We start from the raw sequence: 288,358 nt of genomic DNA on the forward strand, positions 1-288,358 counted from the left end.
TTATGTGGGGGGGGGACTCTAAAAACTTTGTAAGTCAGACAGTGGACCTACCTCCATAGAGAAAGTGGAGAGCAACGGACATGACATCACAAAGAGCTCACCTCTGTTGCCTAGAGAGGAAGGGATGCAGCTTACTGGCCTTGTTATGGGGGGGGGGGAATCTCTAAAACATTATAAGTCAGACAGTGGGCCAACCTCCACAGAGAAAGTGGAGAGCAACGGACATGACATCACAAAGAGCTCACCTCTGTTGCCTGGAGAGGAAGGGATGCCGCTTACAGGCCTTGTTAAGGAGGGGGGGGGACTCTAAAAACATTATAAGTCAGACAGTGGTCCAACCTCCACAGAGAAAGTGGAGAGCAACGGACACGACATCACAAAGAACTCACCTCTGTTGCCTGGAGAGGAAGGGATGCCGCTTACTGGCCTTGTTATGGGGGGGGGGGATCTCTAAAACATTATAAGTCAGACAGTGGGCCAACCTCCACAGAGAAAGTGGAGAGCAACGGACATGACATCACAAAGAGCTCACCTCTGTTGCCTGGAGAGGAAGGGATGCCGCTTACTGGCCTTGTTATGGGGGGGGAGGGACTCTAAAAACATTATAAGTCAGACAGTGGACCTACCTTAATAGAGAAAGTGGAGAGCAATGGACATGACATCACAAAGAACTCACCTCTGTTGCCTGGAGAGGAAGGGATGCCGCTTACTGGCCTTGTTATGGGGTGGGGGGAGAATCTCTAAAACATTATAAGTCAGACAGTGGGCCAACCTCCACAGAGAAAGTGGAGAGCAACGGACATGACATCACAAAGAGCTCACCTCTGTTGCCTGGAGAGGAAGGGATGCCGCTTACAGGCCTTGTTAAGGAGGCCCCGGACTCTAAAAACATTATAAGTCAGACAGTGGACCTACCTCCATAGAGAAAGTGGAGAGGAACGGACATGACATCACAAAGAACTCACCTCTGTTGCCTGGAGAGGAAGGGATGCCGCTTACTGGCCTTGTTATGGGGTGGGGGGAGAATCTCTAAAACATTATAAGTCAGACAGTGGGCCAACCTCCACAGAGAAAGTGGAGAGCAATGCACATGACATCACAAAGAGCTCACCTCTGTTGCCTGGAGAGGAAGGGATGCCGCTTACTGGCCTTGTTATGGGGGGGGGGGGACTCTAAAAACATTATAAGTCAGACAGTGGACCTACCTCCACAGAGAAAGTGGAGAGCAACGGACATGACATCACAAAGAGCTCACCTCTGTTGCCTGGAGAGGAAGGGATGCCGCTTACTGGCCTTGTTATGGGGGGGGGGACTCTAAAAACATTATAAGTCAGACAGTGGGCCAACCTCCACAGAGAAAGTGGAGAGCAACGGACATGACATCACAAAGAACTCACCTCTGTTGCCTGGAGAGGAAGGGATGCCGCTTACTGGCCTTGTTATGGGGGGGGGGGGGAATCTCTAAAACATTATAAGTCAGACAGTGGGCCAACCTCCACAGAGAAAGTGGAGAGCAACGGACATGACATCACAAAGAGCTCACCTCTGTTGCCTGGAGAGGAAGGGATGCCGCTTACAGGCCTTGTTAAGGAGGGCCCGGACTCTAAAAACATTATAAGTCAGACAGTGGGCCTACCTCCACAGAGAAAGTGGAGAGCAACGGACATGACATCACAAAGAGCTCACCTCTATTGCCTGGAGAGGAAGGGATGCCGCTTACAGGCCTTGTTAAGGAGGGCCCGGACTCTAAAAACATTATAAGTCAGACAGTGGGCCAACCTCCACAGAGAAAGTGGAGAGCAACGGACATGACATCACAAAGAGCTCACCTCTGTTGCCTGCAGAGGAAGGGATGCCGCTTACAGGCCTTGTTAAGGAGGGCCCGGACTCTAAAAACATTATAAGTCAGACAGTGGACCTACCTCCATAGAGAAAGTGGAGAGCAACGGACATGACATCACAAAGAACTCACCTCTGTTGCCTGGAGAGGAAGGGATGCCGCTTACTGGCCTTGTTATGGGGGGGGGGGGAATCTCTAAAACATTATAAGTCAGACAGTGGGCCAACCTCCACAGAGAAAGTGGAGAGCAACGGACATGACATCACAAAGAGCTCACCTCTGTTTCCTGGAGAGGAAGGGATGCCGCTTACTGGCCTTGTTATGGGGGGCGGGGGAATCTCTAAAACATTATAAGTCAGACAGTGGGCCAACCTCCACAGACAAAGTGGAGAGCAACGGACATGACATCACAAAGAGCTCACCTCTGTTGCCTGGAGAGGAAGGGATGCCGCTTACAGGCCTTGTTATGGGGGGGGGGAATCTCTAAAACATTATAAGTCAGACAGTGGGCCATCCTCCACAGAGAAAGTGGAGAGCAATGGACATGACATCACAAAGAGCTCACCTCTGTTGCCTGGAGAGGAAGGGATGCCGCTTACAGGCCTTGTTAAGGAGGGGGGGGACTCTAAAAACATTATAAGTCAGACAGTGGTCCAACCTCCACAGAGAAAGTGGAGAGCAACGGACATGACATCACAAAGAGCTCACCTCTGTTGCCTGGAGAGGAAGGGATGCCGCTTACTGGCCTTGTTATGGGGGGGGGGGGAATCTCTAAAACATTATAAGTCAGACAGTGGGCCATCCTCCACAGAGAAAGTGGAGAGCAATGGACATGACATCACAAAGAGCTCACCTCTGTTGCCTGGAGAGGAAGGGATGCCGCTTACAGGCCTTGTTAAGGAGGGGGGGGGGACTCTAAAAACATTATAAGTCAGACAGTGGTCCAACCTCCACAGAGAAAGTGGAGAGCAACGGACATGACATCACAAAGAGCTCACCTCTGTTGCCTGGAGAGGAAGGGATGCCGCTTACTGGCCTTGTTATGGGGGGGGAGGGACTCTAAAAACATTATAAGTCAGACAGTGGACCTACCTTAATAGAGAAAGTGGAGAGCAACGGACATGACATCACAAAGAACTCACCTCTGTTGCCTGGAGAGGAAGGGATGCCGCTTACTGGCCTTGTTATGGGGTTGGAGAATCTCTAAAACATTATAAGTCAGACAGTGGGCCAACCTCCACAGAGAAAGTGGAGAGAAACGGAAATGACATCACAAAGAGCTCACCTCTTTTGCCTGGAGAGGAAGGGATGCCGCTTACAGGAGTTGTTAAGGAGGCCCCGGACTCTAAAAACATTATAAGTCAGACAGTGGACCTACCTCCATAGAGAAAGTGGAGAGCAACGGACATGACATCACAAAGAGCTCACCTCTGGTGCCTGGAGAGGAAGGGATGCCGCTTACAGGCCTTGTTAAGGAGGGCCCGGACTCTAAAAACATTATAAGTCAGACAGTGGACCTACCTCCATAGAGAAAGTGGAGAGGAACGGACATGACATCACAAAGAGCTCACCTCTGTTGCCTGGAGAGGAAGGGATGCCGCTTACTGGCCTTGTTATGGGGGGGGGAGGACTCTAAAAACTTTATAAGTCAGACAGTGGACCTACCTCCATAGAGAAAGTGGAGAGCAACGGACATGAGATCACAAAGAACTCACCTCTGTTGCCAGGAGAGGAAGGGATGCCGCTTACTGGCCTTGTTATGGGGGGGGGGACTCTAAAAACTTTATAAGTCAGACAGTGGACCTACCTCCATAGAGAAAGTGGAGAGCAACGGACATGACATCACAAAGAGCTCACCTCTGTTGCCTAGAGAGGAAGGGATGCAGCTTACTGGCCTTGTTATGGGGGGGGGGGAATCTCTAAAACATTATAAGTCAGACAGTGGGTCAACCTCCACAGAGAAAGTGGAGAGCAACGGACATGACATCACAAAGAGCTCACCTCTGTTGCCTGGAGAGGAAGGGATGCCGCTTACAGGCCTTGTTAAGGAGGGGGGGGGACTCTAAAAACGTTATAAGTCAGACAGTGGTCCAACCTCCACAGAGAAAGTGGAGAGCAACGGACATGACATCACAAAGAGCTCACCTCTGTTGCCTGGAGAGGAAGGGATGCCGCTTACTGGCCTTGTTATGGGGGGGGAGGGACTCTAAAAACATTATAAGTCAGACAGTGGACCTACCTTAATAGAGAAAGTGGAGAGCAATGGACATGACATCACAAAGAGCTCACCTCTGTTGCCTGGAGAGGAAGGGATGCCGCTTACAGGCCTTGTTAAGGAGGCCCCGGACTCTAAAAACATTATAAGTCAGACAGTGGACCTACCTCCATAGAGAAAGTGGAGAGCAACGGACATGACATCACAAAGAGCTCACCTCTGTTGCCTGGAGAGGAAGGGATGCCGCTTACAGGCCTTGTTAAGGAGGGCCCGGACTCTAAAAACATTATAAGTCAAACAGTGGACCTACCTCCATAGAGAAAGTGGAGAGGAACGGACATGACATCACAAAGAGCTCACCTCTGTTGCCTGGAGAGGAAGGGATGCCGCTTACAGGCCTTGTTAAGGAGGGGGGGGACTCTAAAAACATTATAAGTCAGACAGTGGTCCAACCTCCACAGAGAAAGTGGAGAGCAACGGACATGACATCACAAAGAACTCACCTCTGTTGCCTGGAGAGGAAGGGATGCCGCTTACTGGCCTTGTTATGGGGGGGGGGGATCTCTAAAACATTATAAGTCAGACAGTGGGCCAACCTCCACAGAGAAAGTGGATTGCAACGGACATGACATCACAAAGAGCTCACCTCTGTTGCCTGGAGAGGAAGGGATGCCGCTTACTGGCCTTGTTATGGGGGGGGGGGGACTCTAAAAATTTTATAAGTCAGACAGTGGACCTACCTCCATAGAGAAAGTGGAGAGCAACGGACATGACATCACAAAGAGCTCACCTCTGTTGCCTGGAGAGGAAGGGATGCCGCTTACTGGCCTTGTTATGGGGGGGGAGGGACTCTAAAAACATTATAAGTCAGACAGTGGACCTACCTTAATAGAGAAAGTGGAGAGCAATGGACATGACATCACAAAGAGCTCACCTCTGTTGCCTGGAGAGGAAGGGATGCCGCTTACAGGCCTTGTTAAGGAGGCCCCGGACTCTAAAAACATTATAAGTCAGACAGTGGACCTACCTCCATAGAGAAAGTGGAGAGCAACGGACATGACATCACAAAGAGCTCACCTCTGTTGCCTGGAGAGGAAGGGATGCCGCTTACAGGCCTTGTTAAGGAGGGCCCGGACTCTAAAAACATTATAAGTCAAACAGTGGACCTACCTCCATAGAGAAAGTGGAGAGGAACGGACATGACATCACAAAGAGCTCACCTCTGTTGCCTGGAGAGGAAGGGATGCCGCTTACAGGCCTTGTTAAGGAGGGGGGGGGACTCTAAAAACATTATAAGTCAGACAGTGGTCCAACCTCCACAGAGAAAGTGGAGAGCAACGGACATGACATCACAAAGAACTCACCTCTGTTGCCTGGAGAGGAAGGGATGCCGCTTACTGGCCTTGTTATGGGGGGGGGGATCTCTAAAACATTATAAGTCAGACAGTGGGCCAACCTCCACAGAGAAAGTGGAGAGCAACGGACATGACATCACAAAGAACTCACCTCTGTTGCCAGGAGAGGAAGGGATGCCGCTTACTGGCCTTGTTATGGGGGGGGGGACTCTAAAAACTTTATAAGTCAGACAGTGGACCTACCTCCATAGAGAAAGTGGAGAGCAACGGACATGACATCACAAAGAGCTCACCTCTGTTGCCTAGAGAGGAAGGGATGCAGCTTACTGGCCTTGTTATGGGGGGGGGGGGAATCTCTAAAACATTATAAGTCAGACAGTGGGCCAACCTCCACAGAGAAAGTGGAGAGCAACGGACATGACATCACAAAGAGCTCACCTCTGTTGCCTGGAGAGGAAGGGATGCCGCTTACAGGCCTTGTTAAGGAGGGGGGGGGACTCTAAAAACATTATAAGTCAGACAGTGGTCCAACCTCCACAGAGAAAGTGGAGAGCAACGGACATGACATCACAAAGAGCTCACCTCTGTTGCCTGGAGAGGAAGGGATGCCGCTTACTGGCCTTGTTATGGGGGGGGGGAGGGACTCTAAAAACATTATAAGTCAGACAGTGGACCTACCTTAATAGAGAAAGTGGAGAGCAATGGACATGACATCACAAAGAGCTCACCTCTGTTGCCTGGAGAGGAAGGGATGCCCCTTACAGGCCTTGTTAAGGAGGCCCCGGACTCTAAAAACATTATAAGTCAGACAGTGGACCTACCTCCATAGAGAAAGTGGAGAGCAACGGACATGACATCACAAAGAGCTCACTTCTGTTGCCTGGAGAGGAAGGGATGCCGCTTACAGGCCTTGTTAAGGAGGGCCCGGACTCTAAAAACATTATAAGTCAAACAGTGGACCTACCTCCATAGAGAAAGTGGAGAGGAACGGACATGACATCACAAAGAGCTCACCTCTGTTGCCTGGAGAGGAAGGGATGCCGCTTACAGGCCTTGTTAAGGAGGGGGGGGGACTCTAAAAACATTATAAGTCAGACAGTGGTCCAACCTCCACAGAGAAAGTGGAGAGCAACGGACATGACATCACAAAGAACTCACCTCTGTTGCCTGGAGAGGAAGGGATGCCGCTTACTGGCCTTGTTATGGGGGGGGAGGGACTCTAAAAACATTATAAGTCAGACAGTGGACCTACCTTAATAGAGAAAGTGGAGAGCAATGGACATGACATCACAAAGAGCTCACCTCTGTTGCCTGGAGAGGAAGGGATGCCGCTTACAGGCCTTGTTAAGGAGGCCCCGGACTCTAAAAACATTATAAGTCAGACAGTGGACCTACCTCCATAGAGAAAGTGGAGAGCAACGGACATGACATCACAAAGAGCTCACCTCTGTTGCCTGGAGAGGAAGGGATGCCGCTTACAGGCCTTGTTAAGGAGGGCCCGGACTCTAAAAACATTATAAGTCAAACAGTGGACCTACCTCCATAGAGAAAGTGGAGAGCAACGGACATGACATCACAAAGAGCTCACCTCTGTTGCCTAGAGAGGAAGGGATGCAGCTTACTGGCCTTGTTATGGGGGGGGGGGGAATCTCTAAAACATTATAAGTCAGACAGTGGGCCAACCTCCACAGAGAAAGTGGAGAGCAACGGACATGACATCACAAAGAGCTCACCTCTGTTGCCTGGAGAGGAAGGGATGCCGCTTACAGGCCTTGTTAAGGAGGGGGGGGGACTCTAAAAACATTATAAGTCAGACAGTGGTCCAACCTCCACAGAGAAAGTGGAGAGCAACGGACATGACATCACAAAGAGCTCACCTCTGTTGCCTGGAGAGGAAGGGATGCCGCTTACTGGCCTTGTTATGGGGGGGGGAGGGACTCTAAAAACATTATAAGTCAGACAGTGGACCTACCTTAATAGAGAAAGTGGAGAGCAATGGACATGACATCACAAAGAGCTCACCTCTGTTGCCTGGAGAGGAAGGGATGCCGCTTACAGGCCTTGTTAAGGAGGCCCCGGACTCTAAAAACATTATAAGTCAGACAGTGGACCTACCTCCATAGAGAAAGTGGAGAGCAACGGACATGACATCACAAAGAGCTCACCTCTGTTGCCTGGAGAGGAAGGGATGCCGCTTACAGGCCTTGTTAAGGAGGGCCCGGACTCTAAAAACATTATAAGTCAAACAGTGGACCTACCTCCATAGAGAAAGTGGAGAGGAACGGACATGACATCACAAAGAGCTCACCTCTGTTGCCTGGAGAGGAAGGGATGCCGCTTACAGGCCTTGTTAAGGAGGGGGGGGGGACTCTAAAAACATTATAAGTCAGACAGTGGTCCAACCTCCACAGAGAAAGTGGAGAGCAACGGACATGACATCACAAAAAACTCACCTCTGTTGCCTGGAGAGGAAGGGATGCCGCTTACTGGCCTTGTTATGGGGGGGGGGGGGATCTCTAAAACATTATAAGTCAGACAGTGGGCCAACCTCCACAGAGAAAGTGGAGAGCAACGGACATGACATCACAAAAAACTCACCTCTGTTGCCTGGAGAGGAAGGGATGCCGCTTACTGGCCTTGTTATGGGGGGGGGGGGATCTCTAAAACATTATAAGTCAGACAGTGGGCCAACCTCCACAGAGAAAGTGGAGAGCAACGGACATGACATCACAAAGAGCTCACCTCTGTTGCCTGGAGAGGAAGGGATGCCGCTTACTGGCCTTGTTATGGGGGGGGAGGGACTCTAAAAACATTATAAGTCAGACAGTGGACCTACCTTAATAGAGAAAGTGGAGAGCAATGGACATGACATCACAAAGAGCTCACCTCTGTTGCCTGGAGAGGAAGGGATGCCGCTTACAGGCCTTGTTAAGGAGGCCCCGGACTCTAAAAACATTATAAGTCAGACAGTGGACCTACCTCCATAGAGAAAGTGGAGAGCAACGGACATGACATCACAAAGAGCTCACCTCTGTTGCCTGGAGAGGAAGGGATGCCGCTTACAGGCCTTGTTAAGGAGGGCCCGGACTCTAAAAACATTATAAGTCAAACAGTGGACCTACCTCCATAGAGAAAGTGGAGAGGAACGGACATGACATCACAAAGAGCTCACCTCTGTTGCCTGGAGAGGAAGGGATGCCGCTTACAGGCCTTGTTAAGGAGGGGGGGGGACTCTAAAAACATTATAAGTCAGACAGTGGTCCAACCTCCACAGAGAAAGTGGAGAGCAACGGACATGACATCACAAAGAACTCACCTCTGTTGCCTGGAGAGGAAGGGATGCCGCTTACTGGCCTTGTTATGGGGGGGGGGATCTCTAAAACATTATAAGTCAGACAGTGGGCCAACCTCCACAGAGAAAGTGGAGAGCAACGGACATGACATCACAAAGAGCTCACCTCTGTTGCCTGGAGAGGAAGGGATGCCGCTTACTGGCCTTGTTATGGGGGGGGGGGGACTCTAAAAACTTTATAAGTCAGACAGTGGACCTACCTTAATAGAGAAAGTGGAGAGCAACGGACATGACATCACAAAGAACTCACCTCTGTTGCCTGGAGAGGAAGGGATGCCGCTTACTGGCCTTGTTATGGGGTGGGGGGAGAATCTCTAAAACATTATAAGTCAGACAGTGGGCCAACCTCCACAGAGAAAGTGGAGAGCAATGGACATGACATCACAAAGAGCTCACCTCTGTTGCCTGGAGAGGAAGGGATGCCGCTTACTGGCCTTGTTATGGGGGGGGGGACTCTAAAAACTTTATAAGTCAGACAGTGGACCTACCTCCATAGAGAAAGTGGAGAGCAACGGAAATGACATCACAAAGAGCTCACCTCTGTTGCCTGGAGAGGAAGGGATGCAGCTTACTGGCCTTGTTATGGGGGGGGGGGAATCTCTAAAACATTATAAGTCAGACAGTGGGCCAACCTCCACAGAGAAAGTGGAGAGCAACCGACATGACATCACAAAGAGCTCACCTCTGTTGCCTGGAGAGGAAGGGATGCCGCTTACAGGCCTTGTTAAGGAGGGGGGGGGGACTCTAAAAACATTATAAGTCAGACAGTGGACCTACCTCCATAGAGAAAGTGGAGAGCAACGGACATGACATCACAAAGAGCTCACCTCTGTTGCCTAGAGAGGAAGGGATGCAGCTTACTGGCCTTGTTATGGGGGGGGGGGAATCTCTAAAACAATATAAGTCAGACAGTGGGCCAACCTCCACAGAGAAAGTGGAGAGCAACCGACATGACATCACAAAGAGCTCACCTCTGTTGCCTGGAGAGGAAGGGATGCCGCTTACAGGCCTTGTTAAGGAGGGGGGGGGACTCTAAAAACATTATAAGTCAGACAGTGGGCCAACCTCCACAGAGAAAGTGGAGAGCAACGGACATGACATCACAAAGAGCTCACCTCTGTTGCCTGGAGAGGAAGGGATGCCGCTTACTGGCCTTGTTATGGGGGGGGAGGGACTCTAAAAACATTATAAGTCAGACAGTGGACCTACCTCCATAGAGAAAGTGGAGAGCAACGGACATGACATCACAAAGAGCTCACCTCTGTTGCCTGGAGTGGAAGGGATGCCGCTTACAGGCCTTGTTAAGGAGGGCCCGGACTCTAAAAACATTATAAGTCAGACAGTGGACCTACCTCCATAGAGAAAGTGGAGAGCAACGGACATGACATCACAAAGAGCTCACCTCTGTTGCCTAGAGAGGAAGGGATGCAGCTTACTGGCCTTGTTATGGGGGGGGGGGAATCTCTAAAACATTATTAGTCAGACAGTGGGCCAACCTCCACAGAGAAAGTGCAGAGCAACGGACATGACATCACAAAGATCTCACCTCTGTTGCCTGGAGAGGAAGGGATGCCGCTTACAGGCCTTGTTAAGGAGGGTCCCGGACTCTAAAAACATTATAAGTCATACAGTGGACCTACCTCCATAGAGAATCTGGAGAGGAACGGACATGACATCACAAAGAGCTCACCTCTGTTGCCTGGAGAGGAAGGGATGCCGCTTACTGGCCTTGTTATGGGGGGGGGGGGGACTCTAAAAACTTTATAAGTCAGACAGTGGACCTACCTCCATAGAGAAAGTGGAGAGCAACGGACATGACATCACAAAGAACTCACCTCTGTTGCCAGGAGAGGAAGGGATGTCGCTTACTGGCCTAGTTATGGGGGGGGGGGACTCTAAAAACTTTATAAGTCAGACAGTGGACTTACCTCCAAAGAGAAAGTGGAGAGCAACGGACATGACATCACAAAGAGCTCACCTCTGTTGCCTAGAGAGGAAGGGATGCAGCTTACTGGCCTTGTTATGGGGGGGGGGAAATCACTAAAACATTATAAGTCAGACAGTGGGCCAACCTCCACAGAGAAAGTGGAGAGCAACGGACATGACATCACAAAGAGCTCACCTCTGTTGCCTGGAGAGGAAGGGATGCCGCTTACAGGCCTTGTTAAGGAGGGGGGGGGACTCTAAAAACATTATAAGTCAGACAGTGGTCCAACCTCCACAGAGAAAGTGGAGAGCAACGGACATGACATCACAAAGAACTCACCTCTGTTGCCTGGAGAGGAAGGGATGCCGCTTACTGGCCTTGTTATGGGGGGGGGGGGATCTCTAAAACATTATAAGTCAGACAGTGGGCCAACCTCCACAGAGAAAGTGGAGAGCAACGGACATGACATCACAAAGAGCTCACCTCTGTTGCCTGGAGAGGAAGGGATGTCGCTTACTGGCCTTGTTATGGGGGGGAGGGACTCTAAAAACATTATAAGTCAGACAGTGGACCTACCTCCATAGAGAAAGTGGAGAGGAACGGACATGACATCACAAAGAGCTCACCTCTGTTGCCTGGAGAGGAAGGGATGCCGCTTACTGGCCTTGTTATGGGGGGGGGGACTCTAAAAACTTTATAAGTCAGACAGTGGGCCAACCTCCACAGAGAAAGTGGAGAGCAACGGACATGACATCACAAAGAGCTCAACTCTGTTGCCTGGAGAGGAAGGGATGCCGCTTACAGGCCTTGTTAAGGAGGGCCCGGACTCTGAAAACATTGTAAGTCAGACAGTGGGCCTACCTCCACAGAGAAAGTGGAGAGCAACGTACATGACATCACACAGAGCTCACCTCTGTTGCCTGGAGAGGAAGGGATGCCGCTTACTGGCCTTGTTATGGGGGGGAGGGACTCTAAAAACATTATAAGTCAGACAGTGGTCCTACCTTAATAGAGAAAGTGGAGAGCAACGGACATGACATCACAAAGAACTCACCTCTGTTGCCAGGAGAGGAAGGGATGCCGCTTACTGGCCTTGATATGGGGTGGGGGGAGAATCTCTAAAACATTATAAGTCAGACAGTGGGCCAACCTCCACAGAGAAAGTGGAGAGCAACGGACATGACATCACAAAGAGCTCACCTCAGTTGCCTGGAGAGGAAGGGATGCCGCTTACAGGCATTGTTAAGGAGGCCCCGGACTCTAAAAACATTATAAGTCAGACAGTGGACCTACCTCCATAGAGAAAGTGGAGAGCAAAGGACATGACATCACAAAGAGCTCACCTCTGTTGCCTGGAGAGGAAGGGATGCCGCTTACAGGCCTTGTTAAGGAGGGCCCGGACTCTAAAAACATTATAAGTCAGACAGTGGACCTACCTCCATAGAGAAAGTGGAGAGCAACGGACATGACATCACAAAGAGCTCACCTCTGTTGCCTAGAGAGGAAGGGATGCAGCTTACTGGCCTTGTTATGGGGGGGGGGGGGAATCTCTAAAACATTATTAGTCAGACAGTGGGCCAACCTACACAGAGAAAGTGGAGAGCAACGGACATGACATCACAAAGATCTCACCTCTGTTGCCTGGAGAGGAAGGGATGCCGCTTACAGGCCTTGTTAAGGAGGGGGGGGGGACTCTAAAAACATTATAAGTCAGACAATGGTCCAAACTCCACAGAGAAAGTGGAGAGCAACGGACATGACATCACAAAGAGCTCACCTCTGTTGCCTGGAAAGGAAGGGATGCCGCTTACAGGCCTTGTTAAGGAGGGTCCCGGACTCTAAAAACATTATAAGTCAGACAGTGGACCTACCTCCATAGAGAAAGTGGAGAGCAACGGACATGACATCACAAAGAACTCACCTCTGTTGCCAGGAGAGGAAGGGATGCCGCTTACTGGCCTTGTTATGGGGGGGGGGGACTCTAAAAACTTTATAAGTCAGACAGTGGACTTACCTCCATAGAGAAAGTGGAGAGCAACGGACATGACATCACAAAGAGCTCACCTCTGTTGCCTAGAGAGGAAGGGATGCAGCTTACTGGCCTTGTTATGGGGGGGGGGGAATCTCTAAAACATTATAAGTCAGACAGTGGGCCAACCTCCACAGAGAAAGTGGAGAGCAACGGACATGACATCACAAAGAGCTCACCTCTGTTGCCTGGAGAGGAAGGGATGCCGCTTACAGGCCTTGTTAAGGAGGGGGGGGGACTCTAAAAACATTATAAGTCAGACAGTGGTCCAACCTCCACAGAGAAAGTGGAGAGCAACGGACATGACATCACAAAGAACTCACCTCTGTTGCCTGGATAGGAAGGGATGCCGCTTACTGGCCTTGTTATGGGGGGGGGATCTCTAAAACATTATAAGTCAGACAGTGGGCCAACCTCCACAGAGAAAGTGGAGAGCAACGGACATGACATCACAAAGAGCTCACCTCTGTTGCCTGGAGAGGAAGGGATGTCGCTTACTGGCCTTGTTATGGGGGGGAGGGACTCTAAAAACATTATAAGTCAGACAGTGGACCTACCTCCATAGAGAAAATGGAGAGCAACGGACATGACATCACAAAGAGCTCACCTCTGTTGCCTGGAGAGGAAGGGATGCCGCTTACAGGCCTTGTTAAGGAGGGTCCCGGACTCTAAAAACATTATAAGTCAGACAGTGGACCTACCTCCATAGAGAAAGTGGAGAGGAACGGACATGACATCACAAAGAGCTCACCTCTGTTGTCTGGAGAGGAAGGGATGCCGCTTACTGGCCTTGTTATGGGGGGGGGGGGGACTCTAAAAACTTTATAAGTCAGACAGTGGGCCAACCTCCACAGAGAAAGTGGAGAGCAACGGACATGACATCACAAAGAGCTCAACTCTGTTGCCTGGAGAGGAAGGGATGCCGCTTACAGGCCTTGTTAAGGAGGGCCCGGACTCTGAAAACATTATAAGTCAGACAGTGGGCCTACCTCCACAGAGAAAGTGGAGAGCAACGGACATGACATCACACAGAGCTCACCTCTGTTGCCTGGAGAGGAAGGGATGCCGCTTACTGGCCTTGTTATGGGGGGGAGGGACTCTAAAAACATTATAAGTCAGACAGTGGACCTACCTCCATAGAGAAAGTGGAGAGCAACGGACATGATATCACAAAGAGCTCACCTCTGTTGCCTGGAGAGGAAGGGATGCCGCTTACAGGCCTTGTTAAGGAGGGCCCGGACTCTAAAAACATTATAAGTCAGACAGTGGACCTACCTCCATAGAGAAAGTGGAGAGCAACGGACATGACATCACAAAGAGCTCACCTCTGTTGCCTAGAGAGGAAGGGATGCAGCTTACTGGCCTTGTTATGGGGGGGGGGAATCTCTAAAACATTATAAGTCAGACAGTGGGCCAACCTCCACAGAGAAAGTGGAGAGCAACGGACATGACATCACAAAGAGCTCACCTCTGTTGCCTGGAGAGGAAGGGATGCAGCTTACAGGCCTTGTTAAGGAGGCCCCGGACTCTAAAAACATTATAAGTCAGACAGTGGACCTACCTCCATAGAGAAAGTGGAGAGCAACGGACATGACATCACAAAGAGCTCACCTCTGTTGCCTGGAGAGGAAGGGATGCCGCTTACAGGCCTTGTTAAGGAGGGCCCGGACTCTAAAAACATTATAAGTCAGACAGTGGACCTACCTCCATAGAGAAAGTGGAGAGCAACGGACATGACATCACAAAGAGCTCACCTCTGTTGCCTAGAGAGGAAGGGATGCAGCTTACTGGCCTTGTTATGGGGGGGGGGGAATCTCTAAAACATTATTAGTCAGACAGTGGGCCAACCTACACAGAGAAAGTGGAGAGCAACGGACATGACATCACAAAGATCTCACCTCTGTTGCCTGGAGAGGAAGGGATGCCGCTTACAGGCCTTGTTAAGGAGGGGGGGGGGACTCTAAAAACATTATAAGTCAGACAGTGGGCCAACCTCCACAGAGAAAGTGGAGAGCAACGGACATGACATCACAAAGAGCTCACCTCTGTTGCCTGGAGAGGAAGGGATGCCGCTTACTGGCCTTGTTATGGGGGGGGGGGACTCTAAAAACTTTATAAGTCAGACAGTGGACCTACCTCCATAGAGAAAGTGGAGAGCAACGGACATGACATCACAAAGAGCTCACCTCTGTTGCCTAGAGAGGAAGGGATGCAGCTTACTGGCCTTGTTATGGGGGGGGGGGAATCTCTAAAACATTATAAGTCAGACAGTGGGCCAACCTCCACAGAGAAAGTGGAGAGCAACGGACATGACATCACAAAGAGCTCACCTCTGTTGCCTGGAGAGGAAGGGATGCCGCTTACTGGCCTTGTTATGGGGGGGGAGGGACTCTAAAAACATTATAAGTCAGACAGTGGACCTACCTTAATAGAGAAAGTGGAGAGCAATGGACATGACATCACAAAGAGCTCACCTCTGTTGCCTGGAGAGGAAGGGATGCCGCTTACAGGCCTTGTTAAGGAGCCCCCGGACTCTAAAAACATTATAAGTCAGACAGTGGACCTACCTCCATAGAGAAAGTGGAGAGCAACGGACATGACATCACAAAGAGCTCACCTCTGTTGCCTGGAGAGGAAGGGATGCCGCTTACAGGCCTTGTTAAGGAGGGCCCGGACTCTAAAAACATTATAAGTCAAACAGTGGACCTACCTCCATAGAGAAAGTGGAGAGGAACGGACATGACATCACAAAGAGCTCACCTCTGTTGCCTGGAGAGGAAGGGATGCCGCTTACAGGCCTTGTTAAGGAGGGGGGGGGACTCTAAAAACATTATAAGTCAGACAGTGGTCCAACCTCCACAGAGAAAGTGGAGAGCAACGGACATGACATCACAAAGAACTCACCTCTGTTGCCTGGAGAGGAAGGGATGCCGCTTACTGGCCTTGTTATGGGGGGGGGATCTCTAAAACATTATAAGTCAGACAGTGGGCCAACCTCCACAGAGAAAGTGGAGAGCAACGGACATGACATCACAAAGAGCTCACCTCTGTTGCCTGGAGAGGAAGGGATGCCGCTTACTGGCCTTGTTATGGGGGGGGGGACTCTAAAAACTTTATAAGTCAGACAGTGGACCTACCTTAATAGAGAAAGTGGAGAGCAACGGACATGACATCACAAAGAACTCACCTCTGTTGCCTGGAGAGGAAGGGATGCCGCTTACTGGCCTTGTTATGGGGTGGGGGGAGAATCTCTAAAACATTATAAGTCAGACAGTGGGCCAACCTCCACAGAGAAAGTGGAGAGCAATGGACATGACATCACAAAGAGCTCACCTCTGTTGCCTGGAGAGGAAGGGATGCAGCTTACTGGCCTTGTTATGGGGGGGGGGACTCTAAAAACTTTATAAGTCAGACAGTGGACCTACCTCCATAGAGAAAGTGGAGAGCAACGGAAATGACATCACAAAGAGCTCACCTCTGTTGCCTGGAGAGGAAGGGATGCAGCTTACTGGCCATGTTATGGGGGGGGGGGGAATCTCTAAAACATTATAAGTCAGACAGTGGGCCAACCTCCACAGAGAAAGTGGAGAGCAACCGACATGACATCACAAAGAGCTCACCTCTGTTGCCTGGGGAGGAAGGGATGCCGCTTACAGGCCTTGTTAAGGAGGGGGGGGGGACTCTAAAAACATTATAAGTCAGACAGTGGACCTACCTCCATAGAGAAAGTGGAGAGCAACGGACATGACATCACAAAGAGCTCACCTCTGTTGCCTAGAGAGGAAGGGATGCAGCTTACTGGCCTTGTTATGGGGGGGGGGGAATCTCTAAAACAATATAAGTCAGACAGTGGGCCAACCTCCACAGAGAAAGTGGAGAGCAACCGACATGACATCACAAAGAGCTCACCTCTGTTGCCTGGAGAGGAAGGGATGCCGCTTACAGGCCTTGTTAAGGAGGGGGGGGGACTCTAAAAACATTATAAGTCAGACAGTGGGCCAACCTCCACAGAGAAAGTGGAGAGCAACGGACATGACATCACAAAGAGCTCACCTCTGTTGCCTGGAGAGGAAGGGATGCCGCTTACTGGCCTTGTTATGGGGGGGGAGGGACTCTAAAAACATTATAAGTCAGACAGTGGACCTACCTCCATAGAGAAAGTGGAGAGCAACGGACATGACATCACAAAGAGCTCACCTCTGTTGCCTGGAGTGGAAGGGATGCCGCTTACAGGCCTTGTTAAGGAGGGCCCGGACTCTAAAAACATTATAAGTCAGACAGTGGACCTACCTCCATAGAGAAAGTGGAGAGCAACGGACATGACATCACAAAGAGCTCACCTCTGTTGCCTAGAGAGGAAGGGATGCAGCTTACTGGCCTTGTTATGGGGGGGGGGGGAATCTCTAAAACATTATTAGTCAGACAGTGGGCCAACCTCCACAGAGAAAGTGCAGAGCAACGGACATGACATCACAAAGATCTCACCTCTGTTGCCTGGAGAGGAAGGGATGCCGCTTACAGGCCTTGTTAAGGAGGGTCCCGGACTCTAAAAACATTATAAGTCAGACAGTGGACCTACCTCCATAGAGAATCTGGAGAGGAACGGACATGACATCACAAAGAGCTCACCTCTGTTGCCTGGAGAGGAAGGGATGCCGCTTACTGGCCTTGTTATGGGGGGGGGGGGACTCTAAAAACTTTATAAGTCAGACAGTGGACCTACCTCCATAGAGAAAGTGGAGAGCAACGGACATGACATCACAAAGAACTCACCTCTGTTGCCAGGAGAGGAAGGGATGTCGCTTACTGGCCTTGTTATGGGGGGGGGGACTCTAAAAACTTTATAAGTCAGACAGTGGACTTACCTCCAAAGAGAAAGTGGAGAGCAACGGACATGACATCACAAAGAGCTCACCTCTGTTGCCTAGAGAGGAAGGGATGCAGCTTACTGGCCTTGTTATGGGGGGGGGGGAAATCTCTAAAACATTATAAGTCAGACAGTGGGCCAACCTCCACAGAGAAAGTGGAGAGCAACGGACATGACATCACAAAGAGCTCACCTCTGTTGCCTGGAGAGGAAGGGATGCCGCTTACAGGCCTTGTTAAGGAGGGGGGGGGACTCTAAAAACATTATAAGTCAGACAGTGGTCCAACCTCCACAGAGAAAGTGGAGAGCAACGGACATGACATCACAAAGAACTCACCTCTGTTGCCTGGAGAGGAAGGGATGCCGCTTACTGGCCTTGTTATGGGGGGGGGGATCTCTAAAACATTATAAGTCAGACAGTGGGCCAACCTCCACAGAGAAAGTGGAGAGCAACGGACATGACATCACAAAGAGCTCACCTCTGTTGCCTGGAGAGGAAGGGATGTCGCTTACTGGCCTTGTTATGGGGGGGAGGGACTCTAAAAACATTATAAGTCAGACAGTGGACCTACCTCCATAGAGAAAGTGGAGAGGAACGGACATGACATCACAAAGAGCTCACCTCTGTTGCCTGGAGAGGAAGGGATGCCGCTTACTGGCCTTGTTATGGGGGGGGGACTCTAAAAACTTTATAAGTCAGACAGTGGGCCAACCTCCACAGAGAAAGTGGAGAGCAACGGACATGACATCACAAAGAGCTCAACTCTGTTGCCTGGAGAGGAAGGGATGCCGCTTACAGGCCTTGTTAAGGAGGGCCCGGACTCTGAAAACATTGTAAGTCAGACAGTGGGCCTACCTCCACAGAGAAAGTGGAGAGCAACGTACATGACATCACACAGAGCTCACCTCTGTTGCCTGGAGAGGAAGGGATGCCGCTTACTGGCCTTGTTATGGGGGGGAGGGACTCTAAAAACATTATAAGTCAGACAGTGGTCCTACCTTAATAGAGAAAGTGGAGAGCAACGGACATGACATCACAAAGAACTCACCTCTGTTGCCAGGAGAGGAAGGGATGCCGCTTACTGGCCTTGATATGGGGTGGGGGGAGAATCTCTAAAACATTATAAGTCAGACAGTGGGCCAACCTCCACAGAGAAAGTGGAGAGCAACGGACATGACATCACAAAGAGCTCACCTCAGTTGCCTGGAGAGGAAGGGATGCCGCTTACAGGCATTGTTAAGGAGGCCCCGGACTCTAAAAACATTATAAGTCAGACAGTGGACCTACCTCCATAGAGAAAGTGGAGAGCAAAGGACATGACATCACAAAGAGCTCACCTCTGTTGCCTGGAGAGGAAGGGATGCCGCTTACAGGCCTTGTTAAGGAGGGCCCGGACTCTAAAAACATTATAAGTCAGACAGTGGACCTACCTCCATAGAGAAAGTGGAGAGCAACGGACATGACATCACAAAGAGCTCACCTCTGTTGCCTAGAGAGGAAGGGATGCAGCTTACTGGCCTTGTTATGGGGGGGGGGGGGAATCTTTAAAACATTATTAGTCAGACAGTGGGCCAACCTACACAGAGAAAGTGGAGAGCAACGGACATGACATCACAAAGATCTCACCTCTGTTGCCTGGAGAGGAAGGGATGCCGCTTACAGGCCTTGTTAAGGAGGGGGGGGGGACTCTAAAAACATTATAAGTCAGACAATGGTCCAAACTCCACAGAGAAAGTGGAGAGCAACGGACATGACATCACAAAGAGCTCACCTCTGTTGCCTGGAAAGGAAGGGATGCCGCTTACAGGCCTTGTTAAGGAGGGTCCCGGACTCTAAAAACATTATAAGTCAGACAGTGGACCTACCTCCATAGAGAAAGTGGAGAGCAACGGACATGACATCACAAAGAACTCACCTCTGTTGCCAGGAGAGGAAGGGATGCCGCTTACTGGCCTTGTTATGGGGGGGGGGACTCTAAAAACTTTATAAGTCAGACAGTGGACTTACCTCCATAGAGAAAGTGGAGAGCAACGGACATGACATCACAAAGAGCTCACCTCTGTTGCCTAGAGAGGAAGGGATGCAGCTTACTGGCCTTGTTATGGGGGGGGGGGGGAATCTCTAAAACATTATAAGTCAGACAGTGGGCCAACCTCCACAGAGAAAGTGGAGAGCAACGGACATGACATCACAAAGAGCTCACCTCTGTTGCCTGGAGAGGAAGGGATGCCGCTTACAGGCCTTGTTAAGGAGGGGGGGGGACTCTAAAAACATTATAAGTCAGACAGTGGTCCAACCTCCACAGAGAAAGTGGAGAGCAACGGACATGACATCACAAAGAACTCACCTCTGTTGCCTGGATAGGAAGGGATGCCGCTTACTGGCCTTGTTATGGGGGGGGGGATCTCTAAAACATTATAAGTCAGACAGTGGGCCAACCTCCACAGAGAAAGTGGAGAGCAACGGACATGACATCACAAAGAGCTCACCTCTGTTGCCTGGAGAGGAAGGGATGTCGCTTACTGGCCTTGTTATGGGGGGGAGGGACTCTAAAAACATTATAAGTCAGACAGTGGACCTACCTCCATAGAGAAAATGGAGAGCAACGGACATGACATCACAAAGAGCTCACCTCTGTTGCCTGGAGAGGAAGGGATGCCGCTTACAGGCCTTGTTAAGGAGGGTCCCGGACTCTAAAAACATTATAAGTCAGACAGTGGACCTACCTCCATAGAGAAAGTGGAGAGGAACGGACATGACATCACAAAGAGCTCACCTCTGTTGTCTGGAGAGGAAGGGATGCCGCTTACTGGCCTTGTTATGGGGGGGGGGACTCTAAAAACTTTATAAGTCAGACAGTGGGCCAACCTCCACAGAGAAAGTGGAGAGCAACGGACATGACATCACAAAGAGCTCAACTCTGTTGCCTGGAGAGGAAGGGATGCCGCTTACAGGCCTTGTTAAGGAGGGCCCGGACTCTGAAAACATTATAAGTCAGACAGTGGGCCTACCTCCACAGAGAAAGTGGAGAGCAACGGACATGACATCACACAGAGCTCACCTCTGTTGCCTGGAGAGGAAGGGATGCCGCTTACTGGCCTTGTTATGGGGGGGAGGGACTCTAAAAACATTATAAGTCAGACAGTGGACCTACCTCCATAGAGAAAGTGGAGAGCAACGGACATGATATCACAAAGAGCTCACCTCTGTTGCCTGGAGAGGAAGGGATGCCGCTTACAGGCCTTGTTAAGGAGGGCCCGGACTCTAAAAACATTATAAGTCAGACAGTGGACCTACCTCCATAGAGAAAGTGGAGAGCAACGGACATGACATCACAAAGAGCTCACCTCTGTTGCCTAGAGAGGAAGGGATGCAGCTTACTGGCCTTGTTATGGGGGGGGGGGAATCTCTAAAACATTATAAGTCAGACAGTGGGCCAACCTCCACAGAGAAAGTGGAGAGCAACGGACATGACATCACAAAGAGCTCACCTCTGTTGCCTGGAGAGGAAGGGATGCCGCTTACAGGCCTTGTTAAGGAGGCCCCAGACTCTAAAAACATTATAAGTCAGACAGTGGACCTACCTCCATAGAGAAAGTGGAGAGCAACGGACATGACATCACAAAGAGCTCACCTCTGTTGCCTGGAGAGGAAGGGATGCCGCTTACAGGCCTTGTTAAGGAGGGCCCGGACTCTAAAAACATTATAAGTCAGACAGTGGACCTACCTCCATAGAGAAAGTGGAGAGCAACGGACATGACATCACAAAGAGCTCACCTCTGTTGCCTAGAGAGGAAGGGATGCAGCTTACTGGCCTTGTTATGGGGGGGGGGGAATCTCTAAAACATTATTAGTCAGACAGTGGGCCAACCTACACAGAGAAAGTGGAGAGCAACGGACATGACATCACAAAGATCTCACCTCTGTTGCCTGGAGAGGAAGGGATGCCGCTTACAGGCCTTGTTAAGGAGGGGGGGGGGGACTCTAAAAACATTATAAGTCAGACAATGGTCCAAACTCCACAGAGAAAGTGGAGAGCAACGGACATGACATCACAAAGAGCTCACCTCTGTTGCCTGGAAAGGAAGGGATGCCGCTTACAGGCCTTGTTAAGGAGGGTCCCGGACTCTAAAAACATTATAAGTCAGACAGTGGACCTACCTCCATAGAGAAAGTGGAGAGCAACGGACATGACATCACAAAGAACTCACCTCTGTTGCCAGGAGAGGAAGGGATGCCGCTTACTGGCCTTGTTATGGGGGGGGGGGGACTCTAAAAACTTTATAAGTCAGACAGTGGACTTACCTCCATAGAGAAAGTGGAGAGCAACGGAAATGACATCACAAAGAGCTCACCTCTGTTGCCTGGAAAGGAAGGGATGCCGCTTACAGGCCTTGTTAAGGAGGGTCCCGGACTCTAAAAACATTATAAGTCAGACAGTGGACCTACCTCCATAGAGAAAGTGGAGAGCAACGGACATGACATCACAAAGAACTCACCTCTGTTGCCAGGAGAGGAAGGGATGCCGCTTACTGGCCTTGTTATGGGGGGGGGGGACTCTAAAAACTTTATAAGTCAGACAGTGGACTTACCTCCATAGAGAAAGTGGAGAGCAACGGACATGACATCACAAAGAGCTCACCTCTGTTGCCTAGAGAGGAAGGGATGCAGCTTACTGGCCTTGTTATGGGGGGGGGGGGAATCTCTAAAACATTATAAGTCAGACAGTGGGCCAACCTCCACAGAGAAAGTGGAGAGCAACGGACATGACATCACAAAGAGCTCACCTCTGTTGCCTGGAGAGGAAGGGATGCCGCTTACAGGCCTTGTTAAGGAGGGGGGGGGACTCTAAAAACATTATAAGTCAGACAGTGGTCCAACCTCCACAGAGAAAGTGGAGAGCAACGGACATGACATCACAAAGAACTCACCTCTGTTGCCTGGATAGGAAGGGATGCCGCTTACTGGCCTTGTTATGGGGGGGGGGATCTCTAAAACATTATAAGTCAGACAGTGGGCCAACCTCCACAGAGAAAGTGGAGAGCAACGGACATGACATCACAAAGAGCTCACCTCTGTTGCCTGGAGAGGAAGGGATGTCGCTTACTGGCCTTGTTATGGGGGGGAGGGACTCTAAAAACATTATAAGTCAGACAGTGGACCTACCTCCATAGAGAAAATGGAGAGCAACGGACATGACATCACAAAGAGCTCACCTCTGTTGCCTGGAGAGGAAGGGATGCCGCTTACAGGCCTTGTTAAGGAGGGTCCCGGACTCTAAAAACATTATAAGTCAGACAGTGGACCTACCTCCATAGAGAAAGTGGAGAGGAACGGACATGACATCACAAAGAGCTCACCTCTGTTGTCTGGAGAGGAAGGGATGCCGCTTACTGGCCTTGTTATGGGGGGGGGGGACTCTAAAAACTTTATAAGTCAGACAGTGGGCCAACCTCCACAGAGAAAGTGGAGAGCAACGGACATGACATCACAAAGAGCTCAACTCTGTTGCCTGGAGAGGAAGGGATGCCGCTTACAGGCCTTGTTAAGGAGGGCCCGGACTCTGAAAACATTATAAGTCAGACAGTGGGCCTACCTCCACAGAGAAAGTGGAGAGCAACGGACATGACATCACACAGAGCTCACCTCTGTTGCCTGGAGAGGAAGGGATGCCGCTTACTGGCCTTGTTATGGGGGGGAGGGACTCTAAAAACATTATAAGTCAGACAGTGGACCTACCTCCATAGAGAAAGTGGAGAGCAACGGACATGATATCACAAAGAGCTCACCTCTGTTGCCTGGAGAGGAAGGGATGCCGCTTACAGGCCTTGTTAAGGAGGGCCCGGACTCTAAAAACATTATAAGTCAGACAGTGGACCTACCTCCATAGAGAAAGTGGAGAGCAACGGACATGACATCACAAAGAGCTCACCTCTGTTGCCTAGAGAGGAAGGGATGCAGCTTACTGGCCTTGTTATGGGGGGGGGGGAATCTCTAAAACATTATAAGTCAGACAGTGGGCCAACCTCCACAGAGAAAGTGGAGAGCAACGGACATGACATCACAAAGAGCTCACCTCTGTTGCCTGGAGAGGAAGGGATGCCGCTTACAGGCCTTGTTAAGGAGGCCCCAGACTCTAAAAACATTATAAGTCAGACAGTGGACCTACCTCCATAGAGAAAGTGGAGAGCAACGGACATGACATCACAAAGAGCTCACCTCTGTTGCCTGGAGAGGAAGGGATGCCGCTTACAGGCCTTGTTAAGGAGGGCCCGGACTCTAAAAACATTATAAGTCAGACAGTGGACCTACCTCCATAGAGAAAGTGGAGAGCAACGGACATGACATCACAAAGAGCTCACCTCTGTTGCCTAGAGAGGAAGGGATGCAGCTTACTGGCCTTGTTATGGGGGGGGGGGAATCTCTAAAACATTATTAGTCAGACAGTGGGCCAACCTACACAGAGAAAGTGGAGAGCAACGGACATGACATCACAAAGATCTCACCTCTGTTGCCTGGAGAGGAAGGGATGCCGCTTACAGGCCTTGTTAAGGAGGGGGGGGGGACTCTAAAAACATTATAAGTCAGACAATGGTCCAAACTCCACAGAGAAAGTGGAGAGCAACGGACATGACATCACAAAGAGCTCACCTCTGTTGCCTGGAAAGGAAGGGATGCCGCTTACAGGCCTTGTTAAGGAGGGTCCCGGACTCTAAAAACATTATAAGTCAGACAGTGGACCTACCTCCATAGAGAAAGTGGAGAGCAACGGACATGACATCACAAAGAACTCACCTCTGTTGCCAGGAGAGGAAGGGATGCCGCTTACTGGCCTTGTTATGGGGGGGGGGGGGACTCTAAAAACTTTATAAGTCAGACAGTGGACTTACCTCCATAGAGAAAGTGGAGAGCAACGGAAATGACATCACAAAGAGCTCACCTCTGTTGCCTAGAGAGGAAGGGATGCAGCTTACTGGCCTTGTTATGGGGGGGGGGGGAATCTCTAAAACATTATAAGTCAGACAGTGGGCCAACCTCCACAGAGAAAGTGGAGAGCAACGGACATGACATCACAAAGAGCTCACCTCTGTTGCCTGGAGAGGAAGGGATGCCGCTTACAGGCCTTGTTAAGGAGGGGGGGGGGACTCTAAAAACATTATAAGTCAGACAGTGGTCCAACCTCCACAGAGAAAGTGGAGAGCAACGGACATGACATCACAAAGAACTCACCTCTGTTGCCTGGATAGGAAGGGATGCCGCTTACTGGCCTTGTTATGGGGGGGGGGGATCTCTAAAACATTATAAGTCAGACAGTGGGCCAACCTCCACAGAGAAAGTGGAGAGCAACGGACATGACATCACAAAGAGCTCACCTCTGTTGCCTGGAGAGGAAGGGATGTCACTTACTGGCCTTGTTATGGGGGGGAGGGACTCTAAAAACATTATAAGTCAGACAGTGGACCTACCTCCATAGAGAAAATGGAGAGCAACGGACATGACATCACAAAGAGCTCACCTCTGTTGCCTGGAGAGGAAGGGATGCCGCTTACAGGCCTTGTTAAGGAGGGTCCCGGACTCTAAAAACATTATAAGTCAGACAGTGGACCTACCTCCATAGAGAAAGTGGAGAGGAACGGACATGACATCACAAAGAGCTCACCTCTGTTGCCTGGAGAGGAAGGGATGCCGCTTACTGGCCTTGTTATGGGGGGGGGGGACTCTAAAAACTTTATAAGTCAGACAGTGGGCCAACCTCCACAGAGAAAGTGGAGAGCAACGGACATGACATCACAAAGAGCTCAACTCTGTTGCCTGGAGAGGAAGGGATGCCGCTTACAGGCCTTGTTAAGGAGGGCCCGGACTCTGAAAACATTATAAGTCAGACAGTGGGCCTACCTCCACAGAGAAAGTGGAGAGCAACGGACATGACATCACACAGAGCTCACCTCTGTTGCCTGGAGAGGAAGGGATGCCGCTTACTGGCCTTGTTATGGGGGGGGAGGGACTCTAAAACCATTATAAGTCAGACAGTGGTCCTACCTTAATAGAGAAAGTGGAGAGCAACGAACATGACATCACAAAGAGCTCACCTCTGTTGCCTAGAGAGGAAGGGATGCAGCTTACTGGCCTTGTTATGGGGGGGGGGGAATCTCTAAAACATTATAAGTCAGACAGTGGGCCAACCTCCACAGAGAAAGTGGAGAGCAACGGACATGACATCACAAAGAGCTCACCTCTGTTGCCTGGAGAGGAAGGGATGCCGCTTACAGGCCTTGTTAAGGAGGCCCCGGACTCTAAAAACATTATAAGTCAGACAGTGGACCTACCTCCATAGAGAAAGTGGAGAGCAACGGACATGATATCACAAAGAGCTCACCTCTGTTGCCTGGAGAGGAAGGGATGCCGCTTACAGGCCTTGTTAAGGAGGGCCCGGACTCTAAAAACATTATAAGTCAGACAGTGGACCTACCTCCATAGAGAAAGTGGAGAGCAACGGACATGACATCACAAAGAGCTCACCTCTGTTGCCTAGAGAGGAAGGGATGCAGCTTACTGGCCTTGTTATGGGGGGGGGGAATCTCTAAAACATTATTAGTCAGACAGTGGGCCAACCTCCACAGAGAAAGTGGAGAGCAACGGACATGACATCACAAAGATCTCACCTCTGTTGCCTGGAGAGGAAGGGATGCCGCTTACAGGCCTTGTTAAGGAGGGGGGGGGACTCTAAAAACATTATAAGTCAGACAATGGTCCAAACTCCACAGAGAAAGTGGAGAGCAACGGACATGACATCACAAAGAGCTCACCTCTGTTGCCTGGAAAGGAAGGGATGCCGCTTACAGGCCTTGTTAAGGAGGGTCCCGGACTCTAAAAACATTATAAGTCAGACAGTGGACCTACCTCCATAGAGAAAGTGGAGAGCAACGGACATGACATCACAAAGAACTCACCTCTGTTGCCAGGAGAGGAAGGGATGCCGCTTACTGGCCTTGTTATGGGGGGGGGGGACTCTAAAAACTTTATAAGTCAGACAGTGGACTTACCTCCATAGAGAAAGTGGAGAGCAACGGACATGACATCACAAAGAGCTCACCTCTCTTGCCTAGAGAGGAAGGGATGCAGCTTACTGGCCTTGTTATGGGGGGGGGGGAATCTCTAAAACATTATAAGTCAGACAGTGGGCCAACCTCCACAGAGAAAGTGGAGAGCAACGGACATGACATCACAAAGAGCTCACCTCTGTTGCCTGGAGAGGAAGGGATGCCGCTTACAGGCCTTGTTAAGGAGGGGGGGGGGACTCTAAAAACATTATAAGTCAGACAGTGGTCCAACCTCCACAGAGAAAGTGGAGAGCAACGGACATGACATCACAAAGAACTCACCTCTGTTGCCTGGATAGGAAGGGATGCCGCTTACTGGCCTTGTTATGGGGGGGGGGGGGGGATCTCTAAAACATTATAAGTCAGACAGTGGGCCAACCTCCACAGAGAAAGTGGAGAGCAACGGACATGACATCACAAAGAGCTCACCTCTGTTGCCTGGAGAGGAAGGGATGTCGCTTACTGGCCTTGTTATGGGGGGGAGGGACTCTAAAAACATTATAAGTCAGACAGTGGACCTACCTCCATAGAGAAAATGGAGAGCAACGGACATGACATCACAAAGAGCTCACCTCTGTTGCCTGGAGAGGAAGGGATGCCGCTTACAGGCCTTGTTAAGGAGGGTCCCGGACTCTAAAAACATTATAAGTCAGACAGTGGACCTACCTCCATAGAGAAAGTGGAGAGGAACGGACATGACATCACAAAGAGCTCACCTCTGTTGCCTGGAGAGGAAGGGATGCCGCTTACTGGCCTTGTTATGGGGGGGGGGGACTCTAAAAACTTTATAAGTCAGACAGTGGGCCAACCTCCACAGAGAAAGTGGAGAGCAACGGACATGACATCACAAAGAGCTCAACTCTGTTGCCTGGAGAGGAAGGGATGCCGCTTACAGGCCTTGTTAAGGAGGGCCCGGACTCTGAAAACATTATAAGTCAGACAGTGGGCCTACCTCCACAGAGAAAGTGGAGAGCAACGGACATGACATCACACAGAGCTCACCTCTGTTGCCTGGAGAGGAAGGGATGCCGCTTACTGGCCTTGTTATGGGGGGGAGGGACTCTAAAAACATTATAAGTCAGACAGTGGTCCTACCTTAATAGAGAAAGTGGAGAGCAACGGACATGACATCACAAAGAGCTCACCTCTGTTGCCTAGAGAGGAAGGGATGCAGCTTACTGGCCTTGTTATGGGGGGGGGGAATCTCTAAAACATTATAAGTCAGACAGTGGGCCAACCTCCACAGAGAAAGTGGAGAGCAACGGACATGACATCACAAAGAGCTCACCTCTGTTGCCTGGAGAGGAAGGGATGCCGCTTACAGGCCTTGTTAAGGAGGCCCCGGACTCTAAAAACATTATAAGTCAGACAGTGGACCTACCTCCATAGAGAAAGTGGAGAGCAACGGACATGATATCACAAAGAGCTCACCTCTGTTGCCTGGAGAGGAAGGGATGCCGCTTACAGGCCTTGTTAAGGAGGGCCCGGACTCTAAAAACATTATAAGTCAGACAGTGGACCTACCTCCATAGAGAAAGTGGAGATTAACGGACATGACATCACAAAGAGCTCACCTCTGTTGCCTAGAGAGGAAGGGATGCAGCTTACTGGCCTTGTTATGGGGGGGGGGGAATCTCTAAAACATTATTAGTCAGACAGTGGGCCAACCTCCACAGAGAAAGTGGAGAGCAACGGACATGACATCACAAAGATCTCACCTCTGTTGCCTGGAGAGGAAGGGATACCGCTTACAGGCCTTGTTAAGGAGGGGGGGGGGACTCTAAAAACATTATAAGTCAGACAATGGTCCAAACTCCACAGAGAAAGTGGAGAGCAACGGACATGACATCACAAAGAGCTCACCTCTGTTGCCTGGAGAGGAAGGGATGCCGCTTACAGGCCTTGTTAAGGAGGCCCCGGACTCTAAAAACATTATAAGTCAGACAGTGGACCTACCTCCATAGAGAAAGTGGAGAGCAAGGGACATGACATCACAAAGAGCTCACCTCTGTTGCCTGGAGAGGAAGGGATGCCGCTTACAGGCCTTGTTAAGGAGGGCCCGGTCTCTAAAAACATTATAAGTCAAACAGTGGACCTACCTCCATAGAGAAAGTGGAGAGGAACGGACATGACATCACAAAGAGCTCACCTCTGTTGCCTGGAGAGGAAGGGATGCCGCTTACAGGCCTTGTTAAGGAGGGGGGGGACTCTAAAAACATTATAAGTCAGACAGTGGTCCAACCTCCACAGAGAAAGTGGAGAGCAACGGACATGACATCACAAAGAACTCACCTCTGTTGCCTGGAGAGGAAGGGATGCCGCTTACTGGCCTTGTTATGGGGGGGGGGGGATCTCTAAAACATTATAAGTCAGACAGTGGGCCAACCTCCACAGAGAAAGTGGAGAGCAACGGACATGACATCACAAAGAGCTCATTTCTGTTGCCTGGAGAGGAAGGGATGCCGCTTACTGGCCTTGTTATGGGGGGCCCGGACTCTAAAAACATTATAAGTCAGACAGTGGACCTACCTCCATAGAGAAAGTGGAGAGCAACGGACATGACATCACAAAGAGCTCACCTCTGTTGCCTAGAGAGGAAGGGATGCAGCTTACTGGCCTTGTTATGGGGGGGGGGGAATCTCTAAAACATTATTAGTCAGACAGTGGGCCAACCTCCACAGAGAAAGTGGAGAGCAACGGACATTACATCACAAAGATCTCACCTCTGTTGCCTGGAGAGGAAGGGATGCCGCTTACAGGCCTTGTTAAGGAGGGGGGGGGGGGACTCTAAAAACATTATAAGTCAGACAATGGTCCAAACTCCACAGAGAAAGTAGAGAGCAACGGACATGACATCACAAAGAGCTCACCTCTGTTGCCTGGAGAGGAAGGGATGCCGCTTACAGGCCTTGTTAAGGAGGCCCCGGACTCTAAAAACATTATAAGTCAGACAGTGGACCTACCTCCATAGAGAAAGTGGAGAGCAACGGACATGACATCACAAAGAGCTCACCTCTGTTGCCTGGAGAGGAAGGGATGCCGCTTACAGGCCTTGTTAAGGAGGGCCCGGACTCTAAAAACATTATAAGTCAAACAGTGGACCTACCTCCATAGAGAAAGTGGAGAGGAACGGACATGACATCACAAAGAGCTCACCTCTGTTGCCTGGAGAGGAAGGGATGCCGCTTACAGGCCTTGTTAAGGAGGGGGGGGGACTCTAAAAACATTATAAGTCAGACAGTGGTCCAACCTCCACAGAGAAAGTGGAGAGCAACGGACATGACATCACAAAGAACTCACCTCTGTTGCCTGGAGAGGAAGGGATGCCGCTTACTGGCCTTGTTATGGGGGGGGGGGGATCTCTAAAACATTATAAGTCAGACAGTGGGCCAACCTCCACAGAGAAAGTGGAGAGCAACGGACATGACATCACAAAGAGCTCATTTCTGTTGCCTGGAGAGGAACGGATGCCGCTTACTGGCCTTGTTATGGGGGGGGGGGGGGGACTCTAAAAACTTTATAAGTCAGACAGTGGACCTACCTCCATAGAGAAAGTGGAGAGCAACGGACATGACATCACAAAGAGCTCACCTCTGTTGCCTAGAGAGGAAGGGATGCAGCTTACTGGCCTTGTTATGGGGGGGGGGGGGAATCTCTAAAACATTATAAGTCAGACAGTGGGCCAACCTCCACAGAGAAAGTGGAGAGCAACGGACATGACATCACAAAGAGCTCACCTCTGTTGCCTGGAGAGGAAGGGATGCCGCTTACTGGCCTTGTTATGGGGGGGGAGGGACTCTAAAAACATTATAAGTCAGACAGTGGACCTACCTTAATAGAGAAAGTGGAGAGCAATGGACATGACATCACAAAGAGCTCACCTCTGTTGCCTGGAGAGGAAGGGATGCCGCTTACAGGCCTTGTTAAGGAGGCCCCGGACTCTAAAAACATTATAAGTCAGACAGTGGACCTACCTCCATAGAGAAAGTGGAGAGCAACGGACATGACATCACAAAGAGCTCACCTCTGTTGCCTGGAGAGGAAGGGATGCCGCTTACAAGCCTTGTTAAGGAGGGCCCGGACTCTAAAAACATTATAAGTCAAACAGTGGACCTACCTCCATAGAGAAAGTGGAGAGGAACGGACATGACATCACAAAGAGCTCACCTCTGTTGCCTGGAGAGGAAGGGATGCCGCTTACAGGCCTTGTTAAGGAGGGGGGGGGACTCTAAAAACATTATAAGTCAGACAGTGGTCCAACCTCCACAGAGAAAGTGGAGAGCAACGGACATGACATCACAAAGAACTCACCTCTGTTGCCTGGAGAGGAAGGGATGCCGCTTACTGGCCTTGTTATGGGGGGGGGGATCTCTAAAACATTATAAGTCAGACAGTGGGCCAACCTCCACAGAGAAAGTGGAGAGCAACGGACATGACATCACAAAGAACTCACCTCTGTTGCCTGGAGAGGAAGGGATGCCGCTTACTGGCCTTGTTATGGGGTGGGGGGAGAATCTCTAAAACATTATAAGTCAGACAGTGGGCCAACCTCCACAGAGAAAGTGGAGAGCAATGGACATGACATCACAAAGAGCTCACCTCTGTTGCCTGGAGAGGAAGGGATGCCGCTTACTGGCCTTGTTATGGGGGGGGGGACTCTAAAAACTTTATAAGTCAGACAGTGGACCTACCTCCATAGAGAAAGTGGAGAGCAACGGAAATGACATCACAAAGAGCTCACCTCTGTTGCCTGGAGAGGAAGGGATGCAGCTTACTGGCCTTGTTATGGGGGGGGGGGAATCTCTAAAACATTATAAGTCAGACAGTGGGCCAACCTCCACAGAGAAAGTGGAGAGCAACCGACATGACATCACAAAGAGCTCACCTCTGTTGCCTGGAGAGGAAGGGATGCCGCTTACAGGCCTTGTTAAGGAGGGGGGGGGGGACTCTAAAAACATTATAAGTCAGACAGTGGACCTACCTCCATAGAGAAAGTGGAGAGCAACGGACATGACATCACAAAGAGCTCACCTCTGTTGCCTAGAGAGGAAGGGATGCAGCTTACTGGCCTTGTTATGGGGGGGGGGGGGAATCTCTAAAACAATATAAGTCAGACAGTGGGCCAACCTCCACAGAGAAAGTGGAGAGCAACCGACATGACATCACAAAGAGCTCACCTCTGTTGCCTGGAGAGGAAGGGATGCCGCTTACAGGCCTTGTTAAGGAGGGGGGGGGCTCTAAAAACATTATAAGTCAGACAGTGGGCCAACCTCCACAGAGAAAGTGGAGAGCAACGGACATGACATCACAAAGAGCTCACCTCTGTTGCCTGGAGAGGAAGGGATGCCGCTTACTGGCCTTGTTATGGGGGGGGAGGGACTCTAAAAACATTATAAGTCAGACAGTGGACCTACCTCCATAGAGAAAGTGGAGAGCAACGGACATGACATCACAAAGAGCTCACCTCTGTTGCCTGGAGAGGAAGGGATGCCGCTTACAGGCCTTGTTAAGGAGGGCCCGGACTCTAAAAACATTATAAGTCAGACAGTGGACCTACCTCCATAGAGAAAGTGGAGAGCAACGGACATGACATCACAAAGAGCTCACCTCTGTTGCCTAGAGAGGAACGGATGCCGCTTACTGGCCTTGTTATGGGGGGGGGACTCTAAAAACTTTATAAGTCAGACAGTGGACCTACCTCCATAGAGAAAGTGGAGAGCAACGGACATGACATCACAAAGAACTCACCTCTGTTGCCAGGAGAGGAAGGGATGCCGCTTACTGGCCTTGTTATGGGGGGGGGGACTCTAAAAACTTTATAAGTCAGACAGTGGACTTACCTCCATAGAGAAAGTGGAGAGCAACGGACATGACATCACAAAGAGCTCACCTCTGTTGCCTAGAGAGGAAGGGATGCAGCTTACTGGCCTTGTTATGGGGGGGGGGGAATCTCTAAAACATTATAAGTCAGACAGTGGGCCAACCTCCACAGAGAAAGTGGAGAGCAACGGACATGACATCACAAAGAGCTCACCTCTGTTGCCTGGAGAGGAAGGGATGCCGCTTACAGGCCTTGTTAAGGAGGGGGGGGGGACTCTAAAAACATTATAAGTCAGACAGTGGTCCAACCTCCACAGAGAAAGTGGAGAGCAATGGACATGACATCACAAAGAACTCACCTCTGTTGCCTGGAGAGGAAGGGATGCCGCTTACTGGCCTTGTTATGGGGGGGGGGGATCTCTAAAACATTATAAGTCAGACAGTGGGCCAACCTCCACAGAGAAAGTGGAGAGCAACGGACATGACATCACAAAGAGCTCACCTCTGTTGCCTGGAGAGGAAGGGATGTCGCTTACTGGCCTTGTTATGGGGGGGAGGGACTCTAAAAACATTATAAGTCAGACAGTGGACCTACCTCCATAGAGAAAGTGGAGAGGAACGGACATGACATCACAAAGAGCTCACCTCTGTTGCCTGGAGAGGAAGGGATGCCGCTTACTGGCCTTGTTATGGGGGGGGGACTCTAAAAACTTTATAAGTCAGACAGTGGGCCAACCTCCACAGAGAAAGTGGAGAGCAACGGACATGACATCACAAAGAGCTCAACTCTGTTGCCTGGAGAGGAAGGGATGCCGCTTACAGGCCTTGTTAAGGAGGGCCCGGACTCTGAAAACATTGTAAGTCAGACAGTGGGCCTACCTCCACAGAGAAAGTGGAGAGCAACGGACATGACATCACACAGAGCTCACCTCTGTTGCCTGGAGAGGAAGGGATGCCGCTTACTGGCCTTGTTATGGGGGGGAGGGACTCTAAAAACATTATAAGTCAGACAGTGGTCCTACCTTAATAGAGAAAGTGGAGAGCAACGGACATGACATCACAAAGAACTCACCTCTGTTGCCAGGAGAGGAAGGGATGCCGCTTACTGGCCTTGATATGGGGTGGGGGGAGAATCTCTAAAACATTATAAGTCAGACAGTGGGCCAACCTCCACAGAGAAAGTGGAGAGCAACGGACATGACATCACAAAGAGCTCACCTCAGTTGCCTGGAGAGGAAGGGATGCCGCTTACAGGCCTTGTTAAGGAGGCCCCGGACTCTAAAAACATTATAAGTCAGACAGTGGACCTACCTCCATAGAGAAAGTGGAGAGCAAAGGACATGACATCACAAAGAGCTCACTTCTGTTGCCTGGAGAGGAAGGGATGCAGCTTACTGGCCTTGTTATGGGGGGGGGGGGAATCTCTAAAACATTATAAGTCAGACAGTGGGCCAACCTCCACAGAGAAAGTGGAGAGCAACCGACATGACATCACAAAGAGCTCACCTCTGTTGCCTGGAGAGGAAGGGATGCCGCTTACAGGCCTTGTTAAGGAGGGGGGGGGGACTCTAAAAACATTATAAGTCAGACAGTGGACCTACCTCCATAGAGAAAGTGGAGAGCAACGGACATGACATCACAAAGAGCTCACCTCTGTTGCCTAGAGAGGAAGGGATGCAGCTTACTGGCCTTGTTATGGGGGGGGGGAATCTCTAAAACAATATAAGTCAGACAGTGGGCCAACCTCCACAGAGAAAGTGGAGAGCAACCGACATGACATCACAAAGAGCTCACCTCTGTTGCCTGGAGAGGAAGGGATGCCGCTTACAGGCCTTGTTAAGGAGGGGGGGGGACTCTAAAAACATTATAAGTCAGACAGTGGGCCAACCTCCACAGAGAGAGTGGAGAGCAACGGACATGACATCACAAAGAGCTCACCTCTGTTGCCTGGAGAGGAAGGGATGCCGCTTACTGGCCTTGTTATGGGGGGGGAGGGACTCTAAAAACATTATAAGTCAGACAGTGGACCTACCTCCATAGAGAAAGTGGAGAGCAACGGACATGACATCACAAAGAGCTCACCTCTGTTGCCTGGAGAGGAAGGGATGCCGCTTACAGGCCTTGTTAAGGAGGGCCCGGACTCTAAAAACATTATAAGTCAGACAGTGGACCTACCTCCATAGAGAAAGTGGAGAGCAACGGACATGACATCACAAAGAGCTCACCTCTGTTGCCTAGAGAGGAAGGGATGCAGCTTACTGGCCTTGTTATGGGGGGGGGGGGAATCTCTAAAATATTATTAGTCAGACAGTGGGCCAACCTCCACAGAGAAAGTGCAGAGCAACGGACATGACATCACAAAGATCTCACCTCTGTTGCCTGGAGAGGAAGGGATGCCGCTTACAGGCCTTGTTGAGGAGGGTCCCGGACTCTAAAAACATTATAAGTCAGACAGTGGACCTACCTCCATAGAGAATGTGGAGAGGAACGGACATGACATCACAAAGAGCTCACCTCTGTTGCCTGGAGAGGAAGGGATGCCGCTTACTGGCCTTGTTATGGGGGGGGGGGGACTCTAAAAACTTTATAAGTCAGACAGTGGACCTACCTCCATAGAGAAAGTGGAGAGCAACGGACATGACATCACAAAGAACTCACCTCTGTTGCCAGGAGAGGAAGGGATGCCGCTTACTGGCCTTGTTATGGGGGGGGGGGGACTCTAAAAACTTTATAAGTCAGACAGTGGACTTACCTCCATAGAGAAAGTGGAGAGCAACGGACATGACATCACAAAGAGCTCACCTCTGTTGCCTAGAGAGGAAGGGATGCAGCTTACTGGCCTTGTTATGGGGGGGGGGGAATCTCTAAAACATTATAAGTCAGACAGTGGGCCAACCTCCACAGAGAAAGTGGAGAGCAACGGACATGACATCACAAAGAGCTCACCTCTGTTGCCTGGAGAGGAAGGGATGCCGCTTACAGGCCTTGTTAAGGAGGGGGGGGGGGACTCTAAAAACATTATAAGTCAGACAGTGGTCCAACCTCCACAGAGAAAGTGGAGAGCAACGGACATGACATCACAAAGAACTCACCTCTGTTGCCTGGAGAGGAAGGGATGCCGCTTACTGGCCTTGTTATGGGGGGGGGGGATCTCTAAAACATTATAAGTCAGACAGTGGGCCAACCTCCACAGAGAAAGTGGAGAGCAACGGACATGACATCACAAAGAGCTCACCTCTGTTGCCTGGAGAGGAAGGGATGTCGCTTACTGGCCTTGTTATGGGGGGGAGGGACTCTAAAAACATTATAAGTCAGACAGTGGACCTACCTCCATAGAGAAAGTGGAGAGGAACGGACATGACATCACAAAGAGCTCACCTCTGTTGCCTGGAGAGGAAGGGATGCCGCTTACTGGCCTTGTTATGGGGGGGGGACTCTAAAAACTTTATAAGTCAGACAGTGGGCCAACCTCCACAGAGAAAGTGGAGAGCAACGGACATGACATCACAAAGAGCTCAACTCTGTTGCCTGGAGAGGAAGGGATGCCGCTTACAGGCCTTGTTAAGGAGGGCCCGGACTCTGAAAACATTGTAAGTCAGACAGTGGGCCTACCTCCACAGAGAAAGTGGAGAGCAACGGACATGACATCACACAGAGCTCACCTCTGTTGCCTGGAGAGGAAGGGATGCCGCTTACTGGCCTTGTTATGGGGGGGAGGGACTCTAAAAACATTATAAGTCAGACAGTGGTCCTACCTTAATAGAGAAAGTGGAGAGCAACGGACATGACATCACAAAGAACTCACCTCTGTTGCCAGGAGAGGAAGGGATGCCGCTTACTGGCCTTGATATGGGGTGGGGGGAGAATCTCTAAAACATTATAAGTCAGACAGTGGGCCAACCTCCACAGAGAAAGTGGAGAGCAACGGACATGACATCACAAAGAGCTCACCTCAGTTGCCTGGAGAGGAAGGGATGCCGCTTACAGGCCTTGTTAAGGAGGCCCCGGACTCTAAAAACATTATAAGTCAGACAGTGGACCTACCTCCATAGAGAAAGTGGAGAGCAAAGGACATGACATCACAAAGAGCTCACCTCTGTTGCCTGGAGAGGAAGGGATGCCGCTTACAGGCCTTGTTAAGGAGGGCCCGGACTCTAAAAACATTATAAGTCAGACAGTGGACCTACCTTCATAGAGAAAGTGGAGAGCAACGGACATGACATCACAAAGAGCTCACCTCTGTTGCCTAGAGAGGAAGGGATGCAGCTTACTGGCCTTGTTATGGGGGGGGGGAATCTCTAAAACATTATAAGTCAGACAGTGGGCCAACCTCCACAGAGAAAGTGGAGAGCAACGGACATGACATCACAAAGAGCTCACCTCTGTTGCCTGGAGAGGAAGGGATGCCGCTTACAGGCCTTGTTAAGGAGGGCCCGGACTCTAAAAACATAATAAGTCAGACAGTGTACCTACCTCCATAGAGAAAGTGGAGAGCAACGGACATGACATCACAAAGAGCTCACCTCTGTTGCCTAGAGAGGAAGGATGCAGCTTACTGGCCTTGTTATGGGGGGGGGGGAATCTCTAAAACATTATTAGTCAGACAGTGGGCCAACCTACACAGAGAAAGTGGAGAGCAACGGACATGACATCACAAAGATCTCACCTCTGTTGCCTGGAGAGGAAGGGATGCCGCTTACAGGCCTTGTTAAGGAGGGGGGGGGGGACTCTAAAAACATTATAAGTCAGACAATGGTCCAAACTCCACAGAGAAAGTGGAGAGCAACGGACATGACATCACAAAGAGCTCACCTCTGTTGCCTGGAAAGGAAGGGATGCCGCTTACAGGCCTTGTTAAGGAGGGTCCCGGACTCTAAAAACATTATAAGTCAGACAGTGGACCTACCTCCATAGAGAATGTGGAGAGCAACGGACATGACATCACAAAGAACTCACCTCTGTTGCCAGGAGAGGAAGGGATGCCGCTTACTGGCCTTGTTATGGGGGGGGGGGGACTCTAAAAACTTTATAAGTCAGACAGTGGACTTACCTCCATAGAGAAAGTGGAGAGCAACGGACATGACATCACAAAGAGCTCACCTCTGTTGCCTAGAGAGGAAGGGATGCAGCTTACTGGCCTTGTTATGGGGGGGGGGAATCTCTAAAACATTATAAGTCAGACAGTGGGCCAACCTCCACAGAGAAAGTGGAGAGCAACGGACATGACATCACAAAGAGCTCACCTCTGTTGCCTGGAGAGGAAGGGATGCCGCTTACAGGCCTTGTTAAGGAGGGGGGGGGACTCTAAAAACATTATAAGTCAGACAGTGGTCCAACCTCCACAGAGAAAGTGGAGAGCAACGGACATGACATCACAAAGAACTCACCTCTGTTGCCTGGATAGGAAGGGATGCCGCTTACTGGCCTTGTTATGGGGGGGGGGGGATCTCTAAAACATTATAAGTCAGACAGTGGGCCAACCTCCACAGAGAAAGTGGAGAGCAACGGACATGACATCACAAAGAGCTCACCTCTGTTGCCTGGAGAGGAAGGGATGTCGCTTACTGGCCTTGTTATGGGGGGGAGGGACTCTAAAAACATTATAAGTCAGACAGTGGACCTACCTCCATAGAGAAAGTGGAGAGCAACGGACATGACATCACAAAGAGCTCACCTCTGTTGCCTAGAGAGGAAGGGATGCAGCTTACTGGCCTTGTTATGGGGGGGGGGGGAATCTCTAAAACATTATTAGTCAGACAGTGCGCCAACCTACACAGAGAAAGTGGAGAGCAACGGACATGACATCACAAAGATCTCACCTCTGTTGCCTGGAGAGGAAGGGATGCCGCTTACAGGCCTTGTTAAGGAGGGGGGGGGGGACTCTAAAAACATTATAAGTCAGACAATGGTCCAAACTCCACAGAGAAAGTGGAGAGCAACGGACATGACATCACAAAGAGCTCACCTCTGTTGCCTGGAAAGGAAGGGATGCTGCTTACAGGCCTTGTTAAGGAGGGTCCCGGACTCTAAAAACATTATAAGTCAGACAGTGGACCTACCTCCATAGAGAAAGTGGAGAGCAACGGACATGACATCACAAAGAACTCACCTCTGTTGCCAGGAGAGGAAGGGATGCCGCTTACTGGCCTTGTTATGGGGGGGGGGGGACTCTAAAAACTTTATAAGTCAGACAGTGGACTTACCTCCATAGAGAAAGTGGAGAGCAACGGACATGACATCACAAAGAGCTCACCTCTGTTGCCTAGAGAGGAAGGGATGCAGCTTACTGGCCTTGTTATGGGGGGGGGGGGAATCTCTAAAACATTATAAGTCAGACAGTGGGCCAACCTCCACAGAGAAAGTGGAGAGCAACGGACATGACATCACAAAGAGCTCACCTCTGTTGCCTGGAGAGGAAGGGATGCCGCTTACAGGCCTTGTTAAGGAGGGGGGGGGGACTCTAAAAACATTATAAGTCAGACAGTGGTCCAACCTCCACAGAGAAAGTGGAGAGCAACGGACATGACATCACAAAGAACTCACCTCTGTTGCCTGGATAGGAAGGGATGCCGCTTACTGGCCTTGTTATGGGGGGGGGGGGATCTCTAAAACATTATAAGTCAGACAGTGGGCCAACCTCCACAGAGAAAGTGGAGAGCAACGGACATGACATCACAAAGAGCTCACCTCTGTTGCCTGGAGAGGAAGGGATGTCGCTTACTGGCCTTGTTATGGGGGGGAGGGACTCTAAAAACATTATAAGTCAGACAGTGGGCCAACCTCCATAGAGAAAGTGGAGAGCAACCGACATGACATCACAAAGAGCTCACCTCTGTTGCCTGGAGAGGAAGGGATGCCGCTTACAGGCCTTGTTAAGGAGGGGGGGGGACTCTAAAAACATTATAAGTCAGACAGTGGGCCAACCTCCACAGAGAAAGTGGAGAGCAACGGACATGACATCACAAAGAGCTCACCTCTGTTGCCTGGAGAGGAAGGGATGCCGCTTACTGGCCTTGTTATGGGGGGGGAGGGACTCTAAAAACATTATAAGTCAGACAGTGGACCTACCTCCATAGAGAAAGTGGAGAGCAACGGACATGACATCACAAAGAGCTCACCTCTGTTGCCTGGAGAGGAAGGGATGCCGCTTACAGGCCTTGTTAAGGAGGGCCCGGACTCTAAAAACATTATAAGTCAGACAGTGGACCTACCTCCATAGAGAAAGTGGAGAGCAACGGACATGACATCACAAAGAGCTCACCTCTGTTGCCTAGAGAGGAAGGGATGCAGCTTACTGGCCTTGTTATGGGGGGGGGGGGAATCTCTAAAATATTATTAGTCAGACAGTGGGCCAACCTCCACAGAGAAAGTGCAGAGCAACGGACATGACATCACAAAGATCTCACCTCTGTTGCCTGGAGAGGAAGGGATGCCGCTTACAGGCCTTGTTGAGGAGGGTCCCGGACTCTAAAAACATTATAAGTCAGACAGTGGACCTACCTCCATAGAGAATGTGGAGAGGAACGGACATGACATCACAAAGAGCTCACCTCTGTTGCCTGGAGAGGAAGGGATGCCGCTTACTGGCCTTGTTATGGGGGGGGGGGGACTCTAAAAACTTTATAAGTCAGACAGTGGACCTACCTCCATAGAGAAAGTGGAGAGCAACGGACATGACATCACAAAGAACTCACCTCTGTTGCCAGGAGAGGAAGGGATGCCGCTTACTGGCCTTGTTATGGGGGGGGGGGACTCTAAAAACTTTATAAGTCAGACAGTGGACTTACCTCCATAGAGAAAGTGGAGAGCAACGGACATGACATCACAAAGAGCTCACCTCTGTTGACTAGAGAGGAAGGGATGCAGCTTACTGGCCTTGTTATGGGGGGGGGGGGAATCTCTAAAACATTATTAGTCAGACAGTGGGCCAACCTACACAGAGAAAGTGGAGAGCAACGGACATGACATCACAAAGATCTCACCTCTGTTGCCTGGAGAGGAAGGGATGCCGCTTACAGGCCTTGTTAAGGAGGGGGGGGGACTCTAAAAACATTATAAGTCAGACAATGGTCCAAACTCCACAGAGAAAGTGGAGAGCAACGGACATGACATCACAAAGAGCTCACCTCTGTTGCCTGGAAAGGAAGGGATGCCGCTTACAGGCCTTGTTAAGGAGGGTCCCGGACTCTAAAAACATTATAAGTCAGACAGTGGACCTACCTCCATAGAGAAAGTGGAGAGCAACGGACATGACATCACAAAGAACTCACCTCTGTTGCCAGGAGAGGAAGGGATGCCGCTTACTGGCCTTGTTATGGGGGGGGGGGACTCTAAAAACTTTATAAGTCAGACAGTGGACTTACCTCCATAGAGAAAGTGGAGAGCAACGGACATGACATCACAAAGAGCTCACCTCTGTTGCCTAGAGAGGAAGGGATGCAGCTTACTGGCCTTGTTATGGGGGGGGGGAATCTCTAAAACATTATAAGTCAGACAGTGGGCCAACCTCCACAGAGAAAGTGGAGAGCAACGGACATGACATCACAAAGAGCTCACCTCTGTTGCCTGGAGAGGAAGGGATGCCGCTTACAGGCCTTGTTAAGGAGGGGGGGGGGACTCTAAAAACATTATAAGTCAGACAGTGGTCCAACCTCCACAGAGAAAGTGGAGAGCAACGGACATGACATCACAAAGAACTCACCTCTGTTGCCTGGATAGGAAGGGATGCCGCTTACTGGCCTTGTTATGGGGGGGGGGGATCTCTAAAACATTATAAGTCAGACAGTGGGCCAACCTCCACAGAGAAAGTGGAGAGCAACGGACATGACATCACAAAGAGCTCACCTCTGTTGCCTGGAGAGGAAGGGATGTCGCTTACTGGCCTTGTTATGGGGGGGAGGGACTCTAAAAACATTATAAGTCAGACAGTGGACCTACCTCCATAGAGAAAGTGGAGAGCAACGGACATGACATCACAAAGAGCTCACCTCTGTTGCCTGGAGAGGAAGGGATGCCGCTTACAGGCCTTGTTAAGGCGGGTCCCGGACTCTAAAAACATTATAAGTCAGACAGTGGACCTACCTCCATAGAGAAAGTGGAGAGGAACGGACATGACATCACAAAGAGCTCACCTCTGTTGCCTGGAGAGGAAGGGATGCCGCTTACTGGCCTTGTTATGGGGGGGGGGACTCTAAAAACTTTATAAGTCAGACAGTGGGCCAACCTCCACAGAGAAAGTGGAGAGCAACGGACATGACATCACAAAGAGCTCAACTCTGTTGCCTGGAGAGGAAGGGATGCCGCTTACAGGCCTTGTTAAGGAGGGCCCGGACTCTGAAAACATTATAAGTCAGACAGTGGGCCTACCTCCACAGAGAAAGTGGAGAGCAACGGACATGACATCACACAGAGCTCACCTCTGTTGCCTGGAGAGGAAGGGATGCCGCTTACTGGCCTTGTTATGGGGGGGAGGGACTCTAAAAACATTATAAGTCAGACAGTGGTCCTACCTTAATAGAGAAAGTGGAGAGCAACGGACATGACATCACAAAGAGCTCACCTCTGTTGCCTAGAGAGGAAGGGATGCAGCTTACTGGCCTTGTTATGGGGGGGGGAATCTCTAAAACATTATAAGTCAGACAGTGGGCCAACCTCCACAGAGAAAGTGGAGAGCAACGGACATGACATCACAAAGAGCTCACCTCTGTTGCCTGGAGAGGAAGGGATGCCGCTTACAGGCCTTGTTAAGGAGGCCCCGGACTCTAAAAACATTATAAGTCAGACAGTGGACCTACCTCCATAGAGAAAGTGGAGAGCAACGGACATGATATCACAAAGAGCTCACCTCTGTTGCCTGGAGAGGAAGGGATGCCGCTTACAGGCCTTGTTAAGGAGGGCCCGGACTCTAAAAACATTATAAGTCAGACAGTGGACCTACCTCCATAGAGAAAGTGGAGAGCAACGGACATGACATCACAAAGAGCTCACCTCTGTTGCCTAGAGAGGAAGGGATGCAGCTTACTGGCCTTGTTATGGGGGGTGGGGAATCTCTAAAACATTATTAGTCAGACAGTGGGCCAACCTCCACAGAGAAAGTGGAGAGCAACGGATATGACATCACAAAGATCTCACCTCTGTTGCCTGGAGAGGAAGGGATGCCGCTTACAGGCCTTGTTAAGGAGGGGGGGGGGGGACTCTAAAAACATTATAAGTCAGACAATGGTCCAAACTCCACAGAGAAAGTGGAGAGCAACGGACATGACATCACAAAGAGCTCACCTCTGTTGCCTGGAAAGGAAGGGATGCCGCTTACAGGCCTTGTTAAGGAGGGTCCCGGACTCTAAAAACATTATAAGTCAGACAGTGGACCTACCTCCATAGAGAATGTGGAGAGGAACGGACATGACATCACAAGGAGCTCTCCTCTGTTGCCTGGAGAGGAAGGGATGCCGCTTACTGGCCTTGTTATGGGGGGGAGGGACTCTAAAAACTTTATAAGTCAGACAGTGGACCTACCTCCATAGAGAAAGTGGAGAGCAACGGACATGACATCACAAAGAACTCACCTCTGTTGCCAGGAGAGGAAGGGATGCCGCTTACTGGCCTTGTTATGGGGGGGGGGGGGAATCTCTAAAACATTATAAGTCAGACAGTGGGCCAACCTCCACAGAGAAAGTGGAGAGCAACGGACATGACATCACAAAGAGCTCACCTCTGTTGCCTGGAGAGAAAGGGATGCCGCTTACAGGCCTTGTTAAGGAGGGGGGGGAATCTAAAAACATTATAAGTCAGACAGTGGTCCAACCTCCACAGAGAAAGTGGAGAGCAACGGACATGACATCACAAAGAACTCACCTCTGTTGCCTGGAGAGGAAGGGATGCCGCTTACTGGCCTTGTTATGGGGGGGGGGGATCTCTAAAACATTATAAGTCAGACAGTGGGCCAACCTCCACAGAGAAAGTGGAGAGCAACGGACATGACATCACAAAGAGCTCACCTCTGTTGCCTGGAGAGGAAGGGATGTCGCTTACTGGCCTTGTTATGGGGGGGAGGGACTCTAAAAACATTATAAGTCAGACAGTGGACCTACCTCCATAGAGAAAGTGGAGAGCAACGGACATGACATCACAAAGAGCTCACCTCTGTTGCCTGGAGAGGAAGGGATGCCGCTTACAGGCCTTGTTAAGGAGGGTCCCGGACTCTAAAAACATTATAAGTCAGACAGTGGACCTACCTCCATAGAGAAAGTGGAGAGGAACGGACATGACATCACAAAGAGCTCACCTCTGTTGCCTGGAGAGGAAGGGATGCCGCTTACTGGCCTTGTTATGGGGGGGGGGGGGACTCTAAAAACTTTATAAGTCAGACAGTGGGCCAACCTCCACAGAGAAAGTGGAGAGCAACGGACATGACATCACAAAGAGCTCAACTCTGTTGCCTGGAGAGGAAGGGATGCCGCTTACAGGCCTTGTTAAGGAGGGCCCGGACTCTGAAAACATTATAAGTCAGACAGTGGGCCTACCTCCACAGAGAAAGTGGAGAGCAACGGACATGACATCACACAGAGCTAACCTCTGTTGCCTGGAGAGGAAGGGATGCCGCTTACTGGCCTTGTTATGGGGGGGAGGGACTCTAAAAACATTATAAGTCAGACAGTGGTCCTACCTTAATAGAGAAAGTGGAGAGCAACGGACATGACATCACAAAGAACTCACCTCTGTTGCCAGGAGAGGAAGGGATGCCGCTTACTGGCCTTGATATGGGGTGGGGGGAGAATCTCTAAAACATTATAAGTCAGACAGTGGGCCAACCTCCACAGAGAAAGTGGAGAGCAACGGACATGACATCACAAAGAGCTCACCTCAGTTGCCTGGAGAGGAAGGGATGCCGCTTACAGGCCTTGTTAAGGAGGCCCCGGACTCTAAAAACATTATAAGTCAGACAGTGGACCTACCTCCATAGAGAAAGTGGAGAGCAACGGACATGACATCACAAAGAGCTCACCTCTGTTGCCTGGAGAGGAAGGGATGCCGCTTACAGGCCTTGTTAAGGAGGGCCCGGACTCTAAAAACATTATAAGTCAGACAGTGGACCTACCTCCATAGAGAAAGTGGAGAGCAACGGACATGACATCACAAAGAGCTCACCTCTGTTGCCTAGAGAGGAAGGGATGCAGCTTACTGGCCTTGTTATGGGGGGGGGGAATCTCTAAAACATTATAAGTCAGACAGTGGGCCAACCTCCACAGAGAAAGTGGAGAGCAACGGACATGACATCACAAAGAGCTCACCTCTGTTGCCTGGAGAGGAAGGGATGCCGCTTACAGGCCTTGTTAAGGAGGGGGGGGGACTCTAAAAACATTATAAGTCAGACAGTGGTCCAACCTCCACAGAGAAAGTGGAGAGCAACGGACATGACATCACAAAGAACTCACCTCTGTTGCCTGGAGAGGAAGGGATGACGCTTACTGGCCTTGTTATGGGGGGGGGGGATCTCTAAAACATTATAAGTCAGACAGTGGGCCAACCTCCACAGAGAAAGTGGAGAGCAACGGACATGACATCACAAAGAGCTCACCTCTGTTGCCTGGAGAGGAAGGGATGTCGCTTACTGGCCTTGTTATGGGGGGGAGGGACTCTAAAAACATTATAAGTCAGACAGTGGACCTACCTCCATAGAGAAAGTGGAGAGCAACGGACATGACATCACAAAGAGCTCACCTCTGTTGCCTGGAGAGGAAGGGATGCCGCTTACAGGCCTTGTTAAGGAGGGTCCCGGACTCTAAAAGCATTATAAGTCAGACAGTGGACCTACCTCCATAGAGAAAGTGGAGAGCAACGGACATGACATCACAAAGAGCTCACCTCTGTTGCCTGGAGAGGTAGGGATGCCGCTTACTGGCCTTGTTATGGGGGGGGGGGACTCTAAAAACATTATAAGTCAGACAGTGGACCTACCTCCATAGAGAAAGAAGAGAGCAACGGACATGACATCACAAAGAGCTCACCTCTGTTGCCTAGAGAGGAAGGGATGCAGCTTACTGGCCTTGTTATGGGGGGGGGAATCTCTAAAACATTATAAGTCAGACAGTGGGCCAACCTCCACAGAGAAAGTGGAGAGCAACGGACATGACATCACAAAGAGCTCACCTCTGTTGCCTGGAGAGGAAGGGATGCCGCTTACAGGCCTTGTTAAGGAGGGGGGGGGACTCTAAAAACATTATAAGTCAGACAGTGGTCCAACCTCCACAGAGAAAGTGGAGAGCAACGGACATGACATCACAAAGAGCTCACCTCTGTTGCCTGGAGAGGAAGGGATGCCGCTTACTGGCCTTGTTATGGGGGGGGGGGACTCTAAAAACTTTATAAGTCAGACAGTGGGCCAACCTCCACAGAGAAAGTGGAGAGCAACGGACATGACATCACAAAGAGCTCAACTCTGTTGCCTGGAGAGGAAGGGATGCCGCTTACAGGCCTTGTTAAGGAGGGCCCGGACTCTGAAAACATTATAAGTCAGACAGTGGGCCTACCTCCACAGAGAAAGTGGAGAGCAACGGACATGACATCACAAAGAGCTCACCTCAGTTGCCTGGAGAGGAAGGGATGCCGCTTACAGGCCTTGTTAAGGAGGCCCCGGACTCTAAAAACATTATAAGTCAGACAGTGGACCTACCTCCATAGAGAAAGTGGAGAGCAACGGACATGACATCACAAAGAGCTCACCTCTGTTGCCTGGAGAGGAAGGGATGCCGCTTACAGGCCTTGTTAAGGAGGGCCCGGACTCTAAAAACATTATAAGTCAGACAGTGGACCTACCTCCATAGAGAAAGTGGAGAGCAACGGACATGACATCACAAAGAGCTCACCTCTGTTGCCTGGAGAAGAAGGGATGCCGCTTACAGGCCTTGTTAAGGAGGGCCCGGACTCTAAAAACATTATAAGTCTGACAGTGGACCTACCTCCATAGAGAAAGTGGAGAGGAACGGACATGACATCACAAAGAGCTCACCTCTGTTGCCTGGAGAGGAAGGGATGCCGCTTACTGGCCTTGTTATGGTGTGGGGGGGGGACTCTAAAAACTTTATAAGTCAGACAGTGGACCTACCTCCATAGAGAAAGTGGAGAGCAACGGACATGACATCACAAAGAACTCACCTCTGTTGCCAGGAGAGGAAGGGATGCCGCTTACTGGCCTTGTTATGTGGGGGGGGGGACTCTAAAAACTTTATAAGTCAGACAGTGTGCCTACCTCCATAGAGAAAGTGGAGAGCAACGGACATGACATCACAAAGAGCTCACCTCTGTTGCCTGGAGAGGAAGGGATGCCGCTTACTGGCCTTGTTATGGGGGGGAGGGACTCTAAAAACATTATAAGTCAGACAGTGGACCTACCTCCATAGAGAAAGTGGAGAGCAACGGACATGACATCACAAGGAGCTCACCTCTGTTGCCTGGAGAGGAAGGGATGCCGCTTACTGGCCTTGTTATGGGGGGGAGGGACTCTAAAAACATTATAAGTCTGACAGTGGACCTACCTCCATAGAGAAAGTGGAGAGGAACGGACATGACATCACAAAGAGCTCACCTCTGTTGCCTAGAGAGGAAGGGATGCCGCTTACTGGCCTTGTTATGGGGTGGGGGGAGAAGCTCTAAAACATTATAAGTCAGACAGTGGGCCAACCTCCACAGAGAAAGTGGAGAGGAACGGACATGACATCACAAAGAGCTCACCTCTGTTGCCTGGAGAGGAAGGGATGCGGCTTACAGGCCTTGTTAAGGAGGGCCCGGACTCTAAAAACATTATAAGTCTGACAGTGGACCTACCTCCATAGAGAAAGTGGAGAGGAACGGACATGACATCACAAAGAGCTCACCTCTGTTGCCTAGAGAGGAAGGGATGCCGCTTACTGGCCTTGTTATGGCGTGGGGGGAGAAGCTCTAAAACATTATAAGTCAGACAGTGGGCCAACCTCCACAGAGAAAGTGGAGAGCAACGGATATGACATCACAAAGAGCTCACCTCTGTTGCCTGGAGAGGAAGGGATGCCGCTTACTGGCCTTGTTATGGGGGGGAGGGACTCTAAAAACATTATAAGTCAGACAGTGGACCTACCTCCATAGAGAAAGTGGAGAGGAACGGACATGACATCACAAAGAGCTCACCTCTGTTGCCTGGAGAGGAAGGGATGCCGCTTACTGGCCTTGTTATGGGGGGGGGGACTCTAAAAACTTTATAAGTCAGACAGTGGGCCAACCTCCACAGAGAAAGTGGAGAGCAACGGACATGACATCACAAAGAGCTCAACTCTGTTGCCTGGAGAGGAAGGGATGCCGCTTACAGGCCTTGTTAAGGAGGGCCCGGACTCTGAAAACATTATAAGTCAGACAGTGGGCCTACCTCCACAGAGAAAGTGGAGAGCAACGGACATGACATCACAAAGAGCTCACCTCAGTTGCCTGGAGAGGAAGGGATGCCGCTTACAGGCCTTGTTAAGGAGGGCCCGGACTCTAAAAACATTATAAGTCAGACAGTGGACCTACCTCCATAGAGAAAGTGGAGAGCAACGGACATGACATCACAAAGAGCTCACCTCTGTTGCCTAGAGAGGAAGGGATGCAGCTTACTGGCCTTGTTATGGGGGGGGGGGACTCTAAAAACTTTATAAGTCAGACAGTGGGCCAACCTCCACAGAGAAAGTGGAGAGCAACGGACATGACATCACAAAGAGCTCAACTCTGTTGCCTGGAGAGGAAGGGATGCCGCTTACAGGCCTTGTTAAGGAGGGCCCGGACTCTGAAAACATTATAAGTCAGACAGTGGACCTACCTCCATAGAGAAAGTGGAGAGCAACGGACATGACATCACAAAGAGCTCACCTCTGTTGCCTGGAGAGGAAGGGATGCCGCTTACAGGCCTTGTTAAGGAGGGCCCGGACTCTAAAAACATTATAAGTCAGACAGTGGACCTACCTCCATAGAGAAAGTGGAGAGCAACGGACATGACATCACAAAGAGCTCACCTCTGTTGCCTAGAGAGGAAGGGATGCAGCTTACTGGCCTTGTTATGGGGGGGGGGAATCTCTAAAACATTATAAGTTAGACAGTGGGCCAACCTCCACAGAGAAAGTGGAGAGCAACGGACATGACATCACAAAGAGCTCACCTCTGTTGCCTGGAGAGGAAGGGATGCCGCTTACAGGCCTTGTTAAGGAGGCCCCGGACTCTAAAAACATTATAAGTCAGACAGTGGACCTACCTCCATAGAGAAAGTGGAGAGCAACGGACATGACATCACAAAGAGCTCACCTCTGTTGCCTGGAGAGGAAGGGATGCCGCTTACAGGCCTTGTTAAGGAGGGCCCGGACTCTAAAAACATTATAAGTCTGACAGTGGACCTACCTCCATAGAGAAAGTGGAGAGGAACGGACATGACATCACAAAGAGCTCACCTCTGTTGCCTGGAGAGGAAGGGATGCCGCTTACTGGCCTTGTTATGGTGGGGGGGGGGGACTCTAAAAACTTTATAAGTCAGACAGTGGACCTACCTCCATAGAGAAAGAGGAGAGCAACGGACATGACATCACAAAGAACTCACCTCTGTTGCCAGGAGAGGAAGGGATGCCGCTTACTGGCCTTGTTATGTGGGGGGGGGGACTCTAAAAACTTTATAAGTCAGACAGTGTGCCTACCTCCATAGAGAAAGTGGAGAGCAACGGACATGACATCACAAAGAGCTCACCTCTGTTGCCTGGAGAGGAAGGGATGCCGCTTACTGGCCTTGTTATGGGGGGGAGGGACTCTAAAAACATTATAAGTCAGACAGTGGACCTACCTCCATAGAGAAAGTGGAGAGCAACGGACATGACATCACAAGGAGCTCACCTCTGTTGCCTGGAGAGGAAGGGATGCCGCTTACTGGCCTTGTTATGGGGGGGAGGGACTCTAAAAACATTATAAGTCTGACAGTGGACCTACCTCCATAGAGAAAGTGGAGAGGAACGGACATGACATCACAAAGAGCTCACCTCTGTTGCCTAGAGAGGAAGGGATGCCGCTTACTGGCCTTGTTATGGGGTGGGGGGAGAAGCTCTAAAACATTATAAGTCAGACAGTGGGCCAACCTCCACAGAGAAAGTGGAGAGGAACGGACATGACATCACAAAGAGCTCACCTCTGTTGCCTGGAGAGGAAGGGATGCGGCTTACAGGCCTTGTTAAGGAGGGCCCGGACTCTAAAAACATTATAAGTCTGACAGTGGACCTACCTCCATAGAGAAAGTGGAGAGGAACGGACATGACATCACAAAGAGCTCACCTCTGTTGCCTAGAGAGGAAGGGATGCCGCTTACTGGCCTTGTTATGGCGTGGGGGGAGAAGCTCTAAAACATTATAAGTCAGACAGTGGGCCAACCTCCACAGAGAAAGTGGAGAGCAACGGATATGACATCACAAAGAGCTCACCTCTGTTGCCTGGAGAGGAAGGGATGCCGCTTACTGGCCTTGTTATGGGGGGGGGGGGATCTCTAAAACATTATAAGTCAGACAGTGGGCCAACCTCCACAGAGAAAGTGGAGAGCAACGGACATGACATCACAAAGAGCTCACCTCTGTTGCCTGGAGAGGAAGGGATGTCGCTTACTGGCCTTGTTATGGGGGGGAGGGACTCTAAAAACATTATAAGTCAGACAGTGGACCTACCTCCATAGAGAAAGTGGAGAGGAACGGACATGACATCACAAAGAGCTCACCTCTGTTGCCTGGAGAGGAAGGGATGCCGCTTACTGGCCTTGTTATGGGGGGGGGGGACTCTAAAAACTTTATAAGTCAGACAGTGGGCCAACCTCCACAGAGAAAGTGGAGAGCAACGGACATGACATCACAAAGAGCTCAACTCTGATGCCTGGAGAGGAAGGGATGCCGCTTACAGGCCTTGTTAAGGAGGGCCCGGACTCTGAAAACATTATAAGTCAGACAGTGGGCCTACCTCCACAGAGAAAGTGGAGAGCAACGGACATGACATCACAAAGAGCTCACCTCAGTTGCCTGGAGAGGAAGGGATGCCGCTTACAGGCCTTGTTAAGGAGGCCCCGGACTCTAAAAACATTATAAGTCAGACAGTGGACCTACCTCCATAGAGAAAGTGGAGAGCAACGGACATGACATCACAAAGAGCTCACCTCTGTTGCCTGGAGAGGAAGGGATGCCGCTTACAGGCCTTGTTAAGGAGGGCCCGGACTCTAAAAACATTATAAGTCAGACAGTGGACCTACCTCCATAGAGAAAGTGGAGAGCAACGGACATGACATCACAAAGAGCTCACCTCTGTTGCCTAGAGAGGAAGGGATGCAGCTTACTGGCCTTGTTATGGGGGGGGGGAATCTCTAAAACATTATAAGTTAGACAGTGGGCCAACCTCCACAGAGAAAGTGGAGAGCAACGGACATGACATCACAAAGAGCTCACCTCTGTTGCCTGGAGAGGAAGGGATGCCGCTTACAGGCCTTGTTAAGGAGGCCCCGGACTCTAAAAACATTATAAGTCAGACAGTGGACCTACCTCCATAGAGAAAGTGGAGAGCAACGGACATGACATCACAAAGAGCTCACCTCTGTTGCCTGGAGAGGAAGGGATGCCGCTTACTGGCCTTGTTATGGTGGGGGGGGGGGACTCTAAAAACTTTATAAGTCAGACAGTGGACCTACCTCCATAGAGAAAGTGGAGAGCAACGGACATGACATCACAAAGAACTCACCTCTGTTGCCAGGAGAGGAAGGGATGCCGCTTACTGGCCTTGTTATGTGGGGGGGGGGACTCTAAAAACTTTATAAGTCAGACAGTGTGCCTACCTCCATAGAGAAAGTGGAGAGCAACGGACATGACATCACAAAGAGCTCACCTCTGTTGCCTGGAGAGGAAGGGATGCCGCTTACTGGCCTTGTTATGGGGGGGAGGGACTCTAAAAACATTATAAGTCAGACAGTGGACCTACCTCCATAGAGAAAGTGGAGAGCAACGGACATGACATCACAAGGAGCTCACCTCTGTTGCCTGGAGAGGAAGGGATGCCGCTTACTGGCCTTGTTATGGGGGGGAGGGACTCTAAAAACATTATAAGTCTGACAGTGGACCTACCTCCATAGAGAAAGTGGAGAGGAACGGACATGACATCACAAAGAGCTCACCTCTGTTGCCTAGAGAGGAAGGGATGCCGCTTACTGGCCTTGTTATGGGGTGGGGGGAGAAGCTCTAAAACATTATAAGTCAGACAGTGGGCCAACCTCCACAGAGAAAGTGGAGAGGAACGGACATGACATCACAAAGAGCTCACCTCTGTTGCCTGGAGAGGAAGGGATGCGGCTTACAGGCCTTGTTAAGGAGGGCCCGGACTCTAAAAACATTATAAGTCTGACAGTGGACCTACCTCCATAGAGAAAGTGGAGAGGAACGGACATGACATCACAAAGAGCTCACCTCTGTTGCCTAGAGAGGAAGGGATGCCGCTTACTGGCCTTGTTATGGCGTGGGGGGAGAAGCTCTAAAACATTATAAGTCAGACAGTGGGCCAACCTCCACAGAGAAAGTGGAGAGCAACGGATATGACATCACAAAGAGCTCACCTCTGTTGCCTGGAGAGGAAGGGATGCCGCTTACTGGCCTTGTTATGGGGGGGGGGGGGATCTCTAAAACATTATAAGTCAGACAGTGGGCCAACCTCCACAGAGAAAGTGGAGAGCAACGGACATGACATCACAAAGAGCTCACCTCTGTTGCCTGGAGAGGAAGGGATGTCGCTTACTGGCCTTGTTATGGGGGGGAGGGACTCTAAAAACATTATAAGTCAGACAGTGGACCTACCTCCATAGAGAAAGTGGAGAGGAACGGACATGACATCACAAAGAGCTCACCTCTGTTGCCTGGAGAGGAAGGGATGCCGCTTACTGGCCTTGTTATGGGGGGGGGGGACTCTAAAAACTTTATAAGTCAGACAGTGGGCCAACCTCCACAGAGAAAGTGGAGAGCAACGGACATGACATCACAAAGAGCTCAACTCTGATGCCTGGAGAGGAAGGGATGCCGCTTACAGGCCTTGTTAAGGAGGGCCCGGACTCTGAAAACATTATAAGTCAGACAGTGGGCCTACCTCCACAGAGAAAGTGGAGAGCAACGGACATGACATCACAAAGAGCTCACCTCAGTTGCCTGGAGAGGAAGGGATGCCGCTTACAGGCCTTGTTAAGGAGGCCCCGGACTCTAAAAACATTATAAGTCAGACAGTGGACCTACCTCCATAGAGAAAGTGGAGAGCAACGGACATGACATCACAAAGAGCTCACCTCTGTTGCCTGGAGAGGAAGGGATGCCGCTTACAGGCCTTGTTAAGGAGGGCCCGGACTCTAAAAACATTATAAGTCAGACAGTGGACCTACCTCCATAGAGAAAGTGGAGAGCAACGGACATGACATCACAAAGAGCTCACCTCTGTTGCCTAGAGAGGAAGGGATGCAGCTTACTGGCCTTGTTATGGGGGGGGGGAATCTCTAAAACATTATAAGTTAGACAGTGGGCCAACCTCCACAGAGAAAGTGGAGAGCAACGGACATGACATCACAAAGAGCTCACCTCTGTTGCCTGGAGAGGAAGGGATGCCGCTTACAGGCCTTGTTAAGGAGGCCCCGGACTCTAAAAACATTATAAGTCAGACAGTGGACCTACCTCCATAGAGAAAGTGGAGAGCAACGGACATGACATCACAAAGAGCTCACCTCTGTTGCCTGGAGAGGAAGGGATGCCGCTTACTGGCCTTGTTATGGTGGGGGGGGGGACTCTAAAAACTTTATAAGTCAGACAGTGGACCTACCTCCATAGAGAAAGTGGAGAGCAACGGACATGACATCACAAAGAACTCACCTCTGTTGCCAGGAGAGGAAGGGATGCCGCTTACTGGCCTTGTTATGTGGGGGGGGGGACTCTAAAAACTTTATAAGTCAGACAGTGTGCCTACCTCCATAGAGAAAGTGGAGAGCAACGGACATGACATCACAAAGAGCTCACCTCTGTTGCCTGGAGAGGAAGGGATGCCGCTTACTGGCCTTGTTATGGGGGGGAGGGACTCTAAAAACATTATAAGTCAGACAGTGGACCTACCTCCATAGAGAAAGTGGAGAGCAACGGACATGACATCACAAGGAGCTCACCTCTGTTGCCTGGAGAGGAAGGGATGCCGCTTACTGGCCTTGTTATGGGGGGGGAGGGACTCTAAAAACATTATAAGTCTGACAGTGGACCTACCTCCATAGAGAAAGTGGAGAGGAACGGACATGACATCACAAAGAGCTCACCTCTGTTGCCTAGAGAGGAAGGGATGCCGCTTACTGGCCTTGTTATGGGGTGGGGGGAGAAGCAATAAAACATTATAAGTCAGACAGTGGGCCAACCTCCACAGAGAAAGTGGAGAGGAACGGACATGACATCACAAAGAGCTCACCTCTGTTGCCTGGAGAGGAAGGGATGCCGCTTACAGGCCTTGTTAAGGAGGGCCCGGACTCTAAAAACATTATAAGTCTGACAGTGGACCTACCTCCATAGAGAAAGTGGAGAGGAACGGACATAACATCACAAAGAGCTCACCTCTGTTGCCTAGAGAGGAAGGGATGCCGCTTACTGGCCTTGTTATGGCGTGGGGGGAGAAGCTCTAAAACATTATAAGTCAGACAGTGGGCCAACCTCCACAGAGAAAGTGGAGAGCAACGGATATGACATCACAAAGAGCTCACCTCTATTGCCTGGAGAGGAAGGGATGCCGCTTACTGGCCTTGTTATGGGGTGGTGGGAGAAGCTCTAAAACATTATAAGTCAGACAGTGGGCCAACCTCCACAGAGAAAGTGGAGAGCAACGGATATGACATCACAAAGAGCTCACCTCTGTTGCCTGGAGAGGAAGCGATGCCGCTTACTGGCCTTGTTATGAGGGGGGGGGGGACTCTAAAAACTTTATAAGTCAGACAGTGGACCTACCTCCATAGAGAAAGTGGAGAGCAACGGACATGACATCACAAAGAGCTCACCTCTGTTGCCTGGAGAGGAAGGGATGCCGCTTACTGGCCTTGTTATGGGGGGGGAGGGACTCTAAAAACATTATAAGTCAGACAGTGGGCCAACCTCCACAGAGAAAGTGGAGAGCAACGGACATGACATCACAAAGAGCTCACCTCTGTTGCCTGGAGAGGAAGGGATGCCGCTTACTGGCCTTGTTAAGGAGGGCCCGGACTCTAAAAACATTATAAGTCAGACTGGGCCAACCTCCACAGAGAAAGTGGAGAGCAACGGACATGACATCACAAGGAGCTCACCTCTGTTGCCTGGAGAGGAAGGGATGCCTCTTACTGGCCTTGTTATGGGGGGGGAGGGACTCTAAAAACATTATAAGTCAGACAGTGGACCTACCTTAATAGAGAAAGTGGAGAGCAACGGACATGACATCACAAAGAGCTCACCTCTGTTGCCTGGAGAGGAAAGGATGCCGCTTACAGGCCTTGTTAAGGAGGGCCCGGACTCTAAAAACATTATAAGTCTGACAGTGGACCTACCTCCATAGAGAAAGTGGAGAGGAACGGACATGACATCACAAAGAGCTCACCTCTGTGGCCTAGAGAGGAAGGGATGCCGCTTACTGGCCTTGTTATGGGGTGGGGGGAGAAGCTCTAAAACATTATAAGTCAGACAGTGGGCCAACCTCCACAGAGAAAGTGGAGAGCAACGGACATGACATCACAAAGAGCTCACTTCTGTTGCCTGGAGAGGAAGGGATGCCGCTTACAGGCCTTGTTAAGGAGGGCCCGGACTCTAAAAACATTATAAGTCTGACAGTGGACCTACCTCCATAGAGAAAGTGGAGAGGAACGGACATGACATCACAAAGAGCTCACCTCTGTTGCCTGGAGAGGAAGGGATGCCGCTTACTGGCCTTGTTATGAGGGGGGGGGGACTCTAAAAACTTTATAAGTCAGACAGTGGACCTACCTCCATAGAGAAAGTGGAGAGGAACGGACATAACATCACAAAGAGCTCACCTCTGTTGCCTAGAGAGGAAGGGATGCCGCTTACTGGCCTTGTTATGGCGTGGGGGGAGAAGCTCTAAAACATTATAAGTCAGACAGTGGGCCAACCTCCACAGAGAAAGTGGAGAGCAACGGATATGACATCACAAAGAGCTCACCTCTATTGCCTGGAGAGGAAGGGATGCCGCTTACTGGCCTTGTTATGGGGTGGTGGGAGAAGCTCTAAAACATTATAAGTCAGACAGTGGGCCAACCTCCACAGAGAAAGTGGAGAGCAACGGATATGACATCACAAAGAGCTCACCTCTGTTGCCTGGAGAGGAAGCGATGCCGCTTACTGGCCTTGTTATGAGGGGGGGGGGACTCTAAAAACTTTATAAGTCAGACAGTGGACCTACCTCCATAGAGAAAGTGGAGAGCAACGGACATGACATCACAAAGAGCTCACCTCTGTTGCCTGGAGAGGAAGGGATGCCGCTTACTGGCCTTGTTAAGGAGGGCCCGGACTCTAAAAACATTATAAGTCAGACTGGGCCAACCTCCACAGAGAAAGTGGAGAGCAACGGACATGACATCACAAGGAGCTCACCTCTGTTGCCTGGAGAGGAAGGGATGCCTCTTACTGGCCTTGTTATGGGGGGGGAGGGACTCTAAAAACATTATAAGTCAGACAGTGGACCTACCTTAATAGAGAAAGTGGAGAGCAACGGACATGACATCACAAAGAGCTCACCTCTGTTGCCTGGAGAGGAAAGGATGCCGCTTACAGGCCTTGTTAAGGAGGGCCCGGACTCTAAAAACATTATAAGTCTGACAGTGGACCTACCTCCATAGAGAAAGTGGAGAGGAACGGACATGACATCACAAAGAGCTCACCTCTGTGGCCTAGAGAGGAAGGGATGCCGCTTACTGGCCTTGTTATGGGGTGGGGGGAGAAGCTCTAAAACATTATAAGTCAGACAGTGGGCCAACCTCCACAGAGAAAGTGGAGAGCAACGGACATGACATCACAAAGAGCTCACTTCTGTTGCCTGGAGAGGAAGGGATGCCGCTTACAGGCCTTGTTAAGGAGGGCCCGGACTCTAAAAACATTATAAGTCTGACAGTGGACCTACCTCCATAGAGAAAGTGGAGAGGAACGGACATGACATCACAAAGAGCTCACCTCTGTTGCCTGGAGAGGAAGGGATGCCGCTTACTGGCCTTGTTATGAGGGGGGGGGGACTCTAAAAACTTTATAAGTCAGACAGTGGACCTACCTCCATAGAGAAAGTGGAGAGGAACGGACATAACATCACAAAGAGCTCACCTCTGTTGCCTAGAGAGGAAGGGATGCCGCTTACTGGCCTTGTTATGGCGTGGGGGGAGAAGCTCTAAAACATTATAAGTCAGACAGTGGGCCAACCTCCACAGAGAAAGTGGAGAGCAACGGATATGACATCACAAAGAGCTCACCTCTATTGCCTGGAGAGGAAGGGATGCCGCTTACTGGCCTTGTTATGGGGTGGTGGGAGAAGCTCTAAAACATTATAAGTCAGACAGTGGGCCAACCTCCACAGAGAAAGTGGAGAGCAACGGATATGACATCACAAAGAGCTCACCTCTGTTGCCTGGAGAGGAAGCGATGCCGCTTACTGGCCTTGTTATGAGGGGGGGGGGACTCTAAAAACTTTATAAGTCAGACAGTGGACCTACCTCCATAGAGAAAGTGGAGAGCAACGGACATGACATCACAAAGAGCTCACCTCTGTTGCCTGGAGAGGAAGGGATGCCGCTTACTGGCCTTGTTATGGGGGGGGAGGGACTCTAAAAACATTATAAGTCAGACAGTGGGCCAACCTCCACAGAGAAAGTGGAGAGCAACGGACATGACATCACAAAGAGCTCACCTCTGTTGCCTGGAGAGGAAGGGATGCCGCTTACTGGCCTTGTTAAGGAGGGCCCGGACTCTAAAAACATTATAAGTCAGACTGGGCCAACCTCCACAGAGAAAGTGGAGAGCAACGGACATGACATCACAAGGAGCTCACCTCTGTTGCCTGGAGAGGAAGGGATGCCTCTTACTGGCCTTGTTATGGGGGGGGAGGGACTCTAAAAACATTATAAGTCAGACAGTGGACCTACCTTAATAGAGAAAGTGGAGAGCAACGGACATGACATCACAAAGAGCTCACCTCTGTTGCCTGGAGAGGAAAGGATGCCGCTTACAGGCCTTGTTAAGGAGGGCCCGGACTCTAAAAACATTATAAGTCTGACAGTGGACCTACCTCCATAGAGAAAGTGGAGAGGAACGGACATGACATCACAAAGAGCTCACCTCTGTGGCCTAGAGAGGAAGGGATGCCGCTTACTGGCCTTGTTATGGGGTGGGGGGAGAAGCTCTAAAACATTATAAGTCAGACAGTGGGCCAACCTCCACAGAGAAAGTGGAGAGCAACGGACATGACATCACAAAGAGCTCACTTCTGTTGCCTGGAGAGGAAGGGATGCCGCTTACAGGCCTTGTTAAGGAGGGCCCGGACTCTAAAAACATTATAAGTCTGACAGTGGACCTACCTCCATAGAGAAAGTGGAGAGGAACGGACATGACATCACAAAGAGCTCACCTCTGTTGCCTGGAGAGGAAGGGATGCCGCTTACTGGCCTTGTTATGAGGGGGGGGGGACTCTAAAAACTTTATAAGTCAGACAGTGGACCTACCTCCATAGAGAAAGTGGAGAGCAACGGACATGACATCACAAAGAACTCACCTCTGTTGCCAGGAGAGGAAGGGATGCCGCTTACTGGCCTTGTTATGGGGGGGGGGGACTCTAAAAACTTTATAAGTCAGACAGTGGACCTACCTCCATAGAGAAAGTGGAGAGCAACGGACATGACATCACAAAGAGCTCACCTCTGTTGCCTGGAGAGGAAGGGATGCCGCTTACTGGCCTTGTTATGGGGGGGGAGGGACTCTAAAAACATTATAAGTCAGACAGTGGACCTACCTCCATAGAGAAAGTGGAGAGCAACGGACATGACATCACAAAGAGCTCACCTCTGTTGCCTGGAGAGGAAGGGATGCCGCTTACAGGCCTTGTTAAGGAGGGCCCGGACTCTAAAAACATTATAAGTCAGACTGGGCCTACCTCCACAGAGAAAGTGGAGAGCAACGGACATGACATCACACAGAGCTCACCTCTGTTGCCTGGAGAGGAAGGGATGCCGCTTACTGGCCTTGTTATGGGGGGGGGATCTCTAAAACATTATAAGTCAGACATTGGGCCAACCTCCACAGAGAAAGTGGAGAGCAACGGACATGACATCACAAAGAGCTCACCTCTGTTGCCTGGAGAGGAAGGGATGCCGCTTACTGGCCTTGTTATGGGGGGGAGGGACTCTAAAAACATTATAAGTCAGACAGTGGACCTACCTTAATAGAGAAAGTGGAGAGCAACGGACATGACATCACAAAGAGCTCACCTCTGTTGCCTGGAGAGGAAGGGATGCCGCTTACAGGCCTTGTGAAGGAGGGCCCGGACTCTAAAAACATTATAAGTCAGACAGTGGACCTACCTCCATAGAGAAAGTGGAGAGCAATGGACATGACATCACAAAGAGCTCACCTCTGTTGCCTAGAGAGGAAGGGATGCCGCTTACTGGCCTTGTTATGGGGTGGGGGGAGAAGCTCTAAAACATTATAAGTCAGACAGTGGGCCAACCTCCACAGAGAAAGTGGAGAGCAACGGATATGACATCACAAAGAGCTCACCTCTGTTGCCTGGAGAGGAAGGGATGCCGCTTACTGGCCTTGTTATGGGGTGGGGGGAGAAGCTCTAAAACATTATAAGTCAGACAGTGGACCTACCTCCATAGAGAAAGTGGAGAGCAACGGACATGACATCACAAAGAATTCACCTCTGTTGCCTGGAGAGGAAGGGATGCCGCTTACTGGCCTTGTTATGGGGTGGGGGGAGAAGCTCTAAAACATTATAAGTCAGACAGTGGACCTACCTCCATAGAGAAAGTGGAGAGCAACGGACATGACATCACAAAGAATTCACCTCTGTTGCCTGGAGAGGAAGGGATGCCGCTTACTGGCCTTGTTATGGGGTGGGGGGAGAAGCTCTAAAACATTATAAGTCAGACAGTGGGCCAACCTCCACAGAGAAAGTGGAGAGCAACGGACATGACATCACAAAGAGCTCACCTCTGTTGCCTGGAGAGGAAGGGATGCCGCTTACAGGCCTTGTTAAGGAGGGCCCGGACTCTAAAAACATTATAAGTCAGACAGTGGGCCTACCTCCACAGAGAAAGTGGAGAGCAACGGACATGACATCACAAAGAGCTCACCTCTATTGCCTGGAGAGGAAGGGATGCCGCTTACAGGCCTTGTTAAGGAGGGCCCGGACTCTAAAAACATTATAAGTCAGACAGTGGGCCAACCTCCACAGAGAAAGTGGAGAGCAACGGACATGACATCACAAAGAGCTCACCTCTGTTGCCTGGAGAGGAAGGGATGCCGCTTACTGTCCTTGTTATGGGGGGGGAGGGACTCTAAAAACATTATAAGTCAGACAGTGGACCTACCTCCATAGAGAAAGTGGAGAGCAACGGACATGACATCACAAAGAGCTCACCTCTGTTGCCTGGAGAGGAAGGGATGCCGCTTACAGGCCTTGTTAAGGAGGGCCCGGACTCTAAAAACATTATAAGTCAGACTGGGCCAACCTCCACAGAGAAAGTGGAGAGCAACGGACATGACATCACAAGGAGCTCACCTCTGTTGCCTGGAGAGGAAGGGATGCCTCTTACTGGCCTTGTTATGGGGGGGGAGGGACTCTAAAAACATAATAAGTCAGACAGTGGACCTATCTTAATAGAGAAAGTGGAGAGCAACGGACATGACATCACAAAGAGCTCACCTCTGTTGCCTGGAGAGGAAGGGATGCCGCTTACAGGCCTTGTTAAGGAGGGCCCGGACTCCAAAAACATTATAAGTCTGACAGTGGACCTACCTCCATAGAGAAAGTGGAGAGGAACGGACATGACATCACAAAGAGCTCACCTCTGTTGCCTAGAGAGGAAGGGATGCCGCTTACTGGCCTTGTTATGGGGTGGGGGGAGAAGCTCTAAAACATTATAAGTCAGACAGTGGGCAAACCTCCACAGAGAAAGTGGAGAGCAACGGACATGACATCACAAAGAGCTCACCTCTGTTGCCTGGAGAGGAAGGGATGCCGCTTACAGGCCTTGTTAAGGAGGGCCCGGACTCTAAAAACATTATAAGTCAGACTGGGCCAACCTCCACAGAGAAAGTGGAGAGCAACGGACATGACATCACACAGAGCTCACCTCTGTTGCCTGGAGAGGAAGGGATGCCGCTTACTGGCCTTGTTATGGGGGGGGGGGGATCTCTAAAACATTATAAGTCAGACATTGGGCCAACCTCCACAGAGAAAGTGGAGAGCAACGGACATGACATCACAAAGAGCTCACCTCTGTTGCCTGGAGAGGAAGGGATGCCGCTTACTGGCCTTGTTATGGGGGGGAGGGACTCTAAAAACATTATAAGTCAGACAGTGGACCTACCTCCATAGAGAAAGTGGAGAGCAATGGACATGACATCACAAAGAGCTCACCTCTGTTGCCTAGAGAGGAAGGGATGCCGCTTACTGGCCTTGTTATGGGGTGGGGGGAGAAGCTCTAAAACATTATAATTCAGAGAGTGGGCCAACCTCCACAGAGAAAGTGGAGAGCAACGGATATGACATCACAAAGAGCTCACCTCTGTTGCCTGGAGAGGAAGGGATGCCGCTTACTGGCCTTGTTATGGGGTGGGGGGAGAAGCTCTAAAACATTATAAGTCAGACAGTGGACCTACCTCCATAGAGAAAGTGGAGAGCAACGGACATGACATCACAAAGAATTCACCTCTGTTGCCTGGAGAGGAAGGGATGCCGCTTACTGGCCTTGTTATGGGGTGGGGGGAGAAGCTCTAAAACATTATAAGTCAGACAGTGGACCTACCTCCATAGAGAAAGTGGAGAGCAACGGACATGACATCACAAAGAATTCACCTCTGTTGCCTGGAGAGGAAGGGATGCCGCTTACTGGCCTTGTTATGGGGTGGGGGGAGAAGCTCTAAAACATTATAAGTCAGACAGTGGGCCAACCTCCACAGAGAAAGTGGAGAGCAACGGACATGACATCACAAAGAGCTCACCTCTGTTGCCTGGAGAGGAAGGGTTGCCGCTTACAGGCCTTGTTAAGGAGGGCCCGGACTCTAAAAACATTATAAGTCAGACAGTGGGCCTACCTCCACAGAGAAAGTGGAGAGCAACGGACATGACATCACACAGAGCTCACCTCTGTTGCCTGGAGAGGAAGGGATGCCGCTTACAGGCCTTGTTAAGGAGGGCCCGGACTCTAAAAACATTATAAGTCAGACAGTGGGCCAACCTCCACAGAGAAAGTGGAGAGCAACGGACATGACATCACAAAGAGCTCACCTCTGTTGCCTGTAAGGGGAAGGGATGCCGCTTACTGTCCTTGTTATGGGGGGGGAGGGACTCTAAAAACATTATAAGTCAGACAGTGGACCTACCTCCATAGAGAAAGTGGAGAGCAACGGACATGACATCACAAAGAGCTCACCTCTGTTGCCTGGAGAGGAAGGGATGCCGCTTACAGGCCTTGTTAAGGAGGGCCCGGACTCTAAAAACATTATAAGTCTGACAGTGGACCTACCTCCATAGAGAAAGTGGAGAGGAACGGACATGACATCACAAAGAGCTCACCTCTGTTGCCTAGAGAGGAAGGGATGCCGCTTACTGGCCTTGTTATGGGGTGGGGGGAGAAGCTCTAAAACATTATAAGTCAGACAGTGGGCCAACCTCCACAGAGAAAGTGGAGAGCAACGGACATGACATCACAAAGAGCTCACCTCTGTTGCCTGTAAGGGGAAGGGATGCCGCTTACTGTCCTTGTTATGGGGGGGGAGGGACTCTAAAAACATTATAAGTCAGACAGTGGACCTACCTCCATAGAGAAAGTGGAGAGCAACGGACATGACATCACAAAGAGCTCACCTCTGTTGCCTGGAGAGGAAGGGATGCCGCTTACAGGCCTTGTTAAGGAGGGCCCGGACTCTAAAAACATTATAAGTCAGACTGGGCCAACCTCCACAGAGAAAGTGGAGAGCAACGGACATGACATCACAAGGAGCTCACCTCTGTTGCCTGGAGAGGAAGGGATGCCTCTTACTGGCCTTGTTATGGGGGGGGAGGGACTCTAAAAACATAATAAGTCAGACAGTGGACCTATCTTAATAGAGAAAGTGGAGAGCAACGGACATGACATCACAAAGAGCTCACCTCTGTTGCCTGGAGAGGAAGGGATGCCGCTTACAGGCCTTGTTAAGGAGGGCCCGGACTCCAAAAACATTATAAGTCTGACAGTGGACCTACCTCCATAGAGAAAGTGGAGAGGAACGGACATGACATCACAAAGAGCTCACCTCTGTTGCCTAGAGAGGAAGGGATGCCGCTTACTGGCCTTGTTATGGGGTGGGGGGAGAAGCTCTAAAACATTATAAGTCAGACAGTGGGCCAACCTCCACAGAGAAAGTGGAGAGCAACGGACATGACATCACAAAGAGCTCACCTCTGTTGCCTGGAGAGGAAGGGATGCCGCTTACAGGCCTTGTTAAGGAGGGCCCGGACTCTAAAAACATTATAAGTCTGACAGTGGACCTACCTCCATAGAGAAAGTGGAGAGGAACGGACATGACATCACAAAGAGCTCACTTCTGTTGCCTGGAGAGGAAGGGATGCCGCTTACTGGCCTTGTTATGAGGGGGGGGGACTCTAAAAACTTTATAAGTCAGACAGTGGACCTACCTCCATAGAGAAAGTGGAGAGCAACGGATATGACATCACAAAGAGCTCACCTCTGTTGCCTGGAGAGGAAGGGATGCCGCTTACTGGCCTTGTTATGAGGGGGGGGGACTCTAAAAACTTTATAAGTCAGACAGTGGACCTACCTCCATAGAGAAAGTGGAGAGCAACGGACATGACATCACAAAGAACTCACCTCTGTTGCCAGGAGAGGAAGGGATGCCGCTTACTGGCCTTGTTATGGGGGGGGGGGGGGACTCTAAAAACTTTTTAAGTCAGACAGTGGACCTACCTCCATAGAGAAAGTGGAGAGCAACGGACATGACATCACAAAGAGCTCACCTCTGTTGCCTGGAGAGGAAGTGGAGAGCAACGGACATGACATCACAAGGAGCTCACCTCTGTTGCCTGGAGAGGAAGGGATGCCTCTTACTGGCCTTGTTATGGGGGGGGAGGGACTCTAAAAACATTATAAGTCAGACAGTGGACCTATCTTAATAGAGAAAGTGGAGACCAACGGACATGACATCACAAAGAGCTCACCTCTGTTGCCTGGAGAGGAAGGGATGCCGCTTACAGGCCTTGTTAAGGAGGGCCCGGACTCTAAAAACATTATAAGTCTGACAGTGGACCTACCTCCATAGAGAAAGTGGAGAGGAACGGACATGACATCACAAAGAGCTCACCTCTGTTGCCTAGAGAGGAAGGGATGCCTCTTACTGGCCTTGTTATGGGGGGGGAGGGACTCTAAAAACATTATAAGTCAGACAGTGGACCTATCTTAATAGAGAAAGTGGAGAGCAACGGACATGACATCACAAAGAGCTCACCTCTGTTGCCTGGAGAGGAAGGGATGCCGCTTACAGGCCTTGTTAAGGAGGGCCCGGACTCTAAAAACATTATAAGTCAGACTGGGCCTACCTCCACAGAGAAAGTGGAGAGCAACGGACATGACATCACACAGAGCTCACCTCTGTTGCCTGGAGAGGAAGGGATGCCGCTTACTGGCCTTGTTATGGGGGGGGGGGATCTCTAAAACATTATAAGTCAGACATTGGGCCAACCTCCACAGAGAAAGTGGAGAGCAACGGACATGACATCACAAAGAGCTCACCTCTGTTGCCTGGAGAGGAAGGGATGCCGCTTACTGGCCTTGTTATGGGGGGGAGGGACTCTAAAAACATTATAAGTCAGACAGTGGACCTACCTCCATAGAGAAAGTGGAGAGCAATGGACATGACATCACAAAGAGCTCACCTCCGTTGCCTAGAGAGGAAGGGATGCCGCTTACTGGCCTTGTTATGGGGTGGGGGGAGAAGCTCTAAAACATTATAAGTCAGACAGTGGGCCAACCTCCACAGAGAAAGTGGAGAGCAACGGATATGACATCACAAAGAGCTCACCTCTGTTGCCTGGAGAGGAAGGGATGCCGCTTACTGGCCTTGTTATGGGGTGGGGGGAGAAGCTCTAAAACATTATAAGTCAGACAGTGGACCTACCTCCATAGAGAAAGTGGAGAGCAACGGACATGACATCACAAAGAATTCACCTCTGTTGCCTGGAGAGGAAGGGATGCCGCTTACTGGCCTTGTTATGGGGTGGGGGGAGAAGCTCTAAAACATTATAAGTCAGACAGTGGACCTACCTCCATAGAGAAAGTGGAGAGCAACGGACATGACATCACAAAGAATTCACCTCTGTTGCCTGGAGAGGAAGGGATGCCGCTTACTGGCCTTGTTATGGGGTGGGGGGAGAAGCTCTAAAACATTATAAGTCAGACAGTGGGCCAACCTCCACAGAGAAAGTGGAGAGCAACGGACATGACATCACAAAGAGCTCACCTCTGTTGCCTGGAGAGGAAGGGATGCCGCTTACAGGCCTTGTTAAGGAGGGCCCGGACTCTAAAAACATTATAAGTCAGACAGTGGGCCTACCTCCACAGAGAAAGTGGAGAGCAACGGACATGACATTACACAGAGCTCACCTCTGTTGCCTGGAGAGGAAGGGATGCCGCTTACAGGCCTTGTTAAGGAGGGCCCGGACTCTAAAAACATTATAAGTCAGACAGTGGGCCTACCTCCACAGAGAAAGTGGAGAGCAACGGACATGACATCACAAAGAGCTCACCTCTATTGCCTGGAGAGGAAGGGATGCCGCTTACAGGCCTTGTTAAGGAGGGCCCGGACTCTAAAAACATTATAAGTCAGACAGTGGGCCAACCTCCACAGAGAAAGTGGAGAGCAACGGACATGACATCACAAAGAGCTCACCTCTGTTGCCTGGAGAGGAAGGGATGCCGCTTACTGTCCTTCTTATGGGGGGGGAGGGACTCTAAAAACATTATAAGTCAGACAGTGGACCTACCTCCATAGAGAAAGTGGAGAGCAACGGACATGACATCACAAAGAGCTCACCTCTGTTGCCTGGAGAGGAAGGGATGCCGCTTACAGGCCTTGTTAAGGAGGGCCCGGACTCTAAAAACATTATAAGTCAGACTGGGCCAACCTCCACAGAGAAAGTGGAGAGCAACGGACATGACATCACAAGGAGCTCACCTCTGTTGCCTGGAGAGGAAGGGATGCCTCTTACTGGCCTTGTTATGGGGGGGGAGGGACTCTAAAAACATAATAAGTCAGACAGTGGACCTATCTTAATAGAGAAAGTGGAGAGCAACGGACATGACATCACAAAGAGCTCACCTCTGTTGCCTGGAGAGGAAGGGATGCCGCTTACAGGCCTTGTTAAGGAGGGCCCGGACTCCAAAAACATTATAAGTCTGACAGTGGACCTACCTCCATAGAGAAAGTGGAGAGGAACGGACATGACATCACAAAGAGCTCACCTCTGTTGCCTAGAGAGGAAGGGATGCCGCTTACTGGCCTTGTTATGGGGTGGGGGGAGAAGCTCTAAAACATTATAAGTCAGACAGTGGGCAAACCTCCACAGAGAAAGTGGAGAGCAACGGACATGACATCACAAAGAGCTCACCTCTGTTGCCTGGAGAGGAAGGGATGCCGCTTACAGGCCTTGTTAAGGAGGGCCCGGACTCTAAAAACATTATAAGTCAGACTGGGCCTACCTCCACAGAGAAAGTGGAGAGCAACGGACATGACATCACACAGAGCTCACCTCTGTTGCCTGGAGAGGAAGGGATGCCGCTTACTGGCCTTGTTATGGGGGGGGGGGGATCTCTAAAACATTATAAGTCAGACATTGGGCCAACCTCCACAGAGAAAGTGGAGAGCAACGGACATGACATCACAAAGAGCTCACCTCTGTTGCCTGGAGAGGAAGGGATGCCGCTTACTGGCCTTGTTATGGGGGGGAGGGACTCTAAAAACATTATAAGTCAGACAGTGGACCTACCTCCATAGAGAAAGTGGAGAGCAATGGACATGACATCACAAAGAGCTCACCTCTGTTGCCTAGAGAGGAAGGGATGCCGCTTACTGGCCTTGTTATGGGGTGGGGGGAGAAGCTCTAAAACATTATAAGTCAGACAGTGGGCCAACCTCCACAGAGAAAGTGGAGATCAACGGATATGACATCACAAAGAGCTCACCTCTGTTGCCTGGAGAGGAAGGGATGCCGCTTACTGGCCTTGTTATGGGGTGGGGGGAGAAGCTCTAAAACATTATAAGTCAGACAGTGGACCTACCTCCATAGAGAAAGTGGAGAGCAACGGACATGACATCACAAAGAATTCACCTCTGTTGCCTGGAGAGGAAGGGATGCCGCTTACTGGCCTTGTTATGGGGTGGGGGGAGAAGCTCTAAAACATTATAAGTCAGACAGTGGACCTACCTCCATAGAGAAAGTGGAGAGCAACGGACATGACATCACAAAGAATTCACCTCTGTTGCCTGGAGAGGAAGGGATGCCGCTTACTGGCCTTGTTATGGGGTGGGGGGAGAAGCTCTAAAACATTATAAGTCAGACAGTGGGCCAACCTCCACAGAGAAAGTGGAGAGCAACGGACATGACATCACAAAGAGCTCACCTCTGTTGCCTGGAGAGGAAGGGATGCCGCTTACAGGCCTTGTTAAGGAGGGCCCGGACTCTAAAAACATTATAAGTCAGACAGTGGGCCTACCTCCACAGAGAAAGTGGAGAGCAACGGACATGACATCACACAGAGCTCACCTCTGTTGCCTGGAGAGGAAGGGATGCCGCTTACAGGCCTTGTTAAGGAGGGCCCGGACTCTAAAAACATTATAAGTCAGACAGTGGGCCTACCTCCACAGAGAAAGTGGAGAGCAACGGACATGACATCACAAAGAGCTCACCTCTATTGCCTGGAGAGGAAGGGATGCCGCTTACAGGCCTTGTTAAGGAGGGCCCGGACTCTAAAAACATTATAAGTCAGACAGTGGGCCAACCTCCACAGAGAAAGTGGAGAGCAACGGACATGACATCACAAAGAGCTCACCTCTGTTGCCTGGAGGGGAAGGGATGCCGCTTACTGTCCTTGTTATGGGGGGGGAGGGACTCTAAAAACATTATAAGTCAGACAGTGGACCTACCTCCATAGAGAAAGTGGAGAGCAACGGACATGACATCACAAAGAGCTCACCTCTGTTGCCTGGAGAGGAAGGGATGCCGCTTACAGGCCTTGTTAAGGAGGGCCCGGACTCTAAAAACATTATAAGTCAGACTGGGCCAACCTCCACAGAGAAAGTGGAGAGCAACGGACATGACATCACAAGGAGCTCACCTCTGTTGCCTGGAGAGGAAGGGATGCCTCTTACTGGCCTTGTTATGGGGGGGGGAGGGACTCTAAAAACATAATAAGTCAGACAGTGGACCTATCTTAATAGAGAAAGTGGAGAGCAACGGACATGACATCACAAAGAGCTCACCTCTGTTGCCTGGAGAGGAAGGGATGCCGCTTACAGGCCTTGTTAAGGAGGGCCCGGACTCCAAAAACATTATAAGTCTGACAGTGGACCTACCTCCATAGAGAAAGTGGAGAGGAACGGACATGACATCACAAAGAGCTCACCTCTGTTGCCTAGAGAGGAAGGGATGCCGCTTACTGGCCTTGTTATGGGGTGGGGGGAGAAGCTCTAAAACATTATAAGTCAGACAGTGGGCCAACCTCCACAGAGAAAGTGGAGAGCAACGGACATGACATCACAAAGAGCTCACCTCTGTTGCCTGGAGAGGAAGGGATGCCGCTTACAGGCCTTGTTAAGGAGGGCCCGGACTCTAAAAACATTATAAGTCTGACAGTGGACCTACCTCCATAGAGAAAGTGGAGAGGAACGGACATGACATCACAAAGAGCTCACTTCTGTTGCCTGGAGAGGAAGGGATGCCGCTTACTGGCCTTGTTATGAGGGGGGGGGACTCTAAAAACTTTATAAGTCAGACAGTGGACCTACCTCCATAGAGAAAGTGGAGAGCAACGGATATGACATCACAAAGAGCTCACCTCTGTTGCCTGGAGAGGAAGGGATGCCGCTTACTGGCCTTGTTATGAGGGGGGGGGGACTCTAAAAACTTTATAAGTCAGACAGTGGACCTACCTCCATAGAGAAAGTGGAGAGCAACGGACATGACATCACAAAGAACTCACCTCTGTTGCCAGGAGAGGAAGGGATGCCGCTTACTGGCCTTGTTATGGGGGGGGGGGGGACTCTAAAAACTTTATAAGTCAGACAGTGGACCTACCTCCATAGAGAAAGTGGAGAGCAACGGACATGACATCACAAAGAGCTCACCTCTGTTGCCTGGAGAGGAAGTGGAGAGCAACGGACATGACATCACAAGGAGCTCACCTCTGTTGCCTGGAGAGGAAGGGATGCCTCTTACTGGCCTTGTTATGGGGGGGGAGGGACTCTAAAAACATTATAAGTCAGACAGTGGACCTATCTTAATAGAGAAAGTGGAGACCAACGGACATGACATCACAAAGAGCTCACCTCTGTTGCCTGGAGACGAAGGGATGCCGCTTACAGGCCTTGTTAAGGAGGGCCCGGACTCTAAAAACATTATAAGTCTGACAGTGGACCTACCTCCATAGAGAAAGTGGAGAGGAACGGACATGACATCACAAAGAGCTCACCTCTGTTGCCTAGAGAGGAAGGGATGCCGCTTACTGGCCTTGTTATGGGGTGGGTAGAGAAGCTCTAAAACATTATAAGTCAGACAGTGGGCCAACCTCCACAGAGAAAGTGGAGAGCAACGGACATGACATCACAAAGAGCTCACCTCTGTTGCCTGGAGAGGAAGGGATGCCGCTTACAGGCCTTGTTAAGGAGGGCCCGGACTCTAAAAACATTATAAGTCTGACAGTGGACCTACCTCCATAGAGAAAGTGGAGAGGAACGGACATGACATCACAAAGAGCTCACCTCTGTTGCCTGGAGAGGAAGGGATGCCGCTTACTGGCCTTGTTGTGAGGGGGGGGGACTCTAAAAACTTTATAAGTCAGACAGTGGACCTACCTCCATAGAGAAAGTGGAGAGCAACGGATATGACATCACAAAGAGCTCACCTCTGTTGCCTGGAGAGGAAGGGATGCCGCTTACTGGCCTTGTTATGAGGGGGGGGGACTCTAAAAACTTTATAAGTCAGACAGTGGACCTACCTCCATAGAGAAAGTGGAGAGCAACGGACATGACATCACAAAGAACTCACCTCTGTTGCCAGGAGAGGAAGGGATGCCGCTTACTGGCCTTGTTATGGGGGGGGGGGACTCTAAAAACTTTATAAGTCAGACAGTGGACCTACCTCCATAGAGAAAGTGGAGAGCAACGGACATGACATCACAAAGAGCTCACCTCTGTTGCCTAGAGAGGAAGGGATGCCGCTTACTGGCCTTGTTATGGGGTGGGGGGAGAAGCTCTAAAACATTATAAGTCAGACAGTGGGCCAACCTCCACAGAGAAAGTGGAGAGCAACGGACATGACATCACAAAGAGCTCACCTCTGTTGCCTGGAGAGGAAGGGATGCCGCTTACAGGCCTTGTTAAGGAGGGCCCGGACTCTAAAAACATTATAAGTCTGACAGTGGACCTACCTCCATAGAGAAAGTGGAGAGGAACGGACATGACATCACAAAGAGCTCACTTCTGTTGCCTGGAGAGGAAGGGATGCCGCTTACTGGCCTTGTTATGAGGGGGGGGGACTCTAAAAACTTTATAAGTCAGACAGTGGACCTACCTCCATAGAGAAAGTGGAGAGCAACGGATATGACATCACAAAGAGCTCACCTCTGTTGCCTGGAGAGGAAGGGATGCCGCTTACTGGCCTTGTTATGAGGGGGGGGGGACTCTAAAAACTTTATAAGTCAGACAGTGGACCTACCTCCATAGAGAAAGTGGAGAGCAACGGACATGACATCACAAAGAACTCACCTCTGTTGCCAGGAGAGGAAGGGATGCCGCTTACTGGCCTTGTTATGGGGGGGGGGACTCTAAAAACTTTATAAGTCAGACAGTGGACCTACCTCCATAGAGAAAGTGGAGAGCAACGGACATGACATCACAAAGAGCTCACCTCTGTTGCCTGGAGAGGAAGTGGAGAGCAACGGACATGACATCACAAGGAGCTCACCTCTGTTGCCTGGAGAGGAAGGGATGCCTCTTACTGGCCTTGTTATGGGGGGGGGAGGGACTCTAAAAACATTATAAGTCAGACAGTGGACCTACCTCCATAGAGAAAGTGGAGAGCAACGGACATGACATCACAAAGAGCTCACCTCTGTTGCCTGGAGAGGAAGGGATGCCGCTTACTGGCCTTGTTATGGGGGGGAGGGACTCTAAAAACATTATAAGTCAGACAGTGGACCTACCTCCATAGAGAAAGTGGAGAGCAACGGACATGACATCACAAAGAGCTCACCTCTGTTGCCTGGAGAGGAAGGGATGCCGCTTACAGGCCTTGTTAAGGAGGGCCCGGACTCTAAAAACATTATAAGTCAGACTGGGCCAACCTCCACAGAGAAAGTGGAGAGCAACGGACATGACATCACAAGGAGTTCACCTCTGTTGCCTGGAGAGGAAGGGATGCCTCTTACTGGCCTTGTTATGGGGGGGGAGGGACTCTAAAAACATTATAAGTCAGACAGTGGACCTACCTTAATAGAGAAAGTGGAGAGCAACGGACATGACATCACAAAGAGCTCACCTCTGTTGCCTGGAGAGGAAGGGATGCCGCTTACAGGCCTTGTTAAGGAGGGCCCGGACTCTAAAAACATTATAAGTCTGACAGTGGACCTACCTCCATAGAGAAAGTGGAGAGGAACGGACATGACATCACAAAGAGCTCACCTCTGTTGCCTAGAGAGGAAGGGTTGCCGCTTACTGGCCTTGTTATGGGGTGGGGGGAGAAGCTCTAAAACATTATAAGTCAGACAGTGGGCCAACCTCCACAGAGAAAGTGGAGAGCAACGGACATGACATCACAAAGAGCTCACCTCTGTTGCCTGGAGAGGAAGGGATGCCGCTTACAGGCCTTGTTAGGAGGGGGGGGGGACTCTAAAAACTTTATAAGTCAGACAGTGGACCTACCTCCATAGAGAAAGTGGAGAGCAACGGACATGACATCACAAAGAGCTCACCTCTGTTGCCTGGAGAGGAAGGGATGCCGCTTACTGGCCTTGTTATGGGGGGGAGGGACTCTAAAAACATTATAAGTCAGACAGTGGACCTACCTCCATAGAGAAAGTGGAGAGCAACGGACATGACATCACTAAGAGCTCACCTCTGTTGCCTGGAGAGGAAGGGATGCCGCTTACAGGCCTTGTTAAGGAGGGCCCGGACTCTAAAAACATTATAAGTCAGACTGGGCCAACCTCCACAGAGAAAGTGGAGAGCAACGGACATGACATCACAAGGAGCTCACCTCTGTTGCCTGGAGAGGAAGGGATGCCTCTTACTGGCCTTGTTATGGGGGGGGAGGGACTCTAAAAACATTATAAGTCAGACAGTGGACCTACCTTAATAGAGAAAGTGGAGAGCAACGGACATGACATCACAAAGAGCTCACCTCTGTTGCCTGGAGAGGAAGGGATGCCGCTTACAGGCCTTGTTAAGGAGGGCCCGGACTCTAAAAACATTATAAGTCTGACAGTGGACCTACCTCCATAGAGAAAGTGGAGAGGAACGGACATGACATCACAAAGAGCTCACCTCTGTTGCCTAGAGAGGAAGGGTTGCCGCTTACTGGCCTTGTTATGGGGTGGGGGGAGAAGCTCTAAAACATTATAAGTCAGACAGTGGGCCAACCTCCACAGAGAAAGTGGAGAGCAACGGACATGACATCACAAAGAGCTCACCTCTGTTGCCTGGAGAGGAAGGGATGCCGCTTAGAGGCCTTGTTATGAGGGGGGGGGGACTCTAAAAACTTTATAAGTCAGACAGTGGACCTACCTCCATAGAGAAAGTGGAGAGCAACGGACATGACATCACAAAGAACTCACCTGTGTTGCCAGGAGAGGAAGGGATTCCGCTTACTGGCCTTGTTATGGGGGGGGGGGGGACTCTAAAAACTTTATAAGTAAGACAGTGGACCTACCTCCATAGAGAAAGTGGAGAGCAACGGACATGACATCACAAAGAGCTCACCTCTGTTGCCTGGAGAGGAAGGGATGCCGCTTACTGGCCTTGTTATGGGGGGGGGGGAGGGACTCTAAAAACATTGTAAGTCAGACAGTGGACCTACCTCCATAGAGAAAGTGGAGAGCAACGGACATGACATCACAAAGAGCTCACCTCTGTTGCCTGGAGAGGAAGGGATGCCACTTACAGGCCTTGTTAAGGAGGGCCCGGACTCTAAAAACATTATAAGTCAGACTGGGCCTACCTCCACAGAGAAAGTGGAGAGCAACGGACATGACATCACACAGAGCTCACCTCTGTTGCCTGGAGAGGAAGGGATGCCGCTTACTGGCCTTGTTATGGGGGGGGGGGATCTCTAAAACATTATAAGTCAGACATTGGGCCAACCTCCACAGAGAAAGTGGAGAGCAACGGACATGACATCACAAAGAGCTCACCTCTGTTGCCTGGAGAGGAAGGGATGCCGCTTACTGGCCTTGTTATGGGGGGGGAGGGAATCTAAAAACATTATAAGTCAGACAGTGGACCTACCTCCATAGAGAAAGTGGAGAGCAACGGACATGACATCACAAAGAGCTCACCTCTGTTGCCTGGAGAGGAAGGGATGCCGCTTACTGGCCTTGTTATGGGGGGGAGGGACTCTAAAAACATTATAAGTCAGACAGTGGACCTACCTCCATAGAGAAAGTGGAGAGCAACGGACATGACATCACAAAGAGCTCACCTCTGTTGCCTGGAGAGGAAGGGATGCCGCTTACAGGCCTTGTTAAGGAGGGCCCGGACTCTAAAAACATTATAAGTCAGACTGGGCCAACCTCCACAGAGAAAGTGGAGAGCAACGGACATGACATCACAAGGAGCTCACCTCTGTTGCCTGGAGAGGAAGGGATGCCTCTTACTGGCCTTGTTATGGGGGGGGAGGGACTCTAAAAACATTATAAGTCAGACAGTGGACCTAACTTAATAGAGAAAGTGGAGAGCAACGGACATGACATCACAAAGAGCTCACCTCTGTTGCCTGGAGAGGAAGGGATGCCGCTTACAGGCCTTGTTAAGGAGGGCCCGGACTCTAAAAACATTATAAGTCTGACAGTGGACCTACCTCCATAGAGAAAGTGGAGAGGAACGGACATGACATCACAAAGAGCTCACCTCTGTTGCCTAGAGAGGAAGGGATGCCGCTTACTGGCCTTGTTATGGGGTGGGGGGAGAAGCTCTAAAACATTATAAGTCAGACAGTGGGCCAACCTCCACAGAGAAAGTGGAGAGCAACGGACATGACATCACAAAGAGCTCACCTCTGTTGCCTGGAGAGGAAGGGATTCCGCTTACAGGCCTTGTTAAGGAGGGCCCGGACTCTAAAAACATTATAAGTCTGACAGTGGACCTACCTCCATAGAGAAAGTGGAGAGGAACGGACATGACATCACAAAGAGCTCACCTCTGTTGCCTGGAGAGGAAGGGATGCCGCTTACTGGCCTTGTTATGAGGGGGGGGGGATTCTAAAAACTTTATAAGTCAGACAGTGGACCTACCTCCATAGAGAAAGTGGAGAGCAACGGACATGACATCACAAAGAACTCACCTCTGTTGCCAGGAGAGGAAGGGATGCCGCTTACTGGCCTTGTTATGGGGGGGGGACTCTAAAAACTTTATAAGTCAGACAGTGGACCTACCTCCATAGAGAAAGTGGAGAGCAACGGACATGACATCACAAAGAGCTCACCTCTGTTGCCTGGAGAGGAAGGGATGCCGCTTACTGGCCTTGTTATGGGGGGGGAGGGACTCTAAAAACATTATAAGTCAGACAGTGGACCTACCTCCATAGAGAAAGTGGAGAGCAACGGACATGACATAACAAAGAGCTCACCTCTGTTGCCTGGAGAGGAAGGGATGCCGCTTACAGGCCTTGTTAAGGAGGGCCCGGACTCTAAAAACATTATAAGTCAGACTGGGCCTACCTCCACAGAGAAAGTGGAGAGCAACGGACATGACATCACACAGAGCTCACCTCTGTTGCCTGGAGAGGAAGGGATGCCGCTTACTGGCCTTGTTATGGGGGGGGGGATCTCTAAATCATTATAAGTCAGACATTGGGCCAACCTCCACAGAGAAAGTGGAGAGCAACGGACATGACATCACAAAGAGCTCACCTCTGTTGCCTGGAGAGGAAGGGATGCCGCTTACTGGCCTTGTTATGGGGGGGGAGGGAATCTAAAAACATTATAAGTCAGACAGTGGACCTCCCTTAATAGAGAAAGTGGAGAGCAACGGACATGACATCACAAAGAGCTCACCTCTGTTGCCTGGAGAGGAAGGGATACCGCTTACAGGCCTTGTGAAGGAGGGCCCGGACTCTAAAAACATTATAAGTCAGACAGTGGACCTACCTCCATAGAGAAAGTGGAGAGCAATGGACATGACATCACAAAGAGCTCACCTCTGTTGCCTAGAGAGGAAGGGATGCCGCTTACTGGCCTTGTTATGGGGTGGGGGGAGAAGCTCTAAAACATTATAAGTCAGACAGTGGGCCAACCTCCACAGAGAAAGTGGAGAGCAACGGATATGACATCACAAAGAGCTAACCTCTGTTGCCTGGAGAGGAAGGGATGCCGCTTACTGGCCTTGTTATGGGGTGGGGGGAGAAGCTCTAAAACATTATAAGTCAGACAGTGGACCTACCTCCATAGAGAAAGTGGAGAGCAACGGACATGACAACACAAAGAACTCACCTCTGTTGCCTGGAGAGGAAGGGATGCCGCTTACTGGCCTTGTTATGGGGTGGGGGGAGAAGCTCTAAAACATTATAAGTCAGACAGTGGGCCAACCTCCACAGAGAAAGTGGAGAGCAACGGACATGACATCACAAAGAGCTCACCTCTGTTGCCTGGAGAGGAAGGGATGCCGCTTACAGGCCTTGTTAAGGAGGGCCCGGACTCTAAAAACATTATAAGTCAGACAGTGGGCCTACCTCCACAGAGAAAGTGGAGAGCAACGGACATGACATCACACAGAGCTCACCTCTGTTGCCTGGAGAGGAAGGGATGCCGCTTACAGGCCTTGTTAAGGAGGGCCCGGACTCTAAAAACATTATAAGTCAGACAGTGGGCCTACCTCCACAGAGAAAGTGGAGAGCAACGGACATGACATCACAAAGAGCTCACCTCTATTGCCTGGAGAGGAAGGGATGCCGCTTACAGGCCTTGTTAAGGAGGGCCCGGACTCTAAAAACATTATAAGTCAGTGGGCCAACCTCCACAGAGAAAGTGGAGAGCAACGGACATGACATCACAAAGAGCTCACCTCTGTTGCCTGGAGAGGAAGGGATGCCGCTTACTGGCCTTGTTATGGGGGGGGAGGGACTCTAAAAACATTATAAGTCAGACAGTGGACCTACCTCCATAGAGAAAGTGGAGAGCAACGGACATGACATCACAAAGAGCTCACCTCTGTTGCCTGGAGAGGAAGGGATGCCGCTTACAGGCCTTGTTAAGGAGGGCCCGGACTCTAAAAACATTATAAGTCTGACAGTGGACCTACCTCCATAGAGAAAGTGGAGAGGAACGGACATGACATCACAAAGAGCTCACCTCTGTTGCCTAGAGAGGAAGGGATGCCGCTTACTGGCCTTGTTATGGGGTGGGGGGAGAAGCTCTAAAACATTATAAGTCAGACAGTGGGCCAACCTCCACAGAGAAAGTGGAGAGCAACGGACATGACATCACAGAGAGCTCACCTCTGTTGCCTGGAGAGGAAGGGATGCCGCTTACAGGCCTTGTTAAGGAGGGCCCGGACTCTAAAAACATTATAAGTCTGACAGTGGACCTACCTCCATAGAGAAAGTGGAGAGGAACGGACATGACATCACAAAGAGCTCACCTCTGTTGCCTGGAGAGGAAGGGATGCCGCTTACTGGCCTTGTTATGAGGGGGGGGGGACTCTAAAAACTTTATAAGTCAGACAGTGGACCTACCTCCATAGAGAAAGTGGAGATCAACGGACATGACATCACAAAGAACTCACCTCTGTTGCCAGGAGAGGAAGGGATGCCGCTTACTGGCCTTGTTATGGGGGGGGGGGACTCTAAAAACTTTATAAGTCAGACAGTGGACCTACCTCCATAGAGAAAGTGGAGAGCAACGGACATGACATCACAAAGAGCTCACCTCTGTTGCCTGGAGAGGAAGGGATGCCGCTTACTGGCCTTGTTATGGGGGGGGAGGGACTCTAAAAACATTATAAGTCAGACAGTGGACCTACCTCCATAGAGAAAGTGGAGAGCAACGGACATGACATCACAAAGAGCTCACCTCTGTTGCCTGGAGAGGAAGGGATGCCGCTTACTGGCCTTGTTATGGGGTGGGGGGAGAAGCTCTAAAACATTATAAGTCAGACAGTGGGCCAACCTCCACAGAGAAAGTGGAGAGCAACGGACATGACATCACAAAGAGCTCACCTCTGTTGCCTGGAGAGGAAGGGATGCCGCTTACTGGCCTTGTTATGAGGGGGGGGGGACTCTAAAAACTTTATAAGTCAGACAGTGGACCTACCTCCATAGAGAAAGTGGAGATCAACGGACATGACATCACAAAGAACTCACCTCTGTTGCCAGGAGAGGAAGGGATGCCGCTTACTGGCCTTGTTATGGGGGGGGGACTCTAAAAACTTTATAAGTCAGACAGTGGACCTACCTCCATAGAGAAAGTGGAGAGCAACGGACATGACATCACAAAGAGCTCACCTCTGTTGCCTGGAGAGGAAGGGATGCCGCTTACTGGCCTTGTTATGGGGGGGGGAGGGACTCTAAAAACATTATAAGTCAGACAGTGGACGAACCTCCATAGAGAAAGTGGAGAGCAACGGACATGACATCACAAAGAGCTCACCTCTGTTGCCTGGAGAGGAAGGGATGCCGCTTACAGGCCTTGTTAAGGAGGGCCCGGACTCTAAAAACATTATAAGTCAGACTGGGCCTACCTCCACAGAGAAAGTGGAGAGCAACGGACATGACATCACACAGAGCTCACCTCTGTTGCCTGGAGAGGAAGGGATGCCGCTTACTGGCCTTGTTATGGGGGGGGATCTCTAAAACATTATAAGTCAGACATTGGGCCAACCTCCACAGAGAAAGTGGAGAGCAACGGACATGACATCACAAAGAGCTCACCTCTGTTGCCTGGAGAGGAAGGGATGCCGCTTACTGGCCTTGTTATGGGGGGGGAGGGACTCTAAAAACATTATAAGTCAGACAGTGGACCTACCTTAATAGAGAAAGTGGAGAGCAACGGACATGACATCACAAAGAGCTCACCTCTGTTGCCTGGAGAGGAAGGGATGCCGCTTACAGGCCTTGTGAAGGAGGGCCCGGACTCTAAAAACATTATAAGTCAGACAGTGGACCTACCTCCATAGAGAAAGTGGAGAGCAATGGACATGACATCACAAAGAGCTCACCTCTGTTGCCTAGAGAGGAAGGGATGCCGCTTACTGGCCTTGTTATGGGGTGGGGGAGAAGCTCTAAAACATTATAAGTCAGACAGTGGGCCAACCTCCACAGAGAAAGTGGAGAGCAACGGATATGACATCACAAAGAGCTCACCTCTGTTGCCTGGAGAGGAAGGGATGCCGCTTACTGGCCTTGTTATGGGGTGGGGGGAGAAGCTCTAAAACATTATAAGTCAGACAGTGGACCTACCTCCAGAGAGAAAGTGGAGAGCAACGGACATGACATCACAAAGAACTCACCTCTGTTGCCTGGAGAGGAAGGGATGCCGCTTACTGGCCTTGTTATGGGGTGGGGGGAGAAGCTCTAAAACATTATAAGTCAGACAGTGGGCCAACCTCCACAGAGAAAGTGGAGAGCAACGGACATGACATCACAAAGAGCTCACCTCTGTTGCCTGGAGAGGAAGGGATGCCGCTTACAGGCCTTGTTAAGGAGGGCCCGGACTCTAAAAACATTATAAGTCAGACAGTGGGCCTACCTCCACAGAGAAAGTGGAGAGCAACGGACATGACATCACACAGAGCTCACCTCTGTTGCCTGGAGATGAAGGGATGCCGCTTACAGGCCTTGTTAAGGAGGGCCCGGACTCTAAAAACATTATAAGTCAGACAGTGGGCCTACCTCGACAGAGAAAGTGCAGAGCAACGGACATGACATCACAAAGAGCTCACCTCTATTGCCTGGAGAGGAAGGGATGCCGCTTACAGGCCTTGTTAAGGAGGGCCCGGACTCTAAAAACATTATAAGTCAGACAGTGGGCCAACCTCCACAGAGAAAGTGGAGAGCAACGGACATGACATCACAAAGAGCTCACCTCTGTTGCCTGGAGAGGTAGGGATGCCGCTTACTGGCCTTGTTATGGGGGGGGGGACTCTAAAAACATTATAAGTCAGACAGTGCACCTACCTCCATAGAGAAAGAAGAGAGCAACGGACATGACATCACAAAGAACTCACCTCTGTTGCCTGGAGAGGAAGGGATGCCGCTTACTGGCCTTGTTATGGGGGGGGGGGAATCTCTAAAACATTATAAGTCAGACAGTGGGCCAACCTCCACAGAGAAAGCGGAGAGCAACGGACATGACATCACAAAGAGCTCACCTCTGTTGCCTGGAGAGGAAGGGATGCCGCTTACAGGCCTTGTTAAGGAGGGCCCGGACTCTAAAAACATTATAAGTCAGACTGGGCCTACCTCCACAGAGAAAGTGGAGAGCAGCGGACATGACATCACAAAGAGCTCACCTCTATTGCCTGGAGAGGAAGGGATGCAGCTTACAGGCCTTGTTATGGGGTGGGGGGAGAAGCTCTAAAACATTATAAGTCAGACAGTGGGCCAACCTCCACAGAGAAAGTGGAGAGCAACGGATATGACATCACAAAGAGCTAACCTCTGTTGCCTGGAGAGGAAGGGATGCCGCTTACTGGCCTTGTTATGGGGTGGGGGGAGAAGCTCTAAAACATTATAAGTCAGACAGTGGACCTACCTCCATAGAGAAAGTGGAGAGCAACGGACATGACAACACAAAGAACTCACCTCTGTTGCCTGGAGAGGAAGGGATGCCGCTTACTGGCCTTGTTATGGGGTGGGGGGAGAAGCTCTAAAACATTATAAGTCAGACAGTGAGCCAACCTCCACAGAGAAAGTGGAGAGCAACGGACATGACATCACAAAGAGCTCACCTCTGTTGCCTGGAGAGGAAGGGATGCCGCTTACAGGCCTTGTTAAGGAGGGCCCGGACTCTAAAAACATTATAAGTCAGACAGTGGGCCTACCTCCACAGAGAAAGTGGAGAGCAACGGACATGACATCACACAGAGCTCACCTCTGTTGCCTGGAGAGGAAGGGATGCCGCTTACAGGCCTTGTTAAGGAGGGCCCGGACTCTAAAAACATTATAAGTCAGACAGTGGGCCTACCTCCACAGAGAAAGTGGAGAGCAACGGACATGACATCACAAAGAGCTCACCTCTATTGCCTGGAGAGGAAGGGATGCCGCTTACAGGCCTTGTTAAGGAGGGCCCGGACTCTAAAAACATTATAAGTCAGTGGGCCAACCTCCACAGAGAAAGTGGAGAGCAACGGACATGACATCACAAAGAGCTCACCTCTGTTGCCTGGAGAGGAAGGGATGCCGCTTACTGGCCTTGTTATGGGGGGGGAGGGACTCTAAAAACATTATAAGTCAGACAGTGGACCTACCTCCATAGAGAAAGTGGAGAGCAACGGACATGACATCACAAAGAGCTCACCTCTGTTGCCTGGAGAGGAAGGGATGCCGCTTACAGGCCTTGTTAAGGAGGACCCGGACTCTAAAAACATTATAAGTCAGACTGGGCCAAACTCCACAGAGAAAGTGGAGAGCAACGGACATGACATCACAAGGAGCTCACCTCTGTTGCCTGGAGAGGAAGGGATGCCTCTTACTGGCCTTGTTATGGGGGGGGAGGGACTCTAAAAACATTATAAGTCAGACAGTGGACCTACCTTAATAGAGAAAGTGGAGAGCAACGGACATGACATCACAAAGAGCTCACCTCTGTTGCCTGGAGAGGAAGGGATGCCGCTTACAGGCCTTGTTAAGGAGGGCCCGGACTCTAAAAACATTATAAGTCTGACAGTGGACCTACCTCCATAGAGAAAGTGGAGAGGAACGGACATGACATCACAAAGAGCTCACCTCTGTTGCCTAGAGAGGAAGGGATGCCGCTTACTGGCCTTGTTATGGGGTGGGGGGAGAAGCTCTAAAACATTATAAGTCAGACAGTGGGCCAACCTCCACAGAGAAAGTGGAGAGCAACGGACATGACATCACAGAGAGCTCACCTCTGTTGCCTGGAGAGGAAGGGATGCCGCTTACAGGCCTTGTTAAGGAGGGCCCGGACTCTAAAAACATTATAAGTCTGACAGTGGACCTACCTCCATAGAGAAAGTGGAGAGGAACGGACATGACATCACAAAGAGCTCACCTCTGTTGCCTGGAGAGGAAGGGATGCCGCTTACTGGCCTTGTTAGGAGGGGGGGGGACTCTAAAAACTTTATAAGTCAGACAGTGGACCTACCTCCATAGAGAAAGTGGAGATCAACGGACATGACATCACAAAGAACTCACCTCTGTTGCCAGGAGAGGAAGGGATGCCGCTTACTGGCCTTGTTATGGGGGGGGGGGACTCTAAAAACTTTATAAGTCAGACAGTGGACCTACCTCCATAGAGAAAGTGGAGAGCAACGGACATGACATCACAAAGAGCTCACCTCTGTTGCCTGGAGAGGAAGGGATGCCGCTTACTGGCCTTGTTATGGGGGGGGAGGGACTCTAAAAACATTATAAGTCAGACAGTGGACCTACCTCCATAGAGAAAGTGGAGAGCAACGGACATGACATCACAAAGAGCTCACCTCTGTTGCCTGGAGAGGAAGGGATGCCGCTTACAGGCCTTTTTAAGGAGGGCCCGGACTCTAAAAACATTATAAGTCAGACTGGGCCTACCTCCACAGAGAAAGTGGAGAGCAACGGACATGACATCACACAGAGCTCACCTCTGTTGCCTGGAGAGGAAGGGATGCCGCTTACTGGCCTTGTTATGGGGGGGGGGGATCTCTAAAACATTATAAGTCAGACATTGGGCCAACCTCCACAGAGAAAGTGGAGAGCAACGGACATGACATCACAAAGAGCTCACCTCTGTTGCCTGGAGAGGAAGGGATGCCGCTTACTGGCCTTGTTATGGGGGGGGAGGGACTCTAAAAACATTATAAGTCAGACAGTGGACCTACCTTAATAGAGAAAGTGGAGAGCAACGGACATGACATCACAAAGAGCTCACCTCTGTTGCCTGGAGAGGAAGGGATGCCGCTTACAGGCCTTGTGAAGGAGGGCCCGGACTCTAAAAACATTATAAGTCAGACAGTGGACCTACCTCCATAGAGAAAGTGGAGAGCAATGGACATGACCTCACAAAGAGCTCACCTCTGTTGCCTAGAGAGGAAGGGATGCCGCTTACTGGCCTTGTTATGGGGTGGGGGGAGAACTCTAAAACATTATAAGTCAGACAGTGGGCCAACCTCCACAGAGAAAGTGGAGAGCAACGGATATGACATCACAAAGAACTCACCTCTGTTGCCTGGAGAGGAAGGGATGCCGCTTACTGGCCTTGTTATGGGGTGGGGGGAGAAGCTCTAAAACATTATAAGTCAGACAGTGGGCCAACCTCCACAGAGAAAGTGGAGAGCAACGGACATGACATCACAAAGAGCTCACCTCTGTTGCCTGGAGAGGAAGGGATGCCGCTTACTGGCCTTGTTATGAGGGGGGGGGACTCTAAAAACTTTATAAGTCAGACAGTGGACCTACCTCCATAGAGAAAGTGGAGATCAACAGACATGACATCACAAAGAACTCACCTCTGTTGCCAGGAGAGGAAGGGATGCCGCTTACTGGCCTTGTTATGGGGGGGGGGACTCTAAAAACTTTATGTCAGACAGTGGACCTACCTCCATAGAGAAAGTGGAGAGCAACGGACATGACATCACAAAGAGCTCACCTCTGTTGCCTGGAGAGGAAGGGATGCCGCTTACTGGCCTTGTTATGGGGGGGGGAGGGACTCTAAAAACATTATAAGTCAGACAGTGGACGAACCTCCATAGAGAAAGTGGAGAGCAACGGACATGACATCACAAAGAGCTCACCTCTGTTGCCTGGAGAGGAAGGGATGCCGCTTACAGGCCTTGTTAAGGAGGGCCCGGACTCTAAAAACATTATAAGTCAGACTGGGCCTACCTCCACAGAGAAAGTGGAGAGCAACGGACATGACATCACACAGAGCTCACCTCTGTTGCCTGGAGAGGAAGGGATGCCGCTTACTGGCCTTGTTATGGGGGGGGGGGGATCTCTAAAACATTATAAGTCAGACATTGGGCCAACCTCCACAGAGAAAGTGGAGAGCAACGGACATGACATCACAAAGAGCTCACCTCTGTTGCCTGGAGAGGAAGGGATGCCGCTTACTGGCCTTGTTATGGGGGGGGAGGGACTCTAAAAACATTATAAGTCAGACAGTGGACCTACCTTAATAGAGAAAGTGGAGAGCAACGGACATGACATCACAAAGAGCTCACCTCTGTTGCCTGGAGAGGAAGGGATGCCGCTTACAGGCCTTGTGAAGGAGGGCCCGGACTCTAAAAACATTATAAGTCAGACAGTGGACCTACCTCCATAGAGAAAGTGGAGAGCAATGGACATGACATCACAAAGAGCTCACCTCTGTTGCCTAGAGAGGAAGGGATGCCGCTTACTGGCCTTGTTATGGGGTGGGGGGAGAAGCTCTAAAACATTATAAGTCAGACAGTGGGCCAACCTCCACAGAGAAAGTGGAGAGCAACGGATATGACATCACAAAGAACTCACCTCTGTTGCCTGGAGAGGAAGGGATGCCGCTTACTGGCCTTGTTATGGGGTGGGGGGAGAAGCTCTAAAACATTATAAGTCAGACAGTGGGCCAACCTCCACAGAGAAAGTGGAGAGCAACGGACATGACATCACAAAGAGCTCACCTCTGTTGCCTGGAGAGGAAGGGATGCCGCTTACTGGCCTTGTTATGAGGGGGGGGGGGACTCTAAAAACTTTATAAGTCAGACAGTGGACCTACCTCCATAGAGAAAGTGGAGATCAACGGACATGACATCACAAAGAACTCACCTCTGTTGCCAGGAGAGGAAGGGATGCCGCTTACTGGCCTTGTTATGGGGGGGGGGACTCTAAAAACTTTATGTCAGACAGTGGACCTACCTCCATAGAGAAAGTGGAGAGCAACGGACATGACATCACAAAGAGCTCACCTCTGTTGCCTGGAGAGGAAGGGATGCCGCTTACTGGCCTTGTTATGGGGGGGGGGGACTCTAAAAACATTATAAGTCAGACAGTGGACGAACCTCCATAGAGAAAGTGGAGAGCAACGGACATGACATCACAAAGAGCTCACCTCTGTTGCCTGGAGAGGAAGGGATGCCGCTTACAGGCCTTGTTAAGGAGGGCCCGGACTCTAAAAACATTATAAGTCAGACTGGGCCTACCTCCACAGAGAAAGTGGAGAGCAACGGACATGACATCACACAGAGCTCACCTCTGTTGCCTGGAGAGGAAGGGATGCCGCTTACTGGCCTTGTTATGGGGGGGGGATCTCTAAAACATTATAAGTCAGACATTGGGCCAACCTCCACAGAGAAAGTGGAGAGCAACGGACATGACATCACAAAGAGCTCACCTCTGTTGCCTGGAGAGGAAGGGATGCCGCTTACTGGCCTTGTTATGGGGGGGGAGGGACTCTAAAAACATTATAAGTCAGACAGTGGACCTACCTTAATAGAGAAAGTGGAGAGCAACGGACATGACATCACAAAGAGCTCACCTCTGTTGCCTGGAGAGGAAGGGATGCCGCTTACTGGCCTTGTTATGGGGGGGCGGGGACTCTAAAAACTTTATAAGTCAGACAGTGGACCTACCTCCATAGAGAAAGTGGAGAGCAACGGACATGACATCACAAAGAGCTCACCTCTGTTGCCTGGAGAGGAAGGGATGCCGCTTACTGGCCTTGTTATGGGGGGGGGAGGGACTCTAAAAACATTATAAGTCAGACAGTGGACGAACCTCCATAGAGAAAGTGGAGAGCAACGGACATGACATCACAAAGAGCTCACCTCTGTTGCCTGGAGAGGAAGGGATGCCGCTTACAGGCCTTGTTAAGGAGGGCCCGGACTCTAAAAACATTATAAGTCAGACTGGGCCTACCTCCACAGAGAAAGTGGAGAGCAACGGACATGACATCACACAGAGCTCACCTCTGTTGCCTGGAGAGGAAGGGATGCCGCTTACTGGCCTTGTTATGGGGGGGGGATCTCTAAAACATTATAAGTCAGACATTGGGCCAACCTCCACAGAGAAAGTGGAGAGCAACGGACATGACATCACAAAGAGCTCACCTCTGTTGCCTGGAGAGGAAGGGATGCCGCTTACTGGCCTTGTTATGGGGGGGGAGGGACTCTAAAAACATTATAAGTCAGACAGTGGACCTACCTTAATAGAGAAAGTGGAGAGCAACGGACATGACATCACAAAGAGCTCACCTCTGTTGCCTGGAGAGGAAGGGATGCCGCTTACAGGCCTTGTGAAGGAGGGCCCGGACTCTAAAAACATTATAAGTCAGACAGTGGACCTACCTCCATAGAGAAAGTGGAGAGCAATGGACATGACATCACAAAGAGCTCACCTCTGTTGCCTAGAGAGGAAGGGATGCCGCTTACTGGCCTTGTTATGGGGTGGGGGGAGAAGCTCTAAAACATTATAAGTCAGACAGTGGGCCAACCTCCACAGAGAAAGTGGAGAGCAACGGATATGACATCACAAAGAGCTCACCTCTGTTGCCTGGAGAGGAAGGGATGCCGCTTACTGGCCTTGTTATGGGGTGGGGGGAGAAGCTCTAAAACATTATAAGTCAGACAGTGGACCTACCTCCATAGAGAAAGTGGAGAGCAACGGACATGACATCACAAAGAACTCACCTCTGTTGCCTAGAGAGGAAGGGATGCCGCTTACTGGCCTTGTTATGGGGTGGGGGGAGAAGCTCTAAAACATTATAAGTCAGACAGTGGGCCAACCTCCACAGAGAAAGTGGAGAGCAACGGACATGACATCACAAAGAGCTCACCTCTGTTGCCTGGAGAGGAAGGGATGCCGCTTACAGGCCTTGTTAAGGAGGGCCCGGACTCTAAAAACATTATAAGTCAGACAGTGGGCCTACCTCCACAGAGAAAGTGGAGAGCAACGGACATGACATCACACAGAGCTCACCTCTGTTGCCTGGAGATGAAGGGATGCCGCTTACAGGCCTTGTTAAGGAGGGCCCGGACTCTAAAAACATTATAAGTCAGACAGTGGGCCTACCTCCACAGAGAAAGTGCAGAGCAACGGACATGACATCACAAAGAGCTCACCTCTATTGCCTGGAGAGGAAGGGATGCCGCTTACAGGCCTTGTTAAGGAGGGCCCGGACTCTAAAAACATTATAAGTCAGACAGTGGGCCAACCTCCACAGAGAAAGTGGAGAGCAACAGACATGACATCACAAAGAGCTCACCTCTGTTGCCTGGAGAGGTAGGGATGCCGCTTACTGGCCTTGTTATGGGGGGGGGGGACTCTAAAAACATTATAAGTCAGACAGTGGACCTACCTCCATAGAGAAAGAAGAGAGCAACGGACATGACATCACAAAGAACTCACCTCTGTTGCCTGGAGAGGAAGGGATGCCGCTTACTGGCCTTGTTATGGGGGGGGGGAATCTCTAAAACATTATAAGTCAGACAGTGGGCCAACCTCCACAGAGAAAGCGGAGAGCAACGGACATGACATCATAAAGAGCTCACCTCTGTTGCCTGGAGAGGAAGGGATGCCGCTTACAGGCCTTGTTAAGGAGGGCCCGGACTCTAAAAACATTATAAGTCAGACTGGGCCTACCTCCACAGAGAAAGTGGAGAGCAGCGGACATGACATCACAAAGAGCTCACCTCTATTGCCTGGAGAGGAAGGGATGCAGCTTACAGGCCTTGTTAAGGAGGGCCCGGACTCTAAAAACATTATAAGTCAGACAGTGGACCTACCTCCATAGAGAAAGTGGAGAGCAACGGACATGACATCACAAAGACCTCACCTCTGTTGCCTGGAGAGGAAGGGATGCCGCTTACAGGTCTTGTTAAGGTGGGCCCGGACTCTAAAAGCATTATAAGTCAGACAGTGGGCCTACCTCCACAGAGACAGTGGAGAGCAACGGACATGACATCACAAAGAGCTCACCTCTGTTGCCTGGAGAGGAAGGGATGCCGCTTACAGGCCTTGTTAAGGAGGGCCCGGACTCTAAAAACATTATAAGTCAGACAGTGGACCTACCTCCATAGAGAAAGTGGAGAGCAACGGACATGACATCACAAAGAGCTCACCTCTGTTGCCTGGAGAGGAAGGGATGCCGCTTACTGACCTTGTTATGGGGGGGGGGACTCTAAAAACATTATAAGTCAGACAGTGGACCTACCTCCATAGAGAAAGTGGAGAGCAACGGACATGACATCACAAAGAACTCACCTCTGTTGCCTGGAGAGGAAGGGATGCCGCTTACTGGCCTTGTTATGGCTGGGGGGGGAATCTCTAAAACATTATAAGTCAGACAGTGGTCCAACCTCCACAGAGAAAGTGGAGAGCAACGGACATGACATCACAAAGAGCTCACCTCTGTTGCCTGGAGAGGAAGGGATGCCGCTTACTGGCCTTGTTATGGGGGGGGGGAATCTCTAAAACATTATAAGTCAGACAGTGGGCCAACCTCCACAGAGAAAGTGGAGAGCAACGGACATGACATCACAAAGAGCTCACCTCTGTTGCCTGGAGAGGAAGGGATGCCGCTTACAGGCCTTGTTAAGGGGGGGGGGGACTCTAAAAACATTATAAGTCAGACAGTGGTCCAACCTCCACAGAGAAAGTGGAGAGCAACGGACATGACATCACAAAGAACTCACCTCTGTTGCCTGGAGAGGAAGGGATGCCGCTTACTGGCCTTGTTATGGGGGGGGGGGGATCTCTAAAACATTATAAGTCAGACAGTGGGCCAACCTCCACAGAGAAAGTGGAGAGCAACGGACATGACATCACAAAGAGCTCACCTCTGTTGCCTGGAGAGGAAGGGATGCCCCTTACTGGCCTTGTTATCGGGGGGGGGGGGACTCTAAAAACATTATAAGTCAGACAGTGGACCTACCTCCATAGAGAAAGTGGAGAGCAACGGACATGACATCACAAAGAACTCACCTCTGTTGCCTGGAGAGGAAGGGATGCCGCTTACAGGTCTTGTTAAGGAGGGCCCGGACTCTAAAAGCATTATAAGTCAGACAGTGGGCCTACCTCCACAGAGACAGTGGAGAGCAACGGACATGACATCACAAAGAGCTCACCTCTGTTGCCTGGAGAGGAAGGGATGCCGCTTACAGGCCTTGTTAAGGAGGGCCCGGACTCTAAAAACATTATAAGTCAGACAGTGGACCTACCTCCACAGAGAAAGTGGAGAGCAACGGACATGACATCACAAAGAGCTCACCTCTGTTGCCTGGAGAGGAAGGGATGCCGCTTACTGGCCTTGTTATGGGGGGGGGGGGAATCTCTAAAACATTATAAGTCAGACAGTGGGCCAACCTCCACAGAGAAAGTGGAGAGCAACGGACATGACATCACAAAGAGCTCACCTCTGTTGCCTGGAGAGGAAGGGATGCCGCTTACAGGCCTTGTTAAGGGGGGGGGACTCTAAAAACATTCTAAGTCAGACAGTGGTCCAACCTCCACAGAGAAAGTGGAGAGCAACGGACATGACATCACAAAGAACTCACCTCTGTTGCCTGGAGAGGAAGGGATGCCGCTTACTGGCCTTGTTATGGGGGGGGGGGATCTCTAAAACATTATAAGTCAGACAGTGGGCCAACCTCCACAGAGAAAGTGGAGAGCAACGGACATGACATCACAAAGAGCTCACCTCTGTTGCCTGGAGAGGAAGGGATGCCGCTTACTGGCCTTGTTATGGGGGGGGTGGGGGGACTCTAAAAACATTATAAGTCAGACAGTGGACCTACCTCCATAGAGAAAGTGGAGAGCAAGGGACATGACATCACAAAGAACTCACCTCTGTTGCCTGGAGAGGAAGGGATGCCGCTTACTGGCCTTGTTATGGGGTGGGGGAAGAATCTCTAAAACATTATAAGTCAGACAGTGGGCCAACCTCCACAGAGAAAGTGGAGAGCAACGGACATGACATCACAAAGAGCTCACCTCTGTTGCCTGGAGAGGAAGGGATGCCGCATACAGGCCTTGTTAAGGAGGGCCCGGACTCTAAAAACATTATAAGTCAGACAGTGGACCTACCTCCATAGAGAAAGTGGAGAGCAACGGACATGACATCACAAAGAGCTCACCTCTGTTGCCTGGAGAGGAAGGGATGCCGCTTACAGGCCTTGTTAAGGAGGGCCCGGACTCTAAAAACATTATAAGTCAGACAGTGGACCTACCTCCATAGAGAAAGTGGAGAGCAACGGACATGACATCACAAAGAGCTCACCTCTTTTTCCTGGAGAGGAAGGGATGCCGCTTACTGGCCTTGTTAAGGAGGGGGGGGGACTCTAAAAACATTATAAGTCAGACAGTGGTCCAACCTCCACAGAGAAAGTGGAGAGCAACGGACATGACATCACAAAGAACTCACCTCTGTTGCCTGGAGAGGAAGGGATGCCGCTTACTGGCCTTGTTATGGTGGGGGGGATCTCTAAAACATTATAAGTCAGACAGTGGGCCAACCTCCACAGAGAAAGTGGAGAGCAACGGACATGACATCACAAAGAACTCACCTCTGTTGCCAGGAGAGGAAGGGATGCCGCTTACTGGCCTTGTTATGGGGGGGGGGGGACTCTAAAAACTTTATAAGTCAGACAGTGGACCTACCTCCATAGAGAAAGTGGAGAGCAACGGACATGACATCACAAAGAGCTCACCTCTGTTGCCTAGAGAGGAAGGGATGCAGCTTACTGGCCTTGTTATGGGGGGGGGTAATCTCTAAAACATTATAAGTCAGACAGTGGGCCAACCTCCACAGAGAAAGTGGAGAGCAACGGACATGACATCACAAAGAGCTCACCTCTGTTGCCTGGAGAGGAAGGGATGCCGCTTACAGGCCTTGTTAAGGAGGGGGGGGGGACTCTAAAAACATTATAAGTCAGACAGTGGTCCAACCTCCACAGAGAAAGTGGAGAGCAACGGACATGACATCACAAAGAACTCACCTCTGTTGCCTGGAGAGGAAGGGATGCCGCTTACTGGCCTTGTAATGGGGGGGGATCTCTAAAACATTATAAGTCAGACAGTGGGCCAACCTCCACAGAGAAAGTGGAGAGCAACGGACATGACATCACAAAGGGCTCACCTCTGTTGCCTGGAGAGGAAGGGATGCCGCTTACTGGCCTTGTAATGTGGGGGGAGGGACTCTAAAAACATTATAAGTCAGACAGTGGACCTACCTTAATAGAGAAAGTGGAGAGCAACGGACATGACATCACAAAGAGCTCACCTCTGTTGCCTGGAGAGGAAGGGATGCCGCTTACAGGCCTTGTTAAGGAGGGCCCGGACTCTAAAAACATTATAAGTCAGACAGTGGACATACCTCCATAGAGAAAGTGGAGAGCAACGGACATGACATCACAAAGAGCTCACCTCTGTTGCCTAGAGAGGAAGGGATGCAGCTTACTGGCCTTGTTATGGGGGGGGGGGGAATCTCTAAAACATTATAAGTCAGACAGTGGGCCAACCTCCACAGAGAAAGTGGAGAGCAACGGACATGACATCACAAAGAACTCACCTCTGTTGCCTGGAGAGGAAGGGATGCCGCTTACTGGCCTTGTTATGGGGGGGGGGGGGATCTCTAAAACATTATAAGTCAGACAGTGGGCCAACCTCCACAGAGAAAGTGGAGAGCAACGGACATGACATCACAAAGTGCTCACCTCTGTTGCCTGGAGAGGAAGGGATGCCGGTTACTGGCCTTGTTATGGGGGGGGAGGGACTCTAAAAACATTATAAGTCAGACAGTGGACCTACCTTAATAGAGAAAGTGGAGAGCAACGGACATGACATCACAAAGAACTCACCTCTGTTGCCTGGAGAGGAAGGGATGCCGCTTACTGGCCTTGTTATGGGGTGGGGGGAGAATCTCTAAAACATTATAAGTCAGACAGTGGGCCAACCTCCACAGAGAAAGTGGAGAGCAACGGACATGACATCACAAAGAGCTCACCTCTGTTGCCTGGAGAGGAAGGGATGCCGCTTACTGGCCTTGTTATGGGGGGGGGGGACTCTAAAAACTTTATAAGTCAGACAGTGGACCTACCTCCATAGAGAAAGTGGAGAGCAACGGACATGACATCACAAAGAACTCACCTCTGTTGCCAGGAGAGGAAGGGATGCCGCTTACTGGCCTTGTTATGGGGGGGGGGGACTCTAAAAACTTTATAAGTCAGACAGTGGACCTACCTCCATAGAGAAAGTGGAGAGCAACGGACATGACATCACAAAGAGCTCACCTCTGTTGCCTGGAGAGGAAGGGATGCCGCTTACAGGCCTTGTTAAGGAGGGGGGGGGACTCTAAAAACATTATAAGTCAGACAGTGGGCCAACCTCCAAAGAGAAAGTGGAGAGCAACGGACATGACATCACAAAGAGCTCACCTCTGTTGCCTGGAGAGGAAGGGATGCCGCTTACTGGCCTTGTTATGGGGGGGGGAGGGACTCTAAAAACATTATAAGTCAGACAGTGGACCTACCTTAATAGAGAAAGTGGAGAGCAACGGACATGACATCACAAAGAACTCACCTCTGTTGCCTGGAGAGGAAGGGATGCCGCTTACTGACCTTGTTATGGGGGGGGGGGGAATCTCTAAAACATTATAAGTCAGACAGTGGGCCAACCTCCACAGAGAAAGTGGAGAGCAACGGACATGACATCACAAAGAGTTCACCTCAGTTGCCTGGAGAGGAAGGGATGCCGCTTACAGGCCTTGTTAAGGAGCCCCCGGACTCTAAAAACATTATAAGTCAGACAGTGGACCTACCTCCATAGAGAAAGTGGAGAGCAACGGACATGACATCACAAAGAGCTCACCTCTGTTGCCTGGAGAGGAAGGGATGCCGCTTACTGGCCTTGTTATGGGGTGGGGGGAGAATCTCTAAAACATTATAAGTCAGACAGTGGGCCAACCTCCACAGAGAAAGTGGAGAGCAACGGACATGACATCACAAAGAGCTCACCTCGGTTGCCTGGAGAGGAAGGGATGCCGCTTACAGGCCTTGTTAAGGAGGCCCCGGACTCTAAAAACATTATAAGTCAGACAGTGGACCTACCTCCATAGAGAAAGTGGAGAGCAACGGACATGACATCACAAAGAGCTCACCTCTGTTGCCTGGAGAGGAAGGGATGCCGCTTACAGGCCTTGTTATGGGGGGGGGGGATCTCTAAAACATTATAAGTCAGACAGTTGGCCAACCTCCACAGAGAAAGTGGAGAGCAACGGACATGACATCACAAAGAGCTCACCTCTGTTGCCTGGAGAGGAAGGGATGCCGCTTACTGGCCTTGTTATGGGGGGGGGGGACTCTAAAAACATTATAAGTCAGACAGTGGACCTACCTTAATAGAGAAAGTGGAGAGCAACGGACATGACATCACAAAGAACTCACCTCTGTTGCCTGGAGAGGAAGGGATGCCGCTTACTGGCATTGTTATGGGGTGGGGGGAGAATCTCTAAAACATTATAAGTCAAACAGTGGGCCAACCTCCACAGAGAAAGTGGAGAACAACGGACATGACATCACAAAGAGCTCACCTCTGTTGCCTGGAGAGGAAGGGATGCCGCTTACAGGCCTTGTTAAGGAGGGGGGGGGGACTCTAAAAACATTATAAGTCAGACAGTGGTCCAACCTCCACAGAGAAAGTGGAGAGCAACGGACATGACATCACAAAGAACTCACCTCTGTTGCCTGGAGAGGAAGGGATGCCGCTTACTGACCTTGTTAAGGGGGGGGGGAATCTCTAAAACATTATAAGTCAGACAGTGGGCCAACCTCCACAGAGAAAGTGGAGAGCAACGGACATGACATCACAAAGAGTTCACCTCAGTTGCCTGGAGAGGAAGGGATGCCGCTTACAGGCCTTGTTAAGGAGCCCCCGGACTCTAAAAACATTATAAGTCAGACAGTGGACCTACCTCCATAGAGAAAGTGGAGAGCAACGGACATGACATCACAAAGAGCTCACCTCTGTTGCCTGGAGAGGAAGGGATGCCGCTTACTGGCCTTGTTATGGGGTGGGGGGAGAATCTCTAAAACATTATAAGTCAGACAGTGGGCCAACCTCCACAGAGAAAGTGGAGAGCAACGGACATGACATCACAAAGAGCTCACCTCAGTTGCCTGGAGAGGAAGGGATGCCGCTTACAGGCCTTGTTAAGGAGGCCCCGGACTCTAAAAACATTATAAGTCAGACAGTGGACCTACCTCCATAGAGAAAGTGGAGAGCAACGGACATGACATCACAAAGAGCTCACCTCTGTTGCCTGGAGAGGAAGGGATGCCGCTTACAGGCCTTGTTAAGGAGGGCCCGGACTCTAAAAACATTATAAGTCAGACAGTGGACCTACCTCCATAGAGAAAGTGGAGAGCAACGGACATGACATCACAAAGAACTCACCTCTGTTGCCTGGAGAGGAAGGGATGCCGCATACTGGCCTTGTTATGGGGGGGGGATCTCTAAAACATTATAAGTCAGACAGTTGGCCAACCTCCACAGAGAAAGTGGAGAGCAACGGACATGACATCACAAAGAGCTCACCTCTGTTGCCTGGAGAGGAAGGGATGCCGCTTACTGGCCTTGTTATGGGGGGGGGGGGACTCTAAAAACATTATAAGTCAGACAGTGGACCTACCTTAATAGAGAAAGTGGAGAGCAACGGACATGACATCACAAAGAACTCACCTCTGTTGCCTGGAGAGGAAGGGATGCCGCTTACTGGCATTGTTATGGGGTGGGGGGAGAATCTCTAAAACATTATAAGTCAAACAGTGGGCCAACCTCCACAGAGAAAGTGGAGAGCAACGGACATGACATCACAAAGAGCTCACCTCTGTTGCCTGGAGAGGAAGGGATGCCGCTTACTGGCCTTGTTATGGGGGGGGGGGGAATCTCTAAAACATTATAAGTCAGACAGTGGGCCAACCTCCACAGAGAAAGTGGAGAACAACGGACATGACATCACAAAGAGCTCACCTCTGTTGCCTGGAGAGGAAGGGATGCCGCTTACAGGCCTTGTTAAGGAGGGGGGTGGGACTCTAAAAACATTATAAGTCAGACAGTGGTCCAACCTCCACAGAGAAAGTGGAGAGCAACGGACATGACATCACAAAGAACTCACCTCTGTTGCCTGGAGAGGAAGGGATGCCGCTTACTGGCCTTGTTATGGGGGGGGGGGATCTCTAAAACATTATAAGTCAGACAGTGGGCCAACCTCCACAGAGAAAGTGGAGAGCAACGGACATGACATCACAAAGAGCTCACCTCTGTTGCCTGGAGAGGAAGGGATGCCGCTTACTGGCCTTGTTATGGGGGGGCGGGGACTCTAAAAACTTTATAAGTCAGACAGTGGACCTACCTCCATAGAGAAAGTGGAGAGCAACGGACATGACATCACAAAGAGCTCACCTCTGTTGCCTGGAGAGGAAGGGATGCCGCTTACAGGCCTTGTTAAGGAGGGGGGGGGGACTCTAAAAACATTATAAGTCAGACAGTGGTCCAACCTCCACAGAGAAAGTGGAGAGCAACGGACATGACATCACAAAGAACTCACCTCTGTTGCCTGGAGAGGAAGGGATGCCGCTTACTGGCCTTGTTATGGGGGGGGGGATCTCTAAAACATTATAAGTCAGACAGTTGGCCAACCTCCAAAGAGAAAGTGGAGAGCAACGGACATGACATCACAAAGAGCTCACCTCTGTTGCCTGGAGAGGAAGGGATGCCGCTTACTGGCATTGTTATGGGGGGGGAGGGACTCTAAAAACATTGAAAGTCAGACAGTGGACCTACCTTAATAGAGAAAGTGGAGAGCAACGGACATGACATCACAAAGAACTCACCTCTGTTGCCTGGAGAGGAAGGGATGCCGCTTACTGGCCTTGTTATGGGGTGGGGGGAGAATCTCTAAAACATTATAAGTCAGACAGTGGGCCAACCTCCACAGAGAAAGTGGAGAGCAACGGACATGAAATCACAAAGAGCTCACCTCTGTTGCCTGGAGAGGAAGGGATGCCGCTTACTGGCCTTGTTATGGGGGGGGGGGGGAATCTCTAAAACATTATAAGTCAGACAGTGGGCCAACCTCCACAGAGAAAGTGGAGAGCAACGGACATGACATCACAAAGAGCTCACCTCTGTTGCCTGGAGAGGAAGGGATGCCGCTTACAGGCCTTGTTAAGGAGGGCCCGGACTCTAAAAACATTATAAGTCAGACAGTGGACCTACCTCCATAGAGAAAGTGGAGAGCAACGGACATGAAATCACAAAGAGCTCACCTCTGTTGCCTGGAGAGGAACGGATGCCGCTTACTGGCCTTGTTATGGGGGGGGGATCTCTAAAACATTATAAGTCAGACAGTTGGCCAACCTCCACAGAGAAAGTGGAGAGCAACGGACATGACATCACAAAGAGCTCACCTCTGTTGCCTGGAGAGGAAGGGATGCCGCTTACAGGCCTTGTTAAGGAGGGCCCGGACTCTAAAAACATTATAAGTCAGACAGTGGACCTACCTCCATAGAGAAAGTGGAGAGCAACGGACATGACATCACAAAGAGCTCACCTCTGTTGCCTGGAGAGGAAGGGATGCCGCTTACTGGCCTTGTTATGGGGGGGGGACTCTAAAAACTTTATAAGTCAGACAGTGGACCTACCTCCACAGAGAAAGTGGAGAGCAACGGACATGACATCACAAAGAACTCACCTCTGTTGCCAGGAGAGGAAGGGATGCCGCTTACTGGCCTTGTTATGGGGGGGGGGGACTCTAAAAACTTTATAAGTCAGACAGTGGACCTACCTCCATAGAGAAAGTGGAGAGCAACGGACATGACATCACACAGAGCTCACCTCTGTTGCCTGGAGAGGAAGGGATGCCGCTTACTGGCCTTGTTATGGGGGGGAGGGACTCTAAAAACATTATAAGTCAGACAGTGGACCTACCTTAATAGAGAAAGTGGAGAGCAACGGACATGACATCACAAAGAACTCACCTCTGTTGCCTGGAGAGGAAGGGATGCCGCTTACTGGCCTTGTTATGGGGTGGGGGGAGAATCTCTAAAACATTATAAGTCAGAAAGTGGGGCAACCTCCACAGAGAAAGTGGAGAGCAACGGACATGACATCACAAAGAGCTCACCTCAGTTGCCAGGAGAGGAAGGGATGCCGCTTGCAGGCCTTGTTAAGGATGCCCCGGACTCTAAAAACATTATAAGTCAGACAGTGGACCTACCTCCATAGAGAAAGTGGAGAGCAACGGACATGACATCACAAAGAGCTCACCTCTGTTGCCTGGAGAGGAAGGGATGCCGCTTACAGGCCTTGTTAAGGAGGGCCCGGACTCTAAAAACATTATAAATCAGACAGTGGACCTACCTCCATAGAGAAAGTGGAGAGCAACGGACATGACATCACAAAGACCTCACCTCTGTTGCCTGGAGAGGAAGGGATGCCGCTTACTGGCCTTGTTATGGGGTGGGGGGAGAATCTCTAAAACATTATAAGTCAGACAGTGGGCCAACCTCCATAGAGAAAGTGGAGAGCAACGGACATGACATCACAAAGAGCTCACCTCTGTTGCCTAGAGAGGAAGGGATGCAGCTTACTGGCCTTGTTATGGGGGGGGGGGAGAATCTCTAAAACATTATAAGTCAGACAGTGGGCCAACCTCCACAGAGAAAGTGGAGAGCAACGGACATGACATCACAAAGAGCTCACCTCTGTTGCCTGGAGAGGAAGGGATGCCGCTTACTGGCCTTGTTATGGGGGGGGGGACTCTAAAAACTTTATAAGTCAGACAGTGGACCTACCTCCATAGAGAAAGTGGAGAGCAACGGACATGACATCACAAAGAACTCACCTCTGTTGCCAGGAGAGGAAGGGATGCCGCTTACTGGCCTTGTTATGGGGGGGGGGGACTCTAAAAACTTTATAAGTCAAACAGTGGACCTACCTCCATAGAGAAAGTGGAGAGCAACGGACATGACATCACAAAGAGCTCACCTCTGTTGCCTAGAGAGGAAGGGATGCAGCTTACTGGCCTTGTTATGGGGGGGGGAATCTCTAAAACATTATAAGTCAGACAGTGGGCCAACCTCCACAGAGAAAGTGGAGAGCAACGGACATGACATCACACAGAGCTCACCTCTGTTGCCTGGAGAGGAAGGGATGCCGCTTACTGGCCTTGTTATGGGGGGGAGGGACTCTAAAAACATTATAAGTCAGACAGTGGACCTACCTTAATAGAGAAAGTGGAGAGCAACGGACATGACATCACAAAGAACTCACCTCTGTTGCCTGGAGAGGAAGGGATGCCGCTTACTGGCCTTGTTATGGGGTGGGGGGAGAATCTCTAAAACATTATAAGTCGGAAAGTGGGCCAACCTCCACAGAGAAAGTGGAGAGCAACGGACATGACATCACAAAGAGCTCACCTCAGTTGCCTGGAGAGGAAGGGATGCCGCTTACAGGCCTTGTTAAGGAGGCCCCGGACTCTAAAAACATTATAAGTCAGACAGTGGACCTACCTCCATAGAGAAAGTGGAGAGCAACGGACATGACATCACAAAGAGCTCACCTCTGTTGCCTGGAGAGGAAGGGATGCCGCTTACAGGCCTTGTTAAGGAGGGCCCGGACTCTAAAAACATTATAAGTCAGACAGTGGACCTACCTCCATAGAGAAAGTGGAGAGCAACGGACATGACATCACAAAGAGCTCACCTCTGTTGCCTAGAGAGGAAGGGATGCAGCTTACTGGCCTTGTTTTGGGGGGGGGAATCTCTAAAACATTATAAGTCAGACAGTGGGCCAACCTCCACAGAGAAAGTGGAGAGCAACGGACATGACATCACAAAGAGCTAACCTCTGTTGCCTGGAGAGGAAGGGATGTCGCTTACAGGCCTTGTTAAGGAGGGGAGGGGGGACTCTAAAAACATTATAAGTCAGACAGTGGTCCAACCTCCACAGAGAAAGTGGAGAGCAACGGACATGACATCACAAAGAGCTCACCTCTGTTGCCTGGAGAGGAAGGGATGCCGCTTACTGGCCTTGTTATGGGGGGGGAGGGACTCTAAAAACATTATAAGTCAGACAGTGGACCTACCTTAATAGAGAAAGTGGAGAGCAACGGACATGACATCACAAAGAACTCACCTCTGTTGCCTGGAGAGGAAGGGATGCCGCTTACAGGCCTTGTTAGGAAGGCCCCGGATTCTAAAAACATTATAAGTCAGACAGTGGACCTACCTCCATAGAGAAAGTGGAGAGCAACGGACATGACATCACAAAGAGCTCACCTCTGTTGCCTGGAGAGGAAGGGATGCCGCTTACAGGCCTTGTTAAGGAGGGCCCGGACTCTAAAAACATTATAAGTCAGACAGTGGACCTACCTCCATAGAGAAAGTGGAGAGCAACCGACATGACATCACAAAGAGCTCACCTCTGTTGCCTGGAGAGGAAGGGATGCCGCTTACTGGCCTTGTTATGGGGGGGGGACTCTAAAAACTTTATAAGTCAGACAGCGGACCTACCTCCACAGAGAAAGTGGAGAGCAACGGACATGACATCACAAAGAACTCACCTCTGTTGCCAGGAGAGGAAGGGATGCCGCTTACTGACCTTGTAATGGGGGGGGGGGGGGAATCTCTAAAACATTATAAGTCAGACAGTGGGCCAACCTCCACAGAGAAAGTGGAGAGCAACGGACATGACATCACAAAGAGCTCAACTCTGTTGCCTGGAGAGGAAGGGATGCCGCTTACAGGCCTTGTTAAGGAGGGCCCGGACTCTGAAAACATTATAAGTCAGACAGTGGGCCTACCTCCACAGAGAAAGTGGAGAGCAACGGACATGATATCACACAGAGCTCACCTCTGTTGCCTGGAGAGGAAGGGATGCCGCTTACTGGCCTTGTTATGGGGGGGAGGGACTCTAAAAACATTATAAGTCAGACAGTGGACCTACCTTAATAGAGAAAGTGGAGAGCAACGGACATGACATCACAAAGAACTCACCTCTGTTGCCAGGAGAGGAAGGGATGCCGCTTACTGGCCTTGATATGGGGTGGGGGGAGAATCTCTAAAACATTATAAGTCAGACAGTGGGTCAACCTCCACAGAGAAAGTGGAGAGCAACGGACATGACATCACAAAGAGCTCACCTCAGTTGCCTGGAGAGGAAGGGATGCCGCTTACAGGCCTTGTTAAGGAGGCCCCGGACTCTAAAAACATTATAAGTCGGACAGTGGACCTACCTCCATAGAGAAAGTGGAGAGCAACGGACATGACATCACAAAGAGCTCACCTCTGTTGCCTAGAGAGGAAGGGATGCAGCTTACTGGCCTTGTTATGGGGGGGGGGAATCTCTAAAACATTATAAGTCAGACAGTGGGCCAACCTCCACAGAGAAAGTGGAGAGCAACGGACATGACATCACAAAGAACTCACCTCTGTTGCCTGGAGAGGAAGGGATGCCGCTTACTGGCCTTGTTATGGGGTGGGGGGAGAATCTATAAAACATTATAAGTCAGACAGTGGACCAACTTCCATAGAGAAAGTGGAGAGCAACGGACATGACATCACAAAGAGCTCACCTCTGTTGCCTGAAGAGGAAGGGATGCCGCTTACTGACCTTGTTATGGGGGGGGGGAATCTCTAAAACATTATAAGTCAGACAGTGGGCCAACCTCCACAGAGAAAGTGGAGAGCAACGGACATGACATCACAAAGAGCTCACCTCTGTTGCCTGGAGAGGAAGGGATGCCGCTTACTGGCCTTGTTATGGGGTGGGGGGAGAATCTATAAAACATTATAAGTCAGACAGTGGACCTACCTCCACAGAGAAAGTGGAGAGCAACGGACATGACATCACAAAGAACTCACCTCTGTTGCCAGGAGAGGAAGGGATGCCGCTTACTGACCTTGTTATGGGGGTGGGGAATCTCTAAAACATTATAAGTCAGACAGTGGGCCAACCTCCACAGAGAAAGTGGAGAGCAACGGACATGACATCACAAAGAGCTCACCTCTGTTGCCTGGAGAGGAAGGGATGCCGCTTACAGGCCTTGTTAAGGAGGGCCCGGACTCTAAAAACATTATAAGTCAGACAGTGGGCCTACCTCCACAGAGAAAGTGGAGAGCAACGGACATGACATCACACACAGCTCACCTCTGTTGCCTGGAGAGGAAGGGATGCCGCTTACTGGCCTTGTTATGGGGGGGGGAGGGACTCTAAAAACATTATAAGTCAGACAGTGGACCTACCTTAATAGAGAAAGTGGAGAGCAACGGACATGACATCACAAAGAACTCACCTCTGTTGCCTGGAGAGGAAGGGATGCCGCTTACTGGCCTTGTTATGGGGTGGGGGGAGAATCTATAAAACATTATAAGTCAGACAGTGGGCCAACCTCCACAGAGAAAGTGGAGAGCAACGGACATGACATCACAAAGAGCTCACCTCTGTTGCCTGAAGAGGAAGGGATGCGGCTTACTAGCCATGTTATGGGTGGGGGGAGAATCTCTAAAACATTATAAGTCAGACAGTGGGCCAACCTCCACAGAGAAAGTGGAGAGCAACGGACATGACATCACAAAGAGCTCACCTCTGTTGCCTGGAGAGGAAGGGATGCAGCTTACAGGCCTTGTTAAGGAGGCCCCGGACTCTAAAAACATTATAAGTCAGACAGTGGACCTACCTCCATAGAGAAAGTGGAGAGCAACGGACATGACATCACAAAGAGCTCACCTCTGTTGCCTGGAGAGGAAGGGATGCCGCTTACAGGCCTTGTTAAGGAGGGGGGGGGACTCTAAAAACATTATAAGTCAGACAGTGGTCCAACCTCCACAGAGAAAGTGGAGAGCAACGGACATGACATCACAAAGAGCTCACCTCTGTTGCCTGGAGAGGAAGGGATGCCGCTTACAGGCCTTGTTAAGGAGGGCCCGGACTCTAAAAACATTATAAGTCAGACAGTGGACCTACCTCCATAGAGAAAGGGGAGAGCAACGGACATGACATCACAAAGAGCTCACCTCTGTTGCCTGGAGAGGAAGGGATGCCGCTTACTGGCCTTGTTATGGTGGGGGGGGGGAATCTCTAAAACATTATAAGTCAGACAGTGGGCCAACCTCCACAGAGAAAGTGGAGAGCAACGGACATGACATCACAAAGAGCTCACCTCTGTTGCCTGGAGAGGAAGGGATGCCGCTTACAGGCCTTGTTAAGGAGGGGGGGGGACTCTAAAAACATTATAAGTCAGACAGTGGTCCAACCTCCACAGAGAAAGTGGAGAGCAACGGACATGACATCACAAAGAGCTCACCTCAGTTGCCTGGAGAGGAAGGGATGCCGCTTACAGGTCTTGTTAAGGAGGCCCCGGACTCTAAAAACATTATAAGTCAGACAGTGGACCTACCTCCATAGAGAAAGTGGAGAGCAACGGACATGACATCACAAAGAGCTCACCTCTGTTGCCTGGAGAGGAAGGGGTGCCGCTTACAGGCCTTGTTATGGGGGGGGGACTCTAAAAACATTATAAGTCAGACAGTGGACCTACCTCCATAGAGAAAGTGGAGAGCAACGGACATGACATCACAAAGAGCTCACCTCTGTTGCCTGGAGAGGAAGGGATGCCGCTTACTGGCCTTGTTATGGGGGGGGGGACTCTAAAAACTTTATAAGTCAGACAGTGGACCTACCTCCATAGAGAAAGTGGAGAGCAACGGACATGACATCACAAAGAGCTCACCTCTGTTGCCTGGAGAGGAAGGGATGCCGCTTACAGGCCTTGTTAAGGAGGGCCCGGACTCTAAACACATTATAAGTCAGACAGTGGGCCTACCTCCACAGAGAAAGTGGAGAGCAACGGACATGACATCACACAGAGCTCACCTCTGTTGCCTGGAGAGGAAGGGATGCCGCTTACAGGCCTTGTTAAGGAGGGCCCGGACTCTAAAAACATTATAAGTCAGACAGTGGACCTACCTCCATAGAGAAAGTGGAGAGCAACTGACATGACATCACAAAGAGCTCACCTCTGTCGCCTGGAGAGGAAGGGATGCCGCTTACAGGCCTTGTTAAGGAGGGCCCGGACTTTAAAAACATTATATGTCAGACAGTGGACCTACCTCCATAGAGAAAGTGGAGAGCAACGGACATGACATCACAAAGAGCTCACCTCTGTTGCCTAGAGAGGAAGGGATGCCGCTTACTGGCCTTGTTATGGGGGGGGGGGACTCTAAAAACTTTATAAGTCAGACAGTGGACCTACCTCCATAGAGAAAGTGGAGAGCAACGGACATGACATCACAAAGAACTCACCTCTGTTGCCAGGAGAGGAAGGGATGCCGCTTACTGGCCTTGTTAAGGGGGGGGGGGACTCTAAAAACTTTATAAGTCAGACAGTGGACCTACCTCCATAGAGAAAGTGGAGAGCAACGGACATGACATCACAAAGAGCTCACCTCTGTTGCCTAGAGAGGAAGGGATGCAGCTTACTGGCCTTGTTATGGGGGGGGGGGAAATCTCTAAAACATTATAAGTCAGACAGTGGGCCAACCTCCACAGAGAAAGTGGAGAGCAACGGACATGACATCACAAAGAGCTCACCTCTGTTGCCTGGAGAGGAAGGGATGCCGCTTACAGGCCTTGTTAAGGAAGCCCCGGACTCTAAAAACATTATAAGTCAGACAGTGGACCTACCTCCATAGAGAAAGTGGAGAGCAACGGACATGACATCACAAAGAGCTCACCTCTGTTGCCTGGAGAGGAAGGGATGCCGCTTACAGGCCTTGTTAAGGAGGGCCCGGACTCTAAAAACATTATAAGTCAGACAGTGGACCTACCTCCATAGAGAAAGTGGAGAGCAACCGACATGACATCACAAAAAGCTCACCTCTGTTGCCTGGAGAGGAAGGGATGCCGCTTACTGGCCTTGTTATGGGGGGGGGGGGACTCTAAAAACTTTATAAGTCAGACAGTGGACCTACCTCCATAGAGAAAGTGGAGAGCAACGGACATGACATCACAAAGAACTCACCTCTGTTGCCAGGAGAGGAAGGGATGCCGCTTACTGACCTTGTTATGGGGGGGGGGGAATCTCTAAAACATTATAAGTCAGACAGTGGGCCAACCTCCACAGAGAAAGTGGAGAGCAACGGACATGACATCACAAAGAGCTCACCTCTGTTGCCTGGAGAGGAAGGGATGCCGCTTACAGGCCTTGTTAAGGAGGGCCCGGACTCTAAAAACATTATAAGTCAGACAGTGGGCCTACCTCCACAGAGAAAGTGGAGAGCAACGGACATGACATCACAAAGAGCTCACCTCTGTTGCCTGGAGAGGAAGGGATGCCGCTTACTGGCCTTGTTATGGGGGGGAGGGACTCTAAAAACATTATAAGTCAGACAGTGGACCTACCTTAATAGAGAAAGTGGAGAGCAACGGACATGACATCACAAAGAGCTCACCTCTGTTGCCTGGAGAGGAAGGGATGCCGCTTACAGGCCTTGTTAAGGAGGGCCCGGACTCTAAAAACATTATAAGTCTGACAGTGGACCTACCTCCATAGAGAAAGTGGAGAGGAACGGACATGACATCACAAAGAGCTCACCTCTGTTGCCTGGAGAGGAAGGGATGCCGCTTACTGGCCTTGTTATGCGGGGGGGGGGGACTCTAAAAACTTTATAAGTCAGACAGTGGACCTACCTCCACAGAGAAAGTGGAGAGCAACGGACATGACATCACAAAGAACTCACCTCTGTTGCCAGGAGAGGAAGGGATGCCGCTTACTGACCTTGTTATGGGGGGGGGGGGAATCTCTAAAACATTATAAGTCAGACAGTGGGCCAACCTCCACAGAAAAAGTGGAGAGCAACGGACATGACATCACAAAGAGCTCACCTCTGTTGCCTGGAGAGGAAGGGATGCCGCTTACAGGCCTTGTTAAGGAGGGCCCGGACTCTAAAAACATTATAAGTCAGACAATGGTCCAACCTCCACAGAGAAAGTGGAGAGCAACGGACATGACATCACAAAGAACTCACCTCTGTTGCCTGGAGAGGAAGGGATGCCGCTTACTGGCCTTGTTATGGGGGGGGGGGATCTCTAAAACATTATAAGTCAGACAGTGGACCTACCTCCATAGAGAAAGTGGAGAGCAACGGACATGACATCACAAAGAGCTCACCTCTGTTGCCTGGAGAGGAAGGGATGCCGCTTACTGGCCTTGTTATGGGGGGGGGGGGACTCTAAAAACTTTATAAGTCAGACAGTGGACCTACCTCCATAGAGAAAGTGGAGAGCAACGGACATGACATCACAAAGAGCTCACCTCTGTTGCCTGGAGAGGAAGGGATGCCGCTTACAGGCCTTGTTAAGGAGGGCCCGGACTCTAAACACATTATAAGTCAGACAGTGGGCCTACCTCCACAGAGAAAGTGGAGAGCAACGGACATGACATCACACAGAGCTCACCTCTGTTGCCTGGAGAGGAAGGGATGCCGCTTACAGGCCTTGTTAAGGAGGGCCCGGACTCTAAAAACATTATAAGTCAGACAGTGGACCTACCTCCATAGAGAAAGTGGAGAGCAACTGACATGACATCACAAAGAGCTCACCTCTGTCGCCTGGAGAGGAAGGGATGCCGCTTACAGGCCTTGTTAAGGAGGGCCCGGACTTTAAAAACATTATAAGTCAGACAGTGGACCTACCTCCATAGAGAAAGTGGAGAGCAACGGACATGACATCACAAAGAGCTCACCTCTGTTGCCTAGAGAGGAAGGGATGCCGCTTACTGGCCTTGTTATGGGGGGGGGGGGACTCTAAAAACTTTATAAGTCAGACAGTGGACCTACCTCCATAGAGAAAGTGGAGAGCAACGGACATGACATCACAAAGAACTCACCTCTGTTGCCAGGAGAGGAAGGGATGCCGCTTACTGGCCTTGTTAAGGGGGGGGGGGACTCTAAAAACTTTATAAGTCAGACAGTGGACCTACCTCCATAGAGAAAGTGGAGAGCAACGGACATGACATCACAAAGAGCTCACCTCTGTTGCCTAGAGAGGAAGGGATGCAGCTTACTGGCCTTGTTATGGGGGGGGGGGGGAAATCTCTAAAACATTATAAGTCAGACAGTGGGCCAACCTCCACAGAGAAAGTGGAGAGCAACGGACATGACATCACAAAGAGCTCACCTCTGTTGCCTGGAGAGGAAGGGATGCCGCTTACAGGCCTTGTTAAGGAGGGCCCGGACTCTAAAAACATTATAAGTCAGACAGTGGACCTACCTCCATAGAGAAAGTGGAGAGCAACGGACATGACATCACAAAGAGCTCACCTCTGTTGCCTGGAGAGGAAGGGATGCCGCTTACAGGCCTTGTTAAGGAGGGCCCGGACTCTAAAAACATTATAAGTCAGACAGTGGACCTACCTCCATAGAGAAAGTGGAGAGCAACCGACATGACATCACAAAAAGCTCACCTCTGTTGCCTGGAGAGGAAGGGATGCCGCTTACTGGCCTTGTTATGGGGGGGGGGGACTCTAAAAACTTTATAAGTCAGACAGTGGACCTACCTCCATAGAGAAAGTGGAGAGCAACGGACATGACATCACAAAGAACTCACCTCTGTTGCCAGGAGAGGAAGGGATGCCGCTTACTGACCTTGTTATGGGGGGGGGGGGAATCTCTAAAACATTATAAGTCAGACAGTGGGCCAACCTCCACAGAGAAAGTGGAGAGCAACGGACATGACATCACAAAGAGCTCACCTCTGTTGCCTGGAGAGGAAGGGATGCCGCTTACAGGCCTTGTTAAGGAGGGCCCGGACTCTAAAAACATTATAAGTCAGACAGTGGGCCTACCTCCACAGAGAAAGTGGAGAGCAACGGACATGACATCACAAAGAGCTCACCTCTGTTGCCTGGAGAGGAAGGGATGCCGCTTACTGGCCTTGTTATGGGGGGGAGGGACTCTAAAAACATTATAAGTCAGACAGTGGACCTACCTTAATAGAGAAAGTGGAGAGCAACGGACATGACATCACAAAGAGCTCACCTCTGTTGCCTGGAGAGGAAGGGATGCCGCTTACAGGCCTTGTTAAGGAGGGCCCGGACTCTAAAAACATTATAAGTCTGACAGTGGACCTACCTCCATAGAGAAAGTGGAGAGGAACGGACATGACATCACAAAGAGCTCACCTCTGTTGCCTGGAGAGGAAGGGATGCCGCTTACTGGCCTTGTTATGCGGGGGGGGGGGGACTCTAAAAACTTTATAAGTCAGACAGTGGACCTACCTCCACAGAGAAAGTGGAGAGCAACGGACATGACATCACAAAGAACTCACCTCTGTTGCCAGGAGAGGAAGGGATGCCGCTTACTGACCTTGTTATGGGGGGGGGGGGGAATCTCTAAAACATTATAAGTCAGACAGTGGGCCAACCTCCACAGAAAAAGTGGAGAGCAACGGACATGACATCACAAAGAGCTCACCTCTGTTGCCTGGAGAGGAAGGGATGCCGCTTACAGGCCTTGTTAAGGAGGGCCCGGACTCTAAAAACATTATAAGTCAGACAATGGTCCAACCTCCACAGAGAAAGTGGAGAGCAACGGACATGACATCACAAAGAACTCACCTCTGTTGCCTGGAGAGGAAGGGATGCCGCTTACTGGCCTTGTTATGGGGGGGGGGATCTCTAAAACATTATAAGTCAGACAGTGGGCCAACCTCCACAGAGAAAGTGGAGAGCAACGGACATGACATCACAAAGAGCTCACCTCTGTTGCCTGGAGAGGAAGGGATGCCGCTTACTGGCCTTGTTATGGGGTGGGGGGAGAATCTCTAAAACATTATAAGTCAGACAGTGGGCCAACCTCCACAGAGAAAGTGGAGAGCAACGGACATGACATCACAAAGAGCTCACCTCTGTTGCCTGGAGAGGAAGGGATGCCGCTTACAGGCCTTGTTAAGGAGGGCCCGGACTCTAAAAACATTATAAGTCAGACAGTGGACCTACCTCCATAGAGAAAGTGGAGAGCAACGGACATGACATCACAAAGAGCTCACCTCTGTTGCCTGGAGAGGAAGGGATGCCGCTTACTGGCCTTGTTATGCGGGGGGGGGGGGACTCTAAAAACTTTATAAGTCAGACAGTGGACCTACCTCCACAGAGAAAGTGGAGAGCAACGGACATGACATCACAAAGAACTCACCTCTGTTGCCAGGAGAGGAAGGGATGCCGCTTACTGACCTTGTTATGGGGGGGGGGGGGAATCTCTAAAACATTATAAGTCAGACAGTGGGCCAACCTCCACAGAGAAAGTGGAGAGCAACGGACATGACATCACAAAGAGCTCACCTCTGTTGCCTGGAGAGGAAGGGATGCCGCTTACAGGCCTTGTTAAGGAGGGCCCGGACTCTAAAAACATTATAAGTCAGACAGTGGGCCTACCTCCACAGAGAAAGTGGAGAGCAACGGACATGACATCACACAGAGCTCACCTCTGTTGCCTGGAGAGGAAGGGATGCCGCTTACAGGCCTTGTTAAGGAGGCCCCGGACTCTAAAAACATTATAAGTCAGACAGTGGACCTACCTCCATAGAGAAAGTGGAGAGCAACGGACATGACATCACAAAGAGCTCACCTCTGTTGCCTGGAGAGGAAGGGATGCCGCTTACAGGCCTTGTTAAGGAGGGCCCGGACTCTAAAAACATTATAAGTCTGACAGTGGACCTACCTCCATAGAGAAAGTGGAGAGGAACGGACATGACATCACAAAGAGCTCACCTCTGTTGCCTGGAGAGGAAGGGATGCCGCTTACTGGCCTTGTTATGAGGGGGGGGGGACTCTAAAAACTTTATAAGTCAGACAGTGGACCTACCTCCATAGAGAAAGTGGAGAGCAACGGACATGACATCACAAAGAGCTCACCTCTGTTACCTGGAGAGGAAGGGATGCCGCTTACAGGCCTTGTTAAGGAGGGCCCGGACTCTAAAAACATTATAAGTCAGACAATGGTCCAACCTCCACAGAGAAAGTGGAGAGCAACGGACATGACATCACAAAGAACTCACCTCTGTTGCCTGGAGAGGAAGGGATGCCGCTTACTGGCCTTGTTATGGGGGGGGGGGGGATCTCTAAAACATTATAAGTCAGACAGTGGACCTACCTCCATAGAGAAAGTGGAGAGCAACGGACATGACATCACAAAGAACTCACCGCTGTTGCCAGGAGAGGAAGGGATGCCGCTTACTGGCCTTGTTAAGGGGGGGGGGGACTCTAAAAACTTTATAAGTCAGACAGTGGACCTACCTCCATAGAGAAAGTGGAGAGCAACGGACATGACATCACAAAGAGCTCACCTCTGTTGCCTAGAGAGGAAGGGATGCAGCTTACTGGCCTTGTTATGGGGGGGGGGGAAATCTCTAAAACATTATAAGTCAGACAGTGGGCCAACCTCCACAGAGAAAGTGGAGAGCAACGGACATGACATCACAAAGAGCTCACCTCTGTTGCCTGGAGAGGAAGGGATGCCGCTTACAGGCCTTGTTAAGGAGGCCCCGGACTCTAAAAACATTATAAGTCAGACAGTGGACCTACCTCCATAGAGAAAGTGGAGAGCAACGGACATGACATCACAAAGAGCTCACCTCTGTTGCCTGGAGAGGAAGGGATGCCGCTTACAGGCCTTGTTAAGGAGGGCCCGGACTCTAAAAACATTATAAGTCAGACAGTGGACCTACCTCCATAGAGAAAGTGGAGAGCAACCGACATGACATCACAAAAAGCTCACCTCTGTTGCCTGGAGAGGAAGGGATGCCGCTTACTGGCCTTGTTATGGGGGGGGGGGGGACTCTAAAAACTTTATAAGTCAGACAGTGGACCTACCTCCATAGAGAAAGTGGAGAGCAACGGACATGACATCACAAAGAACTCACCTCTGTTGCCAGGAGAGGAAGGGATGCCGCTTACTGACCTTGTTATGGGGGGGGGGGAATCTCTAAAACATTATAAGTCAGACAGTGGGCCAACCTCCACAGAGAAAGTGGAGAGCAACGGACATGACATCACAAAGAGCTCACCTCTGTTGCCTGGAGAGGAAGGGATGCCGCTTACAGGCCTTGTTAAGGAGGGCCCGGACTCTAAAAACATTATAAGTCAGACAGTGGGCCTACCTCCACAGAGAAAGTGGAGAGCAACGGACATGACATCACAAAGAGCTCACCTCTGTTGCCTGGAGAGGAAGGGATGCCGCTTACTGGCCTTGTTATGGGGGGGAGGGACTCTAAAAACATTATAAGTCAGACAGTGGACCTACCTTAATAGAGAAAGTGGAGAGCAACGGACATGACATCACAAAGAGCTCACCTCTGTTGCCTGGAGAGGAAGGGATGCCGCTTACAGGCCTTGTTAAGGAGGGCCCGGACTCTAAAAACATTATAAGTCTGACAGTGGACCTACCTCCATAGAGAAAGTGGAGAGGAACGGACATGACATCACAAAGAGCTCACCTCTGTTGCCTGGAGAGGAAGGGATGCCGCTTACTGGCCTTGTTATGCGGGGGGGGGGGACTCTAAAAACTTTATAAGTCAGACAGTGGACCTACCTCCACAGAGAAAGTGGAGAGCAACGGACATGACATCACAAAGAACTCACCTCTGTTGCCAGGAGAGGAAGGGATGCCGCTTACTGACCTTGTTATGGGGGGGGGGGAATCTCTAAAACATTATAAGTCAGACAGTGGGCCAACCTCCACAGAAAAAGTGGAGAGCAACGGACATGACATCACAAAGAGCTCACCTCTGTTGCCTGGAGAGGAAGGGATGCCGCTTACAGGCCTTGTTAAAGAGGGCCCGGACTCTAAAAACATTATAAGTCAGACAATGGTCCAACCTCCACAGAGAAAGTGGAGAGCAACGGACATGACATCACAAAGAACTCACCTCTGTTGCCTGGAGAGGAAGGGATGCCGCTTACTGGCCTTGTTATGGGGGGGGGGGATCTCTAAAACATTATAAGTCAGACAGTGGGCCAACCTCCACAGAGAAAGTGGAGAGCAACGGACATGACATCACAAAGAGCTCACCTCTGTTGCCTGGAGAGGAAGGGATGCCGCTTACTGGCCTTGTTATGGGGTGGGGGGAGAATCTCTAAAACATTATAAGTCAGACAGTGGGCCAACCTCCACAGAGAAAGTGGAGAGCAACGGACATGACATCACAAAGAGCTCACCTCTGTTGCCTGGAGAGGAAGGGATGCCGCTTACAGGCCTTGTTAAGGAGGGCCCGGACTCTAAAAACATTATAAGTCAGACAGTGGACCTACCTCCATAGAGAAAGTGGAGAGCAACGGACATGACATCACAAAGAGCTCACCTCTGTTGCCTGGAGAGGAAGGGATGCCGCTTACTGGCCTTGTTATGCGGGGGGGGGGGGGGACTCTAAAAACTTTATAAGTCAGACAGTGGACCTACCTCCACAGAGAAAGTGGAGAGCAACGGACATGACATCACAAAGAACTCACCTCTGTTGCCAGGAGAGGAAGGGATGCCGCTTACTGACCTTGTTATGGGGGGGGGGGGGAATCTCTAAAACATTATAAGTCAGACAGTGGGCCAACCTCCACAGAGAAAGTGGAGAGCAACGGACATGACATCACAAAGAGCTCACCTCTGTTGCCTGGAGAGGAAGGGATGCCGCTTACAGGCCTTGTTAAGGAGGGCCCGGACTCTAAAAACATTATAAGTCAGACAGTGGGCCTACCTCCACAGAGAAAGTGGAGAGCAACGGACATGACATCACACAGAGCTCACCTCTGTTGCCTGGAGAGGAAGGGATGCCGCTTACAGGCCTTGTTAAGGAGGCCCCGGACTCTAAAAACATTATAAGTCAGACAGTGGACCTACCTCCATAGAGAAAGTGGAGAGCAACGGACATGACATCACAAAGAGCTCACCTCTGTTGCCTGGAGAGGAAGGGATGCCGCTTACAGGCCTTGTTAAGGAGGGCCCGGACTCTAAAAACATTATAAGTCTGACAGTGGACCTACCTCCATAGAGAAAGTGGAGAGGAACGGACATGACATCACAAAGAGCTCACCTCTGTTGCCTGGAGAGGAAGGGATGCCGCTTACTGGCCTTGTTATGAGGGGGGGGGGACTCTAAAAACTTTATAAGTCAGACAGTGGACCTACCTCCATAGAGAAAGTGGAGAGCAACGGACATGACATCACAAAGAGCTCACCTCTGTTACCTGGAGAGGAAGGGATGCCGCTTACAGGCCTTGTTAAGGAGGGCCCGGACTCTAAAAACATTATAAGTCAGACAATGGTCCAACCTCCACAGAGAAAGTGGAGAGCAACGGACATGACATCACAAAGAACTCACCTCTGTTGCCTGGAGAGGAAGGGATGCCGCTTACTGGCCTTGTTATGGGGGGGGGGGATCTCTAAAACATTATAAGTCAGACAGTGGGCCAACCTCCACAGAGAAAGTGGAGAGCAACGGACATGACATCACAAAGAGCTCACCTCTGTTGCCTGGAGAGGAAGGGATGCCGCTTACTGGCCTTGTTATGGGGGGGAAGGGACTCTAAAAACATTATAAGTAAGACAGTGGACCTACCTTAATAGAGAAAGTGGAGAGCAACGGACATGACATCACAAAGAACTCACCTCTGTTGCCTGGAGAGGAAGGGATGCCGCTTACTGGCCTTGTTATGGGGTGGGGGGAGAATCTCTAAAACATTATAAGTCAGACAGTGGGCCAACCTCCACAGAGAAAGTGGAGAGCAACGGACATGACATCACAAAGAGCTCACCTCTGTTGCCTGGAGAGGAAGGGATGCCGCTTACAGGCCTTGTTAAGGAGGGCCCGGACTCTAAAAACATTATAAGTCAGACAGTGGACCTACCTCCATAGAGAAAGTGGAGAGCAACGGACATGACATCACAAAGAGCTCACCTCTGTTGCCTGGAGAGGAAGGGATGCCGCTTACTGGCCTTGTTATGCGGGGGGGGGGGGACTCTAAAAACTTTATAAGTCAGACAGTGGACCTACCTCCACAGAGAAAGTGGAGAGCAACGGACATGACATCACAAAGAACTCACCTCTGTTGCCAGGAGAGGAAGGGATGCCGCTTACTGACCTTGTTATGGGGGGGGGGGAATCTCTAAAACATTATAAGTGAGACAGTGGGCCAACCTCCACAGAGAAAGTGGAGAGCAACGGACATGACATCACAAAGAGCTCACCTCTGTTGCCTGGAGAGGAAGGGATGCCGCTTACAGGCCTTGTTAAGGAGGGCCCGGACTCTAAAAACATTATAAGTCAGACAGTGGGCCTACCTCCACAGAGAAAGTGGAGAGCAACGGACATGACATCACACAGAGCTCACCTCTGTTGCCTGGAGAGGAAGGGATGCCGCTTACAGGCCTTGTTAAGGAGGCCCCGGACTCTAAAAACATTATAAGTCAGACAGTGGACCTACCTCCATAGAGAAAGTGGAGAGCAACGGACATGACATCACAAAGAGCTCACCTCTGTTGCCTGGAGAGGAAGGGATGCCGCTTACAGGCCTTGTTAAGGAGGGCCCGGACTCTAAAAACATTATAAGTCTGACAGTGGACCTACCTCCATAGAGAAAGTGGAGAGGAACGGACATGACATCACAAAGAGCTCACCTCTGTTGCCTGGAGAGGAAGGGATGCCGCTTACTGGCCTTGTTATGAGGGGGGGGGGACTCTAAAAACTTTATAAGTCAGACAGTGGACCTACCTCCATAGAGAAAGTGGAGAGCAACGGACATGACATCACAAAGAACTCACCTCTGTTGCCAGGTGAGGAAGGGATGCCGCTTACTGGCCTTGTTATGGGGGGGGGGGACTCTAAAAACTTTATAAGTCAGACAGTGTGCCTACCTCCATAGAGAAAGTGGAGAGCAACGGACATGACATCACAAAGAGCTCACCTCTGTTGCCTGGAGAGGAAGGGATGCCGCTTACTGGCCTTGTTATGGGGGGGAGGGACTCTAAAAACATTATAAGTCAGACAGTGGACCTACCTCCATAGAGAAAGTGGAGAGCAACGGACATGACATCACAAAGAGCTCACCTCTGTTGCCTGGAGAGGAAGGGATGCCGCTTACAGGCCTTGTTAAGGAGGGCCCGGACTCTAAAAACATTATAAGTCAGACTGGGCCTACCTCAACAGAGAAAGTGGAGAGCAACGGACATGACATCACACAGAGCTCACCTCTGTTGCCTGGAGAGGAAGGGATGCCTCTTACTGGCCTTGTTATGGGGGGGGAGGGACTCTAAAAACATTATAAGTCAGACAGTGGACCTACCTTAATAGAGAAAGTGGAGAGCAACGGACATGACATCACAAAGAGCTCACCTCTGTTGCCTGGAGAGGAAAGGATGCCGCTTACAGGCCTTGTTAAGGAGGGCCCGGACTCTAAAAACATTATAAGTCTGACAGTGGACCTACCTCCATAGAGAAAGTGGAGAGCAACGGACATGACATCACAAAGAGCTCACCTCTGTTGCCTAGAGAGGAAGGGATGCCGCTTACTGGCCTTGTTATGGGGTGGGGGGAGAAGCTCTAAAACATTATAAGTCAGACAGTGGGCCAACCTCCACAGAGAAAGTGGAGAGCAACGGACATGACATCACAAAGAGCTCACCTCTGTTGCCTGGAGAGGAAGGGATGCCGCTTACAGGCCTTGTTAAGGAGGGCCCGGACTCTAAAAACATTATAAGTCAGACAGTGGGCCTACCTCCACAGAGAAAGTGGAGAGCAACGGACATGACATCACAAAGAGCTCACCTCTGTTGCCTGGAGAGGAAGGGATGCCGCTTACTGGCCTTGTTAAGGAGGGCCCGGACTCTAAAAACATTATAAGTCTGACAGTGGACCTACCTCCATAGAGAAAGTGGAGAGGAACGGACATGACATCACAAAGAGCTCACCTCTGTTGCCTGGAGAGGAAGGGATGCCGCTTACTGGCCTTGTTATGAGGGGGGGGGGACTCTAAAAACTTTATAAGTCAGACAGTGGACCTACCTCCATAGAGAAAGTGGAGAGCAACGGACATGACATCACAAAGAACTCACCTCTGTTGCCAGGTGAGGAAGGGATGCCGCTTACTGGCCTTGTTATGGGGGGGGGGGGACTCTAAAAACTTTATAAGTCAGACAGTGTGCCTACCTCCATAGAGAAAGTGGAGAGCAACGGACATGACATCACAAAGAGCTCACCTCTGTTGCCTGGAGAGGAAGGGATGCCGCTTACTGGCCTTGTTATGGGGGGGAGGGACTCTAAAAACATTATAAGTCAGACAGTGGACCTACCTCCATAGAGAAAGTGGAGAGCAACGGACATGACATCACAAAGAGCTCACCTCTGTTGCCTGGAGAGGAAGGGATGCCGCTTACAGGCCTTGTTAAGGAGGGCCCGGACTCTAAAAACATTATAAGTCAGACTGGGCCTACCTCAACAGAGAAAGTGGAGAGCAACGGACATGACATCACACAGAGCTCACCTCTGTTGCCTGGAGAGGAAGGGATGCCTCTTACTGGCCTTGTTATGGGGGGGGAGGGACTCTAAAAACATTATAAGTCAGACAGTGGACCTACCTTAATAGAGAAAGTGGAGAGCAACGGACATGACATCACAAAGAGCTCACCTCTGTTGCCTGGAGAGGAAGGGATGCCGCTTACAGGCCTTGTTAAGGAGGGCCCGGACTCTAAAAACATTATAAGTCTGACAGTGGACCTACCTCCATAGAGAAAGTGGAGAGCAACGGACATGACATCACAAAGAGCTCACCTCTGTTGCCTAGAGAGGAAGGGATGCCGCTTACTGGCCTTGTTATGGGGTGGGGGGAGAAGCTCTAAAACATTATAAGTCAGACAGTGGGCCAACCTCCACAGAGAAAGTGGAGAGCAACGGACATGACATCACAAAGAGCTCACCTCTGTTGCCTGGAGAGGAAGGGATGCCGCTTACAGGCCTTGTTAAGGAGGGCCCGGACTCTAAAAACATTATAAGTCAGACAGTGGGCCTACCTCCACAGAGAAAGTGGAGAGCAACGGACATGACATCACAAAGAGCTCACCTCTGTTGCCTGGAGAGGAAGGGATGCCGCTTACTGGCCTTGTTATGGGGTGGGGGGAGAAGCTCTAAAACATTATAAGTCAGACAGTGGGCCAACCTCCACAGAGAAAGTGGAGAGCAACGGACATGACATCACAAAGAGCTCACCTCTGTTGCCTGGAGAGGAAGGGATGCCGCTTACAGGCCTTGTTAAGGAGGGCCCGGACTCTAAAAACATTATAAGTCTGACAGTGGACCTACCTCCATAGAGAAAGTGGAGAGGAACGGACATGACATCACAAAGAGCTCACCTCTGTTGCCTGGAGAGGAAGGGATGCCGCTTACTGGCCTTGTTATGAGGGGGGGGGGACTCTAAAAACTTTATAAGTCAGACAGTGGACCTACCTCCATAGAGAAAGTGGAGAGCAACGGACATGACATCACAAAGAGCTCACCTCTGTTGCCTGGAGAGGAAGGGATGCCGCTTACTAGCCTTGTTATGGGGGGGGAGGGACTCTAAAAACATTATAAGTCAGACAGTGGACCTACCTCCATAGAGAAAGTGGAGAGCAACGGACATGACATCACAAAGAGCTCACCTCTGTTGCCTGGAGAGGAAGGGATGCCGCTTACAGGCCTTGTTAAGGAGGGCCCGGACTCTAAAAACATTATAAGTCAGACTGGGCCTACCTCCACAGAGAAAGTGGAGAGCAACGGACATGACATCACACAGAGCTCACCTCTGTTGCCTGGAGAGGAAGGGATGCCGCTTACTGGCCTTGTTATGGGGGAGGGGATCTCTAAAACATTATAAGTCAGACATTGGGCCAACCTCCACAGAGAAAGTGGAGAGCAACGGACATGACATCACAAAGAGCTCACCTCTGTTGCCTGGAGAGGAAGGGATGCCGCTTACTGGCCTTGTTATGGGGGGGAGGGACTCTAAAAACATTATAAGTCAGACAGTGGACCTACCTTAATAGAGAAAGTGTAGAGCAACGGACATGACATCACAAAGAGCTCACCTCTGTTGCCTGGAGAGGAAGGGATGCCGCTTACAGGCCTTGTGAAGGAGGGCCCGGACTCTAAAAACATTATAAGTCAGACAGTGGACCTACCTCCATAGAGAATGTGGAGAGCAATGGACATGACATCACAAAGAGCTTACCTCTGTTGCCTAGAGAGGAAGGGATGCCGCTTACTGGCCTTGTTATGGGGTGGGGGGAGAAGCTCTAAAACATTATAAGTCAGACAGTGGGCCAACCTCCACAGAGAAAGTGGAGAGCAACGGAGATGACATCACAAAGAGCTCACCTCTGTTGCCTGGAGAGGAAGGGATGCCGCTTACTGGCCTTGTTATGGGGTGGGGGGAGAAGCTCTAAAACATTATAAGTCAGACAGTGGACCTACCTCCATAGAGAAAGTGGAGAGCAACGGACATGACATCACAAAGAATTCACCTCTGTTGCCTGGAGAGGAAGGGATGCCGCTTACTGGCCTTGTTATGGGGTGGGGGGAGAAGCTCTAAAACATTATAAGTCAGACAGTGGGCCAACCTCCACAGAGAAAGTGGAGAGCAACGGACATGACATCACAAAGAGCTCACCTCTGTTGCCTGGAGAGGAAGGGATGCCGCTTACAGGCCTTGTTAAGGAGGGCCCGGACTCTAAAAACATTATAAGTCAGACAGTGGGCCTACCTCCACAGAGAAAGTGGAGAGCAACGGACATGACATCACAAAGAGCTCACCTCAATTGCCTGGAGAGGAAGGGATGCCGCTTACAGGCCTTGTTAAGGAGGGCCCGGACTCTAAAAACATTATAAGTCAGACAGTGGGCCAACCTCCACAGAGAAAGTGGAGAGCAACGGACATGACATCACAAAGAGCTCACCTCTGTTGCCTGGAGAGGAAGGGATGCCGCTTACTGGCCTTGTTATGGGGGGGGGGAGGGACTCTAAAAACATTATAAGTCAGACAGTGGACCTACCTCCATAGAGAAAGTGGAGAGCAACGGACATGACATCACAAAGAGCTCACCTCTGATGCCTGGAGAGGAAGGGATGCCGCTTACAGGCCTTGTTAAGGAGGGCCCGGACTCTAAAAACATTATAAGTCAGACTGGGCCTACCTCCACAGAGAAAGTGGAGAGCAACGGACATGACATCACACAGAGCTCACCTCTGTTTTCTGGAGAGGAAGGGATGCCGCTTACTGGCCTTGTTATGGGGGGGGGATCTGTAAAACATTATAAGTCAGACATTGGGCCAACCTCCACAGAGAAAGTGGAGAGCAACGGACATGACATCACAAAGAGCTCACCTCTGTTGCCTGGAGAGGAAGGGATGCCGCTTACTGGCCTTGTTATGGGGGGGAGGGACTCTAAAAACATTATAAGTCAGACAGTGGACCTACCTTAATAGAGAAAGTGTAGAGCAACGGACATGACATCACAAAGAGCTCACCTCTCTTGCCTGGAGAGGAAGGGATGCCGCTTACAGGCCTTGTGAAGGAGGGCCCGGACTCTAAAAACATTATAAGTCAGACAGTGGACCTACCTCCATAGAGAAAGTGGAGAGCAACGGACATGACATCACAAAGAGCTCACCTCTGTTGCCTAGAGAGGAAGGGATGCCGCTTACTGGCCTTGTTATGGGGTGGGGGGAGAAGCTCTAAAACATTATAAGTCAGACAGTGGGCCAACCTCCACAGAGAAAGTGGAGAGCAACGGACATGACATCACAAAGAGCTCACCTCTGTTGCCTGGAGAGGAAGGGATGCCGCTTACAGGCCTTGTTAAGGAGGGCCCGGACTCTAAAAACATTATAAGTCAGACAGTGGGCCTACCTCCACAGAGAAAGTGGAGAGCAACGGACATGACATCACAAAGAGCTCACCTCTGTTGCCTGGAGAGGAAGGGATGCCGCTTACTGGCCTTGTTATGGGGTGGGGGGAGAAGCTCTAAAACATTATAAGTCAGACAGTGGGCCAACCTCCACAGAGAAAGTGGAGAGCAACGGACATGACATCACAAAGAGCTCACCTCTGTTGCCTGGAGAGGAAGGGATGCCGCTTACAGGCCTTGTTAAGGAGGGCCCGGACTCTAAAAACATTATAAGTCTGACAGTGGACCTACCTCCATAGAGAAAGTGGAGAGGAACGGACATGACATCACAAAGAGCTCACCTCTGTTGCCTGGAGAGGAAGGGATGCCGCTTACTGGCCTTGTTATGAGGGGGGGGGGACTCTAAAAACTTTATAAGTCAGACAGTGGACCTACCTCCATAGAGAAAGTGGAGAGCAACGGACATGACATCACAAAGAACTCACCTCTGTTGCCAGGAGAGGAAGGGATGCCGCTTACTGGCCTTGTTATGGGGGGGGGGGACTCTAAAAACTTTATGAGTCAGACAGTGGACCTACCTCCATAGAGAAAGTGGAGAGCAACGGACATGACATCACAAAGAGCTCACCTCTGTTGCCTGGAGAGGAAGGGATGCCGCTTACTAGCCTTGTTATGGGGGGGGAGGGACTCTAAAAACATTATAAGTCAGACAGTGGACCTACCTCCATAGAGAAAGTGGAGAGCAACGGACATGACATCACAAAGAGCTCACCTCTGTTGCCTGGAGAGGAAGGGATGCCGCTTACAGGCCTTGTTAAGGAGGGCCCGGACTCTAAAAACATTATAAGTCAGACTGGGCCTACCTCCACAGAGAAAGTGGAGAGCAACGGACATGACATCACACAGAGCTCACCTCTGTTGCCTGGAGAGGAAGGGATGCCGCTTACTGGCCTTGTTATGGGGGAGGGGATCTCTAAAACATTATAAGTCAGACATTGGGCCAACCTCCACAGAGAAAGTGGAGAGCAACGGACATGACATCACAAAGAGCTCACCTCTGTTGCCTGGAGAGGAAGGGATGCCGCTTACTGGCCTTGTTATGGGGGGGAGGGACTCTAAAAACATTATAAGTCAGACAGTGGACCTACCTTAATAGAGAAAGTGTAGAGCAACGGACATGACATCACAAAGAGCTCACCTCTGTTGCCTGGAGAGGAAGGGATGCCGCTTACAGGCCTTGTGAAGGAGGGCCCGGACTCTAAAAACATTATAAGTCAGACAGTGGACCTACCTCCATAGAGAATGTGGAGAGCAATGGACATGACATCACAAAGAGCTTACCTCTGTTGCCTAGAGAGGAAGGGATGCCGCTTACTGGCCTTGTTATGGGGTGGGGGGAGAAGCTCTAAAACATTATAAGTCAGACAGTGGGCCAACCTCCACAGAGAAAGTGGAGAGCAACGGAGATGACATCACAAAGAGCTCACCTCTGTTGCCTGGAGAGGAAGGGATGCCGCTTACTGGCCTTGTTATGGGGTGGGGGGAGAAGCTCTAAAACATTATAAGTCAGACAGTGGACCTACCTCCATAGAGAAAGTGGAGAGCAACGGACATGACATCACAAAGAATTCACCTCTGTTGCCTGGAGAGGAAGGGATGCCGCTTACTGGCCTTGTTATGGGGTGGGGGGAGAAGCTCTAAAACATTATAAGTCAGACAGTGGGCCAACCTCCACAGAGAAAGTGGAGAGCAACGGACATGACATCACAAAGAGCTCACCTCTGTTGCCTGGAGAGGAAGGGATGCCGCTTACAGGCCTTGTTAAGGAGGGCCCGGACTCTAAAAACATTATAAGTCAGACAGTGGGCCTACCTCCACAGAGAAAGTGGAGAGCAACGGACATGACATCACAAAGAGCTCACCTCTATTGCCTGGAGAGGAAGGGATGCCGCTTACAGGCCTTGTTAAGGAGGGCCCGGACTCTAAAAACATTATAAGTCAGACAGTGGGCCAACCTCCACAGAGAAAGTGGAGAGCAACGGACATGACATCACAAAGAGCTCACCTCTGTTGCCTGGAGAGGAAGGGATGCCGCTTACTGGCCTTGTTATGGGGGGGGGAGGGACTCTAAAAACATTATAAGTCAGACAGTGGACCTACCTCCATAGAGAAAGTGGAGAGCAACGGACATGACATCACAAAGAGCTCACCTCTGATGCCTGGAGAGGAAGGGATGCCGCTTACAGGCCTTGTTAAGGAGGGCCCGGACTCTAAAAACATTATAAGTCAGACTGGGCCTACCTCCACAGAGAAAGTGGAGAGCAACGGACATGACATCACACAGAGCTCACCTCTGTTTTCTGGAGAGGAAGGGATGCCGCTTACTGGCCTTGTTATGGGGGGGGGATCTGTAAAACATTATAAGTCAGACATTGGGCCAACCTCCACAGAGAAAGTGGAGAGCAACGGACATGACATCACAAAGAGCTCACCTCTGTTGCCTGGAGAGGAAGGGATGCCGCTTACTGGCCTTGTTATGGGGGGGAGGGACTCTAAAAACATTATAAGTCAGACAGTGGACCTACCTTAATAGAGAAAGTGTAGAGCAACGGACATGACATCACAAAGAGCTCACCTCTGTTGCCTGGAGAGGAAGGGATGCCGCTTACAGGCCTTGTGAAGGAGGGCCCGGACTCTAAAAACATTATAAGTCAGACAGTGGACCTACCTCCATAGAGAAAGTGGAGAGCAATGGACATGACATCACAAAGAGCTCACCTCTGTTGCCTAGAGAGGAAGGGATGCCGCTTACTGGCCTTGTTACGGGGTGGGGGGAGAAGCTCTAAAACATTATAAGTCAGACAGTGGTCCAACCTCCACAGAGAAAGTGGAGAGCAACGGACATGACATCACAAAGAGCTCACCTCTGTTGCCTGGAGAGGAAGGGATGCCGCTTACAGGCCTTGTTAAGGAGGGCCCGGACTCTAAAAACATTATAAGTCTGACAGTGGACCTACCTCCATAGAGAAAGTGGAGAGGAACGGACATGACATCACAAAGAGCTCACCTCTGTTGCCTGGAGAGGAAGGGATGCCGCTTACTGGCCTTGTTATGAGGGGGGGGGACTCTAAAAACTTTATAAGTCAGACAGTGGACCTACCTCCATAGAGAAAGTGGAGAGCAACGGACATGACATCACAAAGAACTCACCTCTGTTGCCAGGAGAGGAAGGGATGCCGCTTACTGGCCTTGTTATGGGGGGGGGGGACTCTAAAAACTTTATAAGTCAGACAGTGGACCTACCTCCATAGAGAAAGTGGAGAGCAACGGACATGACATCACAAAGAGCTCACCTCTGTTGCCTGGAGAGGAAGGGATGCCGCTTACAGGCCTTGTTAAGGAGGGCCCGGACTCTAAAAACATTATAAGTCAGACTGGGCCTACCTCCACAGAGAAAGTGGAGAGCAACGGACATGACATCACACAGAGCTCACCTCTGTTGCCTGGAGAGGAAGGGATGCCGCTTACTGGCCTTGTTATGGGGGGGGGGGGATCTCTAAAACATTATAAGTCAGACATTGGGCCAACCTCCACAGAGAAAGTGGAGAGCAACGGACATGACATCACAAAGAGCTCACCTCTGTTGCCTGGAGAGGAAGGGATGCCGCTTACTGGCCTTGTTATGGGGGGGGAGGGAATCTAAAAACATTATAAGTCAGACAGTGGAACTACCTTAATAGAGAAAGTGGAGAGCAACGGACATGACATCACAAAGAGCTCACCTCTGTTGCCTGGAGAGGAAGGGATGCCGCTTACAGGCCTTGTGAAGGAGGGCCCGGACTCTAAAAACATTATAAGTCAGACAGTGGACCTACCTCCATAGAGAAAGTGGAGAGCAATGGACATGACATCACAAAGAGCTCACCTCTGTTGCCTAGAGAGGAAGGGATGCCGCTTACTGGCCTTGTTATGGGGTGGGGGGAGAAGCTCTAAAACATTATAAGTCAGACAGTGGGCCAACCTCCACAGAGAAAGTGGAGAGCAATCGATATGACATCACAAAGAGCTCACCTCTGTTGCCTGGAGAGGAAGGGATGCCGCTTACTGGCCTTGTTATGGGGTGGGGGGAGAAGCTCTAAAACATTATAAGTCAGACAGTGGACCTACCTCCATAGAGAAAGTGGAGAGCAACGGACATGACATCACAAAGAACTCACCTCTGTTGCCTGGAGAGGAAGGGATGCCGCTTACTGGCCTTGTTATGGGGTGGGGGGAGAAGCTCTAAAACATTATAAGTCAGACAGTGGGCCAACCTCCACAGAGAAAGTGGAGAGCAACGGACATGACATCACAAAGAGCTCACCTCTGTTGCCTGGAGAGGAAGGGATGCCGCTTACAGGCCTTGTTAAGGAGGGCCCGGACTCTAAAAACATTATAAGTCAGACAGTGGGCCTACCTCCACAGAGAAAGTGGAGAGCAACGGACATGACATCACACAGAGCTCACCTCTGTTGCCTGGAGAGGAAGGGATGCCGCTTACAGGCCTTGTTAAGGAGGGCCCGGACTCTAAAAACATTATAAGTCAGACAGTGGGCCTACCTCCACAGAGAAAGTGGAGAGCAACGGACATGACATCACAAAGAGCTCACCTCTATTGCCTGGAGAGGAAGGGATGCCGCTTACAGGCCTTGTTAAGGAGGGCCCGGACTCTAAAAACATTATAAGTCAGTGGGCCAACCTCCACAGAGAAAGTGGAGAGCAACGGACATGACATCACAAAGAGCTCACCTCTGTTGCCTGGAGAGGAAGGGATGCCGCTTACTGGCCTTGTTATAGGGGGGGGAGGGACTCTAAAAACATTATAAGTCAGACAGTGGACCTACCTCCATAGAGAAAGTAGAGAGCAACGGACATGACATCACAAAGAGCTCACCTCTGTTGCCTGGAGAGGAAGGGATGCCGCTTACAGGCCTTGTTAAGGAGGGCCCGGACTCTAAAAACATTATAAGTCAGACTGGGCCAACCTCCACAGAGAAAGTGGAGAGCAACGGACATGACATCACAAGGAGCTCACCTCTGTTGCCTGGAGAGGAAGGGATGCCTCTTACTGGCCTTGTTATGGGGGGGGAGGGACTCTAAAAACATTATAAGTCAGACAGTGGACCTACCTTAATAGAGAAAGTGGAGAGCAACGGACATGACATCACAAAGAGCTCACCTCTGTAGCCTGGAGAGGAAGGGATGCCGCTTACAGGCCTTGTTAAGGAGGGCCCGGACTCTAAAAACATTATAAGTCTGACAGTGGACCTACCTCCATAGAGAAAGTGGAGAGGAACGGACATGACATCACAAAGAGCTCACCTCTGTTGCCTAGAGAGGAAGGGATGCCGCTTACTGGCCTTGTTATGGGGTGGGGGGAGAAGCTCTAAAAAATTATAAGTCAGACAGTGGGCCAACCTCCACAGAGAAAGTGGAGAGCAACGGACATGACATCACAAAGAGCTCACCTCTGTTGCCTGGAGAGGAAGGGATGCCGCTTACAGGCCTTGTTAAGGAGGGCCCGGACTCTAAAAACATTATAAGTCTGACAGTGGACCTACCTCCATAGAGAAAGTGGAGAGGAACGGACATGACATCACAAAGAGCTCACCTCTGTTGCCTGGAGAGGAAGGGATGCCGCTTACTGGCCTTGTTATGAGGGGGGGGGGACTCTAAAAACTTTATAAGTCAGACAGTGGACCTACCTCCATAGAGAAAGTGGAGATCAACGGACATGACATCACAAAGAACTCACCTCTGTTGCCAGGAGAGGAAGGGATGCCACTTACTGGCCTTGTTATGGGGGGGGGGACTCTAAAAACTTTATAAGTCAGACAGTGGACCTACCTCCATAGAGAAAGTGGAGAGCAATGGACATGACATCACAAAGAGCTCACCTCTGTTGCCTGGAGAGGAAGGGATGCCGCTTACTGGCCTTGTTATGAGGGGGGAGGGACTCTAAAAACATTATAAGTCAGACAGTGGACCTACCTCCATAGAGAAAGTGGAGAGCAACGGACATGACATCACAAAGAGCTCACCTCTGTTGCCTGGAGAGGAAGGGATGCCGCTTACTGGCCTTGTTATGGGGGGGGAGGGACTCTAAAAATATTATAAGTCAGACTGGGCCTACCTCCACAGAGAAAGTGGAGAGCAACGGACATGACATCACACAGAGCTCACCTCTGTTGCCTGGAGAGGAAGGGATCTCGCTTACTGGCCTTGTTATGGGGGGGGGGATCTCTAAAACATTATAAGTCAGACATTGGGCCAACCTCCACAGAGAAAGTGGAGAGCAACGGACATGACATCACAAAGAGCTCACCTCTGTTGCCTGGAGAGGAAGGGATGCCGCTTACTGGCCTTGTTATGGGGGGGGAGGGACTCTAAAAACATTATAAGTCAGACAGTGGACCTACCTTAATAGAGAAAGTGGAGAGCAACGGACATGACATCACAAAGAGCTCACCTCTGTTGCCTGGAGAGGAAGGGATGCCGCTTACAGGCCTTGTGAAGGAGGGCCCGGACTCTAAAAACATTATAAGTCAGACAGTGGACCTACCTCCATAGAGAAAGTGGAGAGCAATGGACATGACATCACAAAGAGCTCACCTCTGTTGCCTAGAGAGCAAGCGATGCCGCTTACTGGTCTTCTTATGGGGTGGGGGGAGAAGCTCTAAAACATTATAAGTCAGACAGTGGGCCAACCTCCACAGAGAAAGTGGAGAGCAACGGATATGACATCACAAAGAGCTCACCTCTGTTGCCTGGAGAGGAAGGGATGCCGCTTACTGGCCTTGTTATGGGGTGTGGGGAGAAGCTCTAAAACATTATAAGTCAGACAGTGGGCCAACCTCCACAGAGAAAGTGGAGAGCAACGGACATGACATCACAAAGAGCTCACCTCTGTTGCCTGGAGAGGAAGGGATGCCGCTTACAGGCCTTGTTAAGGAGGGCCCGGACTCTAAAAACATTATAAGTCAGACAGTGGGCCTACCTCCACAGAGAAAGTGGAGAGCAACGAACATGACATCACACAGATCTCACCTCTGTTGCCTGGAGAGGAAGGGATGCCGCTTACTGGCCTTGTTAAGGAGGGCCCGGACTCTAAAAACATTATAAGTCAGACAGTGGGCCAACCTCCACAGAGAAAGTGGAGAGCAACGGACATGACATCACAAAGAGCTCACCTCTGTTGCCTGGAGAGGAAGGGATGCCGCTTACTGGCCTTGTTATGGGGGGGGGACTCTAAAAACATTATAAGTCAGACAGTGGACCTACCTCCATAGAGAAAGAAGAGAGCAACGGACATGACATCACAAAGAACTCACCTCTGTTGCCTGGAGAGGAAGGGATGCCGCTTACTGGCCTTGTTATGGGGGGGGGGGAATCTCTAAAACATTATAAGTCAGACAGTGGGCCAACCTCCACAGAGAAAGCGGAGAGCAACGGACATGACATCACAAAGAGCTCACCTCTGTTGCCTGGAGAGGAAGGGATGCCGCTTACAGGCCTTGTTAAGGAGGGCCCGGACTCTAAAAACATTATAAGTCAGACTGGGCCTACCTCCACAGAGAAAGTGGAGAGCAGCGGACATGACATCACAAAGAGCTCACCTCTATTGCCTGGAGAGGAAGGGATGCAGCTTACAGGCCTTGTTAAGGAGGGCCCGGACTCTAAAAACATTATAAGTCAGACAGTGGACCTACCTCCACAGAGAAAGTGGAGAGCAACGGACATGACATCACAAAGACCTCACCTCTGTTGCCTGGAGAGGAAGGGATGCCGCTTACAGGTCTTGTTAAGGAGGGCCCGGACTCTAAAAGCATTATAAGTCAGACAGTGGGCCTACCTCCACAGAGACAGTGGAGAGCAACGGACATGACATCACACAGAGCTCACCTCTGTTGCCTGGAGAGGAAGGGATGCCGCTTACAGGCCTTGTTAAGGAGGGCCCGGACTCTAAAAACATTATAAGTCACAGTGGGCCTACCTCCACAGAGAAAGTGGAGAGCAACGGACATGACATCACAAAGAGCTCACCTCTATTGCCTGGAGAGGAAGGGATGCCGCTTAAAGGCCTTGTTAAGGAGGGCCCGGACTCTAAAAACATTATAAGTCAGTGGGCCAACCTCCACAGAGAAAGTGGAGAGCAACGGACATGACATCACAAAGAGCTCACCTCTGTTGCCTGGAGAGGAAGGGATGCCGCTTACTGGCCTTGTTAAGGAGGGCCCGGACTCTAAAAACATTATAAGTCAGACTGGGCCAACCTCCACAGAGAAAGTGGAGAGCAACGGACATGACATCACAAGGAGCTCACCTCTGTTGCCTGGAGAGGAAGGGATGCCTCTTACTGGCCTTGTTATGGGGGGGGAGGGACTCTAAAAACATTATAAGTCAGACAGTGGACCTACCTTAATAGAGAAAGTGGAGAGCAACGGACATGACATCACAAAGAGCTCACCTCTGTAGCCTGGAGAGGAAGGGATGCCGCTTACAGGCCTTGTTAAGGAGGGCCCGGACTCTAAAAACATTATAAGTCTGACAGTGGACCTACCTCCATAGAGAAAGTGGAGAGGAACGGACATGACATCACAAAGAGCTCACCTCTGTTGCCTAGAGAGCAAGCGATGCCGCTTACTGGTCTTCTTATGGGGTGGGGGGAGAAGCTCTAAAACATTATAAGTCAGACAGTGGGCCAACCTCCACAGAGAAAGTGGAGAGCAACGGACATGACATCACAAAGAGCTCACCTCTGTTGCCTGGAGAGGAAGGGATGCCGCTTACAGGCCTTGTTAAGGAGGGCCCGGACTCTAAAAACATTATAAGTCTGACAGTGGACCTACCTCCATAGAGAAAGTGGAGAGGAACGGACATGACATCACAAAGAGCTCACCTCTGTTGCCTGGAGAGGAAGGGATGCCGCTTACTGGCCTTGTTATGAGGGGGGGGGACTCTAAAAACTTTATAAGTCAGACAGTGGACCTACCTCCATAGAGAAAGTGGAGATCAACGGACATGACATCACAAAGAACTCACCTCTGTTGCCAGGAGAGGAAGGGATGCCACTTACTGGCCTTGTTATGGGGGGGGGGGACTCTAAAAACTTTATAAGTCAGACAGTGGACCTACCTCCATAGAGAAAGTGGAGAGCAATGGACATGACATCACAAAGAGCTCACCTCTGTTGCCTGGAGAGGAAGGGATGCCGCTTACTGGCCTTGTTATGGGGGGGGAGGGACTCTAAAAACATTATAAGTCAGACAGTGGACCTACCTCCATAGAGAAAGTGGAGAGCAACGGACATGACATCACAAAGAGCTCACCTCTGTTGCCTGGAGAGGAAGGGATGCCGCTTACAGGCCTTGTTAAGGAGGGCCCGGACTCTAAAAACATTATAAGTCAGACTGGGCCTACCTCCACAGAGAAAGTGGAGAGCAACGGACATGACATCACACAGAGCTCACCTCTGTTGCCTGGAGAGGAAGGGATGCCGCTTACTGGCCTTGTTATGGGGGGGGGGGGATCTCTAAAACATTATAAGTCAGACATTGGGCCAACCTCCACAGAGAAAGTGGAGAGCAACGGACATGACATCACAAAGAGCTCACCTCTGTTGCCTGGAGAGGAAGGGATGCCGCTTACTGGCCTTGTTATGGGGGGGGAGGGACTCTAAAAACATTATAAGTCAGACAGTGGACCTACCTTAATAGAGAAAGTGGAGAGCAACGGACATGACATCACAAAGAGCTCACCTCTGTTGCCTGGAGAGGAAGGGATGCCGCTTACAGGCCTTGTGAAGGAGGGCCCGGACTCTAAAAACATTATAAGTCAGACAGTGGACCTACCTCCATAGAGAAAGTGGAGAGCAATGGACATGACATCACAAAGAGCTCACCTCTGTTGCCTAGAGAGGAAGGGATGCCGCTTACTGGTCTTCTTATGGGGTGGGGGGAGAAGCTCTAAAACATTATAAGTCAGACAGTGGGCCAACCTCCACAGAGAAAGTGGAGAGCAACGGATATGGCATCACAAAGAGCTCACCTCTGTTGCCTGGAGAGGAAGGGATGCCGCTTACTGGCCTTGTTATGGGGTGGGGGGAGAAGCTCTAAAACATTATAAGTCAGACAGTGGACCTACCTCCATAGAGAAAGTGGAGAGCAACGGACATGACATCACAAAGAACTCACCTCTGTTGCCTGGAGAGGAAGGGATGCCGCTTACTGGCCTTGTTATGGGGTGGGGGGAGAAGCTCTAAAACATTATAAGTCAGACAGTGGGCCAACCTCCACAGAGAAAGTGGAGAGCAACGGACATGACATCACAGAGAGCTCACCTCTGTTGCCTGGAGAGGAAGGGATGCCGCTTACAGGCCTTGTTAAGGAGGGCCCGGACTCTAAAAACATTATAAGTCAGACAGTGGGCCTACCTCCACAGAGAAAGTGGAGAGCAACGGACATGACATCACACAGATCTCACCTCTGTTGCCTGGAGAGGAAGGGATGCCGCTTACTGGCCTTGTTAAGGAGGGCCCGGACTCTAAAAACATTATAAGTCAGACAGTGGGCCTACCTCCACAGAGAAAGTGGAGAGCAACGGACATGACATCACAAAGAGCTCACCTCTATTGCCTGGAGAGGAAGGGATGCCGCTTACTGGCCTTGTTAAGGAGGGCCCGGACTCTAAAAACATTATAAGTCAGACAGTGGGCCAACCTCCACAGAGAAAGTGGAGAGCAACGGACATGACATCACAAAGAACTCACCTCTGTTGCCTGGAGAGGAAGGGATGCCGCTTACTGGCCTTGTTATGGGGTGGGGGAAGAATCTCTAAAACATTATAAGTCAGACAGTGGACCTACCTCCATAGAGAAAGAAGAGAGCAACGGACATGACATCACAAAGAACTCACCTCTGTTGCCTGGAGAGGAAGGGATGCCGCTTACTGGCCTTGTTATGGGGGGGGGGGGGAATCTCTAAAACATTATAAGTCAGACAGTGGGCCAACCTCCACAGAGAAAGCGGAGAGCAACGGACATGACATCACAAAGAGCTCACCTCTGTTGCCTGGAGAGGAAGGGATGCCGCTTACAGGCCTTGTTAAGGAGGGCCTGGACTCTAAAAACATTATAAGTCAGACTGGGCCTACCTCCACAGAGAAAGTGGAGAGCAGCGGACATGACATCACAAAGAGCTCACCTCTATTGCCTGGAGAGGAAGGGATGCAGCTTACAGGCCTTGTTAAGGAGGGCCCGGACTCTAAAAACATTATAAGTCAGACAGTGGACCTACCTCCACAGAGAAAGTGGAGAGCAACGGACATGACATCACAAAGACCTCACCTCTGTTGCCTGGAGAGGAAGGGATGCCGCTTACAGGTCTTGTTAAGGAGGGCCCGGACTCTAAAAGCATTATAAGTCAGACAGTGGGCCTACCTCCACAGAGACAGTGGAGAGCAACGGACATGACATCACAAAGAGCTCACCTCTGTTGCCTGGAGAGGAAGGGATGCCGCTTACAGGCCTTGTTAAGGAGGGCCCGGACTCTAAAAACATTATAAGTCAGACAGTGGACCTACCTCCATAGAGAAAGTGGAGAGCAACGGACATGACATCACAAAGAGCTCACCTCTGTTGTCTGGAGAGGAAGGGATGCCGCTTACTGGCCTTGTTATGGGGGGGGGACTCTAAAAACATTATAAGTCAGACAGTGGACCTACCTCCATAGAGAAAGTGGAGAGCAACGGACATGACATCACAAAGAACTCACCTCTGTTGCCTGGAGAGGAAGGGATGCCGCTTACTGGCCTTGTTATGGCTGGGGGGGGAATCTCTAAAACATTATAAGTCAGACAGTGGTCCAACCTCCATAGAGAAAGTGGAGAGCAACGGACATGACATCACAAAGAGCTCACCTCTGTTGCATGGAGAGGAAGGGATGCCGCTTACAGGTCTTGTTAAGGAGGGCCCGGACTCTAAAAGCATTATAAGTCACACAGTGGGCCTACCTCCACAGAGACAGTGGAGAGCAACGGACATGACATCACAAAGAGCTCACCTCTGTTGCCTGGAGAGGAAGGGATGCCGCTTACAGGCCTTGTTAAGGAGGGCCCGGACTCTAAAAACATTATAAGTCAGACAGTGGACCTACCTCCATAGAGAAAGTGGAGAGCAACGGACATGACATCACAAAGAACTCACCTCTGTTGCCTGGAGAGGAAGGGATGCCGCTTACTGGCCTTGTTATGGGGGGGGGGGGGAATCTCTAAAACATTATAAGTCAGACAGTGGTCCAACCTCCACAGAGAAAGTGGAGAGCAACGGACATGACATCACAAAGAGCTCACCTCTGTTGCCTGGAGAGGAAGGGATGCCGCTTACTGGCCTTGTTATGGGGGGGGGGGAATCTCTAAAACATTATAAGTCAGACAGTGGGCCAACCTCCACAGAGAAAGTGGAGAGCAAAGGACATGACATCACAAAGAGCTCACCTCTGTTGCCTGGAGAGGAAGGGATGCCGCTTACTGGCCTTGTTATGGGGGGGGGGACTCTAAAAACATTATAAGTCAGACAGTGGACCTACCTCCATAGAGAAAGTGGAGAGCAAGGGACATGACATCACAAAGAACTCACCTCTGTTGCCTGGAGAGCAAGGGATGCCGCTTACTGGCCTTGTTATGGGGTGGGGGAAGAATCTCTAAAACATTATAAGTCAGACAGTGGGCCAACCTCCACAGAGAAAGTGGAGAGCAACGGACATGACATCACAAAGAGCTCACCTCTGTTGCCTGGAGAGGAAGGGATGCCGCATACAGGCCTTGTTAAGGAGGGCCCGGACTCTAAAAACATTATAAGTCAGACAGTGGACCTACCTCCATAGAGAAAGTGGAGAGCAACGGACATGACATCACAAAGAGCTCACCTCTGTTGCCTGGAGAGGAAGGGATGCCGCTTACAGGCCTTGTTAAGGAGGGCCCGGACTCTAAAAACATTATAAGTCGGACAGTGGACCTACCTCCATAGAGAAAGTGGAGAGCAACGGACATGACATCACAAAGAGCTCACCTCTTTTTCCTGGAGAGGAAGGGATGCCGCTTACTGGCCTTGTTATGGGGGGGGGGGGGGGGATCTCTAAAACATTATAAGTCAGACAGTTGGAAAACCTCCACAGAGAAAGTGGAGAGCAACGGACATGACATCACAAAGAGCTCACCTCTGTTGCCTGGAGAGGAAGGGATGCCGCTTACTGGCCTTGTTATGGGGGGGGGGACTCTAAAAACATTATAAGTCAGACAGTGGACCTACCTCCATAGAGAAAGTGGAGAGCAACGGACATGACATCACAAAGAACTCACCTCTGTTGCCTGGAGAGGAAGGGATGCCGCTTACTGGCCTTGTTATGGGGGGGGGGGGGGAATCTCTAAAACATTATAAGTCAGACAGTGGGCCAACGTCCACAGAGAAAGCGGAGAACAACGGACATGACATCACAAAGAGCTCACCTCTGTTGCCTGGAGAGGAAGGGATGCCGCTTACAGGCCTTGTTAAGGAGCTCCCGGACTCTAAAAACATTATAAGTCAGACTGGGCCTACCTCCACAGAGAAAGTGGAGAGCAGCGGACATGACATCACAAAGAGCTCACCTCTATTGCCTGGAGAGGAAGGAATGCAGCTTACAGGCCTTGTTAAGGAGGGCCCGGACTCTAAAAACATTATAAGTCAGACAGTGGACCTACCTCCATAGAGAAAGTGGAGAGCAACGGACATGACATCACAAAGACCTCACCTCTGTTGCCTGGAGAGGAAGGGATGCCGCTTACAGGTCTTGTTAAGGAGGGCCCGGACTCTAAAAGCATTATAAGTCAGACAGTGGGCCTACCTCCACAGAGACAGTGGAGAGCAACGGACATGACATAACAAAGAGCTCACCTCTGTTGCCTGGAGAGGAAGGGATGCGGCTTACAGGCCTTGTTAAGGAGGGCCCGGACTCTAAAAACATTATAAGTCAGACAGTGGACCTACCTCCATAGAGAAAGTGGAGAGCAACGGACATGACATCACAAAGAACTCACCTCTGTTGCCTGGAGAGGAAGGGATGCCGCTTACTGGCCTTGTTATGGGGGGGGGGGGAATCTCTAAAACATTATAAGTCAGACAGTGGTCCAACCTCCACAGAGAAAGTGGAGAGCAACGGACATGACATCACAAAGAGCTCACCTCTGTTGCCTGGAGAGGAAGGGATGCCGCTTACTGGCCTTGTTATGGGGGGGGGGGAAATCTCTAAAACATTATAAGTCAGACAGTGGGCCAACCTCCACAGAGAAAGTGGAGAGCAACGGACATGACATCACAAAGAGCTCACCGCTGTTGCCTGGAGAGGAAGGGATGCCGCTTACAGGCCTTGTTAAGGGGGGGGGGGACTCTAAAAACATTATAAGTCAGACAGTGGTCCAACCTCCACAGAGAAAGTGGAGAGCAACGGACATGACATCACAAAGAACTCACCTCTGTTGCCTGGAGAGGAAGGGATGCCGCTTACTGGCCTTGTTATGGGGGGCGGGGATCTCTAAAACATTATAAGTCAGACAGTGGGCCAACCTCCACAGAGAAAGTGGAGAGCAACGGACATGACATCACAAAGAGCTCACCTCTGTTGCCTGGAGAGGAAGGGATGCCGCTTACTGCCCTTGTTATGGGGGGGGGGACTCTAAAAACATTATAAGTCAGACAGTGGACCTACCTCCATAGAGAAAGTGGAGAGCAAGGGACATGACATCACAAAGAACTCACCTCTGTTGCCTGGAGAGGAAGGGATGCCGCTTACTGGCCTTGTTATGGGGTGGGGGAAGAATCTCTAAAACATTATAAGTCAGACAGTGGGCCAACCTCCACAGAGAAAGTGGAGGGCAACGGACATGACATCACAAAGAGCTCACCTCTTTTTCCTGGAGAGGAAGGGATGCCGCTTACTGGCCTTGTTAAGGAGGGGGGGGGACTCTAAAAACATTATAAGTCAGACAGTGGTCCAACCTCCACAGAGAAAGTGGAGAGCAACGGACATGACATCACAAAGAACTCACCTCTGTTGCCTGGAGAGGAAGGGATGCCGCTTACTGGCCTTGTTATGTGGGGGGGGATCTCTAAAACATTATAAGTCAGACAGTGGGCCAACCTCCACAGAAAAAGTGGAGAGCAACGGACATGACATCACAAAGAACTCACCTCTGTTGCCTGGAGAGGAAGGGATGCCGCTTACTGGCCTTGTTATGGTGGGGGGGATCTCTAAAACATTATAAGTCAGACAGTGGGCCAACCTCCACAGAGAAAGTGGAGAGCAACGGACATGACATCACAAAGAACTCACCTCTGTTGCCAGGAGAGGAAGGGATGCCGCTTACTGGCCTTGTTATGGGGGGGGGGACTCTAAAAACTTTATAAGTCAGACAGTGGACCTACCTCCATAGAGAAAGTGGAGAGCAACGGACATGACATCACAAAGAGCTCACCTCTGTTGCCTAGAGAGGAAGGGATGCAGCTTACTGGCCTTGTTATGGGGGGGGGTAATCTCTAAAACATTATAAGTCAGACAGTGGGCCAACCTCCACAGAGAAAGTGGAGAGCAACGGACATGACATCACAAAGAGCTCACCTCTGTTGCCTGGAGAGGAAGGGATGCCGCTTACAGGCCTTGTTAAGGAGGGGGGGGGGACTCTAAAAACATTATAAGTCAGACAGTGGTCCAACCTCCACAGAGAAAGTGGAGAGCAACGGACATGACATCACAAAGAACTCACCTCTGTTTCCTGGAGAGGAAGGGATGCCGCTTACTGGCCTTGTTATGGGGGAGGGGATCTCTAAAACATTATAAGTCAGACAATGGGCCAACCTCCACAGAAAAAGTGGAGAGCAACGGACATGACATCACAAAGAACTCACCTCTGTTGCCTGGAGAGGAAGGGATGCCGCTTACTGGCCTTGTTATGGTGGGGGGGATCTCTAAAACATTATAAGTCAGACAGTGGGCCAACCTCCACAGAGAAAGTGGAGAGCAACGGACATGACATCACAAAGAACTCACCTCTGTTGCCAGGAGAGGAAGGGATGCCGCTTACTGGCCTTGTTATGGGGGGGGGGACTCTAAAAACTTTATAAGTCAGACAGTGGACCTACCTCCATAGAGAAAGTGGAGAGCAACGGACATGACATCACAAAGAGCTCACCTCTGTTGCCTGGAGAGGAAGGGATGCCGCTTACAGGCCTTGTTAAGGAGGGGGGGGGACTCTAAAAACATTATAAGTCAGACAGTGGTCCAACCTCCACAGAGAAAGTGGAGAGCAACGGACATGACATCACAAAGAACTCACCTCTGTTGCCTGGAGAGGAAGGGATGCCGCTTACTGGCCTTGTTATGGGGGGGGGGATCTCTAAAACATTATAAGTCAGACAGTGGGCCAACCTCCACAGAGAAAGTGGAGAGCAACGGACATGACATCACAAAGGGCTCACCTCTGTTGCCTGGAGAGGAAGGGATGCCGCTTACTGGCCTTGTAATGGGGGGGGAGGGACTCTAAAAATATTATAAGTCAGACAGTGGACCTACCTTAATAGAGAAAGTGGAGAGCAACGGACATGACATCACAAAGAGCTCACCTCTGTTGCCTGGAGAGGAAGGGATGCCGCTTACAGGCCTTGTTAAGGAGGGCCCGGACTCTAAAAACATTATAAGTCAGACAGTGGACCTACCTCCATAGAGAAAGTGGAGAGCAACGGACATGACATCACAAAGAGCTCACCTCTGTTGCCTAGAGAGGAAGGGATGCAGCTTACTGGCCTTGTTATGGGGGGGGGGGAATCTCTAAAACATTATAAGTCAGACAGTGGGCCAACCTCCGCAGAGAAAGTGGAGAGCAACGGACATGACATCACAAAGAGCTCACCTCTGTTGCCTGGAGAGGAAGGGATGCCGCTTACTGGCCTTGTTATGGGGGGGGGGATCTCTAAAACATTATAAGTCAGACAGTGGGCCAACCTCCACAGAAAAAGTGGAGAGCAACGGACATGACATCACAAAGGGCTCACCTCTGTTGCCTGGAGAGGAAGGGATGCCGCTTACTGGCCTTGTTATGGGGGGGGGGACTCTAAAAACATTATAAGTCAGACAGTGGACCTACCTCCATAGAGAAAGTGGAGAGCAACGGACATGACATCACAAAGAGCTCACCTCTTTTTCCTGGAGAGGAAGGGATGCCGCTTACTGGCCTTGTTAAGGAGGGGGGGGGACTCTAAAAACATTATAAGTCAGACAGTGGTCCAACCTCCACAGAGAAAGTGGAGAGCAACGGACATGACATCACAAAGAACTCACCTCTGTTGCCAGGAGAGGAAGGGATGCCGCTTACTGGCCTTGTTATGTGGGGGGGGATCTCTAAAACATTATAAGTCAGACAGTGGGCCAACCTCCACAGAAAAAGTGGAGAGCAACGGACATGACATCACAAAGAACTCACCTCTGTTGCCTGGAGAGGAAGGGATGCCGCTTACTGGCCTTGTTATGGTGGGGGGGATCTCTAAAACATTATAAGTCAGACAGTGGGCCAACCTCCACAGAGAAAGTGGAGAGCAACGGACATGACATCACAAAGAACTCACCTCTGTTGCCTGGAGAGGAAGGGATGCCGCTTACAGGCCTTGTTAAGGAGGGGGGGGGGACTCTAAAAACATTATAAGTCAGACAGTGGTCCAACCTCCACAGAGAAAGTGGAGAGCAACGGACATGACATCACAAAGAACTCACCTCTGTTTCCTGGAGAGGAAGGGATGCCACTTACTGGCCTTGTTATGGGGGAGGGGATCTCTAAAACATTATAAGTCAGACAGTGGGCCAACCTCCACAGAAAAAGTGGAGAGCAACGGACATGACATCACAAAGAACTCACCTCTGTTGCCTGGAGAGGAAGGGATGCCGCTTACTGGCCTTGTTATGGTGGGGGGGATCTCTAAAACATTATAAGTCAGACAGTGGGCCAACCTCCACAGAGAAAGTGGAGAGCAACGGACATGACATCACAAAGAACTCACCTCTGTTGCCAGGAGAGGAAGGGATGCCGCTTACTGGCCTTGTTATGGGGGGGGGGACTCTAAAAACTTTATAAGTCAGACAGTGGACCTACCTCCATAGAGAAAGTGGAGAGCAACGGACATGACATCACAAAGAGCTCACCTCTGTTGCCTGGAGAGGAAGGGATGCCGCTTACAGGCCTTGTTAAGGAGGGGGGGGGACTCTAAAAACATTATAAGTCAGACAGTGGTCCAACCTCCACAGAGAAAGTGGAGAGCAACGGACATGACATCACAAAGAACTCACCTCTGTTGCCTGGAGAGGAAGGGATGCCGCTTACTGGCCTTGTTATGGGGGGGGGGATCTCTAAAACATTATAAGTCAGACAGTGGGCCAACCTCCACAGAGAAAGTGGAGAGCAACGGACATGACATCACAAAGGGCTCACCTCTGTTGCCTGGAGAGGAAGGGATGCCGCTTACTGGCCTTGTAATGGGGGGGGAGGGACTCTAAAAATATTATAAGTCAGACAGTGGACCTACCTTAATAGAGAAAGTGGAGAGCAACGGACATGACATCACAAAGAGCTCACCTCTGTTGCCTGGAGAGGAAGGGATGCCGCTTACAGGCCTTGTTAAGGAGGGCCCGGACTCTAAAAACATTATAAGTCAGACAGTGGACCTACCTCCATAGAGAAAGTGGAGAGCAACGGACATGACATCACAAAGAGCTCACCTCTGTTGCCTAGAGAGGAAGGGATGCAGCTTACTGGCCTTGTTATGGGGGGGGGGGAATCTCTAAAACATTATATGTCAGACAGTGGGCCAACCTCCGCAGAGAAAGTGGAGAGCAACGGACATGACATCACAAAGAGCTCACCTCTGTTGCCTGGAGAGGAAGGGATGCCGCTTACAGGCCTTGTTAAGGAGGGGGGGGGACTCTAAAAACATTATAAGTCAGACAGTGGTCCAACCTCCACAGAGAAAGTGGAGAGCAACGGACATGACATCACAAAGAACTCACCTCTGTTGCCTGGAGAGGAAGGGATGCCGCTTACTGGCCTTGTTATGGGGGGGGGGGGATCTCTAAAACATTATAAGTCAGACAGTGGGCCAACCTCCACAGAGAAAGTGGAGAGCAACGGACATGACATCACAAAGAGCTCACCTCTGTTGCCTGGAGAGGAAGAGATGCCGCTTACTGGCCTTGTTATGGGGGGGGAGGGACTCTAAAAACATTATAAGTCAGACAGTGGACCTACCTTAATAGAGAAAGTGGAGAGCAACGGACATGACATCACAAAGAACTCACCTCTGTTGCCTGGAGAGGAAGGGATGCCGCTTACTGGCCTTGTTATGGGGGGGGGGGACTCTAAAAACTTTATAAGTCAGACAGTGGACCTACCTCCATAGAGAAAGTGGAGAGCAACGGACATGACATCACAAAGAGCTCACCTCTGTTGCCTAGAGAGGAAGGGATGCAGCTTACTGGCCTTGTTATGGGGGGGGGGGAATCTCTAAAACATTATAAGTCAGACAGTGGGCCAACCTCCACAGAGAAAGTGGAGAGCAACGGACATGACATCACAAAGAGCTCACCTCTGTTGCCTGGAGAGGAAGGGATGCCGCTTACAGGCCTTGTTAAGGAGGGGGGGGGGGGACTCTAAAAACATTATAAGTCAGACAGTGGTCCAACCTCCAAAGAGAAAGTGGAGAGCAACGGACATGACATCACAAAGAGCTCACCTCTGTTGCCTGGAGAGGAAGGGATGCCGCTTACTGGCCTTGTTATGGGGGGGGGGGGAGGGACTCTAAAAACATTATAAGTCAGACAGTGGACCTACCTTAATAGAGAAAGTGGAGAGCAACGGACATGACATCACAAAGAACTCACCTCTGTTGCCTGGAGAGGAAGGGATGCCGCTTACTGACCTTGTTATGGGGGGGGGGGGAATCTCTAAAACATTATAAGTCAGACAGTGGGCCAACCTCCACAGAGAAAGTGGAGAGCAACGGACATGACATCACAAAGAGCTCACCTCTGTTGCCTGGAGAGGAAGGGATGCCGCTTACAGGCCTTGTTAAGGAGGGCCCGGACTCTAAAAACATTATAAGTCAGACAGTGGGCCTACCTCCACAGAGAAAGTGGAGAGCAACGGACATGACATCACACAGAGCTCACCTCTGTTGCCTGGAGAGGAAGGGATGCCGCTTACTGGCCTTGTTATGGGGGGGAAGGGACTCTAAAAACATTATAAGTCAGACAGTGGACCTACCTTAATAGAGAAAGTGGAGAGCAACGGACATGACATCACAAAGAACTCACCTCTGTTGCCTGGAGAGGAAGGGATGCCGCTTACTGGCCTTGTTATGGGGTGGGGGGAGAATCTCTAAAACATTATAAGTCAGACAGTGGGCCAAACTCCACAGAGAAAGTGGAGAGCAACGGACATGACATCACAAAGAGCTCACCTCAGTTGCCTGGAGAGGAAGGGATGCCGCTTACAGGCCTTGTTAAGGAGCCCCCGGACTCTAAAAACATTATAAGTCAGACAGTGGACCTACCTCCATAGAGAAAGTGGAGAGCAACGGACATGACATCACAAAGAGCTCACCTCTGTTGCCTGGAGAGGAAGGGATGCCGCTTACAGGCCTTGTTAAGGAGGGCCCGGACTCTAAAAACATTATAAGTCAGACAGTGGACCTACCTCCATAGAGAAAGTGGAGAGCAACGGACATGACATCACACAGAGCTCACCTCTGTTGCCTGGAGAGGAAGGGATGCCGCTTACTGGCCTTGTTATGGGGGGGGAGGGACTCTAAAAACATTATAAGTCAGACAGTGGACCTACCTTAATAGAGAAAGTGGAGAGCAACGGACATGACATCACAAAGAACTCACCTCTGTTGCCTGGAGAGGAAGGGATGCCGCTTACTGGCCTTGTTATGGGGTGGGGGGAGAATCTCTAAAACATTATAAGTCAGACAGTGGGCCAACCTCCACAGAGAAAGTGGAGAGCAACGGACATGACATCACAAAGAGCTCACCTCTGTTGCCTGGAGAGGAAGGGATGCCGCTTACTGGCCTTGTTATGGGGGGGGGGGACTCTAAAAACTTTATAAGTCAGACAGTGGACCTACCTCCATAGAGAAAGTGGAGAGCAACGGACATGACATCACAAAGAGCTCACCTCTGTTGCCTAGAGAGGAAGGGATGCAGCTTACTGGCCTTGTTATGGGGGGGGGGTAATCTCTAAAACATTATAAGTCAGACAGTGGGCCAACCTCCACAGAGAAAGTGGAGAGCAACGGACATGACATCACAAAGAGCTCACCTCTGTTGCCTGCAGAGGAAGGGATGCCGCTTACAGGCCTTGTTAAGGAGGGGGGGGGGACTCTAAAAACATTATAAGTCAGACAGTGGTCCAACCTCCACAGAGAAAGTGGAGAGCAACGGACATGACATCACAAAGAACTCACCTCTGTTGCCTGGAGAGGAAGGGATGCCGCTTACTGGCCTTGTTATGGGGGAGGGGATCTCTAAAACATTATAAGTCAGACAGTGGGCCAACCTCCACAGAAAAAGTGGAGAGCAACAGACATGACATCACAAAGAACTCACCTCTGTTGCCTGGAGAGGAAGGGATGCCGCTTACTGGCCTTGTTATGGTGGGGGGGATCTCTAAAACATTATAAGTCAGACAGTGGGCCAACCTCCACAGAGAAAGTGGAGAGCAACGGACATGACATCACAAAGAACTCACCTCTGTTGCCTAGAGAGGAAGGGATGCAGCTTACTGGCCTTGTTATGGGGGGGGGGTAATCTCTAAAACATTATAAGTCAGACAGTGGGCCAACCTCCACAGAGAAAGTGGAGAGCAACGGACATGACATCACAAAGAGCTCACCTCTGTTGCCTGGAGAGGAAGGGATGCCGCTTACAGGCCTTGTTAAGGAGGGGGGGGGGACTCTAAAAACATTATAAGTCAGACAGTGGTCCAACCTCCACAGAGAAAGTGGAGAGCAACGGACATGACATCACAAAGAACTCACCTCTGTTGCCTGGAGAGGAAGGGATGCCGCTTACTGGCCTTGTTATGGGGGGGGGATCTCTAAAACATTATAAGTCAGACAGTGGGCCAACCTCCACAGAGAAAGTGGAGAGCAACGGACATGACATCACAAAGGGCTCACCTCTGTTGCCTGGAGAGGAAGGGATGCCGCTTACTGGCCTTGTAATGGGGGGGGAGGGACTCTAAAAATATTATAAGTCAGACAGTGGACCTACCTTAATAGAGAAAGTGGAGAGCAACGGACATGACATCACAAAGAGCTCACCTCTGTTGCCTGGAGAGGAAGGGATGCCGCTTACAGGCCTTGTTAAGGAGGGCCCGGACTCTAAAAACATTATAAGTCAGACAGTGGACCTACCTCCATAGAGAAAGTGGAGAGCAACGGACATGACATCACAAAGAGCTCACCTCTGTTGCCTAGAGAGGAAGGGATGCAGCTTACTGGCCTTGTTATGGGGGGGGGGGGAATCTCTAAAACATTATAAGTCAGACAGTGGGCCAACCTCCACAGAGAAAGTGGAGAGCAACGGACATGACATCACAAAGAGCTCACCTCTGTTGCCTGGAGAGGAAGGTATGCCGCTTACAGGCCTTGTTAAGGAGGGGGGGGACTCTAAAAACATTATAAGTCAGACAGTGGTCCAACCTCCACAGAGAAAGTGGAGAGCAACGGACATGACATCACAAAGTACTCACCTCTGTTGCCTGGAGAGGAAGGGATGCCGCTTACTGGCCTTGTTATGGGGGGGGAGGGACTCTAAAAATATTATAAGTCAGACAGTGGACCTACCTTAATAGAGAAAGTGGAGAGCAACGGACATGACATCACAAAGAGCTCACCTCTGTTGCCTGGAGAGGAAGGGATGCCGCTTACAGGCCTTGTTAAGGAGGGCCCGGACTCTAAAAACATTATAAGTCAGACAGTGGACCTACCTCCATAGAGAAAGTGGAGAGCAACGGACATGACATCACAAAGAGCTCACCTCAGTTGCCTGGAGAGGAAGGGATGCCGCTTACAGGCCTTGTTAAGGAGCCCCCGGACTCTAAAAACATTATAAGTCAGACAGTGGACCTACCTCCATAGAGAAAGTGGAGAGCAACGGACATGACATCACAAAGAGCTCACCTCTGTTGCCTGGATAGGAAGGGATGACGCTTACAGGCCTTGTTAAGGAGGGCCCGGACTCTAAAAACATTATAAGTCAGACAGTGGACCTACCTCCATAGAGAAAGTGGAGAGCAACGGACATGACATCACACAGAGCTCACCTCTGTTGCCTGGAGAGGAAGGGATGCCGCTTACTGGCCTTGTTATGGGGGGGGAGGGACTCTAAAAACATTATAAGTCAGACAGTGGACCTACCTTAATAGAGAAAGTGGAGAGCAACGGACATGACATCACAAAGAACTCACCTCTGTTGCCTGGAGAGGAAGGGATGCCGCTTACTGGCCTTGTTATGGGGTGGGGGGAGAATCTCTAAAACATTATAAGTCAGACAGTGGGCCAACCTCCACAGAGAAAGTGGAGAGCAACGGACATGACATCACAAAGAGCTCACCTCAGTTGCCTGGAGAGGAAGGGATGCCGCTTACAGGCCTTGTTAAGGAGGCCCCGGACTCTAAAAACATTATAAGTCAGACAGTGGACCTACCTCCATAGAGAAAGTGGAGAGCAACGGACATGACATCACAAAGAGCTCACCTCTGTTGCCTGGAGAGGAAGGGATGCCGCTTACAGGCCTTGTTAAGGAGGGCCCGGACTCTAAAAACATTATAAGTCAGACAGTGGACCTACCTCCAAAGAGAAAGTGGAGAGCAACGGACATGACATCACAAAGAGCTCACCTCTGTTGCCTAGAGAGGAAGGGATGCAGCTTACTGGCCTTGTTATGGGGGGGGGGGGGAATCTCTAAAACATTATAAGTCAGACAGTGGGCCAACCTCCACAGAGAAAGTGGAGAGCAACGGACATGACATCACAAAGAGCTCACCTCTGTTGCCTGGAGAGGAAGGGATGCCGCTTACAGGACTTGTTAAGGAGGGGGGGGGGACTCTAAAAACATTATAAGTCAGACAGTGGTCCAACCTCCACAGAGAAAGTGGAGAGCAACGGACATGACATCACAAAGAGCTCACCTCTGTTGCCTGGAGAGGAAGAGATGCCGCTTACTGGCCTTGTTATGGGGGGGGAGGGACTCTAAAAACATTATAAGTCAGACAGTGGACCTACCTTAATAGAGAAAGTGGAGAGCAACGGACATGACATCACAAAGAACTCACCTCTGTTGCCTGGAGAGGAAGGGATGCCGCTTACTGGCCTTGTTATGGGGTGGGGGGAGAATCTCTAAAACATTATAAGTCAGACAGTGGGCCAACCTCCACAGAGAAAGTGGAGAGCAACGGACATGACATCACAAAGAGCTCACCTCTGTTGCCTGGAGAGGAAGGGATGCCGCTTACTGGCCTTGTTATGGGGGGGGGGACTCTAAAAACTTTATAAGTCAGACAGTGGACCTACCTCCATAGAGAAAGTGGAGAGCAACGGACATGACATCACAAAGAACTCACCTCTGTTGCCAGGAGAGGAAGGGATGCCGCTTACTGGCCTTGTTATGGGGTGGGGGGACTCTAAAAACTTTATAAGTCAGACAGTGGACCTACCTCCATAGAGAAAGTGGAGAGCAACGGACATGACATCACAAAGAGCTCACCTCTGTTGCCTAGAGAGGAAGGGATGCAGCTTACTGGCCTTGTTATGGGGGGGGGGGGAATCTCTAAAACATTATAAGTCAGACAGTGGGCCAACCTCCACAGAGAAAGTGGAGAGCAACGGACATGACATCACAAAGAGCTCACCTCTGTTGCCTGGAGAGGAAGGGATGCCGCTTACAGGCCTTGTTAAGGAGGGGGGGGGGGACTCTAAAAACATTATAAGTCAGACAGTGGTCCAACCTCCAAAGAGAAAGTGGAGAGCAACGGACATGACATCACAAAGAGCTCACCTCTGTTGCCTGGAGAGGAAGGGATGCCGCTTACTGGCCTTGTTATGGGGGGGGGAGGGACTCTAAAAACATTATAAGTCAGACAGTGGACCTACCTTAATAGAGAAAGTGGAGAGCAACGGACATGACATCACAAAGAACTCACCTCTGTTGCCTGGAGAGGAAGGGATGCCGCTTACTGACCTTGTTATGGGGGGGGGGGGGAATCTCTAAAACATTATAAGTCAGACAGTGGGCCAACCTCCACAGAGAAAGTGGAGAGCAACGGACATGACATCACAAAGAGCTCACCTCTGTTGCCTGGAGAGGAAGGGATGCCGCTTACAGGCCTTGTTAAGGAGGGCCCGGACTCTAAAAACATTATAAGTCAGACAGTGGGCCTACCTACACAGAGATAGTGGAGAGCAACGGACATGACATCACACAGAGCTCACCTCTGTTGCCTGGAGAGGAAGGGATGCCGCTTACTGGCCTTGTTATGGGGGGGGAGGGACTCTAAAAACATTATAAGTCAGACAGTGGACCTACCTTAATAGAGAAAGTGGAGAGCAACGGACATGACATCACAAAGAACTCACCTCTGTTGCCTGGAGAGGAAGGGATGCCGCTTACTGGCCTTGTTATGGGGTGGGGGGAGAATCTCTAAAAAATTATAAGTCAGACAGTGGGCCAACCTCCACAGAGAAAGTGGAGAGCAACGGACATGACATCACAAAGAGCTCACCTCAGTTGCCTGGAGAGGAAGGGATGCCGCTTACAGGCCTTGTTAAGGAGCCCCCGGACTCTAAAAACATTATAAGTCAGACAGTGGACCTACCTCCATAGAGAAAGTGGAGAGCAACGGACATGACATCACAAAGAGCTCACCTCTGTTGCCTGGAGAGGAAGGGATGCCGCTTACTGGCCTTGTTATGGGGGGGGGGGACTCTAAAAACTTTATAAGTCAGACAGTGGACCTACCTCCATAGAGAAAGTGGAGAGCAACGGACATGACATCACAAAGAACTCACCTCTGTTGCCAGGAGAGGAAGGGATGCCGCTTACTGGCCTTGTTATGGGGGGGAGGGACTCTAAAAACATTATAAGTCAGACAGTGGACCTACCTTAATAGAGAAAGTGGAGAGCAACGGACATGACATCACAAAGAACTCACCTCTGTTGCCTGGAGAGGAAGGGATGCCGCTTACTGGCCTTGTTATGGGGTGGGGGGAGAATCTCTAAAACATTATAAGTCAGAAAGTGGGCCAACCTCCACAGAGAAAGTGGAGAGCAACGGACATGACATCACAAAGAGCTCACCTCAGTTTCCTGGAGAGGAAGGGATGCCGCTTACAGGCCTTGTTAAGGAGGGCCCGGACTCTAAAAACATTATAAGTCAGACAGTGGACCTACCTCCATAGAGAAAGTGGAGAGCAACGGACATGACATCACAAAGAGCTCACCTCTGTTGCCTGGAGCGGAAGGGATGCCGCTTACAGGCCTTGTTAAGGAGGGCCCGGACTCTAAAAACATTATAAGTCAGACAGTGGACCTACCTCCATAGAGAAAGTGGAGAGCAACGGACATGACATCACAAAGACCTCACCTCTGTTGCCTGGAGAGGAAGGGATGCCGCTTACTGGCCTTGTTATGGGGTGGGGGGAGAATCTCTAAAACATTATAAGTCAGACAGTGGGCCAACCACCACAGAGAAAGTGGAGAGCAACGGACATGACATCACAAAGAACTCACCTCTGTTGCCAGGAGAGGAAGGGATGCCGCTTACTGGCCTTGTTATGGGGGGGGGGGGACTCTAAAAACTTTATAAGTCAGACAGTGGACCTACCTCCATAGAGAAAGTGGAGAGCAACGGACATGACATCACAAAGAGCTCACCTCTGTTGCCTAGAGAGGAAGGGATGCAGCTTACTGGCCTTGTTATGGGGGGGGGACTCTAAAAACTTTACAAGTCAGACAGAGGACCTACCTCCATAGAGAAAGTGGAGAGCAACGGACATGACATCACAAAGAACTCACCTCTGTTGCCAGGAGAGGAAGGGATGCCGCTTACTGGCCTTGTTATGGGGGGGGGGGATCTCTAAAACATTATAAGTCAGACAGTGGGCCAACCTCCACAGAGAAAGTGGAGAGCAACGGACATGACATCACAAAGAGCTCACCTCTGTTGCCTGGAGAGGAAGGGATGTCGCTTACAGGCCTTGTTAAGGAAGGGAGGGGGGACTCTAAAAACATTATAAGTCAGACAGTGGTCCAACCTCCACAGAGAAAGTGGAGAGCAACGGACATGACATCACAAAGAGCTCACCTCTGTTGCCTGGAGAGGAAGGGATGCCGCTTACTGGCCTTGTTATGGGGGGGGAGGGTCTCTAAAAACATTATAAGTCAGACAGTGGACCTACCTTAATAGAGAAAGTGGAGAGCAACGGACATGACATCACAAAGAACTCACCTCTGTTGCCTGGAGAGGAAGGGATGCCGCTTACAGGCCTTGTTAAAGAGGCCCCGGACTCTAAAAACATTATAAGTGAGACAGTGGACCTACCTCCATAGAGAAAGTGGAGAGCAACGGACATGACATCACAAAGAGCTCACCTCTGTTGCCTGGAGAGGAAGGGATGCCGCTTACTGGCCTTGTTATGGGGGGGGAGGGACTCTAAAAACATTATAAGTCAGACAGTGGACCTACCTTAATAGAGAAAGTGGAGAGCAACGGACATGACATCACAAAGAACTCACCTCTGTTGCCTGGAGAGGAAGGGATGCCGCTTACTGGCCTTGTTATGGGGTGGGGGGAGAATCTCTAAAAAATTATAAGTCAGACAGTGGGCCAACCTCCACAGAGAAAGTGGAGAGCAACGGACATGACATCACAAAGAGCTCACCTCAGTTGCCTGGAGAGGAAGGGATGCCGCTTACAGGCCTTGTTAAGGAGCCCCCGGACTCTAAAAACATTATAAGTCAGACAGTGGACCTACCTCCATAGAGAAAGTGGAGAGCAACGGACATGACATCACAAAGAGCTCACCTCTGTTGCCTGGAGAGGAAGGGATGCCGCTTACTGGCCTTGTTATGGGGGGGGGGGACTCTAAAAACTTTATAAGTCAGACAGTGGACCTACCTCCATAGAGAAAGTGGAGAGCAACGGACATGACATCACAAAGAACTCACCTCTGTTGCCAGGAGAGGAAGGGATGCCGCTTACTGGCCTTGTTATGGGGGGGAGGGACTCTAAAAACATTATAAGTCAGACAGTGGACCTACCTTAATAGAGAAAGTGGAGAGCAACGGACATGACATCACAAAGAACTCACCTCTGTTGCCTGGAGAGGAAGGGATGCCGCTTACTGGCCTTGTTATGGGGTGGGGGGAGAATCTCTAAAACATTATAAGTCAGAAAGTGGGCCAACCTCCACAGAGAAAGTGGAGAGCAACGGACATGACATCACAAAGAGCTCACCTCAGTTTCCTGGAGAGGAAGGGATGCCGCTTACAGGCCTTGTTAAGGAGGGCCCGGACTCTAAAAACATTATAAGTCAGACAGTGGACCTACCTCCATAGAGAAAGTGGACAGCAACGGACATGACATCACAAAGAGCTCACCTCTGTTGCCTGGAGCGGAAGGGATGCCGCTTACAGGCCTTGTTAAGGAGGGCCCGGACTCTAAAAACATTATAAGTCAGACAGTGGACCTACCTCCATAGAGAAAGTGGAGAGCAACGGACATGACATCACAAAGACCTCACCTCTGTTGCCTGGAGAGGAAGGGATGCCGCTTACTGGCCTTGTTATGGGGTGGGGGGAGAATCTCTAAAACATTATAAGTCAGACAGTGGGCCAACCACCACAGAGAAAGTGGAGAGCAACGGACATGACATCACAAAGAACTCACCTCTGTTGCCAGGAGAGGAAGGGATGCCGCTTACTGGCCTTGTTATGGGGGGGGGGGACTCTAAAAACTTTATAAGTCAGACAGTGGACCTACCTCCATAGAGAAAGTGGAGAGCAACGGACATGACATCACAAAGAGCTCACCTCTGTTGCCTAGAGAGGAAGGGATGCAGCTTACTGGCCTTGTTATGGGGGGGGGGACTCTAAAAACTTTACAAGTCAGACAGAGGACCTACCTCCATAGAGAAAGTGGAGAGCAACGGACATGACATCACAAAGAACTCACCTCTGTTGCCAGGAGAGGAAGGGATGCCGCTTACTGGCCTTGTTATGGGGGGGGGGGATCTCTAAAACATTATAAGTCAGACAGTGGGCCAACCTCCACAGAGAAAGTGGAGAGCAACGGACATGACATCACAAAGAGCTCACCTCTGTTGCCTGGAGAGGAAGGGATGTCGCTTACAGGCCTTGTTAAGGAAGGGAGGGGGGACTCTAAAAACATTATAAGTCAGACAGTGGTCCAACCTCCACAGAGAAAGTGGAGAGCAACGGACATGACATCACAAAGAGCTCACCTCTGTTGCCTGGAGAGGAAGGGATGCCGCTTACTGGCCTTGTTATGGGGGGGGAGGGTCTCTAAAAACATTATAAGTCAGACAGTGGACCTACCTTAATAGAGAAAGTGGAGAGCAACGGACATGACATCACAAAGAACTCACCTCTGTTGCCTGGAGAGGAAGGGATGCCGCTTACAGGCCTTGTTAAAGAGGCCCCGGACTCTAAAAACATTATAAGTGAGACAGTGGACCTACCTCCATAGAGAAAGTGGAGAGCAACGGACATGACATCACAAAGAGCTCACCTCTGTTGCCTGGAGAGGAAGGGATGCCGCTTACAGGCCTTGTTAAGGAGGGCCCGGACTCTAAAAACATTATAAGTCAGACAGTGGACCTACCTCCATAGAGAAAGTGGAGAGCAACGGACATGACATCACAAAGAACTCACCTCTGTTGCCTGGAGAGGAAGGGATGCCGCTTACTGGCCTTGTTATGGGGGGGGGGGACTCTAAAAACTTTATAAGTCAGACAGTGGACCTACCTCCACAGAGAAAGTGGAGAGCAACGGACATGACATCACAAAGAACTCACCTCTGTTGCCAGGAGAGGAAGGGATGCCGCTTACTGACCTTGTAATGGGGGGGGGGGAATCTCTAAAACATTATAAGTCAGACAGTGGGCCAACCTTTACAGAGAAAGTGGAGAGCAACGGACATGACATCACAAAGAGCTCAACTCTGTTGCCTGGAGAGGAAGGGATGCAGCTTACTGGCCTTGTTATGGGGGGGGGGAATCTCTAAAACATTATAAGTCAGACAGTGGGCCAACCTCCACAGAGAAAGTGGAGAGCAACGGACATGACATCACACAGAGCTCACCTCTGTTGCCTGGAGAGGAAGGGATGCCGCTTACTGGCCTTGTTATGGGGGGGAGGGACTCTAAAAACATTATAAGTCAGACAGTGGACCTACCTTAATAGAGAAAGTGGAGAGCAACGGACATGACATCACAAAGAACTCACCTCTGTTGCCTGGAGAGGAAGGGATGCCGCTTACTGGCCTTGTTATGGGGTGGGGGGAGAATCTCTAAAACATTATAAGTCAGAAAGTGGGCCAACCTCCACAGAGAAAGTGGAGAGCAACGGACATGACATCACAAAGAGCTCACCTCAGTTGCCTGGAGAGGAAGGGATGCCGCTTACAGGCCTTGTTAAGGAGGGCCCGGACTCTAAAAACATTATAAGTCAGACAGTGGACCTACCTCCATAGAGAAAGTGGAGAGCAACGGACATGACATCACAAAGAGCTCACCTCTGTTGCCTGGAGAGGAAGGGATACCGCTTACAAGCCTTGTTAAGGAGGGCCCGGACTCTAAAAACATTATAAGTCAGACAGTGGACCTACCTCCATAGAGAAAGTGGAGAGCAACGGACATGACATCACAAAGACCTCACCTCTGTTGCCTGGAGAGGAAGGGATGCCGCTTACTGGCCTTGTTATGGGGTGGGGGGAGAATCTCTAAAACATTATAAGTCAGACAGTGGGCCAACCTCCACAGAGAAAGTTGAGAGCAACGGACATGACATCACAAAGAACTCACCTCTGTTGCCAGGAGAGGAAGGGATGCCGCTTACTGGCCTTGTTATGGGGGGGGGGGACTCTAAAAACTTTATAAGTCAGACAGTGGACCTACCTCCATAGGGAAAGTGGAGAGCAACGGACATGACATCACAAAGAGCTCACCTCTGTTGCCTAGAGAGGAAGGGATGCAGCTTACTGGCCTTGTTATGGGGGGGGGGAATCTCTAAAACATTATAAGTCAGACAGTGGGCCAACCTCCACAGAGAAAGTGGAGAGCAACGGACATGACATCACAAAGAGCTCACCTCTGTTGCCTGGAGAGGAAGGGATGCCGCTTACTGGCCTTGTTATGGGGGGGGAGGGACTCTAAAAACATTATAAGTAAGACAGTGGACCTACCTTAATAGAGAAAGTGGAGAGCAACGGACATGACATCACAAAGAACTCACCTCTGTTGCCAGGAGAGGAAGGGATGCCGCTTACTGGCCTTGATATGGGGTGGGGGGAGAATCTCTAAAACATTATAAGTCAGACAGTGGGCCAACCTCCACAGAGAAAGTGGAGAGCAACGGACATGACATCACAAAGAGCTCACCTCAGTTGCCTGGAGAGGAAGGGATGCCGCTTACAGGCCTTGTTAAGGAGGGCCCAGACTCTAAAAACATTATAAGTCAGACAGTGGACCTACCTCCATAGAGAAAGTGGAGGGCAACGGACATGACATCACACAGAGCTCACCTCTGTTGCCTGGAGAGGAAGGGATGCCGCTTACTGGCCTTGTTATGGGGGGGAGGGACTCTAAAAACATTATAAGTCAGACAGTGGACCTACCTTAATAGAGAAAGTGGAGAGCAACGGACATGACATCACAAAGAACTCACCTCTGTTGCCTGGAGAGGAAGGGATGCCGCTTACTGGCCTTGTTATGGGGTGGGGGGAGAATCTCTAAAACATTATAAGTCAGAAAGTGGGCCAACCTCCACAGAGAAAGTGGAGAGCAACGGACATGACATCACAAAGAGCTCACCTCAGTTGCCTGGAGAGGAAGGGATGCCGCTTACAGGCCTTGTTAAGGAGGCCCCGGACTCTAAAAACATTATAAGTCAGACAGTGGACCTACCTCCATAGAGAAAGTGGAGAGCAACAGACATGACATCACAAAGAGCTCACCTCTGTTGCCTGGAGAGGAAGGGATGCCGCTTACAGGCCTTGTTAAGGAGGGCCCGGACTCTAAAAACATTATAAGTCAGACAGTGGACCTACCTCCATAGAGAAAGTGGAGAGCAACGGACATGACATCACAAAGACCTCACCTCTGTTGCCTGGAGAGGAAGGGATGCCGCTTACTGGCCTTGTTATGGGGTGGGGGGAGAATCTCTAAAACATTATAAGTCAGACAGTGGGCCAACCTCCACAGAGAAAGTGGAGAGCAACGGACATGACATCACAAAGAGCTCACCTCTGTTGCCTGGAGAGGAAGGGATGTCGCTTACAGGCCTTGTTAAGGAAGGGAGGGGGGACTCTAAAAACATTATAAGTCAGACAGTGGTCCAACCTCCACAGAGAAAGTGGAGAGCAACGGACATGACATCACAAAGAGCTCACCTCTGTTGCCTGGAGAGGAAGGGATGCCACTTACTGGCCTTGTTATGGGGGGGGAGGGTCTCTAAAAACATTATAAGTCAGACAGTGGACCTACCTTAATAGAGAAAGTGGAGAGCAACGGACATGACATCACAAAGAACTCACCTCTGTTGCCTGGAGAGGAAGGGATGCCGCTTACAGGCCTTGTTAAGGAGGCCCCGGACTCTAAAAACATTATAAGTCAGACAGTGGACCTACCTCCATAGAGAAAGTGGAGAGCAACGGACATGACATCACAAAGAGCTCACCTCTGTTGCCTGGAGAGGAAGGGATGCCGCTTACAGGCCTTGTTAAGGAGGGCCCGGACTCTAAAAACATTATAAGTCAGACAGTGGACCTACCTCCATAGAGAAAGTGGAGAGCAACGGACATGACATCACAAAGAGCTCACCTCTGTTGCCTGGAGAGGAAGGGATGCCGCTTACTGGCCTTGTTATGGGGGGGGGGACTCTAAAAACTTTATAAGTCAGACAGTGGACCTACCTCCACAGAGAAAGTGGAGAGCAACGGACATGACATCACAAAGAACTCACCTCTGTTGCCAGGAGAGGAAGGGATGCCGCTTACTGACCTTGTAATGGGGGGGGGGGGAATCTCTAAAACATTATAAGTCAGACAGTGGGCCAACCTCCACAGAGAAAGTGGAGAGCAACGGACATGACATCACAAAGAGCTCAACTCTGTTGCCTGGAGAGGAAGGGATGCAGCTTACTGGCCTTGTTATGGGGGGGGGGGAATCTCTAAAACATTATAAGTCAGACAGTGGGCCAACCTCCACAGAGAAAGTGGAGAGCAACGGACATGACATCACAAAGAGCTCACCTCTGTTGCCTGGAGAGGAAGGGATGTCGCTTACAGGCCTTGTTAAGGAAGGGAGGGGGGACTCTAAAAACATTATAAGTCAGACAGTGGTCCAACCTCCACAGAGAAAGTGGAGAGCAACGGACATGACATCACAAAGAGCTCACCTCTGTTGCCTGGAGACGAAGGGATGCCGCTTACTGGCCTTGTTATGGGGGGGGAGGGACTCTAAAAACATTATAAGTCAGACAGTGGACCTACCTTAATAGAGAAAGTGGAGAGCAACGGACATGACATCACAAAGAACTCACCTCTGTTGCCAGGAGAGGAAGGGATGCCGCTTACTGGCCTTGATATGGGGTGGGGGGAGAATCTCTAAAACATTATAAGTCAGACAGTGGGCCAACCTCCACAGAGAAAGTGGAGAGCAACGGACAAGACATCACAAAGAGCTCACCTCAGTTGCCTGGAGAGGAAGGGATGCCGCTTACAGGCCTTGTTAAGGAGGCCCCGGACTCTAAAAACATTATAAGTCAGAAAGTGGACCTACCTCCATAGAGAAAGTGGAGAGCAACGGACATGACATCACAAAGAGCTCACCTCTGTTGCCTGGAGAGGAAGGGATGCCGCTTACAGGCCTTGTTAAGGAGGGCCCGGACTCTAAAAACATTATAAGTCAGACAGTGGACCTACCTCCATAGAGAAAGTGGAGTGCAACGGACATGACATCACAAAGAGCTCACCTCTGTTGCCTAGAGAGGAAGGGATGCAGCTTACTGGCCTTGTTATGGGGGGGGGGGGGAATCTCTAAAACATTATAAGTCAGACAGTGGGCCAACCTCCACAGAGAAAGTGGAGAGCAACGGACATTACATCACAAAGAGCTCACCTCTGTTGCCTGGAGAGGAAGGGATGCCGCTTACAGGCCTTGTTAAGGAGGGGGGGGGACTCTAAAAACATTATAAGTCAGACAGTGGTCCAACCTCCACAGAGAAAGTGGAGAGCAACGGACATGACATCACAAAGAACTCACCTCTGTTGCCTGGAGAGGAAGGGATGCCGCTTACTGGCCTTGTTATGGGGGGGGGGATCTCTAAAACATTATAAGTCAGACAGTGGGCCAACCTCCACAGAGAAAGTGGAGAGCAACGGACATGACATCACAAAGAGCTCACCTCTGTTGCCTGGAGAGGAAGGGATGTCGCTTACTGGCCTTGTTATGGGGGGGGAGGGACTCTAAAAACATTATAAGTCAGACAGTGGACCTACCTCCATAGAGAAAGTGGAGAGCAACGAACATGACATCACAAAGAGCTCACCTCTGTTGCCTAGAGAGGAAGGGATGCAGCTTACTGGCCTTGTTATGGGGGGGGGGGAATCTCTAAAACATTATAAGTCAGACAGTGGGCCAACCTCCACAGAGAAAGTGGAGAGCAACAGACATGACATCACAAAGAGCTCACCTCTGTTGCCTGGAGAGGAAGGGATGCCGCTTACAGGCCTTGTTAAGGAGGGGGGGGGGACTCTAAAAACATTATAAGTCAGACAGTGGGCCAACCTCCACAGAGAAAGTGGAGAGCAACGGACATGACATCACAAAGAGCTCACCTCTGTTGCCTGGAGAGGAAGGGATGCCGCTTACAGGCCTTGTTAAGGAGGCCCCGGACTCTAAAAACATTATAAGTCAGACAGTGGACCTACCTCCATAGAGAAAGTGGAGAGCAACGGACATGACATCACAAAGAGCTCACCTCTGTTGCCTGGAGAGGAAGGGATGCCGCTTACTGGCCTTGTTATGCGGGGGGGGGGACTCTAAAAACTTTATAAGTCAGACAGTGGACCTACCTCCACAGAGAAAGTGGAGAGCAACGGACATGACATCACAAAGAACTCACCTCTGTTGCCAGGAGAGGAAGGGATGCCGCTTACTGACCTTGTTATGGGGGGGGGGGGAATCTCTAAAACATTATAAGTCAGACAGTGGGCCAACCTCCACAGAGAAAGTGGAGAGCAACGGACATGACATCACAAAGAACTCACCTCTGTTGCCTGGAGAGGAAGGGATGCCGCTTACTGGCCTTGTTATGGGGGGGGGGATCTCTAAAACATTATAAGTCAGACAGTGGGCCAACCTCCACAGAGAAAGTGGAGAGCAACGGACATGACATCACAAAGAGCTCACCTCTGTTGCCTGGAGAGGAAGGGATGTCGCTTACTGGCCTTGTTATCGGGGGGGAGGGACTCTAAAATCATTATAAGTCAGACAGTGGACCTACCTCCATAGAGAAAGTGGAGAGCAACGAACATGACATCACAAAGAGCTCACCTCTGTTGCCTAGAGAGGAAGGGATGCAGCTTACTGGCCTTGTTATGGGGGGGGGGGGAATCTCTAAAACATTATAAGTCAGACAGTGGGCCAACCTCCACAGAGAAAGTGGAGAGCAACGGACATGACATCACAAAGAGCTCACCTCTGTTGCCTGGAGAGGAAGGGATGCCGCTTACAGGCCTTGTTAAGGAGGGGGGGGGGACTCTAAAAACATTATAAGTCAGACAGTGGGCCAACCTCCACAGAGAAAGTGGAGAGCAACGGACATGACATCACAAAGAGCTCACCTCTGTTGCCTGGAGAGGAAGGGATGCCGCTTACAGGCCTTGTTAAGGAGGCCCCGGACTCTAAAAACATTATAAGTCAGACAGTGGACCTACCTCCATAGAGAAAGTGGAGAGCAACGGACATGACATCACAAAGAGCTCACCTCTGTTGCCTGGAGAGGAAGGGATGCCGCTTACTGGCCTTGTTATGCGGGGGGGGGGACTCTAAAAACTTTATAAGTCAGACAGTGGACCTACCTCCACAGAGAAAGTGGAGAGCAACGGACATGACATCACAAAGAACTCACCTCTGTTGCCAGGAGAGGAAGGGATGCCGCTTACTGACCTTGTTATGGGGGGGGGGGAATCTCTAAAACATTATAAGTCAGACAGTGGGCCAACCTCCACAGAGAAAGTGGAGAGCAACGGACATGACATCACAAAGAGCTCACCTCTGTTGCCTGGAGAGGAAGGGATGCCGCTTACAGGCCTTGTTAAGGCGGGCCCGGACTCTAAAAACATTATAAGTCAGACAGTGGGCCTACCTCCACAGAGAAAGTGCAGAGCAACGGACATGACATCACACAGAGCTCACCTCTGTTGCCTGGAGAGGAAGGGATGCCGCTTACTGGCCTTGTTATGGGGGGGGAGGGACTCTAAAAACATTATAAGTCAGACAGTAAAGGTAAGGTAAAGGTATCCCCTGTGCAAGCACCGAGTCATGTCTGACCCTTGGGGTGACGCCCTCTAGCGTTTTCATGGCAGACTCAATACGGGGTGGGTTGCCAGTGCCTTCCCCAGTCATGACCGTTTACCCCCCAGCAAGCTGGGTACTCATTTTACCGACCTCGGAAGGATGGAAGGCTGAGTCAACCTTGAGCCGGCTGCTGGGATTGAACTCCCAACCTTATGGGCAGAAAGCTTCAGACAGCATATCGCTGCCTTACCACTCTGCGCCACAAGAGGCTCTTCAGACAGTGGACCTACCTTAATAGAGAAAGTGGAGAGCAACGGACATGACATCACAAAGAACTCACCTCTGTTGCCTGGAGAGGAAGGGATGCCGCTTACAGGCCTTGTTAAGGAGGGCCCGGACTCTAAAAACATTATAAGTCAGACAGTGGGCCTACCTCCACAGAGAAAGTGGAGAGCAACGGACATGACATCACACAGAGCTCACCTCTGTTGCCTGGAGAGGAAGGGATGCCGCTTACTGGCCTTGTTATGGGGGGGGGAGGGTCTCTAAAAACATTATAAGTCAGACAGTGGACCTACCTTAATAGAGAAAGTGGAGAGCAACGGACATGACATCACAAAGAACTCACCTCTGTTGCCTGAAGAGGAAGGGATGCCGCTTACTGACCTTGTTATGGGGGGGGGGGGGGAATCTCTAAAACATTATAAGTCAGACAGTGGGCCAACCTCCACAGAGAAAGTGGAGAGCAACGGACATGACATCACAAAGAGCTCACCTCTGTTGCCTGGAGAGGAAGGGATGCCGCTTACAGGCCTTGTTAAGGAGGGGGGGGACTCTAAAAACATTATAAGTCAGACAGTGGGCCAACCTCCACAGAGAAAGTGGAGAGCAACGGACATGACATCACAAAGAGCTCACCTCTGTTGCCTGGAGAGGAAGGGATGCCGCTTACTGGCCTTGTTATGCGGGGGGGGGGGACTCTAAAAACTTTATAAGTCAGACAGTGGGCCAACCTCCACAGAGAAAGTGGAGAGCAACGGACATGACATCACAAAGAGCTCACCTCTGTTGCCTGGAGAGGAAGGGATGCCGCTTACAGGCCTTGTTAAGGAGGGCCCGGACTCTAAAAACATTATAAGTCAGACAGTGGGCCTACCTCCACAGAGAAAGTGGAGAGCAACGGACATGACATCACACAGAGCTCACCTCTGTTGCCTGGAGAGGAAGGGATGCCGCTTACTGGCCTTGTTATGGGGGGGGGAGGGTCTCTAAAAACATTATAAGTCAGACAGTGGACCTACCTTAATAGAGAAAGTGGAGAGCAACGGACATGACATCACAAAGAACTCACCTCTGTTGCCTGGAAAGGAAGGGATGCCGCTTACTGGCCTTGTTATGGGGTGGGGGGAGAATCTATAAAACATTATAAGTCAGACAGTGGGCCAACCTCCACAGAGAAAGTGGAGAGCAACGGACATGACATCACAAAGAGCTCACCTCTGTTGCCTGAAGAGGAAGGGATGCGGCTTACTGGCCTTGTTATGGGGTGGGGGGAGAATCTCTAAAACATTATAAGTCAGACAGTGGGCCAACCTCCACAGAGAAAGTGGAGAGCAACGGACATGACATCACAAAGAGCTCACCTCTGTTGCCTGGAGAGGAAGGGATGCCGCTTACAGGCCTTGTTAAGGAGGCCGCGGACTCTAAAAACATTATAGGTCAGACAGTGGACCTACCTCCATAGAGAAAGTGGAGAGCAACGGACATGACATCACAAAGAGCTCACCTCTGTTGCCTGGAGAGGAAGGGATGCCGCTTACAGGCCTTGTTAAGGAGGGGGGGGGACTCTAAAAACATTATAAGTCAGACAGTGGTCCAACCTCCACAGAGAAAGTGGAGAGCAACGGACATGACATCACAAAGAGCTCACCTCTGTTGCCTGGAGAGGAATGGATGCCGCTTACAGGCCTTGTTAAGGAGGGCCCGGACTCTAAAAACATTATAAGTCAGACAGTGGACCTAGCTCTATAGAGAAAGGGGAGAGCAACGGACATGACATCACAAAGAGCTCACCTCTGTTGCCTGGAGAGGAAGGGATGCCACTTACTGGCCTTGTTATGGTGGGGGGGGGAATCTCTAAAACATTATAAGTCAGACAGTGGGCCAACCTCCACAGAGAAAGTGGAGAGCAACGGACATGACGTCACAAAGAGCTCACCTCTGTTGCCTGGAGAGGAAGGGATGCCGCTTACAGGCCTTGTTAAGGAGGGCCCGGACTCTAAAAACATTATGTCAGACAGTGGGCCAACCTCCACAGAGAAAGTGGAGAGCAACGGACATGACATCACAAAGAGCTCACCTTTGTTGCCTGGAGAGGAAGGGATGCCGCTTACAGGCCTTCTTATGGGGTGGGGGGACTCTAAAAACATTATAAGTCAGACAGTGGACCTACCTCCACAGAGAAAGGGGCGAGCAACGGACATGACATCACAAAGAGCTCACCTCTGTTGCCTGGAGGGGAAGGGATGCCGCTTACTGGCCTTGTTAAAGAGGGCCCGGACTCTAAAAACATTATAAGTCAGACAGTGGGCCTACCTCCACAGAGAAAGTGGAGAGCAACGGACATGACATCACAAAGAGTTCACCTCTGTTGCCTGGAGAGGAAGGGATGCCGCTTACAGGCCTTGTTAAGGAGGGCCCGGACTCTAAAAACATTATAAGTCAGACAGTGGGCCAACCTCCACAGAGAAAGTGGAGAGCAACGGACATGACATCACAAAGAGCTCACCTCTGTTGCCTGAAGAGGAAGGGATGCCGCTTACTGACCTTGTTATGGGGGGGGGGGGGGGGGAATCTCTAAAACATTATAAGTCAGACAGTGGGCCAACCTCCACAGAGAAAGTGGAGAGCAACGGACATGACATCACAAAGAGCTCACCTCTGTTGCCTGGAGAGGAAGGGATGCCGCTTACAGGCCTTGTTAAGGAGGGCCCGGACTCTAAAAACATTATAAGTCAGACAGTGGGCCAACCTCCATAGAGAAAGTGGAGAGCAACGGACATGACATCACAAAGAGCTCACCTCTGTTGCCTGGAGAGGAAGGGATGCCGCTTACTGGCCTTGTTATGCGGGGGGGGGACTCTAAAAACTTTATAAGTCAGACAGTGGGCCAACCTCCACAGAGAAAGTGGAGAGCAACGGACATGACATCACAAAGAACTCACCACTGTTGCCTGGAAAGGAAGGGATGCCGCTTACTGGCCTTGTTATGGGGTGGGGGGAGAATCTATAAAACATTATAAGTCAGACAGTGGGCCAACCTCCACAGAGAAAGTGGAGAGCAACGGACATGACATCACACAGAGCTCACCTCTGTTGCCTGGAGAGGAAGGGATGCCGCTTACTGGCCTTGTTATGGGGGGGGGAGGGTCTCTAAAAACATTATAAGTCAGACAGTGGACCTACCTTAATAGAGAAAGTGGAGAGCAACGGACATGACATCACAAAGAACTCACCTCTGTTGCCTGAAGAGGAAGGGATGCCGCTTACTGACCTTGTTATGGGGGGGGGGGGGAATCTCTAAAACATTATAAGTCAGACAGTGGGCCAACCTCCACAGAGAAAGTGGAGAGCAACGGACATGACATCACAAAGAGCTCACCTCTGTTGCCTGGAGAGGAAGGGATGCCGCTTACAGGCCTTGTTAAGGAGGGGGGGGGACTCTAAAAACATTATAAGTCAGACAGTGGGCCAACCTCCACAGAGAAAGTGGAGAGCAACGGACATGACATCACAAAGAGCTCACCTCTGTTGCCTGGAGAGGAAGGGATGCCGCTTACTGGCCTTGTTATGCGGGGGGGGGGGACTCTAAAAACTTTATAAGTCAGACAGTGGGCCAACCTCCACAGAGAAAGTGGAGAGCAACGGACATGACATCACAAAGAGCTCACCTCTGTTGCCTGGAGAGGAAGGGATGCCGCTTACAGGCCTTGTTAAGGAGGGCCCGGACTCTAAAAACATTATAAGTCAGACAGTGGGCCTACCTCCACAGAGAAAGTGGAGAGCAACGGACATGACATCACACAGAGCTCACCTCTGTTGCCTGGAGAGGAAGGGATGCCGCTTACTGGCCTTGTTATGGGGGGGGAGGGTCTCTAAAAACATTATAAGTCAGACAGTGGACCTACCTTAATAGAGAAAGTGGAGAGCAACGGACATGACATCACAAAGAACTCACCTCTGTTGCCTGGAAAGGAAGGGATGCCGCTTACTGGCCTTGTTATGGGGTGGGGGGAGAATCTATAAAACATTATAAGTCAGACAGTGGGCCAACCTCCACAGAGAAAGTGGAGAGCAACGGACATGACATCACAAAGAGCTCACCTCTGTTGCCTGAAGAGGAAGGGATGCGGCTTACTGGCCTTGTTATGGGGTGGGGGGAGAATCTCTAAAACATTATAAGTCAGACAGTGGGCCAACCTCCACAGAGAAAGTGGAGAGCAACGGACATGACATCACAAAGAGCTCACCTCTGTTGCCTGGAGAGGAAGGGATGCCGCTTACAGGCCTTGTTAAGGAGGCCGCGGACTCTAAAAACATTATAGGTCAGACAGTGGACCTACCTCCATAGAGAAAGTGGAGAGCAACGGACATGACATCACAAAGAGCTCACCTCTGTTGCCTGGAGAGGAAGGGATGCCGCTTACAGGCCTTGTTAAGGAGGGGGGGGGACTCTAAAAACATTATAAGTCAGACAGTGGTCCAACCTCCACAGAGAAAGTGGAGAGCAACGGACATGACATCACAAAGAGCTCACCTCTGTTGCCTGGAGAGGAATGGATGCCGCTTACAGGCCTTGTTAAGGAGGGCCCGGACTCTAAAAACATTATAAGTCAGACAGTGGACCTAGCTCTATAGAGAAAGGGGAGAGCAACGGACATGACATCACAAAGAGCTCACCTCTGTTGCCTGGAGAGGAAGGGATGCCACTTACTGGCCTTGTTATGGTGGGGGGGGGAATCTCTAAAACATTATAAGTCAGACAGTGGGCCAACCTCCACAGAGAAAGTGGAGAGCAACGGACATGACGTCACAAAGAGCTCACCTCTGTTGCCTGGAGAGGAAGGGATGCCGCTTACAGGCCTTGTTAAGGAGGGCCCGGACTCTAAAAACATTATGTCAGACAGTGGGCCAACCTCCACAGAGAAAGTGGAGAGCAACGGACATGACATCACAAAGAGCTCACCTTTGTTGCCTGGAGAGGAAGGGATGCCGCTTACAGGCCTTCTTATGGGGTGGGGGGACTCTAAAAACATTATAAGTCAGACAGTGGACCTACCTCCACAGAGAAAGGGGCGAGCAACGGACATGACATCACAAAGAGCTCACCTCTGTTGCCTGGAGGGGAAGGGATGCCGCTTACTGGCCTTGTTAAAGAGGGCCCGGACTCTAAAAACATTATAAGTCAGACAGTGGGCCTACCTCCACAGAGAAAGTGGAGAGCAACGGACATGACATCACAAAGAGTTCACCTCTGTTGCCTGGAGAGGAAGGGATGCCGCTTACAGGCCTTGTTAAGGAGGGCCCGGACTCTAAAAACATTATAAGTCAGACAGTGGGCCAACCTCCACAGAGAAAGTGGAGAGCAACGGACATGACATCACAAAGAGCTCACCTCTGTTGCCTGAAGAGGAAGGGATGCCGCTTACTGACCTTGTTATGGGGGGGGGGGGGGAATCTCTAAAACATTATAAGTCAGACAGTGGGCCAACCTCCACAGAGAAAGTGGAGAGCAACGGACATGACATCACAAAGAGCTCACCTCTGTTGCCTGGAGAGGAAGGGATGCCGCTTACAGGCCTTGTTAAGGAGGGCCCGGACTCTAAAAACATTATAAGTCAGACAGTGGGCCAACCTCCATAGAGAAAGTGGAGAGCAACGGACATGACATCACAAAGAGCTCACCTCTGTTGCCTGGAGAGGAAGGGATGCCGCTTACTGGCCTTGTTATGCGGGGGGGGGACTCTAAAAACTTTATAAGTCAGACAGTGGGCCAACCTCCACAGAGAAAGTGGAGAGCAACGGACATGACATCACAAAGAACTCACCACTGTTGCCTGGAAAGGAAGGGATGCCGCTTACTGGCCTTGTTATGGGGTGGGGGGAGAATCTATAAAACATTATAAGTCAGACAGTGGGCCAACCTCCACAGAGAAAGTGGAGAGCAACGGACATGACATCACAAAGAGCTCACCTCTGTTGCCTGAAGAGGAAGGGATGCGGCTTACTGGCCTTGTTATGGGGTGGGGGGAGAATCTCTAAAACATTATAAGTCAGACAGTGGGCCAACCTCCACAGAGAAAGTGGAGAGCAACGGACATGACATCACAAAGAGCTCACCTCTGTTGCCTGGAGAGGAAGGGATGCCGCTTACAGGCCTTGTTAAGGAGGCCGCGGACTCTAAAAACATTATAGGTCAGACAGTGGACCTACCTCCATAGAGAAAGTGGAGAGCAACGGACATGACATCACAAAGAGCTCACCTCTGTTGCCTGGAGAGGAAGGGATGCCGCTTACAGGCCTTGTTAAGGAGGGGGGGGGACTCTAAAAACATTATAAGTCAGACAGTGGTCCAACCTCCACAGAGAAAGTGGAGAGCAACGGACATGACATCACAAAGAGCTCACCTCTGTTGCCTGGAGAGGAATGGATGCCGCTTACAGGCCTTGTTAAGGAGGGCCCGGACTCTAAAAACATTATAAGTCAGACAGTGGACCTAGCTCTATAGAGAAAGGGGAGAGCAACGGACATGACATCACAAAGAGCTCACCTCTGTTGCCTGGAGAGGAAGGGATGCCACTTACTGGCCTTGTTATGGTGGGGGGGGGAATCTCTAAAACATTATAAGTCAGACAGTGGGCCAACCTCCACAGAGAAAGTGGAGAGCAACGGACATGACGTCACAAAGAGCTCACCTCTGTTGCCTGGAGAGGAAGGGATGCCGCTTACAGGCCTTGTTAAGGAGGGCCCGGACTCTAAAAACATTATGTCAGACAGTGGGCCAACCTCCACAGAGAAAGTGGAGAGCAACGGACATGACATCACAAAGAGCTCACCTTTGTTGCCTGGAGAGGAAGGGATGCCGCTTACAGGCCTTCTTATGGGGTGGGGGGACTCTAAAAACATTATAAGTCAGACAGTGGACCTACCTCCACAGAGAAAGGGGCGAGCAACGGACATGACATCACAAAGAGCTCACCTCTGTTGCCTGGAGGGGAAGGGATGCCGCTTACTGGCCTTGTTAAAGAGGGCCCGGACTCTAAAAACATTATAAGTCAGACAGTGGGCCTACCTCCACAGAGAAAGTGGAGAGCAACGGACATGACATCACAAAGAGTTCACCTCTGTTGCCTGGAGAGGAAGGGATGCCGCTTACAGGCCTTGTTAAGGAGGGCCCGGACTCTAAAAACATTATAAGTCAGACAGTGGGCCAACCTCCACAGAGAAAGTGGAGAGCAACGGACATGACATCACAAAGAGCTCACCTCTGTTGCCTGAAGAGGAAGGGATGCCGCTTACTGACCTTGTTATGGGGGGGGGGGAATCTCTAAAACATTATAAGTCAGACAGTGGGCCAACCTCCACAGAGAAAGTGGAGAGCAACGGACATGACATCACAAAGAGCTCACCTCTGTTGCCTGGAGAGGAAGGGATGCCGCTTACAGGCCTTGTTAAGGAGGGCCCGGACTCTAAAAACATTATAAGTCAGACAGTGGGCCAACCTCCATAGAGAAAGTGGAGAGCAACGGACATGACATCACAAAGAGCTCACCTCTGTTGCCTGGAGAGGAAGGGATGCCGCTTACTGGCCTTGTTATGCGGGGGGGGGACTCTAAAAACTTTATAAGTCAGACAGTGGGCCAACCTCCACAGAGAAAGTGGAGAGCAACGGACATGACATCACAAAGAACTCACCACTGTTGCCTGGAAAGGAAGGGATGCCGCTTACTGGCCTTGTTATGGGGTGGGGGGAGAATCTATAAAACATTATAAGTCAGACAGTGGGCCAACCTCCACAGAGAAAGTGGAGAGCAACGGACATGACATCACAAAGAGCTCACCTCTGTTGCCTGAAGAGGAAGGGATGCGGCTTACTGCCCTTGTTATGGGGTGGGGGGAGAATCTCTAAAACATTATAAGTCAGACAGTGGGTCAACCTCCACAGAGAAAGTGGAGAGCAACGGACATGACATCACAAAGAGCTCACCTCTGTTGCCTGGAGAGGAAGGGATGCCGCTTACAGGCCTTGTTAAGGAGGCCGCGGACTCTAAAAACATTATAAGTCAGACAGTGGACCTACCTCCATAGAGAAAGTGGAGAGCAACGGACATGACATCACAAAGAGCTCACCTCTGTTGCCTGGAGAGGAAGGGATGCCGCTTACAGGCCTTGTTAAGGAGGGGGGGGAACTCTAAAAACATTATAAGTCAGACAGTGGTCCAACCTCCACAGAGAAAGTGGAGAGCAACGGACATGACATCACAAAGAGCTCACCTCTGTTGCCTGGAGAGGAATGGATGCCGCTTACAATCCTTGTTAAGGAGGGCCCGGACTCTAAAAACATTATAAGTCAGACAGTGGACCTACCTCTATAGAGAAAGGGGAGAGCAACGGACATGACATCACAAAGAGCTCACCTCTGTTGCCTGGAGAGGAAGGGATGCCGCTTACAGGCCTTGTTAAGGAGGGCCCGGACTCTAAAAACATTATAAGTCAGACAGTGGGCCAACCTCCACAGAGAAAGTGGAGAGCAACGGACATGACATCACAAAGAGCTCACCTCTGTTGCCTGAAGAGGAAGGGATGCCGCTTACTGACCTTGTTATGGGGGGGGGGGAATCTCTAAAACATTATAAGTCAGACAGTGGGCCAACCTCCACAGAGAAAGTGGAGAGCAACGGACATGACATCACAAAGAGCTCACCTCTGTTGCCTGGAGAGGAAGGGATGCCGCTTACAGGCCTTGTTAAGGAGGGCCCGGACTCTAAAAACATTATAAGTCAGACAGTGGGCCAACCTCCATAGAGAAAGTGGAGAGCAACGGACATGACATCACAAAGAGCTCACCTCTGTTGCCTGGAGAGGAAGGGATGCCGCTTACTGGCCTTGTTATGCGGGGGGGGGACTCTAAAAACTTTATAAGTCAGACAGTGGGCCAACCTCCACAGAGAAAGTGGAGAGCAACGGACATGACATCACAAAGAACTCACCACTGTTGCCTGGAAAGGAAGGGATGCCGCTTACTGGCCTTGTTATGGGGTGGGGGGAGAATCTATAAAACATTATAAGTCAGACAGTGGGCCAACCTCCACAGAGAAAGTGGAGAGCAACGGACATGACATCACAAAGAGCTCACCTCTGTTGCCTGAAGAGGAAGGGATGCGGCTTACTGGCCTTGTTATGGGGTGGGGGGAGAATCTCTAAAACATTATAAGTCAGACAGTGGGTCAACCTCCACAGAGAAAGTGGAGAGCAACGGACATGACATCACAAAGAGCTCACCTCTGTTGCCTGGAGAGGAAGGGATGCCGCTTACAGGCCTTGTTAAGGAGGCCGCGGACTCTAAAAACATTATAAGTCAGACAGTGGACCTACCTCCATAGAGAAAGTGGAGAGCAACGGACATGACATCACAAAGAGCTCACCTCTGTTGCCTGGAGAGGAAGGGATGCCGCTTACAGGCCTTGTTAAGGAGGGGGGGGAACTCTAAAAACATTATAAGTCAGACAGTGGTCCAACCTCCACAGAGAAAGTGGAGAGCAACGGACATGACATCACAAAGAGCTCACCTCTGTTGCCTGGAGAGGAATGGATGCCGCTTACAGGCCTTGTTAAGGAGGGCCCGGACTCTAAAAACATTATAAGTCAGACAGTGGACCTACCTCTATAGAGAAAGGGGAGAGCAACGGACATGACATCACAAAGAGCTCACCTCTGTTGCCTGGAGAGGAAGGGATGCCACTTACTGGCCTTGTTATGGTGGGGGGGGGGGAATCTCTAAAACATTATAAGTCAGACAGTGGGCCAACCTCCACAGAGAAAGTGGAGAGCAACGGACATGACATCACAAAGAGGTCACCTCTGTTGCCTGGAGAGGAAGGGATGCCGCTTACAGGCCTTGTTAAGGAGGCCGCGGACTCTAAAAACATTATAGGTCAGACAGTGGACCTACCTCCATAGAGAAAGTGGAGAGCAACGGACATGACATCACAAAGAGCTCACCTCTGTTGCCTGGAGAGGAAGGGATGCCGCTTACAGGCCTTGTTAAGGAGGGGGGGGGACTCTAAAAACATTATAAGTCAGACAGTGGTCCAACCTCCACAGAGAAAGTGGAGAGCAACGGACATGACATCACAAAGAGCTCACCTCTGTTGCCTGGAGAGGAATGGATGCCGCTTACAGGCCTTGTTAAGGAGGGCCCGGACTCTAAAAACATTATAAGTCAGACAGTGGACCTAGCTCTATAGAGAAAGGGGAGAGCAACGGACATGACATCACAAAGAGCTCACCTCTGTTGCCTGGAGAGGAAGGGATGCCACTTACTGGCCTTGTTATGGTGGGGGGGGGAATCTCTAAAACATTATAAGTCAGACAGTGGGCCAACCTCCACAGAGAAAGTGGAGAGCAACGGACATGACGTCACAAAGAGCTCACCTCTGTTGCCTGGAGAGGAAGGGATGCCGCTTACAGGCCTTGTTAAGGAGGGCCCGGACTCTAAAAACATTATAAGTCAGACAGTGGGCCAACCTCCACAGAGAAAGTGGAGAGCAACGGACATGACATCACAAAGAGCTCACCTTTGTTGCCTGGAGAGGAAGGGATGCCGCTTACAGGCCTTGTTAAGGAGGGCCCGGACTCTAAAAACATTATAAGTCAGACAGTGGGCCAACCTCCACAGAGAAAGTGGAGAGCAACGGACATGACATCACAAAGAGCTCACCTCTGTTGCCTGAAGAGGAAGGGATGCCGCTTACTGACCTTGTTATGGGGGGGGGGGAATCTCTAAAACATTATAAGTCAGACAGTGGGCCAACCTCCACAGAGAAAGTGGAGAGCAACGGACATGACATCACAAAGAGCTCACCTCTGTTGCCTGGAGAGGAAGGGATGCCGCTTACAGGCCTTGTTAAGGAGGGCCCGGACTCTAAAAACATTATAAGTCAGACAGTGGGCCAACCTCCATAGAGAAAGTGGAGAGCAACGGACATGACATCACAAAGAGCTCACCTCTGTTGCCTGGAGAGGAAGGGATGCCGCTTACTGGCCTTGTTATGCGGGGGGGGGACTCTAAAAACTTTATAAGTCAGACAGTGGGCCAACCTCCACAGAGAAAGTGGAGAGCAACGGACATGACATCACAAAGAACTCACCTCTGTTGCCTGGAAAGGAAGGGATGCCGCTTACTGGCCTTGTTATGGGGTGGGGGGAGAATCTATAAAACATTATAAGTCAGACAGTGGGCCAACCTCCACAGAGAAAGTGGAGAGCAACGGACATGACATCACAAAGAGCTCACCTCTGTTGCCTGAAGAGGAAGGGATGCGGCTTACTGGCCTTGTTATGGGGTGGGGGGAGAATCTCTAAAACATTATAAGTCAGACAGTGGGCCAACCTCCACAGAGAAAGTGGAGAGCAACGGACATGACATCACAAAGAGCTCACCTCTGTTGCCTGGAGAGGAAGGGATGCCGCTTACAGGCCTTGTTAAGGAGGCCGCGGACTCTAAAAACATTATAAGTCAGACAGTGGACCTACCTCCATAGAGAAAGTGGAGAGCAACGGACATGACATCACAAAGAGCTCACCTCTGTTGCCTGGAGAGGAAGGGATGCCGCTTACAGGCCTTGTTAAGGAGGGGGGGGGACTCTAAAAACATTATAAGTCAGACAGTGGTCCAACCTCCACAGAGAAAGTGGAGAGCAACGGACATGACATCACAAAGAGCTCACCTCTGTTGCCTGGAGAGGAATGGATGCCGCTTACAGGCCTTGTTAAGGAGGGCCCGGACTCTAAAAACATTATAAGTCAGACAGTGGACCTACCTCTATAGAGAAAGGGGAGAGCAACGGACATGACATCACAAAGAACTCACCTCTGTTGCCTGGAGAGGAAGGGATGCCGCTTACTGGCCTTGTTATGGGGGGGGGGATCTCTAAAACATTATAAGTCAGACAGTGGGCCAACCTCCACAGAGAAAGTGGAGAGCAATGGACATGACATCACAAAGAGCTCACCTCTGTTGCCTGGAGAGGAAGGGATGCCGCTTACTGGCCTTGTTATGGGGGGGGGGGACTCTAAAAACATTATAAGTCAGACAGTGGGCCTACCTCCACAGAGAAAGTGGAGAGCAACGGACATGACGTCACAAAGAGCTCACCTCTGTTGCCTGGAGAGGAAGGGATGCCGCTTACAGGCCTTGTTAAGGAGGGCCCGGACTCTAAAAACATTATAAGTCAGACAGTGGGCCAACCTCCACAGAGAAAGTGGAGAGCAACGGACATGACATCACAAAGAGCTCACCTTTGTTGCCTGGAGAGGAAGGGATGCCGCTTACAGGCCTTCTTATGGGGTGGGGGGACTCTAAAAACATTATAAGTCAGACAGTGGACCTACCTCCACAGAGAAAGGGGCGAGCAACGGACATGACATCACAAAGAGCTCACCTCTGTTGCCTGGAGAGGAAGGGATGCCGCTTACTGGCCTTGTTAAAGAGGGCCCGGACTCTAAAAACATTATAAGTCAGACAGTGGGCCTACCTCCACAGAGAAAGTGGAGAGCAACGGACATGACATCACAAAGAGTTCACCTCTGTTGCCTGGAGAGGAAGGGATGCCGCTTACAGGCCTTGTTAAGGAGGGCCCGGACTCTAAAAACATTATAAGTCAGACAGTGGGCCAACCTCCACAGAGAAAGTGGAGAGCAACGGACATGACATCACAAAGAGCTCACCTCTGTTGCCTGGAGAGGAAGGGATGCCGCTTACAGGCCTTGTTAAGGAGGGCCCGGACTCTAAAAACATTATAAGTCAGACAGTGGACCTACAGTGTGATGCAGTGATACAGTGAGGCAGTGTGATGCAGCGGTAAAAAAGGCAAATGCCATTTTGGGCTGTATCAACAGAGGCATCTCATCAAAATCACAAGATGTCATAGTCCCATTGTATACGGCGCTGGTCAGACCACACCTGGAGTACTGTGTGCAGTTCTGGAGGCCTCACTTCAAGAAGGACGTAGATAAAATTGAAAGGGTACAGAGGAGAGCGACGAGGATGATCTGGGGCCAAGGGACCAAGCCCTATGAAGATAGGTTGAGGGACTTGGGAATGTTCAGCCTGGAGAAAAGGAGGTTGAGAGGGGACATGATAGCCCTCTTTAAGTATTTGAAAGTTTGTCACTTGGAGGAGGGCAGGATGCTGTTTCTGCTGGCTGCAGAGGAGAGGACACGCAGTAATGGGTTTAAACTTCAAGTACAACGATATAGGCTAGATATCAGGAAAAAGTTTTTCACAGTCAGAGTAGTTCAGCAGTCGAATAGGCTGCCTACGGAGGTGGTGAGCTCCCCCTCACTGGCAGTCTTCAAGCAAAGGTTGGATACACACTTTTCTTGGATGCTTTAGGATGCTTAGGGCTAATCTTGCGTTGAGCAGGGGGTTGGACTAGATGGCCTGTATGGCCCCTTCCAACTCTATGATTCTATGATTCTAAACTACTACAACGATATAGGCTAGATATCAGGAAAAAATTTTCACAGTCAGAGTAGTTCAGCAGTGGAATAGGCTGCCTAAGGAGGTGGTGAGCTCCCCCTCACTGGCAGTCTTCAAGCAAAGGTTGGATACAAACTTTTCTTGGATGCTTTAGGATGCTTAGAGCTGATCCTGCGTTGAACAGGGGGTTGGACTAGATGGCCTGTATGGCCCCTTCCAACTCTATGATTCTATGATTCTATGCAAATTGTCAAAAATATAGCATCTGCGATAGGGAAGGTGTGTGGAATGGCCTCAGGTTTCAAAGCACAGGTCTTGGCATATATGTTCCCCTGGTCTTCCCCCCTTGGGTTGAATGGAGGCCCCAGAGCAGCCTGGGGGCTCAAACACGAGCAGCTCCCACCGACTCCTAATCCTCCATGGGAAATTCCTTCCAATCCACAAGATACTGAAGTTTGCCTCGGTGTAATCTAAATTCCAGGATTTGTTTGACTCCATGATAGGTGTGCTCATTCACATACACAGAATAGGAGCCCCCAGACCTGAGGGCCACTCAGGAGCACGCCACAACATATTAGAATGAAACACAGGATGGACATTCTTTGATGTTTTAGGCAAAGCAAGTTTCATAGCTACATTGGTCATAAACCTGGAGATCTTAAACGGTCCTATTATGGACTTAGCTTGCAGGATGGCTGTTGATAGCGTAGATTTTTAGTTCATAGGTATACCTAGTCCCCATGTTCCTAAAGGGTTCAGGACTGTGCTTCCTATCTCCCTACCATTATTAATCCCCCTTAGCTGCGTTTAGGGAAGTCACAATGCTTGGCCAGGCTGCCACAATGCGTGTCAGGATGAGGAATCCATGTAGGAATGGCCAGTCAGTTCTATAAATGTAAAAAGGTAATCACCGAGTCATGTCTGACCCTTGGGGTGACGCCCTCTAGCATTTTCTTGGGAGACTCAATACAGGGTGGTTTGCCATTCCCTTCCCCAGTCATTACTGCTAACCTGCTTGAGAAGGCAAGCCAAGCTTCTTCAGAGCAAGCTAGCACAGAGAGAGAAGCAAGCCTTGTGTCTGTCATTACTTCAAAGGAGTGAGACACGGGTGTATCTTATCACCCTTTCTTTTTAACCTTTATGCAGAGGTAATTATGCAGAAGTTTAATCTGGAAGAATCTACGATCAGAGTCAAAATTGGAGGTCGTAACATCAATAATCTCCACGATGCAGATGACACAACACTCCTTGCTGAATCAGAGCATGATATGAAGACTGAAAGAAGAAAGTGAAAATATGGGATAAGGCCTAAATATCAAGAAGACCAAGATTATGGCAACTACTGGCAGTAGCACCAAAGTTAAGGCTAGGTTAAGTGATCCTAGGTTAAGTGACCCGCTTTCTGTTTTATCTTCATCAGTGGTTGCTCTTCCAATATACTGTCATAGTAGTAGTAGTAGTTGTAGTATCACATTGGCAAAATGCTCATAATCATCTGGGGATTTCATAAAGATAAAACAGAAAGCGGGTCACTTAACCTAGGATCCCGTTTTGGTTGACTCTTTATATTTGACCATTTAGACTTTATGTTATAACCTTTTCACTTATAAGCATAGAGAAGACTACTATATCATTGTGCCTCGTGATTTCCTTTTTTCTTCTGAGTCCACATTGAGGAATCCACGGTTCTATACTTGGCAAATATGAATAAAACAATATTTCTCCAATATTGCATACATAAAATTGTAGACAAGGGCTAATGAGTTACAATTCAAAAGAAACACAGTATATCAAGGTGGGGACACCTGTAAAAAATCTTTGGCTCGGATCTTCCTGGCGGACAGAGCGAAAAGTGAAATATAGGGGAAATATATATGAAATATAGGGGTCGACATCTGATAACAGATAGGTGACTTTATCAAAATCAGAAGTAGGGTGTGGTAGTAACTTGGCAAGGAATTTGCCCCTGGGTTCGGAGTACAGGGGACAAGCCAAAACATAGTGGGGCAGGTCCTCCATAGATGAATTTCCACATATACACAGGTGTTGGGCTGTGGGTATTTGGAGATATCATCGAAAGAGTATGGCTGATGGCATCATTTCAAACCGCAAAGATGTTAGGGCCATTCTAAGATTGTGTGTTGTTACGTTTACTATAAATATTTTTTCACAATATAAATATAAATATAAATATTTTTTCACCTGTAAGAATTATATTAAAAATGGTTTTATGAACCTGGTTAAGTTCTCATCTTAGGCTTAGGGTTAGGGAAAGTATGCTTCAGAATGTTTAGGTTGTTGGTTTAGTGGAAGCCATAGGGCTGGGGAAGATGCTGTTACATGGTTGGGAAAGACCAAGGAGAGTACAAATATTTTTTCACAATATTGTACCTGTAAAAATATGTTTAAAAAATGGTTTTCCGCCCGGTTAAGTTCTCAAATTGGGTTAGAGGTAGGGAAAGTGCACTTCAGAATGGGAAGGTTGTTGGTTTAGTGGAAGCCTTAGGGCTGGGGAAGATGCTATGACATTGTTATAGGACATTGTTATAGGCCAAGGAGAGTATAAATATTTTTTCACAATATTTTACCTGTAAGAATTATGTAAAAAATAGGTTTTTGCAACCGGTTCAGTTAGAATCATAGAATCATAGAATCATAGAATCATAGAGTTGGAAGGGGCCATACAGGCCATCTAGTCCAACCCCCTGCTCAACGCAGGATTAGCCCTAAGCATCCTAAAGCATCCCAGAAAAGTGTGCATCCAACCTTTGCTTGAAGACTTCCAGTGAGGGGGAGCTCACCACCTCCTTAGGCAGCCTATTCCACTGCTGAACTACTCTGACTGTGAAAAACTTTTTCCTGATATCTAGCCTATATCGTTGTACTTGAAGTTTAAACCCATTACTGCGTGTCCTTTCCTCTGCAGCCAGCAGAAACAGCATCCTGCCCTCCTCCAAGTGACAACCTTTCAAATACTTATAGAGGGCTATCATGTCCCCTCTCAACCTCCTTTTCTCCAGGCTGAACATTCCCAAGTCCCTCAACCTATCTTCATAGGGCTTGGTCCCTTGGCCCCAGATCATCTTCGTCGCTCTCCTCTGTACCCTTTCAATTTTATCGATGTCCTTCTTGAAGTGAGGCCTCCAGAACTGCACACAGTACTCCAGGTGTGGTCTGACCAGTGCCGTATACAATGGGACTATGACATCTTGTGATTTTGATGTGATGCCTCTGTTGATACAACCCAAAATGGCATTTGCCTTTTTTACCGCTGCATCACACTGCCTGCTCATGTTTAGTTTACAATCCACAAGTACCCCAAGGTCTCGTTCACACACAGTGCTACCTAGAAGCGTATCCCCCATCCAGTAGACATGCTTTTCATTTTTCTGACCCAGATGCAGAACTTTACACTTATCTTTATTAAATTGCATTTTGTTCTCATTTGCCCATTTTTCCATTGTGTTCAGATCTCGTTGAACTCTGTCTCTATCTTCCGGAGTATTTGCCAGTCCTCCCAATTTGGTGTCATCTGCAAACTTGATGAGTAGTCCCTCCACCCCCTCATCTAGATCATTAATAAATATGTTAAAAAGTACCGGGCCGAGCACCGAGCCCTGAGGTACCCCGCTACTCACCTCTCTCCAGTCTGATGAAACACCATTGACAACAACTCTTTGAGTGCGGTTCTCTAACCAATTCCCTATCCACCTAACTATCTGAAAATCCAGATTGCAGTCCTTCAACTTATCCATCAGAACATCATGGGGAACCTTGTCAAAAGCTTTACTAAAATCCAAGTAAATGACATCAACCGAATTTCCTCGATCCAGCAAACCTGTTACTTGGTCAAAAAAGGAAACTAGGTTGGTCTGGCAGGACCTGTTGGAGACAAATCCATGCTGACTTCCTTGGATCACCAAATTATCCACCAGATGTTTGCAGATCACTCCCTTTAATATCTGTTCCATTATCTTCCCCACAACGGAGGTCAGACTCACTGGTCTGTAGTTTCCCGGGTCATCCTTCCTCCCTTTTTTGAAGATCGGAATAACGTTTGCTCTTTTCCAGTCCTCCGGGACATCTCCAGTCCTTAAAGAGGTTCCGAAGATGATGGACAAGGGCTGTGCAAGTTCTCTGGAAAGTTCTTTGAGTACTCTCGGGTGCATTTCATCTGGACCAGGGGATTTGAACTCATCCAGTGCAGCTAAATGCCTCTCGACAACCTCTCTATCCATGTTAACCTGCCACCCAGACACTATCCTTTGGCTACAGCCATCTCTAGATGTGCCTAAACACTTTGACCTGTGGGAAAAAACAGATGTAAAATAGGCACTAAGCCTTTCTGCTTTCTCTGCATCTTTCGTTAGAGTTTGTCCATCCGCACCCAACAGCGGGCCTATTGCCTCCTTTACTTTACGTTTGCTCCTCACGTAACTGAAAAATCTTTTCTTGTTACAGTGGACTTCCCTGGCCAATCTTAGCTCACTCTCAGATTTGGCCTTTCTGATGATTGATCTACAGTGCCTAGTAACCTGTAGGTACTCTTCTTTAGAGCTCTGTCCTTCCCTCCATTTCCTGAACATTTTCCTTTTCTTTCTTAGTTCCTCTTGAAGTTCTCTGTTCATCCAAATAGGCTTCTTAGAGCTCCTGCAGTGTTTTCGTATTTCTGGAATAGTCATTGATTGAGCATGCAATAGCTCTTGTTTGAGTAGCGCCCACCCTTCACATGCTCCCTTCCCTTCCAGCATTCTCGTCCATGGTATGACACTCATCATGTCTCTGAGTTTATTAAAGTTTGCCCTTTAGTTCTCCAGTTATGGCTATGGTAAGGGAAAGTATGCTTCAGGATGGATAGGTTTCTGGTTTAGTCGGAGCCTTAGGGTGGGGAAGATGCTGTTACATGGTTGGGAAAGGCCAAGGATAGTACAAATATTTTTTCATAATATTTTACCTGTAAGAATTATGTAAAAAATGGGTTTATGAACCTGGTTAATTTCTCATTTTAGGCTTAGGGTTAGGGAAAGTATGCTTCAGAATGTGTAGATAGTTTCTTAGGACTTCAACAATGTAACACACATATTTAACTATTATGGTCATATAGCAAAAGCTACTAGTGCAATTTCCAAATTTTCTAGTATTACTATATAGTGTTATGTAATTCTATCTTCTACTGCCTATCAGATAACCTTAAATAGGCTAAGAAATTATCATTGATTACATCTATACAACGAATGGGATAATGGGATAATACCTGCTATTAAGCATGCATGCTAAATACTCTGCTATGAAATTGTTTTATGTCATTTATTACATACATACAGGTTATGGGATATATACCTGCAATATAGCATGCATGCTAAAAACACCTTAAATCCTGGGCAAAGAAATCTCTTTATGTCATTGATTACATCCATACAACGAATAGGAAATATACCTGCTAATCGTTGTGCACTTGAACTGGACCTGGCCTGCTGATTCACATAGGGTGCATGCTAAAGACACCGTTTTGTGTAAACCAAGGTGGTGTACAGAAATGCATACAAGATTTACAGAAATGCAAACAAAATATCCCGCAAGTTTCTCATATTCTGCATTTGGAATCTCTTGGTATTGTTTCTTAAAATCATCACAACCCGTAGTAGATTCCGAAATAGTTTCTTTTGGCTTCGTCAAGGAATGTCACATATTTAACAATTACAGTTATAGGAACTAGTGCTATTTTCAAATTCTTTAATATTATTACATAGTATTATGAAATTACTTCTACAGGGTATGATAACCTTAAATACTCGTTGGCTAATGAATTACTTTATGTCACTGATTACATCCATACAACGAATAGGAAATATACCTGCTAAGCGTTGCATAGGGCTATCAGATTCTATCGTCTACTGCTGATGAGATAACTGTAAATACTCGTTGACTAATGAATTACTTTATATCATTGATTACATCCATACAATGAATAGGAAATATACCTGCTACGCGTTGCTCACTTGAACAGGACCTGTTCTGCAGATTCATATAGCATGCATCCTAAAGACACCTTTTCATTTATACCAATGCGGTGTACAGAAATGTAAACAACATTTACAAAAGAACAACTCATTATACCTTTATTACTTTCTATGTCCAGTTAGCAGAAAACATCCCTCAAGTTTATCATATGCTGCAGATGGAGTCTCTTGGTATTGTTTCTTAAAACCAGCAGAAGCCCTATTATATTACAAGATACATACATACAACGAATAGGAATACAACAAGATACAATACAATACAACAAGATATGTCCTCATACAGTTAGCAGACAACATCTCGCAAGTTTATCATATGCTGCAGATGTAGTCTCTTGGTATTGTTTCTTAAAACCAGCAGAAGCCCTATTATATTACAAGATAGTTTCTTAGGACTTCAACAATGTAACACACATATTTAACTATTATGGTCATATAGCAAAAGCTACTAGTGCTATAGCCAAGTTTTCTATTATTACTATGTAGTGTTATGGAATTCTATCTTCTACTGCCAATGAGACACCTTAAATACTTGTTGGCTAAGAAATTACTTTATGTCATACAAACGAATGGGATATATACGTGCTATTTAGCATGCATGCTAAAGGCATCTTAAATACTCAGCTAAGAAATTACTTCATGTCATTCATTACATACGTACAACGAATGGGATATATACCTGCTATACAGCATGCATACTAAACACACCTTAAATGCTGGGCAAAGAAATCTCTTTATGTCATTGTTTACATAAATACTTGCGCACTTGTACAGGACCTGTCCTGCTGATTCACATAGGATGCATGCTAAACGTTTCGTGTAATCCAAGGTGGTGTATAGGTAAAGGTAAAGGTATCCCCGTGCAAGCACCGAGTCATTTCCAAATTTCCAAATGTATTCATGTACTCATTCACTCATTTTCCATTTATTACTTGGTGTGTCCTTATATAGTTAGCAGAAAACATCCCGCAAGTTTATCATATGCTGGAGATGGAGTCTCTTGGTATTGTTTCTTAAAACCAGCAGAAGCCCGATTATATTACAACATAGTTTCTTAGGACTTCAATAATGTAACACACATATTTAACTATTATGGTCATATAGCAAAAGCTACTAGTGCTATTTCCAAATTTCCTATTATGACTATATAGTGTTATGGAATTCTATCTTCTACTGCGTATCAGATAATCCTTAACACGCCACGGCCGCAGCGGACTAAATAATCCGCTAAGCCCTGGGTGGGGGAGTTAGGGCGGGCTTTGTCCGTTATGAGGAAGGGGCCCGATTGGCCCCTTCCTCTGGACTGACAATCGCAGGGCCTCTGCCATTTCCGCCCTGCTGCCAAGGGAGAAAGTGCGAGCCGACGCCCTGACGTGTCAGGGCACTGGCAAGGGAGCACCTGCCAGCCGTGCGCAGCGCAGCTGGCAGGTGCTCCCTGCCTGCCGACCTGACGCGTTGGATGGCGCAAAGCGCCTCCCACGTGTCAGCCCGCCGCGACCGCCCGCATCCCGCCTACGGCCCGCTGACTGAGCTCCAAACCGGCGGACGGAGCTTGGTGCCGGCGGACTTGAGCGGTGCTTCCTTGCCGCCCTCTCCATTGGTCCCACCCCGCTCACTGAGCGTGTGGCCGCCAGCCAAGATCCTGGAAACATCTGGCGCCCGGGTATCATGGCCACGTAGTGCCTAGGGAAGGGCAGGGCGCTGGTGACCAGGTGAGTGCGTCAGGGAGACGGGAGGAGTTTCCTGGGGATGTGCTGCCCGCGGATTCCTCTTCAAAGGCATTGGACGTTGGGCCAAGTTGCCTGTGGCTCCTTTATTAATCCCAAAGGACGCTACAGTGGTGTCGTGCCTCCTCTGTGTTCCTTAACAGGGCCTTTTTTAAACAGTAGAAGTTCTAACTCTGCCATCTGATCCTGTGTGCGTTTACTCATGACCTCTCAGGTATTCATTAACACTTCCAGGTAACTCCAGAAAATACATTCTTATAGTTGCTTTTTCTTTAGGAAGGCAAACAGAACTGTGACACTTTCTTCTGCATGTCGCAGGTTTCTGTACCTTACAGTGATAACATCAGGAGGAATTAAGAATCTGGCCTAGGCACCTTAGGCCTCGCCGCCGGCTGACGGCCCAGGGTCTCAGGCCACACTACCACCCGCCCCAACTCCATACGCCCGCTAGTGCCCGCTTTATTTTAACTGCAGCGGGCTTAATTACTAGTCTTAAATAGTTGGCTAAGAAACTGTAATTGATTATATCCGTACAACGAATGGGATATATACCTGCTATATAGCATGCATGCTAAAGACACCTTAAATCCTGGGCAAAGAAATCTCTTTATGTCATTGATTACATTCATACAAAGCATAGGAAGTATACATGCTAAACGTTGCTCACGAATAGGACCTGGCCTACTGATTCACATAGAATGCATGATAAAGACACCGTTTCGTGTAAACCAAGGTGTTGTACAGAAATGCAAACAAGATTTACACGATTACAACTCATTTTACTTTTAGTACTTCTTTTTTTTTTTATAGAGAATTTTTATTTTACTTTCCAGAGTTAAGGACAGTGAGATACATGCAATCTACATTATTAATACAGAAAAGGAGGGTTATGCTCTTCATTTGATACACTTGGTTCCCCGTTTTAATCCCCTTTGTAAATAGTTCAGGTAAGGGCCCCATTGTTCTTGAAAGGCCTCTTCTATTCTTCCGTTAATTATTGGTATCAGTTTGGCCATCTTGGCAAAATCGGCTAGTTTGTACAGCCAGTCATCTGTCGAGGGTAGTTCTTGCGTTTTCCATTTCTTGGCCAATTCTATTCTTGCTGCCGTCGTCGCGTAGAAGAAGAAGCTCTGTGTGTGGGTTGGGAGACACTGCGGAAAAACATTTTGGCTCCCCGTTTCAATCTTAAAAACCCTCTTCTCTTCATTTAAGATTATAAGACTGGCTACAATATTATGGACTTTTACCCAAAGCTTACAGACTTTTTATAGACTTTTTCACGTTTGCACCACATTTAAAAAAGAAGTCTACTTTGTTACCATCATTTCAACATTTGTTTACATAGTTTTTGACAATTTTAACAGTCATAAACAGTTTATGCTTAACATAGCCCTAGAGCCCTCCACATTTCTAGGGAAAAGGAAAAAGGAAAAAAAAAAAAACCTGCTTAGTCGTACAGAAAGAAGATAAACAAATATATGTTTATGGGTTGCTAAGGTTATTAAATTATATCAGTGTACATTGTTAGTACCAGAAATAATAAAATGAAGTCTTCATTAATTAGTAGAATAAATTCTTCGTTGGTTACATTTACACCTCCTCAGTTAGGAACCTCCTTTTAGTTATGCTTTAAATTTAGGCTGAAAGTCACTACAGAGATATATTAGATAATTCAAATTCAGCTATCATAGGAAATCTAAAACCCCACACTATAATATAAACCCATTCCATTAGGTGTCTCCTTTTAGTTATGCTTTAATTTTAGGCTGGTAGACACTACGAAGTGCGATTTAATAATACAAATTCAGCTTACTTAGAAAATCTTAGACCCCAGATTAACTTCTTAACTAGTTATATTGCCTATATAGCTACGGAAAGGAGGGAAGAGAGGAAAAGAATTTCAACCACTGTGTTGCATTTCCATTCCCCAAGCTTCTTAAGGGGGTCTCATATCGAGGCTTGTTACGTCTTGTGGCTCCCATTGACTGATGTTCTGTCCAGTTAGTCTTTGGCTAGGAAAGTACAGTTGTAGTCTTTCCCTCAGAGTATACATCGATAAACCTTGGAACAGTTGTACCTCCTGGACTCCAATATCAGTACAGATGTTTTTCCAAGAAGCTCCTTTCAATCGATTGCTTTCACCGCAGATCCAAATGTCTTTTGATTGATTCTTGTGTACTGTTGCTTTGGAGTGGCTGTATATCTTCTTAGGTATGGTGCCCTTATCTGAGCTGCAAGACTCTGGCATTCCCTTTTCCATCTCCATATTTTCAGATTCCTCTTCTGCTGGTAATTTTCCACCTTGTTTAGAGCTATCATCAGCCACTACTGTTGGTTCATCATTCCTGTTAGAAACTTCTTCCTTAATGCCTTTAAACTCCATGAGCATATTTTTAAGCGAGCCATTTAAAGATTCTTTCAGGTCTTGTGTTTGTTTCTCTAGAAGAAATGCAAATTCTTTAAGCGTAAACATGTTCCAGGCTTGAAATTTTGTTAAACTTAGTCAATTTTGCATATGTTGTTTCCAAAATATATTTGCAATTTTGCCAATAACCAGTAGAGGTCCTACAGAGTCCTAACGAAAGCAACAGTCTGTTTTGATATTAAGGCAATGTCTCTGGAGTTTGGTTCTCGCGAGATCTTTCCATCCACTGCTCTTATCTCTCTTCTCACCGAAGACCAAAACAAATGCAATAAGAGCTGTTACTTATTAGTTTGAGTTAATTTAAGTCCTTCTTCTACTTAGACAAGAAAATTAGCCTGCCTCATTATTGAGGTGGCTTCAAGCAGAGCCAGAAACGGGGGAAAAAGCAGAGACGGAGAAACGGAAGAGCACTTGCATCTCTACGTTGATTAATGACTTAATATCTTGAAGTTTGGCAAATGTCCACCCCCTCAGTGGCAATAAATCGTCTTCCTGTCACTCTAGCTTGTTTGGATTAGAGAAAGCAACTTTCCACGCCGAGAGTTTATTCCAGGGAAGAGGGTGCCGGGGGAAACCCCACTCACTGTTTGTAGTCTCGATCTGATGTCTGCCAGATGTTTTCACTCCGGGGTTGTGGTGAGTCGAAGGTCTTGCAGGGAGGTATCCAATTAGCTTTGTAGATTAAAATAAGCTTTGTAGATTGCAGAGTTGAAAAAGGAGAAAAAGGAGGAAAGGATTTTAAGATGGCGACGGCGCTTGCTGGACCCTGTGCACACTGAGCTTACGTTCCAGTGGGAGATTAATTTCCCTGCGGAACAGAGAGGCCCCAGAGATTCACAAGGAATTTCTGAGAAGATTGTGGGTGGGTTAGCGTACCCAAAACCCGATTCTGTCAATCACAGCAGCGATTGACCCTCAGTGGAACAGGAGCTCGAAGTATTCAAGCTATCCAAGTGCCATGGCTCCGCCTTCGCCACTTTTAGTACTTCTGATGACTTCATATAGTTAGCAGAAAATATCCCGCAAGTTTGTCATATTCTGCAGATGGAGTCTATCTCGGTGCCCGGTAGGTGATTTCTGGGTACTGGACAACGCTGCCCCCCAAGGACAGCACGATTCTTCTCGCCACCTTGTTCGACTTGTGCTTCGCCCAGTTCACCTTATTGGGTCGCTCGGCGTGACGCCACACCAGTCTGTCCAGCATATCAGACCATAGGAGTGTAGTTCTCAGAAGCCGCTCATGCAGGACCGTCAGGTCTGCTGTAATGTTCTTACTCAGCTGGTATCCAGGCTAATGAATTACTTTATGTCACTGATATAACATCCATACAACGAATAGGACATATTCCTAACTAAGCGTTGCTTAGTGTTTTGAGATTCTATCTTCTACTGCCTATGAGATAACCGTCAATACTCGTTGGCTAATGAGAACAAATGTTACCTTTACTACTTCTGATGACTTCATATAGTTAGCAGAAAATATCCCACAAATTTGTCATATTCTGCAGATGGAGTCTCTTGGTATTGTTTCTTAAAATCATTACAACCCGTAGTAGGTATGATACTACCTACCATCACATTGACTAGCAGATGGCGACTATTCCAGTAACGATGCTACCCAGTTTTCTGGCATAACATGGCCGCAGCCGTTTATTTACATAACACCCTCAAACAGTTGGCCTGATACCCATAGGGATGCCTGTACCCCCGTCAGTCGTCCGACTGCACGACATAAGCGTGGCGTTCCAGCTCCACGCCTCACGCCCAGCCTGAAGGATGGGATGCTTTTCGGCATGGACTAATGGGAAGCGACCAGCCGGGATCCAACGGGCGTCCGCCTCCATTGTGATCCCCTAGCCGCCTGGCCCCAGGCTCCTGGCCTCCCAGCTGGGTAGGCCGCGCTCGGTTACCAGCCGGTCCCTTACGGGGACACCCTACCACAGGGATTCCCGTACGCAAACAGGTCTCCCCGCCAGATAGGGCACGCCCGGTTACTGGCCAGTCCCTTACAGGGACCCCCTACCATGGGGATTCTTGTAGGCAAACAAGCTCTCTACTGAGCATCCCGCCACTAAACAGGGTCTACTAGATACTGTTTTTGCCAACCCTCTTGAAAAACCTTAAACAACCCCGCCTTGATGTCAGCCAGCCATGCATGACAGCCTGTGTCAGAGAAATGGACGTCATCGGCTCGATATGCTCTCGGTGCCCGGTAGGTGATTTCTGGTTGCTGGACAATGCTGCCCCCCAAGGACAGCACGATTCTTCTGGCCACCTTGTTCGCCTCTAGCTTCGCCCAGTTCACCTTATTGGGTCGCTTGATGTGACGCCACACCAGTCTGTCCAACATATCAGACCATAGGAGTGTCGTCCTCGGAAGCTGCTCATGCAGGACCGTCAGTGCTGTAATGTTCTTACTCAGCTGGCATCCAGACATCTCAGGAAGGTCATTCTCGCCCAGGTGAGTAAGAACATTACAGGAGACTTGACGGTCAGGCAGGTCATTCTCGCCCCGTATTTAACAATTACAGTTATATAGCAAAAGCAACTAGTGCTATTTCCAAATTCTCTACTGTTATTACATAGTATTATGATATTCTATCTTCTACAGGGTATGATAACCTTAAATACTCATCGGCTAATTAATTACTTTATGTCACAGATTACATCCATACAACGAATAGGAAATATACCTGCTTAGCGTTGCTTAGTGTTTTGAGATTCTATCCTCTACTGCCTATGAGCTAACCGTAAATACTCGTTGGCTAATGAATTACTTTATGACATTAATTACATCCATACAACGAATAGGAAATATGCCTGCTAAGCGATGCTCACTTGAACAGGACCTGTTCTACAGATTCATATAGCATGCATCCTAAAGACGCCCTTTCGTTTATACCAATGCGGTGTACAGAAATTACTCATTTTACCTTTATTATTACTGTGTAGTATTATCTTCTACTGCCTGATAACCTTAAATTATTGTTGGCTAAGAAATTACTTTATGTCTTTGACTACATCCATACAACGAATGGGATATATACTTGCTATTAAGCATGCATGCTAAAAATGCCTTAAATACTCGGCTAAGTGATTACTTTATGTCATTGATTACATACATACAACAATGGGATATGTACCTGCTACATAGCATGCATGCTAAAGACACCTTAAATCCTGGGCAAAGATATCTCTTTATGTCATTGATTACATCCATATGACAAAGAGGAAATAAACTTATGAAACGTTGCACACGAACAGGATTCACATAGCAAGCGTGCTAAAGACACCATTTTGTGTAAACCTAGAAGGAGTACAGAAATGCTAACAAGATTTACACAAGAACAACTCATTTTACCTTTACTACTTCTGATGACTTCATATAGTTAGCAGAAAATATCCCGCAAGTTTGTCATATTCTGCAGATGGAGTATCTTGGTATTGTTTCTTAAAATCATCACAACCCGTATTAGATTCCGAAGTAGTTTCTTTTGGCTTCGTCAAGGAATGTCACATATTTAACAATTATGGTCATATAGCAAAAGCAACTAGTGCATTTTCCAAATTCTCTATTATTATTACATAGTTTTATGGAATTCTATCTTCTACTGCGTATCAGATAACCTTAAATAGTTGGCTAAGAAATTGTCATTGATTACATCCATTCAAAGAATGGGATATATACCTGCTATATAGCATGCATGCTAAAGACACCTTAAATCCTGGGCAAAGATATCTGTTTATGTCATTCATTACATCCATATAACGAATAGGAAATATACCTGCTAAGCGTTGCTTAGTATTATGAGATCCAATCTTCAAATTTGGTATTGTTTCTTAAAATCATCACAACTCCTAGTAGATTCCGTAATAGTTTCTTTTGGCTTCGTCACGGAATGTCACATATTGTTTCTTAAAACACAGTATTTAACTATTATGGTCATATGGGAAAAGCTACTAGTGCTATTTCCAACTTTGCTATTATTACTAAATAGTGTTATGGAATTCTACTGCCTAACAGATAACTTTAAATACTCCTTGGCTTAGAAATTACTTTATGTCATTGATTACATCCATACAACGAATAGGAAATATACCTGCTAAACCTTGCGCACTTGAACAGGACATGGCCTGCTAATTCCCATAGGATGCAAGGTAAAGACACTGTTTCATGTAAACGAAGGTGGTATACAGAAATGCAAGCAAGCTGTACACGAGAGCAACTCATTTTAAATTTACTACTTCTGATGACTTCATATAGTTAGCAGAAAATATCCCGCAAGCTAGTCATATTCCGCAGTTAGATGGTATGGTTTCTTAAATTTGTTATTGTTTCTTAAAATCATCACAACCCCTAGTAGATTCCGAAATAGTTTCTTTTGGCTTCATCACGGAATGACACATATGTAACAATTACGGTTATATAGCAAAAGCAACTAGTGCTATTTCCAAATTCTGTATTATTATTACATAGTATTATGATATTCTATCTACTACTGCCTATGAGATAACCGTAAATAGTTGTTGGCTAATGAATTACTTTATGTCACTTATTACATCCATACAATGAATAGGAAATATACCTGCTAAGCGTTGCTTAGTATTATTTCAATCTTCTATGAGATAACCGTAAATGTTGGCTAATTAATTAATTTATGTCATTGATTACACCCATACAACGAATAGGAAATATACCTGCTAAGCGTTGCTCACTTGATCAGGACCTGTTCTACAGATTCACATAACATGCATCCTAAAGATATCCTTTCGTTTATACCCATGCGGTCTATAGAAATGTAAACAATATTTACAAAAGAACTACTCATTTTACCTTTATTACTTTGTATGTCCTCATATAGTTAGCAGAAGACATCCCGCAAGTTTATCATATGCTGCAGATGGAGGCTCTAGGTATTGTTTCTTAAAACACGTATTTACTTATTATGGGCATATAGGAAAAGTTTCTAGTGCTATTTCCAAATTTTCTATTATTACTATATAGCGTTATGGAATTCTATTACTACTGCCTATCAGATAACCTTAAATACTTGTTCGCTAAGAAATTACTTTATGTCATTGATTACACCCATACAACGAATAAGAAATATACCTGCTAAACCTTGCACACTTGAACAGGACCTGGCCTACTGATTCACATAGGATGCATGCTAAAGACACCGTTTTGTGTAAACCAGGGTGGTGTACAGAAATGCAAAAATGATTTACACGGGAACTACTCATTTTACCTTTACTACTTCTGATGACTTCATATAGTTAGCAGAAAAAAATATCCCGCAAATTTGTCATATTCCGCAGATGGAGTGTCTTGGTATTGTTTCTTAAAATCATCACAACCCCAAAATAGTTTCTTTTGGCTTCGTCAAGGAATGTCACATATTTAACAATATAGCAAAAGCAACTAGCGTTATTTCCAAATTCTCTATTATTATTACATAGTATTATGAAATTCTATCTTCTACTGCCTATGAGATAACCGTAAAAACTCGTTGGCTAATGAATTACTTAATGTCATTGATTACATCCATACAACGAATAGGAAGTATACCTGCTTAGTGATGCTCACTTGAATAGGACTTGTTCTGTGGATTCATATAGCATGCATCCTAAAGACACCCTTTCGTTTATACCAATATAGCATGCATCCTAAAGACACCCTTTCGTTTATACCAATCCGGTGTACAGAAATGTAAACAACATTTACAAAAGAACGACTCATTTTACCTTTATTACTTTGTATGTCCTCATATAGTTAGCAGAAAACATCCCGCAACTTTATCATATGCTGCAGATGGATTGTCTTGGTATTGTTTCTTAAAACCAGCAGAAGCCCTATTATATTACAAGATAGTTTCTTAGGACTTCAACAAGGTAACACGCATATTTAACTATTATGGTCATATAGCAAAAGCAACTAGTGCTATTTCCAAAATCTTTAATATTATTACATAGTATTATGAAATTATATCTTCTACAGGGTATGATACAACGAACAGGAAATATACCTGCTAAGCGTTGCTTAGTTATGAGATTCTATCTTCTACTGCCTATCAGATAACCTTAAATACTTGTTGAAATTACTTTATGTTATTGGTTACATACATACAACGAATGGGATATATACCTGCTAAATGTTGCGCACTTGTACAGGACCTGTCCTGCTGATTCACATAGGATGCATGCTAAACGTTTCGTGTAATCCAAGGTGGTGTATAGGTAAAGGTAAAGGTATCCCCCATGCAAGCACCGAGTCATTTCCAAATTTCCAAATTTACTCATGTACTCATTTACTCATTTTCCATTTATTACTTGGTGTGTCCTTATATAGTTATAGGAAATAGGAAATATACCTGCTTAGCTTTGCTCACTTGAAGAGGACCTGTTCTGCAGATTCACATAGCATGCATCCTAAAGGCACCCTTTCATTTATACCAATGCGGTCTATAGAAATTTAAACAATATTTACAAAAGAACAACTCATTTTACCTTTATTACTTTGTATGTCCTCATATAGTTAGCAGAAAACATCCCGCAAGTTTATCATAAGTTGGAGATGGAGTTTCTTGGTATTGTTTCTTAAAACACATATTTAACTATTATGGTCATATAGGAAAAGCTACTAGTGCTATTTTCAAATTTTCTATTATTACTAAATTCTATCTTCTACTGCCTAACAGATAACTTTAAATACTTCTTGCCTAAGAAATTACTTTATGTCATTGATTACATCCATACAACGAATAGGAAATATACCTGCTAAACATTGCACACTTGAACAGTGTCGCATATGGTGTTTCTGGGTAAGGTGATAGAGCGGGCCGCAGCGGACCAACTCCTAGGTTTCTTGGATGAAACTTCGGCCCTCGACCCATACCAGTCTGGCTTCCACCCTGGCCACGGGGTGGAGACCGTGCTGGCCGCCCTCATGGATGATATCCGGCGCCAGCTGGATTGGGGCGGCTCCGCCATTCTCGTGCTTCTAGACCTGTCGGCCGCATTTGATGTGGTCGACCACGAGTTATTGGTACACCGCCTCGCCGGAGCTGGAATAAGGGGGACTGCGCTTCAATGGCTGGTCTCCTTCCTCCAGAACCGGATGCAGAGGGTTGCGATGGGGGAGAGTATGTCGAGCCCTTGTGAGCTCCCTTGTGGGGTTCCGCAGGGGGCGATACTCTCTCCCACACTTTTTAACATCTATATGCGCCCTCTAGCCCAGCTGGTCCGGGGCTATGGGCTGGGTTGCAACCAATATGCGGATGACACCCAGCTCTACTTCCTAATGGACGGCCGGCCGGACTCCACCCCGGATACATTTGCCAGCTGTTTGGAAGCGGTAGCTGGATGGCTCAGGCAGAGTCGCCTGAAACTCAACCCCTCCAAGACGGAGGTCCTGTGGCTGGGCAGAAGAGGGCAGGACCAGGAAGAGCGCCTCCCATGCCTGAACGGGGTGCAATTAACACCTGCACCAGTTGCCAGGAATTTGGGAGTGACATTTGATGCCTCCCTCTCTATGGAGGCTCAGGTCACCAATGTAGCTCGGACGGCATTTTTCCATCTTTGCCAAGCCCGGCTACTAGCGCCCTACCTGTCCTCGGAACACCTGGCCACAGTGATCCATGCAATGGTCACTTCCAGATTAGACTTCTGTAACTCGCTCTACGCGGGCCTTCCCTTGTCTTTGACTCTGAAGTTACAGCTGGTCCAAAATGCGACTGCCAGGGTCCTCACTAGAACACCTTTGAGGCCCCACATTCGGCCGGTGCTTCGTCATCTGCACTGGTTACCAGTCTGTTTCCGAATCAGATTCAAGGTATTGGTATTGACCTTTATGGCTATACGCGGCCTGGGTCCCGTCTACCTGCGGGACCGCTTGGTTGTTTATGCCCCCCGCAGGGCACTCTGCTCTGCGGGTATGAATTTACTGGTTGTCCCGGGCCCACGGGATGTTCGCCTGGCCTCGACCCGGGCCAGGGCCTTTTCAGTCCTGGCCCCAACCTGGTGGAACGAGCTCCCAGAAGAGGTAAGGGCCCTGCAGGATCTACCAGCTTTCCGCAGGGCCTGTAAGACGGAGCTCTTCCGCCAGGCATATGGTTGAGGCCAGGGCAGCTCTCCCACTAATCCATCAGAGGATCCCCTCCAATATTGAGATCTCTAACACCGAGATCATGGTTAGATGTATTGTATTGGTGCCACCCTCTTCTGAACATTATTCTCTCCACCAGGCTGAACTAAGATCAGAATTGTGACCACCGCCGCTATATGTTATATGTTATATGTAACTTTTAATTGGGGTTTTATGGGGATTTTATTGTGTTTTAACTATTTATGTTGTAAACCGCCCTGAGACCTATTGGGAGAAGGGCGGTCTAAAAATTAAATAATAATAATAATAATAATAATAATAATAATAATAATAATAATAATAATAATAATAATAACAAGAACAACAGTACCTGGCCTGCTGATTCACATAGGATGCATGCTAAAGACACCGTTTTGTGTAAACCAGGGTGGTGTACAGAAATGCAAACATGATTTACACGAGAACTACTCATTTTACCTTTACTACTTCTGATGACTTCATATAGTTAGCAGAAAATATCCCGCATGTTTGTCATATTCAAGCAAATGGAGTCTCTTGGTATTTTTTCTTAAAATCATCACAACCCGTAGTAGATTCCAAAATAGTTTCTTTTGGCTTCGTGAAGGAATATCACATTTAACAATTACGGTTATATAGCAAAAGCAACTACTGTTATTTCCAAATTCTCTATTATTATTACATAGTATTATGAAATCCTATCTTCTACTGCTTATGAGATAACTGGAAATACCGGTTGGTTAATGAATTACTTTCTGTCATTGATTACATCCATACAACAAATTGGAAATATACATGCTAAACCCTGCAGGACCTGGCCTGCTGATTCACATAGGATGCAAGGTAAAGAAACAGAAATGCAAACAAGATTTACACGAGAACTACTCAATTTACCTTTCCTACTTCTGATGACTTCATATAGTTAGCAGAAAATATACTGCAAGTTTGTCATATTCAAGCAGATGGAGTCTCTTGGTATTGTTTCTTAAAATCATCACAACCCCTAGTAGATTCCAAAATAGTTTCCTTTGGCTTCATCTAGGAATGTCACGTATTTAAATATTATGGTCATATAGGAAAAGTTTCTAGTGCTATTTCCAAATTTCCTATTATTACTATATAGCGTTATGGAATTCTATTTCTACTGCCTATCAGTTAACCTTAAATACTTGTTGGCTAAGAAATTACTTTATGTCATTCATTACACCCATACAACGAATAGGAAATACACCTGCTTAGCGTTGCTCACTTGAACAGGACCTGTTTGCAGATTCACATAGCAAGCATCCTAAAGGCACCCTTTCGTTTATACCAATGCGGTCTATAGAAATTTATTTACAAAAGAACGACTCATTTTACCTTCATTACTTTGTATGTCCTCATATAGTTAGCAGAAAACATCCCGCAAGTTTATTATATGCTGGAGATGGAGGCTCTAGGTATTGTTTCTTAAAACACGTATTTAACTATTATCGTCATATAGGAAAAGCTACTAGTGCAATTGATGAGACAAGATGGCGACGGAGCAGTAGCAGCGTTTCTAGAGGCTCTCCTACGCATTTTCTTTTCTAATTAACTCCTGGAGCTTGTTTGAGTTGCTTGTATTATCGCCGGTGCCACCTGATTTACCCTGTGTCTTTACATCCGAGCTTGGAACTCTAAACACCTGGTAGGACTCATTTATACTTAAATTCTGCTGTGTTTCGAGAACAGAGTGCCGCCAACTAAGAGAGTCTTTACCTTGGAGCTCACCGGGGCAGTTAACTATACTGAAGATAAGAAGCCAATTATCTATAGTTAGCAACTCTTGTTTCATTTTTTTCCTGTCTGGAATTCTTCCTTGTCTGCTGTATTTAGTTTGTTTTGCTTCAACACGCCTTAACACTAATAAGCTCAGTGGACGGGATTGCAGCGAGCTTTTATGTCTCTCTTCTCCCCTGAACCTCATTTGTTTATTTGAATATCCTGTCCTCCTGACTGTTCCTTTCATTGCCTATTTGTGACAATAACAGCCTCTCACTTGTGAGCTTTAAGCACTTGTGAGCTTTAGGACTTTTGCAATGGGAGGTGGTAAAAGGGTGAGTAAGAGGGTGCGTGAAGGTGATGGCGATATTACCCCACCCCCTGCCAGCAAGCAGACAAAGATAGACGATTTTATTATGGCAAGTGGTATCTCAAAATATGCTGCCTCAACCTCAAACTGATTTGCTCCACTGGAAAATTGTGTCATCAAGACTCAGTGTGAAGAAGAAAGAAAAGAGGGAGATGACTCAACTGCTTGGCTGTTAGAAGGCCAGGCTGAAGCCAATTGCAGAACCTCCGATAACATCCTAAGTGAACTCTCACATCTGACTGCCAAAACTGTGAACGCCTTATTTGAAAGAATAAAGCTTATTGAGGATAAGATTGACAATATGACACAATTGTTTGCACAACACTTCGGCCCTAACCTAGGCTTCAGTGGGAAAGAGGTATGTAATCAACCTCCTAAAATACTTAATTTTGACAAGATGCCATTTGTTACAAATAATGGAGAGTCTAAAAAGGCTAGCACACATCTGCAGTCTTCGGAGGAGAGTTTAAATGACCAACTTAAGCTTCTGCCATGCAAAGTTTGCCTGGTGGTTTGCAAGTATGGAGACCATCTCATTCCTTGGAGGACAAAACAACTGGTGATACGTCATCTAAGTAATATCCTCGGTGTGAATACTTCTTCACTTGACTTAGTTCAAGTACAGCCTCTCTACAATCTGAATCAAACGCAAAGAATCTTACTGGAATTTCATAGCCCCAGGTTTCCTTCCCTACTACTCCGTAAGAAGTTATTTCTTCGCTCAAAAGGGATTTTCCCAGTTCGCATTTTTGAAAACACTATTCTAAAACCTTTATTGCCGAAGCAGCATACTAATCCCTTGATGAAATTGGGTAGTCACTCTGAAGAACCATCAACGGATGCTCGCCAGCAAGATTTGATACAGTGGACTGATCTACCCACTCAACCCTGCTTGGATCCAACTCATTTTGAACCTGAAAACACAATAGAAGAAGACCTATTGAACTCCTACTCTGATCTTCCACCTACAGAGCAAAAAGAGATCACTACCAGATTGGAACATCTAAGGCTTAAGCTTTTGAGTACTTCAAAAGGCATGCACTCACAAAGCACAGAATCTCCTCATCAAAACAATGTACCGCCAGCAAGTACATCTGGGTCATCTCAGCCGCTGATCCCAACCTCAATTTTAACAAGTAGTGGGAAGCAAAACGAACCCACTACCAGCACCAATCGGGAGATCTTAGAGGGCACTCTGCCCAATGAAAAATCCAAAAAACCGAGAGAGGAAAGCACTACACTTGCACCATTATGTAATAATGGCTGTGTAGTCCTGGATCCGGAGGGAGATCTGAATAAGATCACAAATGAGCCCTGACAATTAAAGTGTTTGTCCTGGAACCTTGGGGGGTGGAAGAACAAGCTCCACGACACTGATTTTTTAAAGTTTCTGCAAATTCATGACATTATTCTCCTGCAGGAAACATGGATCCAGGAACAGGATTTCCTTTCTATTCAGGGCTACAAGGCCTTCTCAGTCCCAGCAACCAAGATACATACAAAGGGACGGGGGCGTGGAGACCTGGTTACCTTTGTTTCAGTTGATTTAACGGTTGATGTTTTAATCTTAGAAAATAGTCAGTACAATAACTTCCAGGTCCTATTAGTTAAGGGACTTTTCCCCAGAAGATTAATATGTATTAATGTATACATTCCACCTAATAGTAGTAAGAGCCAAGGAGACGATCTCTGGGACTCCCTGGCTGATACCATAGAATCCTTGCTCCTTCACTATCCAAATTCCTATATTATAATGGGTGGTGATTTCAATGCAAGAATAGGCTCTGGGGCAGTTGATGTAGGAGGTAATAAGAGTACTCAAATAGCCACCCATGCCTATCTCTCGGATCGCTCCTCAAAGGACAGGATTGTCAACAAATTTGGCCTCAAACTTTTAAAACTGCTCTCTTTGGCCAATCTACACATTTTGCATGGTACCAGCTTGGATATATCAGGAGGTGCTTATACTTACCTATCAACTTATCGAGCTAGCACGATTGATTACATCACAGTCTCATCTGATTTACTTAACCTAGTAGCCAAGTTTGGGGTTGTTGATAGCTTGTTAAGTGACCACTGCCCACTGAGACTAACACTTAAAACTACTGGCAGTAAAATCTTGAAACCAGTTTCTGAATTAGCAGGTTTACCATGTTCTAGGAGACTCAAATGGTCTGACCAGCTTCAATCCAAATTCTCCCAATTTTTTGCAAACCCAGAAACAGAATCTTTGAGGCATGCTATCCTTCAGTCAGATAATGATGCTATCCAAATCTGGGAAGCTATTACTACTCTCCTAAAGCTGTTTCTTGTTAATAACAGACCAATCAAACTTTCACCATATTCAAATAATGGTTGGTTTGACCAAGAATGTAAAACTCTCAAAAAATATATAACCCACACCATGAGGAAAGCAAGGAGTAATACTAATGAGTTCTGGATGCCCTAACTTTTGTATTTAAGATCACAATACAAAAAATTAATTAAACAAAAAAAGCTCGAACATGCCAAATCCTTATGGAAAGAATTAGATCGGGCGGTTTCTGAGAAAAATGACTCACGCTTTTGGGCACTAGTCTCCAATAGTTTAAACACCTGGTCCCATCATCTGGAGGCTCAAATACCAGCTAAAGATTGGGCCCTGCATTTTAGCAAGGTCTTTGGAGCCCATTTGGCTTCACCCCCAACAGCCATGTCACATTTACAACATATCCCTCCTGATCTAACAGATCTTCCAGTTTGGCCCACAGTTTCAGAGGCTGAAATCAAAGGCCTGATCTCCTCATTGACATCTGGTAAGTCCCCAGGGGAAGATCTGATCCCTACAGATCTTTATAAAGCCTTTCCATCATGGTGGTCTCCTATATTAGCAAAAACCTTCTCGCAAATTAACAATACAGGCCAAATCCCCCCTGGATGGAAACTTAGCATTGTTGTGCCCATTTACAAAAAAGGGGACAAATCAGCTCCAAATAACTATAGGCCTATTAGTTTGTTGGACATAGCAGCAAAACTGCACAGTAAGTACTTACTGATTAAGCTGGAGGAATGGGCAGATGAAAATCATATTTTATACCCACATCAAGCTGGATTCAGAAAGGGCTTTAGTACTATTGACCAATGTCAGATACTTCAGCAACTGGTCTATTCAGGGATAAATGGCCCTAAGAAAGTGTTGTATGTTGCATTCGTTGACTTGGCCGCAGCTTTTGATTCTATAGACAGGCAGCGCCTATGGCAAAAATTAGCAGACTTGAACATTGATAGGCGGCTCCTATTTCTGCTGCGGGAGTTGCACTTTGACACTTATGCTCAAATTAGAGTGGGAATTTCTGGCTCCCTAACCAACAAAATTCCAACATGCAAGGGCGTCAAGCAGGGATGTGTGTTGGCTCCCCTGCTGTTTAATTTATACATTAACAACATTGTAGAAAGACTCTCTGGCCCACAATTTGTTTCTCCTATAGTAGGAGGTCAAAAAATATCTATTTTACTTTACGCAGATGACATGGCCCTAATTTCCCTCACAAAAATTGGGATGCAAAGACTACTACAACAACTTATTATTATTATTATTATTATTATTATTATTATTATTATTATTATTATTATTATTATTATCTTTCGATTTATTGCTCGCCACTCCCTTACGGCTCCCTTACTTGGTGCTTATTGTAAAGAAGAAGGTCTTAAAATAAACTACGATAAGACAAAAGTAATGGTCTTTAGAAAAAGGGCCAAAAAGTTCTCTTGGAGCATATCTGGAAATTCTGTTAGCCAGTGCAACTCATTTAAATATCTGGGTATCACATTTAGTGAGAGGCTGAATTGGAAACTTCATCTGGACACCATTAGAGCCTCTGCAACACGCCTAGTGGGCACTATTCTGAAGTTTTATTATACAACAGGAGGCTTCCTCATTGATCCAGCCCTCAAATTATACAAGTGCAAGGTTATCCCCCATCTTTTGTATGGAGTAGAGGTCTGGGGATGGAAGGAAAACTTCATACCTAGGCTAGAATCTGTTCAAAATATATTCTTAAGGCGAATTCTAGCCCTACCTAGGGGAACTCCGGCTGTTTTGATGAGGGCAGAAACAGGTCTGCCTTCTCTTAGTGCCCGAGTACATTTGGCAATTTTAAAACAGTGGAAAAACCTTAGGTTAGCCAACATAAACAAATTTAGTCATCAGTCCTTTAATATAATGTTATCTAAGGATCCAGCACGGCATTGCCTTATTAATAGCCTTATTGCACGCTACTCCATCCCCGATGACCTCCTAAATCCTTCAGCTAATAACTCTCACCTTAGAGACTGGATCTTCAAAAGTGATGCCCAGTTAGACAGAATGCAAATTTTGGAAATTAAGACAGCAACATGGTTTAAGCGGTTTAAATATGACCATCGTAGATCCTCTTATCTAATGAAGATCACTAACCATAATCTCAGAGTAGCTTTTACATCACTTCGATTCGAAACGATGCCTACAGAGGTACTGGCGGGTCGATTTAGCTGTACGCCAAAAAACCAGCGTTTCTGTATTTGTGGTGCACAAGCTCTGGAGGATTTACCCCACTACATCTTTGACTGCTTACTTTATGCTCAACCCAGAGCCAAATTCCTCAATGAGACCTTACGGGGTTCTAACCTTCACTCCGTTGCTGAAAAGATAATCTATCTTTTATCTGACCAGGTTGATGATGTAACATATAAAACCGCCCTATTTGCCTTGGCTGCAAGGAAAATAAGGGCCAATGTTACAACCACTAAGGCAGCCTCTTAACACTCTTGCACTTTGTATGCTGTTTCAGTTTTTTGGTCTTAAATTTTATATTTTTATACAGTTCCTTTTATTCTATTTTACTGTTTGTAAATTTGTATTTTATATTTTGTAAAGGCCTATGGCTATATACAAATAAATGTATCTTATCTTATCTTATCTTACTAGTGCAATTTTCAAATTTTCTAATATTACTAAATAGTGTTATAGAATTCTATCTTCTACTGCCTAACAGATAACTTTAAATACTTCTTGGCTAAGAAATTACTTTATGTCATTGATTACATCCATACAACGAATAGGAAATATACCTGCTAAACCTTGCACACTTGAACAGGACCTGGCCTGCTGATTCACATAGCATGCATGCTAAAGACACCGTTTCGTGTAAACTAAGGTGGTATACAGAAATGCAAACATGATTTACACGAGAACTACTCATTTTACCTTTCCTACTTCTGATGACTTCATATAGCAGAAAATATCCCGCAAGTTTTTCATATTCCGCAGATGGAGTCTCTTGGTATTTTTTCTTAAAATCATCACAACCCCTAGTAGATTCCGAAATAGTTTATTTTGGCTTCGTCAAGGAATGTCACATTTAACAATTACGATTATATAGCAAAACCAACTAGTGCTATTTCCAAATTCTCTGTTATTATTACATAGTATTATGACATTCTATCTTCTACAGGGTATGATAACCTTAAATACTCCTTGGCTAATGAATTACTTTATATCACTGATTACATCCATACAGCGAATAGGAAATATACCTGCTAAGCGTTATGAGATTCTATCTTCTACTACCTATGAGATAACCGTAAATACTTGTTGGATAATGAATTACTTTTTTCATTGATTACATCCATGTTTACTTTATGTCATTGATTACATCCATGTTTATACCAATGCGGTGTACAGAAATGTAAAGAACATTTACAAAAGGACGACTCATTTGACCTTTATTACTTTGTATGTCCTCATATAGTTAGCAGAAAACATCCCGCAACTTTATCATATGCTGCTGATGGAGTCTCTTGGTATTGTTTCTTGAAACCAGTAGAAGCCCTTTTATATTACAAGATAGTTTCTTAGGGCTTCAATAATGTAACACGCATATATAACTATTATGGTCATATATCAAAAGCTACTACTCCTATTCCCAAATTTTCCATTATGGGCTAAGAAATTACTTTATGTAATTGATTACATCCATACAACGAATAGGATATATACCTGATATTTAGCATGCATGCTAAAGACACCTTAAATACTCGGCTGATGTTAAAGGTAATGGTAAAGGTATCCCCTGTGCAAGCACCGAGTCATGTCTGACACTTGGGGTGATGCCCTCTAGTGTTTTCATGGCAGACTCAATACGGGGTGGTTTGCCAGTGCCTTCACCAGTCATTACCGTTTACCCCCCCCAGCAAGCTTGGTACTCATGTTACCTACCTCGGAAGGATGGAAGGCTGAGTCAATCTTCAGCCGGCTGCTGGGATTGGCCTCATGGTCAAAGCTTTCAGATGGCTGCCTTACTACTCTGTGCCACAAGAGGCTCTAAATACTTGTTGGCTAAGAAATTACTTTATGTCATTGATTACATTCATACAATGAATAGGAAATATACCTGCTAATCGTTGCAGGTGTACAGAAATGTAAACAACATTTACAAAAGAACGACTCATTTTACCTTTACCTTTACCTTTATTACTTTGTATGTCCTCATATAGTTAGCAGAAGACATCCTGCAAGTTTATCATATGCTGCAGATGGAGTCTCTGGGTATTGTTTCTTAAAACACATTTAATTGTTATGGTCATATAGCAAAAGCTACTAGTTCTATTTCCAAATTTTCTATTATAACTAAATAGTGTTATGGAATTCTATCTTCTACTGCCTATCAGATAACCTTAAATACTTGTTGGCTAGGAAATTACTACGCGGCCACCGTTGACGTAACATGGCCGCCCAGGCGGCGTGCCCCAGTGATGGCGGCAGCCCCAGGCACGTGACGGGGTCAGAGGGGGTGCATGCGTGAGCCCCCATCCCCCGCGCTGTGCTGATCAGGACAGCCACATTGTCTGATAGTGCTCAGGTGGGCCAGGAAAAAGCAAAAAAAAAAAAGCACGAGGGGGCGGCGCACATCTATTTGGGTGCCAGCTGGACGCCCTCCCAATTGGCCCAGGGCTTGCCATAGCGGGGTGGGAGGAGCGGCGCTGGGAGGCAACAGTGACAGGTGAACAGCCCTCCGGCCAGCAACGCGGCCCAGCGGCCACGGAAAAGGCCGCGGGGATTGAGGCATGCCCGAGCCTCACCGTTTGGGCAGCTCCAGGGAAGTACGTGTGGCCTCCTCAGGGGGGGCAGCAAAGATGGTCAACCCAGCCAGTAGCGGACCCATAGCAGCTTTCCTACCCCATGAGCAGCATCCCAATGCGCTGGGCCAACGCAGCCTAGCACCCGAAACGGGAGGTCAGGTGGGGATGGCTGCGCGGCACGGCAATGGCTGCCAGCACCACTGAGATGGCAGGGGCCGTGGGGCGGCCGGCCGGGCTCCTGCCCCAGCGGCCACCATGGACAGGTCCGGCCGCAGGGCCATGCGAGCCAGCGCAGGGCGGGCCGTTGACCGATGGGATTCGGCGATCCCCGAGCCCAGGCCACGGGCATGCCGGGAAAGGGACACCTCCGGGTTCGGGGCAACAAAGGCGGTCCTGTGGGCCCTCCCCAGATAGGCAGGTCTCTGTTAGTTCTCGGGGGCGCCCTGGGTCCTCTCCAGGCCAGGACCCTCCCACTGCATGAGGCCACACAGCCCAGAACACATGCCATCTAACAGGGTTGGGGACAGCGGATCCTCCTGGCCCATGCCCAGCTGGGATGTTGGGCGGGGGCAGGCGGTACACGTGGTCGCCATGGGCTGCGCACCCCCTCGCCTTTGCGGCATCTCACCCAGCGGGACAGTCGAGACAGGAAAAGTTCCAGCTGGTCTTCATCCAGGTCCCTTTGGAGTTGGAACAGAGCACGGTACCACAACCGCTCCACCAGGTGGGACCTCAAGTTGCATGACTCATGGATCATGCAAGTGGGCCCCAGCGTCAGGCAGAGGAAAGAGAAGGTGAAGGGCGTGCCAGCGGGCGGCGGCAAGAAGCTCAGCGGCCTAATCTGCTGGGACTACAATTGTGGCGATGCCGTTTTGAGCACCGGTGTGAGTCGTGTGGCGGGGGCCACAGCATGGCAGGCTGCTCCCAAGCCCCTTCAACAGGTACTCCCTTTCAAGGGGCCCGGTCCTCTGGTAAAAAGGACGGAGGTCCGGGAGCCGCCACACCTTCAGGAGCCCAGAAATCAGCTTGAGCCGCCAGAGCTTGGAGGCCTGGTGCACACACCAGTGAGCATTGGCCCTCTGCGCCACCGGTTATGTGGATACCCAGACAAGGCAGTGGGCCTTTATGTGGCTGAGGGTTTCACCCATGGTTTTCAGATCCCCTTCATGGGGGAACGTCAACCACAAGCGGAAACCTCAAGTCTGCAAAGGACCTGCCGGAGGTTGTAGCAGCCAAGATTGAAAAAGAAGTCACTGCCAGACGGGTAGCCGGGCCTTTTGATCCTCTGCAGAACCTGCGGGTCTCACCCCTGGGTGTGATGCCCAAGAAAGCCCCCGGGGAATTCTGGCTCATCCACCATCTGTCCTACCCCAGGGGCGGATGGGTCAACGATTTCATCCCCCTGGAGCTGTGTGCGGTCAGATATACATCGTTTGATGCAGCCATCAACATGATCCGGGGGTGTTGCCAAGGCACATTGCTCGCAAAACGCGATATAAAATCGACCTTTCGGCTCCTACCCGTCCACCCCGAGGATTTCTCCTTACTGGGATTCCGGTTCCAGAACACGTGGTTTGTAGACAAGGCCATGCCGATGGGTTGCTTCATCGCAAGCGCGGCGTTCGAGGCTTTCAGCTCCTTCTTCGAGTGGGCAGTCCGGTTCACCCAGGTGGCCCACTACTTGGATGATTTCTTGCTGGCTGGACTGGGGGGCACGGACGCCTGTGCATTTTTCAGAGAGTCATGGCAGACATGGGTGTTCCGCTGGATGGAGAGAAGACCGAGGGGCCCTCCATGAAAATTACATATCTGGCGATAGAGCTGGAAAACTATGTGGGTGCCTCTCGCTTGCCGATGGAGAAGATCCGCACGCTTTGGGGGTTACTGTCCAGCATGATCGACAGGCACAAATGCACCCTTAAGGAGGTGCAGGTTCTTTTAGGTCACCTAAACCACACTTGTCTGGTGGTATCCCCAGGGTGGCCGTTCTGTTTCCGTCTTGCCCATACCACCAGGGGTGCGTCACGGCCTTTCCACCACATCCGCATAACATTTGGCAGACTCCGCTCCCAGCAGGGCAGGACCTCCAAGTCCATTCTGATGCTGCGGGCGGCATCAGGTTCGGCGTATATTACAATGGTCATTGGAGCGCCGGCAGATGGCCGGCCACATGGTCCCCAGCGATCTTCCAGGATCTGACTTTCTTGGAATTTTTCCCTGTCCTCGTGGCCGTGCACCTCTGGGGGCACCACTTCGCCAACAGCACGGTATTTTTCCACATTGATAACCAGGCTGTGGCTTTCATCATGAATAAGCAGACCTCCAGATTGGCTAGGGTCATGCGTCTGGTCCGGCGTTTTGTGTTAGCCTGCCTGGAGCACAATATCTCGTTTCGACCCCGGCATGCTCTCTCTTGCTTGCGGGTCGAGAGATTTTGTCAGCTTGCCTCCGAGGCTGCCAAGGATCCGGAAGAATGTCCAGATGAGCTGTGTCGCCTTGGCAACGAGTGATCCTGGAAGGGGTTCTTTCCTCCCTGGCGGCGTCCACGTGACGCACCTACCATAGGGCAGCTGCCGAATTTCTGACCTTTACGAGGGGGATGAGCCGGTCATTGGACTGGCCCATGGAGGAGGAGGTGGTTTTGTGTTATCTAGCCCACCTCAAAGGCCGGTCCCACCTCAAAGGCTGATCATCGGACTGGCCCATGGAGGAGGAGGTGGTTTTAGCCCACCTCAAAGGCCGGGGATTGTCTCACCGCACCATGAGGGTTGCCTTGTCTGCGCTGTCCTTCTGCAGCACGGCAGTCGGCTCGTGGGACCCTGGAAAATCTTTTCTTGCCCGGCAAGCGGTCAAGGGTTGGGGCAGGTCGCTGTCAGCTCGGCCAGATGCAAGGCGCCCAATCATGGGGTACGTCTTGTGCCAAATGCTGGAGCAGCTCCCCAACATGTGCCGGTCGGATTTCGAGGCCACTTTGTTCAAGGCCGTATTTTGCACTGCCTTTCATTGTGCTTTCTGCATAGGTGAACCTTTGCCACAATCCAAGTCCCCCAGAGAGCCCACCGGGTTACTGATTTCAGTTGAATTGACCGACACAGGGGTTCTCTGTCATATTCGTCGTTCAAAATGTGACCAGCGCGGTAGGGGCTCCCTGGCGACACTGCTGGCAGTCCCCCGGAGTGTCGATTGCCCCCCGGCTGAGCTTGGCCCAGTACTTGTCCATCATACCTTCCCTACCAGGGTAGCTATTCCTGCACCACAACGGGACGTCCCTTTCCCGTTTCCAGTTTGTGGCGGAGATGAAGGTTTGCCTACACGCCGCCAGGTACCATGCCACTTGCTACGGCTTCCTTTAGAATAGGGGCGGCCACTCAAGCGTACATGGTTGGCAAGTCGTCCACCGATATCCAGCGGAGGGGAAGTGGCAGTCGCGGGCCTTTGAGGCATATATACTTGCAAGTCCTCTTTCACCATATCCCATTGTGGGCTGGGTGATTCGCGGCAACGTCCAGCTGGGGGCGTAACCAGGGCCTGCGAGACGCATGCAGGATTTCCTGGTCAGGACATTGTGATCTACGTTGGCCAGCTTTGCTGAACGTGATGGCTGAGGAAGTTCGCCGAACGGGTGTGCTGGATGTTCTCGTAGTTCACCTGGGTGAGAATGACCTGCCTGAGATGTCTGGACACCAGCTGAGTAAGAACATTAGAGCAGACTTGACGGTCCTGCATGAGCGGCTTCCAAGGACGACACTCCTATGGTCTGATATGCTGTACAGACTGGTCTGGCATCACTGGCGTTATCTGACACGGGCTGTCATGCATGGCTGGCTGACATCAAGGTGGGGTTGTTCAAGGTATTTCAAGAGGGTTGGTGAAAACAGGATCAAGTAGACCCTGTTTAGTGGCGGGATGCTCAGTAGGGAGCCTGTTTGGCGGAGAGACCCGTTTGCGTACGGGAATCCCTGAGATAGAGGATCTCCGTAAGGGACCGGCCGGTAACGGGGCACAGCCTACCCGGCTGGGAGGCCAGGGGCCTGGGGCCAGGCGGCTGGAGGATCACAATGAAGGCGGATGCCTGTTGGATCCCGGCTGGTCGCTTCCCCTTAGTCCATGGCGAAAAGCGTCCCATCCCCCTGGCTGGGAGTGAGGCGAGGCGCTGGAGCACCACGGTTATGTCGTGCAGCCGGACGGCTGACAGGGTACAGACATCCCTACGGGCATCACGCCAACCATCCGTTTGAGGATGTTATGTTAATAAACGGCTGCGGCCAAGAAATTGGGTGTCGTTACTGGAATAGTCACCAACTGCTACTCAAACACTTTGTATGTCCTCATATAGTTAGCAGAAAACATCCCGCAAGTTTATCATATGCGGCAGATGGAGTCTCTTGGTATTGTTTCTTAAAACCAGCAGATGCCCATTTATATTACAAGATAGTTTATTAGGACTTCAACAATGTAACACACATATTTAACTATTATGGTCATATAGCAAAATCTACTAGAGCTGTTTCCAAATTCTCTATTATTACTATATAGTGTTAGGAAATTCTGTCTTCTATTCCGAATGAGATAACCTCAAATACATGTTGGCTAAGAAATTACTTTATGTCATTGATTACATCCGTACAACAAATGGGATATATTCCAGCTATATAGCATGCATTATAAAGACAACAAATACTCGGCTTACTTTATGTCATTGATTACATCCATATAACGAATAGGAAATATACCAGCTAAACGTTGCGCACTTGAACAGGACATGGCCTGCTGATTCACGTAGTGGTGGTGTACAGAAATGCAAATAAGATTTACATGAGAACAAGTCATTTTACCTTTACTACTTCTGATGATGTCATATAGTTAGCAGAAAATATCCCGTAAGTTTGTTATTTTCTGCAGATGGAGTCTCTTGATATTGTTTCTTAAAATCATCACAACCCGTAGTAGATTCTGAAATAGTTTCTTTTGGCTTTGTCAAGGAATGTCACATATTTAGCAATATAGCAAAAGCAACTAGTGCTATTCCCAAATTCTCTATTATTATTACATAGTATTGTTAAATCTTCTACAGGATATGATAACCTTAAATACTTGTTGGCTAATGAATTACATTATGTCACGGATTAAAACCATGCAACGAATGGGATATATACCTGCTATTTAGCATGCATACTAAAGACACCTTAAATACCCGGCTAAGAAATCACTTTGTGTCATTGATTACATACATAGAACGAATGGGATATATACCTGCTATATAGCATGCATGCTAAAGACATCTTAAATCCTGGGCAAAGAAACCTTTTTTATGTAAATACATTGTATGTCCTCATAAAGTTAGCAGAAAACATCCCGCAAGTTTATCATATGCGGCAGATGGAGTCTCTTGGTATTGTTTCTTAAAACCAGCAGAAGCCCGATTATATTACAACATAGTTTCTTAGGACTTCAACAATGTAACACACATATTTAACTATTATGGTCATATAACAAAAGCTTCTAAAGCTCTTTCCAAATTCTCTATTAATACTATATAGAGTTATGAAATTCGGGGGCACCTCCAGGGGACTTGGGGGCACCCCCGCGGATGGGTGCAGCTGCGACAGGTGGCGGCGCGGGCCGGTTTCGGGCCTGTGGGATGGGGCCAGGTGTCGGAGAGGTGGCAGCAGGTCATTGCTGGAGGTAATGTTTTGCTAAGGCGGAGGCGGTGGCAGGAGCAGGGGGGCGGGCTGTAGCTGGGCGTAGTGTGCGGCAGCGACCGGCCGGGCTGGAACCGAGATCGGAAATGGTGGCGGCTGGCCACCTGGAGGCAAGCACCTCCCGATTAGTCAGTCCGGCGGAAAGTTACCAATTGCGAGGCGCGCGTTGAGTGGGGCTCGCAATTGGTCCCTTGCGGCTGGACTGGCAATCGGAGGGCCCAAATGGCTTAGCGCCTGCTGATTGGGCCCTCTGATTACTGGATGTCATTGATTACATAAATACAACGAGTCCAGGGGAAGGGGCCTATTAGCACCCTTCCTCATAACGGACAGGGCCCGCCGTCGGGGACCTTAACGAATGGTTTAATCCGCTCCGCTAGGAGCGGGTTAAAGATAGCATTATGAAATTCGATCTTCTACAGGGTATGATAACCTTAAAAACTCGTTGGCTAATGAATTACTTTATGTTCCTGATTACATCCATACAACAAATTGGAAATATACCTCCTAAGCGTTGCTTAGTTTCATAAGATTCTAACTTCTACTGCCTATGAGATAACCGTAAATACTCGTTGGCTAATGAATTACTTTATGTCATTAATTAAATACATACAACGAATAGGAAATATACCTGCTAAGCGTTGCTCACTTGAACAGGACCTGTTCTGCAGATTCATATAGCATGCATCCTAAAGACACCCATTAGTTTATACCAATGCGGTGTACAGAAATGTAAACAACATTTACAAAAGAACGACTCGTTTTACCTTTATTACTTTGTATGTCCTCATACAATTAGCAGAAAACATCCCGCAAGTTTCTCATATGCTGCAGATGGAGTTTGTTGGTATTGTATCTTAAATCCATCAGAAGCCCTATTATATTACAAGATAGTTTCTTAGGACTTAAACGATGTAACACACTTATTTAACTATTATGGTCATACTAGATAGAAAGCCCATTTTAAAGAGGGATAAAATGGGCACTAGGAAGGCGAGGTTGGCTGGATGTATTCGCGCCGGGCGGTGGCGTACCCGAGGGCATGGATGGGGCAGCCAGAAAGGCTCCGCCATCGGCTTGGGGCGCATCCAGGACTCCCCCACCGCAGGCCTTACCTCGTCGATGTGAGGAGCGATTTGAGGGGCTCGCAGTTGTTGGTTTGAGCGTTGTGGCTGGCGGGTCTCCCGCGACGATCGCGGACGTGGCAGCCATTGGTGGAGCGGCAGCGGGCGGCAGCGTCTGGAGGCTGGGCGGGGCCGCAGGGTGGGCGAAGCAGTTTGCGGAACCGCCGTGGCTGGCATCGGGGCCACTGGGGCGGGGGAAAGCAGTGGTGGCTGTGCGGCGATAGCGTGTTTAACTGGGTGGGGCGGTGGGGAGGCAGGCCACTGGCGGGCGTTTAAAGATAGCAAAAGCTACTAGTGCTATTTCCAAATTTTCTATTATTACTATATAGTGTTATGGAATTCTATCTTCTACTGCCTATCAGATAACCTTAAATACTTGTTGTCTAAGAAATTACTTTATATCAATGAGTACATCCATACAACAAATGGTATACCTGCTTTTTAGCATGCATGCTAAAGACACCTTAAATAATCAGCTAAGTGATTACTTTATTTCATTGATTACATCCATACAACGAATAGGACACATACCTGCTAAACGTTGAGCACTTGAACAGAACCTCACCTGCTGATTCACATAGGATACATGCTAAAGACACTGTTTCGTGTAAACCCAGAAATGCAAACAAGATTTACACAAGAACAACTAATTTTACCTTTATTGTTAAAATCATCACAACCCGTAGTAGATTCCGAAATAGTTTCTTTTGGCTTTGTCAAGGAATGTCACATATTTAACAATTACGTTTATATAGCAAAAGCCACCAGTGCTATTTCCAAATTCTCTATTATTATTACATAGTATTATGAAATTCTGTCTTCAACTGCCTATGAGATAACGAGATCTGAACACAATGGAAAAATGGGCAAATGAGAACAAGATGCAATTTAATAAAGATAAGTGTAAAGTTCTGCATCTGGGTCAGAAAAATGAAAAGCATGCCTACTGGATGGGGGATACGCTTCTAGGTAGCACTGTGTGTGAACGAGACCTTGGGGTACTTGTGGATTGTAAACTAAACATGAGCAGGCAGTGTGATGCAGCGGTAAAAAAGGCAAATGCCATTTTGGGCTGTATCAACAGAGGCATCACATCAAAATCACAAGATGTCATAGTCCCATTGTATACGGCACTGGTCAGACCACACCTGGAGTACTGTGTGCAGTTCTGGAGGCCTCACTTCAAGAAGGACATCGATAAAATTGAAAGGGTACAGAGGAGAGCGACGAAGATGATCTGGGGCCAAGGGACCAAGCCCTATGAAGATAGGTTGAGGGACTTGGGAATGTTCAGCCTGGAGAAAAGGAGGTTGACAGGGGACATGATAGCCCTCTTTAAGTATTTGAAAGGTTGTCACTTGGAGGAGGGCAGGATGCTGTTTCTGCTGGCTGCAGAGGAGAGGACACGCAGTAATGGGTTTAAACTTCAAGTACAACGATATAGGCTAGATATCAGGAAAAAGTTTTTCACAGTCAGAGTAGTTCAGCAGTGGAATAGGCTGCCTAAGGAGGTGGTGAGCGCCCCCTCACTGGAAGTCTTCAAGCAAAGGTTGGATACACACTTTTTTGGATGCTTTAGGATGCTTAGGGCTAATCCTGCGTTGAGCAGGGGGTTGGACTAGATGGCCTGTATGGCCCCTTCCAACTCTATGATTCTATGATTCTAGGTCTAGCTGGCAGGATGTGGGGAGGAGATTTCCCCTGGCAGAAAAATTTCCCCTGGTGTGAAAAATGTTGCAAGACAAAGGATTTTCCTAGGAGCCCTTAGGTAAACAGGAGGAAGCCAGTCCACTCACTTAGAAATACAATGGGGGGGTGAGCTGATGCGAGCTTGAGTCCAAGTTCCAAGCCGGGAGGAGTTCACAAGACAGCAGCAGAGTTGGTGAGCCCAGTGGGGGGGAGCCGCCGCCGCCGTCACTGCCGCCGCCGCCGCCACCCCACCGCCGCCTCCTCCGCCTGGCGTCCCTTAATTCTGGTCACCAAGGCCACTATGGGCAGCTCTGTCTATCCCAACTGAAGTGCACCCGGCGTATAAGACGACCCCCCCACTTGGAGGCATGTTTTTCAGGCGGAAAAAGTCATCTTATACGCCGGCAGATACGGTAGTTAGCAGAAAATATCCCGCAAGTTTGTCATATTCTGCAGATGGAGTCTCTTGGTATTGTTTCTTAAAATCATCACAACCCGTAGTAGATTCCGAAGTAGTTTCTTTTGGCTTCGTCAAGGAATGTCACATATTTAACAATCACGGTTATTATTACATAGTATTATGAAATTCTATCTTCTACAAGGCATGATAACATTAAATACTCGTTGGCTAACGAATTAATTTATGTCACTGATTACATCCATACAACGAATGGGATATATACCTGCTATATAGCATGCATGCTAAAGACACCTTAAATCCTGGGCAAAGAAATCTCTTTATGTAAGTAGCAGCCGCGGCTGAACCATGGCCGCCGTTGAAATAACAGGGGCGACCAGGCCCCCATCCCACGCGCTGCGCAGGACAGCCACATTGTCCGATAGCGCTCAGGTGGGCCGGGAGAAAGCAAAAAAAAAAAAAGCAGGAGGGGGCAGCGCACGGCTATTCGGGTGCAAGCCAGACCCCCTCCCGATTGGCCTGGGGCTTGCCATAGTGGGGTGGGAGGAGTGGCGCGGGGATGCAACAGCGACAGTTGAACAGCCCTCCGGCCAGGAACATGGCTCAGCAGCCACAGAAAAGGCCGCGGGAATCGAGGCACGCCCGAACCTCGGCGTTTGGACAGCCCCAGGGAAGTTGGTGTGGCCTACTCAGGGGGGGCAGCAAAGACGGGCAACCCAGCTGGTAGAAGACCCATAGGAGCTCTCCTACCCCATGAGCAGCGGCCCAACGCACCGGCCAAACGCACTCTAGCATCCCGGAACGGGGGGCCAGGTGGGGATGGCTGCGCGGCATGGCAACTGCTGTCAGCACCCCTGAGATGGTGAGGGCCATGCGGAGGCCGGCCAGGCTCCTGCACCAGCGGCCACCATGGACAGGTCCAGGCGCAGGGCCACATGAGCCAGCGCAGAGCGGGCCATTGACAGATAGGCTTCAGCGATCACCGAGCCCAGGCCACGGGCACGCTGGGAAAGGAACCCCCCGGGTTCGGGGCAACAAAGGGCGGTCCTGCGGGCCTGCAGGGGGGTCTCTGTTAGTCCGCAGGGACGCCCTGGATCCTCTCCTAGGCCAGGACTCTACAGCCGCATGAGGCCACACAGCCCAGAACACATGCCATCTCACAGGGTTGGGGACAGCGGGTCCTCCTGGCCCATGTCCATCCGGGACATTGAGCGGGGGACAGGCGGTGCACGTGGTCGCCACGGGCTGCGCACTCCCTCGCCTTTGCGGGAACCCACCCAGCAGGACAGGCGGGACAGGGAAAGTTCTAGCTGGTCTTCATCCAGGTCCCTTCGGAGCAGGAACAGGGAGCGGAACCGCAACCGCACATGTAGCGCAGGGGCGGGCAGGGCCTCGGCCTCCTTCCACAGGCGGTCAATAGGGTCCAGCTCCTCAGGTCCATCGGCCGTGGGGTTCTGGCCCAGCTATGCTAAGGCTATGGCCTATTACGAGAGCCACCAGTTGCCCCACAAGGGGACGCACCTCATCCTCAGCAAGCCCTGCAGTCAGCTCTGGTTCCAGACGGCGGTCACAGGAGGCGGCCCGCGGGGTCAAGAGACAGCGCTCGGGTCACAGGCGGGCCAACAGGCGGGCCAGTCCCCCCACAAGGGGATGCACCTCAACCTCAGCAAGCCCTGCAGTCAGCTCTGGTTCCAGAGGGCACTCACCGTAGGTGCCCCGCATGGTCTAGAGATGGCGCTCGAGTCACAGGCGGGCCCAAAAGCGCAGGCGTTCATCTCGGTACAGCCCAGCGTCGGGTGAGTAGACGTCTTTAGATGAGGGAGACGACACCATTCATGGCGGGTGGTATTGGATAGAAGGGGCGTTCGTCCTGGGGATACCTCCCTGGATGATGAGCAGGAGGCACGACACCAAGAGACACCTGGACGCGGCCGGCATTAGCCAGCGGTGGCACGAACCCCCGGGGTGGTTTAAAAATGGGAAGGCCCCTCCTAGAGTCCACCTCCTAGTTAAGATCAGGGAGAGGGACCTTGACGGGTATTACTTCGATTTATTTGACCATGTGAAGGGGCGTAAGAAAGCGGCAGACACAGGAAAACGCCGTGGTAGGGACAAACCCAAGCAACAGCCGTGTGAACGGACAATGATCAACTGGCTAAAAGGGTACACTGAGGGTACACACGGTCTCATATGTGGCGCCTACCGCAAAAGGGGTTGGCACCTCAAGCGGCACCTATATAACGTACCCGAGGCCTGGGTAATGGGGGGCGAGGAGGCGGCCATGGAATACAGCCAGGAATGCTATCCGATGGGGGCCTCACCCAGGTGGCCCACTCCTTGGATGATTTCTTGCTGGCTGGACCGGGGGGCACGGACGCCTGTGCCACCAGGTCGGGCATTTTTCAGAGAGTCATGGCAGACCTGGGTGTTCCGCTGGCTGGAGAGAAGACCAAGGGGCCCTCCACGAAAATTCCATACCTGGTGATAGAGCTGGAAAACAATGCGGGTACCTCACGCTTGCCGATGGAGAAGATCCGCACGCTTCGCGGGTTACTGTCCAGCATGATCGACAGGCACAAATGCATCCTTAAGGTGGTGCAGGTGCTTTTAGGGCACCTAAACTTCGCTTGATCATGGCAGCCGGCCCTCTCAGATCATGGCAGCCAGCCCTCTCAATTCCTGGCAAATAGATGGGGAAGAAATGGAGATAGTGACAGATTTTATTTTTCTCGGCTCCAAGATGGGGACTGCAGCAAAGAAATTAGAAGACGCTTGCTCCTAGGGAGGAAAGCTATGGCAAATCTAGACAGCATCCTAAAAAGCAGAGACATCACCCTACCAACAAAAGTGCGTTTAGTCAAGGCTATGGTATTCCCAGTTGCAATGTATGGCTGCGAAAGTTGGACCATAAGGAAGGCCGAGTGTCAAAGAATTGAGGCTTTTGAACTCTGGTGCTGGAGAAGACTCTTGCGAGTCCCTTGGACTGCAAGGCGAACAAACCGGTCAGTCCTAGAGGAGATCAGCCCTGACTGCTCCTTAGAAGGCCAGATCCTGAAGATGAAACTCAAGTACTTTGGCCACCTCATGAGAAGGAAGGACTCCCTGGAGAAGAGCCTAATGCTGGGAGCGATCGAGGGCAAAAGAAGAAGGGGACCTCAGAGAATGAGGTGGCTGGATGGAGTCACTGAAGCAGTAGGTGCAAACTTAAATGGACTCCGGGGAATGGTAGAGGACAGGAAGGCCTGGAGGATCATTGTCCATGGGGTCGCGATGGGTCGGACACGACTTCGCACATAACAACAACAACAACAACAACAACAACAACAACAACAACAACAACAAAAACTTCGCTTGTCAGGTGGTATCACCAGGGTGGCCGTTCTGTTTCCGTATTGCCCATGCCACCAGGGGTGCGTCACGGCCTTTCCACCATATCTGCATAACAGCGGAGGTCAAAGCAGACCTGAAAATGTGGCAGCAGTTCCTGGAAAGGTTCAATGGCACCGCCATTTGGCCGACTCCGCTCCCGGCAGGGCAGGACCTCCAAGTTCATTCCGACGCTGCGGGCGGCATCGGGTTCGGCGTATATTACAATGGTCATTGGAGCGCCGGCAGGTGGCCGGCCACATGGTCCCCAGCGGTCCTCTGGGATCTGACTTTCTTGGAATTTTTCCCGGTCCTCGTAGCCATGCACCTCTGGGGCACCACTTCGCTAAAAGCACGGTATTGTTCCACATTGATAACCAGGCTGGCCCATGGAGGAGGAGGTGGTATTGCGTTACCTAGCCCACCTCAAAGGCCAGGGATTGTCTCACCTTCTGCAGCAAGGCAGTCGGCTCGTGGGACCCTGGGAAATCTTTTCTTGCCCTGCAAGCGGTCAAGGATTGGGGCAAGTCGCTGCCAGCTTGGCCGGATGCAAGGCGCCCAATCATGGGGTACGCCTTGTGCCAAATGCTGGAGCAGCTCCCCAAAATCTGCCAGTCAGATTTTGAGGCCACCTTGTTCAAGGCCATATTTTGCACTGCCTCATGTGGCTTTCCACATAGGTGAACTTTTCCCACAATCCAAGTCCCCCAGAGAGCCCGCTGTCTTACTGATTTCTGACGTTGAATTGCCCGACACCAGGATTCTTGGTCATATTCGTCATTCAAAATGTGACCAGCGCAGCAGGGGCTCCCTGGCCACGCTGCCAGCAGTTCCCCGGGGTGTCGATTGCCCCCGGCTGAGCTTGGCCCAGTACTTGTCCATCATGCCTTCCCTACCGGGGTCGCTGTTCCTGCACCACAATGGGACGTCCCTTTCCCATTTCCAGTTTGTGGCGGAGATGAAGGTTTGCCTAGCCAGTTTGGTGTAGTGGTTAGGAGTGCGGACTTCTAATCTGGCATGCCGGGTTCGATTCTGCACTCCCCCACATGCAGCCAGCTGGGTCGCCTTGGGCTCGCCACGGCACTGATAAAACTGTTCTGACCGAGCAGTGATATCAGCGCTCTCTCAGCCTCACCCACCCCACAGGGTGTCTGTTGTGGGGAGAGGAATGGGAAGGCGACTGTAAGCCGCTTTGAGCCTCCTTCGGGTAGGGAAAACCAGCATATAAGAACCAACTCTTCTTCTTCTTCTTCTTCTACACGCCGCTGGGTACCGTGCCACTTGCTCACATTCCTTTAGAATAGTGGCGGCCACTCAAGCGTACATGGTTGGCAAGTCGTCCACCGACTTCCAGCAGAGGGAAGGTGGAGGTCGCGGGAATTTGAGACATATATACGGCTCGGGCAGGCTTCCTAACGTATTTTTCTTGCAGGTCTTCTTTCACCGTATCCCATTTTGGGCTGGGTGATTCGCGGCAACATACAGGGGGGCCTGACCTGGGCCTGCAAGACGTATGCTGGATTTTCTGGTCTGGACATCGTGATCTATGTTGGTGAGCTTTGCTGAACGTGATGGCTGAGGATGTTGGCCGAACATGTGTGCCGGATGTTCTCGTAATTCACCTGGGCGAGAATGACCTGCATGAAATGTCTGGACGCCAGCTGATTAAGAACATTACAGCAGACTTGACAGTCCTGCATCAGCGGCTTCTGAGGACGACATTCCTATGGTTTGATATGCTGGACAGATGGGTCTGGTGTCACACCGAGCGACCCGATGAGGTGAACTGGACAAAGCACAAGGCGAACAAGGTGGCCAGAAGAATCATGCTGTCCTTGGGGGGCAGCGTTGTCCAGCACCCAGAAATCACCTATCCGGCACTGAGGGCATATCGAGCCGATGGCGTCCATTTATCTGACACGGGCTGTCATGCATGGCTGGCTGACATCAAGGCGGGGTTGTATTTTAAGAGGGTTGGTGAAAACAGGATCAAGTAGACCCTGTTTAGTGGCGGGATGCTCAGTAGGGAGCCTGTTTGGCGGAGAGACCCGTTTGCATACGGGAATCACCGAGATAGGGGGTCCCCGTAAGGGACCGGCCGGGAACTGGGCATGGCCTACCCGGCTGGGAGGCCAAAGGCCCGGGTTATGTTATGGAATTATAACTTCTACTGCCTCTGAGACACCTTAAATACTTGTTGGCTAAGAAATTCCTTTATGTCATTGAGTACATCCATACAATGAATGGGATATATAGCTGCTAAACGATGCGCGCTTGAACAGGGTTCATTATTATTATATAGTGCTATATTATTATATAGTGCTATATAGTTAGGAGAAAATATCTTGCAAGTTTGTGTAAATCTTGCAAGTATCTCTGCAAGTTCTGCAGATTGAGTCTCTCGGTATTGTTTCTTAAAACCATCACAACCCTTAGCAGATTCAGAAATAGTTTCTTTTGGCTTCGTCAATGTCACATATTTAACAATTACGGTTATATAGCAAAAGCAACTAGTGCTATTTACGAATTCTCTATTATTACTACATAGTTTTATGACATTCTATCATCTACAGGGTATGATAACCTTAAATACGTTGGGTAATTAATTACTTTATATCACTGATTACATCCATACAAGGGATAGGAAATATAACTGCTAAGCGTTGCTTAGTGTTTTGAGATTCTATCTTCTACTGCCTATGAGATAACCGTAAATACTCGTTGGCTAATGAATTACTTAATGTCATTGATTACATCCATACAACGAACAGGAAATATACCTGATTAGCGTTGCTAATTTTCTATTATTACTATGTAGTGTTATGGAATTCTATCTTCTGCTGCCTATCAGATAACCTTAAATACTTGTTGGCTAAGAAATTACATACATACAACGAATGGGATATATACCTGCTATTTGACTTGCAGGCGTGTCTGATGGGGCAGAAGGAGGACACTGATACTTAGATGGCTTCAAAACATGGCCACAGCTTTTATTTATTTATCACAAGGCCGGTTGGCAACAGAATGGTCATGGTTGAAGGAGCCTAACACAGCAGTCTAACCGCAACCTTCTGGCTCATCACTCATAGGGTGCTCCTCTTGCCCCCTTCCCTGGGAGGCAGGTCACCCTAGAGCGATGAACCTCTCACTGGGAGGTGTTCCAACCTAATGTGCCAGAGAGAGGTGCAGACCTCCTCTGACACATAGGCCACCTGGCTCAGCGAGCATCCAGCCATCCCCTGCGGGTTAGCCTAGCTCGCTTCAAGCCGCCTCAGGCCTGAGGCCCCACTTACCAAGTCCGATGCCTTCATCGAACCCTTCTCAGAGGCTCCTTCACCGTGCCATTTTCGCCACCAGAACGCAGGCCTTTCAAGGCCTCGTTCCCGCGAACCGCCCGCACCTCAACTAAACCTGAAGCGTGGCCAGAATTCCCGCCAGCCATCTATCCATCCATTCTGCATGTCATTGAGTACATCCATATAATGAATGGGATATGTACCTGCTAAACGTTGCGCACTTGAACAGGATTCACATAGCATGCATGCTAAAGACACCGTTTCGTGTAAACCAAGGTGGTGTACAGAAATGCAAACAAGATTTACACGCAAACAACTCATTTTACCTTTATTACTTCTGATGACTTCATATAGCTGAAAATATCCCGCAAGTTTGTCACATTCTGCAGATGGAGTCTCTTGGTATTGTTTCTTAAAATCATCACAACCCATAGTAGATTCCGAAGTAGTTTCGTTTGGCTTCGTCAAGGAATATCACATATTTAACAATTACGGTTATTTACGGTTATAAATTACGGTTATAACAATTACGGTTATAAAAGCAACTAGTGCTTTTTCCAAATTCTCTATTACATAGTATTATGAAATTCTATCTTCTACAGGGTATGATAACCTTAAATGCTCGTTGGCTAATGAATTACTTTGTCACTGATTACATCCATACAACGAATAGGAAATATACATGCTAAGCGTTGCTTAGAGTTATGAGACTCTATCTCCTACTGCCTGTGAGATAACCGTAAATACTCGTTGGCTAATAAATTAATTTCTGTCATTGATTACATGTATGCAACTACATGCTACGAGTTGCTCACTTGAACAGGACCTGTTCTGCAGATTCATATAGCATGCATCCTAAAGACACCCTTTCGTTTATACCAATGCCGTGTACAGAAATGTAAAGAACATTTACAATAGAACGACTCATTTTACCTTTATTACTTTGTATGTCCTCATATAGTTAGCAGAAAACATCCCACAAGTTTCTCATATGCTGCAGATGGAGTTTCTTGGTATTGTTTCTTAAAACCATCAGAAGGCCTATTATATTACAAGACTTTCTTAGGACTTAAACTATGTAACACACATATTTAACTATTATGGTTATATAGCGAAAGCTACTAGTGCTATTTCCAAATTTTCTATTATTACTATATAGTGTTATGGAATTCTATCTTCTAATGCCTATCAGATAACCTTAAATACTTGTTGTCTAAGAAATTACTTTATGTCATTGAGTACATCCCTACAACAAATGGGATATATACCTGCTAAGCGTTGCTTAGTATTATTAGATTCTATCTTCTACTACCTATGAGATAAATACTTGTTGGCTAATGAATTACTATTACTCCGAGTGTCAATCCTGAAGTGCGCCTCCCCATTGCCTCCTTGGCTGCCATTGCCTCAATGCGGGGAAATGAGCAGGGCCCTGCTCCCTTCCACCCGCACACCCGCACAACTCTGCCTTCTGCTGGCCACTGGGGCGGCCACGCCGCCTCGCTGAAACAATATCAAGAGACTCAATCTGCAGAACTTGCAGAGATACTTGCAAGATTATACAAAATTGCACGATATTTTCTGCTAAGTATATGAAGTCATCAGAAGTAGTAAAGGTAAAATGAGTTGTTCTTGTGTAAATCTTGTTCGCATTTCTGTATACCACCTTGGTTTACACAAAAGGGTGTCTTTAGCATACATGCTATGTGAATCCTGTTCAAGTGCGCAAAGTTTAGCAGGTATATTTCCTATTCATTATATGGATGTAATCAATGACATAAAGAGATCTCTTTGCCAAGGATTTAAGGTGTCTTAGCATGCATGCTATAAAGCAGGTATATATCCCATTCGTTGTATGTATGTAATCAATGACATAAAGTAATCACTTAGCCGAGTCTTTAAGGTGTCTTTAGCATGCATGATTAATAGAAGGTATATATCACATTTGTTGTATAAAGGTAAAGGTAAAGGTATCCCCTGTGCAAGCACCGGGTCATGTCTGACCCATGGGGTGACGCCCTCCAGCGTTTTCATGGCAGACTCAATACGGGGTGGTTTGCCAGTGCCTTCCCCAGTCATTACCGTTTACCCCCCAGCAACCTGGGTACTCATTTTACCGACCTCGGAAGGATGGAAGGCTGAGTTAACCTTGAGCCGGCTGCTGGGATTGAACTCCCAACCTCATGGGCAGACAGCTTCAGACAGCATGTCACTGCCTTACCACTCTGCGCCACAAGAGGCTCTATTTGTTGTATGGATGTACTCAATGACATAGCTTTTGCTCTTTCAAAATTTTCTAGCATAAAAAATGACATAAAGTAATCACTTAGCCGTGTATTTAAGGTGTCTGTAGCATGCATGATTATAGAAGGTATATATAATAGGTATATATCATTGTATGGATGTAGTCAATGACATAAAGTAATTTCTTAGCCAACAAGTATTTAAGGATGTCTGATAGGCAGCAGAAGATAGAATTCCATAACAATACATAGCAATAATAGAAAAGTTTGAAAGAGCACTAGTAGCTTTTGCTATATGACTATTATAGCGAAATATGTGTGTTACATTGTTGAAGTCCTAAGAAACTATCTTGTAATATAACAGGGCTTCTCTTGGTTTTAAGAAACAATACCAAGAGACTTGTTGTATGGATGTACTCAACGCTTAGCAGTTATATTTCCTATTCCTTGTATGGATGTAATCAGTGATATAAAATAATTCATTAGCCAACTAGTATTTAAGGTTATCATACCCTGTAATGATAGAATGTGATAAAACTATGTAGTAATAATAGAGAATTTGTAAATAGCACTAGTTGCCTTTGCTATATAAACGTAATTGTTAAATATGTGACATTGACGAAGCCAAAAGAAACTATTTCTGAATCTGCTACGGGTTGGGATGATTTTAAGAAACAATACAAAGAGATTCAATCTGCAGAACTTGCAGAGATACTTGCAAGATTACACAAACTTGCATGATATTTTCTTCTAAGTATATGAAGTCATCCGAAGCTGTAAAGGTAGAATGAGTTGTTCTTGTGTTTGCATTTCTGTATACCACTTTGGTTTACATGAAACGGTGTCTTTAGCATGCATGCTATGTGAATCCTGTTCAAGTGCGCAAAGTTTAGCAGGTATATTTCCTATTCATTGTATGGATGTAATCAATGACATAAAGAGATGTCTTTGCCCAGGATTTAAGGTGTGTGTAGCATGCATGCTGTATAGCAGGTATATATCCCATTCGTTGTATGGATGTACTCAATGACATAAAGTAATTTCTTAGCCAACAAGTATTTAAGGATGTCTGATAGGCAGCAGAAGATAGAATTCCATAACAATACATAGCAATAATAGAAAATTTTGAAAGAGCACTAGTAGCTTTTGCTATATGGCTATAATAGCGAAATATGTGTGTTACATTGTTGAAGTCCTAAGAAACTATCTTGTAATATAACAGGGCTTAATTGGTTTTAAGAAACAATACCAAGAGACCCCATCTGCCACATATGATAAACGTGCCGGCTGTATTCTGCTAAGTATATGACGAACAAACTAAAAAAGGTAAAACGAGTCGTTCTTTTGTAAATGTTGTTTACATTTCTGTAACACCGCATTGGTATAAACGAAAGGGTGTCTTTAGGATGCATGTTATATGAATCTGCAGAACAGGTCCTGTTCAACTGAGCAACGCTAATCAGGTATATTTCCTGTTCGTTGTATGGATGACATAATCACTTAGCCGAGTCTTTAAGGTGTCTTTAGCATGCATGATTAATAGAAGGTATATATCACTTGTTGTATGGATGTACTCAACGCTTAGCAGTTGTATTTCCTATTCCTTGTATGGATGTAATCAGTGATATAAAATAATTCATTAGCCAACGAGTATTTAAGGTTATCATACCCTGTAATGATAGAATGTGATAAAACTGTAGTAATAATAGAGAATTTGTAAAAAGCACTAGTTGCTTTTACTATATAACCGTAATTGTTAAATATGTGACATTGACAAAGCCAAAAGAAACTATTTCTGAATCTGCTACGGGTTGGGATGATTTTAAGAAACAATACAAAGAGAGTCAATCTGCAGAACTTGCAGAGATACTTGCAAGATTACACAAACTTGCATGATATTTTCTTCTAAGTATATGAAGTCATCCGAAGCAGTAAAGGTAAAATGAGTTGTTCTTGTGTAAATCTTGTTTGCATTTCTGTATACCACTTTGGTTTACATGAAACGGTGTCTTTAGCATGCATGCTATGTGAATCCTGTTCAAGTGCGCAAAGTTTAGCAGGTATATTTCCTATTCATTGTATGGATGTAATCAATGACATAAAGAGATGTCTTTGCCCAGGATTTAAGGTGTCTGTAGCATGCATGCTGTATAGCAGGTATACAGCATGCCATTCGTTGTATGGATGTACTCAATGACATAAAGTAATTTCTTAGCCAACAAGTATTTAAGGATGTCTGATAGGCAGCAGAAGATAGAATTCCATAACAATACATAGCAATAATAGAAAAGTTTGAAAGAGCACTAGTAGCTTTTGCTATATGGCTATAATAGCGAAATATGTGTGTTACATTGTTGAAGTCCTAAGAAACTATCTTGTAATATAACAGGGCTTAATTGGTTTTAAGAAACAATACCAAGAGACCCCATCTGCCACATATGATAAACGTGCCGGCTGTATTCTGCTAAGTATATGACGAACAAACTAAAAAAGGTAAAACGAGTCGTTCTTTTGTAAATGTTGTTTACATTTCTGTAACACCGCATTGGTATAAACGAAAGGGTGTCTTTAGGATGCATGTTATATGAATCTGCAGAACAGGTCCTGTTCAACTGAGCAACGCTAATCAGGTATATTTCCTGTTTGTTGTATGGATGTAATCAATGACATAATCACTTAGCCGAGTCTTTAAGGTGTCTTTAGCATGCATGATTAATAGAAGGTATATATCACTTGTTGTATGGATGTACTCAACGCTTAGCAGTTATATTTCCTATTCCTTGTATGGATGTAATCAGTGATATAAAATAATTCATTAGCCAACGAGTATTTAAGGTTATCATACCCTGTAATGATAGAATGTGATAAAACTGTAGTAATAATAGAGAATTTGTAAAAAGCACTAGTTGCTTTTACTATATAACCGTAATTGTTAAATATGTGACATTGACAAAGCCAAAAGAAACTATTTCTGAATCTGCTACGGGTTGGGATGATTTTAAGAAACAATACAAAGAGATTCAATCTGCAGAACTTGCAGAGATACTTGCAAGATTACACAAACTTGCATGATATTTTCTTCTAAGTATATGAAGTCATCCGAAGCAGTAAAGGTAAAATGAGTTGTTCTTGTGTAAATCTTGTTTGCATTTCTGTATACCACCTTGGTTTACATGAAACGGTGTCTTTAGCATGCATGCTATGAAGAATCCTGTTCAAGTGCGCAAAGTTTAGCAGGTATATTTCCTATTCATTGTATGGATGTAATCAATGACATAAAGAGATGTCTTTGCCCAGGATTTAAGGTGTCTGTAGCATGCATGCTGTATAGCAGGTATACAGCATGCCATTCGTTGTATGGATGTACTCAATGACATAAAGTAATTTCTTAGCCAACAAGTATTTAAGGATGTCTGATAGGCAGCAGAAGATAGAATTCCATAACAATACATAGCAATAATAGAAAAGTTTGAAAGAGCACTAGTAGCTTTTGCTATATGGCTATAATAGCGAAATATGTGTGTTACATTGTTGAAGTCCTAAGAAACTATCTTGTAATATAACAGGGCTTCTCTTGGTTTTAAGAAACAATACCAAGAGACCCCATCTGCCACATATGATAAACGTGCCGGCTGTATTCTGCTAAGTATATGACGAACAAACTAAAAAAGGTAAAACGAGTCGTTCTTTTGTAAATGTTGTTTACATTTCTGTAACACCGCATTGGTATAAACGAAAGGGTGTCTTTAGGATGCATGTTATGTGAATCTGCAGAACAGGTCCTGTTCAACTGAGCAACGCTAATCAGGTATATTTCCTGTTCGTTGTATGGATGAAATCAATGACATAAAGTAATCACTTAGCCGAGTCTTTAAGGTGTCTTTAGCATGCATGATTAATAGAAGGTTTATATCACTTGTTGTATGGATGTACTCAACGCTTAGCATATTTCCTATTCCTTGTATGGATGTAATCAGTGATATAAAATAATTCATTAGCCAACGAGTATTTAAGGTTATCATACCCTGTAATGATAGAATGTGATAAAACTATGTAGTAATAATAGAGAATTTGTAAATAGCACTAGTTGCCTTTGCTATATAACCGTAATTGTTAAATATGTGACATTGACGAAGCCAAAAGAAACTATATCTGAATCTGCTACGGGTTGGGATGATTTTAAGAAACAATACAAAGAGATTCAATCTGCAGAACTTGCAGAGATACTTGCAAGATTACACAAACTTGCATGATATTTTCTTCTAAGTATATGAAGTCATCCGAAGCTGTAAAGGTAGAATGAGTTGTTCTTGTGTTTGCATTTCTGTATACCACCTTGGTTTACATGAAACGGTGTCTTTAGCATGCATGCTATGTGAATCCTGTTCAAGTGCGCAAAGTTTAGCAGGTATATTTCCTATTCATTGTATGGATGTAATCAATGACATAAAGAGATGTCTTTGCCCAGGATTTGTGTCTGTAGCATGCATGCTGTATAGCAGGTATATATCCCATTCGTTGTATGGATGTACTCAATGACATAAAGTAATTTCTTAGCCAACAAGTATTTAAGGATGTCTGATAGGCAGCAGAAGATAGAATTCCATAACAATACATAGCAATAATAGAAAAGTTTGAAAGAGCACTAGTAGCTTTTGCTATATGGCTATAATAGCGAAATATGTGTGTTACATTGCTGAAGTCCTAAGAAACTATCTTGTAATATAACGGCTTCTCTTGGTTTTAAGAAACAATACCAAGAGACCCCATCTGCCACATATGATAAACGTGCCGGCTGTATTCTGCTAAGTATATGACGAACAAACTAAAAAAGGTAAAACGAGTCGTTCTTTTGTAAATGTTGTTTACATTTCTGTAACACCGCATTGGTATAAACGAAAGGGTGTCTTTAGGATGCATATTATGTTAATCTGCAGAACAGGTCCTGTTCAACTGAGCAACGCTAATCAGGTATATTTCCTGTTCGTTGTATGGATGACATAATCACTTAGCCGAGTCTTTAAGGTGTCTTTAGCATGCATGATTAATAGAAGGTATATATCACGTTGTATGGATGTACTCAACGCTTAGCAGTTGTATTTCCTATTCCTTGTATGGATGTAATCAGTGATATAAAATAATTCATTAGCCAACGAGTATTTAAGGTTATCATACCCTGTAATGATAGAATGTGATAAAACTATGTAGTAATAATAGAGAATTTGTAAATAGCACTAGTTGCTTTTGCTATATAACCGTAATAGTTAAATATGTGACATTGATGAAGCCAAAAGAAACTATTTCTGAATCTGCTACTGGCTGGGATGATTTTAAGAAACAATACCAAGAGATTCAATCTGCAGAATTTGCAGAGATACTTGCAAGATTACACAAACTTGCATGATATTTTCTTCTAAGTATATGAAGTCATCCGAAGCAGTAAAGGTAAAATGAGTTGTTCTTGTGTAAATCTTGTTTGCATTTCTGTATACCACCTTGGTTTACATGAAACGGTGTCTTTAGCATGCATGCTATGTGAATCCTGTTCAAGTGCGCAAAGTTTAGCAGGTATATTTCCTATTCATTGTATGGATGTAATCAATGACATAAAGAGATGTCTTTGCCCAGGATTTAAGGTGCCTGTAGCATGCATGCTGTATAGCAGGTATATATCCCATTCGTTGGATGGATGTAAATGACATAAAGTAATTTCTTAGCCAACAAGTATTTAAGGATGTCTGATAGGCAGCAGAAGATAGAATTCCATAACAATACATAGCAATAATAGAAAAGTTTGAAAGAGCACTAGTAGCTTTTGCTATATGGCTATAATAGCGAAATATGTGTGTTACATTGTTGAAGTCCTAAGAAACTATCTTGTAATATAACAGGGCTTAATTGGTTTTAAGAAACAATACCAAGAGACCCCATCTGCCACATATGATAAACGTGCCGGCTGTATTCTGCTAAGTATATGACGAACAAACTAAAAAAGGTAAAACGAGTCGTTCTTTTGTAAATGTTGTTTACATTTCTGTAACACCGCATTGGTATAAACGAAAGGGTGTCTTTAGGATGCATGTTATATGAATCTGCAGAACAGGTCCTGTTCAACTGAGCAACGCTAATCAGGTATATTTCCTGTTCGTTGTATGGATGACATAATCACTTAGCCGAGTCTTTAAGGTGTCTTTAGCATGCATGATTAATAGAAGGTATATATCACTTGTTGTATGGATGTACTCAACGCTTAGCAGTTGTATTTCCTATTCCTTGTATGGATGTAATCAGTGATATAAAATAATTCATTAGCCAACGAGTATTTAAGGTTATCATACCCTGTAATGATAGAACGTGATAAAACTGTAGTAATAATAGAGAATTTGTAAAAAGCACTAGTTGCTTTTACTATATAACCGTAATTGTTAAATATGTGACATTGACAAAGCCAAAAGAAACTATTTCTGAATCTGCTACGGGTTGGGATGATTTTAAGAAACAATACAAAGAGAGTCAATCTGCAGAACTTGCAGAGATACTTGCAAGATTACACAAACTTGCATGATATTTTCTTCTATATGAAGTCATCCGAAGCAGTAAAGGTAAAATGAGTTGTTCTTGTGTAAATCTTGTTTGCATTTCTGTATACCACTTTGGTTTACATGAAACGGTGTCTTTAGCATGCATGCTATGTGAATCCTGTTCAAGTGCGCAAAGTTTAGCAGGTATATTTCCTATTCATTGTATGGATGTAATCAATGACATAAAGAGATGTCTTTGCCCAGGATTTAAGGTGTCTGTAGCATGCATGCTGTATAGCAGGTATACAGCATGCCATTCGTTGTATGGATGTACTCAATGACATAAAGTAATTTCTTAGCCAACAAGTATTTAAGGATGTCTGATAGGCAGCAGAAGATAGAATTCCATAACAATACATAGCAATAATAGAAAAGTTTGAAAGAGCACTAGTAGCTTTTGCTATATGGCTATAATAGCGAAATATGTGTGTTACATTGTTGAAGTCCTAAGAAACTATCTTGTAATATAACAGGGCTTAATTGGTTTTAAGAAACAATACCAAGAGACCCCATCTGCCACATATGATAAACGTGCCGGCTGTATTCTGCTAAGTATATGACGAACAAACTAAAAAAGGTAAAACGAGTCGTTCTTTTGTAAATGTTGTTTACATTTCTGTAACACCGCATTGGTATAAACGAAAGGGTGTCTTTAGGATGCATGTTATATGAATCTGCAGAACAGGTCCTGTTCAACTGAGCAACGCTAATCAGGTATATTTCCTGTTTGTTGTATGGATGTAATCAATGACATAATCACTTAGCCGAGTCTTTAAGGTGTCTTTAGCATGCATGATTAATAGAAGGTATATATCACTTGTTGTATGGATGTACTCAACGCTTAGCAGTTATATTTCCTATTCCTTGTATGGATGTAATCAGTGATATAAAATAATTCATTAGCCAACGAGTATTTAAGGTTATCATACCCTGTAATGATAGAATGTGATAAAACTGTAGTAATAATAGAGAATTTGTAAAAAGCACTAGTTGCTTTTACTATATAACCGTAATTGTTAAATATGTGACATTGACAAAGCCAAAAGAAACTATTTCTGAATCTGCTACGGGTTGGGATGATTTTAAGAAACAATACAAAGAGATTCAATCTGCAGAACTTGCAGAGATACTTGCAAGATTACACAAACTTGCATGATATTTTCTTCTAAGTATATGAAGTCATCCGAAGCAGTAAAGGTAAAATGAGTTGTTCTTGTGTAAATCTTGTTTGCATTTCTGTATACCACCTTGGTTTACATGAAACGGTGTCTTTAGCATGCATGCTATGAAGAATCCTGTTCAAGTGCGCAAAGTTTAGCAGGTATATTTCCTATTCATTGTATGGATGTAATCAATGACATAAAGAGATGTCTTTGCCCAGGATTTAAGGTGTCTGTAGCATGCATGCTGTATAGCAGGTATACAGCATGCCATTCGTTGTATGGATGTACTCAATGACATAAAGTAATTTCTTAGCCAACAAGTATTTAAGGATGTCTGATAGGCAGCAGAAGATAGAATTCCATAACAATACATAGCAATAATAGAAAAGTTTGAAAGAGCACTAGTAGCTTTTGCTATATGGCTATAATAGCGAAATATGTGTGTTACATTGTTGAAGTCCTAAGAAACTATCTTGTAATATAACAGGGCTTCTCTTGGTTTTAAGAAACAATACCAAGAGACCCCATCTGCCACATATGATAAACGTGCCGGCTGTATTCTGCTAAGTATATGACGAACAAACTAAAAAAGGTAAAACGAGTCGTTCTTTTGTAAATGTTGTTTACATTTCTGTAACACCGCATTGGTATAAACGAAAGGGTGTCTTTAGGATGCATGTTATATGAATCTGCAGAACAGGTCCTGTTCAACTGAGCAACGCTAATCAGGTATATTTCCTGTTTGTTGTATGGATGTAATCAATGACATAATCACTTAGCCGAGTCTTTAAGGTGTCTTTAGCATGCATGATTAATAGAAGGTATATATCACTTGTTGTATGGATGTACTCAACGCTTAGCAGTTATATTTCCTATTCCTTGTATGGATGTAATCAGTGATATAAAATAATTCATTAGCCAACGAGTATTTAAGGTTATCATACCCTGTAATGATAGAATGTGATAAAACTGTAGTAATAATAGAGAATTTGTAAAAAGCACTAGTTGCTTTTACTATATAACCGTAATTGTTAAATATGTGACATTGACAAAGCCAAAAGAAACTATTTCTGAATCTGCTACGGGTTGGGATGATTTTAAGAAACAATACAAAGAGATTCAATCTGCAGAACTTGCAGAGATACTTGCAAGATTACACAAACTTGCATGATATTTTCTTCTAAGTATATGAAGTCATCCGAAGCAGTAAAGGTAAAATGAGTTGTTCTTGTGTAAATCTTGTTTGCATTTCTGTATACCACCTTGGTTTACATGAAACGGTGTCTTTAGCATGCATGCTATGAAGAATCCTGTTCAAGTGCGCAAAGTTTAGCAGGTATATTTCCTATTCATTGTATGGATGTAATCAATGACATAAAGAGATGTCTTTGCCCAGGATTTAAGGTGTCTGTAGCATGCATGCTGTATAGCAGGTATACAGCATGCCATTCGTTGTATGGATGTACTCAATGACATAAAGTAATTTCTTAGCCAACAAGTATTTAAGGATGTCTGATAGGCAGCAGAAGATAGAATTCCATAACAATACATAGCAATAATAGAAAAGTTTGAAAGAGCACTAGTAGCTTTTGCTATATGGCTATAATAGCGAAATATGTGTGTTACATTGTTGAAGTCCTAAGAAACTATCTTGTAATATAACAGGGCTTCTCTTGGTTTTAAGAAACAATACCAAGAGACCCCATCTGCCACATATGATAAACGTGCCGGCTGTATTCTGCTAAGTATATGACGAACAAACTAAAAAAGGTAAAACGAGTCGTTCTTTTGTAAATGTTGTTTACATTTCTGTAACACCGCATTGGTATAAACGAAAGGGTGTCTTTAGGATGCATGTTATGTGAATCTGCAGAACAGGTCCTGTTCAACTGAGCAACGCTAATCAGGTATATTTCCTGTTCGTTGTATGGATGAAATCAATGACATAAAGTAATCACTTAGCCGAGTCTTTAAGGTGTCTTTAGCATGCATGATTAATAGAAGGTTTATATCACTTGTTGTATGGATGTACTCAACGCTTAGCATATTTCCTATTCCTTGTATGGATGTAATCAGTGATATAAAATAATTCATTAGCCAACGAGTATTTAAGGTTATCATACCCTGTAATGATAGAATGTGATAAAACTATGTAGTAATAATAGAGAATTTGTAAATAGCACTAGTTGCCTTTGCTATATAACCGTAATTGTTAAATATGTGACATTGACGAAGCCAAAAGAAACTATATCTGAATCTGCTACGGGTTGGGATGATTTTAAGAAACAATACAAAGAGATTCAATCTGCAGAACTTGCAGAGATACTTGCAAGATTACACAAACTTGCATGATATTTTCTTCTAAGTATATGAAGTCATCCGAAGCTGTAAAGGTAGAATGAGTTGTTCTTGTGTTTGCATTTCTGTATACCACCTTGGTTTACATGAAACGGTGTCTTTAGCATGCATGCTATGTGAATCCTGTTCAAGTGCGCAAAGTTTAGCAGGTATATTTCCTATTCATTGTATGGATGTAATCAATGACATAAAGAGATGTCTTTGCCCAGGATTTGTGTCTGTAGCATGCATGCTGTATAGCAGGTATATATCCCATTCGTTGTATGGATGTACTCAATGACATAAAGTAATTTCTTAGCCAACAAGTATTTAAGGATGTCTGATAGGCAGCAGAAGATAGAATTCCATAACAATACATAGCAATAATAGAAAAGTTTGAAAGAGCACTAGTAGCTTTTGCTATATGGCTATAATAGCGAAATATGTGTGTTACATTGCTGAAGTCCTAAGAAACTATCTTGTAATATAACGGCTTCTCTTGGTTTTAAGAAACAATACCAAGAGACCCCATCTGCCACATATGATAAACGTGCCGGCTGTATTCTGCTAAGTATATGACGAACAAACTAAAAAAGGTAAAACGAGTCGTTCTTTTGTAAATGTTGTTTACATTTCTGTAACACCGCATTGGTATAAACGAAAGGGTGTCTTTAGGATGCATATTATGTTAATCTGCAGAACAGGTCCTGTTCAACTGAGCAACGCTAATCAGGTATATTTCCTGTTCGTTGTATGGATGACATAATCACTTAGCCGAGTCTTTAAGGTGTCTTTAGCATGCATGATTAATAGAAGGTATATATCACGTTGTATGGATGTACTCAACGCTTAGCAGTTGTATTTCCTATTCCTTGTATGGATGTAATCAGTGATATAAAATAATTCATTAGCCAACGAGTATTTAAGGTTATCATACCCTGTAATGATAGAATGTGATAAAACTATGTAGTAATAATAGAGAATTTGTAAATAGCACTAGTTGCTTTTGCTATATAACCGTAATAGTTAAATATGTGACATTGATGAAGCCAAAAGAAACTATTTCTGAATCTGCTACTGGCTGGGATGATTTTAAGAAACAATACCAAGAGATTCAATCTGCAGAATTTGCAGAGATACTTGCAAGATTACACAAACTTGCATGATATTTTCTTCTAAGTATATGAAGTCATCCGAAGCAGTAAAGGTAAAATGAGTTGTTCTTGTGTAAATCTTGTTTGCATTTCTGTATACCACCTTGGTTTACATGAAACGGTGTCTTTAGCATGCATGCTATGTGAATCCTGTTCAAGTGCGCAAAGTTTAGCAGGTATATTTCCTATTCATTGTATGGATGTAATCAATGACATAAAGAGATGTCTTTGCCCAGGATTTAAGGTGCCTGTAGCATGCATGCTGTATAGCAGGTATATATCCCATTCGTTGGATGGATGTAAATGACATAAAGTAATTTCTTAGCCAACAAGTATTTAAGGATGTCTGATAGGCAGCAGAAGATAGAATTCCATAACAATACATAGCAATAATAGAAAAGTTTGAAAGAGCACTAGTAGCTTTTGCTATATGGCTATAATAGCGAAATATGTGTGTTACATTGTTGAAGTCCTAAGAAACTATCTTGTAATATAACAGGGCTTCTCTTGGTTTTAAGAAACCATACCAAGAGACCCCATCTGCCACATATGATAAACGTGCCGGCTGTATTCTGCTAAGTATATGACGAACAAACTAAAAAAGGTAAAACGAGTCGTTCTTTTGTAAATGTTGTTTACATTTCTGTAACACCGCATTGGTATAAACGAAAGGGTTTCTTTAGGATGCATGTTATCTGAATCTGCAGAACAGGTCCTGTTCAACTGTGCAACGCTAATCAGGTATATTTCCTGTTCGTTGTATGGATGTAATCAATGACATAATCACTTAGCCGAGTCTTTAAGGTGTCTTTAGCATGCATGATTAATAGAAGGTTTATATCACTTGTTGTATGGATGTACTCAACGCTTAGCAGTTGTATTTCCTATTCCTTGTATGGATGTAATCAGTGATATAAAATAATTCATTAGCCAACGAGTATTTAAGGTTATCATACCCTGTAATGATAGAATGTGATAAAACTATGTAGTAATAATAGAGAATTTGTAAATAGCACTAGTTCCTTTTGCTATATAACCGTAATAGTTAAATATGTGACATTGATGAAGCCAAAAGAAACTATTTCTGAATCTGCTACGGGTTGGGATGATTTTAAGAAACAATACAAAGAGATTCAATCTGCAGAACTTGCAGAGATACTTGCAAGATTACACAAACTTGCATGATATTTTCTTCTAAGTATATGAAGTCATCCGAAGCAGTAAAGGTAAAATGAGTTGTTCTTGTGTAAATCTTGTTTGCATTTCTGTATACCACCTTGGTTTACATGAAACGGTGTCTTTAGCATGCATGCTATGTGAATCCTGTTCGTGCGCAAAGTTTAGCAGGTATATTTCCTATTTATTGTATGGATGTAATCAATGACATAAAGAGATGTCTTTGCCCAGGATTTGTGTCTGTAGCATGCATGCTGTATAGCAGGTATATATCCCATTCGTTGTATGGATGTACTCAATGACATAAAGTAATTTCTTAGCCAACAAGTATTTAAGGATGTCTGATAGGCAGCAGAAGATAGAATTCCATAACAATACATAGCAATAATAGAAAAGTTTGAAAGAGCACTAGTAGCTTTTGCTATATGGCTATAATAGCGAAATATGTGTGTTACATTGCTGAAGTCCTAAGAAACTATCTTGTAATATAACGGCTTCTCTTGGTTTTAAGAAACAATACCAAGAGACCCCATCTGCCACATATGATAAACGTGCCGGCTGTATTCTGCTAAGTATATGACGAACAAACTAAAAAAGGTAAAACGAGTCGTTCTTTTGTAAATGTTGTTTACATTTCTGTAACACCGCATTGGTATAAACGAAAGGGTGTCTTTAGGATGCATGTTATGTGAATCTGCAGAACAGGTCCTGTTCAACTGAGCAACGCTAATCAGGTATATTTCCTGTTCGTTGTATGGATGACATAATCACTTAGCCGAGTCTTTAAGGTGTCTTTAGCATGCATGATTAATAGAAGGTATATATCACTTGTTGTATGGATGTAGTCAACGCTTAGCAGTTATATTTCCTATTCCTTGTATGGATGTAATCAGTGATATAAAATAATTCATTAGCCAACGAGTATTTAAGGTTATCATACCCTGTAATGATAGAATGTGATAAAACTGTAGTAATAATAGAGAATTTGTAAATAGCACTAGTTGCTTTTGCTATATAACCGTAATTGTTAAATATGTGACATTGACAAAGCCAAAAGAAACTATTTCTGAATCTGCTACGGGTTGGGATGATTTTAAGAAACAATACAAAGAGATTCAATCTGCAGAACTTGCAGAGATACTTGCAAGATTACACAAACTTGCATGATATTTTCTTCTAAGTATATGAAGTCATCCGAAGCAGTAAAGGTAAAATGAGTTGTTCTTGTGTAAATCTTGTTTGCATTTCTGTATACCACCTTGGTTTACATGAAACGGTGTCTTTAGCATGCATGCTATGTGAATCCTGTTCAAGTGCGCAAAGTTTAGCAGGTATATTTCCTATTCATTGTATGGATGTAATCAATGACATAAAGAGGTGTCTTTGCCCAGGATTTAAGGTGCCTGTAGCATGCATGCTGTATAGCAGGTATATATCCCATTCGTTGTATGGATGTACTCAATGACATAAAGTAATTTCTTAGCCAACAAGTATTTAAGGATGTCTGATAGGCAGCAGAAGATAGAATTCCATAACAATACATAGCAATAATAGAAAAGTTTGAAAGAGCACTAGTAGCTTTTGCTATATGGCTATAATAGCGAAATATGTGTGTTACATTGCTGAAGTCCTAAGAAACTATCTTGTAATATAACGGCTTCTCTTGGTTTTAAGAAACAATACCAAAAGCCCCCATTTGCCACATATGATAAACGTGCCGGCTGTATTCTGCTAAGTATATGACGAACAAACTAAAAAACGTAAAACGAGTCGTTCTTTTGTAAATGTTGTTTACATTTCTGTAACACCGCATTGGTATAAACGAAAGGGTGTCTTTAGGATGCATGTTATCTGAATCTGCAGAACAGGTCCTGTTCAACTGAGCAACGCTAATCAGGTATATTTCCTGTTCGTTGTATGGATGTAATCAATGACATAATCACTTAGCCGAGTCTTTAAGGTGTCTTTAGCATGCATGATTAATAGAAGGTATATATCACTTGTTGTATGGATGTACTGAACGCTTAGCAGTTGTATTTCCTATTCCTTGTATGGATGTAATCAGTGATATAAAATAATTCATTAGGCAACGAGTATTTAAGGTTATCATACCCTGTAATGATAGAATGTGATAAAACTATGTAGTAATAATAGAGAATTTGTAAATAGCACTAGTTGCTTTTGCTATATAACCGTAATAGTTAAATATGTGACATTGATGAAGCCAAAAGAAACTATTTCTGAATCTGCTACGGGTTGGGATGATTTTAAGAAACAATACAAAGAGATTCAATCTGCAGAACTTGCAGAGATACTTGCAAGATTACACAAACTTGCATGATATTTTCTTCTAAGTATATGAAGTCATCCGAAGCAGTAAAGGTAAAATGAGTTGTTCTTGTGTAAATCTTGTTTGCATTTCTGTATACCACCTTGGTTTACATGAAACGGTGTCTTTAGCATGCATGCTATGTGAATCCTGTTCAAGTGCGCAAAGTTTAGCAGGTATATTTCCTATTCATTGTATGGATGTAATCAATGACATAAAGAGATGTCTTTGCCCAGGATTTAAGGTGTCTGTAGCATGCATGCTGTATAGCAGGTATACAGCATGCCATTCGTTGTATGGATGTACTCAATGACATAAAGTAATTTCTTAGCCAACAAGTATTTAAGGATGTCTGATAGGCAGCAGAAGATAGAATTCCATAACAATACATAGCAATAATAGAAAAGTTTGAAAGAGCACTAGTAGCTTTTGCTATATGGCTATAATAGCGAAATATGTGTGTTACATTGTTGAAGTCCTAAGAAACTATCTTGTAATATAACAGGGCTTCTCTTGTTTTAAGAAACAATACCAAGAGACCCCATCTGCCACATATGATAAACGTGCCGGCTGTATTCTGCTAAGTATATGACGAACAAACTAAAAAAGGTAAAACGAGTCGTTCTTTTGTAAATGTTGTTTACATTTCTGTAACACCGCATTGGTATAAACGAAAGGGTGTCTTTAGGATGCATGTTATGTGAATCTGCAGAACAGGTCCTGTTCAACTGAGCAACGCTAATCAGGTATATTTCCTGTTCGTTGTATGGATGAAATCAATGACATAAAGTAATCACTTAGCCGAGTCTTTAAGGTGTCTTTAGCATGCATGATTAATAGAAGGTTTATATCACTTGTTGTATGGATGTACTCAACGCTTAGCATATTTCCTATTCCTTGTATGGATGTAATCAGTGATATAAAATAATTCATTAGCCAACGAGTATTTAAGGTTATCATACCCTGTAATGATAGAATGTGATAAAACTATGTAGTAATAATAGAGAATTTGTAAATAGCACTAGTTGCCTTTGCTATATAACCGTAATTGTTAAATATGTGACATTGACGAAGCCAAAAGAAACTATATCTGAATCTGCTACGGGTTGGGATGATTTTAAGAAACAATACAAAGAGATTCAATCTGCAGAACTTGCAGAGATACTTGCAAGATTACACAAACTTGCATGATATTTTCTTCTAAGTATATGAAGTCATCCGAAGCTGTAAAGGTAGAATGAGTTGTTCTTGTGTTTGCATTTCTGTATACCACCTTGGTTTACATGAAACGGTGTCTTTAGCATGCATGCTATGTGAATCCTGTTCAAGTGCGCAAAGTTTAGCAGGTATATTTCCTATTCATTGTATGGATGTAATCAATGACATAAAGAGATGTCTTTGCCCAGGATTTAAGGTGCCTGTAGCATGCATGCTGTATAGCAGGTATATATCCCATTCGTTGGATGGATGTACTCAATGACATAAAGTAATTTCTTAGCCAACAAGTATTTAAGGATGTCTGATAGGCAGCAGAAGATAGAATTCCATAACAATACATAGCAATAATAGAAAATTTTGAAAGAGCACTAGTAGCTTTTGCTATATGGCTATAATAGCGAAATATGTGTGTTACATTGCTGAAGTCCTAAGAAACTATCTTGTAATATAACGGCTTCTCTTGGTTTTAAGAAACAATACCAAGAGACCCCATCTGCCACATATGATAAACGTGCCGGCTGTATTCTGCTAAGTATATGACGAACAAACTAAAAAAGGTAAAACGAGTCGTTCTTTTGTAAATGTTGTTTACATTTCTGTAACACCGCATTGGTATAAACGAAAGGGTGTCTTTAGGATGCATATTATGTTAATCTGCAGAACAGGTCCTGTTCAACTGAGCAACGCTAATCAGGTATATTTCCTGTTCGTTGTATGGATGACATAATCACTTAGCCGAGTCTTTAAGGTGTCTTTAGCATGCATGATTAATAGAAGGTATATATCACGTTGTATGGATGTACTCAACGCTTAGCAGTTGTATTTCCTATTCCTTGTATGGATGTAATCAGTGATATAAAATAATTCATTAGCCAACGAGTATTTAAGGTTATCATACCCTGTAATGATAGAATGTGATAAAACTATGTAGTAATAATAGAGAATTTGTAAATAGCACTAGTTGCTTTTGCTATATAACCGTAATAGTTAAATATGTGACATTGATGAAGCCAAAAGAAACTATTTCTGAATCTGCTACTGGCTGGGATGATTTTAAGAAACAATACCAAGAGATTCAATCTGCAGAATTTGCAGAGATACTTGCAAGATTACACAAACTTGCATGATATTTTCTTCTAAGTATATGAAGTCATCCGAAGCAGTAAAGGTAAAATGAGTTGTTCTTGTGTAAATCTTGTTTGCATTTCTGTATACCACCTTGGTTTACATGAAACGGTGTCTTTAGCATGCATGCTATGTGAATCCTGTTCAAGTGCGCAAAGTTTAGCAGGTATATTTCCTATTCATTGTATGGATGTAATCAATGACATAAAGAGATGTCTTTGCCCAGGATTTAAGGTGCCTGTAGCATGCATGCTGTATAGCAGGTATATATCCCATTCGTTGGATGGATGTAAATGACATAAAGTAATTTCTTAGCCAACAAGTATTTAAGGATGTCTGATAGGCAGCAGAAGATAGAATTCCATAACAATACATAGCAATAATAGAAAAGTTTGAAAGAGCACTAGTAGCTTTTGCTATATGGCTATAATAGCGAAATATGTGTGTTACATTGTTGAAGTCCTAAGAAACTATCTTGTAATATAACAGGGCTTCTCTTGGTTTTAAGAAACCATACCAAGAGACCCCATCTGCCACATATGATAAACGTGCCGGCTGTATTCTGCTAAGTATATGACGAACAAACTAAAAAAGGTAAAACGAGTCGTTCTTTTGTAAATGTTGTTTACATTTCTGTAACACCGCATTGGTATAAACGAAAGGGTTTCTTTAGGATGCATGTTATCTGAATCTGCAGAACAGGTCCTGTTCAACTGTGCAACGCTAATCAGGTATATTTCCTGTTCGTTGTATGGATGTAATCAATGACATAATCACTTAGCCGAGTCTTTAAGGTGTCTTTAGCATGCATGATTAATAGAAGGTTTATATCACTTGTTGTATGGATGTACTCAACGCTTAGCAGTTGTATTTCCTATTCCTTGTATGGATGTAATCAGTGATATAAAATAATTCATTAGCCAACGAGTATTTAAGGTTATCATACCCTGTAATGATAGAATGTGATAAAACTATGTAGTAATAATAGAGAATTTGTAAATAGCACTAGTTCCTTTTGCTATATAACCGTAATAGTTAAATATGTGACATTGATGAAGCCAAAAGAAACTATTTCTGAATCTGCTACGGGTTGGGATGATTTTAAGAAACAATACAAAGAGATTCAATCTGCAGAACTTGCAGAGATACTTGCAAGATTACACAAACTTGCATGATATTTTCTTCTAAGTATATGAAGTCATCCGAAGCAGTAAAGGTAAAATGAGTTGTTCTTGTGTAAATCTTGTTTGCATTTCTGTATACCACCTTGGTTTACATGAAACGGTGTCTTTAGCATGCATGCTATGTGAATCCTGTTCGTGCGCAAAGTTTAGCAGGTATATTTCCTATTTATTGTATGGATGTAATCAATGACATAAAGAGATGTCTTTGCCCAGGATTTGTGTCTGTAGCATGCATGCTGTATAGCAGGTATATATCCCATTCGTTGTATGGATGTACTCAATGACATAAAGTAATTTCTTAGCCAACAAGTATTTAAGGATGTCTGATAGGCAGCAGAAGATAGAATTCCATAACAATACATAGCAATAATAGAAAAGTTTGAAAGAGCACTAGTAGCTTTTGCTATATGGCTATAATAGCGAAATATGTGTGTTACATTGCTGAAGTCCTAAGAAACTATCTTGTAATATAACGGCTTCTCTTGGTTTTAAGAAACAATACCAAGAGACCCCATCTGCCACATATGATAAACGTGCCGGCTGTATTCTGCTAAGTATATGACGAACAAACTAAAAAAGGTAAAACGAGTCGTTCTTTTGTAAATGTTGTTTACATTTCTGTAACACCGCATTGGTATAAACGAAAGGGTGTCTTTAGGATGCATGTTATGTGAATCTGCAGAACAGGTCCTGTTCAACTGAGCAACGCTAATCAGGTATATTTCCTGTTCGTTGTATGGATGACATAATCACTTAGCCGAGTCTTTAAGGTGTCTTTAGCATGCATGATTAATAGAAGGTATATATCACTTGTTGTATGGATGTAGTCAACGCTTAGCAGTTATATTTCCTATTCCTTGTATGGATGTAATCAGTGATATAAAATAATTCATTAGCCAACGAGTATTTAAGGTTATCATACCCTGTAATGATAGAATGTGATAAAACTGTAGTAATAATAGAGAATTTGTAAATAGCACTAGTTGCTTTTGCTATATAACCGTAATTGTTAAATATGTGACATTGACAAAGCCAAAAGAAACTATTTCTGAATCTGCTACGGGTTGGGATGATTTTAAGAAACAATACAAAGAGATTCAATCTGCAGAACTTGCAGAGATACTTGCAAGATTACACAAACTTGCATGATATTTTCTTCTAAGTATATGAAGTCATCCGAAGCAGTAAAGGTAAAATGAGTTGTTCTTGTGTAAATCTTGTTTGCATTTCTGTATACCACCTTGGTTTACATGAAACGGTGTCTTTAGCATGCATGCTATGTGAATCCTGTTCAAGTGCGCAAAGTTTAGCAGGTATATTTCCTATTCATTGTATGGATGTAATCAATGACATAAAGAGGTGTCTTTGCCCAGGATTTAAGGTGCCTGTAGCATGCATGCTGTATAGCAGGTATATATCCCATTCGTTGTATGGATGTACTCAATGACATAAAGTAATTTCTTAGCCAACAAGTATTTAAGGATGTCTGATAGGCAGCAGAAGATAGAATTCCATAACAATACATAGCAATAATAGAAAAGTTTGAAAGAGCACTAGTAGCTTTTGCTATATGGCTATAATAGCGAAATATGTGTGTTACATTGCTGAAGTCCTAAGAAACTATCTTGTAATATAACGGCTTCTCTTGGTTTTAAGAAACAATACCAAAAGCCCCCATTTGCCACATATGATAAACGTGCCGGCTGTATTCTGCTAAGTATATGACGAACAAACTAAAAAACGTAAAACGAGTCGTTCTTTTGTAAATGTTGTTTACATTTCTGTAACACCGCATTGGTATAAACGAAAGGGTGTCTTTAGGATGCATGTTATCTGAATCTGCAGAACAGGTCCTGTTCAACTGTGCAACGCTAATCAGGTATATTTCCTGTTCGTTGTATGGATGTAATCAATGACATAATCACTTAGCCGAGTCTTTAAGGTGTCTTTAGCATGCATGATTAATAGAAGGTATATATCACTTGTTGTATGGATGTACTGAACGCTTAGCAGTTGTATTTCCTATTCCTTGTATGGATGTAATCAGTGATATAAAATAATTCATTAGGCAACGAGTATTTAAGGTTATCATACCCTGTAATGATAGAATGTGATAAAACTATGTAGTAATAATAGAGAATTTGTAAATAGCACTAGTTGCTTTTGCTATATTACTGTAATAGTTAAATATGTGACATTGATGAAGCCAAAAGAAACTATTTCTGAATCTGCTACGGGTTGGGATGATTTTAAGAAACAATACCAAGAGATTCAATCTGCAGAACTTGCAGAGATACTTGCAAGATTACACAAACTTGCATGATATTTTCTTCTAAGTATATGAAGTCATCCGAAGCAGTAAAGGTAAAATGAGTTGTTCTTGTGTAAATCTTGTTTGCATTTCTGTATACCACCTTGGTTTACATGAAACGGTGTCTTTAGCATGCATGCTATGTGAATCCTGTTCAAGTGCGCAAAGTTTAGCAGGTATATTTCCTATTCATTGTATGGATGTAATCAATGACATAAAGAGATGTCTTTGCCCAGGATTTAAGGTGCCTGTAGCATGCATGCTGTACAGCAGGTATATATCCCATTCGTTGGATGGATGTACTCAATGACATAAAGTAATTTCTTAGCCAACAAGTATTTAAGGATGTCTGATAGGCAGCAGAAGATAGAATTCCATAACAATACATAGCAATAATAGAAAAGTTTGAAAGAGCACTAGTAGCTTTTGCTATATGGCTATAATAGCGAAATATGTGTGTTACATTGTTGAAGTCCTAAGAAACTATCTTGTAATATAACAGGGCTTCTCTTGGTTTTAAGAAACCATACCAAGAGACCCCGCCACATATGATAAACGTGCAGGCTGTATTCTGCTAAGTATATGACGAACAAACTAAAAAAGGTAAAACGAGTCGTTCTTTTGTAAATGTTGTTTACATTTCTGTAACACCGCATTGGTATAAACGAAAGGGTTTCTTTAGGATGAATGTTATCTGAATCTGCAGAACAGGTCCTGTTCAACTGTGCAACGCTAATCAGGTATATTTCCTGTTCGTTGTATGGATGTAATCAATGACATAATCACTTAGCCGAGTCTTTAAGGTGTCTTTAGCATGCATGATTAATAGAAGGTATATATCACTTGTTGTATGGATGTACTCAACGCTTAGCAGTTGTATTTCCTATTCCTTGTATGGATGTAATCAGTGATATAAAATAATTCATTAGGCAACGAGTATTTAAGGTTATCATACCCTGTAATGATAGAATGTGATAAAACTATGTAGTAATAATAGAGAATTTGTAAATAGCACTAGTTGCTTTTGCTATATTACCGTAATAGTTAAATATGTGACATTGATGAAGCCAAAAGAAACTATTTCTGAATCTGCTACGGGTTGGGATGATTTTAAGAAACAATACCAAGAGATTCAATCTGCAGAACTTGCAGAGATACTTGCAAGATTACACAAACTTGCATGATATTTTCTTCTAAGTATATGAAGTCATCCGAAGCAGTAAAGGTAAAATGAGTTGTTCTTGTGTAAATCTTGTTTGCATTTCTGTATACCACCTTGGTTTACATGAAACGGTGTCTTTAGCATGCATGCTATGTGAATCCTGTTCAAGTGCGCAAAGTTTAGCAGGTATATTTCCTATTCATTGTATGGATGTAATCAATGACATAAAGAGATGTCTTTGCCCAGGATTTAAGGTGCCTGTAGCATGCATGCTGTATAGCAGGTATATATCCCATTCGTTGGATGGATGTACTCAATGACATAAAGTAATTTCTTAGCCAACAAGTATTTAAGGATGTCTGATAGGAAGCAGAAGATAGAATTCCATAACAATACATAGCAATAATAGAAAAGTTTGAAAGAGCACTAGTAGCTTTTGCTATATGGCTATAATAGCGAAATATGTTACATTGTTGAAGTCCTAAGAAACTATCTTGTAATATAACAGGGCTTCTCTTGGTTTTAAGAAACCATACCAAGAGACCCCATCTGCCACATATGATAAACGTGCAGGCTGTATTCTGCTAAGTATATGACGAACAAACTAAAAAAGGTAAAACGAGTCGTTCTTTTGTAGTTGTTTACATTTCTGTAACACCGCATTGGTATAAACGAAAGGGTGTCTTTAGGATGCATGTTATCTGAATCTGCAGAACAGGTCCTGTGCAACGCTAATCAGGTATATTTCCTGTTTGTTGTATGGATGTAATCAATGACATAAAGAGATGACTTAGCCCAGGATTTGTGTCTGTAGCATACATGCTGTATAGCAGGTATATATCCCATTCGTTGTATGGATGTACTCAATGACATAAAGTAATTTCTTAGCCAACAAGTATTTAAGGATGTCTGATAGGCAGCAGAAGATAGAATTCCATAACAATACATAGCAATAATAGAAAAGTTTGAAAGAGCACTAGTAGCTTTTGCTATATGGCTATAATAGCGAAATATGTGTGTTACATTGTTGAAGTCCTAAGAAACTATCTTGTAATATAACAGGGCTTCTCTTGGTTTTAAGAAACAATACCAAGAGACCCCATCTGCCACATATGATAAACGTGCCGGCTGTATTCTGCTAAGTATATGACGAACAAACTAAAAAACGTAAAACGAGTCGTTCTTTTGTAAATGTTGTTTACATTTCTGTAACACCGCATTGGTATAAACGAAAGGGTGTCTTTAGGATGCATGTTATATGAATCTGCAGAACAGGTCCTGTTCAACTGAGCAACGCTAATCAGGTATATTTCCTGTTCGTTGTATGGATGACATAATCACTTAGCCGAGTCTTTAAGGTGTCTTTAGCATGCATGATTAATAGAAGGTATATATCACTTGTTGTATGGATGTAGTCAACGCTTAGCAGTTATATCTCCTATTCCATGTATGGATGTAATCAGTGATATAAAATAATTAATTAGCCAACGAGTATTTAAGGTTATCATACCCTGTAATGATAAAATGTGATAAAACTGTAGTAATAATAGAGAATTTGTAAATAGCACTAGTTGATTTTGCTATATAACCGTAATTGTTAGATATGTGACATTGACAAAGCCAAAAGAAACTATTTCTGAATCTGCTAATCAGGTATATTTCCTGTTTGTTGTATGGATGTAATCAATGACATAAAGAGATGTCTTTGCCCAGGATTTGTGTCTGTAGCATACATGCTGTATAGCAGGTATATATCCCATTCGTTGTATGGATGTACTCAATGACATAAAGTAATTTCTTAGCCAACAAGTATTTAAGGATGTCTGATAGGCAGCAGAAGATAGAATTCCATAACAATACATAGCAATAATAGAAAAGTTTGAAAGAGCACTAGTAGCTTTTGCTATATGGCTATAATAGCGAAATATGTGTGTTACATTGTTGAAGTCCTAAGAAACTATCTTGTAATATAACAGGGCTTCTCTTGGTTTTAAGAAACCATACCAAGAGACCCCGCCACATATGATAAACGTGCAGGCTGTATTCTGCTAAGTATATGACGAACAAACTAAAAAAGGTAAAACGAGTCGTTCTTTTGTAAATGTTGTTTACATTTCTGTAACACCGCATTGGTATAAACGAAAGGGTTTCTTTAGGATGAATGTTATCTGAATCTGCAGAACAGGTCCTGTTCAACTGTGCAACGCTAATCAGGTATATTTCCTGTTCGTTGTATGGATGTAATCAATGACATAATCACTTAGCCGAGTCTTTAAGGTGTCTTTAGCATGCATGATTAATAGAAGGTATATATCACTTGTTGTATGGATGTACTCAACGCTTAGCAGTTGTATTTCCTATTCCTTGTATGGATGTAATCAGTGATATAAAATAATTCATTAGGCAACGAGTATTTAAGGTTATCATACCCTGTAATGATAGAATGTGATAAAACTATGTAGTAATAATAGAGAATTTGTAAATAGCACTAGTTGCTTTTGCTATATTACCGTAATAGTTAAATATGTGACATTGATGAAGCCAAAAGAAACTATTTCTGAATCTGCTACGGGTTGGGATGATTTTAAGAAACAATACCAAGAGATTCAATCTGCAGAACTTGCAGAGATACTTGCAAGATTACACAAACTTGCATGATATTTTCTTCTAAGTATATGAAGTCATCCGAAGCAGTAAAGGTAAAATGAGTTGTTCTTGTGTAAATCTTGTTTGCATTTCTGTATACCACCTTGGTTTACATGAAACGGTGTCTTTAGCATGCATGCTATGTGAATCCTGTTCAAGTGCGCAAAGTTTAGCAGGTATATTTCCTATTCATTGTATGGATGTAATCAATGACATAAAGAGATGTCTTTGCCCAGGATTTAAGGTGCCTGTAGCATGCATGCTGTATAGCAGGTATATATCCCATTCGTTGGATGGATGTACTCAATGACATAAAGTAATTTCTTAGCCAACAAGTATTTAAGGATGTCTGATAGGAAGCAGAAGATAGAATTCCATAACAATACATAGCAATAATAGAAAAGTTTGAAAGAGCACTAGTAGCTTTTGCTATATGGCTATAATAGCGAAATATGTTACATTGTTGAAGTCCTAAGAAACTATCTTGTAATATAACAGGGCTTCTCTTGGTTTTAAGAAACCATACCAAGAGACCCCATCTGCCACATATGATAAACGTGCAGGCTGTATTCTGCTAAGTATATGACGAACAAACTAAAAAAGGTAAAACGAGTCGTTCTTTTGTAGTTGTTTACATTTCTGTAACACCGCATTGGTATAAACGAAAGGGTGTCTTTAGGATGCATGTTATCTGAATCTGCAGAACAGGTCCTGTGCAACGCTAATCAGGTATATTTCCTGTTTGTTGTATGGATGTAATCAATGACATAAAGAGATGACTTAGCCCAGGATTTGTGTCTGTAGCATACATGCTGTATAGCAGGTATATATCCCATTCGTTGTATGGATGTACTCAATGACATAAAGTAATTTCTTAGCCAACAAGTATTTAAGGATGTCTGATAGGCAGCAGAAGATAGAATTCCATAACAATACATAGCAATAATAGAAAAGTTTGAAAGAGCACTAGTAGCTTTTGCTATATGGCTATAATAGCGAAATATGTGTGTTACATTGTTGAAGTCCTAAGAAACTATCTTGTAATATAACAGGGCTTCTCTTGGTTTTAAGAAACAATACCAAGAGACCCCATCTGCCACATATGATAAACGTGCCGGCTGTATTCTGCTAAGTATATGACGAACAAACTAAAAAACGTAAAACGAGTCGTTCTTTTGTAAATGTTGTTTACATTTCTGTAACACCGCATTGGTATAAACGAAAGGGTGTCTTTAGGATGCATGTTATATGAATCTGCAGAACAGGTCCTGTTCAACTGAGCAACGCTAATCAGGTATATTTCCTGTTCGTTGTATGGATGACATAATCACTTAGCCGAGTCTTTAAGGTGTCTTTAGCATGCATGATTAATAGAAGGTATATATCACTTGTTGTATGGATGTAGTCAACGCTTAGCAGTTATATCTCCTATTCCATGTATGGATGTAATCAGTGATATAAAATAATTAATTAGCCAACGAGTATTTAAGGTTATCATACCCTGTAATGATAAAATGTGATAAAACTGTAGTAATAATAGAGAATTTGTAAATAGCACTAGTTGATTTTGCTATATAACCGTAATTGTTAGATATGTGACATTGACAAAGCCAAAAGAAACTATTTCTGAATCTGCTAATCAGGTATATTTCCTGTTTGTTGTATGGATGTAATCAATGACATAAAGAGATGTCTTTGCCCAGGATTTGTGTCTGTAGCATACATGCTGTATAGCAGGTATATATCCCATTCGTTGTATGGATGTACTCAATGACATAAAGTAATTTCTTAGCCAACAAGTATTTAAGGATGTCTGATAGGCAGCAGAAGATAGAATTCCATAACAATAGCAATAATAGAAAAGTTTGAAAGAGCACTAGTAGCTTTTGCTATATGGCTATAATAGCGAAATATGTGTGTTACATTGTTGAAGTCCTAAGAATCTATCTTGTAATATAACAGGGCTTCTCTTGGTTTTAAGAAACAATACCAAGAGACCCCATCTGCCACATATGATAAACGTGCCGGCTGTATTCTGCTAAGTATATGACGAACAAACTAAAAAAGGTAAAACGAGTCGTTCTTTTGTAAATGTTGTTTACATTTCTGTAACACCGCATTGGTATAAACGAAAGGGTTTCTTTAGGATGCATGTTATCTGAATCTGCAGAACAGGTCCTGTTCAACTGTGCAACGCTAATCAGGTATATTTCCTGTTCGTTGTATGGATGTAATCAATGACATAATCACTTAGCCGAGTCTTTAAGGTGTCTTTAGCATGCATGATTAATAGAAGGTATATATCACTTGTTGTATGGATGTACTCAACGCTTAGCAGTTGTATTTCCTATTCCTTGTATGGATGTAATCAGTGATATAAAATAATTCATTAGCCAACGAGTATTTAAGGTTATCATACCCTGTAATGATAGAATGTGATAAAACTATGTAGTAATAATAGAGAATTTGTAAATAGCACTAGTTGCTTTTGCTATATAACCGTAATAGTTAAATATGTGACATTGATGAAGCCAAAAGAAACTATTTCTGAATCTGCTACGGGTTGGGATGATTTTAAGAAACAATACAAAGAGATTCAATCTGCAGAACTTGCAGAGATACTTGCAAGATTACACAAACTTGCATGATATTTTCTTCTAAGTATATGAAGTCATCCGAAGCAGTAAAGGTAGAATGAGTTGTTCTTGTGTAAATCTTGTTTGCATTTCTGTATACCACCTTGGTTTACATGAAACGGTGTCTTTAGCATGCATGCTATGTGAATCCTGTTCAAGTGCGCAAAGTTTAGCAGGTATATCTCCTATTCATTGTATGGATGTAATCAATGACATAAAGAGATGTCTTTGCCCAGGATTTAAGGTGCCTGTAGCATGCATGCTGTATAGCAGGTATATATCCCATTCGTTGTATGGATGTACTCAATGACATAAAGTAATTTCTTAGCCAACAAGTATTTAAGGATGTCTGATAGGCAGCAGAAGATAGAATTCCATAACAATACATAGCAATAATAGAAAAGTTTGAAAGAGCACTAGTAGCTTTTGCTATATGGCTATAATAGCGAAATATGTGTGTTACATTGTTGAAGTCCTAAGAAACTATCTTGTAATATAACAGGGCTTCTCTTGGTTTTAAGAAACCATACCAAGAGACCCCATCTGCCACATATGATAAACGTGCCGGCTGTATTCTGCTAAGTATATGACGAACAAACTAAAAAAGGTAAAACGAGTCGTTCTTTTGTAGTTGTTTACATTTCTGTAACACCGCATTGGTATAAACGAAAGGGTGTCTTTAGGATGCATGTTATCTGAATCTGCAGAACAGGTCCTGTGCAACGCTAATCAGGTATATTTCCTGTTTGTTGTATGGATGTAATCAATGACATAATCACTTAGCCGAGTCTTTAAGGTGTCTTTAGCATGCATGATTAATAGAAGGTATATATCACTTGTTGTATGGATGTACTCAACGCTTAGCAGTTGTATTTCCTATTCCTTGTATGGATGTAATCAGTGATATAAAATAATTCATTAGCCAACGAGTATTTAAGGTTATCATACCCTGTAATGATAGAATGTGATAAAACTATGTAGTAATAATAGAGATTTTGTAAATAGCACTAGTTGCTTTTGCTATATAACCCTAATAGTTAAATATGTGACATTGATGAAGCCAAAAGAAACTATTTCTGAATCTGCTACGGGTTGGGATGATTTTAAGAAACAATACAAAGAGATTCAATCTGCAGAACTTGCAGAGATACTTGCAAGATTACACAAACTTGCATGATATTTTCTTCTAAGTATATGAAGTCATCCCAAGCAGTAAAGGTAAAATGAGTTGTTCTTGTGTAAATCTTGTTTGCATTTCTGTATACCACCTTGGTTTACATGAAACGGTGTCTTTAGCATGCATGCTATGTGAATCCTGTTCAAGTGCGCAAAGTTTAGCAGGTATATTTCCTATTTATTGTATGGATGTAATCAATGACATAAAGAGATGTCTTTGCCCAGGATTTGTGTCTGTAGCATGCATGCTGTATAGCAGGTATATATTCCATTCGTTGTATGGATGTACTCAATGACATAAAGTAATTTCTTAGCCAACAAGTATTTAAGGATGTCTGATAGGCAGCAGAAGATAGAATTCCATAACAATACATAGCAATAATAGAAAATTTTGAAAGAGCACTAGTAGCTTTTGCTATATGGCTATAATAGCGAAATATGTGTGTTACATTCTTGAAGTCCTAAGAAACTATCTTGTAATATAACAGGGCTTCTCTTGGTTTTAAGAAACCATACCAAGAGACCCCATCTGCCACATATGATAAACATGCAGGCTGTATTCTGCTAAGTATATGACGAACAAACTAAAAAAGGTAAAACGAGTCGTTCTTTTGTAAATGTTGTTTACATTTCTGTAACACCGCATTGGTATAAACGAAAGGGTTTCTTTAGGATGCATGTTATCTGAATCTGCAGAACAGGTCCTGTTCAACTGTGCAACGCTAATCAGGTATATTTCCTGTTCGTTGTATGGATGTAATCAATGACATAATCACTTAGCCGAGTCTTTAAGGTGTCTTTAGCATGCATGATTAATAGAAGGTATATATCACTTGTTGTATGGATGTACTCAACGCTTAGCAGTTGTATTTCCTATTCCTTGTATGGATGTAATCAGTGATATAAAATAATTCATTAGCCAACGAGTATTTAAGGTTATCATACCCTGTAATGATAGAATGTGATAAAACTATGTAGTAATAATAGAGAATTTGTAAATAGCACTAGTTGCTTTTGCTATATAACCCTAATAGTTAAATATGTGACATTGATGAAGCCAAAAGAAACTATTTCTGAATCTGCTACGGGTTGGGATGATTTTAAGAAACAATACAAAGAGATTCAATCTGCAGAACTTGCAGAGATACTTGCAAGATTACACAAACTTGCATGATATTTTCTTCTAAGTATATGAAGTCATCCGAAGCAGTAAAGGTAGAATGAGTTGTTCTTGTGTAAATCTTGTTTGCATTTCTGTATACCACCTTGGTTTACATGAAACGGTGTCTTTAGCATGCATGCTATGTGAATCCTGTTCAAGTGCGCAAAGTTTAGCAGGTATATCTCCTATTCATTGTATGGATGTAATCAATGACATAAAGAGATGTCTTTGCCCAGGATTTAAGGTGCCTGTAGCATGCATGCTGTATAGCAGGTATATATCCCATTCGTTGTATGGATGTACTCAATGACATAAAGTAATTTCTTAGCCAACAAGTATTTAAGGATGTCTGATAGGCAGCAGAAGATAGAATTCCATAACAATACATAGCAATAATAGAAAAGTATGAAAGAGCACTAGTAGCTTTTGCTATATGGCTATAATAGCGAAATATGTGTGTTACATTGTTGAAGTCCTAAGAAACTATCTTGTAATATAACAGGGCTTCTCTTGGTTTTAAGAAACCATACCAAGAGACCCCATCTGCCACATATGATAAACGTGCCGGCTGTATTCTGCTAAGTATATGACGAACAAACTAAAAAAGGTAAAACGAGTCGTTCTTTTGTAATTGTTTACATTTCTGTAACACCGCATTGGTATAAACGAAAGGGTGTCTTTAGGATGCATGTTATCTGAATCTGCAGAACAGGTCCTGTGCAACGCTAATCAGGTATATTTCCTGTTTGTTGTATGGATGTAATCAATGACATAAAGAGATGTCTTTGCCCAGGATTTGTGTCTGTAGCATACATGCTGTATAGCAGGTATATATCCCATTCGTTGTATGGATGTACTCAATGACATAAAGTAATTTCTTAGCCAACAAGTATTTAAGGATGTCTGATAGGCAGCAGAAGATAGAATTCCATAACAATACATAGCAATAATAGAAAAGTTTGAAAGAGCACTAGTAGCTTTTGCTATATGGCTATAATAGCGAAATATGTGTGTTACATTGTTGAAGTCCTAAGAAACTATCTTGTAATATAACAGGGCTTCTCTTGGTTTTAAGAAACCATACCAAGAGACCCCATCTGCCACATATGATAAACGTGCCGGCTGTATTCTGCTAAGTATATGACGAACAAACTAAAAAAGGTAAAACGAGTCGTTCTTTTGTAGTTGTTTACATTTCTGTAACACCGCATTGGTATAAACGAAAGGGTGTCTTTAGGATGCATGTTATCTGAATCTGCAGAACAGGTCCTGTGCAACGCTAATCAGGTATATTTCCTGTTTGTTGTATGGATGTAATCAATGACATAAAGAGATGTCTTTGCCCAGGATTTGTGTCTGTAGCATACATGCTGTATAGCAGGTATATATCCCATTCGTTGTATGGATGTACTCAATGACATAAAGTAATTTCTTAGCCAACAAGTATTTAAGGATGTCTGATAGGCAGCAGAAGATAGAATTCCATAACAATACATAGCAATAATAGAAAAGTTTGAAAGAGCACTAGTAGCTTTTGCTATATGGCTATAATAGCGAAATATGTGTGTTACATTGTTGAAGTCCTAAGAAACTATCTTGTAATATAACAGGGCTTCTCTTGGTTTTAAGAAACCATACCAAGAGACCCCATCTGCCACATATGATAAACGTGCCGGCTGTATTCTGCTAAGTATATGACGAACAAACTAAAAAAGGTAAAACGAGTCGTTCTTTTGTAGTTGTTTACATTTCTGTAACACCGCATTGGTATAAACGAAAGGGTGTCTTTAGGATGCATGTTATCTGAATCTGCAGAACAGGTCCTGTGCAACGCTAATCAGGTATATTTCCTGTTTGTTGTATGGATGTAATCAATGACATAATCACTTAGCCGAGTCTTTAAGGTGTCTTTAGCATGCATGATTAATAGAAGGTATATATCACTTGTTGTATGGATGTACTCAACGCTTAGCAGTTGTATTTCCTATTCCTTGTATGGATGTAATCAGTGATATAAAATAATTCATTAGCCAACGAGTATTTAAGGTTATCATACCCTGTAATGATAGAATGTGATAAAACTATGTAGTAATAATAGAGATTTTGTAAATAGCACTAGTTGCTTTTGCTATATAACCCTAATAGTTAAATATGTGACATTGATGAAGCCAAAAGAAACTATTTCTGAATCTGCTACGGGTTGGGATGATTTTAAGAAACAATACAAAGAGATTCAATCTGCAGAACTTGCAGAGATACTTGCAAGATTACACAAACTTGCATGATATTTTCTTCTAAGTATATGAAGTCATCCCAAGCAGTAAAGGTAAAATGAGTTGTTCTTGTGTAAATCTTGTTTGCATTTCTGTATACCACCTTGGTTTACATGAAACGGTGTCTTTAGCATGCATGCTATGTGAATCCTGTTCAAGTGCGCAAAGTTTAGCAGGTATATTTCCTATTTATTGTATGGATGTAATCAATGACATAAAGAGATGTCTTTGCCCAGGATTTGTGTCTGTAGCATGCATGCTGTATAGCAGGTATATATTCCATTCGTTGTATGGATGTACTCCATGACATAAAGTAATTTCTTAGCCAACAAGTATTTAAGGATGTCTGATAGGCAGCAGAAGATAGAATTCCATAACAATACATAGCAATAATAGAAAATTTTGAAAGAGCACTAGTAGCTTTTGCTATATGGCTATAATAGCGAAATATGTGTGTTACATTGTTGAAGTCCTAAGAAACTATCTTGTAATATAACAGGGCTTCTCTTGGTTTTAAGAAACCATACCAAGAGACCCCATCTGCCACATATGATAAACGTGCAGGCTGTATTCTGCTAAGTATATGACGAACAAACTAAAAAAGGTAAAACGAGTCGTTCTTTTGTAAATGTTGTTTACATTTCTGTAACACCGCATTGGTATAAACGAAAGGGTTTCTTTAGGATGCATGTTATCTGAATCTGCAGAACAGGTCCTGTTCAACTGTGCAACGCTAATCAGGTATATTTCCTGTTCGTTGTATGGATGTAATCAATGACATAATCACTTAGCCGAGTCTTTAAGGTGTCTTTAGCATGCATGATTAATAGAAGGTATATATCACTTGTTGTATGGATGTACTCAACGCTTAGCAGTTGTATTTCCTATTCCTTGTATGGATGTAATCAGTGATATAAAATAATTCATTAGCCAACGAGTATTTAAGGTTATCATACCCTGTAATGATAGAATGTGATAAAACTATGTAGTAATAATAGAGAATTTGTAAATAGCACTAGTTGCTTTTGCTATATAACCGTAATAGTTAAATATGTGACATTGATGAAGCCAAAAGAAACTATTTCTGAATCTGCTACGGGTTGGGATGATTTTAAGAAACAATACAAAGAGATTCAATCTGCAGAACTTGCAGAGATACTTGCAAGATTACACAAACTTGCATGATATTTTCTTCTAAGTATATGAAGTCATCCGAAGCAGTAAAGGTAAAATGAGTTGTTCTTGTGTAAATCTTGTTTGCATTTCTGTATACCACCTTGGTTTACATGAAACTGTGTCTTTAGCATGCATGCTATGTGAATCCTGTTCAAGTGCGCAAAGTTTAGCAGGTATATTTCCTATTCATTGTATGGATGTAATCAATGACATAAAGAGATGTCTTTGCCCAGGATTTAAGGTGCCTGTAGCATGCATGCTGTATAGCAGGTATATATTCCATTCGTTGTATGGATGTACTCAATGACATAAAGTAATTTCTTAGCCAACAAGTATTTAAGGATGTCTGATAGGCAGCAGAAGATAGAATTCCATAACAATACATAGCAATAATAGAAAATTTTGAAAGAGCACTAGTAGCTTTTGCTATATGGCTATAATAGCGAAATATGTGTGTTACATTGCTGAAGTCCTAAGAAACTATCTTGTAATATAACGGCTTCTCTTGGTTTTAAGAAACAATACCAAGAGACCCCATCTGCCACATATGATAAACGTGCCGGCTGTATTCTGCTAAGTATATGACGAACAAACTAAAAAAGGTAAAACGAGTCGTTCTTTTGTAAATGTTGTTTACATTTCTGTAACACCGCATTGGTATAAACGAAAGGGTGTCTTTAGGATGCATGTTATATGAATCTGCAGAACAGGTCCTGTTCAACTGAGCAACGCTAATCAGGTATATTTCCTGTTCGTTGTATGGATGACATAATCACTTAGCCGAGTCTTTAAGGTGTCTTTAGCATGCATGATTAATAGAAGGTATATATCACTTGTTGTATGGATGTACCCAACGCTTAGCAGTTGTATTTCCTATTCCTTGTATGGATGTAATCAGTGATATAAAATAATTCATTAGCCAACGAGTATTTAAGGTTATCATACCCTGTAATGATAGAATGTGATAAAACTATGTAGTAATAATAGAGAATTTGTAAATAGCACTAGTTGCTTTTGCTATATAACCCTAATAGTTAAATATGTGACATTGATGAAGCCAAAAGAAACTATTTCTGAATCTGCTACGGGTTGGGATGATTTTAAGAAACAATACAAAGAGATTCAATCTGCAGAACTTGCAGAGATACTTGCAAGATTACACAAACTTGCATGATATTTTCTTCTAAGTATATGAAGTCATCCCAAGCAGTAAAGGTAAAATGAGTTGTTCTTGTGTAAATCTTGTTTGCATTTCTGTATACCACCTTGGTTTACATGAAACGGTGTCTTTAGCATGCATGCTATGTGAATCCTGTTCAAGTGCGCAAAGTTTAGCAGGTATATTTCCTATTTATTGTATGGATGTAATCAATGACATAAAGAGATGTCTTTGCCCAGGATTTGTGTCTGTAGCATGCATGCTGTATAGCAGGTATATATTCCATTCGTTGTATGGATGTACTCAATGACATAAAGTAATTTCTTAGCCAACAAGTATTTAAGGATGTCTGATAGGCAGCAGAAGATAGAATTCCATAACAATACATAGCAATAATAGAAAATTTTGAAAGAGCACTAGTAGCTTTTGCTATATGGCTATAATAGCGAAATATGTGTGTTACATTCTTGAAGTCCTAAGAAACTATCTTGTAATATAACAGGGCTTCTCTTGGTTTTAAGAAACCATACCAAGAGACCCCATCTGCCACATATGATAAACATGCAGGCTGTATTCTGCTAAGTATATGACGAACAAACTAAAAAAGGTAAAACGAGTCGTTCTTTTGTAAATGTTGTTTACATTTCTGTAACACCGCATTGGTATAAACGAAAGGGTTTCTTTAGGATGCATGTTATCTGAATCTGCAGAACAGGTCCTGTTCAACTGTGCAACGCTAATCAGGTATATTTCCTGTTCGTTGTATGGATGTAATCAATGACATAATCACTTAGCCGAGTCTTTAAGGTGTCTTTAGCATGCATGATTAATAGAAGGTATATATCACTTGTTGTATGGATGTACTCAACGCTTAGCAGTTGTATTTCCTATTCCTTGTATGGATGTAATCAGTGATATAAAATAATTCATTAGCCAACGAGTATTTAAGGTTATCATACCCTGTAATGATAGAATGTGATAAAACTATGTAGTAATAATAGAGAATTTGTAAATAGCACTAGTTGCTTTTGCTATATAACCCTAATAGTTAAATATGTGACATTGATGAAGCCAAAAGAAACTATTTCTGAATCTGCTACGGGTTGGGATGATTTTAAGAAACAATACAAAGAGATTCAATCTGCAGAACTTGCAGAGATACTTGCAAGATTACACAAACTTGCATGATATTTTCTTCTAAGTATATGAAGTCATCCGAAGCAGTAAAGGTAGAATGAGTTGTTCTTGTGTAAATCTTGTTTGCATTTCTGTATACCACCTTGGTTTACATGAAACGGTGTCTTTAGCATGCATGCTATGTGAATCCTGTTCAAGTGCGCAAAGTTTAGCAGGTATATCTCCTATTCATTGTATGGATGTAATCAATGACATAAAGAGATGTCTTTGCCCAGGATTTAAGGTGCCTGTAGCATGCATGCTGTATAGCAGGTATATATCCCATTCGTTGTATGGATGTACTCAATGACATAAAGTAATTTCTTAGCCAACAAGTATTTAAGGATGTCTGATAGGCAGCAGAAGATAGAATTCCATAACAATACATAGCAATAATAGAAAAGTTTGAAAGAGCACTAGTAGCTTTTGCTATATGGCTATAATAGCGAAATATGTGTGTTACATTGTTGAAGTCCTAAGAAACTATCTTGTAATATAACAGGGCTTCTCTTGGTTTTAAGAAACCATACCAAGAGACCCCATCTGCCACATATGATAAACGTGCCGGCTGTATTCTGCTAAGTATATGACGAACAAACTAAAAAAGGTAAAACGAGTCGTTCTTTTGTAATTGTTTACATTTCTGTAACACCGCATTGGTATAAACGAAAGGGTGTCTTTAGGATGCATGTTATCTGAATCTGCAGAACAGGTCCTGTGCAACGCTAATCAGGTATATTTCCTGTTTGTTGTATGGATGTAATCAATGACATAAAGAGATGTCTTTGCCCAGGATTTGTGTCTGTAGCATACATGCTGTATAGCAGGTATATATCCCATTCGTTGTATGGATGTACTCAATGACATAAAGTAATTTCTTAGCCAACAAGTATTTAAGGATGTCTGATAGGCAGCAGAAGATAGAATTCCATAACAATACATAGCAATAATAGAAAAGTTTGAAAGAGCACTAGTAGCTTTTGCTATATGGCTATAATAGCGAAATATGTGTGTTACATTGTTGAAGTCCTAAGAAACTATCTTGTAATATAACAGGGCTTCTCTTGGTTTTAAGAAACCATACCAAGAGACCCCATCTGCCACATATGATAAACGTGCCGGCTGTATTCTGCTAAGTATATGACGAACAAACTAAAAAAGGTAAAACGAGTCGTTCTTTTGTAGTTGTTTACATTTCTGTAACACCGCATTGGTATAAACGAAAGGGTGTCTTTAGGATGCATGTTATCTGAATCTGCAGAACAGGTCCTGTGCAACGCTAATCAGGTATATTTCCTGTTTGTTGTATGGATGTAATCAATGACATAAAGAGATGTCTTTGCCCAGGATTTGTGTCTGTAGCATACATGCTGTATAGCAGGTATATATCCCATTCGTTGTATGGATGTACTCAATGACATAAAGTAATTTCTTAGCCAACAAGTATTTAAGGATGTCTGATAGGCAGCAGAAGATAGAATTCCATAACAATACATAGCAATAATAGAAAAGTTTGAAAGAGCACTAGTAGCTTTTGCTATATGGCTATAATAGCGAAATATGTGTGTTACATTGTTGAAGTCCTAAGAAACTATCTTGTAATATAACAGGGCTTCTCTTGGTTTTAAGAAACCATACCAAGAGACCCCATCTGCCACATATGATAAACGTGCCGGCTGTATTCTGCTAAGTATATGACGAACAAACTAAAAAAGGTAAAACGAGTCGTTCTTTTGTAGTTGTTTACATTTCTGTAACACCGCATTGGTATAAACGAAAGGGTGTCTTTAGGATGCATGTTATCTGAATCTGCAGAACAGGTCCTGTGCAACGCTAATCAGGTATATTTCCTGTTTGTTGTATGGATGTAATCAATGACATAATCACTTAGCCGAGTCTTTAAGGTGTCTTTAGCATGCATGATTAATAGAAGGTATATATCACTTGTTGTATGGATGTACCCAACGCTTAGCAGTTGTATTTCCTATTCCTTGTATGGATGTAATCAGTGATATAAAATAATTCATTAGCCAACGAGTATTTAAGGTTATCATACCCTGTAATGATAGAATGTGATAAAACTATGTAGTAATAATAGAGAATTTGTAAATAGCACTAGTTGCTTTTGCTATATAACCCTAATAGTTAAATATGTGACATTGATGAAGCCAAAAGAAACTATTTCTGAATCTGCTACGGGTTGGGATGATTTTAAGAAACAATACAAAGAGATTCAATCTGCAGAACTTGCAGAGATACTTGCAAGATTACACAAACTTGCATGATATTTTCTTCTAAGTATATGAAGTCATCCCAAGCAGTAAAGGTAAAATGAGTTGTTCTTGTGTAAATCTTGTTTGCATTTCTGTATACCACCTTGGTTTACATGAAACGGTGTCTTTAGCATGCATGCTATGTGAATCCTGTTCAAGTGCGCAAAGTTTAGCAGGTATATTTCCTATTTATTGTATGGATGTAATCAATGACATAAAGAGATGTCTTTGCCCAGGATTTGTGTCTGTAGCATGCATGCTGTATAGCAGGTATATATTCCATTCGTTGTATGGATGTACTCAATGACATAAAGTAATTTCTTAGCCAACAAGTATTTAAGGATGTCTGATAGGCAGCAGAAGATAGAATTCCATAACAATACATAGCAATAATAGAAAATTTTGAAAGAGCACTAGTAGCTTTTGCTATATGGCTATAATAGCGAAATATGTGTGTTACATTCTTGAAGTCCTAAGAAACTATCTTGTAATATAACAGGGCTTCTCTTGGTTTTAAGAAACCATACCAAGAGACCCCATCTGCCACATATGATAAACATGCAGGCTGTATTCTGCTAAGTATATGACGAACAAACTAAAAAAGGTAAAACGAGTCGTTCTTTTGTAAATGTTGTTTACATTTCTGTAACACCGCATTGGTATAAACGAAAGGGTTTCTTTAGGATGCATGTTATCTGAATCTGCAGAACAGGTCCTGTTCAACTGTGCAACGCTAATCAGGTATATTTCCTGTTCGTTGTATGGATGTAATCAATGACATAATCACTTAGCCGAGTCTTTAAGGTGTCTTTAGCATGCATGATTAATAGAAGGTATATATCACTTGTTGTATGGATGTACTCAACGCTTAGCAGTTGTATTTCCTATTCCTTGTATGGATGTAATCAGTGATATAAAATAATTCATTAGCCAACGAGTATTTAAGGTTATCATACCCTGTAATGATAGAATGTGATAAAACTATGTAGTAATAATAGAGAATTTGTAAATAGCACTAGTTGCTTTTGCTATATAACCCTAATAGTTAAATATGTGACATTGATGAAGCCAAAAGAAACTATTTCTGAATCTGCTACGGGTTGGGATGATTTTAAGAAACAATACAAAGAGATTCAATCTGCAGAACTTGCAGAGATACTTGCAAGATTACACAAACTTGCATGATATTTTCTTCTAAGTATATGAAGTCATCCGAAGCAGTAAAGGTAGAATGAGTTGTTCTTGTGTAAATCTTGTTTGCATTTCTGTATACCACCTTGGTTTACATGAAACGGTGTCTTTAGCATGCATGCTATGTGAATCCTGTTCAAGTGCGCAAAGTTTAGCAGGTATATCTCCTATTCATTGTATGGATGTAATCAATGACATAAAGAGATGTCTTTGCCCAGGATTTAAGGTGCCTGTAGCATGCATGCTGTATAGCAGGTATATATCCCATTCGTTGTATGGATGTACTCAATGACATAAAGTAATTTCTTAGCCAACAAGTATTTAAGGATGTCTGATAGGCAGCAGAAGATAGAATTCCATAACAATACATAGCAATAATAGAAAAGTATGAAAGAGCACTAGTAGCTTTTGCTATATGGCTATAATAGCGAAATATGTGTGTTACATTGTTGAAGTCCTAAGAAACTATCTTGTAATATAACAGGGCTTCTCTTGGTTTTAAGAAACCATACCAAGAGACCCCATCTGCCACATATGATAAACGTGCCGGCTGTATTCTGCTAAGTATATGACGAACAAACTAAAAAAGGTAAAACGAGTCGTTCTTTTGTAATTGTTTACATTTCTGTAACACCGCATTGGTATAAACGAAAGGGTGTCTTTAGGATGCATGTTATCTGAATCTGCAGAACAGGTCCTGTGCAACGCTAATCAGGTATATTTCCTGTTTGTTGTATGGATGTAATCAATGACATAAAGAGATGTCTTTGCCCAGGATTTGTGTCTGTAGCATACATGCTGTATAGCAGGTATATATCCCATTCGTTGTATGGATGTACTCAATGACATAAAGTAATTTCTTAGCCAACAAGTATTTAAGGATGTCTGATAGGCAGCAGAAGATAGAATTCCATAACAATACATAGCAATAATAGAAAAGTTTGAAAGAGCACTAGTAGCTTTTGCTATATGGCTATAATAGCGAAATATGTGTGTTACATTGTTGAAGTCCTAAGAAACTATCTTGTAATATAACAGGGCTTCTCTTGGTTTTAAGAAACCATACCAAGAGACCCCATCTGCCACATATGATAAACGTGCCGGCTGTATTCTGCTAAGTATATGACGAACAAACTAAAAAAGGTAAAACGAGTCGTTCTTTTGTAGTTGTTTACATTTCTGTAACACCGCATTGGTATAAACGAAAGGGTGTCTTTAGGATGCATGTTATCTGAATCTGCAGAACAGGTCCTGTGCAACGCTAATCAGGTATATTTCCTGTTTGTTGTATGGATGTAATCAATGACATAAAGAGATGTCTTTGCCCAGGATTTGTGTCTGTAGCATACATGCTGTATAGCAGGTATATATCCCATTCGTTGTATGGATGTACTCAATGACATAAAGTAATTTCTTAGCCAACAAGTATTTAAGGATGTCTGATAGGCAGCAGAAGATAGAATTCCATAACAATACATAGCAATAATAGAAAAGTTTGAAAGAGCACTAGTAGCTTTTGCTATATGGCTATAATAGCGAAATATGTGTGTTACATTGTTGAAGTCCTAAGAAACTATCTTGTAATATAACAGGGCTTCTCTTGGTTTTAAGAAACCATACCAAGAGACCCCATCTGCCACATATGATAAACGTGCCGGCTGTATTCTGCTAAGTATATGACGAACAAACTAAAAAAGGTAAAACGAGTCGTTCTTTTGTAGTTGTTTACATTTCTGTAACACCGCATTGGTATAAACGAAAGGGTGTCTTTAGGATGCATGTTATCTGAATCTGCAGAACAGGTCCTGTGCAACGCTAATCAGGTATATTTCCTGTTTGTTGTATGGATGTAATCAATGACATAAACACTTAGCCGAGTCTTTAAGGTGTCTTTAGCATGCATGATTAATAGAAGGTATATATCACTTGTTGTATGGATGTACTCAACGCTTAGCAGTTGTATTTCCTATTCCTTGTATGGATGTAATCAGTGATATAAAATAATTCATTAGCCAACGAGTATTTAAGGTTATCATACCCTGTAATGATAGAATGTGATAAAACTATGTAGTAATAATAGAGATTTTGTAAATAGCACTAGTTGCTTTTGCTATATAACCCTAATAGTTAAATATGTGACATTGATGAAGCCAAAAGAAACTATTTCTGAATCTGCTACGGGTTGGGATGATTTTAAGAAACAATACAAAGAGATTCAATCTGCAGAACTTGCAGAGATACTTGCAAGATTACACAAACTTGCATGATATTTTCTTCTAAGTATATGAAGTCATCCCAAGCAGTAAAGGTAAAATGAGTTGTTCTTGTGTAAATCTTGTTTGCATTTCTGTATACCACCTTGGTTTACATGAAACGGTGTCTTTAGCATGCATGCTATGTGAATCCTGTTCAAGTGCGCAAAGTTTAGCAGGTATATTTCCTATTTATTGTATGGATGTAATCAATGACATAAAGAGATGTCTTTGCCCAGGATTTGTGTCTGTAGCATGCATGCTGTATAGCAGGTATATATTCCATTCGTTGTATGGATGTACTCCATGACATAAAGTAATTTCTTAGCCAACAAGTATTTAAGGATGTCTGATAGGCAGCAGAAGATAGAATTCCATAACAATACATAGCAATAATAGAAAAGTTTGAAAGAGCACTAGTAGCTTTTGCTATATGGCTATAATAGCGAAATATGTGTGTTACATTGTTGAAGTCCTAAGAAACTATCTTGTAATATAACAGGGCTTCTCTTGGTTTTAAGAAACCATACCAAGAGACCCCATCTGCCACATATGATAAACGTGCCGGCTGTATTCTGCTAAGTATATGACGAACAAACTAAAAAAGGTAAAACGAGTCGTTCTTTTGTAGTTGTTTACATTTCTGTAACACCGCATTGGTATAAACGAAAGGGTGTCTTTAGGATGCATGTTATCTGAATCTGCAGAACAGGTCCTGTGCAACGCTAATCAGGTATATTTCCTGTTTGTTGTATGGATGTAATCAATGACATAATCACTTAGCCGAGTCTTTAAGGTGTCTTTAGCATGCATGATTAATAGAAGGTATATATCACTTGTTGTATGGATGTACTCAACGCTTAGCAGTTGTATTTCCTATTCCTTGTATGGATGTAATCAGTGATATAAAATAATTCATTAGCCAACGAGTATTTAAGGTTATCATACCCTGTAATGATAGAATGTGATAAAACTATGTAGTAATAATAGAGAATTTGTAAATAGCACTAGTTGCTTTTGCTATATAACCCTAATAGTTAAATATGTGACATTGATGAAGCCAAAAGAAACTATTTCTGAATCTGCTACGGGTTGGGATGATTTTAAGAAACAATACAAAGAGATTCAATCTGCAGAACTTGCAGAGATACTTGCAAGATTACACAAACTTGCATGATATTTTCTTCTAAGTATATGAAGTCATCCGAAGCAGTAAAGGTAGAATGAGTTGTTCTTGTGTAAATCTTGTTTGCATTTCTGTATACCACCTTGGTTTACATGAAACGGTGTCTTTAGCATGCATGCTATGTGAATCCTGTTCAAGTGCGCAAAGTTTAGCAGGTATATCTCCTATTCATTGTATGGATGTAATCAATGACATAAAGAGATGTCTTTGCCCAGGATTTAAGGTGCCTGTAGCATGCATGCTGTATAGCAGGTATATATCCCATTCGTTGTATGGATGTACTCAATGACATAAAGTAATTTCTTAGCCAACAAGTATTTAAGGATGTCTGATAGGCAGCAGAAGATAGAATTCCATAACAATACATAGCAATAATAGAAAAGTATGAAAGAGCACTAGTAGCTTTTGCTATATGGCTATAATAGCGAAATATGTGTGTTACATTGTTGAAGTCCTAAGAAACTATCTTGTAATATAACAGGGCTTCTCTTGGTTTTAAGAAACCATACCAAGAGACCCCATCTGCCACATATGATAAACGTGCCGGCTGTATTCTGCTAAGTATATGACGAACAAACTAAAAAAGGTAAAACGAGTCGTTCTTTTGTAGTTGTTTACATTTCTGTAACACCGCATTGGTATAAACGAAAGGGTGTCTTTAGGATGCATGTTATCTGAATCTGCAGAACAGGTCCTGTGCAACGCTAATCAGGTATATTTCCTGTTTGTTGTATGGATGTAATCAATGACATAATCACTTAGCCGAGTCTTTAAGGTGTCTTTAGCATGCATGATTAATAGAAGGTATATATCACTTGTTGTATGGATGTACTCAACGCTTAGCAGTTGTATTTCCTATTCCTTGTATGGATGTAATCAGTGATATAAAATAATTCATTAGCCAACGAGTATTTAAGGTTATCATACCCTGTAATGATAAAATGTGATAAAACTGTAGTAATAATAGAATTTGTAAATAGCACTAGTTGATTTTGCTATATAACCGTAATTGTTAGATATGTGACATTGACAAAGCCAAAAGAAACTATTTCTGAATCTGCTACGGGTTGGGATGATTTTAAGAAACAATACAAAGAGATTCAATCTACAGAACTTGCAGAGATACTTGCAAGATTACACAAACTTGCATGATATTTTCTTCTAAGTATATGAAGTCATCCGAAGCAGTAAAGGTAAAATGAGTTGTTCTTGTGTAAATCTTGTTTGCATTTCTGTATACCACCTTGGTTTACATGAAACGGTGTCTTTAGCATGCATGCTATGTGAATCCTGTTCAAGTGCGCAAAGTTTAGCAGGTATATTTCCTATTCATTGTATGGATGTAATCAATGACATAAAGAGATGTCTTTGCCCAGGATTTGTGTCTGTAGCATGCATGCTGTATAGCAGGTATATATTCCATTCGTTGTATGGATGTACTCAATGACATAAAGTAATTTCTTAGCCAACAAGTATTTAAGGATGTCTGATAGGCAGCAGAAGATAGAATTCCATAACAATACATAGCAATAATAGAAAATTTTGAAAGAGCACTAGTAGCTTTTGCTATATGGCTATAATAGCGAAATATGTGTGTTACATTGCTGAAGTCCTAAGAAACTATCTTATAATATAACGGCTTCTCTTGGTTTTAAGAAACAATACCAAGAGACCCCATCTGCCACATATGATAAACGTGCCGGCTGTATTCTGCTAAGTATATGACGAACAAACTAAAAAAGGTAAAACGAGTCGTTCTTTTGTAAAAGTTGTTTACATTTCTGTAACACCGCATTGGTATAAACGAAAGGGTGTCTTTAGGATGCATGTTATATGAATCTGCAGAACAGGTCCTGTTCAACTGAGCAACGCTAATCAGGTATATTTCCTGTTCGTTGTATGGATGACATAATCACTTAGCCGAGTCTTTAAGGTGTCTTTAGCATGCATGATTAATAGAAGGTATATATCACTTGTTGTATGGATGTACTCAACGCTTAGCAGTTGTATTTCCTATTCCTTGTATGGATGTAATCAGTGATATAAAATAATTCATTAGCCAACGAGTATTTAAGGTTATCATACCCTGTAATGATAGAATGTGATAAAACTATGTAGTAATAATAGAGAATTTGTAAATAGCACTAGTTGCTTTTGCTATATAACCCTAATAGTTAAATATGTGACATTGATGAAGCCAAAAGAAACTATTTCTGAATCTGCTACGGGTTGGGATGATTTTAAGAAACAATACAAAGAGATTCAATCTGCAGAACTTGCAGAGATACTTGCAAGATTACACAAACTTGCATGATATTTTCTTCTAAGTATATGAAGTCATCCCAAGCAGTAAAGGTAAAATGAGTTGTTCTTGTGTAAATCTTGTTTGCATTTCTGTATACCACCTTGGTTTACATGAAACGGTGTCTTTAGCATGCATGCTATGTGAATCCTGTTCAAGTGCGCAAAGTTTAGCAGGTATATTTCCTATTTATTGTATGGATGTAATCAATGACATAAAGAGATGTCTTTGCCCAGGATTTGTGTCTGTAGCATGCATGCTGTATAGCAGGTATATATTCCATTCGTTGTATGGATGTACTCCATGACATAAAGTAATTTCTTAGCCAACAAGTATTTAAGGATGTCTGATAGGCAGCAGAAGATAGAATTCCATAACAATACATAGCAATAATAGAAAAGTTTGAAAGAGCACTAGTAGCTTTTGCTATATGGCTATAATAGCGAAATATGTGTGTTACATTGTTGAAGTCCTAAGAAACTATCTTGTAATATAACAGGGCTTCTCTTGGTTTTAAGAAACCATACCAAGAGACCCCATCTGCCACATATGATAAACGTGCAGGCTGTATTCTGCTAAGTATATGACGAACAAACTAAAAAAGGTAAAACGAGTCGTTCTTTTGTAAATGTTGTTTACATTTCTGTAACACCGCATTGGTATAAACGAAAGGGTGTCTTTAGGATGCATGTTATATGAATCTGCAGAACAGGTCCTGTTCAACTGAGCAACGCTAATCAGGTATATTTCCTGTTCGTTGTATGGATGACATAATCACTTAGCCGAGTCTTTAAGGTGTCTTTAGCATGCATGATTAATAGAAGGTATATATCACTTGTTGTATGGATGTACTCAACGCTTAGCAGTTGTATTTCCTATTCCTTGTATGGATGTAATCAGTGATATAAAATAATTCATTAGCCAACGAGTATTTAAGGTTATCATACCCTGTAATGATAGAATGTGATAAAACTATGTAGTAATAATAGAGAATTTGTAAATAGCACTAGTTGCTTTTGCTATATAACCCTAATAGTTAAATATGTGACATTGATGAAGCCAAAAGAAACTATTTCTGAATCTGCTACGGGTTGGGATGATTTTAAGAAACAATACAAAGAGATTCAATCTGCAGAACTTGCAGAGATACTTGCAAGATTACACAAACTTGCATGATATTTTCTTCTAAGTATATGAAGTCATCCGAAGCAGTAAAGGTAGAATGAGTTGTTCTTGTGTAAATCTTGTTTGCATTTCTGTATACCACCTTGGTTTACATGAAACGGTGTCTTTAGCATGCATGCTATGTGAATCCTGTTCAAGTGCGCAAAGTTTAGCAGGTATATCTCCTATTCATTGTATGGATGTAATCAATGACATAAAGAGATGTCTTTGCCCAGGATTTAAGGTGCCTGTAGCATGCATGCTGTATAGCAGGTATATATCCCATTCGTTGTATGGATGTACTCAATGACATAAAGTAATTTCTTAGCCAACAAGTATTTAAGGATGTCTGATAGGCAGCAGAAGATAGAATTCCATAACAATACATAGCAATAATAGAAAAGTATGAAAGAGCACTAGTAGCTTTTGCTATATGGCTATAATAGCGAAATATGTGTGTTACATTGTTGAAGTCCTAAGAAACTATCTTGTAATATAACAGGGCTTCTCTTGGTTTTAAGAAACCATACCAAGAGACCCCATCTGCCACATATGATAAACGTGCCGGCTGTATTCTGCTAAGTATATGACGAACAAACTAAAAAAGGTAAAACGAGTCGTTCTTTTGTAGTTGTTTACATTTCTGTAACACCGCATTGGTATAAACGAAAGGGTGTCTTTAGGATGCATGTTATCTGAATCTGCAGAACAGGTCCTGTGCAACGCTAATCAGGTATATTTCCTGTTTGTTGTATGGATGTAATCAATGACATAATCACTTAGCCGAGTCTTTAAGGTGTCTTTAGCATGCATGATTAATAGAAGGTATATATCACTTGTTGTATGGATGTACTCAACGCTTAGCAGTTGTATTTCCTATTCCTTGTATGGATGTAATCAGTGATATAAAATAATTCATTAGCCAACGAGTATTTAAGGTTATCATACCCTGTAATGATAAAATGTGATAAAACTGTAGTAATAATAGAATTTGTAAATAGCACTAGTTGATTTTGCTATATAACCGTAATTGTTAGATATGTGACATTGACAAAGCCAAAAGAAACTATTTCTGAATCTGCTACGGGTTGGGATGATTTTAAGAAACAATACAAAGAGATTCAATCTACAGAACTTGCAGAGATACTTGCAAGATTACACAAACTTGCATGATATTTTCTTCTAAGTATATGAAGTCATCCGAAGCAGTAAAGGTAAAATGAGTTGTTCTTGTGTAAATCTTGTTTGCATTTCTGTATACCACCTTGGTTTACATGAAACGGTGTCTTTAGCATGCATGCTATGTGAATCCTGTTCAAGTGCGCAAAGTTTAGCAGGTATATTTCCTATTCATTGTATGGATGTAATCAATGACATAAAGAGATGTCTTTGCCCAGGATTTGTGTCTGTAGCATGCATGCTGTATAGCAGGTATATATTCCATTCGTTGTATGGATGTACTCAATGACATAAAGTAATTTCTTAGCCAACAAGTATTTAAGGATGTCTGATAGGCAGCAGAAGATAGAATTCCATAACAATACATAGCAATAATAGAAAATTTTGAAAGAGCACTAGTAGCTTTTGCTATATGGCTATAATAGCGAAATATGTGTGTTACATTGCTGAAGTCCTAAGAAACTATCTTATAATATAACGGCTTCTCTTGGTTTTAAGAAACAATACCAAGAGACCCCATCTGCCACATATGATAAACGTGCCGGCTGTATTCTGCTAAGTATATGACGAACAAACTAAAAAAGGTAAAACGAGTCGTTCTTTTGTAAAAGTTGTTTACATTTCTGTAACACCGCATTGGTATAAACGAAAGGGTGTCTTTAGGATGCATGTTATATGAATCTGCAGAACAGGTCCTGTTCAACTGAGCAACGCTAATCAGGTATATTTCCTGTTCGTTGTATGGATGACATAATCACTTAGCCGAGTCTTTAAGGTGTCTTTAGCATGCATGATTAATAGAAGGTATATATCACTTGTTGTATGGATGTACTCAACGCTTAGCAGTTGTATTTCCTATTCCTTGTATGGATGTAATCAGTGATATAAAATAATTCATTAGCCAACGAGTATTTAAGGTTATCATACCCTGTAATGATAGAATGTGATAAAACTATGTAGTAATAATAGAGAATTTGTAAATAGCACTAGTTGCTTTTGCTATATAACCGTAATAGTTAAATATGTGACATTGATGAAGCCAAAAGAAACTATTTCTGAATCTGCTACGGGTTGGGATGATTTTAAGAAACAATACTAAGAGATTCAATCTGCAGAACTTGCAGAGATACTTGCAAGATTACACAAACTTGCATGATATTTTCTTCTAAGTATATGAAGTCATCCGAAGCAGTAAAGGTAGAATGAGTTGTTCTTGTGTAAATCTTGTTTGCATTTCTGTATACCACTTGAGCCTCTTGTGGCGCAGAGTGGTAAGGCAGCCGCCTGAAAGCTTTGCCCATGAGGTTGGGAGTTCAATCCCAGCAGCCGGCTCAAGGTTGACTCAGCCTTCCATCCTTCCGAGGTCGGTAAAATGAGTACCCAGCTTGCTGGGGGGTAAACGGTAATGACTGGGGAAGGCACTGGCAAACCACCCCGTATTGAGTCTGCCATGAAAACGCTAGAGGGCGTCACCCCAAGGGTCAGACATGACTCGGTGCTTGCACAGGGGATACCTTTACTTTTACCTTTTATACCACCTTGGTTTACATGAAACGGTGTCTTTAGCATGCATGCTATGTGAATCCTGTTCAAGTGCGCAAAGTTTAGCAGGTATATTTCCTATAAGGTTATCATACACCAATGCGGTGTTACAGAATGTGATAAAACTATGTAGTAATAATAGAGAATTTGTAAATAGCACTAGTTGCTTTTGCTATATAACCATAATAGTTAAATATGTGACATCGATGAAGCCAAAAGAAACTATTTCTGAATCTGCTACGGGTTGGGATGATTTTAAGAAACAATACAAAGAGATTCAATCTGCAGAACTTGCAGAGATACTTGCAAGATTACACAAACTTGCATGATATTTTCTTCTAAGTATATGAAGTCATCCGAAGCAGTAAAGGTAAAATGAGTTGTTCTTGTGTAAATCTTGTTTGCATTTCTGTATACCACCTTGGTTTACATGAAACGGTGTCTTTAGCATGCATGCTATGTGAATCCTGTTCAAGTGCGCAAAGTTTAGCAGGTATATTTCCTATTCATTGTATGGATGTAATCAATGACATAAAGAGATGTCTTTGCCCAGGATTTGTGTCTGTAGCATGCATGCTGTATAGCAGGTATATATCCCATTCGTTGTATGGATGTACTCAATGACATAAAGTAATTTCTTAGCCAACAAGTATTTAAGGATGTCTGATAGGCAGCAGAAGATAGAATTCCATAACAATACATAGCAATAATAGAAAAGTTTGAAAGAGCACTAGTAGCTTTTGCTATATGGCTATAATAGCGAAATATGTGTGTTACATTGCTGAAGTCCTAAGAAACTATCTTGTAATATAACGGCTTCTCTTGGTTTTAAGAAACAATACCAAGAGACCCCATCTGCCACATATGATAAACGTGCCGGCTGTATTCTGCTAAGTATATGACGAACAAACTAAAAAAGGTAAAACGAGTCGTTCTTTTGTAAATGTTGTTTACATTTCTGTAACACCGCATTGGTATAAACGAAAGGGTGTCTTTAGGATGCATGTTATGTGAATCTGCAGAACAGGTCCTGTTCAACTGAGCAACGCTAATCAGGTATATTTCCTGTTCGTTGTATGGATGTAATCAATGACATAATCACTTAGCCGAGTCTTTAAGGTGTCTTTAGCATGCATGATTAATAGAAGGTATATATCACTTGTTGTATGGATGTAGTCAATGCTTAGCAGTTATATTTCCTATTCCTTGTATGGATGTAATCAGTGATATAAAATAATTCATTAGCCAACGAGTATTGAAGGTTATCATACCCTGTAATGATAGAATGTGATAAAACTGTAGTAATAATAGAGAATTTGTAAATAGCACTAGTTGCTTTTGCTATATAACCGTAATTGTTAGATATGTGACATTGACAAAGACAAAAAAATTATTTCTGAATCTGCTACGGGTTGGGATGATTTTAAGAAACAATACAAAGAGATTCAATCTGCAGAACTTGCAGAGATACTTGCAAGATTACACAAACTTGCATGATATTTTCTTCTAAGTATATGAAGTCATCCGAAGCAGTAAAGGTAAAATGAGTTGTTCTTGTGTAAATCTTGTTTGCATTTCTGTATACCACCTTGGTTTACAACCTTGGTTTACGAAGCAAAAGCTACTAGTGCTCTTTCAAAATTTTCTATTATTGCTATGTATTGTTATGGAATTCTATCTTCTGCTGCCTATCAGACATCCTTAAATACTTGTTGGCTAAGAAATCACTTTATTTCATTGAGTACATCCATACAACGAATGGGATATATACCTGCTATACAGCATGCATGATACAGACACCTTAAATCCTGGGCAAAGACATCTCTTTATGTCATTGATTACATCCATACAATGAATAGGAAATATACCTGCTAAACTTTGCGCACTTGAACAGGATTCACATAGCATGCATGCTAAAGACACCGTTTCATGTAAACCAAGGTGGTATACAGAAATGCAAACAAGATTTACACAAGAAAAACTCATTCTACCTTTACAGCTTCGGATGACTTCATATACTTAGAAGAAAATATCATGCAAGTTTGTGTAATCTTGCAAGTATCTCTGCAAGTTCTGCAGATTGAATCACTTTGTATTGTTTCTTCAAATCATCCCAACCCATAGCAGATTCAGAAATAGTTTCTTTTGGCTTCGTCAATGTCACATATTTAACTATTACGGTTATATAGCAAAGGCAACTAGTGCTAGTTACAAATTCTCTATTATTACTACATAGTTTTATCACATTCTATCATTACAGGGTATGATAACCTTAAATACTCGTTCGTTGTATGGATGTAATCAATGACATAAAGTAATACAACGAATGGGATATATATATATTCTTGCATGATATTTTCTTCTAAGTATATGAAGTCATCCGAAGCAGTAAAGGTAAAATGAGTTGTTCTTGTGTAAATCTTGTTTGCATTTCTGTATACCACCTTGGTTTACATGAAACGGTGTCTTTAGCATGCATGCTATGTGAATCCTGTTCAAGTGCGCAAAGTTTAGCAGGTATATTTCCTATTCATTGTATGGATGTAATCAATGACATAAAGAGATGTCTTTGCCCAGGATTTAAGGTGTCTGTAGCATGCATGCTGTATAACAGGTATATATCCCATTCGTTGTATGGATGTACTCAATGACATAAAGTAATTTCTTAGCCAACAAGTATTTAAGGATGTCTGATAGGCAGCAGAAGATAGAATTCCATAACAATACATAGCAATAATAGAAAAGTTTGAAAGAGCACTAGTAGCTTTTGCTATATGGCTATAATAGCGAAATATGTGTGTTACATTGCTGAAGTCCTAAGAAACTATCTTGTAATATAACGGCTTCTCTTGGTTTTAAGAAACAATACCAAGAGACCCCATCTGCCACATATGATAAACGTGCCGGCTGTATTTCGCTAAGTATATGACGAACAACCTAAAAAAGGTAAAAAAAAAAGGCTCTTTTGTAAAAGTTGTTTACATTTCTGTAACACCGCATTGGTATAAACGAAAGGGTGTCTTTAGGATGCATGTTATGTGAATCTGCAGAACAGGTCCTGTTCAACTGAGCAACGCTAATCAGGTATATTTCCTGTTCGTTGTATGGATGTAATCAATGACATAAAGTAATCACTTAGCCGAGTCTTTAAGGTGTCTTTAGCATGCATGATTTAATAGAAGGTATATATCACTTGTTGTATGGATGTACTCAACGCTTAGCAGTTATATTTCCTATTCCTTGTATGGATGTAATCAGTGATATAAAATAATTCATTAGCCAACGAGTATTTAAGGCTATCATACCCTGTAATGATAGAATGTGATAAAACTATGTAGTAATAATAGAGAATTTGTAAATAGCACTAGTTGCTTTTGCTATATAACCGTAATAGTTAAATATGTGACATTGATGAAGCCAAAAGAAACTATTTCTGAATCTGCTACGGGTTGGGATGATTTTAAGAAACAATACAAAGAGATTCAATCTGCAGAACTTGCAGAGATACTTGCAAGATTACACAAACTTGCATGATATTTTCTTCTAAGTATATGAAGTCATCCGAAGCAGTAAAGGTAAAATGAGTTGTTCTTGTGTAAATCTTGTTTGCATTTCTGTATACCACCTTGGTTTACATGAAACGGTGTCTTTAGCATGCATGCTATGTGAATCCTGTTCAAGTGCGCAAAGTTTAGCAGGTATATTTCCTATTCATTGTATGGATGTAATCAATGACATAAAGAGATGTCTTTGCCCAGGATTTAAGGTGTCTGTAGAATGCATGCTGTATAGCAGGTATATATCCCATTCGTTGTATGGATGTACTCAATGACATAAAGTAATTTCTTAGCCAACAAGTATTTAAGGATGTCTGATAGGCAGCAGAAGATAGAATTCCATAACAATACATAGCAATAATAGAAAATTTTGAAAGAGCACTAGTAGCTTTTGCTATATGGCTATAATAGCGAAATATGTGTGTTACATTGCTGAAGTCCTAAGAAACTATCTTGTAATATAACGGCTTCTCTTGGTTTTAAGAAACAATACCAAGAGACCCCATCTGCCACATATGATAAACGTGCCGGCTGTATTTCGCTAAGTATATGACGAACAACCTAAAAAAGGTAAAAAAAAAAGGTTCTTTTGTAAAAGTTGTTTACATTTCTGTAACACCGCATTGGTATAAACGAAAGGGTGTCTTTAGGATGCATGTTATGTGAATCTGCAGAACAGGTCCTGTTCAACTGAGCAACGCTAATCAGGTATATTTCCTGTTCGTTGTATGGATGTAATCAATGACATAAAGTAATCACTTAGCCGAGTCTTTAAGGTGTCTTTAGCATGCATGATTTAATAGAAGGTATATATCACTTGTTGTATGGATGTACTCAACGCTTAGCAGTTATATTTCCTATTCCTTGTATGGATGTAATCAGTGATATAAAATAATTCATTAGCCAACGAGTATTTAAGGCTATCATACCCTGTAATGATAGAATGTGATAAAACTATGTAGTAATAATAGAGAATTTGTAAATAGCACTAGTTGCTTTTGCTATATAACCGTAATAGTTAAATATGTGACATTGATGAAGCCAAAAGAAACTATTTCTGAATCTGCCACGGGTTGGGATGATTTTAAGAAACAATACAAAGAGATTCAATCTGCAGAACTTGCAGAGATACTTGCAAGATTACACAAACTTGCATGATATTTTCTTCTAAGTATATGAAGTCATCCGAAGCAGTAAAGGTAAAATGAGTTGTTCTTGTGTAAATCTTGTTTGCATTTCTGTATACCACCTTGGTTTACATGAAACGGTGTCTTTAGCATGCATGCTATGTGAATCCTGTTCAAGTGCGCAAAGTTTAGCAGGTATATTTCCTATTCATTGTATGGATGTAATCAATGACATAAAGAGATGTCTTTGCCCAGGATTTAAGGTGTCTGTAGAATGCATGCTGTATAGCAGGTATATATCCCATTCGTTGTATGGATGTACTCAATGACATAAAGTAATTTCTTAGCCAACAAGTATTTAAGGATGTCTGATAGGCAGCAGAAGATAGAATTCCATAACAATACATAGCAATAATAGAAAATTTTGAAAGAGCACTAGTAGCTTTTGCTATATGGCTATAATAGCGAAATATGTGTGTTACATTGCTGAAGTCCTAAGAAACTATCTTGTAATATAACGGCTTCTCTTGGTTTTAAGAAACAATACCAAGAGACCCCATCTGCCACATATGATAAACGTGCCGGCTGTATTCTGCTAAGTATATGACGAACAAACTAAAAAAGGTAAAAAAAAAAGGTTCTTTTGTAAAAGTTGTTTACATTTCTGTAACACCGCATTGGTATAAACGAAAGGGTGTCTTTAGGATGCATGTTATGTGAATCTGCAGAACAGGTCCTGTTCAAATGAGCGCTAATCAGGTATATTTCCTGTTCGTTGTATGGATGTAATCAATGACATAAAGTAATCACTTAGCCGAGTCTTTAAGGTGTCTTTAGCATGCATGATTTAATAGAAGGTATATATCACTTGTTGTATGGATGTACTCAACGCTTAGCAGTTATATTTCCTATTCCTTGTATGGATGTAATCAGTGATATAAAATAATTCATTAGCCAACGAGTATTTAAGGTTATCATACCCTGTAATGATAGAATGTGATAAAACTATGTAGTAATAATAGAGAATTTGTAAATAGCACTAGTTGCTTTTGCTATATAACCGTAATAGTTAAATAGTTAAATAGTTAAATATGTGACATTGACGAAGCCAAAAGAAACTATTTCTGAATCTGCTACGGTTTGGGATGATTTTAAGACACAATACAAAGAGATTCAATCTGCAGAACTTGCAGAGATACTAGCAAGATTACACAAACTTGCATGATATTTTCTTCTAAGTATATGAATTACCTTTACCTAATCACTTAGCCGAGTCTTTAAGGTGTCTTTAGCATGCATGATTTAATAGAAGGTATATATCACTTGTTGTATGGATGTAGTCAACGCTTAGCAGTTATATTTCCTATTCCTTGTATGGATGTAATCAGTGATATAAAATAATTCATTAGCCAACGAGTATTTAAGGTTATCATACCCTGTAATGATAGAATGTGATAAAACTATGTAGTAATAATAGAGAATTTGTAAATAGCACTAGTTGCTTTTGCTATATAACCGTAATAGTTAAATATGTGACATTGACGAAGCCAAAAGAAACTATTTCTGAATCTGCTACGGGTTGGGATGATTTTAAGACACAATACATTCAATCTGCAGAACTTGCAGAGATACTTGCAAGATTACACAAACTTGCATGATATTTTCTTCAAAGTATATGAAGTCATCCGAAGCAGTAAAGGTAAAATGAGTTGTTCTTGTGTAAATCTTGTTTGCATTTCTGTATACCACCTTGGTTTACATGAAACGGTGTCTTTAGCATGCATGCTATGTGAATCCTGTTCAAGTGCGCAAAGTTTAGCAGGTATATTTCCTATTCATTGTATGGATGTAATCAATGACATAAAGAGATGTCTTTGCCCAGGATTTAAGGTGCCTGTAGCATGCATGCTGTATAGCAGGTATATATCCCATTCGTTGTATGGATGTACTCAATGACATAAAGTAATTTCTTAGCCAACAAGTATTTAAGGATGTCTGATAGGAAGCAGAAGATAGAATTCCATAACAATACATAGCAATAATAGAAAATTTTGAAAGAGCACTAGTAGCTTTTGCTATATGGCTATAATAGTGAAATATGTGTGTTACATTGTTGAAGTCCTAAGAAACTATCTTGAAATATAACAGGGCTTCTCTTGGTTTTAAGAAACAATACCAAGAGACCCCATCTGCCACATATGATAAACGTGCCGGCTGTATTCTGCTAAGTATATGACGAACAAACTAAAAAAGGTAAAACGAGTCGTTCTTTTGTAAATATTGTTTACATTTCTGTAACACCGCATTGGTATAAACGAAAGGGTGTCTTCAGGATGCATGTTATGTGAATCTGCAGAACAGGTCCTGTTCAACTGTGCAACGCTAATCAGGTATATTTCCTGTTCGTTGTATGGATGTAATCAATGACATAAAGTAATCGCTTAGCCGAGTCTTTAAGGTGTCTTTAGCATGCATGATTAATAGAAGGTATATATCACTTGTTGTATAAGAGCCTCTTGTGGCGCAGAGTGGTAAGGCAGCCGCCTGAAAGCTTTGCCCGTGCGGCTGGGAGTTCAATCCCAGCAGCCGGCTCAAGGTTGACTCAGCCTTCCATCCTTCCGAGGTCGGTAAAATGAGTACCTAGCTTGCTGGGGGGTAAACGGTAATGACTGGGGAAGGCACTGGCAAACCACCCCGTATTGAGTCTGCCATGAAAACGCTGGAGGGCGTCACCCCAAGGGTCAGACATGACTCGGTGCTTGCACAGGGGATACCTTTACCTTTACCTTTTTATCACTTGTTGTATGGATGTAGTCAACGCTTAGCAGTTATATTTCCTATTCCTTGTATGGATGTAATCAGCGATATAAAATAATTCATTAGCCAACGAGTATTTAAGGTTATCATACCCTGTAATGATAGAATGTGATAAAACTATGTAGTAATAATAGAGAATTTGTAAATAGCACTAGTTGCTTTTGCTATATAACCGTAATAGTTAAATATGTGACATTGACGAAGCAAAAAGGAATTATTTCTGAATCTGCTACGGGTTGGGATGATTTTAACACACAATACAAAGAGATTCAATCTGCAGAACTTGCAGAGATACTTTTTAGATTACACAAACTTGCATGATATTTTCTTCTAAGTATATGAAGTCATCCGAAGCAGTAAAGGTTAAATGAGTTGTTCTTGTGTAAATCTTGTTTGCATTTCTGTATACCACCTTGGTTTACATGAATTCTATCTTCTGCTGCCTATCAGACATCCTTAAATACTTGTTGGCTAAGAAATGTGGCATATGGGGTCTCTTGTATTGTATCGTATTGTTATGGAATTCTATCTTCTGCTGCCTATCAGATAACCTTAAATACTTGTTGGCTAAGAAATTACTTTGTCATTGAGTACATCCATACAACGAATGGGATATATACCTGCTATATAGCATGCATGCTACAGACACCTTAAATCCTGGGCAAATACATCTCTTTATGTCATTGATTACATCCATACAATGAATAGGAAATATACCTGCTAAACTTTGCGCACTTGAACAGGATTCACATAGCATGCTTCCTAAAGACACCCTTTCATTTATACCAATGCGCTGTACAGAAATGTAAACAACATTTACAAAAGAACAACTTGTTTTACCTTTTTTAGTTTGTTCGTCATATACTTAGTAGAATACATCCCGGACGTTTATCATATGTGGCAATTCTTGGTATTGTTTCTTAAAACCAAGAGAAGCCCTGTTATAATACAAGATAGTTTCTTAGGACCTCAACAATGTAAGAAACATATTTCGCTATTATAGTCATATAGCAAAAGCTACTAGTGCTCTTTCAAAATTTTCTATTATTGCTATGTATTGTTATGTAATTCTATCTTCTGCTGTCTATCAGACAACCTTAAATACTTGTTGGCTAAGAAATTACTTTGTCATTGAGTACATCCATACAACAAATGTGATATATACCTTCTATTAATCATGCATGCTAAAGACACCTTAAAGACTCGGCTAAGTGATTACTTTATGTCTTTGATAATAAACGAGCCGGATGTTTTCTGCTAACTATATGAGGATGTACAAACTAATATAGGTAAAACGAGTTGTTCTTTTGTAAATGTTGTTTAAATTTCTATACACCGCATTGGTATAAACGAAAGGGTGTCTTTAGGAAGCATGCTATGTGAATCTGCAGAACAGGTCCTGTTCAACTGAGCAACGCTAATCAGGTATATTTCCTGATCGTTGTATGGATGTAATCAAAGACATTAAGTAATTCATTAGCCGAGTATTTACGGTTATCTCATAGGCAGTAGTAGATAGAATCTCAAAACACTAAGCAATGCTTAGCAGTTATATTTCCTATTCCTTGTATGGATGTAATCAGTGATATAAAATAATTCGTTAGCCAACGGGTATTTAAGGTTATCATAACCTGTAATGATAGAATGTGATAAAACTATGTAGTAATAATAGAGAATTGGTAAATAGCACTAGTTGCTTTTGCTATATAACCGTAATTGTAAATATGTGACATTGACGAAGCCAAAATAAACTATTTCTGAATCTGCTACGGGTTGGGATGATTTTAAGAAACCCAAGAGGTTCAATCTGCAGAACTTGCAGAGATACTTGCAAGATTACACAACTTGCACGATATTTTCTGCTAAGTATATGAAGTCATCCGAAGCAGTAAAGGTAAAATGAGTTATTCTTGTGTAAATCTTGTTTGCATTTCTGTATACCACCTTGGTTTACACGAAACGATGTCTTTAGCATGCATGCCTTGTGAATCCTGTTCAAGTGCGCAAAGTTTGGCAGGTATATTTCCTATTCATTGTATGTATGAAACCAATGACATAAAGAGATGTCTTTGCCCAGGATTTAAGGTGTCTGTAGCATGCATGCTATATAGCAGGTATATATGCCATTCGTTGTATGTATGTAATCAATGACATAAAGTAATCACTTAGCCGAGTCTTTAAGGTGTCTTTAGCATAAATGATTAATAGAAGGTATATCACTTGTTGTATGGATGTACTCAATGACATAAAGTAATTTCTTAGCCAACAAGTATTTAAGGTTATCTGATAGGCAGCAGAAGATAGAAATCCATAAAAATACATAGCAGTAATAGAAAATATTAAAGAGCACTAGTAGCTTTTGTTATTTGACTATAATAGCGAAGTATGTTTCTTACATTGTTGAGGTCCTAAGAAACTATCTTGTATTATAACAGGGCTTCTCTTGGTTTTAAGAAACAATACCAAGAAACCCGATCTGCCACATATGATAAACGCGCCAGATGTTTTCTTCTAAGTATATGAGGACGTACCAACTAATAAAGGTAAAATGAGTTGTTCTTTTGTAAATGTTGTTTCATTTCTGTACACCGCATTGTCTTTGCCCAGGATTTAAGGTGTCTGTAGCATGCATGCTATATAGCAGGTATATATCCCATTCGTTGTATTGATGTACAGGTCCTAACCAACTGAGCAAAACTAATCAGGTATATTTCCTGTTCGTTGTATGGATGTAATCAGTGATATAAAATAATTCATTAGCCAACGAGTATTTACGGTTATCTCATAGGCAGTAGAAGATAGAATCTCAAAACACTAAGCAAAACACTAAGCAACTAGTTTTAGAAATATACCTGATTAGCGTTGCTCAGTTGATCAGTTCAACAATGTAACACACATATTTCGCTATTATAGTCATACAGCAAAATCGACTAGTGCTCTTTCAAAATTTTCTATTATTGCTATATATTGTTATGGAATTCTATCTTCTGCTGCCTATCAGATAACCTTAAATGTTGGCTAAGAAATTACTTTATGTCATTGAGTACATCCATACAACAAGTGATATATACCTTCTATTAATCATGCATGCTAAAGACACCTTAAAGACTTGGCTAAGTGATTACTTTGGGGCTTTTCGCACGCCTTCAAAATCGCACAATGGTTGCCGATTGAAAACGCTACTGATTTGCCATTATGCACAACGTCGTTGACAATCTGCCACACACCTGAAACCGATCCGCAAAAAGCACTTCCTTGTAGCGCTTTCAGGGAAATCCCCAAAAGTGGATTCACAATCTGGAAAGCGATACACTCCTGCAACCAATCTGCAACACTAGCGAAAAAGACCTGTGCGTTAACATTGTTGCGGTTTCTACAATGTCCCTCCCCCTGGCTCTCTCCTCTGATCTTCCAGCGAAGCGATCGCCATTTTTTTTTCTCCGAGCGAGCGAGGATAAACGCACCAGCGAGCCTCTTTCTGTTTAGAGGCTTCCCTGGCTTCAGTCCCTCCCCAGAGTCACTAAGCACAAACACAGAGAAGCCTGTTTGCTGATGTATTTTCCCTTTATTTTTTACACTTTTTTCGGCCGAAAATCGGTACCGTGAGAGGGGGGGGGATTTTTTTTTTCACTCGGAGGGAGCGTGGCAACGATGAAACGACAGCTCAAACACACCAGGCAGCTGGATGGGTCTCTCCGTTGCAACGAATCAACACAGATTCTTTGCAATGGGTGTGTTTTTTTTTAAAAAAAACTTTCTTAAAGGGAAAGGGGCTGTTTGGGAGCATGCTAACGGCCACCCATTGGCTGCTTCACGGCCAGGGGCGGGACGAGCTTGGCAATAGCGCTTCCTGGCTAGCGATTTTTGCCGAGACTGGAAGCCTGTGGGAAACGCTACAAAACGCAACTGGATTCCACTACAAAGGCAGGTATGCATAACGACGAATTCCACTATTTTAAATGGCGATTTTTCATTCAGCAACCAATTTGCTACAAAGATCCCGGTGCGGAAAGCCCCTCTATGTCATTGATTACATACATACAACGAATGGGATATATAACTGCTATAACTGCTATATAGCATGCATGCGACCTTAAATCATGGGCAAAGACATCTCTTTATGTCATTGATTGCATCCATACATTGAATAGGAAATATACCTGCTAAACTTTGCGCACTTGAACAGGATTCACATAGCATGCATGCTAAAGACACCGTTTCATGTAAACCAAGGTAGTATACAGAAATGCAACCAAGATTTACACAAGAACAACTCATTTTACCTTTACTACTTCGGATGACTTCATATACTAGTGCTTCGTCAATGTCACATAAATATGTCAATGACATATTTAACAATTACGGTTATATAGCAAAAGCAACTAGCAAAAGCAACTAGTGCTATTTACAAATTCTCTATTATTACTACATAGTTTTATGACATTCTATCATTACAGCGTATGATAACCTTAAATATTCGTTGGCTAATGAATTATTTTATGTCACTGATTACATCCATACAAGGAATAGGAAATATAACTGCTAAGCGTTGCTTAGTGTATTGAGAGTCTATCTTCTACTGCCCATGAGATAACCGTAAATACTCTTTGGCTAATGAATTACTTAATGTCATTGATTACATCCATACAACGAACAGGAAATATGCGGTGTACAGAAATGTCAACAACATTTACAAAAGAACAACTCGTTTTACCTTTATTAGTTTGTACGTCCTCATATATTTAGCAGAAAACATCCGGCACGTTTATCATATGTGGCAGATGGGGTCTCTTGGTATTGTTTCTTAAAACCAGGAGAAGCCCTGTTATATTACAAGATAGTTTCTTAGGACTTCAACAGTGTAACACGCATATTTCGCTATTATAGTCATATAGCAAAAGCTACTAGTGCTCTTTCAAAATTTTCTATTATTGCTATGTATTTTAATGGAATTCTATCATCTGCTGCTTATCAGATAACCTTAAATACTTGTTGGCTAAGAAAGTACTTTATGTCAATGAGTACATCCATACAACAAATGTGATATATACCTATATAAATGTGATATATATGCATACATGATAAAGTCACCTTAAATACATGGCTAAGTGATTACTTTATGTCACTGATTACATCCATACAATGAATAGGAAATATACCTGCTAAACTTTGCGCACTTGAATAGGATTCACATAGCATACAAGTTAAAGACACCGTTTTGTGTAAACCAAGGTGGTATACAGAAACCGTAACCCTAACCCAAACCCTAACCCTAACCCTAACCCTAACCCTAACCCTAACCCAAACCCTAACCCTAACCCTAACCCTAACCTTAACCCTAACCCTCAGCTAACCCTAACTAGTAGCAGAAGCAGAAGCTACTAGTGCTCTTTCAAAATTTTCTATTATTGCTATGTATTGTTATGGAATTCGATCTTCTGCTGCCTATCAGACAACCTTAAATACTTCTTGGCTACGAAATTACTTTATGTCATTTACATCCATACAACAAATGTGATATATAACTTCTATTAATCATGCATGCTAAAGACACCTTAAATACTTGGCTAAGTGATTACTTTATGTCATTGATTACATACATACAACGAATGGGATATATTCCTGCTACAAGCGTGAAGGGTCCCTGCGAAGCACCGTTCTTGTCATCATTTAATGGGTGGCGATCTGGCAGTCCCCGCTGCTCCTAGGTGATGGCCTACAGGTTCAATCTGATGCAGCTGGGAGTTTAGGTTTTGGTGTGTTTTTCAACAACAGATGGTGCGCTCAGCGTTGGCCTGCCGGTTGGAAAAACGGGGGCCTCCTTAGGGATCTCACGTTCCTGGAGCTCTTTCCAATTTTGGCCGCGGTGGTCATATGGAGGTCACCTTTTGGTGTGATAACCAGGCGGTTGTCCGGGTTGTCAATCGGCAGTCTTCTCGCTCCGAGCGGGTAATGCGTTTGGTGCGCCGCCTTGTGTTGACCTGCTTAAAGGATAACATTTCTTTTTCCGCCAAGCGTGTCCCGGGGGTGGACAACAATATAGCAGATGCTTTATCCCGTCTACAAATGCAGCGCTTCAAAATTCTTGCCCCGGAAGCGAACCCGACCCCGGAAGACTTCCCCGTGGACCTCTGGAATCTTGGCGTCGTGTAGTTCAGGATGGGCTACGGGCATCACTGGCGCCATCTACGCCCCGGTCCTACGCTGCGGCAGTTTCGGGTTATCAGGCATGCTTACGGGACCAACGGGGCACCACGCCATTCCCGCCGACGGAGGAGTCCATATTACGCTATTTGGCACATCTACAGGACGAGGGCCAGTCCGCCAGGACCCTAAATGTTCAATTGTCTGGTCTCGCATTTTTTTGCAGGTTGCAGGGATGGTGGGATCCCAGGTCATCCTTCGTGATCCGCAAAGCCTTGGAGGGTTGGCGCAGAATATCGCCAAGGGCCCAGGACGCCCGTCGGCCGATTACTGGGGAATTGTTGGGCAAATTGATTGCACAATTGCACACAGAGTGTTTTTCCCCCTATGAAGCTTTACTTTTTCGCGCGGCATTCTTGGTTGCATATTTTGGGGCCTTCCACGTCAGCGAGGTAGCCGCGGCAGCTCACACGGGGGTCACGAATAGTGCCATCGGTCGGGAAGACGTCCAAATTGGGAAAGGGCAGCTGCAAATCCGCTTGCGGCGTTCTAAGACGGACCAGCATGGGGTAGGGGCGCTGGTTGTCCTTCCAGTGCGGGGGCAGGACCCGCTTTGCCCTGTAAAAGGAGTTTCGGAATATTTGGCCATGCACCCAAAAGTCCCGGGGATCCTCTTCGTGCATAGGGATGGCACGTCGCTGTCGCATTTTCAATTCTCGGCGGTCCTACGCGCCTGCCTGAGGGGCCTGGGCATGCCTACTGACGGGTTCAGCTCCCACTCCTTCCGGATCGGGGCTGCTAGCCAAGCCGCCTGCGACGGTGTCAGCACTGAAGGCATCAAAGCGCTGGGGCGTTGGCGGTCCTCCGCCTTCAAGACATATATTCGGCCTGACCATTTCCTACTTTAATACTGCTCGCAGGTTCTGGCTTCAAGAGACGTCAAGCTTGGATCGTGGGCCACAGCATCGTTTACTGGGCCGGGGAATATGCTGGTTGGTGGCAAGAGTGGGAAAATTCAACCCCCGTTCAGTGTTACCCCCCCACTGCCCAAGGCATGGTCCAAGCGGGCAGCGGCCAGTTTGGGTGGCCCATTAGGGGTTATACATCCTGGCCATATATGGGCATGCAAAATGCATGGCCCACAGTAGGGATGCAGGCAAATTGGCCTCAACTGTTCCCACAGGGGGTCTTAGCAGGTCAGCAGCCAGGGAGTCCTGGGGTGCGTTTCCCGGCAGCCCCGAGTATGGGGGGGTTATGACTGCTGCCCCATTGGGGTTGGTAGGCAGCTGGCAGGAACCAGGGGAGCCTGTATTGGCTCGGCGGGACGCCAGTGTGGCTAGGCAGCAACACGTTCATGTTAATAGTCAACAATTAACTTTAAATGAACAGGCCGGTGTTGATGGCCGGGTGACTCCAGCCCCAATGGTGTCGTCTGTAACGGAGGCATCAGGGACTGTAGTGGAAGAAAGGCAAGCTTTGCCATCCGCTTCAGCTTCTGCTCCTGGAGCTTCAGCTCCTGGGCAAGCACCGTCCGTGACAGGAGACAGCGCCCTTGCTGAGTCAAAAGGCAGGAAGCGCAGAAGGCACGGGCATGGCAGGCGCTCCGGGGCAAGCTCTTCTAGTGAGTCCTCATCTTCTGAAGATGAGATGGTGGTGGGCCAAAAGGACGTTGCATATTGGCTCCAAGGGGCCATGGTTCCGGGCATCCCGGCATGGCTAGCAGGCTTTCGAGAAGCCACCAGAGTATACTATAAGGAGGGAGCAGGGATGGGAAAGCCAACTCAACCCCCAATTGGTTTCCCGGCGGGGGATGATCCACCTGGGACCCATCTATCCAGGAAGATGTTGATGTTTTTGAATTTGTGAGACCCGATGATGATGCCCCCAAAACTGGTATTAAGAAAAGGCGCCCTCGCAGGGATCGGGTAGCGGTTGAGAGAACCTTTACGAACTGGATCAGGGGGTATGGGGAATATATGTGCCTAGTAGCCGGGGCCTTCCCTGAACGGGGATGGCATTTGATACGGCACTTCAATAATGTCATGGAGGCCATGGTACTATCAGGAGATGCGGCTGCAATAATGTATGACACAAAAGCCAGGGAAAAAGCGTCCAACAATGCGCAAGCTAGATGGGATTTAAGGGAAAGGGACTCTTGGATGGTAAAAGTGGGCCCCTATGTCCAGAGAAATGAGCCTGAGAGGCGCTGGTCAAGCGGCAAGAGGGAGGTGAAAGGCCTATGTTGGGATTTCCAAAAAGGGTCCTGCCAACGTCGCCGCTGTAGATTTGAACACAGCTGTGAAGCTTGTGGGGGAGGGCATGGAAAACACGACTGCAATCGTCAGGGTTCGAGTCGGCCCTTTCGATCCGGCCGGTCCACCGCCAAGAAGGGGAGTGGATCGGCGAACTCAAGCGCAGCGGAGACCCAAAAAGCAGAATGAAGTCCTGTTGGAACTTACCACCTTGGCTATTTCCCCCGTTAAGGTTGCCGCCTTGTTGGCACTGTTAAAGGACTATCCAAATCGGGAGTCAGCCGAGTACCTGGCTTCTGTATTTGCGGTGGGTTTTCGCATTCCATACGAGGGAAAGCGGGAGGCTACTACTAGCCCAAATCTGAAGTCTGCTATGCAAATGCCTGAAGTGGTGGCAGACAAGATTCGGAAAGAGTGCCAGGCTGGCCGCATGGCTGGCCCATATCCCAAGCCACCCCTAGCTAATTTGAGAGTGTCACCATTAGGGGTAGTCCCCAAGAAGGCCCCGGGACAATTTAGACTAATACACCATTTGTCCTATCCGAAAGGGACGTCAGTGAATGACGGGATTGCTCCTGAGCTAAGCTCGGTCACCTATGCATCCTTAGACCAGGCAATATCATTGGTCAAGGATTGCGGCCCTGGGGCGTTACTCGCCAAGTGCGATATTCAATCGGCCTTCAGACTGTTGCCGGTACATCCGGAGGATTTTTGTTTACTGGGGTGCAACTTTCGGAATTCTTGGTATGTGGACAAGGCCATGCCGATGGGGTGCTCCATCGCATGCTTCGCCTTTGAATCCTTCAGTACCTTTTTAGAATGGGTAATGAAGTACCGCTCTGGGAGCCCGCATATCACGCACTACTTAGATGACTTTTTGCTCATTGGCCCGGCGGGAACCTCTGCATGCTATGATAAGTTGTTAATGTTTCAAATGTTGGCCGAGGAATTGGGGGTGCCATTGGCAGCAGAGAAGACTGAAGGCCCGTCTTCCTGTTTGACCTATCTGGGTATTACGTTGGATTCGGTGGCTGGTTTATCCAAATTGCCTGAAGACAAGGTGTTGGCGCTGAGGGCTTTGCTAGGGCAGCTTTTGTCGAAGAGGAAGTGTACCTTAAAAGAAATGCAAAGTCTTTTGGGACACTTAAACTTTGCCTGTAAGGCTGTTTCACCTGGCAGGGCATTCTGTGCACGCCTGGCCAGAGCTACGGCGGGCATCAAGGTGCCACACCATCATATACGTTTATCACGGTCACTGAAAGAAGATCTACGTGTGTGGCATGACTTCCTAGCAAGTTTCAATGGGGTATCTATCTGGCAGACGCCAGTCTCCCCGGAAACGTCTTTTCAAGTGCATTCCGATGCATCGGGTAGTCTGGGGTTTGGAGTTTTCTTTCGTAACCGTTGGTTCGCCGAGAGGTGGCCACAGGAATGGTCGGGGTCCCCTATCCTTCGGGACCTTACCTTCTTGGAACTATTTCCAATTGTGACAGCAGTTATCGTGTGGAAAGATTTATTTCAGGACAGCAAAGTTTTATTCTGGTGCGACAATCAAGCGGTTGTGCGCATTATAAATCGGCAATCGAGCAAATCCCCCCGGGTAATGGGTTTAGTGAGGAAACTAGTCAGGGTTTGCTTGGGGAGCAACATCTCCTTTGCGGCCCGTCATGTCCCGGGCGCCACTAATGAAATCGCTGACGCTCTGTCTCGGTTCCAGGAGCAGAGGTTTCGCCAGTTGGCGCCAGAGGCGAACATGTGTCCAGACCGTTTCCCGGAGGAGTTGTGGAGGATTGGCCTGGAATGATCCTCGAGGCCGTGGAACATTCCCTCGCTCCGGCAACACGTCGGGCATATACAGCAGCGGTTCGGGGTTACATGGATTACATGGAGCAGGAAGAGGGCCTTAGGGCCTTACCTCCAACAGAGGAATTAGTGCTGCGCTACCTCGTCCATTTACGTTCCCGCAAAATGTCCCCGGGGTCCATGAACATCCAAGTAGCGGGGCTATCCTTTTTCTGCAAAACCAGGGGTTGGTGGGATCCCTCATCATCCTTTCTGATCCGAAAAGCCATCGCAGGATGGAAGAGGATCAGCCCAGTTACAGCTTACCCCAGGCGGCCTATTTCGTTAGACATTTTGAGGAACATGGTGATTCAATTGCCTGCTGTATGCTCTGACGGTTACGAGGTTGCCCTTTTTGCGGCAGCGTTTACTCTTGCCTTTTTTGGGGCCTTCCGGTGCTCGGAGCTTGTATCGGGGTCCCGTTCAGGCATGGGCGATCAAGCAGTTGCGAGGGGAGATGTGCAACTCACTGACGAAGAGCTGCACCGTTCAAAAACTGATCAGCTGGGTAGAGGATCCTATATAGTGTTAAGGAGGGGTTGGGGTGACGCTCCCTGCCCGGTCTCCATCGTGGGGGACTTTTTAGCTGTGAGGCCCTTTGTTGATTCACGAAAATGGCACTTGCTTGTCAAGGTATCAGTTTGGGGCTCTTTTGAGGAGCACGCTCCACCAGCTGGGCCTTCCGTCAAAACAATTTGGCACCCACTCATTTCGAATTGGGGCGGCAACCGAAGCAGCTGCTTCTGGAGTGCCTCCGGATGAGCTCAGGGCAGTGGGCCGGTGGCGTTCAGTGGCATATAAGAAATATGTGCGTCCAGATTTGTTGCTGTAACGTTTCTATACCGTATTCCATGTTGCAGGTTTGGTCCAGGTTGCCCCGAAAGAGCTGGTTATCGGGCACAGTATCGTCCATTGGGCTGCGCGTTATGCAGTAAGATCCGGTTGGAACAATGACCTGGGCCTGGTTGGTCATTATCGTATCTCCTGGGCGGGCCGCCGAGGCATGTGCTGGGCATCCCTGGAAAGGGATCTGGATTCGGCTATTCATCGTACCGGGGTTCCTGACATTGTGGTGGTACATCTTGGAGAGAACGACCTCACCAGTGTAACAGCAGTGGGCTTAGCTGACGCCATCAGACGTGACTTCAAGCAACTTTCTTGTCGTTTTCCTGGGCTTCGTATCTGGTGGTCTGCCTTGTTAGAGCGGCGTATTTGGAGAGGGGCCGTTTCCCCAAAAAAGGTTGACGTGGCCCGCAAAAAGGTCAACAAAATGGTTGCCAAGTTCCTTATTCCTGAAGGTGGTGTGTGCATCCCACACCCTGACATTTGTCATCGTTCATGGGCCCTGTATAGGGCGGATGGAGTCCATCTCTCCGAATGGGGGATGGACTTCTGGTTGGATGATTTGAGGCACGCCTTGTTGGGCATTTCCGGTTCGTAAGAGCGTTGGCGGGAGCGCGGGATGGAGGAACCCATCCCCTTGCTCTGTGGCGGGTTTTGGGCATGGGGGAGGAACCATTGGCAAGCAAGCCCAGCCTGCGTGCTGGCATGCTTTTGTGGGGGACCTCCGTAAGAGGTTGTGGGTAAGCGGTGCCGAGAGGCCATCACTCATGGAGGATGAGCTGGGGCGGCAGATCCGCATTTCCGGGTGGCCCGGAACCCGGCAGGGGTTCACGCCTCAACGGGTTCCCAAGAGGTGGTCACCTCCCCTTTTCATCCATCAGGGCATTGGGGGCACGGGGAGCCCAATGGGGTGTTGGAGGGCCTCGTGCATACCTGATGATGTTGCGTGTGGCTGCCTTGTGGTCAGGGGACCACAAGAGGGCTGGTTCGATTCTCCCCCATGCTGGTCAACGCTCCATCGTTAATAAAAGTTGTGGCCTATTTACTGCCATTAAGTGTCTGTTGGTTCATTTGGCGAAAAGTATTCCCCTGCACGGAAATAGTCATATAGCAAAAGCTACTAGTGCTCTTTCAAAATTTTCTATTATTGCTATGTATTTTAATGGAATTATATCGTCTGCTGCTTATCAGATAACCTTAAATACTTGTTGGCTAAGAAATTACTTTACGTCATTGAGTACATACAACAAATGTGATATATACCTTCTATTACGCATGCATGCTAAAGACACCTTAAATACACGGCTAAGTGATTACTTTATGTCATTGATTACATCCATACAATGAATAGGAAATATACCTGCTAAACTTTGCGCACTTGAATAGGATTCACATAGCATGCATGTTAAAGACACCGTTTCGTGTAAACCAAGGTGGTATTCAGAAACCCTAACCCTAACCCAAACCCTAACCCTAACCCTAACCCTAACCCTAACCCTAACCCTAACCCTAACCCTAACCCTAACCCTAACCCTAACCCTAACCCTAACCCTAACCCTAACCCTAACCCTAACCCTCACCCTAACCTAACCCTAACTAGTAAAGGTAAAGGTAAAGGTATCCCCTGTGCAAGCACCGGGTCATGCCTGACCATTGGGGTGACGCCCTCCAGCGTTTTCATGGCAGACTCAATATGGGGTGGTTTGCCAGTGCCTCCCCAGTCATTACCGTTTACCCCCCCAGCAGCAAGCTGAGTACTCATTCACCGACCTTGGAAGGATGGAAGGCTGAGTCAACCTTGAGCCGGCTGCTGGGATCGAACTCCCAGCCTCATGGGCAGAGCTTTCAGACAGCTGCCTTACCACTCTGCGCCACAAGAGGCTCTTACAACTAGTAAGCAGAAGCTAATAGTGCTCTTTCAAAATTTTCTATTATTGCTTTGTATTGTTATGGAATTCTATCTTCTGCTACCTATCAGATAACATTAAATAATTCTTGGCTACGAAATTACTTTATGTCATTGAGTACATCCATACAGCAAATTGATATATACCTTCTTTTAATCATGCATGCTAAAGAAACCTTAAATACTTGGCTAAGTGATTACTTTATGACATTGATTACATACATACAACGAATGGGATTACACAAACTTGCACGATATTTTCTGCTAAGTATATGAAGTCATCAGAAGTAGTAAAGGTAAAATCAGTTGTTCTCGTGTAAATCTTGTTTGCATTTCTGTACACTGCCTTGGTTTCCACGAAACGGTTTCATAGCATGCATGCTATGTGAATCCTGTTCAAGTGCGCAAAGTTTAGCAGGTCCTATTCATTGTATGCATGTAATCAATGACATAAAGAGATGTCTTTGCTCAGGATTTAAGGTGTCTGTAGCATGCATGCTATATAGCAGGTATATATCCATTATATATGTATATATATATATTATATATATATTATATATGTATGTAATCAATGACATAAAGTAATCACTTAGCCGAATCTTTAAGGTGTCTTTAGCATGCATGATTAATAGAAGGTATATATCACTTGCTGAATGGATGTACTCAATGACATAAAGTAATTTCTTAGCCAACAAGTATTTAAGGTTATCTGATAGGCAGCAGAAGATAGAATTCCATAACAATACATAGCAATAATAGAAAATATTTAAAGAGCACTAGTAGCTTTTGCTATATGAGTATAATAGCGAAATATGTGTGTTATATGTCAGGATTGTTAGAAAACCCTGTCATAAATTAGCCTGAGTTTCTCCATGACAGTTAGATTGATCTTGGTAGCTATGTGCCTGGGAGCTCCAGGCCCATATATTATGCATGGTTGCTTAAAATCGAAACTATGTTTATGTAGCCATTATCTCTGGAAGCTGTGAATGTTCTTTCCTTTGAAGTCTCTCGGCTGGGCCTGCTTCTGGTAACCATAACATCTTATCTGAGCCTGAAGACAGCCAAGGACATGTGAAAGTAATACTGTTTTTAATTGTACCTGTCTCCTCTTCCGTTCTCCCCTCCCTTGGGAACTTTCAAGTTTTGGGCGGGAGAACTGTATTGATAAGGAGAAGCAAATCTGTCCTCAGGCAGATTTGACTTCTCTAGTCTAGGTGTATGAAGTACTTCTCAATAAAACTTTCTATTTCAAAGAAGTTGGTTGTGAGTCCTTGCAACGTCTGACATTACATTGTTGAGGTCCTAAGAAACTATCTTGTAATATAACAGGGCTTCTCTTAGTTTTAAGAAACCATACCAAGAAACCCCATCTGCCACATATGCTAAACGTGCCGGATGTTTTCTGCTAACTATATGAGGACGTACAAACTAATAAAGGTAAAATGAGTCGTTCTTTGGTAAATGTTGTTTACATTTCTGTACACCGCATTGGTATAAACGAAAGGGTGTCTTTAGGATGGATGCTATGTGAATCTGCAGAACAGGTCCTGTTCAACTGAGCAACGCTAATCAGGTATATTTCCTATTCCTTGTATGGATGTAATCAGTGATATAAAATAATTCATTAGCCAACGAGTATTTAAGGTTATCATACCCTGTAATGATAGAATGTGATAAAACTATGTAGTAATAATAATGAATTTGTTAATAGCACTAGTTGCTTTTGCTATATAACCGTAATTCTTAAATAAGTGACATTGACGAAGGCAAAAGAAATTATTTCTGAATCTGCTACGGGTTGGGATGATTTTAAGAAACAATACCAAGAGACTCAATCCGCAGAACTTGCAGAGGTACTTGCAAGATTACACAAACTTGCACGATATTTTCTGCTAAGTCTATGACGTCATCAGAAGTAGTAACGGTAAAACGAGTAGTTCTTTTGTAAATGTTGTTTACATTTCTGTACACCGCATTGGTATAAACGAAAGGGTGTTTTTAGGATGCATGCTCTGTGAATCTGCAGAACAGGTCCTGTTCAACTGAGCAACACTAATCAGGTATATTTCCTGTTCGTTGTATGGATGTAATCAATGACATTAAGTAATTCATTAGCAAACGAGTATTTACGGTTATCTCATAAGTAGAAGATAGAATCTCAAAACACTAAGCAACGCTTAGCAGTTATATTTCCTATTCCTTGTATGGATGTAATCAGTGATATAAAATAATTCATTAGCCAATAAGTATTTAAGGTTATCATACCCTATAATGATAGAAATAAAACTATGTAGTAATAATAGAGAATTCGTAAATAGCACTAGATGAAGAAGAAGAAGAAGAAGAAGAGTTGGTTCTTATATGACGCTTTTCCTTACCCGAGGGAGGCTCAAAGCGGCTTACAGTCGCCTTCCCATTCCTCTCCCCACAACAGACACCCTGTGGGGTGGGTGAGGCTGAGAGAGCCCTGATATCACTGCCCGGTCAGAACAGTTTTATCAGTGCTGTGGCGAGCCCAAGGTCACCCAGCTGGTTGCATGTGGGGGAGTGCAGAATCGAACCCGGCATGCCAGATTAGAAGTCCGCACTTCTAACCACTACACCAAATTGGCTCTCTGAAAGGTTGTCTATGTGAATCTGCAGAACAGGTCCTGTTCAACTGAGCAACGCTAATCAGGTATATTTCCTGTTCATTGTATGGATGTAATCAATGACATTAAGTCAACGCAGCCTCTTGTGGCGCAGAGTGGTAAGGCAGCCGTCTGAAAGCTTTGCCCATGAGGCTGGGAGTTCAATCCCAGCAGCCGGCTCAAGTTTGACTCAGCCTTCCATCCTTCCGAGGTCGGTAAAATGAGTACCCAGCTCGCTGGGGGGTAAACGGTCATGACTGGGGAAGGCACTGGGAAACCACCCCGTATTGAGTCTGCCATGAAAACGCTAGAGGGCGTCACCCCAAGGGTCAGACATGACTCGGTGCTTGCACAGGGGATACCTTTTACATAGGGAGTAGAAGATAGAATCTCGGGGTGTGGCTAAAGATGTCGTCCTGAGAGGGTGGCAGGGCATTTGCTCTGCTATCTCTGAAGCCTGACAGGGGTCAATTGTGCAAGCAATTGGCAGAAAAGAGGAGGGGTACGCAAACCCCACCTCACCTTTCTACCCAGGAAGTTCTTGGGGCCGTCTCTAATCCTTTAGGGAGTATATCTCCCTGGATTATAGGCTGTCAGCGTTCCAGGTTCAGAGGACGACTGCCATTTTCTACCTTGGACTTTCTTTTCTTTCTTTAATCTTAAAGTATCTGCTTCAACCCTACATGATGATTTACCACAAATGAACGCTTTGAACTGAGGGGAGGACATCGGCTGAGTTCCAAAACATCATTTACTGCAAGTATCTCTCGTTTTTTTTTTCTTCGTCTTTCTTCCTGCATCAAAGCCCGTTGTTTCCCCCCTCCTCTTACTCTGCTCTGCCTGAAGCCACCTCGTTAAGAGGCAGGCTAACTCTCCTAACTAAGCAGAAGAAGGACTCAAATCAACTCGAATTAATTGGCAAAAGCTCTTATTGTAATTGTTTTGGTTTTCGAAGATAAGAAGATAAGAGCTGTGAATGGGAAAATCTCACGAGAACTCTGTGCCAGTACGAGAATCTCTGCCTTAACTGACTTCAATACGTCACATGCCTGTGCCGGAACATTAGAGGATAAAACAGAGGACCTCTACTGGCCACTTGTAAAATTGTTTGAGGCTGGGTTTTTTTAAAGTCAAAATCATGTCTATGTTAAAAAGATTGGCTCATCTAATAGAGATACAAACCCAAGATTACAAAGTATTTTTAGATGGATTGATCAAAAATATCTCCAAGGAGATCCAAGATGGCAAGGAAGAAGTCTTCAATAGGAATGATGGATCAATAACAGTGACTGATGACAGCTTTAAACAAGGTGGAAAACCAACAGCAGAAGAGAAATCTGAAATTCATATCTTCAAGGAGATCCAAGATGCCAAGGAAGACGTCTTTAACAGGAATAATGGATCAATAACAGTGGCTGATGACAGCTCTAAACAAGGTGGAAAACCAACAGTAGAAGAGAAATCTGAAATTCTGGAGATGGAAAATGGGATGCCGGAGTTCTGCAGCCCAGATAAGGACACCCTCTTTAAAAAGACATACAGCCATCTCAAAGCAACAGTGTACAAAAATCAATCAAAAGAAATATGGATCTGCAGTGAAAGTAACCGATTTAAAGGATCTCTCTGGGGAAAAAATTGTATTGATACTGGAGTCCAGGAGGTGCAACGGCCTCAAGATTTATCGATGCATATTCTGCGGGAAAGAGTACAACTGCACTTTCTACGCCAAAGGCCAATGGGACAGAATATAATTTTACGGGAACGACAAGATGTAGCAAGCCTTGAGATGAGACCCCCTTAAGAAGACCGAAAGCTCATATTGTTTTATGTCTAATGTTATACTGTATTCTATATTTCCATTTTTATGAAAAAGGGGAAGCAGTGTCTCTTTCTCTCTTGTTTTTTTTGTCTCTTTTCTTTTGTAGGCATACAGGTAATATAATCATTAGTGCTGAAAATGTAAAATGGGGTTCTCCCCCCTTATTTTTTCTTTCTTCTATTAGTGTATTGTCCTAGGACTAAAGCCTACACTGATTTGTAGAAAATATTTAATGTTAAGCTCTCAACTTAAATCTGAAAATATATCTGTCAGGATGGTTCTTAGAATGGGTCAAGCATAAACTGTTTTGTAGATGTATCAGAACCAAGGATAAGGAGAAGCTATAGAAGACTGAAAGTTTATATTGTTCTATGTTTAATGTTAAGCATCTAATCTAAACCTGGAAATCTTATTATTCTCTGTATTAACAACATATACTGTATCCTACATTGCTATTTTTATGAAAAAGGGGAAGTAGTGCCTTTTTTCTCTCTTGTTTCTTTTTCTTAGTAGGCATATAGGTAATATAATCGTTAGCGTTGGAAATATAAAATGGGGCTTTCCCCCCTTATTATTTCTTTTTTTTTATTGGTGTATTGTTGGGCAAAAGTTTATATCACTGTGGAGTCAATGTGGGGTCGTATATTCTCGAATGATGATAATATTTCTATCTTTATGAAAATAAAAAAAATCATTATAAAAAAAAAAGATAGAATCTCAAAGAACTAAGCAACACTTAGCAGTTATATTTTCTATTCCTTGTATGGATGTAATCAGTGATATAAAATAATTC

Source organism: Paroedura picta, chromosome 7, assembly GCF_049243985.1.
Source record: "Paroedura picta isolate Pp20150507F chromosome 7, Ppicta_v3.0, whole genome shotgun sequence".
Taxonomy (NCBI): domain Eukaryota; kingdom Metazoa; phylum Chordata; class Lepidosauria; order Squamata; family Gekkonidae; genus Paroedura; species Paroedura picta.